The sequence below is a fragment of the Acanthochromis polyacanthus genome, chromosome 1 (assembly GCF_021347895.1).
Source record: "Acanthochromis polyacanthus isolate Apoly-LR-REF ecotype Palm Island chromosome 1, KAUST_Apoly_ChrSc, whole genome shotgun sequence".
Lineage (NCBI taxonomy): Eukaryota > Metazoa > Chordata > Actinopteri > Pomacentridae > Acanthochromis > Acanthochromis polyacanthus.
In genome coordinates, this window is record NC_067113.1 from 59,132,489 (window position 1) to 59,403,083 (window position 270,595).

At 39.0% G+C, this 270,595-nt stretch overlaps 8 protein-coding genes and 1 non-coding gene across 16 annotated transcripts; 3 read left to right on the forward strand and 6 right to left on the reverse strand.

Annotated features, from left to right (window-relative positions):
* Positions 1-2,759: 2,759 nt before the first annotated feature.
* On the forward strand, positions 2,760-19,377 carry cwf19l1 (CWF19 like cell cycle control factor 1). Its single transcript, XM_022210562.2, has 14 exons — positions 2,760-2,893; positions 4,107-4,191; positions 4,290-4,374; positions 4,703-4,804; positions 5,602-5,816; positions 5,956-6,071; positions 8,409-8,493; positions 9,611-9,763; positions 10,908-11,037; positions 11,890-11,969; positions 13,071-13,280; positions 14,899-15,018; positions 15,099-15,196; positions 18,371-19,377. The coding sequence occupies exons 1-14, from the start codon at positions 2,871-2,873 to the stop codon at positions 18,513-18,515; spliced, it is 1,647 nt and encodes a 548-aa protein (XP_022066254.1). The 5' UTR covers positions 2,760-2,870; the 3' UTR covers positions 18,516-19,377.
* Positions 19,378-22,030: 2,653 nt separating this feature from the next.
* On the reverse strand, positions 22,031-58,559 carry LOC110962562 (CD9 antigen-like). The gene is made up of 8 exons (XM_022210563.2): positions 58,313-58,559; positions 34,122-34,224; positions 27,870-27,967; positions 24,812-24,886; positions 24,633-24,734; positions 24,453-24,542; positions 23,598-23,681; positions 22,031-22,741 (listed from the first exon to the last, which is right to left on the reverse strand). The coding sequence occupies exons 1-8, from the start codon at positions 58,379-58,381 to the stop codon at positions 22,676-22,678; spliced, it is 687 nt and encodes a 228-aa protein (XP_022066255.1). The 5' UTR covers positions 58,382-58,559; the 3' UTR covers positions 22,031-22,675.
* Positions 52,319-52,400, reverse strand: trnas-uga (transfer RNA serine (anticodon UGA)). The gene has a single exon. It is a non-coding gene; the product is annotated as a tRNA-Ser (tRNA).
* Positions 58,560-63,445: 4,886 nt separating the features above from the next.
* Positions 63,446-100,125, forward strand: c1h12orf56 (chromosome 1 C12orf56 homolog). Its single transcript, XM_051949760.1, has 14 exons — positions 63,446-63,879; positions 69,126-69,318; positions 70,432-70,447; positions 91,475-91,661; positions 91,936-92,091; positions 92,720-92,796; positions 93,827-93,971; positions 94,138-94,232; positions 95,231-95,320; positions 96,432-96,519; positions 96,602-96,676; positions 98,793-98,870; positions 98,954-99,135; positions 99,650-100,125. Exons 1-14 carry the CDS (start codon positions 63,628-63,630, stop codon positions 99,759-99,761), a joined length of 1,746 nt encoding a protein of 581 aa, XP_051805720.1. The 5' UTR covers positions 63,446-63,627; the 3' UTR covers positions 99,762-100,125.
* Positions 100,126-103,342: 3,217 nt separating this feature from the next.
* On the reverse strand, positions 103,343-142,623 carry LOC110945274 (acyl-coenzyme A thioesterase 1-like). 2 transcript variants are annotated; one of them, XM_051949826.1, is made up of 11 exons: positions 142,493-142,623; positions 123,388-123,590; positions 119,005-119,104; positions 116,892-117,076; positions 114,858-115,006; positions 114,448-114,567; positions 114,206-114,288; positions 114,036-114,126; positions 113,789-113,869; positions 109,759-109,897; positions 103,343-108,443 (listed from the first exon to the last, which is right to left on the reverse strand). In XM_051949826.1, the coding sequence occupies exons 2-11, from the start codon at positions 123,575-123,577 to the stop codon at positions 108,325-108,327; spliced, it is 1,257 nt and encodes a 418-aa protein (XP_051805786.1). In that variant the 5' UTR covers positions 123,578-123,590; positions 142,493-142,623; the 3' UTR covers positions 103,343-108,324. The 2 variants fall into 2 exon arrangements, with proteins under 2 accessions (XP_051805786.1, XP_051805779.1); XM_051949819.1 differs by lacking the exon at positions 142,493-142,623 and adding an exon at positions 124,288-124,688.
* On the reverse strand, positions 125,151-142,677 carry LOC127534506 (peroxisomal succinyl-coenzyme A thioesterase-like). Of its 2 annotated transcripts, none has more exons than XM_051949810.1 (11): positions 142,574-142,677; positions 139,995-140,197; positions 137,657-137,756; positions 137,127-137,311; positions 135,641-135,789; positions 134,689-134,808; positions 134,099-134,181; positions 133,926-134,019; positions 133,687-133,767; positions 129,429-129,567; positions 125,151-126,886 (listed from the first exon to the last, which is right to left on the reverse strand). In XM_051949810.1, exons 2-11 carry the CDS (start codon positions 140,182-140,184, stop codon positions 126,768-126,770), a joined length of 1,260 nt encoding a protein of 419 aa, XP_051805770.1. In that variant the 5' UTR covers positions 140,185-140,197; positions 142,574-142,677; the 3' UTR covers positions 125,151-126,767. The 2 variants fall into 2 exon arrangements, with proteins under 2 accessions (XP_051805770.1, XP_051805769.1); XM_051949809.1 differs by having other exon boundaries at positions 142,496-142,642.
* LOC110971323 (bile acid-CoA:amino acid N-acyltransferase-like) lies at positions 125,151-172,396 on the reverse strand. Of its 6 annotated transcripts, none has more exons than XR_007942663.1 (13): positions 172,241-172,396; positions 165,416-165,510; positions 160,496-160,698; positions 159,463-159,562; positions 158,727-158,911; positions 157,228-157,376; positions 156,273-156,392; positions 155,691-155,773; positions 155,518-155,611; positions 155,265-155,345; positions 149,029-149,167; positions 146,046-146,758; positions 125,151-126,198 (listed from the first exon to the last, which is right to left on the reverse strand). XR_007942663.1 is itself a non-coding variant. In XM_051949791.1 (13 exons), exons 3-13 carry the CDS (start codon positions 165,508-165,510, stop codon positions 146,640-146,642), a joined length of 1,368 nt encoding a protein of 455 aa, XP_051805751.1. In that variant the 5' UTR covers positions 167,231-167,305; positions 172,241-172,396; the 3' UTR covers positions 144,802-146,639. The 6 variants fall into 6 exon arrangements, 5 of the variants coding, with proteins under 5 accessions (XP_051805751.1, XP_051805760.1, XP_051805745.1 ...); XM_051949791.1 differs by lacking the exon at positions 125,151-126,198 and adding an exon at positions 167,231-167,305 and having other exon boundaries at positions 144,802-146,758; XM_051949800.1 differs by lacking the exon at positions 125,151-126,198 and adding an exon at positions 167,231-167,305 and having other exon boundaries at positions 144,802-146,758; positions 172,245-172,389.
* Positions 172,397-178,868: 6,472 nt separating this feature from the next.
* Positions 178,869-181,761, forward strand: LOC127534512 (mucin-5AC-like). The gene is made up of 7 exons (XM_051949837.1): positions 178,869-179,015; positions 179,905-180,054; positions 180,184-180,249; positions 180,337-180,474; positions 180,570-180,650; positions 180,784-180,969; positions 181,084-181,761. Exons 1-7 carry the CDS (start codon positions 178,962-178,964, stop codon positions 181,630-181,632), a joined length of 1,224 nt encoding a protein of 407 aa, XP_051805797.1. The 5' UTR covers positions 178,869-178,961; the 3' UTR covers positions 181,633-181,761.
* Positions 181,762-194,140: 12,379 nt separating this feature from the next.
* LOC110959037 (arg8-vasotocin receptor-like) lies at positions 194,141-203,319 on the reverse strand. The gene is made up of 2 exons (XM_022205775.2): positions 202,150-203,319; positions 194,141-198,548 (listed from the first exon to the last, which is right to left on the reverse strand). Exons 1-2 carry the CDS (start codon positions 203,102-203,104, stop codon positions 198,265-198,267), a joined length of 1,239 nt encoding a protein of 412 aa, XP_022061467.1. The 5' UTR covers positions 203,105-203,319; the 3' UTR covers positions 194,141-198,264.
* Positions 203,320-270,595: the final 67,276 nt, after the last annotated feature.

Consider the following 270,595-nt stretch of genomic DNA (forward strand, 5'->3'; position numbering starts at 1 on the left):
CTTTCTGTCCCTTTCAGAGCTCCCTGCTCCCCAGCAGACCACTGCATAGAAAACAGCAGACGCTACCACAGAGTCATAGAATGTCCGGAGCAGAGTCCTGCACACTCCAAAGGACCTCAGTCTCCTCAGCAGTTGGAGACGACTTTGGCGCTTCTTGTACAGGACCTCTGTGTTGTGTGACCAGTCCAGTTTGTTGCTGAGGTGAACACCCAGGTATTTGTATATTTGTACAAAATACAATGATTTGCAAATCATGTTCAGCCTTTATTTAATTGAATACACTACAAAGACAAGATATTTAATGTTCAAACTGATAAACTTTATTGTTTTTAGCAAATAATCATTAACTTAGAATTTTACGGCTGGAACACGTTCCAAAAAAGCTGGGACAGGGTCATGTTTACCACTGTGTTTCATCATCTTTCCTTTTAACAACATTTTATAAACATTTGGAAAATGAGGACACTAATTGTTGAACCTTTGTAGATGGAATTCTTTCCCATTCTTGCTTGATGTGCAGCTTCAGCTGTTCAACAGTCCGGGGTCTCCGTTGTCGTATTTTACGCTTCATAATGCGCCACACATTTTAAATGGGAGACAGGTTTGGACTGCAGGCAGGCCAGTCTAGTACCCGCACTCTTTTACTACGAAGCCAAGCTGTTGGCAGAATGTGGTTTGGAATTGTCTTGCTGAAATAAGCAGGGGCGTCCTTGCAAAAGATGTTGCTTAGATGGCAGCATATGTTTCTCCAAAACCTGTATGTACCTTTCAGCATTAATGGTGCCTTCACAGATGTGTAAGTTACCCATGCCATTGGCACTAAGACAGCCCATACCATCACAGATGCTGGCTTTTGAACTTTGCGTCCATAACAGTCTGGATGGTTCTTTTCCTCTTTGGCCCGGAGGACACGACGTCCACAATTTCCAAAAACAATTTGAAACGTGGACTCTTCAGACCACAGAACACTTTTCCACTTTGCATCAGTCCATCTTAGATGAGCTCGGGCCCAGAGAAGCCGGCAGCGTTTCTGGGTGTTGTTGATAAATGGCTTTTGGTTTGCATAGTAGAGTTTTAAGTTGCACTTACTGATGTAGCACTGAACTGTATTTACTGACAGTGGTTTTCTGAAGTGTTCCTGAGCCCATGTGGTGATGTCCTACACATTGATGTTGGTTTTTGATGCAGTGCCGCCTGAGGGATCGAAGGTCACGGGCATTCGGTGTTGGTTTTCGGCCTTGCCGCTTACATGCAGTGATTTCTCCAGTTTCTCTGAACCTTTTGATAATATTATGGACCGCAGATGATGAAATCCCTAAATTCCTTGCGATTGTACATTGAGGAACATTGTCCTTAAACTGTTTAACTATTTTCTCACCACTTGTTTACAAAGAGGTGAACCTCGCCCCATCTTTGCTTGTGAATGACTGAGCAATTCAGGGAAGCTCCTTTTATACCCAATCATGGCACCCACCTTTTCCCAACTAGCCTGTTCACCTGTGGAATGTCCCAAACAGGTGTTTGATGAGCATTCTCCCACTTTCTCAGTCTTTTTTGCCACCTGTCCCAGCTTTTTTGGAACGTGTTCCAGCCGTAAAATTCTACATTAATGATTATTTGCAAAAAACAATAAAGTTCATCAGTTTGAACATTAAATATCTTGTCTTTGAAGTGTATTCAATTAAATATAGGTTGAACATGATTTGCAAATCATTGTATTCTGTTTTTAATTATGTTTAGCACAACGTTCCAACTTCATTGGAACTGGGTTTGTATTTTCACAAGTTATTCAAGTGCAACCTTGTTTTTGTTCTTTGTTTAGTCACGGGAATCTGTCTTTTATCTATAATATTAGATGATCTTTCGCTTCATCTTAATGAGTTGAGTAAGTTGGTTTTCCATATGTAATATAATTATATTTGAACTTAATTTGATTCAGGTAAATGTCGTATTAATTTGCACATATTATTGTTTGGTTGTGGTATTAATATTTAAATTGATCATGTAAATCTGTATTAAGGCCTTAACATTAACATTTAAATTAATCAGGTAAGTTTGTATCATACAGTGACTTGACTTTTTCATAGATAATTATCCAACTACCAATTATTTTATTGTCTATACTAATTGTTTTTTTAGAAAATGTAAAAAAAAAAAAAGTGAAAACATGCATTATTTTTTCTTACATGTTAAAGATATGTGTTCAGATTGATCATTTCATTTATTCATAGTTGAAAAAACGAAGAAATTATAAAAACCTGAGAAGATGAGATTAACACATATAGAATATATTGTATTTACACTTCATATTTCCACAGTTTTCATGCTTTTGTTTGGTTATAATAATTCAGATAATATTAACAGGGGGAAATGTCTGTTAATATAATATTTTAACAGCAAAAACAACATGGTCTAATGATTAAATCATACAGTTTAATAGAAATCAAACTGTGCTTTACTGATACTGGACTTCATTTTGACCACTGAGATGTGGTTGAAAGTTGTGTAAAAGGTAGGATAAAGTGTCAATTACATGTTTTGGCTCCAGTTCACAGGTAAGAATCAAATCTGGCAACCAGCCTGTCCGCTCTGAAAATGTCTCCGGGCAACGCCTTGACTTATTTATTATCTATTTGGTTGAAATAATTGTTTTTACATAATTAAATATACACAACTGTTAGAAAATTGTGCCTATTTATTAATGTTCATCGTGTCACTATGTTCTGTAGCTGAACTATGCGTCATTTGTTGATAGACAAAGGTTCCGCTGCTGTTTCGGCCGGACTGCTATTAGCGACGGACTGAACATTGAAGCTGCTAAAATCCAAAAAAATAATAATTTTCAGCTCATTAAAGAAAAAAACAGAGAGATGGGAGAACAGCCGCTCAGAGTGTGAGTTTATAATCAGAAATACTTAAATAACGTCTGACGTCGTTTGTTGTTGTTAAAACGTTTAATTTAGGTTTTTTTTATTTCGTGTGTTTTAATCTTGTTGTGACTGAAGGTCTGTTAGGATTCACTGTTTGGTTAGAAACGTCCATTAAAGGCTTTTTAAAACATCATTGATTAGAAATAAAACATTTAAAATCACGTTTAAATCTCTGTAGATTGAAGTTGTTCCGATTCCTCCACGTTTTCCCAATTAATTTCATGCAAAACGTCACGATTCTTCAAAATTTAGACAATTTAACGTTGCGTTAGTCAATAGACATTTATTTTCATTATAGATGTGTGAAATAGATAAATAATCGATATAAGTAAATGGGAATAAGAAAATCGGCAAGCATCTAGTCCACCTAAATACTTTTAATCCAAGCGAAACTTCGTTCAAATCCTGGCTCAAACCTCGTCCGCAATTTACGCAATTTAAGGTTTTATTACTCATTTACACCTTTACATACGTAATTAGAAGTCATTTGGATGAATAATCGATATCAGTAATTGGTAATGAAAAATTCGGCCTGCATAGACTTCACCAAAATATTTTATTTGTAAGAGAATTGCCTCACGTTTAACTTCATTTAGATGTGCAGGATTTCAGGTTTAGTTTGTATTATTCGTATTCATTAAAACCAGAAGAGGGGATTTAGAAGCATAATCAGTGATACTGATTAAAAATTAAAACATTGGCATACCTGATTCCTACTAAAATATGTTAATTTTAATCTTCAAGATGCTGAACCTCATTTAAAATGTAGATCATTTAAGTGAATTTCACTTTGCCACGTGTTGAACCTCATTTACAGTTTGTACCGTTTAAGGTTTTGTTGCTCATTTATAAAAATCTAAGGTGTGATAAAACTCTATAATCCATGTTAGTAATTAGGAATGGAAAGTTCATCATACATTCTTTAAATTTAAATACAGTAATTTTACTTTAATGAGATAAAGTATGAATTTGTTTATTATTTTTGTAGATTTTTTTCACATACTACTCATGTAAACACACTTGTTTGGCACTTTATCAAACTGAAACTATCCCAAAGTCATTTCAAAGTGCCTTAAAAGGAACATTATGTTAATTTATGAGGAGTAGAATGATTATATAGTTATTTAAAGGACCTATTTTAACTTATACACTGTTAAAATGTATGTCTGTTTGCAGGTTGGCGTGTGGGGATGTGGAAGGCCGACTCAACGCTCTGTTCAATCGAGTCCAGACCATCCAGAAGAAGACGGGACAATTTGATGTGAGACAGAAAACAACCCATGTATCATAATTAGGCTTTTGATACGTTCATTCCAATAGTTGTTGGTTATCGGTGCTTTGTTGTTTGTTGTCTTGCAGCTGCTGTTGTGTGTTGGAGAGTTTTTTGGAACGACGCCTGAGGCCGAAGCCGAGTGGCAGCAGTACAAAACTGGAGCCAAGAAAGGTGCAAGCGTCTGGAAAACTACCTGTTTCTACCACGATAACACTCCCAGGAACTGTTTTAGGACCTCGTAGTTACATGAGGGCAGATGTTGTGTATTTCTACTTATATTTAGTAACACATTTACTGGTATTACACAATATTCTGTGCCTGTTACAAAGTGTGACCACAGGGGGGCCCCGTTCCAACAATTTATGGTTTTAAAAATAGACAAAATAAGTTATTAATACAGCAGCAGCGCCCCCCTGTGGTGAAACATGGATGGCAGATGTAACACAAAATAAAAGTTTGTTCTTCTGTATAAAAAAAACTGTCTTTTGTCCCTCCTCAGCTCCCATCCACACTTACATCCTCGGAGCAGCGAGTCAGGAGACGGTGAAGAATTTTACCAACGCTGACGGCTGCGAACTGGCCGAAAACATCACGTATCTGGGTAAGAAGAGGTGTAGCAATGAGTATACGCAGGTACATTATTATGTGGAGGAAGTTACCATGTAATTACCTAAAAATAATCTCAGATATGTCTGTGACGTAGTATGTGCTGTTGGAGACTTCAAATTGGTTTATTTGTCCGTTTTTGTTCTACATTTTATCCTCCACAAACTTAAGCTGGATTTAGTGCATGACTGGCGCTCTGTGTGTTTTGTCTATGCTGCTATCTTGACCAGATCTCTTTCCAAAGGAGATTTTAGTCTTAGTGAGGCTCACCCTTTTAACTAAAGTCTGAATAAAATGAAATTAAATAAGACTGTGAGGAGAAGCACTGTCTCAAAGACATACTCTGGGAGACTATGTTGTTTCCCTGGTTGCTCCATAACCTGTGAGCTTTACACAATTACAAACATGAAGCCACAACACCACAAGAAAGAACGTGGTCATATCATGTCTCTGTAGCATAAAACGGTAATGTCCACACAGAACATATGTCCAAGGTGCCTTGTTCGTATATTAAATTAAGCACCTATTGATTGATAATGCTGAATTTATGAAGAAAATAACTCTGATTTAAGACAGCTGTGTTACAGAGGATGTAAACAAATGATCGGGCTTAGGTCCATATGATTGCCTGGATCGGCCCTGGCCTTGATCCTGGGGACATCCCGAGTCATAAAGGAAACAAGGAACCAAAGTTTTGGAACATCTTATGTGATGGTAGACTTAAAGGGAGGTGTACCCACAGCTTTGGTTTGTATGGTAGGGATGTGATGCACTCGTCCGTGTACTATCCAGGTCGTCGTGGTGTGTTTACTGGTGTGTCGGGGCTACAGATCGCCTACGTCAGCGGTCAGGAGGCTCTTCAGGAACCGGCTCCATCTCACTGCTTCACCTCTAAAGATCTGTCGGCGCTCGTAACTCCGCTGATCAACAACTCCAAGTTCAGAGGCGTCGACATCCTGCTGACATCACAGTGGCCCCGAGGAGTCTGGAACTACGGAAACAACCCGGTAACACAACGTTCACTACTCCTACCGATAAACTTAAAACTGCTGGATGGACAAAGATCTGAAAAGACTGAATCAGTTCCATTTAGTTTATACTGCATTGGCTAAAAAAGGAAACTGTTTCTTTGCGTCTCTGTTACAGGATGTGAACACAAAGTCATGTGGAAGCAGCTCCGTCGCCAGCCTCGCCGACAAACTGAAGCCACGATACCACTTCGCTGCACTAGAGGGCGCTCACTATGAAAGACTCCCATATAGGTGAGACGACAGAGGGATGCTGGTGAAGCAGGGGCGGATCTACTGGGGTGGCATAGGGTGGCAACTACCACCCCTAGAGAATGCCTTGCCACCCCAGTCCTGAACAGTCTAATTCAGAAATATGTATATGAAAGTTTGTGGCCGGCCGTAAAGAGCGAAAGTCCAGAAAAGACGAAGAACGAGTGAAACTCTGATGTCCGAGTGCTTTTGAATGCACCATGTAGACATAACATACCGTACAGTCTATGCTGCTACAGCTCTTAGTCCTCACTCATGTTGACCACAGTTGGACTTCGGCGTGGCCAGCAAAATGTTAAAGTTGGACACCAGTTAGAGTGGGTTAGACCACACGGTAATATAACTGTACACAATGTATTAAACACTGATACTGTCTAAGTTCACATAAAGTGTTTGCTTGCGAGACGAGCCACGGTTTCCAGTGAGCCTGGGCCTTGGTAATTTTCCCTTATGTAGCTAGCTAACGTTAGAGAACAGCCACAGGACGATGGTGGGGGGATCGTCTGTGGTAGGTTTTGTTTTTATTTTTGTTAATTACAACCTGTGGTTCTGACAACAGACTGTTAGTCAAAATAAATCACACATTCATGAAGACTTTAAAGTGTAACTAAAGCCCCAGTCACAGCAGGTTTCCATGCACTGTTTGAGAACTACCTCCTGCTTGTTTAGTGCTGGTTTTTATAAATTTGGTGTCAAAGTCATAATAACACCAACACTGTTGTGTTTCATCATAGTACAGTCATGTCATTTAGTTTGTAGTTCAGAAAACTTTACATGTTAGGAAACCGCCCTGTGACAGACTGGAGACCTGTCCAGGGTGTCCCCTGCCTTCACCCGAGTCAGCTGAGATAGGCTCCAGCACCCCCTGCGACCCTGGTGAGGATAAAGCGGTGTATAGAGAATGGATGGATGGATGTTAAGAACCTCTTTGAGCTTTAAATAGTGCACATCAGATTGTATCATAGTTTATAATGTAGATTATCAAAGGAAAAACAGAGTTCAGTCAGTGTGATTCTGGTAGGAGACATTAAAGAATGAAGAGAAAAGGAACCATCACCAGCTTTTCCCAGCCTAAAAGAAGAGAGGAGGAAGAACATCCCAGAGGGGAGATGGAGGAAGAGTTCAGAGAGAGAAATGAAGGTATGCAGAGCTCAGACAGAGAAACCAAGAACTCCAATAAGTTTCTGGGCATTTTTTGTTACATTTTTCTTCACTATAGACCCATTTTTCATTGCAGTATAAAGTCCTGCAGCTCTATGGAAACAGAACAACCATGACTAGAAGGAAAGAGAACTCAGAAATGTCTTCTGTGCAGTTTGACACAGTTAGAATGCCATAAAACAATATAAAAATAATGAAAGTTGAATTTCTCTGATTAATCACATTATAGAAATTGAAAACAAATCAGGAATCAGCATGTCCAGTAGTTTTCCAAGTGTCCACAGACTACCAACACTGGAACAATGGAAGTTCCACATACTACAGATAATTAACTATTTACATGTTTCCAGCCTCTGAAAACTTTTTCACACTACTTTCCACGTCAGCAGTAGAGAGATGTTTCACCATGCTGAATGTATCTTCTAACATCTTGCTGACTGAACTACCTGCAGTTCAACCCAGGAACTCAAAATTTTTGTCATCTTGCCACTGGTCACAGTTAAGTTATTAATAGCTTCTCGGTAGCTCTTTGGATTGCAGAATTTTTTGTTTCTTACAGAATTTTTTTTCATGCAAGCTGTTAGTTTTTTGATAATGTTTTGATCAAGCATGTAGAATCATTCTGAATGAATCAATTTTTATGAAATATCCCGATTTTATGCTTAGATTTGAGGCATTTTTCCAATGGAACTCCACGTTACACGATTAGTTCAGGGTCTAATGGTAGGAAAATTCAATGATTCTTCTGTTTTTTGGTGCCATTTGGTGTAATTTTGGTGTTTTGAAAGGATCTGAGGGATAACGTCTTGTTTACAGTGGTGTAAATGTGGCAAATATTTAAGCAGTTCGAGAATCTAGCTTACAGCGACCAAGTACACGAGAAATGGTAGTAGAACACAGACGTAGACCAAAAACTGAGCTGCATGTTGTTTTTAGCAGTTTAACTTTAAAAATTATAAATATATAAAGAATATGTCTGCCTTATTTTAACCTGCTTTATTTCCCATTAACTCTCTCCATAAATCAGGAAAACTTTGCTTTCTCCATGTCTGTTGTTAAGATTCCGGAAAAGTCGAACAAAACAGCGACTGGCCTTATAGAGGTCCTTCCGTATTGCATTGTGTGTTAACAGTACTGTACATGTGTTCCTGTCTTCAGAAATCACGTCGTTCTCCAGGAAAACGCTCAACACGTCAGCCGCTTCATCGCCCTGGCAACCGTCAACAACCCCACCAAGAAGAAGGTGAGTTTCTCCTGTGTGACAAAGAATTTTTGATTGAACATGAGTCAAAGCAGCTATTTGGCAAAAAAACAAAAAAATAAGAAGCCTAAATTTTAACCTGTGTGCAGCAATTTGTTCCCAAAAATGTCACTTTTCTTCAGTCAGGATTTAAAATCTCAACACACACCTGTGAAGTAAACTTCCTGAGGATTTCATAAACTCTAAAAACAAACAGCTCAGAAGTTGCATGAGAATCTTCACGTTTTTAAGTTTTATTCAGTTTCACAGTTGTCCAGTGATAATTATTAGTACATGCATGAATCCACTGCAAACAGGAGATGCTAACAGCTAATTCGGCTTCGTGATTTATCTGAATCTAAAGAAACAGGCTCTAAATGACAATAAACTAGAATACAAACAGCTGAATCCAAAGTATTGCACGGTGGTGTTCTATCAGTCTTAAGGATATTTTAAGGTGGACTTCATTGGCTGTGTTCCCATGATGTTCTTTTGTGACTGTTTTGAAGTAACACATTAGAAAACGTTAATAGAAACCGCGATATTCAAAGAAACGTCCCCAATTTTTGCTTAAAGTGGTTTTTGACCATTTGTGAAGACCTCTCTGCATTTTTATCTCATAGATGCCAAAGTTTTCTTTGTCTCCTCTTCTTCATCAAGGCGTTTTCAAGCTTCTTCCACTGTGTTTGTTATGGATATGTTGCCTATAGCGCCATCTTCTGACGACACTGCACAGCCTAGTTTATTTGCTGCACAGCAGTCAGTGGAAACAAACCAAATTTGTGTTCATTTTCAAAGATTTTTGCAAAAGTTTGCTACAGATTTGCTTGACAGTTGGATAAAATCATGACTAGAGGAAGCCACAGGAAGCACAACAAGCAAGAACTAAAAAACTTGTTTGCAGTTGCATATTTTTAAACTCTACAAGCCTCACCTTAATGGTTCCTTCACTTTCAAGAAGGTTTTAAGGGGGTAAAGTTCCTCAGAGGGCTTCTTCAATGGAAACTTGGTTCCTGGCAGCATTTAGCTCACTGTTTACATCCTCCTGTGCGTTAAGATAACTTGTCTTGACTACAAATTATCAGTAAGACAAAATAAAGGTAATACTTTGTGTCTGTAGTATCTGTACGCATTCAACATCGTCCCCATGAAGACCATGGATCCATCAGAGCTGGTGAAGCAGCCGCAGGACACGACTGAAAACCCCTACAGACGATCTACCAAAGACAAGACGGACAGACAGAAGCCAGCGTTTAGTACCACAGAGGAAGAGGTAAACTGAAGGAGTCTAAAACTTGGTCCTACAGCCTCTTTGTGGGGATTCACAACACTGAATGATTATACAGACAGATGTCATACTCAACCCTTTGAACCCCAAAGCCCACTGCTGGGTTTGAAAGACATCTTGTCTTTAATAAAAATGGTCAAAATTAAACCATTTATCAGACTGGAAACTGTAAGACCAGAGAAAAACATTGAGTTATCAGCTTTCCAATGATCTTTTGAACTTTTCTTGGGGAAAATTACCAAAATCTAAGCTTTAAAAATTGCCTAAAATAAACAGTTTGCACTAGATTCTGTACAAATCAAAAAATTCTGAGATCTTCTGTGCAGCTATGAAACCATGAGTGACTCACATGTGATCAACAGACATTGGACAAAAAATCAGATTTGCAGGATCAGTAAAATAAATGCAGCATGGATCAGAAACAGTGAACAGAGGAGCAAGTTGTTGGAGATACGTTCAACATGGTGAAACATCTTTCTACTGATGAACAGAATTTCAAAACTGGACAAAAAATTCTCCAAAATTACTCAAATTGTCCATACAGACTCACAAAAAGTCTCACATTGCACATACCTCGAGTCATTTTTAGCTAGTTTAAAGTAATTTGTGACTTTTTTGGTACGTTATAGAGATTTTCAGTCAATTCCAATTATTTTTTTATGACTTTGGAATAGTTTGAAGTTATTTTAGACAAGTTTTAAGTTGTTCTGAACAAGTTTCAAATAATTTTGAACAATTTTGGACTGAAATGAAGATAAAACATACTAGACCAAAAAAAAAAAAAATGCAGCATGGCTCAGAAATAGTGAACAGAGGAGCAAGTTGTTGGAGACACATTCAGCATGGTGAAACATCTTTCTACTGATGATGAACAGAGTAGAGAGAAAAAGTCTGGAGAGGCTGGAAACAGGGAAGTAGTTCAGTATCTATAGTGGGTGGAGTTAAAACTGCCAAAAGACACACAAAACAGCACAGAAAGCATCAAAGCAAAACAAAATGACACAAACCAGAGACGACGAGAGACTGAAAGGAAAATCAAAGCTACTGGATCAATAAGTTAACTAGTTAACTTGATTTTAGATGTACCTTTGAGGTTTTAAATGCGACAAATGTGCTGTCGTCTGTTCAGGAGCCGGCCCATCAGTTCTTCTTCGACCTCGGCAACAAGCAGGGCGGAGCTAATCGAGGTCGCGGCAGGAAGAGACCTTCAGATGGAGACAGACACCAACAGTGGCAACAAAAACAGCCACGAAAACACCGTGAGTCCAGCCAGTCTGCAAAACAACAGTTTCTATTTTATTGTGTTAATATCACAGGAATTTAACTGATTCACTGGGAAGAGAATGATCATTAATTAACTCAAAAAGGAAGCTAAAACCCTCCCCAGGGGGAGAGTTAAACTTCAACGTTACATGTACATCCCAAAGGAAATTTGACTTAAAGCAGGTCACAGGTACGGAACAAATTAAAAGTTGGGCTGCATCTAACCATTCTATTCATTTTCTGATATTTTCCTAAATAATCAATTAGTTGTTTGGTCTATGAAATGTCAGAAAAACAGTAAGATGATTAGCGCTTCATCACAACCCAAAGGTAGTTTACTGCCATAAACAACTAAAGAAACCAGAAACTTTTCACATTTAAGAAGCTGCTGTTCTTCACAAGAATGACTCAGTTATCAAAATAGTTGGTGATTAAATCTGTTTTTAGTATTTCATTGACTTTAGAAGTTTTTTTTTTTACCTCTGTCATAATTAGTTAATTACTGCTTCAGCATTTTAATCTAAAAAGTACAAGTTCTGACAGATTTTAGTCACTTAAAATGTTAAAAAAAGGACTTGGTGTCTTAAAATTTTCATTTGTTGAAACAGTATATAATTACCTGCATTATAGTAGCATATTTGATAAGTTTTTTAATGTTTTCTGTCACCATGTTGGTTCACATATAATTATACAACAAAACCAGCCAAATTAAAACAGATAATGTTGGTACAAAATGATTAAGTTTTTGAATCTATTTGTACAAAATCTTTACTGTATGTTTCAGTGATTAAAATGTAAACTAACAGTGTTGTGATTTAATAATTTTGTGTGTTTTTCTTGTGTTGCAGCTCAGCCCACTGGTCCCTGCTGGTTCTGTCTGGCCAGTCCTCAGGTGGAGAAACAGCTGGTCATCAGCATAGGAGATCATGTGAGTTTATACCAAGCAGATGAAATATACACGTCTGTAACTGAGTAATAAAGGTTCTGCTGTTTACTTTTTTATAACCTCTACTAATTTTTCACATTACCCTGGACATCATTTCTATAAAGATGTTTCACACGACTCTGTACATGGGGTCCTTGGTTTACGGCGTCCTCGACTTACGGCGTTTCGTTGTTACATTTGAACTGGTTATGTGGAACTAGTTGGCGAGCACATCGTTACGCAGCGCTATAAGACGGCTTTGTTTACATTCTCTGGTTGTACGCCACCTTGAATTGTGCAACATTCGCTACTTATTTGCCCTTCATTATGGCTCCCTAGTGTAAGTCAGACTCTTCTGATGGCAGCGCTTCAAAGAAAAGGAAAGCCATCTTCATCCAACTAGTTAAACTCGTGCTTGCAAAATGAATCATGAGTTGTAGCAAACTTGACTTGTTTACTGTGGCTCTTGATACACATTACAGAGTGAAAACTGCCACAAAAACAGAATAAAAGAACAGAAATACATGTAAATAAATCCTTTTAATTAAACCAGTAAGTCCTAAAATGAAGTTAATTACTTATGACATTGACTCTGTGGTGTTTAGAAAGTAGAGAGCCGTGCATCCAGAAAAGTACATATGTGTAGAAAAACTAAACATCAAAATAATGGACAGGAAATGACAACATTGTGTCTTTAGGGCAACACACCATGGAAGTGAAATTAGATTTAATAAAGCGCTCAGAACAGGGCTAAACACCAACGGACATCGGCATTTTTAGGTCAAGTTGTAAAAACAGTACAACATATTCTGTTATCTTCTTGTAAAATGACTTATACATGCATGAAAGTCGTTATTCGTGACTTTTATGAAGAACTGATCAATATTGTGATGCATGTAACGGCTTTGTTTGCATTTTCTCTGGAGTTCCGACTTACAGTGAAAATCGACTTACATCAGTCTGTAGGAACTGAACTCCAGCATAAGTCGAGGACCTCCTGTACATCATTTCTATAAGGATGTTTCACACGACTATAAAGATGTTTGCCACAACTCTGTTCATCATCTCTATAAGACTATTGACCGTGTTGTATGTGTCTTCCAGTGTTACCTGGCTCTGGCTAAAGGAGGTCTGACTCCCCTCCATGTCCTGATCCTCCCCATCGGTCACTACCAGTCGGTGGTGGATCTGGGCTCCGAGGTGGTCGAGGAGATGGAAAAGTACAAGTCAGCGATGAGGAGCTTCTACAAGAGCAAAGGCCAGCGATGTGTTCTGTTCGAGAGGAACTACAGGAGTCAACACCTGCAACTGCAGGTACAAAAGCAGGAAAACTTGATGGTTTTACTGCACAGTGTGGTGAATTATTAATATTCTGATGCAGCTTAATATAAATAAAACGCCAGTATTCACCAGAAAGCTGCTGAACATCACTTAAAGGAGTTTTTGAGACAACAGAAGCATGAAATTTCAACTTCTGGATGAAGACTATGCACACAGAAGGAATTTGACTTTATTAGTTACAGTTATCTCATAATTTTGTCTTAGTAAATATAAATCGTAATTTTTGACCCACAAAAACTATTTAATTGACTTATGTGATCATTTTTGACTCAGGATCGTTTCTGACCTCCTGTTGTTATTATTTTACTTAAATTGTAATATTTGTTTAACCCTTTAAGCTTCAGTCAATTCCAGCCGTTTTCAGTACAAAAAATCGCTAATATTCTATTTTTAAATAAAAAAATTACGAAAAATACGGGGAATATTGGACGGGCATCGCGAGGTGCATTTCCTTGAAAACGACCGATTCGAGGATTTTATACCGACTTCAGGACATGTTTTGGACAAAATAGTTTACTGGCTTGTGTCATCTGGATGTAAAAGGTTGGATTATGGCCGTTTTTTGTGGAATCTTTTTTTCTGTGTGTAATAATGAACCCGGAAATGTGAGTCGCGCTGTGTGCGTTGAAGCCGTGTATAGAGAACGGATGGATGAAAATTCGTTTTTGTCGGATAAATGTGTTTTTCTCACCCGCTGTGGTAATCGCATCTGAAAGTGGTTTATACCGGCAGATTCATGAGAATCTAAGCTTTCCATCGGCGTATAGTGTTTGTATAATCGTGTTTGCAGCCGTCGGACATTCTTGAAATTCCTATGCAAATTAGTAAGTGTACCGCCGGCGGTACACTGAAGCTTAACGGGTCAAGTTTCTTACAATCTACACTTTAAAAAGTAAAATTCTCATGTTTTTTTTTACAGTTTCATTATATTTATCTTTTGGACTTTAGGATTTTTTTTGGGTGTTGCAAACATTTAAATTACAATTAAAGTTAAATTTATTTGTTCATTTTAACCCATTAACAAATTGTGTTGTATGTTGTGTAATTATTTTAATTGCTTTATTGTAATTGACTTTAAAATGTGACATTAGTTATGGAATCTGATAATTGACAGTTTAAACGTAAAAATTTCGACTTTTATGTTTTTATGTTAAATGTTTCTTTCAAAGACTCCTAATTTTTACTTTGAAAGGTAGTGCTTTCACATATCTCATTATTTTGTCTCACTGCTTCATCATTGTGTCCACACAATACACAAAAATACATAACTTAACACTCATTCAGATACAGGAAAGTAAAATAAAGCCTAAAACCAAGTCTCATTCACAGTTTCCACAGCTTTCTCAGCTAAAAATTGTGTCTGGTCCATTCTGCTTTTTTTTTGTTTTGCTTTACGTACAAACCCAAACTTGCAAATTTATAAAATTAAACAAAATAAGTCATTAAATGATCAATAATACCCTTTATAATACACTGCCTGCAATTAAAACTATACCTGTGATTCAGTCACTCCAGATCTTAATTGTGATTTAAGATAGTTTCATTCTGATCACTCACTGGTGTGCTGAAGTTTTGTTTTCTTGTTTTTCAGGTCGTCCCGGTTCCGTTGGATCGCTGCACCACCGAGGACATCAAGGAGGCGTTTACTGTCCAGGCTCAGGAGCAGCAGATGGAGCTGATGGAGATTCCTGAACACACTGACCTCAAACAGGTAAAAGCATCAACTTCCTACAAAAACCTGTGTGATTTCTAACAGTGAGTATTAAAGCTGCGTTAAATGTTTGCTTCCAGATTGCCCCTCCAGGGACACCGTACTTCTACGTGGAGTTGGACTCGGGGGAGAAACTCTTCTACCGAATCAAGAAACATTTTCCTCTTCAGTTTGGAAGGTGCAATCTGAATATATAACTTCTTTAATCTGGGTGTAATTTATTTTATAAATGTGTAACTTTAGGTTCTTAGTTAAAACAAAACAGCAAAATGAAATAAACATACATGATTAGATTCAATAATTTTAGCCAAGAAAGCTGCAAAAACTGAGAGCATCTCTTTTTTTCACTGTCTATATTTATCTTTTCTGTATTTTGTGTATTACATTATTTATTATAAGCTTTATTTCTGTATAATGTAGTAACTATTAATTATGAACACAAAATCAAGACAGAAATTTACTTTAAGACAAAGAAAATGTTGAAATAGTAAATCAGTTAGAGTCTGAAGTTTAAAAACTCACATACCAAAGGGGGATGCTGATGTGTTTGTATAGCTGCGTTGTGGGGACCCACTGTTTTTCAGAGACACAAAGATCCCATAATTTACACACGTGGACAAAATTGTTGGTACCCCTCAGTTAAAGAAGGAAAAACCCACAATTCTCACTGAAATCACTTGAAACTCACAAAAGTAACAATAAATAAAAATGTATTGAAAATTAAATAATCAAAAACAGCCATTACTTTTGAATTGTTGATTAACATAATTATTTAAAAAAAACAAACTAATGAAACAGGCCTGGACAAAAATGATGGTACCTCTATAAAAGATTGAAAACTATTTGACCAGAGTGACATGATTAACTCAGGTGTGTCATTTAATTGACATCACAGGTGTTTCCAAACTCATAATCAGTCAGTCTGCCTATTTAAAGGGAGACAAGTAGTCACCCTGCTGTTTGGTGAAAAGGTGTGTACCACACTGAACATGGACAACAGAAAGAGAAGGAGAGAATTGTCCCAGGACATCCGAAAAAAATGATAGACAAACATCTTAAAGGTAAAGGCTATAAGACCATCTCTAAACAGCTTGAAGTTCCTGTGACAACAGTGGCTGATATTATTCAGAAGTTCAAGACCCACGGGACAGTAGCCAACCTCCCTGGACGTGGCCGCAAGAGGAAAATTGATGACAAATTGAAGAGACGGATCATTGGAATTGTATCCAAAGAGCCCAGAGCAACCTCTAAAGAAATTAAAGGTGAACTCCAAGGCCAAGGTACATCAGTGTCAGATCGCACCATTCGTCGTTGTTTGAGCCAAAGTGGACTTCATGGGAGACGACCAAGGAGGACACCACTGCTGAAAAAAACTCATAAAAAAGCCAGACTGGAATTTGCAAAAATGCATGTTGACAAGCCACAAAGCTTCTGGGAGAATGTCCTTTGGACAGATGAGACCAAACTGGAGCTTTTTGGTAAGGCACATCAACTCTATGTTCATAGACTCAAAAACCAAGCATACGAAGAAAAGAACACTGTCCCTACGGTGAAACATGGAGGAGGCTCAGTAATGTTTTGGGGCTGCTTTGCTGCATCTGGCACAGGGTGTCTTGAAAGTGTGCAAGGTACGATGAAATCTGAAGACTATCAAGGCATTCTGGAGAGAAATGTGCTGCCTAGTGTCAGAAAGCTTGGTCTCAGTCGCAGGTCATGGGTCTTCCAACAGGACAACGATCCAAAACACACAGCCAAAAACACCCAAGAATGGCTGAGAGAAAAGCGTTGGACTATTCTAAAGTGGCCTTCTATGAGCCCAGATCTGAATCCCATTGAACATATGTGGAAGGAGCTGAAACATGCCATTTGGAGAAGACACCCATCAAACCTGAGACAACTGGAGCTGTTTGCTCATGAGGAGTGGGCCAAAATACCTGTTGACAGCTGCAGAACGCTCATTGACAAATACAGAAATCGTTTAATTGCAGTGATTGCCTCAAAAGGTTGTGCAACAAAATATTAAGTTATGGGTACCATCATTTTTGTCCAGCCCTATTTCATTAGTTTGTTTTTTTAAATAATTATGTTAATCAACAATTCAAAAGTGATGGCTGATTTTGATTATTTAATTTTCAATCAATTTTTATTTATTGTTACTTTTGTGAGTTTCAAGTGATTTCAGTGAGAATTGTGGGTTTTTCCTTCTTTAACTGAGGGGTACCAACAATTTTGTCCACGTGTGTAGATCTATTAAAACATTAGAGTTAAAGACTTTTCTTTTTAAGAATTGCATGGTCTTCTTGTATTATTGACCCACAAAGTGAAATTTAACAATTTTTTTTTGTTCCATAATTGACTCATACATTTTGTTGAAGATGTGTTTGCATAGCTACATTGTGGGGACCCAGTGTTTACAGGGACACAAAGAGACATACTTTAGATTAATAAAATGTGAAAGATTTTTCTTTTTCATAATTATATTTTCTCCCGGTGTTATTGACCCACAAAAAGAATTTTAAGCAATTTACTTAAATAAAGGTTTTATATATATATATATATATATATATATATATATATATATATATATATATATAATTATCTCTTGAAGACAAATTTAGAGTTTTTGTTTAATAATTGACTCTTCCATTTTGTATTACTGTAGTTTTTACAAGTAAAATACTAGCTTGAATATAAAATTATCGCTTGCCTTAAAATTTTTATTACTGGTTCAACATTTTGACCTAAAAATTTTAACATTTGACAACATTTCTGACTTCCTGTTTAATCACTGTAAGTCCTTTAGTCCATTGTTTAATGCTTTTCATTTAACAATGATTAAATATAGTATTTAACCACCTCATAACCTTCCCTTGGGAAAATCAGACTTTTCCAATTTCATAACTATACTTATTTTCATTTACTTACTTAAATGTCAAATATTAGTTTCTAATGATTTTCAACAGGAAAGTAAATTTATCTTTACTGTTTTGTAACTGTGATTTGTAATGTAATGTTTTAGCTTTGGAATTTTCACTTTCCACTTCCCTCAAACTTGCTGCTTCAGCGTTTTGGTGAAGTACATTTTTCCACTTATTTACTAATTGGGACTTTGAATAAGATGTTTGTTTTAGTTTCTCACAATTTTCGTTTTCTAAAGTAAATATTTTGGCATAAAAAGTTTATTTAAAGTGTATAAATGCAATTTTCTGTCATAATTTTCACTTTTGTCTCAATAAGTGTATGTTTTTGTTTTTTTTTTAATTTGTTGAGTCAGCTATTGAACTACAATGACAATGAGAATGACTTTAAGTGACATCATCTGAAGTGATATAGACACGGCTTTGTTTTTCAGGGAGGTTCTGGCTAGCGAGGCGGTTCTGAATATCCCGACTCGAGCTGACTGGAAGGAGTGTAAACAGACCAGAGAGGAGGAAGAAGAAAGCTGCAAACAGCTGAGAGATGATTTCCAACCATTTGATTTCGCCTGGGAGGACTAACACACACGTTTGTGTAGCTGTCTATGTGGGGACCCTGGTGTCTGTGATCAGCATACGAGGACCTTCAACATAAAGTCCTCAGGAGGTCTAAAACACAACATGATCTCCATAAAAATAGACATTTACAGTTACAACCACAGCCTGGAGCATTGATTTTTTTGTTGGTGTTGTTGTTTCATTCCTTAAAGGAACAGTTTGACATTTTGGGTGGATCAATATCACCCTCTTACACACATCTCTGCAGCTATAGCCAAAAACAGGTTAGCTTAGCATGGCACAAAGACTAATCAATTAGGTATGAAGTTGGGATTTTGTTGCATTTGGTTGGAGCTGGGCTAGCAGTTACCATCAGTTTCCAGTCTTTATGCTAAGCTACCTAGCTGCTAACTCCAGCATGAAACTGGAATCCATCCTGTCATTTACCGTTCAGCAGGGAATGTTCAGAGTGAGTTTCCAAAAATGTCAAAGTATTCCTTTGAGTCAGGGTTTAGTGTTTTATAAACAGTTTTCTAATATTGACAGTTGTTGCTGGTGAAAACAGTGAGTTTTATAAGGTTGAAAGCCTCCCTTTAAAGTTTTTTTTTAACAATTCCTCTGCTTCTGCAGTTGATTTCAAAGTGACTTTTTGTGTCTATTAAAGTGAAGATAAAATTACCAAACCCTCACAGTCTGCTTTTGTTTTCAGATTAAATTGTTGGTTCTCAAAAGTCAAGGTTATCACAAATTCACAAACCAGCAGCTCAGATAATCTATTGTCATTTCTCTGGAGGCTCTTCTGTTGAACCACAACTCGGAGTGTAAAAGTTTTTAAATGTATTTCTTGTATTTTGTAAATGAGCAACAATTAAACTTTTATTTTTGATTTCTGGCATCATGTTTCATTATTAATAAGCAGTTCAATAACTGCTGTAAATAACAGTTTAGTTTATATTTATCATCTTAAGACATTTTATTGTTGTCAATAAAGAATTTGTTTTACTTGTATTAAAAAATAGAAATGATAATTTTCAGGTTCTGATCCAGAGGTGAGAAAAGTCTCATTTCAAAGCCCACTGACATTTTTACACTTATGCATTCTTAACTTACTCAACAGAGCAACATCTGGCCCATGTCTTATATTTCAGACTTTTGTTTGTCTTTTTGAAATACCATCCAATAAAACTGTTGGCTTAATGATTCTTGATTTACATCAAACACTTGAGATATAGTAATCCAAACTAAAGTAGCAGTGTGGATAAACCTAGCTAAAAAAAATAAACATTGAGTGTAAACTGCATGAACAATAATAAATTTAGTCTTCACAACAGAACATAAAGTGAATTTAGCCATAAAGTGTATGCTATAGAACCCCTTTGTGATTTTCGGCAATATAGTATTTCTTTTTCAAGACCACTTTAAAAGAGACATACAACTACTAAAACTTTTAGCTTTTGTTCTCCTTTGGAAAATTGGATTTGTAAAGTAAAAACATTCAAGAATCATATATCAACATGAAAACAAATGGCAGAAAAATATAGAACTAGTTAAGAATTTGATGTGAACTAGTAATTTTTGAAAATTGTGCCATTAACAGGTTAAAATAAGAATATTTCATATAATGTTAGATATTATGCGGGAAACGTCTGTGAAATCAGATGTCACAATATTATACATTGTATGCTTTTTAAATTTGTCCCATGAAACTCAAAACTACCACAGAAAGACTAAAGGGTAAGAAAGCAGATGAAATGTATGCAAAACATTTGTAAATCCAGGTTTAGGTTACAAAAACGACCATAAGAAATAAACTGACCATCTAATATGTTCACAAATCTACAAATGTTAAAATTTAAAATAAAAACAGTGCATAAAAAGTGGTTGACTTTACATGGTTGTGACAAGACATCAAATATAGATTTAAAGGAATATTAACGTTAGCGTTTTAGAAATGTCAATAAAAGGGGTTAACTTATGGAACAATATTTAGAATAAACTCCAATTTAGATAATAAAGTGAAGTTGTAAATCAGTCAACACTCCATAATAATCTGTATTCACAATAATTAAGAACCTATGCTATTATATTGTTGATATAAGTTCATGTATGCAATGTTTGTGAGTTTGTATTTTTGCCTGTAGCTGCACAAGTTGGGGAAAAAGGAAACATTTTAAATGTTACAAAGATGATAAGCATTTGTGTAAACCTTTAGGTGTATTTTATATCTTCAGTTTCACATGTGCATCTCAATAGGATGTACACTATATTGCCAAAAGTATTCACTCACCTGCCTTGACTCGCATATGAACGTAAGTGACATCCCATTCCTAATCCATAGGGTTCAATATGACGTCAGTCCACCCTTTGCAGCTATAACAGCTTCAGCTCTTCTGGGAAGGCTGTCCACAAGGTTTAAGAGTGTGTTTATGGGAATTTTTGACCGTTCTTCCAGAAGCGCATTTGTGAGGTCACACACTGATGTTGAACCAGAAGGCCTGGCTCTCAGTCTCCGCTCTAATTCATCTCAAAGGTGTTCTATCGGGTTGAGGTCAGAACTCTGTGCAGGCCAGTCAAGTTCATTCACACCAGACTGTCATCCATGTCTTCATGGACCTTGCTTTGTGCACTGTCATGTTGGAAGAGGAAGGGGCCAGCTCCAAACTGTTTCCACAAAGTTGGGAGCATGGAATTGTCCAAAATGTCTTGGTATGCTGAAGCATTCAGAGTTCCTTTCACTGGAACTAAGGGGCCAGGCCCAGCTCCTGAAAAACAAGCCCACACCATAATCCCACCTCCACCAAACTTTACACTTGGCACAATTCAGTCCAACAAGTATGGTTCTCCTGGCAACCGGCAAACCCAGACTGGTCCATCAGATTGCCAGATGGAGAAGTGATCGGTCACTCCAGAGAAGGTGTCTCCACTGCTCTAGAGTCCAGTGGCTCCGTGCTTTACACCACTGTATCCCACGCTTTCCATTGAACTTGGTGATGTATGGCTTGGATGCAGCTGCTCGGCCATGGAAACCTATTCCATGAAGCTCTCTGCTGAAGCACTGTTCTTGAGCTAATCTGAAGGCCACATGAAGTTTGAAGGTCTGTCGTGATTGACTCTGCAGAAAGTTGACCACCTCTTGGCACCATGCGCCTCAGCATCCGCTGACCCCGCTCCGTCAGTTTACGTGGCCTACCATTTCATGGCCGAGTTGCTGTCGTTCCCACACACTTCCACTTTCTTATAATACAGCTGACAGTTGACTGTGGAATATTTAGGAGCGAGGAAATGGCACGACTGGATTTGTTGCACAGGTGGCATCCCGTCACAGTTCCACACTGGAATTCACTGAGCTCCTGAGAGCGACCCATTCTTTCCCTGTTTGTAAAAGCAGTCTGCATGCCCAGGTGCTTGATTTTATACACCTGTGGCCATGGAGTGATTGGAACACCTGATTCTGATTATTTGGATGTGTGAGTGAATACTTTTGGCAATATAGTGTATGTGAACACAAAATGTGAATTAATTCACTTTTTGGACAAATGTTTCATTTAACACAAATCACTGTTTATTAATTCATTTATTTGGCATCTCAAAGACAAACCGGAACTGCATTCATCAAAATATTTGCATAAAACTCTACAGTTCTGCTTTTATATATATATTTATAAAAAAAAAAGTAAAGGAAAACAAAATGCATCCAAGCTTCTAACATGCAGCCTCAAAATAAAACAAGGAGTCACAGTAACATCCAGTTAGCTGCAAAAAGCCTGTTAGGCAACAAACTCTTAGCACAGTTTATATGAACAGAACTGAAGGGGATTTTATTATTTTCATCACTGGAAGGATAAAAACAGGAGCGTCCACCAGAGGGCAGCAGAGTCATTGAAGTCTCTTTTGTTCTGTGAATCATCAACCTGTTCTCTGATTTTAGTTTATGATAATGGACTATAAATGCCTTTTTGTTCAGTTTACTGTAGGTACAAATATAATTTCCCTGCAGACTTCAGAGTGGAAAAACTACCGCCCAGGTTTCCATACGCTCACAGGTCGATGAGGCCATCCTGCATGGATCCATGTGCTGAGGGGTTATTATTCTGATTAATCTGGTCTAAAGTCTAAAGCAGCTGGTTGTAAAACACGCGAGTTAAAGATGGAGGGCGTTTTTTATATTTTGTTTGTGTGTTGGTTTACACAAAGTCTCTGGACCTCTTGATGGCGCAGCAGAGCATCATGCTGAAGATCATCCCGAAGATCTGCAGAGATTGAAGAGATAAAAACGTGGACTCAAAAGAAGAAAATCAAAGCTACTGGATGAATAAAATAAATGCATCATGCATCAGAAACAGTGAACCGAGGAGGAAGTTGTTGGAGATACATTCAGCATGGAGAAACATCTTTCTACTGATCATGAGCAAAGTAGAGAGAAGAACAAAAACATTTACAAAATACAAAAAAAAAAAATTAGAAAGACAAAAAAATTAAATATCTATAATATGTAAAGTCACCATTTGTCAAGTATTAGTAAATTGATTCCCAATGTCTGTAGGAAAGCTAATCAGAGAAATTTTACTTTTGTTGTCTTTCCTTTTAATTTATAGTATTATAGCTGTTATACTGCACAAGAAAACATTCCAAGTTCTCTTTACTTCTATTCATGGTTATTCTGTTTCTATACAGGTGCAAGATTTTATTTTGCAGTTAAAAAAAAATAAAAAAAAATGTTTCAAACGTGAGTAAAAATTTGACAGGAATAAAAAATAAAAAAAAACACATCCAGAAACTGCTTGGCGTATACCAAATTTATGATATTTACCCAAAACTAGCCTGTGAAGAGTCTTATCAACAAGTTTAGGAAGCACTGGCAGATTCATTTCGTACTTTACACAGAGCCAGGCTAGCAGTTTCCATTCACTGTGCTAAGCTAAGCTAACTGGCTGTAGCTTCACATTTATGGCACAGACAACAACAGAGGGTATAAAATCAGCAAGGAAATAAAAACAGATGTGAAATTTTTCACATTTCTCAAAATGTTAAACTATTCCTTTTCAAACCTACAAGTGTGACTTTTTTTCAATTTTATTTTTCTTTTTTTTCTGGTTGCAGACTCACCATGATGACTCCGATGCCGATTCCGACTCCTCCGATGATGTGCAGCCGGTTGTTGAACATCTCATCAATGGCAGTCGGACAACTCTGACAGAACAAACATGAAATTTAATCAACACAAATAAAAGTATGTTAATATAATGAAATATTGCACTTGAAAGTTAAATATAATACAAACAGTAAAAAAAATATTTTTAAAATAAACTACAAACCTAAAAAAGACAGCAAATGTTCAAGCTGAGTAGTTATGAAAAAGCTGCAAAAAAATAAAAAATTCCAATCGGAGACATTTTCAGAGACCCAACAAACAAATAAAAACATTGGTTGTAGCACTTAGTAATTCTTACAGCTTAAAAATACAAAAATCATTGCAAAAATTATTCTGGCATAAGAAAAAAATTTTGCACAATTACTTGTTGAAAGAGAAAACTTGTTCAATATGGTCTGAAGGTTTGAAGAACTCTGGTAAATTTTTGGATAAAATACGGATAAATTAAGGAAAAACAGTCATACTGGAAAAATCTGAGGTGAAATTAAAGAGTTGAGAACAAGTTGTTTAAAAAAAAAAAAGGATGAGAATTATTCACATTTTGACATTTTTCAGACCCAAGAATTGATCAATATTGGTTTTAGCTCTTTTCAGGGATTCTCACAGCTCAGCAGTACAAATTTCTGGTTATTTGTATACTTTCTAAAAAAAAAAAAAAACCCAGATGATAAAAATCTACATTGTGTGACTGGAATTCATACTTTTTGAATTCAGCATTCAGTGGTGGGTTTCTGCTTTTGAAAACAACCAGAACTTGTGTTAAATTATGCTCATTAATTTAGTGTCATGGTGCTTTTAGATTGCGTTACCGTGGTGATGAGGACCTCCAGTCCCTCCTTCTTGGGGCAAACATCTTTGGCGGCATCGATCACGGTTCCTGTCGGACCGCAGCAGTTCAGCTGTGAAGAGAAAACAACAAAAAAAAGATCAGAACTGAGTTGATTTACGTGTAAATAAATCAGATTAATGTTTCAAACAGTCGTTCTTACTCCAAAGTGAATCAGGCGGAGCGTCTCCTTCAGCGCTTCCTGTCTGGTGTCCTTGTAGTTGGCGTAGGTTTGCTTGTAAAACTCGGTTACATCTTCAACCACCTGCAGATGGAAATAAAGTACTTAATGAACCAGTCCTGAGTGATTACACTGATAACCAATAGTGAAGTTTGTCATACCCGGTCCTTGTTGGAGAAACCCCAGATCCCAGCAGCCACTTCAACAGCGAAGATGAGGAGCAAGAAGATGAAGAACTAAAGCAAGAAAAAAAAAAAAAAAAACGTCAGTTTTTTCCTGCATGTTTTTGTAAATACAACTGAAGTACAGGAATAATCAGATTTATGATGCATAAATGCATATACTCTTACAAAACAAATAAAATAAATAAATAAATAAATAAAATCACCAAAAGTAGATTTTTACCTTCCCGTTTCACTTAGTAGTTTTATAAATGTAATAGAAATATGTGTGAACATAATCTAAACGGTCTGAGCATTTTATTTATACATAACTAGCATTTTGGCTAGTTAGCATAGCAACATTTTACAATATTTGAACCTAAAACAGCTCAATGGAAACATACTTAAACCAGATTTTTAGAAAATAAGTGGCTGAAATGTTGAATTTTAGCTCATAGCAGTTAATTCCCATTCATTAATTTAGATATTCGGTCGTATTTGTGTCGACATGAGAAAAAAAAATCCAACATTTACTCTATTTCAGCTCCATTTTTGGTCTTCACCACCTTTACAGAAGAAAACATGTCTTGTATAAAAATATGTTGTGGAAAAATGGTTAATAATACATCCAACGTATAACATTGACAGAAAGTATCAGGAAAAAAACTTTTTAAAAAAAGAAATCACAATTAAAAAAAAAAAAAAAATCACCTTTTAAGTATTTTAGCTCAAAGTAGTTCATTTCCATTCATTTAGATATTTCATTATGTTGTGTCCACCTGATGAGTAACCCAATATTTACTTGATTTTGGCTCCACTTTTGGTCTCCACCACCGCTTCAGAGGAAAACGTATTTTGTTGCATAAAAACACGTTACGGAAAAATGGCTAATACATTTTTTCAAGTATCTGATAATTAAACTTAATTGGTGGTGGCATTACAATTTGCCATAAATTGGATGAAAGAAGTGAAAACAAATAACTAGCAGCCACTAACTAGATCTGGACAGTCATGTCAGAAATATTTTCTTCAAGTTTTCTTAAATTAATCACAAAAATCTGCTTACTTGATCCAGCATTAATAAACCACAGATGTTGATAAATGCACTGTCAGAACTGAAACCCCAACTTTTCAATGGAATTTTGATATTTGCATATAACACGTGAACAGCAACACACTTAAATCTGATTTTGGGAAATAAATCATCACGACTGAAGCATCCTTTAAGCTGAAATGTTGATTTTTGGCCCGCAGTAATTAACTTCCATTCATTCATTTAGATATGTGTCCACTTGATGAGTAAAAACCCAATATTTATTCTCTTTTAGCTTCATTTTTGGTCTCCAACACCTTCTCAGACGAAAAGATGTCTTGTTACATAAAAAAAGGTAATGATAAAATGGCTAATAATACATGTATCGCATGATGTCGGCAGTAAGTATCTGAAAACCCCTTTATAATAGAAATTTCAATATTTGCTCATAACATGAATGGAAACGCACTTAACTGATTTAGGGGAACTAAATTATCATAAGCATTTTTTAAGCCGAGATGTTGAATTTCAGCTCATTTCTGTGTATTAATTTAGATACTTGGTCATGTTTGTGTCCACCTGATAAGTGAAGTTCAATATTCTTTTTTTTAAGCTCCATTTTTGGTCTCCACCACCTTCTGAGAAAATCTGTCCTCTCACACTCAAGAAATTACAGAATTTTCTTGGAAATTAAATGTAAAATAATTCAGTACCAGCAGCTATCTGGCTAAAACTCCAACATAGCAGGTGGCAGTGTTGCACCTTAATGCTTGTCGTTGCCATGTAACAGCCCGATCTCACGAGGATTCGTGAAACTGTCACGTAAATTTTTGTTTCGGCTTCGTGCGCACCAACACGATTTCGTCATGTTTTTCGTGCCGCTCACCACGAAATGCGCACCAATGTATTTTAAACGGCGGACTTTTCGTGCCACTCAGAACGTATTTCAAAAGAATGTGTATATTATATTTTTAATGTAAAACCGTGGCGAATCCAACGCTATATTTTGCATGACATCGTTCCTAAACATAACCCTAACCATAACCCTAACCATAAGCCGGTGGTACACTTACCAATTTGCATAGGAATTTCAAGAATGTCCGGCGGCCGCAAACGCGATCACACAAGCAGTACACGCCGATGGACAGCTTAGATCGTCATGAATCCGCCGGTATAAACCACTTTCAGATGTGATTACCACAGCGAAAAACATTTCGTGGTGAGCGGCACGAAAAACATGACGAAATCGTGTTGGTGCGCACGAAACCGAAACTAAAACTTACGTGACAGTTTCACGAATCCCCGTGAGACCGGGTTGCATTTAATGAGAGAATTTTCTACATTTAGTTCAATACTATTGTTATCAAGATTGTCTTTGTGATAATCTCATATTGCAACTTTCCAAGTGTCAAATGTCAGTTTGATCCATATTTTAAGAGTCCAGATCTCACTAAAACCAAGAATTTGTAGCTGAACTTGACACAAACGGATCATTCATGATTCATGTTCAATCCAACAGAAGTGAAGTTTTTTTTCTTTAATCGAAATTAAGAATCTTCTGTGTTCAAAATTGAATGTCTTTGCTAGATTTCACTTTGTAGTAAGCAAATTGTGATTCTGTGTAGTATCTAGTGTACAAAAATAATAAACTGGCGGCCGCTGATGTTAAGGTAGATTCAGAGCTAAAAACCCCATTTTTCAAGGTATTTTGAATATATTTTCCCCAAGAACAATCATTTTTAATTCCTTGAAATTTTAAAGCGTCATAACTAAAGATGGATTTGAAGTAGAGCTTTGGGATTGTCCAATGATCCACTAATTTAGTAGACATTTTCATATGATTTTTCTTCATAAAAATCAACGACATGAACGGGGAGGTTGTGAGAATTAGAATGGAAGGACTTCTTAACATGCTTTGGACAGTTTTAAAAATATGAACAATGTGGACAATTTTCTCAAGTACATCAACACAGGGAAACTTCTGTTGTTCTAAGTCTACTGGGAAAAACACCAAAAAGGACTCACCAATCCCAGCATGCACGGCGACTCTTTGATGGCACCACAGCATCCCAGGAAGCCGACAACCATCATCAGGGCACCGGCTGCGATCAGGATGTAGACACCTACAACACAAGCCTTAGTGAGTGGACCACGAGGATTTAAAAAAAAAAAAAAAAAAAAGTGAGGTAACAATGTCCAACTTTGTTTCATTTCTAGAAGACTCTTTGTAAAGGACTTAACAGCATATTTGCTATTTGAAAATTTGAAACCTATATGATATTAAACAGTATATTTTGGCAGTTTTGTACAATTGTTGACAACTTTGAGCTCCAGGATGCATTAGTCACAGTATTTGAGGTTTACAAATCAATGTATTAAACTGAAAAAGAAAGCAAATGAATAAAATCCACTCTAGCTGCAATCGTCAGCCATTTATGTATTAAAGTATTACACAACAAACACTTAATAGAACACCTGCTTTTTCATGCAATTATCCAACCAACCAATCAGCAGTGTCCCCCTGATGAATAAAAGTCCATATTTACATAGTTTTAGCTCCATTTTTGGTCTCCACCATCAATCTTTCTTTTTAGCTACGAGATGCTGTTTTATGTTCCCCGGCTGGATCTGAAATTTCCATTATTCTCATTTTGTCTTAAAGTAAGCAGCTGTGGAATGTACTCTTGTAGCACTTCATTGAGTTTAATTGTTACCTCCTATAAATAAAGTTGAGGTTTAGGCTACTTTATATAAATCAGGGTCATACAGTACAATTTCCTGCCCATCAAGTAACCACTGTCAATCCAAAATCAAGACAGATCCAGTAGCTTCAAGGTTTCTTTTCATGCATAAAATATTTTCAGAGACATATTACAGTTACCCCTTTCTGCAATAGAAGAAAGTTTCCAGACAGGCTACTAGGTTGTTAGCTACCAGAAAAATCTACCATTTCAGGAAGACCTGCAGGTATGCCATCAAGAAACACGTAATGTTCATTTAATGAATGAAAGTTCAATAATAAGTCTGTTTTAACTCCATTTTTGGTCTCCTCCACCAATTTCTGAAAGAAAAATCAGCTTCTTTAGCTGCCAAATGCTGCAGCTGGTCTCCAATGTTCACAGGTTCTGTCATTTCCATACCATTCATTTAGTATCCATCCAAGCAATGCAACAATTCTGATAGCACCGGTTGTGTTTTGAGACATGGAACACATTGAATTTGCATTAACTTGAGGTATAGACTTAATAATGCAAGTCTATGATATCAAACCACCACTCAACACCTCTGAAGACTCAATAAAATGGTTAAAAAAAAAAAAAAAAAAATCAGTATAAAGTTACTTTTCCTCTCTCATTCAAGTCAAATGTTTGAAGCCGTGTCAAATATGATTTGACTACATGTTTTTATGCGTTCACTAAATCTGTGCATTTTGTTTGAAACATGAACTCGTCCATGTTCAGGTGGCTGGAAACGCACTAAAACAACATTTTGGGGAAGAACATGGTCAACAACATGAGAATATCATCACTTTTTAATATGTTGAATTTGTTAGCAAATTGTAACCCTTTTTAAACTGTTCATTTGGAGTTCTGTTTGAAAGTCAAAACGCCAACGTTTGCTGTCTTTTGGCTCCATTTTTGGTCTCCTCCACCACCTCCTGAGAGGAAATTCAGTTTCTTTAGATTCTTCTTTATGGTCACCAGCTGGTCTCCAATTTCCACAGGATCTGTCATTTGCATGCTTTTTATGTAGTATCTATGTAAGTAGACGTTCAATGCAGCGTTTCTGGTGGCGCCAGTTGGGTTTCAACAGAGGAAGCACCACATTGTTTGCTTTGAATAAAGTGGAGGTACCGACTTTGTTATGCAAGTTTGGGGCTTTCACCTCAAAGCCACCTGAGGTGAAAGCCCCAAACTTGCATAACAAAGACTCTGAACTCCTCAAAGGATAAACTTTACATTCACTTTAGTCCAAAGTTTTAAATAGTTTAATTCAATGTAGTTACTATTCTAAGTAGAGTTCAGCACAAACCATCTGAAAGGGGCTCAGACTACATTTTCGGTAAATTAGTGGTCAACAACAAATAAAGGGCGTACTATCCTCTTTTAGGCCAATAAGTTCAACTTAGTTAGCAAACTGTAGCTCATTCATCTGTAGTCATGTTTGAGTCCAAACAATTAATCAAAGTCTAACATTTATTCTCTTTTGGCTCCATTTTTGGTCTCCACCACCTGAGAGGAAAAAAAAAGTTTAAGCTGCTGAGTTCTTATTTATGTTAACCAAATGGTCTCTAAAATCCTCAGGATCTGCATTTCCCACATATCTAGTCATTTTTATTGGGTTTCGACAGAAAAGGCATGTTCGCTGTTATACATTTGATTTTTAATTCATTTTCCTCGAAGTGGAACAATTATTTACGAAATGATCATGCTGTATTGAAGGAGACCTGAAAGTAGCAACTGAGACCATCAACTCATTTGGAAAATATTCACTGGGATAACAAAGGGAAAAATTGTCTCATTTCCTCATGGACTTCTGTACAAATCTTTTTGCAACCAGTTGCTCCCTGGTGGCTGTTAGAGAGAATGCTATTTTAATTAAATTCAATCTATAAAAACTGGATCACTGCTGAGAGGTTGGTTTTCTCAAGAACTGAGGCTGTCTGAAAGCAAAGGAAGATGCCACCCAGAATAAATGAGGATGAACAAGGAAAAATGACTCCTAATTTGCCTGTCGGGTGCCTCGTCTGCTTCTCACAATGGAAATTCACATCAGTTATTTGCATGTTGTCATAATTGATTTAACAGCAGCTCAGAGCAGCACAGCAAAGACTGAACTTATTCTGGTGACGAAGGTAAAATATAAAGCAGATGATGCACAAGAATCCAGCACATCTGGTTTTCAACAATCAGCAAAACATCTTAAATCATGTTGTGAAAAAGCTGCGATGCGAACTTCCAACCAAGAGAAGTGATGGAGAGCCGTCAGTGATCATTTGACAGCTGTATTGTCTCTTGATGTGGCTTTGATGAGGATCAATCATAATAAAGAACCACAGCAGCACTGGAGTCACGAGCACATCAACCACACACACAAATATTCCTCCTCCGACAGCCATTATTAACATGTTTGTCATTTCCAGCCTCGTCCCCGTCGCCCACTTTCAGTTTGTCGGAGGCGAAAACACAAAGACAGAAGGGAGGCGGCGACTGTCTTTCTGTGACAGTTCCTCCGAGAACAGAAAAGCCTGAGGACAAAGACGTGGCTGTCCGGCTGCGATGAATGAAAGCTGTGTTCAGAGGATCCGCCTCGCTGTGGACCGGTGGTGGCCTCGGCTGCCCTCCGGACGCCCGTCCATCCACCATCCATCAGGTCACCATTGGCGACATTCAACAAGTCCCAACAAATCACAACGACAAACCCACCCTCTGGTCAATAGGTTTGGTGCATCGCTTCTTAAACAACAAAACTGCCCATTTTCACCCAGTGAGGTTCATAAATTAGTCATGGTTTCTCAGCTGTGTTAAGTTTTTTTTTTTATATAAAATCCAGTGCAAACTGTTTTGTGGAAGTTTTAAAATGAGTCCTGCACCATGATGGAAACAACCATGACTACAACAGTTACGACACAAGCCCTAAAAAAAATAAATAAATACTTGAATAAAAAGTTGAACTTTTGATTATTATTTTACCAAAAGAATGAAACAGCTGGAAAAAAAAAACAAAAAAAAACAAAACACCTACAGCGTCAGTAAAATGTGACTCTACATTCCATCAACTGTTTACATTTTTAACTAGTTTACATAGTCATCCCTGTCTGCTCCAAACACTGCCTGCAGTTCAACCAACAAGTTTCAGAATTTGTGTTGCATGAGTTTTGTCAGTCACAGCTTCTCACCTGCATTTTTAGTTTTTTTTTTTTTTTTTTTAAGAATCTGGTGCAAACAGTTTGTTTTGGAGGAGTTTTTGAATGAGACAGTAAATTTACATAGAATAAATCGATATTGGTCAAATAAAAGTCCTGCACTTCTATGGAAACAGAAGAAATGTCATTTGTGCATTTTCTGTTATAATGCCATGAATCATTAAACAAAAATTGAATTTTAGAATATTTGTTTTATATTTAGAACATTTTCCAAGTTCTGATGTGTCATTTCCTGTCTAGGAGTCTCATAACTTGAATGGTACTCTATTCCCCAAGAAACGGAACTCTAGAGTTTTGACATTATTTACAAGAATGGAGAGTTTACTTCATCTTAGACCAAAAACAACAACCAAAAATATTTGAACTTAATCTAAAGTAACAAACCAAAGCAGAAAATTTTTAGTTTTTTTGCAGTATCTGGTTGCTGCAAATTACTTCACACATTTTTTAAATGAAATATCACAATTTTAGTTTCGGATAAATAGTTTTGCAAACTCAACTGCATGTCACAATTTGTCTAGGACCAGTCTGAAACTTGACAATCAAATCATGCTTTCCTTTTTTCTAGTTTCTAGCTGGTAAATGGTGTCATTTTGGGGATTTTTTCAAGACGCCTTAAACCTTTTGTTTTGGGGGTTTAAAAGATTTTGACTTACCCACAACTTCAACAACCTGTCAAAGCTTCTCTCACCGAAAACCAAACAGTTCGCTGTCAGTTAGCCTGTGTGCCCGCCAGCTAGCAGTGTTAATCAATATAATAGAGAACAGGACCAAGCTACATGCTAAATTAGCAAAAATAAAGAAAGCATGGCTGATTTCTTCCCACATCTCAAACATATTACAGAATCTGAAGATCCCACATCAAGTATAATACTAACCTGTCAATCAGAATGTATACTGACAGTCAATAGAAACTTTGAGGTAGAAATGTACGCAGAATTCTACTTGTAGGGGGGTTGTAATTATTCATTGTGGATTTACTGATGATCTAGTGCCCTGGTAGTTGAGATAATGATGAGTTGTCATTTTGTCATGATTCATTGCACATGGGTTGGTCACTTTGCAAAAGTGAACCAAATACACATCAAGCAATACTCAGTGAGTATCTGCACAATTTGAGAATGGGTTTTGAAGGCCTATATAAAGGCCCAAAAAAGGCCACCATTGTTAGTCCAGTGAACAGCATCATGCCGCGTCTATCACATGAACAACGTATCCGGGCACTGGGTATGGTGGAGGCCGGTTTGAGCTACAGTGATGTAGCCAGGCGTATGGGCTGTTCCCAACCCACAATCAGAAGCCTGGTCCAAAGCATGCGCCGACGGATTGCTGCCTGCATCGAAGCAAATGGAGGCCATACTCGGTATTGACTGTTGTGACTTTGTGTTTGGCAGGTGCCATTTTCTTTTGTGAAATTCTTTATTTAGAAATCATTCTTGAAACTTTAGATTTTTGTTTCTGTATGCCAATATGCTAAACAAATGATTCATATGAAGAAAATCCAGTTTCGGGCTTCAAAATAAAAATTATGTTGAAAAATATGGTCTCAAAGTTTTTAATGACTGTCAGTCTAGAAACGTCCTAAAATGAACATGCTTTATCAACCACTTTCCTCCAAATGGGACCAAAACTTTCCAAAAAGAACACTAATTTGTGTTGAAGGAGACTTAAAACATGATATTAAGACCATAAACCCACTAAGAAAGCATTTACTCAGGTAACAAATCCAGTGAGAAGAAGAAAAAGTGCCATTTTCTCCGAGACTTCCATTTTTGAAGCCAGAGGAGACGCCCCCTGCTGGCTGTTGGACAGAATGCAGGTTTAAGCGACTTCAGCAGCTATTAGGACTATTGAGTGGTGGATTAATCAAGATAAATGGCATTGCGTGTTCAGAATAAATAACTTTATACAACAATGCAGCTTATAGCAGAGAAAATAAGACGAACATACAATCAGCGTTAGTCGACTGTCCTCCTAATAAATCCACACAACCATCACTGTCACGAGCTCTTAGCACTAAACGTTGCTCAGAACCCTAAAAATACATGAAACTTTAATGATCCCAGAAGAGCAGATCCACTTCCGGACCATTATGTGACTTTTAAAACGTCCAGCTTCCCCTTTTTGTTTGGCTGAATTTCTCCCTCGACACCAAAGAGGAACCACCGTCTACAACTGGTTTTCTAAGGAAGCTTTTTGTTGTTGCTGTCACCGATATCCTCTAACATACAGTAATGTTGTGTTGCATTTACAGTTAATTGAATAAAACGCAAGAGCATCGTCAGCACTAAAGGCCCATTGGATTAGTTTGTGGTGCTTTTGTTTTCTGGGCGCGATGGTAAAATTCTCACCAGTGAAGAAGACTGAAGGCGAATCTTCTCCTTCAAACAGTCCTGCCGTCCTCGAGTCGAATCGCAGCCACAATCCGACAGCCAACACTCCGGTTCCTGCAAGCTACAAGAAGAAAAACATCTTTATTGTAACAGCAGGAAGTTCAGGTTAACACAGTGGCTCACTTTGACATTCCCAGTTTAAGCTGTTGACATATACTCGATATTCACTGTAGGGTTGTGGTTCCGTCATGGGCTCAGATGTGGTTTAAGACTGAGGACAGGTTTAAGTTTCATGTGGTTTTATTTTGACTAATCACACTTGAAGCACTTACTACAGGTTTTTCCTTATGTCTGAATTCTTGCTTGTGTTGTATGTCGCTTTGGACAAAAGCGTCTGCTAAATGAAATTGTAGAATTTTGAAACACAGAAATCCCCTAACGCCTACAAAGGCCTCGGTTTCTGAGGTTTAACTTCAACCAGTTTCAGTCCGACTCAATTTTTTTAAGACAAGTTTTTAAATTCCAAATGCGAAAGCCACAGAAACAACAAAAAAGTGTATACAGATTACAGACTCCTGTGCATTTATACATAAATGTCAAATGATTCAAAAGTACATGATTCTGAAGAGTATTTTCTCTTATTTACCATCAAAAATTAAAACTCTAGTAGGACTACATTGAAAATTCAATCCCCAGAGTACAACTTTAATACAGAAAAAGTAATTTCATAGTACCACTAATCATCCTCCTAAAACTACTACTACTTTCACAATCTAGCAGTGAAAAACAAACAGCTGCTTCAGACTTAGTTCCGGAGTTATCAATGGAAATGAGAGTTTTGATGAAGGTCAGACACTTTAGAACATCAACCTCTATGGAGGACAAGAACAAAAACATGGCTCCTTTTTAGGACAAAACTTCCAGATGAAACTTTGCTAAAAGAAGCCTGATGAATGTTGGAGAACATTCTTTGGTCAGATGAGACCAGAAATAAAGTTGTTCGACTGATCAGGTCAAGTCCAGCATGTTTGAACCTGAAGGACTACCACAGTGCATATATAGTCCTGACAGTGAACAGAGGTGGGAGTGTGATGATATGGAGGTAAATGAGTGCAAAAGGTGTTGGGGAGAGGATATTTATAGATCCACTGCAATTTTCTGAAGATCATCTAATCATTGTTAGACAGTATCAGCAGTAATCAGAAAAATCCATAATACCACTAATCATGGCTGCAGTGGTCATCCTCCTAAAATGACTCCACGGAAAGTGAACTATTTTCACAATCTAGCTGTGAAAAACAAAGTTATTATTAGTAGTTATCAATGGAAGTCAGAGTTGGTGTGAAGCTCAGACACTTCAGAACATCAACCTCTATGGATGGAGGACGACAAAAACAACAACCTTGCTAGCTGTCGGGTATAAAGCGGTGCTAAAGAACATGAAAAGAAGCCTGATGGATGTTGGAGAACATTCTCTGGTGAGATGAAGATAAATGAGTTGGCCTCAGATGGAGTCCAGCATGTTTGAACCTGAAGGACTACCACAGAGGATGTATAGTCCTGACAGTGAAGAACAGAGGTGGGAGTCTGGTGATATGGATGTAAATGAGTACAAAAGGTGTTGTGGAGATGATATTTATAGATGCAGCAATGCTGTGATGACTGGCTGATGAGATTATTACATACTGAGTAAAGTTTAATCCTGCAAATTTAGCCACAAACAGTTATTCTAAACGGTTCAATCAGCATTTAGAAAAACATCCACTGTATTTAATTCAACAACTGTTGATCTGTTAAGGAAATAACTAGTTTTTGAAAGGCAAGTTTTATGAATGTTAAGCTGCCTGTGTGGCTACAAACTGGAAAGAAAAACAAATGTTTGCAGTGAAGCTGAACAAAGAGTCGAGGAATGAAGCTGAACTTGCTGCATGACAAACATTCTCCTGAAAACCAAACGACCAGAAGAACCTGATCAACAAGCAGCTCAGCTAAAAGCGCTTCAATATTTCTGCAGGCTGCCGAGACATAAAAACTTCCCGTTGCATTTCTACAACTTTAGGTATCTTTCAGCAGGATGTAGAAGCTTCAACAGTGACGTTGTTTCTCCACAATAATAATAATTACTATGCAGTGACTCAGGATCTCCTCAGCAACCACAAAACACAGTTTACGTCAGTGCTTTGTTGCCACCATAACAGGATCCTGACGTCTGCTGTTGTGCAACAGAAAGTCTGAATGATTCACGTCAAACTAAACGACAGATTTGCCTCAACTAGTCCTCAGCGGCTTCAGTCTGCTGACAGTGAATCACAATGTGCTGGAAGTCAGGAGGTCAAGCGACAACTAGCAGCTTTGGTTTACTGCAGTGGAAAATAGACACTAAATCCTATCAGAAAGCTTGATTAAATAACACAGGAAATAAACATGATGCCGTAGAAAGAAAAAAAAAACCCAAAACATTTTAGATCCACAGAGAAGCTTTTAGAAAAAGTTTCTTCAGAAAGAAACCAGAAACTGCCTTGAAAATATGTTGGACATTTAAAAACAATTCAATAAAAAAAATAGTAAAATGTGCAAAAATTATATTAAAAAAATCCGACAAAAAAAGACAAGTTTTAATTAAAGACGAATAAAAAGATTTTTTTAAAACATCAGTATCTCTAAATTTTGAAAAAAATGTCCACAAAATATTAATAAAATGCTCCAAGAAATGTCAAACTGTCCCAGAAAAATTAAAATTTTCTAAATAGCAATACAATGTCAAACGAAATGAGAAAATAAATCTCAAGAAGTTTTTTTTATATAAACCGTAAGGGTGAAAAAATAAAAATCTCAAAAAAGGAGTGAAAAAAATGACAATGTTCCAAAATACTTACTAAAAAATATACATGTAAAAAAGTCCCAAAAGTTTTAAATAAAATCAATCAACACCTCTCCAACTTACTAAATCAACTGAAAAATACACATAAATATTCTCAAAATACTAAAATGCTCTAAAAATATTCACAAAACAGACAAAGTTTTTAAAAATCAAATAGAACGTAAAAATAATTAGAAACCTGAATCAAGAACCTTTGAAGTACATGAGGGAGTGTTCCCTAAATAAATAATATTACTCTGTGATTCCTGTTCAGACATTTAATGGAAACCTACTGATGTGAAAAGTTGTGATAAAAATCATTTCAAGTGTGGAGATTTAATGTTAAGCCACCGATTTCAGACGATTGCTCTCATAATCTTTGTTGTTTTTTTTTCCCTGCATAGAGGAGTTTGACACCACTGAAAAAGGTTTTAGACACCTAAAAATGAGAAGAACTGCTGCTGACTTTAGGTTTTTTCAAGACTTTTCCTCTGAACAAAAAAAGGGACCTTGAGCCCAGTGAAGAAAAGGAGGAAGAGAAAAAGGAGGAAGAGAAAAAGCAGAATATGAGTTTTTAAAACCGTTTCTGATCATTAACCAAAGGAAGCTCTAAAGCTGAAGATCCACCGGTGGGTTTAAAAGGTCGAATTTCTCAACAAAAATATAAAAATTCACCATTTATCAGTGACAGAATTTTCCTGCAGCACTTGAATGTGCCACATTCAGGTTTATTACGGCAAAATCATTTTATTCTATGCGTCTTGTTTAAGCGTTCACCTAAAATAAACTGCAAATTCTGTAAAACAAACAAAAAAACGGAATATTCCGCATTCCAAGCCACAGCCATGAAGCCACGACTGACTCAGTTAAGACGAATAGTCATCTCACAACAATTCAGAGAATTTTGGGGTTTAACTGCAGGAAGTGTTTCCACAGAGACGGAGGAAAATTAAAGCTACTGGAAGAACAAAACGAAGTCAGCATGGCTCTCAGAAACAGTGAACAGAGCAGCAGGTTGTTGATGATACATTCAGCATGGTGAAACATCTCTCAGAGTGACACTATCTTGTCCCAAATTACAGGGGAAAAAAAAAAAAAATCCAAAATGTCGTAAAATTTGTCCCAAAATGGTTGAAAAGACCATTAATTTAATTGGTCCAAAACGATAAAACTAATTCAAAGACACTTCAAAACCTGCTTACAATTACATAAACTCACAGGAAAATCCTGATTATTATTTATTTTAATGTAAAAAGACACATGACTAAAAGCATTTGAGCCACTAAGTGATTGTGTAGACAACCACTGAACTATTTATCATATTTAAATGTTTATTTACAGTTTGTAGTTGGATCTAATCAGCAGCAAATAACTGAAGACTTAAACCAATGGCTGAGTGAAGTTTGAGGTTTTAACTGATGAACTTTCCTCTGAGGGACTGTTGGATGTGAAGGAGGAGACAGACTTAATGGAAGATCTTAGCTAATCTACTTTCCCATGACTCACAGCGAGAGTACAGTCACGACTTCAACTCATTTTTCTTCGCAACATAGAATCCATAAAATGTCACCCGTTAGAAAAACAGTTAAAAATCACAATATATATATATATATATTAAAAAAAGGTCAAAATGAAAGTTTAATCTCTTTGATAATTCAAAGAATAAACATAATCTGGAATCAACAAGTCTAATGTTTCTCTCAGTGGTAGCAGCTGTTACCAACACTAGAATTAAATACATGGAGGCTCCACATGACGACTATATTTAACAAGTTACACGTTTAATTCTACAACACTGAAAACATGCCTGCAGTTCAGCTGAAAAAGTCCCTGAATATTAATCACAAGATCGTTGGTCGCAGATCAGTCAGTCATGGCTTCACAGTTGCACTCAAAAATGCAGAATGTTTAATTTTTTACAGAACTTAATGTAAACAATGATTTTTTTTGGCTGTTTAAATTAACCATACAAAACACATTTATAATTGTTAAAATTCAAGCAATTTTTCAGTTTTTACAGAATTTAAATATTGTAAACAATGCATTTTTTGGTATTTTTTAAATTTATTTACATGAGACATGCAAAATAAAATACATTTAATGAAATATGATGCATTTATTAGGGTTTTGGATTTGTTCCATTTTTCCATTTGCGCTGCAAATCACAGATGAATAGTGAAGAATTCAAGCTTTTTTTTCCCAGTTTCTTGCTGTGATAAAGTGTAATTTTGGTGATTTTTTATTAAAAGATAAAATGCAGTAAAAATCCGCTGGCAGGTTTTAGAACTTTAAACGGCACAAATTCTCATTCAGAAATGAATGCCACTTAAACCAACATTGATGTTCCTTTTCTCGGGAAGCAGCAGATCAGCAGGAAGCTAAGTTAATGTTCAGTAAAGAGACTCTGGAGATTAAAAGCATGAAGCGAAAAAGACAAACAGCAGCTTCCCAGGAGATCAGAAACAAACCTCAGAGCCTCAGCAGCTCAAAAACATGATGCTCGGTCGGTTTTTATGGGACAAACATTCTGCAGCTTTTCCAAAACAGCCAACCCACCTTAAAAATCCCATGGAAGATCATCAGAATCTAAATCAAGCTCCTAAAAATCACATTAAAAAGCGTGTGATCAGTTCTATTATTGAGTGAAAGAGAAAAGTCTAAATATTCTGTTAACGAGACCAAAAAAAAAAAAAAACACAAAAAACAACACAGTACTGTGATAAAAAAAAACAAAACTAAATACTGTCATTTGTCAGCACAAACAAACATTTAAACCTTAAAAGAAATGAAGAAAAAGCTGAAATTACAGCCTGTAAAGCTTCTTATGATCACTAAATTAAAGCTGCTAAAAACTATTTTGTCACCACAGTTCTATATTTGTCATTTATGCCTTAATTTGGGATTTCACCATTAAATAGAGTAAAAACTCTAATAAATTTCTCTTTTTCTGCTCATTTCAGGGATTAACATCTTCAAACAAAAACTGTTAAATCAGGCGTGAACTCTTAAAATGCTAGAAGAGACAAACTGCCATGTTAGCTAAAGAAATTTGTTCAGTTTTATATAAAATGCCAGCAAAAAGTTTTCCTCAACAAAAATGTAACAGAAGGACTAAAAATACATTTTAAAAAGCTCAGATTTCAGCCTGTGAGGCTTCTTGTAATCAATAAACCGTCAGAAATTCAAGTAAAATCTCTAAAAACTACTTTATCTAATGCTAGGCTATGCTAGGCTACGATGCTAATATCAAGTCAAGTCACAACCTTCAAATCACTTTAGATCCTTCTTGAGTAATTTCTAGGCAAAGAAATTATGTGTTGGACGGTTTAAAGTTAAATTTCTGAAATTTTGGAAAAAAAAAAAAAATCATAGTCTCCATAAAATTCAAGTTTTGAGTAATTTTAGACAAATTTTGAGTCATATTAGGAACGTTTTGGTCACTATTTTTCAAGTCATTCTGCAACACTAGGTTGTAAAAACATGTAGGTCCGGGCTTAGCTAGCTACCTGTGGCTAATGCTAAGCGGGGGTTTCAGATGCTAATATTAAGAAAAATCAGTCTTCAAAACATTTGGGATCATTCACACTAATTGGTGACAAATGTTGGCTCATTTTGGTTGGTTTGAAGTCAAACGTCTGAAATTTTGCACTAATATTTAATCTTTTTGCTCATTTGTGGAAACATCAAGTTTTTTGGGACAAATATTGAGTCACTTTAGACAATCTTTGAGACATTTTGGATGAATTTCAAGTTATTCTGCAACATTAAGTTGTGAAAATGCGTCCATCTGGTACAGCTAGCTACCTGGGGCTAATGCTAAGCTAGGTGTTTCAGATGCTAACAGAGCTGAATATCAGAGCAGGTCACTCCAAACTAGCAAAAAAAAAAAACCCAAAAAAAACAACTAAAAATATTCAATTATAGAAAAAAAACATTTAAAACATTGCTGACAAACTAATTAAGACATCTACAAAAAACAAGGCAAAACTACATTTACCAACAAATATAATACATTTTAGACAAGTTTTAATAAGATTTTTACCAACTACAATGTACATATTTTATGTACAAACCAACTAAAACGCCCTATATATCCAGATATAAAGAAGATAAATAGATATTCAACAAAAAGCAGCATTTAGCAACAACTATGAGGTTTTTCAGTTAGTTTTTGACGAGACTATAACTTTGCAAACTATAAAAAACACATTTTCCCCCATTTATAAAAAGGCTACACAGACTTTTTATCCACTTTATCAATAAATTTTTTGATTTTAACTGGCAACATACCAAAAATTCAGTCATTCGTTCTTAAACCAAACAAAAACTGAATAAAATGATGCGATTATACAAAGTAAGAACAGTTTTTGACCAACTGTTTGTGAAGAACATTACAAAAACAAGATAAAGCTACAGTTACCAACACATATGATGCTTCTTAGCTGATTTTCAACTGCATAAACGAACTGAAATACCAAATATATCCAGTTATAGAAAGGATAAGCAGACTTTTTATTCAAGTATCAATCACATTTTTGACTTCAACTGGCAACAAACCAAGAATTGAGTCATTAATCTTCAAAGAACAACCAAATAAAAAGTTAAAAAATCTCCAGTTCTATGAAATGAAAGCTCAGTGAAGGTGAGGCTGATTGAGTCCAGCAGGTTCACTTGACTGATTTTCTATTAAAAACACTGAAATTAAGCCGTTTTAGAGACATTTTACTGAAAGCAGCTTTGAGTTGTTGGATTTTCATTTGTATTGGTTGATTTTTTCCAACAGAAAACAACTAAAAACACCAACCTGAAGCTTGTTTTCAACTCAGAAAACAAACCAGAAAACAAATCAGAAAACAAACCAGAAAACAAACCGGAGAATAAACTAGGTCAAACCTCGACGCACCCAGAAGAGAAAGTTGAAGGCGAACATCAGGTATTTGATGCACTGGAGGCCTCCCATGATTGTGTTTCTTTAGAAAGCGTCCTGTGGAGCTGCAGCAGTAAAAGTGTGGAGGAAAACCAAAGCAGGATCTTTAAAAGCAACCACACCCAGCAGGGAATCACCTGGAGGGGAGGAGCTGCAGGAAGCTACGAGCAGCTGGACATCATTTACTGCTGCTGGCTCTTAATCACAGCAAAACGTGGGAATTATTGAGCTGCAGCCGTAAAAACGCAAATATTCTGATCAATAGTTCATCGGTGTGAGTGGTTTTGATATAAAAAAAAGTGCAAATTCTCTGATTTTAGCATCTTAACTGTGAATATTTTCTGGTTTCTTTCCATTTATTCATCATTTTTCTGACCAAATATCTCTTCAGTGAATCCATTTGAGTCATTTAATTGAAAAGAATGTAAATGGATATTTTCAGATTTTTGTCCTCCTCTATGACAGTAAACTGAATATCTCTGGACAAAACAAGACGTTTAAAGAAACACTGATCACCAATTTTCACCATTTTTTCACCATTTCCTGACATTTTCTTGATGCTGACCTATTTTCACTAAGTCATAAAGTGATAAACGGATGAATGGATTCATCGATTTGAGTATTGTTAATATAAAAGGTGTAATTTCTGTGATTGTGGTGATCTAAATGTGAATAATTTCTGGTTTCATTCTTCCTTTATGGCATAAAAACAGAAAATGTTTATGCTGTGGATGAAACAAGACATTCATGGAAACTGATCAACTTTTCCCCCATTTTTAAACTAATTTTCACCATTTTTCTGTCATTAAGTGATAAAGTGATTCATATTTGGTGATATTCTGATATCAGTTCATCATTTTGAGTATTTTTAGTTTAAAAAGTGCAAATTCTGTGATTTTAGTTTCTTAAATGTGAATATCTTCTGATTTCTTCCTGGTTTTTCATGATTTTCTGATAATCTCTTGAATTAATTCATTTGAGTCATTTAGAAGTGACTGTAAATTCTCTGATTTTAGCTTCTTAAATGTGACTATTTTCTAAATTTATTTCATCCTTTATGAAATAAAAACTGAATATATTTAGGTTGTGCACAAAACAAGACATTTTGAGGAAACTTTGATCAACATTTTTCATCATTTTTTCACCATTTCCTGACATTTTTTTTATGTTAAACTATTTTCCCTAAGTGATAAAAGTGATAAATAGATTAATAGATCAATCGGTTTGAGTATTTTTCATATAAAAGGTGCAATTTTTGTGATTTTGGCTTCTTAAATGTGAATAATGTCTGTTTTCTTTCTTGTTTTTCATTATTTTCTGACCCAATATCTCTTTGATTAATCCATTTGAGAAGAGGAAGGGAAATAAAAGGAAGAACAATGGAATAAGAAGGATAAATAAATGAAGCAAAACGACAGAATGAATGAAGCCTCTCAGGTGTTTCCGTCCACCTGGGAGCTGTTGTTTGCTGAAGCAACTGGAGCTGTTTGGGTTCCCAGAGGAACCACAGAAACCAACAACACCAGCTTAGTTTCAGGCCACTGAAGCCTCAACATGAAAGCCTCTGAATCTGACTCCCTTTTCTGTTTGTTTTGTCTTAAAAATAACCTGTTCTGACCCCTTAGTTAATCTATAATCAACAGATCTTCAACTCAATGTGGGGAAAAAACGATAAAAGGTTGAATTAATTTCATGCAATCCTGGAAACCCTTAAAACTGATGCTGCAAAAGTTCCACATTTTATAGATTTTCTCATTTTCAATGTGAAGTTTGTGGGTTTTCTACTCTGATGCAGGATTTTAACATGTAAATAAGTGTATTTGAATTGTCTTGCACTAATTATAGCCAGCTTTTTCTGCTTTTATCTAACAATTTCAACAGTTAGTCCACACTTTTAGTTAGCTATTGTACTTTTTGCTCACAATGTCAACTCTGTCTTCCTATTTCTGGGAAATTGTTTCAGTTTTTCTTCAATTATGTATAAGTAACAAACCGAACAAAATTTTATTTTCAGCTAACAATGAACCAATACTTTTAGTTAGCTATTGCACTTTTAGCTAACAATTTGAAGTCTATCTTCCTACTTTTGGCAAATTGTTTCAGTTTTTATAAAATTTTATTTTAAGCTAACAATTTCAACAGTTAATTCAAAATGCTAGCTAGCATTTTCAACTGCTGCTCTAAGACTAAGAATTTTCAAATGTTGATTCCAAACTTTAGCAGCCTATTTCAACTGTTTATTCATTATGTGTCGCTAAGCATTCTCTTTGTTTATTTACACTTGTAGCTAATAATTTCCAATTCTTTATCAATATTTTTAGAAAACTGATGGAAGTGTAAATCTACGCTAATAGCTAACAACTACATTCATGCCTTTATCAATAATATTCATTTATTCACCATTGTTGACATGATTTAATCACTTAGACTAGCCTCAACCCTGACTTTTAGTTAACTGTTAGCTTTTTCCTTGCCAGTTTTGTTTCCAAACACCTTTTGAACATTTAGCTTAGAACTAATTGTTTGAAATTTAAAGTGAACTCATGGGTGTGTAGGATCCACCACCCATTATCAACAGTGGAACAGGACAAGAACAGATTTAACACCTTCACAGCCACAGTGGAGACGAGGCTTGCTTTGATCAGTGGAGCTGAGACAACAGGACACTGCAATCAAAGACACTTTCCAGATCTGATACAAGGGTGCAAGGTATCAAATCAGCAGGAGAGCAGGAGAGCAGGCGTTACAGGACTTCTCCAAACAGACCTCCACTCCAGGATGAAAATAAAGCCGGTCTGAACCCCCACTCACTATCAGGACCAAATGGCCCCCAATATGCATTCTGATTGATTCCTGAGCCATTGAAGGGGGAGCTCAGAACCCACCTGACAACTTCAAAGACATTCCACTCACTGACAAGGAACTCTGAACTCCAATCAGAACCAACAAAGACAATCATCTCACAATTCTTAATTAAACTCATTCTAAATATACCCATTTCATAGAACAAATGAACTTTCCAATAACTTCATGGTCAATCTATATCTTGCCTTGTCTTTAATCCTGAGTTTTATTTGTATTAATATCAGTGCCATAATTTTAACATGTCTGTCGATCACATATGATCATGTTTGCAAATGAGTGCCAACATGTCATTACACTTTTTGAAGGTAGTCACCTTTAACAACTAACATTTTAAAAAGAACAAAACATACATAATACTACCATTGGAATGACTACTAATATACTTGTATCCCAATTTAAAGTACTGAAAAGCAAAAAACGATTTTGACATTATCCATGCCATTTTGAGTAAGAATATCTCAGTAACTACAAATATAACCCTGTTGCTTTTTTTGTACAGTGATAGAAGACAGATGGAACTGTCTTGTAGAAAAATTTGGGGTCTCTGGTACCTGTCCCACACTGAGATTTTTGCCACCAAAAATAGCCAATTAAAAATCTCGTCCAACTTTGGGAGTTCATATTTTCCAAACTGAAGTACCTAGAAAGCTCCAGTTTGCTAAGTTATCACACAAGTTTGTGTAGAATGGAACCCAGGGGTGTTAGAACACTTCTGTGCAGTAATTCTAGTACTTTTAAGGTCCCAAACCCCACTCATGAGTAGGTATCTCTTAACTTTTAGCATTTTTAGCAAGCCCCCATGGCCTGCAGAGTGTAGGGAAACACCTGGGGATGTTTGTAGGGCACTAGCTACATGCAGAGGCCTTGTTTACCAACTCACAGCTCTCTGGTATGTCTAGAGGCTGAGAAATAACCACTTAAAGATGCAAAAAACGCTGGCGAGGCTTTTCATAGCCCAAATTCTGAAAATTTCAGACCCCCACAACTCAGAAACTATTTGAGCTACAGGCCTACAATTTTGCGTAGAAAGTACTTTTGTGACTATCTAATGGCATACAAATTTAGGACTAATTTGAAAATGGTGCAGCAACACCCCCAAGGAATATCTGGTCATTTCCCCTGAAATGACCCAACTCTGTGAGGGAGATCTGGACATCAGCCCTCCCTGACGGAGGATGTACCAGACCCCTGCTGAGTTAATGATATGCAAAGGCCCACTTTAAAAGATCACATCTGAAAGCACCATTTTGAGTTCTCCTAAAATTTGAAGTCGACTTGCCATCCATCACTCTGAGGCTCCACTCTGTCCACCGTTGTTCCGACCCAAATCAACCAAGGCCGACCGGACCATCCACCGAGGCAGCATCATCATCATCATCACGGCACCCAAGTACCTTTCAGTCAGAAACTTGGTGCAACTTTCTCAAATTATCTTTTCAAAGATAATATTTCGTCTTAATGTGTGTTATTGTTGTTGTTATTGTTTAGCTTAGTTTAATAAATGTACATAAATATAAGTTCAGTGCCTCAATTGTCTTGTTGTTCACATTTTGGTCCCTAATTTGTATAGATTCCAGCTACCTCAGTTTTATACCTAACCTTTCAAGCTAAATAATTCCCCTTATGATTCCTGAAGCTCTTCTTGACAGTGCAACAGGAAGTGTTTCATAGGCTAATTATTATATTTGTCTAATCTAAATACTTCGTTGGTTGAATATTAGGTAGACTATATAATAATTCTGCATGAAACTCTTAACCCCATTTGAGCAAACATTATCCCTACATTAATATTGGTGGAGAAACATTATTATAATCTTACGGTTATAATTGGTGGAGAAAACATATATAAACATATATCAGAAATCCTACTGGTGCTTCTATATTTATGTATATTCACAACGTGGTGTATATTACTTACTTTACTTACTTCTGCCTATCAACCCCTTCCAGGGTATAGGCAGTCATGAAAGACCTCCAGTTTCTCCTATCTTGTGCCACTCTCTCAACTTAATTCCAGGTGGTGCCCATTCTTTTGATGTCTGCCTGGAGGTCTCGGCGCCAGCTGTTTCTTGGCCTGTCCCTCTTCCTGTGAAACCCTGTGGGTTCCACGTTAGTGCCTGTCTGGTGGTACTCGACAGTGGCTTCCTTAGAGTATGTCTTATCCATCCCCACTTTCTTCTACCCATTTCTGCTTCTATTGGAATTTGGGCAGTTCTTTCCCATAGATTGATATTACTTATCTTGTTTGGCCAAAATATTTTCAAAATTTTCCGTAAACAGTTGTTGATAAATGTCTGCAATTTCTGTATTGCAGCTTTGGTTGTTCTCCATGTCTCTGCTCCATATAACAAAATTGATTTTACATTGGAGTTGAATATCCTGATTTTAGTGTTTATAGATGTATCTCTCGCTTTCCAAATTGGTTTCAACTGTATGAAAGCTGCCCTTGCCTTTCCTATTCTAGCTTTGATGTCCTCATCCGTACCGCCCTGCAAGTTAATGATGCTGCCAAGGTAGGCGAAGGACTCCACCTCCTCTAGTGCAGTGTCATCTAGCAAGACAGGTTTGGTGCTAGATGCGTTCAACTTCATTACTTTGGTTTTTTGTTTGTGTATTTTTAATCCTACTTGGGCAGAAAAGTCTTTTAGCCTTGTTGTTTTATCTTGTATTTGGTGTTGGTTGTGGGAAAGCAGGGCTAGATCATCCGCAAAATCCAAGTCATCTAGTTGTGTCCAAGGTGTCCATTGTATATCATTCCTCTTTTGTTCTATTGTCATCTTCATCATCCAGTCAATAACTAGCAGAAAGAGGAATGGAGAGAGAAGACGGCCTTGCCTGACGCCAGTCTGTACCTGGAATTGCCTAGAAATCTGCCCCTCGTGAACTACTTTGCAGGACATACCCCTGTAGTTGTTCTTGATTAGGGAGACAATCTTAGTGGGTATTCCATAATGCCTTAGGAGTTTCTATAGTGTTGCCCTGTCCACACTGTCAAACGCTTTTTCATAGTCCACAAAATTGACGTATAGTGAGGAATTCCACTCTAGGGACTGTTCCACTATGATTCACAGAGTGGCTATTTGATCTGTACATGATCTATTTTTCCTGAAACCTGCTTGTTGGTCTCTGAGTTGCGTGTCGACAGTGTCCTTCACTCTTTCTAGAATCACCCTGTTCAAAACTTTTCCAGGAACAGACAGAAGAGTTATTCCTCTGTAATTGGAACATTTACTAAGACTATATATAAGGGAGATTAACAACAGCTTCACAAGTGCAACATCAGTGACAAGATATTTATGATTCAGTGTCAGGAAGCTTAACCACATAGAGTTTCACCAGAATTATCACACTTCAGTCACGTCTCAACTGACAGTTTCACAGCCTTTGGTGGGTGGAATGTGAAATCTTTACGATAAGAGGTGATAAGTTTTCAAGAACCAGAAAAAAAATTCTACTTGCCTCTTACTGAAGCACATTGAAGAAAACAAGTGTAGAGGTGTGAAATAAGCAAAACTACAATAAAAAACTGTCAGGTTTTAGTGTATACAGTCATTTGGAAAAAAAGATATTTATTGCTTTTTGAACAGTTTGTGTTACTTCCACTTCCACAAAATTAAAGTGACCTCAGACATGACATGGTCTGAAAATGTCATGTTAAATATCCTTGTAACGTTCTGAAAAGTTCACGAAAGCGAGTGCAGAAATGTGTTAAATTCTTTTATAACAAGGCAAAGTACATGAAACAAATATATTGTAGAAAAATACACAAAAAGCTCTTCAGTTTGGTCCACCTTAAATCATGATAGAGACAACTTTTCTTTAAAGTTCAAATCTGAAGATAATTGAAGGAAATACACTCTGAGTTTTGCTGTTAACAGATTAGTCAAGTTTATCTAGCAGTTATCTGAGAAGATAATATTCATAAATTGCCATGCTAATTTTAGTTTTCATTTAGCTTTATTTTAGCATGTTTTACATTTTGACACTTACCCAGAAGATGAAATTGAAGACGATGAAGAGATACTTGACACATAACTCTCCAGTTGTTAGAGCCGTCATCCTTGAAGCGTCTTTTATTGCTAGTATTAAACTGTAAAATATCGACCGTTTATTTGTCAGTTTCTTGGTGTTGTTTCAGCTTGGACCGTCGCTACAGTTTGATTGAGTATTGGCAGGAGAAACCACCTGATGCAGTTGCCGCTGGGAGGAAACAGAAGACCAACTGCTCAGCAGCCTCAGAGCAGAGAAATAGTCTTCCTTCCTCTTATTTTCCTTTTGCTTCATTGTCTTTTTTTTTTTTTTAAACTTTTCCTCTGTTTACAGTGAAACCCTTATAATCTGATGTCCAAATTATGGGCTATGAATATGAAAAAAGTACAAAACTGTTAACATCCTGGCATTTTAATTGATAAACAAAAAATGAATGTACAGTACTGACATTGATTATGGTGCTCTCAGTTATGCTGCTTTTCCAAATGTGAAGTGGAGTTTCTTACTTTTCTAATGAAATAAATTGTGCTCTTCATTTACTATTTAACATTTTATTTTATTTTTTAATCTCAAAGCAACAAACTGCACCTCACCTGCAAGTTGCAAATAGTCTATATTTAAATCTTCCTCTGTTTTCTTTATAAATACAAATGTCTAACCTTGAGAAACTACTGATTAGTCAATGAATGCTAGTCACTAGTCTGGAGATGCTAGTCGTTAGCAGTGTTGACAACTTAGCAACTTTCTCGCTAAATCTAACGACTTCCAAAGCGTCCTAGCGACTTTTTTTTGTCAAAAGCGGCTAGCCACAAATCTAGCGACTTTTTCTGCAGTTTTGGAGACTGACAGGAAAACTCGACTCATTCTGCAGTTACTGTCCTCAACAAGCAGCAGGTGCAGCTGTGAGCTTCTCCCCCTCCCAAAGTACAGGCTGTCAGTCCAGTAACCCTGCAGCAGTCCCAGTGTCTGATCACTCCGTGGCCAGACGGCAGATGAATTGCGGCTGCGCAAAGTCACTACAAATCCCATCCAGACTTTCTTCACTGTCATACTAAAATAAACCACAGCATTTAGCCTCTAGTTCAAAAACATATTTTGGGTGTTTTATACTCACTTTTTGGTCTCTTCCACAACGTTATTCCTCTCTCCTACAACATTGATTACAATTACATGCAAACTGGGAAATATGCTAATTAGGAGATGACATCATTTATCAACTTCTAGCGACTTTTAGGACAGCCAATAGCTACTTTCCTGACTGAGGAGTTGGCAACACTGATCGTTAGCCTACATTGAAAAGACTAGGGATGCTAGCAACTTACTTAGTAATTCCAGTTGCTGAAATAGTAATGATAGTGACTAGCCCAGACTGGCTAGTTGCTAAACAAGTGATACTAGTGACTTAGCCGGGCATGCTAGTAACCCTGCTGACCAATCTTGAAATTCAAGGAATGCTAGTTACTTGGTTAAGGATGCTATTTGCTTAGCTCTATCCCTAGGAATGCTAGAAACTAATCTACAAATGATATTTGCTAGCCTAATGTGTGTTACAAATCCCAATGGTTAGCCAAGGGATGATAATAGCTAGCTTATGGATGCTATGAAGTAACATAAGGATGCTAGTGACTAGAATAAAAATGCTAGTTGCTGGTAGGGTTGCCACCATTCAGAAATGAAAATAAAGGACACCCACCACAACCGCTCGGGGCCACAGTTCAGTAAAATTGAAAAGATATTCACAGAATTAGACTTCCGGCATCAATAGCTCATTAGATATAGGTTGTCAAAACATAAACTATACCTCTTTTCCATCATTGTAAGGCAGACAATGTGCAACAAGCCCAGTTTTATCAAAATTAGCTGTCTTTCAAGCTGCAGGAATAACATTGGTGTCAGCAGGAGCCAGTTGAAGGCTGCAGTGATTTTGGTGACACTACAGTGTATCAGAGTGAAGTTATTGAATATTTCTGTCTCTCTTCGCTGTTGCAGCGGTTTTGCAATTTGCAGACGGTCCCTGTTCACTCCAGAGACACCAATGTTATTTCTGCAGCTTGAAAGACAGTTACTTTAGATAAAACTGGGCTTCTAGCACATTGTCTGCCTTACAACGATGGAAAAGAGGCATCGTTTATGTTTTGAGAACCTGTATCTTATGAGTTATTGATACTGGAAGTCCGAATCTGTGAATATCTTTCCAACTTTACTGAAGTTTAGCCATACTTAAAGCCATACTTTAGCCATAATTAAAGCTTTAACTACTTTATTAACACAAAACTAAGAATTTTGTATTGTTTTATGATCCCAGGTTCTGTCTGAAAAGAAGTGGTATCATTTTAAACAATGAAACCAGACTAATAAAATGTAATGACCAACCAGTGTGCAATACTGTATTCTGCAAAAACATAAACAACTGAATGCAGAATACTGTTCAAAGAAATTCTCTACAGATATTTTTTTCATCTAAATCTTTTCTTAACAGAATGAATGTATTGACTTATTCATGTGTGTATGCATGTATTTACTGATTGATTTTTTTTTTTGTATTGTTAACATCAGAGTTATGAGTGAGTTTTTCTTTAGATAGGCAAAGGCCATTTATTGATTACATATAGGTTTTTGAATAAATGTTTATTGAAAACTGTAAAGCATTAAAAAATAATAAACAACTTCAGCATTTATTGAGTCATTCAAATACTGTAGAGTCTACGGCCACATCAGCCTGATGTAAATTCACAACCATGTACTAATGTTCCTTACCATATGGACTCCAGGAGATGATTAGATGATGATAAACTGTGACCTGCTGGTTGGGTCCTCTCTGTTCTCATGTTTCTTACATGTTGGTCTCCTGATGCTGCCTTACTTCAGACAGTCCATGAACAACAGAAAACACAGTTTTTCTTGTACCCATTGTCAGGGGTTCCAGTCTTCCCACTCACGTCTGTACATTTGCAAACGTTTTTGCTTCTTTGAACGTGGTGGAGTTTCGGGTGTAGACATTTTTAAACACGTGGGAGCAGCAGTGTCTGAAACCAGGCAACCCGCGACATGACTGGGCAGGACCGGGTACAGCAGTCTGAGGTCTATCCACTGTGCCTCGCATCGGGTCCTCACTATGGAGGTCCTACGAAGTTTAAATTTACTGCCCTTAATGTTTCCTGTGTTTTGTTTTGTTTACTATACAATTTTGATGAGTGTGTGACAGACTTGTACGGGACATTTATGAAAATACGGAACAATCTGCTTGTCACTTGTTAGAGAATGCTTGTAACTAGCTTTAGGTATACTAGGGACTAGACTGGGAATTCATCCATCCATTGTCTATACACCACTTTATCCTCACTAGGGTCGCGGTGGGTGCTGGAGCCTATGTCAGCTGACTCGGGCAAAGGCAGGGGACACCCTGGACAGGTCGCCAGTCTGTCTAGCCTGGTAATGCTAGCTGCTATCCCACTCATGGTGGTAACCATAAATGGTAATGACTAGCATAGACATGCTGGTCACTAGTGTAAAGATGCTAGCTTAGAAATGCTACACTGTTAACCCCAAGGGAAATCCTAAGGAAAGAAACTTCGTCACGAACAGGATTCGAACCTGTGCGGGGAAACCCCATTGGATTTCGAGTCCAACGCCTTAACCTCTCAGCCACCGTGACTACTGATGGTGACATTTTCAGAGATCAAGTCCCCAAATGTCATCTGAAAAATTGTAGGATTAACATAACTGATACATTTCATAGTCATTCAACATTTGAAGGATTTTAAAGAGACCAGAAAATGGCACACTGATTCTAGATTCAGGAAGCATCTGACTGTCTTTCAGCTTTCTGGTTTTGTTTGTTGTGTAGCCTCCAACAGCTTCAACCATGAGACTAACTCCAAGTGCACCACAACAATGACAAAAAAAGTTTGTTATGTTAGCCTGATAATGATGTGGGAGTAACTGCTATTAATAATAATGGATTAGATTTACATAGCACTTTTCTGGGCACTCAAAGCGCTTCACAATGGATCCATTATTCATTCACTCACACATTCTCACTCTGGTGGTGGTAAGCTACATTTGTAGCCACAGCTGCCCTGGGGCAGACTGACAGAAGTGTGGTTGCCAATCCGCACCTATGGCCCCACCAACATTCACACGCATTTGTTCACCAGTGTGAGAGCAGCACTGGAGGCAAGGCGGGTAAAGTGTCTTGCCCAAGGGCACAATAGCACATAACTCGGCGAGAATCGAACCACCCACCCTTCAGTCATTGGATGACTTGCGCTACCCCCTGAGCCGCAGCCACCCAATTGGATGAGGACATCAAGTTGGCAAAGCGATTTTTCAGGTTCACTCAGAACTACCAACCTGGTTTTATTCACCCCTGAAAGGTTCAACAGGGTTCATTTTTGTGGTCTGAACTCATTCAAAGTAATGATGTAATGATGTGATGGGAAACCTTGAGTCCACTTAGACTTGTGGATACCTAAACATCATAGCAGTGAGTGTCAACGATAGAAGGAGGAAGTGAAAGCAGCAGAAAAGCTGAGTGGGCACAGATGACTGGAAAAATGGGAAGTGTCACTATTAAAGTAAAATTTAGACTTGAACAAAACATCAAGTTTACAAGTTCATGGTAAGTTTGACACGAACACTGAATGAATGCCACACCAGAACTGGCGACACTGTGACGGTAACCAGTCATTGAACCTGATAGCAAGGTCACATTGACTGCATCTTGTTTAACTGGTAATATTTAATCTAGTTATTGGGATACAACTAACTAAGATGTGCTAACTGCTAAACATAAGGATGCTGGTGACCAGTCTAGAATGCCCGTCGCTGACATAGCGATACAAGTAACTAACCTCGGAAATTTAACGCCTAGCCTAGAAATAGTAGTTACAGAGCCAACGAATGATAATGACGAGCCTAAGAATGTTAGATGCTAGCCTTGGGATGCTTGTGGCTAACCTTGGAATGCTAACGACTAGCCTAGAAATATGAATAGGATAGCTAACCAAGAGAGGGTACAAACAAGCCCAAAAAGGTTACCTGCTGTCTGAGGGGTGCAAGTGACAAGATCAGTAATGCTATTTGCTAGCCTTGGGATTCTACACACTACTGTAGGGAAGCTAGTAGTTAGCCTAGCAGTGGTAGTAGTTGCTAACCATAGGAATATCTGTGTAGGTTCTCATTCATCCAGGTCATGGTTATCCAAAGTAGTTTAAATCAATCCACTGGACTTTAAGAAAGTTCCTTGAAGACGTTTCACCTCTCATCGAAGAGGCTTTTTCTGTTCTGGTGGTGGTTGGTGTTGCCTCAGCTTTTAAACCTCTGTGAGGTGTGGTCAGGGCTATTTTTATTCCAACAACCAAGACCAAGAAAAGATACCCTAGAAATGCTAATCATTAGCCAAGGAAGCTACATACTAGTCTAGGAATGCTAATAGCTAACCATAGCAACCAAATCATTGGTTTGGAACAAACCAAATTACAGGAATTTAATTACATGAAAAACAAAATTGATGAATTAATTTGGGCTGCACAGTGAATAGTGGTTAGCACTTTTGCCTTGCAACAAGAAGACCCCCTGTTCGAGTCCCAGCCTGAGCCTGGGATCTTTCTGCATGGAGTTTGCATGTTCTCCCTGTGCATGCATGGGTTTTCTCTGGGCACTCCAGCTTCCTCCCACTGTCCAAAAAATATGCTGAGGTTAATTGATTACTCTAAATTGTCCGTAGGTGTGATTGTTTGTCTGTATATGTAGCCCTGTGACAGACTGGCGACCTGTCCAGGGTGTCCCCTGCCTTCGCCCAAGTCAGCTGGGATAGGCTCCAGCACCCCCTGTGATCCTAGTGAGGATAAAGTGGTGTATAGAGAATGGATGGATGGATTAATTTAGTCAGAGTCAGTTTACATTTTTAGATGTTGAACTGTAATTATCAGCCTTCAAAATGCCACAAAGGTCATCACCATCTGAGGCCAGTTTGAGTGTCATGAGGCCATAATCTCTGTCTCTCTGCTGGAAATGTGACGGTTTTCTTCTTCTTCTGCAGAACAAAGACGGCAGTGTGAGCCGTCAGCCCACTGCTGATGTTTGCAGCTGCACACAAACACTGATGATGATGAGGATGATGAAGGAGTACAGTTGACCCAGCTGACTACAACCACAGAAATAAAACTCTAAAACATCTAAAAACATCAAATCAACGTTCAGCTGAACCACATTTAATGGGAATATTTTACGTTTTCCTTCCTTAACAGACTTAATTAGTTAGCAAATTGAAATTTTGCACTGAAAAACACATGAACATCTAATAAAACACAACATTTAGTTATATATCGGTTGATTAATCTATTAGTAAATTGATAGGAGGTAGTTTAGGTTCCAGCTTCTTAAATATGAGATTTTGCGGCTTTTTCTTTAAATTATTTGAATTTATTTGTCAAAATTTCAAGGTCGAGGTGGGTAATTTTGACAGCAAACCAAATAATCAATTAATTAAATGAGAATTGATTAAGTACATTAGTGAGTTTTGGTGCTTTGCTGAAATAATAATTTACACACATTATATTTGCTTTGTAAAATGTTTCTGTGCGTCTAAATGTTTAAAATAAACACAGAGCACTGCTTGTGTTGCATTTCTGTGCAGAAAAAGTTTGAATCTAATCTTTAATTGTTAGTAAGTTTTCCATTTCAAGAGTTCTAACATCATGACTGGTCTCTAATCTATAATTAACGGAGAAAAGATGATCAGTTTTTCAATTTAAACAGCAATATTTAATGTAATTCTTCAAATTTAAGGTGTAAAAGTGTTCATTAGTTCTAAATTTTGTATTTCGGTCTCAGTTTCAATCTAAAATTTGCTGGTTGTCGATAATAATGCATGAAATGAACATTTAAATGCAGGATTTTAACTGTAAAGTCCTAAAGTTCAGAAAAGCAGCAGAAGTTTACAGACGTGGGACGTAACTTCTGACCTTTCCTGTCTGTCAGACCTCTGAATTAATCATGCAGATGAGGAAACATCCTTCAGACTGATTCATTTATTTCGCAACATAAACTTTCCACCCATTTGTAATCAGTTGGGTTCAGTGCTGCTCCCTGTAGGAGGGTTTGTGAACTACTGCCAGACCAACAAACGCTCCATTATGAAGTCAATCTGGAAATAAACCCATAAAAAAGCTTTAATATAAGAAAAAAGGCCACTAACAACTTGTTTTCTATTGGTTTTTCTACTGCCTATTTTAATAATTAATTGATTATTCTAAATAACACAACTTTTGTCCCAAAAAAAGCTATTTCAAAAGTTGGTTTAATTTTGACAGACTGTATAATGCAGCACAGTACAACATGAAATCAAAAGCCTAAAATCAGTAAGTTTAACATGATTGTGTTTGTACTAAACTTCTGCTAACAATCAGATAAACTCCCAGCTTTACAAGAAAATAAGAATTCAACTAAAATGTTGGCTAAAACTGACAAACTAATAGTCGTCTAGCTCCGTATAGCCCCGCCCCCTCACTGCTTCCAGGTGAACCAATCAGAATGAGCAGCTGCTTCACCATCCACCATGTTTACATACTTTCTAGAGCTTAACTTTATATTGGCAAAGTGACCAGAGTGTGATGAAAACCACTCCCAGATTGACCACAAAGTGACATAAAACAACCACAAATGGAAGCAAAACCACAACAAAAACAATGCACATAAAATAATAAAGCAACCAGAGAATTACACAAGTTCACCAAAAAGTGATTAAAATGGCCATCAGTTAGCATGAAATAACTGACAAATGACACAAAATACTGGTTCTGTTAATGATAAAATGTCAAAATAACCAGAATGTGATGAAAAACCATCCAAATAGGAGCAAAATGATGACCACCAAAAAAGGTTAAATAACCAGATAATGATACAGATTAACCAAGAAGTGATTATAAATGACCATTAGCACAAAATAACCACAAAGTGACATAAAATCTTCTGTTGTCTGTAAGAGTGAACACAAGAGTCTTCATGCAAACCCAGCATCTTTTCTGTTAAAAATGAGCATTTACAACAATAAATTCTACAATTTTTTTTTTAAAAGACATGAAGCCAAATTAGCATTGGGTTGTATAAAATCAACAACATGACTAGAGTGCAATAAAAATTATGCTTGTGCAAACCCTAAAATGTCAAAAATAATCAGAATATGATGACAAACAGCCCAAGAATGACCACAAAGCGACAGAAAACAACCACTTATGGGAGCAAAATGACGACAAAATGACCACCAAAAAATGGTTAAATAACCAAATAAATCTGGAAATTAACCAAAAAATTATTATAAATTACCATCAATTAGCACAAAATAACTGCAATGTGATAGAAAATGCTACTTTTGCTAACTCTACGATGACCAGGAAGTGATGGGAAATGGGAGCAAAAATGACCACAACAACCAAAAAATTATTAAACAACCAGACATTTCTTTAAAATTTTTTTTTATTAAGCTAAGTGAACTCTCAGCAGAATGTCCTTTAAATTTTATTATGATCTGAAAGTAAAATCGACACATTTTAAGTGATTTAACTTTAACTTGAAACTTTCAAAATTATCAAAAATTCAACATATATCTTACGTTTTTTTACTCATGTACCTAGCCTGCTATTCTGCACAATCAATGTCACACAGATTATTTATATTCATATATATATATATATATATATATACATATATACGTATATATGTATATATATATATATATATATATATATATATATATATATATATACATATATATGTATATATATATATATATATATATATATATATATATATATATATATATATACATATATATGTATATATATATATATATATATATATATATATATATATATATATATGTATATGCCAAGTGTCTTATTTGTATATGAGGGATTTCCGTTTACATTGTCTAATGACAGTAAAACTGATTCTGAGAAAACGTGTTTTTTTTTTACAGTATATCAACAGAAAATCCACCCAACTACATAAAAACACCTCTTAGTTCATGAGGTATACAACAATTTTACTTAGAAATAAGTACCAAGAGTGAATTATTTTCACTTCTACTTTATATAAAGGCGCAAATATTGCACATGACAGCAAACTGCACATTATTTGATGAAACAAAGAGATTAAAACTTCTTTTAAAAACGTTCTGATAAAAATACTCAACATTTCCTTCAACTAAACCAGTTTTTACCACACTGGCAACCAATGAGGGGCTTGGTGCACCAAACTCCAGGCGAAAATCTTCCAATTTATCATTTCTTTCATTTGTAACCGCAGTATATTGAATTAAAAATACTATTTAAGCATATATTTAAATTAAAACATGTTTGCTCTTAAATTCGGCTCATATTGAAAGGGTTTTGTTCAATCTGAATAGAGACAACTATTGGTCTTAAAAGTTAAAATTGTAAGATATTGAAGGAAATAAATTATTTATATCTTACTTTTAATTGTATTGTTTAATATACAGATAATATATAAAAGACACAAACAGTAGCACATATTTATACATAAATATTAAATTCCAACACTCACCCAGAAGACGAAATTGAAGATGAACAGGGCGTATTTGACGCAGAGCTCCCAGCTGGTTAGAGCCGTCATCCCTGCCAAGTGTTTTCAGCCTGTTACCGGGAATAAAAGTGTGAAATTATTCCTTTTGTTTCAGCCTAAAGACGCTGCTTCGGCTCGGACCTGTCGCCACTGTTCGGCTCTGTTCGGTCGGTTCCGTCAGAGTTCGGAGGACGAGGAGCGTCAGTGAGCTGCTGCTGGGAGGAAACAGAGCAGCGACACCCACAGAAAGACACATTTATATCCTTCATCCACTCGTTTAGCTTTCTGTCCTGTTTCTTTGTCTTTTGTTTGGACTTTTGTTCTTTTTCTACAGTTAAACACGCAGCAATTGATTCAGATAAATGTGTGCAAAACTACAGAACCAAAAAAATCGAATTAGATAAAGTAATATATATACATGTGCACTTGCATTCTAAATTTTATATAAAATCACCAAACTATCTGTACTCATTATGCAGAAACACTTAATTACTACACCTTGATCACTTTAATGTTGCAGCTTGTAAATGTGCAACAAATTTAATTTACTTTATATGCTGTTGAATAGTTTGTGAGTTTTCCCCCAGGAATGTTATTTTATTCTACAATTAAAAATGTTAGAGTTAACACCATTTATTATAGCCACTCTTCTTAGAACCCTACTTGCCACAAAATGCTAGCTGCTAGTGTGGTTATGCTAGTAATTAACATACAAAGGTTAGCTGCTAGCCTAGGAAGGTTTTTTTGCTGGTCTGGAGATGCTTGTCCCTAACCTCGGGACACTACTAGAAAAGGGATACCAGTTGTTAGCCTTACAGTGCTAGTTAGTAGCATAGAGAGGCTGCTGGTGGTCCTAGTAAGCAGTGCAGAAATGCTAGTCACTCACCTAGGAATTCTAGTCACTGCTTTGGGGATGCTATTGAATAGTTTACAAACAGGACTAGCCTTTAGAGAGGCTATTATTCAGCCTAAGAATGCTTGTGACTTATGTGGGGAGGCTTTTTGCCAGCCTACTAACACTATTTGTCCAGAGGCAGTAGCTGCTAGCCCTTGAATGCGAGTCACTGGCTAATAAATCCTAGTCAGTAGTCAAACTAATGATTGGTCCAGGATGTCTGTAGATTTTATCTATGTAATATCAAAATTTCAATGCTATATTTGTTGATATTTGATAATCTGTAGTAAAAACAAACCAAACAGCAGAAGTGATAGCCTAGTTGTTAACCAAAGGGATGCTAATGACCAGTCTAGAAATGCTAGTCATTAGCCCAAAGACGATGTACACTAGTCTAAGGACGATAGTACCTGGTCTAAAAATGCCAGTTCCTAACCAATGGGATGCTAATGACCAGGTTAGAAAAGATACACTAGAAATGCTAATCAACAGCCTAGGGAAGCTATATACTAGTCTAGGGATGCTAATAGCTAACCATAGCAATGCTAATGACCAGGATAGAAAAGAAAGTTCAGGGATGCAAGTGACTTGGAATTCGAATGTTATATTTGTTGAAATTTAAGTGGAACAAAGTAGTAATTCAATGTTTTAAAAAAACACCACATTGATGACTTAGTTTAGTCAGAGTCTATATTTTTAAATGTTGAACTGTAATCATCAGCCTTCAAAATGCCACGAATGTCGCCACCAACTGAGTCCAGTTTGAGTGTCATGAGGCCATAATCTCCATCTCTCTGCTGGAAATGTGACTGTTTTCTTCTTCTTCTGCAGAACAAAGACGGCAGTGTGAGCCGTCAGCCCACTGCTGATGTTTGCAGCTGCACACAAACGCTGATGATGATGAGGATGATGAAGGAGTACAGTCGACCCAGCTGACCACAACCATAGAAATAAAACACCATTCATTTTTAACTCCATTAACAGCTTTAATTAGTTCACAAACTGACATTTTGTATTAAAAACACATAAAATGATTGAATAAACTATGATGTTTTGTAGTTGTCAGTCTACATAAATGTCAACTATTTTATGGTTCAAGCCTCCCAAATATAAAAATTAGCTGCTTTTCCTGTGAAATATTGCCATAAATGTAATTATTTTTCTTAATTTTAAGGTTTAAATATATATTTCTGATGATATTTGTCACAGTTTTCTTCCATAACAGCTTTAATTACTTCACAAATTGAGATTTTTCATTAAAACACACACAAACACAAATATAAAATTTGCTTTTTTGTTTAGTTAATTTTTTAAAAATTACCATAAAAACTGCGAAATATTTCATGGTTTCAGCTTCTTAAATGTAAGAATTTGCTGCTTTTCCTTTGAATTATTGAGAAAATTTTAATTATTTTTAATCATTTTGAGGTCGAGGTAGGTAAGTCTGACTGCATTTTTGACACTTTTGAGATTTTTAGGAATAATAAAAGCAATTAATCAAGGAACACTTCATAATAATATCAAAAATAATCATTAGTTTCAATCCAAAACAGCACTAATATGCTGTTTGCACATTATTGCATCAGTTAAGTGTATTTTTTCACAAAAAAGTAATTTTTTCCTGATTTTAATTACATTCTTTTAGTTAAATTACATTTATATTCATGTTATTAGTCACCAAAAAGTCCCTTTTTACCATTTCAGTTATTAGAAACCACTCGTGTTTAATGGTTTAAAAGCAAGTAAATAAATAAAACCATTATTAGAGGTTAAAAATATTAGGTGTGGAGGTGGACACAGCGTCATTAGACATGAAAGATGTCATTAAAGTTGAAAACACCACAGTTAGGGCTTAAAACACCATAGTTAGGCTTTAAGACACTGTTAATAGAGCTTAAAACACTGTTATTGGAGCTGAAAGCATCCTCAGTAGAGCTAAATACACCATTTTAGAGCCTACAACACCATTATGAGAGCTGAAAACAGCCCTAATAGGACTGGAAACAATATCATAAAAGCTGAAAGGACCAGTATTAGAGCTTTAAACACTATTATCAGAGCTTAAAGTGACTTTATTAGAGCTGGAAACATCATCATTAGACCTGTAAACTCCATCATTACAGCTGAAAACACCAATATTACAGCGTAAAACACCATAGAGCTAAAATCTCCAGTTAAATTACATCTATATTCATGTTATTTGCTCTTAAAAACACATCTACATTAATTGTAGCATGTAATTTCATCTGTGATCTCTAATTCTGTCATTTTTATTGTATTTTTTTTTCTTTAAAACAAGTCAAGAAATCCTTTTCAAACTCCAGTTTAAGGGACAGGTTGAAACATTTCACCTCAGATATGATGAATGTCGCCAGCTGCACTCAGATAAATGTTTATTTCTTGTTATTTCTAGTTTTTTTCAAACCTAAAATTAACAACCGGCAGCTTCAGATTCGTTGGCTCATCCTCAGAGTTCCTTCAGTGTCTCGGTTTTCTGCTAACCGCCGCATAAAAGACTGAGTTTACTCGTCTAAAAACCTCCAAAACAAAACTGCCTTCATGTCCGCCGTGGGCACAAAGATCCCGTTCAAAGCTGCAAATGCCTCGACTCCAGTTTCAGGAAGGTCAGAGAAGGATGGAGGAGGAATAACTGCATGTAAAATATATTTAGGCGATAAACAGAATTTATATTAAGATAGTCTGAAGTATACTGGCACCTAGTGGTCAGATTCATGAACTACAACAACACTAATAGAAATCTCAGTTAACCACAAAAACATTTAGTTATCTATTAAAACTGGACTCTCACACGTGTACTAATTTTAAAAATATATTTTTTAACAATTTTGCTATAACTATAATTATTATATACGTCAGTATAAAGGGACATCCACCACAGAAGGTCTGTAAAAGTGGATTAAGTGCATTAAATGTCAAAAAATGTGAAATATTTGCAGAATTATTTCAACACTGTCTCACAATTTCTTTGCATTTTTTTCCTTTAAAAGGTAAAGTCAAATGAATAAATAATTATCAGAATTGATATTTTTAAAAATCTAATCTTTAAACAACTTTAAAGTTTTTTTATCTACTGGAAACCATTTTTATTTCATGGTGTTGTTTTATATGTGTCAGATAGATGACAGGGACCTGACTTATTGTTTATATATTGATAATAATAACAGTTTTATCAGATTTATTGTTACTTTTTCAGCATTTTTATTTTTTGTGTGCAGTAATGTCAAATTATTTTACTGTTTACATATGAACTGTCTTGTTTTCAGCTTTGTTATTGAAGTTTACTCATTTATAGTAATTAATTATCATTATTATTAGAGCAAAAGTAAAGTAATTATTAGCAATTATTTGATCTTTGTTTCAGTTTTTATAGGGTATATTTTATTAGTTTTCCACAATGTATATTTTCTGGGTTAACAATTGAGGTCAAAGGTGAGGAAAACAAAATCAAAACAAAACAAAACAACAGCTAAATAATTAGTAGTAAATTGCACATTTTTATTATTGATGTTAACTTGTAACTGAGTTCAATAATTAGCAGGAATTATCTAATATTTTAGAGGGTTTATTATTAGTTTTCTGTGACGTTTATTTACTGTATTCAGTCGAGCCAAGTTGTTTTGTAAGTAAACCGCCTTATTTTAGATGGATTTACGTGTACATAACCTGCTGTACAAGCAAAGCTTGATTATGAGTAATATTAATAAAATGGAATAAAAAAAATAATTGAGGTTGAAAGTGAGGAAACCAACAATCAACTAATTAGCAGTAAAGAGCTAAATTCTATTAATAATATTAATTTCATAGGGTATATTATTGCTTCTTCTCTAATTATCAGCTTGTAAAGCATTTTTAACTGAGTCTACTAATTAGCAGTAAATATTTATTCATTATTTTAATTTTCATTGGGTTTATTATTCGTTTTTTAATTGCTTATTTACTGTTTAGTCGTGTCAAGTTGTTTATAATTAAACTGTCTTATTTTCGCTGTACTTACATGTACAAAATCTGCTGTAAAAATAAAGTTTAACAAACAAACTAAAATTAATTTCAGAAATGGACGTCAAAAAGGGCCAATAATAACTTTGAAGAAGTTAATCCGCCCATGCGCAGTAGGAATTAACTGTTTCTTAAATTATGAAATAGCTGTTTATCTTCCAGCCAATCACCTTCGTCCTGCTCCACTCCGCGGTCCAATCAGAGAGCAGTATTCGCTAACGGAGCCCGGCAGCGTTATTTCACCTGCTTCAGATCATACCGGAGCCCCTCACCTGTTCGCTACTTTCTCAGCGTCACCTGTAACGGATGGACACCGGCAGCGGATCGGCCGGTTCGGCTCAGACGGGAGGTTAACGGCCCCGGAGGTTCAGACCGGCTCTTCATCATGGCTCGGACCGGCGCCGGGACGCTTCTCTGCCGCCGGAACGTCCGGCTGGACTCGTTCCTGAAGCGGAACACGGAGCGGGCCGTGTACGAGCGGATCCGGGCCTACGAACCGTGCGTGGTTCGGTCCGACACCGTCAACAAGGTGTACATGCACGTGGTGCTGAGCGACGAACGCGTATACCTGACCGAGTACCCTCCTCGCGCGCTCACCGCCGCTGTGAGCTTCGGGCGCGTGCGCGACATCGATCTGGTGAGTTTAGTAATGACGTTTGCAGCTTCAGTAATGTTTTAACCTCTAATTACTAATTTAAAACATCATCTTCTGTGATAATGGTATTTTCACCCCTAATAATGATGCTTTAAACTCTAATATTGGTGTTTTCAGATCTATTAATGGTAGTTTCAGCTCAAATAATAGTTTTCAGCTCTAATGACGATGTTTTCAACGTTTGACAATGTTTTAACCTCTAAATATGCTGTTTTTGCTTCAAATTTAAAAAATACTCAGCTCTAATAGTGGTGTTTTCTCCTTTCATAATGGTGTCGGAAGCTCTAATAATGGTGTTTTCAGATCTATTAACGGTAGTTTCAGCTCAAATAAAACAGTTTTAAGCTCTAATAATAAGTGTTTTCAGATCGAGTAACGATGTTTTCACTGCTAACAAATGAAGAAAATTACTAAGAATATTCCTATATTCATGAGGTGCACACTGCTGTTAAATATCTAGCTTAATTTATACCTATTATTTTTAAATGTATACATATTGAGACACTTTTTGATTTCTTTTGAATTAAAGTTCAACAGTTTTTCACTCTACAGTTAATTTCCTTCTAGAGGACACTTTTTCTTGTTTCTTATACAATTAATTCTGTATTTGAGGAATAATGGCACAGCTTCAACAAGGTTCCATTTAAATGTGGCTCAAATTTTAACCTAATTTTTATTAAATCTACAAGCGCAAACTGAAATTTATGCACGTTTTGTGCTGCAATCATTATGTGACTATTAAGAGCACAAATTCTCTCCTTGAAACCAAAGGTTAACTGATGAACAACCAGGTGGAAATACAACATTTCTGTCTTTTTCCTGTGCCCCTGATGTTTCCATCCTGTCGTTATTTAATCGGTGAGTCGGTTTCTGTTTCATCGAGGGGGAATCCAGCAGAATTTACCTGCTGAGGAGGTCAGCAGTTTAGTGCAGGATTAGCGTTAAACCTGTGACATAACGAGATGTAACACCAGTTGGAGGCTCTTCTGTTTGGATTCTGCAGGTTATGTGGTGCTGAACTGTATTATTTAGCTCTGAGGCTTTTTTAAGCCTTCGCTGCACCAGACCGGGTCGTCCAGTTAAATATAATCTGAGGATAAGGGCTTACTAATCAGCTGACCAGCTTCTACTTTCTCTGCAGTGTTGATCTTCGACAGGTTGACTGTTAACATTAAGTAGATCAGTTAAGTAAACAGTAAGTACTCTGTGTGTGTGTGTTTAATTAAATAAAATAAAATGTATTTTGAAAAATCCCTAAAACAATAACTGATTATTAGTTATTATTCCTACATCTTATTAACAGCTTTGTCTTGTTTATTTACAGTCAGCATGTAGATTATAGTAATTAATTTACTAAAATATTCAAAAGTAAAAGTGTTTATAACTTGTTTCAGAACAAACTTTAACAGAGAATGCTCTAATAACAGTAATATCTCCTCTAATAACAGTGTTTTCAGATCTTATAATTCTGTTTTTAAATGTAATTCTAGTGTTTTCAGATCTAATAATGGTGTTTTCAGATCTATTAATTGCATTTTCGGCTCTATCAATACAGTTTTTATCTCTATTAGTGGTGTATTCAACTCTAATACCCGTGTTTTCAGCTCTAATAATGACGTTTTCTTGTCAAATAGCAATTCTTCAGGTCTACTAATGTTTCTTTTTCATCTCTAATATTGTTTTTCAGCTCTAATAATGCTGTTTTCACCTCTGTTAACGGTGTTTTCAGCTCTAATAATGATGTTTAAAGCTCTACTATTTGTGATTTCAGCTCTAGTAATGGTGTTCTTGGCCTAAACATTGCGTTTTTAGCTCTACTATTGATGTTTTCAGCTCCAAAAACAGTGTTTTAGGCTCTGTTAACATTGTCTTAGGCCCTAACTTTGGTGTTTTAAGCTCTTTATGGATGACCTGACAGTCACTACTGAGTCAGTGCCAGGATGCAGATGGATCCTCCAAGGCCTGGAAAAACTCATCCGGTGAGCCAGGATGGGATTCAAACCAGCCAAGTCCAGATCACTAGTGGTGAAGAGGGGCAAGGTCACAGACAGGTGAAAGACAGCTGTAAAGAGTGTGGGCAAAGCCTTTGACTGCAGCCTCAGAGACTTTGCATCTGTCCGGATGACCCGCCAGGAACTGGACAGTTGGCTGAGATCTGTGGATAGATCTGGCCTCCCAGGCAAGTTTAAAGCATGGATATACCAGCATGGTATATTGCCAAGGATACTCTGGCCACTACTGGTATATGAGGTCCCCATCTCTACTGTGGAGACCATGGAGAGGAAGGCTAGCTCCTTTCTTAGGAGATGGTTGGGGTTGCCCCAATGCTTAACATTGCACTCTATGGGAACACCACAAAGCTCCGATTGCCCCTAAAGTCTTTGGAAGAGGAGTTCAAGGTGACACGGGCACGAGAGGTGCTAATGTACAGAGACTCGAGGGACCCAAAGGTGGCCCAGGCAGGAGTAGTGGTGAAGACCGGAAGGAAGTGGAGTGCCCAGGCTGCAGTGGCGGATGCTGAGTCACGGCTGCACCACAGAGATCTGGTGGGTGTGGTGGCTCACGGCAGAGCAGGCCTGGAGATGTTCCAAACACCACCTCAGCACAAGGAGTGCAAGGGGAAGGAGAAGTGAAGGCAGATACAAGAGGAGGTCAGTGGAGGATGAAAGGATAAGCAGAGTGGCTGGTCTGAGGCAGCAGGGGGCCTGGACCAGATGGGAGTGTGCCATGGGCCGTAAAATCACCTGGACGGATCTTTGGCAGACTGAGCCACACCGCATCGGCTTCCTCATCCGGGCAGTCTATGACATCCTACCTAGCCCAGCAAACCTCTTCACCTGGGGGAAAGTGGAAACTCCAAACTGCCACTTGTGTTCAGGAAGAGGAACGTTGGAGCACATTCTGAGCTCCTGTCCAAAAGTGCTCGGCCAAGGCCGTTACACCTGGCACCACAACCAGGTGTTGAAACCTATTGCAGAAGCCATCAGCAAAGGTATCAGCAGCGGCAGCCGAGTGTGCAACACCACCAGCACAATCGCTTTTGTCAAAGCAGGAACCCAGCTAAGATCAGGTCACAAGAAGCCACGAGCAGGGATACTGGCAACTGCCAAGGGCTGGCAGCTGTCTGTAGACCTAGAGGGGCAGCTGAAGTTCCCCCAGCACATAGTCAGAACCACCCTGAGGCCAGACATCCTTCTGGTCTCAGCGAGCACAAGGAACATCATCATCATGGAGCTGGCGGTGCCATGGGAGGACCGTCTGGGGGAGGCCCATGAAAGGAAGAGGACCAAGTATGAAGATCTGGCCATCGACTGTCGTACACAGGGCTGGAAGGCAAGGTGCATGCCCATCGAAGTTGGCAGCGGAGGATTTGTGGGGCAATCTCTCCACAAAGCCCTGAGTGCCTTGGATATCACGGGAATGGCAAGGAGCAGAGCCATCAAGAACATCACCGAAGCAGCGGAGAAAGCTTTGAGATGGCTCTGGATCCGGAGAGGAGAACCATGGGGGGAAGCAAATGCTACCTGTACACAAGCTGCGGCTTGATCAACCGCAGCTGGGTCGCCTGGGCGAGGGTGTCTAATGTTGAAAGACCCGAAACACCCTATGACCCCAGGATACATTACTGATGATGTGTGCAGGTGCATCTGAATCATCTGGTGTTTTAAGAACTGACAACAGTGTTTTCGCTCTAAGAATGGTCTTTTTAGCTCTACTGTTGGTGTTTTCGACTGAGACTGTCCTCAAACAAAAAACGACCACATAGGTCATCTGTACACGCCCGTATTACGACCGAGTGTTACGTTTTGACGTTAAGCGACCTCTGGCGGTTGAGTAAATATCAACACTCCGGTGTCTCAGCTGAAACGTCACCATGAACAAACTTTTACCTAACACTGTTCCTAACCCTAATCATAACCCTAAACCCGTGTTGCGAAAGTGAGGAAAAAGCCATTTCGCGAGGGAAAAGCTGTTTCACGAATTAAATCCCGTAATGTGTTCCTGTCTCCTGTCTCCTGTCTCCTGTCTCCCGTAGGGGCGCTAACGTTAATGCGCTCTCATGGATCGTATTCCGGGGCACGTTACATACGACCTGTGTGGTCGTATGAGTTTGAGGACTTGTTGTTTCGGCTCTAATGATGTTGTTTTTAGCTCTAATATTGGTGTTTTAAGCTCTAATAATGGTACTCTAGGCTCAAAAATGATGTATTTGGCTCTACCGAGGATGTTTCCAGCTCCGATAATGTTTTTTCTTTCAACAGTTTCTTAAGCCCTAACTATGGTGTTTAAAGTTCTGCTATTGGTGTTTTCACCACTTACAATCGTGTTTCACTCCTATTAACACTGTTTTAAGCTCTAACAATGGTGTTCTTGTCTCTAAAATAGTATTTTTAGCTCTACTAATGATTTTTGCAGCTCCAATATACTATATCGGGAGCTGCAAAGTATACTGGACAATATACAGGCGGGCGATAGCTGTTCAGTGAGACTACGATGGTTTCTCCCACCAACGGAGATGGCCCCTGGCGCCCATTTCTTTCGCCAATCGGTTGGGCTTATAACCGGTGACTCCACAACTCCTGTGTTGTGTCGTCACATTTCAGTGATGCTGGAGTGTCCTCTCCAGTGGAGCTACATAGCCTGGGAAATGTATATGGGAGACAAGCTGTTGTCCAGGCAGCAAGCCCCCCTCTCCACGCTGCCGGCGGATCCAAGAGAACAACAGGTGTCGATACAGCTTGGACATCAACAGGAGTTGCCGGAGTGACACTGAATGTCAAATTGCCTTCGGGACCCCAGCTCCTGATTTTCTGTCGGGGTTTACTCCCCTAGCCTTTCCCTCGAGTGGGTAAACCGCAAGGCAGCGGTGGTTTGGATTCAGAGTTATACTTCTCCTAGATGAGCAGCCTTCCAAGGTTTACGAGCCCCATCTGCCCAAACTTTTCTGTTAATTGATTAATCATATTTTATAATGATAGTAAAAATATGTGTATAGTGCTTTTCAAAGTAGGCAAAAATGCAAGCTAGATAAAATGGGAAAAGGAGCACAGAGAAAAAGGTTTTATGTAGTGTTGTTCATTGATTTATTGAAAATGTAAAGAATTCTCTGATGCATTTATTTATTTTTAATATTTATTTTTGCGTTTTTAATGTACTTCTTGCTCTTGATGTCTTTAATTTTTTTTAACCAGAATCTGTTTCATCTCTTTTCTCTCTCTCTCTGAAAGGTAAACGACCTCCCAGATTTCCTCAGTGGTAAAGATCGTGAGCGCTGTCAACACATACGAATCGTCTACATCGCTGAAAAGCCGGCGGCAAAGAGACGTGATTGGCCAAGGAAAGACAAGAGGGAGGGGCTTCCTCCAGTGGCTCCACCCACTCGCAGAGCCAGTTACTGCCCGACAACACACACCTTAGAAGGTAAAATGTGTTTATGCATGGCTTTGACTTATTCAAAGCAGATACAATAGAAAAGTTAGCGGAAAAGTTAGCGCGAAACTTAGTGTAAAAGTTCACGCAGAAGTAAGTGCGAAAGTGAGCGTAAATGTTAGCTTATAAGTTAGCGTAAATGTTCCCACAAAAGTTAGTGCGAAAGTTAGTGTAAAAGTTTGTGTAAAAGTTAGCACAAAAGTTAGTGCGAAAGTTAGCATAAAGTGACCGCAAAAGTTAGCACAAAAGTTAGTGTAAAAGTTAGTGCAAATGTTAGTGTGAAAGTTAGCGTAAAAATTAGTTTAGAAGTTAGTGCAAAAGTTAGCATGAAAGTTAGCATAAAGTGAGAGCAAAAGTTAGTATAAAAGTTAGCGCAAAAGTTAGCATAAAATTAGCACGAAAGATTGCATAAAAGTTAGTGTAAAAGTTAGTGTTTGATATCAAGAAGATTCAGTTTTTCTTTCTACAATAATGAAAAAATTACAATGTGAAAAGGGAAATGGAGAAATATCATATAATATAGGATATTTTAGTGTAAAAGTTAGCAAGAAAGTTAGTGTAAAAGTTAGCGTTTGATGCCAATAAGATGTAGTTTTTCTTTCTATAGAAATGAAAAAAATGAAATTACTAAGTGAAAAGTGAAACAGAAATATCAGCTAAATATGCAGCTCATTTCAGTTAAACAAAACTGATAAGTTACAACTAATCTTTCAGTTGACCAGCAACATTTACAACTTTGTTTTGCTCTCGTAGTGTTGTTCAGCGCCTGTTTTTCGAATCAGTTTGTCAAAATCTAGAGGATTATAGGCTATTACTTTTGTAGTATTTGTGTTATCATGTGTTTTATCATGTGTTTTTTTAAATATAGAATCTGAATCTGAGAGGTTTGCTGTGATTCCATGAAAGAATACAACATTAAAAAGTAATCAACTAACTTATTTCACCTGCTGAGTTTAGTCAGAGACTCTATATAAATTATTTAGGGATATAAATCGGTGATCTGACCCTGGTTAAAACTAACATAGATCTCGTATTTCCTTAATTCTTTTTCCTGATATCTTTACCTGTAAATCTAACCGTCACGTGTTTCTGCTTCCCCCTCAGGAATTCCAGCAGAAAGGTAAGAACATGTAAACAAACACTTTTATCACTTACCTGAACCTAAACTTAATCTGAAGCTAAATCTGAACCAATCTCAACCTTAGGCTAACCTGAAACCAAGTCTTCACCCTAAACTTTAATAATTTACGTTGTGGAAACCTGATGTTTGAGTGTAAACAGCTTCACTCCTGTGTCTGTTAGATGATCTACCTGTGTAGAAGCTGAGACGAGCCGGGGCTGGTCTCACTTTAAAGGAATAAGCCACCAAAAATCTCAGCTTGTTCCTGCAGAAAACACAAAGAACAAAGACCTACATTTGTATTCCAAGAGACTAATTTCCCTGCCGATTAACATTTAAAATGTCAATTTAGACGAGTCGACTGGTCTAAAAGTAAGAAAGTGCTGGTTGTGCTTCTCCCATGTTGCACCTCAGTATGGTGTATTCAGACCGAGTGACGAATCGGACGAATTAGTGAGACGAATGCGGATCACGCAACATCGTCTGACGGGTGGGGGTGGGGGATCCAAATATTTGGATCTCAAAATAAACATTCAGATACCACCATCATGACCGAATATTCAGATATTCAGGTCCAGCCCTATCGTCAGCATGAACTGTAGTCTGAATGACGCCTCCTTTGGTCTCTACAGTATTAAACAGTAAGAGGCTCCACCTTGTGGAACAATCAAGTACTACAGGTAAACTCAAAAAAATGAAATGACCAAAAGGCCTCAAAACTTCTCCACAGCGACTTAAAATGTGTCTAAGATACTCGAAACCTGTCCAAGATCATTCAGAAGATTCACAAAATGAGAAAACAGTCAGTCCAAAACATCTTGAAAATTCTTCAAAATTGCTCAAAATTTGTCTTCAAGGACTTCAGATATGACAAAAAAAATATTCACAATAGTCCAAAATGACTTGGTACTTAGAAAATTAGATCTGGTATCTAAGTATCACAGAAGTCTTTGTCATGGTGCCCTTTTTCTGGCAAAAGGGCAGTTTGTCACGCTAAACTGGAAGGAGCTGAAAACTCCAAGGAGAAGCATTTATGCACAGGTGTTACACTCAGCTGGGGCGGAACCAATCTGCGGCTGCAGGTTTGCCACCGGCGGCATAAAAGTGGACACACGCAGCACTGAAGAGGAACTGAGACGAAGTGGCCGTGAGTTTCTGTTGGGGAAAAAGCATCAAGATCTGCGGGAAACTGTGCAGGATTGGTTTTAATCTACAAAATCCGGGTTGCAGCCGGTAAGAGCAGAATTATGGACTCTAAGAGACTGTTTAAGCTGCCGACGTGTGCCGCTGTAGTCTGTGTTAGCATTAGCATTAGCCACGGAGATCACCGTCAGCCGTGAGCGGCTTGCTGTCAGCTTTGTCTGTTTACCAATAATTGCCGTGTGTTTGTAATTGTTCAGTTGGGAATACGATTGCAGGCTAATTGGTGCAACTAGAGGGTTCCAGCTAAGACTAGTTCATTCATCCTGTTTGTAGTGGTGGGTTTTATGATGCACTTCATTGGTTTATTTATTTATTGAATCTAAAAAGGATTGCACTTTAAAAGCACTTTATGCACTTTAAATAATTTAAAAAAAACATTAAGTAAAAAGTATAAAATGGTTAGAAAATTTTGATAAAAATGCTAAGAGTAATTTGTTAAACTGTGATTTAAAAACAACTTTAAAAATGCAGATAAATTCATGTGTGGTATAGGATTGGGTGAATATTGCTCATGCCATGGTTTGTTGCTTCAGTTTATGTGGTGAAAATGTAAAAAGGAATGATTGTTACTGTTTGCTGAATGCAGTAATGCGAGCATTGTTGTTTGTGTTCTGTTTAAAGGTTTTTCACCTCAATCTAACAACTAAACGTATGGACTTATGGAAGTTGGAAGTCACCTCTGTATCTCATGAATTTGCGACCACTGCAAAATAAAAGAGGGAAAAGAACGAAAGCAACTGTCTGATTCATGAGTGGAGTCCTGCTCAAACCCTGGGTAGATGAACATCCTTTTTCAAGTGGGGAAACTGCACATAAACTCTCAGAAAATCATCAATGAGAATCACCTATCATTGAAAGTGGGAGAACACTTGACAATGCTCTCTGATTGACAACATGTAGTCTTAAAGCTGCTGTCCGGAGTTTCCGTTTGTTTTCAATTTATGTATCATTTTTTAACAAAGCTTAAATGTGTTAGTCTAGTTCGATACTATAATATAAAGTCAGTATAACGCGATATGAAAATTTATTCCTGAGCTCCACCTTCCTCTCATAGACCCCCATGTTATTCCAAAAAGCGCCGGTTGCTGCCGACCAATCAAGTTCGAGCTTCAGCTTTGTCATGCTGTCAATCAACGGTTACGCGCACAGCAAGCAAGCCCATGCAGAGGTGGGCGAGCTACGCACTACACAACCGCGCGCACATTTGTTTTGCTTGTGGAGGAGAGAGCATCAGGGATCAGCAACTTCCAGAAAAGTTACCAATCCCACGGCTTGTCAGGCCAAGAGACTGCAGGACGTTTTTTGGCTCGGGGTGCTCGCGTCGCTCCCCAACCACGGCCTCCATAGCCCGCCTGACGGCTTCATTTAGATGCCGTGGTCGGGGTGCTCCCGTCGCTCCTTGACCATGGCCTCCATAGCCCGCCTGACGGCTTCGTTTAGATGCCCGACCTCTGGAGGAAGATGTTGGGGCGTCTGACTCTTCGTCAGAGGAGTCATGCAATTCTGAACTCTAGATAGAAATAAATAAACAATCTAACACATATACACGCGTAAATGCACTAAGTTTGATAAACAACGTCATCGAGAGGGACACACGAGTGTAATCACATATTGAAACTTTACTCGTTTGTCCTAGCAGATTCATGTTATTTTGGTATTAGGACAAGTTAGACTCAATACAGAATTCTAACGTAATTCCTTTATTATTTACTAAATGTACTAAATGTAGAAGAGGGGAAAACAGCAAAACAGGCAAGATGCTGCAGCACTCCGGGCACTCCTCTCATGTACTCCGCGCATGCACAAATAAAGGGGCGAAATCAGAGGGAGGGAGGGAGGGAGGGAGGGTGGGACCACCAGTGTTTTGGGAGACGCTGCGATTCAAACTCCGGACAGCAGCTTTAAGGTACGTGGTCACTAGATGTATTTTTCCCACATGTAAACGCACCACATCTGAAAGTCGCTCACATGGTGGGCGGTCAATAGCGGGTCACAACAGCTTGACAGTCCAGTAGACATGCCGAACCAACAAAGGCGCTCGGCTGCAAACTTTCTCTTTTGTTTTGAAAACACTTCAGAGAAAAGTATTTCTGAAAGCATTTGAGACGAGAAATAAGCTGTGCAGTAGATGTCCTCCTTTTAGGTCACTGATGGCTAGTTCAGATGTTTGACGAAAGTATCGCAATGCGTCAGATCTCCGCATTCTGCATCAAATTTGCATAAAGTAGAGGTCAGGTCTACTTTATGTAAATGAGCTGCAGGTAAACACACCTGATCACAGCTCCAAACATACTACATGTTACGTGTTACTAGTTACAGTGCGTTTCGAGCTGTATTTAGTTGAGAATATAATGAGCTCCACTACTTCTGTGTCGATCTGCAGCCTTCTTATTGATACGTAGCTGCAGGTAGTAGTCGGTGCTCCGTCCTCCAGGTTTAAAAAGAGGTTTTCAGTCACCTTCAAAATTAAACTTAATGTGTCAGAGTTTGTTGGAGGGCGTCAAGGCGACAGACAAACTCTGAGCTGTAAAATCTTTACAAGCTACAGCAGAGTTAAAGTTCAGCGGCTGAGAGTTTCTGCGTGTGGCGATAATGAGGACTTTCAGTTGACTGACAGATTAATCTCACTGTCTGTTGCTGATACGTGTTAACAGAAAGTTGCTGCCTGAGTGTATAATGACCCTGATCAGTGTCTCAGGTAGCTAATTATTTATTTAGCTGCTGCTCTTTAACACTGAGTGGCTCCGATGTAGCTTTAAACTGATATCATCACTCCAGGAATTATCTGTCGGATTTATGCACAGAATACACTGAAAATACATTTAATTATGGTTTAATTTAATCTATCTGTTGTTTTGTCTGCAAAATGGTAGAAAATGTTGTCCAGAAACCACAGTTTTTACTTGTTTTGTCTAGAATTATTCAGTTTACAATCACAAATGGAAGAAAAACAGAACATTTTAACATTTACAAAACTGGAAACAAAACATTTCTGGTTGTTTTGTTCAATTAGCAAAATTGTTTATCCGTTAATGAGCAGCTAATCCACATTTTTACTAGCTCTACATGTAATCATGGTTTTATTTAATTTACACTGATGTGCAAAATGTTTACATCATTCTCTAAATTAGTTTAACAAAAGTAAATACATCTGCATGAACTATTTATTATAAACATTTTAATATCGATTTGCAACTTATTCTTCTGGAATTCAATTTCTATATAGATTTTATGTATTTTTTAATATATACTTTTGTATATACTCCCATAAAATTATATATTAATATTATTTTCCACTTTCGCAGAGTTGGATGTTTTGACCAACATCAGTCCTGATCATAATTACTACATATTCATTAATTTTCAGTATTTTAACTCTTTAAATTCCAGTTTGTTTACACCAGGGGTGTCAAACATGCGGCCCGCAGTCCAAAACTGGCCCTCCAAAGGGTCCAGGACAATGCTGTAAAGTGGAAAAATTACCGAGAAGACATTAACTGCAGGTTATAAATTTGTAAAACTATAAATATATAATAATTTGTAGACCATGACAAGTTGTTTTGATCATCAAGTAAAATACTAGATTGCTCATTGTTCTTTCATAGCTTGTCCGACTTTTGTTGTTTGTGTCATGTGTTTGCCATTTTGTTTCTTGTTTTTGTCATTTTGTGTTTCCTTTTTGTCTCTCCTGTTTTTTGTCTTTTGTCATTTTGTGTTTTGCTTTTGTCGTTTTGGTCTCGTTTTTGTCCATTTTTTCCACTTTGTAACATTTCTGGTCACTTTTTTTTCTCTTTTTGTTTTGTTTCGTGTCATTTGTCTCTTTTTTTTGTCATTTTGTGTCTCTGTTTTTGTAATATTTTGTCTCATTTTTGTTGTTTTTTTGGTCCGGCTTTTGTCGTTTTGATCATAAAGTAAAATACTATCTCATTCACTTACAGATACCTGTGACTTGTGACACTCTGATGTTTAAAGAAAAAGTTAGTGTTGTGGTTGTTTTTCGGTTATTATACTGTGATTTTACTGGTTCTGAATATATCGATGATTAGCAACAACACGGAGTCTGATGCGTTATTACTTTGTTGTGCATCGTCATATTTACAGAAAAACTAAAAACTCACACTTGAAGCATTGAAGGACAACATATTTAAGTAAATACTCTTTATTCATATTAAACCTCACGCTGCTGCTCACAGACGCCGGGTTCTTAACTCTTCCACTGCTGCTCGCTTCTCAGCCGCTTTCAGTCAGTACTGCGTTACTCCCAGTCCTGTGAGTGATGATACAGAGGCTCTGTGCTCTCAGTTTCTTGACACCTGTCAATCTGCTATTGATGCTGCGGCCCCGTTAAAGAGCAGGAAGCATAAACAGTGTTTCCCCTCCTATATAAACGACGAGGCGGCCCGCCTCGCTGGAATAGGCTATCGCCTCATTAAAATTTTGTCGACACTGCCGCCTCACTGGTCCGCACCAAAAAAAAAAAAAAAAAAAAAAGGTAATGCTAAATATTAGAAAGCATTGACACATAAGTCCGGTATATTCGCTGCTGAAATCAACAGAATGGCAGCCTTTTCTCGCCGTGGGTGAAGACAGCAGGCACATCCCTGTTGGTCGGTAACACTCAGTTGTCGTATGACATCCCGCGAGTTCGTGTGTTAATCGTCAGTCGTTCCGATTGGCATACAACGAGCATGGCGGACAAGAAGTGGCAGCGCTCCATGGTTTCGTTTTTCGGGGCTAAAAGCAGGTGTGTATCACAGACATATGTCAAATTAAGTATCAAAACTATCGCATGTCATCAAAATAAAGTGAGCAATGCAGTGTAGGCATCGATCTCGCTTCCTTTACTGAGTTTGCTTACTGTTTTGTTGTCCGCGGCGATACGAATTGACAGTGACTGCAAAAATGGCTCCAGTTAAAACATTTAGGCAAGACAAAACCCGTTCTCACGAACGAGACAAATGATTTCAACGGAATATAAAGTTCCTAGTTTCTTTTGATAAAATGATTTATAGAGTGCCCGAAATTATATCATTCAATGGCAAAACTAATTCTGTGTTCAAATTCTAGTTCTGTGTTCAAAAAGGTAACAGTTTTGAAAACAGAACCAACTCCTTCAGAAAACCAGTTGTTAACCCAGAGTTGAAGTTTTCTTTCACATTTTTAAGTAAAATGAAGGTCATGACGTAATCTTTTTATTATAAATAAAAATGAAGTGGGAATTTGGTAACTAACATGTAGTTGTTTTTAGAAAAAAAGCAAAAGTCACCACTTGATTCCAGATTCAAGTCCTTTGTCGTCTTTTTCAAATTTGTTATAAGAACTGATGTGGCATTTTGGAATGGCTTGTGGAAATCTGACCAGAATATAATACACTGGACTAGTTGACATGTTTTGATCGCAAGGACAAGTGGGTTTATATTTGTCATATTTTCTCCCTATCACTAATTTTTTAGAAAAGAAACATGAAAATTTTATTTAATTTAGTTTTTGGAAATGGCTACAAATACAACAAAATGTGCTCCAAATTGTGCCAGAATGCCCCATTTTGCAAGCCTAGCCATGCTACACCCATGTTTCTGACGGCACAAGGGTCGAGGGAAGCTCGACAGGGAGGGAGGCGGGCTAAAAGGTTGTCTATCAAATCCCTCTGCAGCAATTGGGTAGGTATACAACCAATCAACGCAACGAATAGGCTGACGTAGCTCCGAGAGCACCGGCGGATTGTTGCTAAGTCCCATTAGCTTCTCAACCAGCGGAGCCAACTGGTATATTAAGGATTTGCTATATCCTGTCGGCATAAGTCCAAATACGTCTTTCTTCTCAATGAAACACTTAAGTGCCGTCCTTTGTTTATCTTTCAAGTTGAATTTTAGCTTCAAATCTTTAAGGGCTGTGGCCAAAGCCGAGTCAAAAGATAACTGTTTATTGTGCGCTGGTTGTTTCTGTCAGAATCGTCACGCCTCTGTCGTCACTTCGTTACTTCTGACTCTACACTTCATGGTGATTGGTCCGGCCAGTTTTAGGAGAATCCAGCCTCGAGGCTTATGGAGGGTAACTAGACCCACCCTGGCAGAGAATTAAATTCGTTGCCGTGGGTTGTCTAGCGCGGCTAGGCTACCATTTTGCATCTTGATTTTCAAAATTTTGCCCCTGGACCCCCCTAGTTGCTTTGCGCCTCCGGTGCAACCCACCACCTCGCAGCCATTTCAACCCAGGGGAAACACTGCATAAAGTTTTACCAGAGCCTTGGTTGAATGAAACAACCCACACTGCCAGACGGGAGTGTCGCAGAGCTGAGCGCAAGTGGAAAAAAGATAAACTGGAAGTGTCCTTTCAAATGTTGAGGGATTGTTGGCATCGTTACCATTCCATTGTGAAAGAGGCTAAAAGAAAATATTTCTCTGATATTGTTGTCTCAAACTGTCACAAACCTCGTGTTATGTTTAAAGTGATTAACTCTGCTCTGAATCCACCGCAGACTGTGGGAATTGAGCCCTCCCCTAGTGTGTGTGAAAACTTTTTGCACTTCTTCGTTGCTAAAGTCTCCTCTACCAGAGCACTTATTTCACCTCCTACTTATGACCCCTCTGTGTTTGTTCCTTGTTCTGCTGTGTTTGACTCCTTTGAGCCTGTGACCCTGTCTTTTGTGCAAGAGATTATGGATCATTTAAAGCCATCAGGTTTACCCAATGATTCTGTTCCTCCTCGACTTTTTAAGGAGGCTTTTCCTACAGTTGGGCCACATCTGCACAGCATTATTAACAGCAGTCTGTCTTCTGGAGTGGTCCCTGAAAATTTTAAACATGCGGTTGTGCAACCCCTGATTAAAAAACCTGGACTGGATCCTGCTACTATTGCAAATTTTAGGCCCATTTCTAAAGTGTCTTTCCTCTCCAAAATCTTGGAGAAAATTGTGTACTCCCAGCTCACGGACTTTTTAAATGAACAAAATGTTCTGGAGATTTTTCAGTCTGGTTTTAAAAGACTGCATAGCACAGAATCGGCTCTTTTAAGAGTTTTTAACAACATCTTTTTAGCTACTGGCTCTGGTCACAGTGTGATCCTTGTGCTTTTAGATTTAACAGCAGCATTTGATACAGTGGACCATGACATCCTGGTTGCTCGTCTGGAGCAGTGGGTGGGCATCAGTGGCACGGCACTGAAATGGTTCAGGTCCGACCTCTCCCATCGGGCTTTCTGTGTCAGCCTTGGTGACTCTGTGTCCTCCACTGCTCCTCTCTCATGTGGGGTTTCTCAGGGTTCGGTGCTGGGCCCTCTTTTATTTTCTCTATACCTTCTCCCCCTTGGTTCAATTCTCCGGAAGCATGGCATTTCATTCCACTGTTAATGCTGATGACTGCCAGATTTATGTCCCTCTGAAAAAGGCCAAGTCACCTTCCCTCAAACCTTTGTTAAATTGCTTGGATGACCTCAAGGCCTAGATGTCCCTAAATTTTCTCAGTTTTAATGAGAAAAAAAAGACTGAAGTGATGGTCTTTGGTGGTACTTCTGTGACTCCTCCAATTAATCTGGGTTCCTTGGCACAGTACGCCAAACCTATTGTTAATAATTTAGGGGTAACAGTGGACACAGATTGGAAGTTCGACAACCAGATTAAAGCTGTGGTGAAAAGTAGCTTCTTCCAGTTAAGGCAGCTGGCAAAAATCAAACCTATTCTGCAGAGACAGCAATTTGAAACAGTAATCCACGCCTTTGTGACCACTCGGCTGGATTACTGCAATGCTTTTTATATGGGGGTTAGTGGGTCCTCCATTGCTCGTCTGCAGTTAGTTCAGAATGCCGCTGCACGTCTTTTAACTGGTACAAGACGGTTTGAGCACATTTCGCCGATTTCAGCTTCACTACACTGGCTGCCCGTCCTTTTTAGAATTCATTTTAAAATGCTTTTATTTGCTTTTAAATCATTACATGGTCTTGCCCCCCAATACCTGTCTGAGCTTCTTCATCCATATACTCCGAGCCAGTCCCTCAGGTCAGCTGACCAGCTGCTCCTGAGGATCCCCAAAACAAGGCTGAAGCTCAGGGGCCTATTTCACGAAGCAGGTTTTACAAACTCTGAGTTTAATCCTCAACTCTGAGTTGATCTACTCTGAGACAGGAAACTCTGAGTTTTCGGTTTCACAGCGGCTGATTTCAGTTGGTTTAATCAACTCGGAGTAGTTTCACTCGGAGTTAAGCGCGTGCACCGCAACTCTGAAAAGACAGCATCAATGGAGCCCCGATTCGACGAGTCACCATGGAAACGGGGAAGCGAAAGGCTGCGTTTTTGAACTGGAAGTTTTTAACGCGCTCATATGGTGAGTTTGAACACGTTTTTAGAAAGAAGTGCAACACCGCTGCAAAAGAGAGAGAGACGGCGTGGAGAACACTGCTGCCCGGGTCAGTACGTAAGTTTAAATGTAGTCCTTTGTAATCGTAATAATATTACAGGGAGTAACTGTCTGAATCGTAGAATATTGAGTTATTTAATTTAGGGGAAATCTCGCGGGGGAGAAGCGCTCGTGGCAGCAGCTTAAGATGAAATATAAAAACATTGTTCAAACAGGTCAGACCTCGGCATTATTTCATGGAGGTACTTCATGTTGATCATGTTTTACATTGTAAAGTAGCCTAAATATTAAGTGGCTGTTTGACTGTGCAGTTGTTTTATCCACACACTAAATGTCTGCATCCATATCATGTCCTGTTAAATAATTAAGCCTATTTAAACTAACACAGACTTCTGCTCAGCCAACAGAAAGAAAGCAGATGCCTGTAAATCAGGTGGTATAAAAGGTCATGCTATCTATCTATCTATCTATCTATCTATCTATCTATCTACTTTTGTCTTTTGGCCCCTTCACACCACAACAGACCTTGTAACTGTAAGTAGTCAACACTCCAAAGATTTATCCAAATGGTAGTTTAAGTGTACTGAAACATGTCACTGATCTAGGATGAAGAGGATGAAACTGTGTCTGCTGCCTTTACAGAGGGGGATCCAGAAAGACATACAGAGGTATGTTACTGATAGTTCTCTTCTCATTCAGATTTTGGGTGGAATATAGAGTGTGACATTTAGCCTACACTGAAGTATTGCACATTCTCATCTTTTTTAACAGAGCATGGCTGGACAGCAGCAGGATGGTCCCTCAACTTCCACTGCAGTGAGATGGATGTTCAGGAAACACCAGAGGTTCATTCTGTGGAATTCATGTGCAACTGTATAATTTAATGTCCTCTATGTATTCCCAGTTATCAGTAAAACAGATTTACAAACTGCATTTGCTGAGAAAAATTAAAAAAACCCAAAACAAAACAAACAGATTAGGAGGGCAGATCTGGAAATTGAAATACTGGAGCACAAGTTAGAGGTGGTGATGGTCACAGGTGAATTATGTTAACTACTGGAACATGAACTGAACTATCTGTTTTATTTGTAGGAAATAAAGAAGACCAAATTAAATGTGTGTCTTTATTTGCTGTGGTGGTGATGATGGTGACTTAAACTCTAAAGTGATTATTGCATACGGTGTCTCTGACTGCTCTGCTGTCCTGGATAGCTGCAGGTGGATGGGCTCATCATCTGGGTCTTCAGTTTGTAGGGCAGGGTGTTGCTCTCCTCTAATAGTGGTAACAACACATGCCACAGTAATATCACAGGCCCTCTCAGGGGTCACCCTGAGGAGATGTAGGCTCTGGAAACGGGCTTTCAGCAGGCCTATGGTCATCTCCACCCGGGCTCTGGTCCTGCAGTGAGCCCGGTTGAAGTTCTGTTGGGGGCCTGGTTCAGGGTCAGGGTATGAGGTCAACAGCCTGGGTTGGCATGGTAACCCCTGTCACCCAGCAGAAGGCCATCTAACTCTCCTGTAATGTATAGTGGATACATCAGAGCATATTAAATGAGAGAGACAAGAGAATTCTATTGTGAAAATCTTTAGGCTGCTGACCATGCTGCAGTCTGTTGCTCAGGTTAGACTCTCCATAAATCCTGGAGTCATGAACAGACCCAGACCACTTGGCCTCCACATTAGAAATGATGTATGCAGCATCACATATGATCTGGACAGAGCAGAGAATGACAGATGTTGAACTATGATGCAGTCTTTTATATTTACAAACAGTAGTCAGTCTACCTGTAGCCTACCTGCACATTTATGCTGTGAATGGACTTCCTATTCATGATGTGAGGGAGCTGTGATGGGGATGTGTGTGCATCTATGCAGCCAATCACACTGGGAAATCCTAAAAGAAATTAAAATGACTAATCCCAGTCTGAGGCTGCAGCACAATGTCATGAACAGAATATGATTTAAAATGAATTTAACAGATCTCTACATCATTCACCTGTAATCCTGTGGAACTCCTCTTGATGTTCTGACAGGTTTATGTCCACAATGATGAGTAAAAGTTGTTTCAGAGCCAGGAAAACTTTTCTGACTGTTCTCCATATAGTTGCCTTACTCTGCATCTCTGACATCATATAAAAACTTTCATTTGCAATATCTGCTGGATGTGAGAGCATGACTGCAGTTGGTAATGTAAATGTAAGGACGGATTAGATTGTTTATGTAGATTATGGACTTGAAATGATTACGAAACGGTACCGCTCAAACAGATAATTGTCCAGAAATGCGAGAACATTTATGCTCGGTCTGATAACAATGTGCCGACGAATATTTAACTATATGTGCAGTAATGCTGCTCCTTTATCCACTGGATCGTTACTAAAAGCTGTTCTACGCCAAAACTTGCTCGCTTACTGACTGAATGAATGGAAATGAAACAGCGTGTGTGGCTGAAAGAGGGCAGAGACGGAGAGAAACTCGAGGTTTTCTTAGATAAACCTGCTGGCGAGAAGGTTAGAGTCATAGAGTCTGTTACTGCAGTAACTGACCGAGAGTTGAAGTTACCCCTCTTTGTGAAACAGCCTAGAGTTACCCCTCTGTCTCAGGCTTAAGTTACCTCGCTTCGTGAAACAGAAAATTCTGAGTTTCCCCTCATTTCAGGGTTAAGAAACTCAGAGTTTTCACTAAACCTGCTTCGTGAAATAGGCCCCAGAGGGGATCGAGCGTTTTCCGTGGCAGCTCCAAAGCTTTGGAATGAGCTGCCACTGCACATTAGACAGGCCTCCTCGTTGCCTAATTTTAAAACCCTTCTTAAAACCCACCTTTTCTCATTGGCTTTTCACACCACGTAGGTTTGTTGTTTTTCATGTGCATGTGTATATATCTGGGAGGGGTAGTCCAGTTTGTTTAGTCTATTTATTGTTTTTGTTTTTATTGTGCAGTCTGTTTTTACTTCTTATTGTTTTTATCTGAGTTAATGTTTTTATTTTTATTTTGTTGTTTATGCTTATGTACAGCACCTTGGTCAACAGTGGTTGTTTTAAAGGTGCTTTATAAATAATTTGATTTGATTGATTTAATTTCCACTTTCACAGATTTAAAAAAATCAAAAACACTTAATTTATGTTCAAGATTTGAAGCCTTTAAATGCCAAGTTGTTTACATGATGCCAAAAACATTAAAATAAGAAATATTTTCCATATAGTAAGTGCCAGGAGAATTTTTTGGGGATTATTACAGTTGAATATTAGCCAGAGTACTGATTTGCAGAGTGAATGAAGGTGTTCTGATGTCAGAACTACCTGAAACCAGGTGATTTTATCAACCTGGAACCAGAGACACACTGACAAACATATCCTTACTTAAATTACAGAGAAGAACAGTGAATATTTCATGTATTCCTCCTCCTGTGGTGCTAGTCCAGGGGGGTATTCCACGAAGCTGGCTTAGGTCTAAGCCTGGCTTATTTCGGTCAGCTTCGCTAACTTTAGTGAGAGTTTAGTTCCACCAACAAGGCTTAGGGCTAGCCTGGCTTGGTAACCATGGTAACTCAGCCAGAGCAACAAGCCTGGTCCATGGCAGGCTCACAGTCAAGCTTACTTTAGCTCCATGTCAGAGAAGGTTCTGACGAGCTTCAGAAAGACGCCTGTGAACCGCATGTTACACATTAAATTCATCTTGATCTGTAATCAATGATGTTCTTGTTCGGTGACATACATTGAGACCTTTTTTAAATTTTCTTATTTAAATAACGCCGGAATAACCGTGAATCAAACTATATCATATTACACTACACATTTTGTCACAGTGCGCAACTGTGGCTCAGTGGTTAAAGCGTAGTTAAGTAGATTAAATGTGGTTTTACTTTTCATTGCGCCATGGGTTCAAATCCACCAGCAGTAAATACTTGGAAATATCTGATTTTCTTTCTTCTTTCACCCTCAAAGTGCAGTCAACACGTAACAGGAATAGGCACAGATTGTCTTAAAATAAGCAGGACACAACAGCCACAGTTTTCCATAAAGAATACCTTCCTTTTACCAGCGGTCCAATCTGATCATGATGATAATCCAAAGGTGATGCCAAATGATGAGATAATTATTTTGTGTACAAGCTCATTTGTGTCTTCTCCCTTATTTAAATGTAGGGCACAGTAGCACTATCATCTCTAATAAAAATGACATCTCTTCTATAGGCCTACATGTTTTTTTCTGCTTTTTCATTCAAAGTTTGAGTGTTTGATGAAACATCTCCACATGAAGTTGCCCCTTTTTTCCAAAGTATTCCTATTTTGGTTTTAGGTGTTACCTGCTGCTTTATTCATCTATGGTGGATATATATGTCAAATCAAGAACATGAATTAGGCCTACCAGAGTAAAAAGTGAAAACCACCATCACATTACACAAAAACAGGCTATGTTGTAGCCTCTTTCTCTCATATATGTATATGTATGTATATATATATATATATATATATATATATATATATGTGTGTGTGTGTATGCATATGTTTATACACACACAAAAAATGTCTTCAATGGGTTTTGAAACACTTTATTTCATCAAGATTGCTCTCCTCTGGGCCACAGTAGTGTGACAAACTTCAGGGTGAGGGAAAAAAAAGTCATCAACCACTGCAGTTGTGGGTTATCCCTAATCAGTGTCAAAAACTTGCCCTCTGAAAATTAAATTTTCAGACATGTGCGTGTGTACATTCAGACTAAGTGCTGCATTAAAAAGAAAATAAACACGCATTTAAACGGTCGGCAATGCTTTGCCAGGCAGCGTCTCGAGCTTTATTTATCGCAACCGTGTTGCCTTTTCTTGTGATAATCTCCCTGTAGTCCTCGTACAACTCCGTGAGAAGTTTCTGCTCCGCCGAAGAGAAATTCTCCGCTCTGTTTTTAGACATAATATCATCATTTCGACGATCGACACGTCGGGGCTTTTTATCTCCCCCGGACGCGCGCTCAGCCCGGCTTGGATCAGCCTGCCTTGAATAAGCGTCTCTGAAAAACAGCTGAGCCTCGTTTGTGGAACTACTTGCAGCCGAGATTGAAGTTGCCGCTTGTTCAAGCCACGCTTACCGGCGTAGGCCCAGCCTGTTTTAGCCAGCTTCGTGGAATACCTCCCAGGTCAGACGGGGCTTTTTATGTCACACAAACTTACATATAAATGGCATTTGCAGGTGAAACATTTAGATCGTCATGTTGTGGTTTGTTAACAGCATCTTTCATTCCTTTGTGCATCAGTCAGACAGTGTGTTGACTAAACAGATTTTTCCGTTGTCTGATTACGACAACGTGCCGTATAAAACGATGTGTGCAATGTAAACAGTGGAAACTGTAAACGTCGTCTCACGCTTATCAGCTTTCACCTCCGGGACGTCATTAAACACACATTTCTATACCTACAAAAAAATAATAATAAAAAAAAAAACGGCAACCACTGCATGTTGCTGTGCATAAACAAACATCAACCAGCCGCTGGTTCTATTTATAGGCGGCAACGTTTGTGATAAATGGAGCAAAAAGAAAGAGGAAAAGGCTCAGGGTTTGGTTGATGGTGCATGGAAAGGACAAAAAACTAAACCAACTTTCTACACCTGTGATGAGTATTTATCTGATTGCAGATTTGTTAGTTTTAATGTCCCAATAAAGTTTTTTAATCCCAAGTCATTTAATATTTAGTATCTGCTGATATTGTGCCCCTACTATTTTCCTCAATTACCACATTTAAAGTTATTCAATTCAATCCAAGTATATTCTTGACAACTGAACAGCTCTGCAATGCATCAAGGAAAAAAAACACTTGTCGGTATCCAAGTTGTTCCTTAATGTTCTATGGGTGGTCAGGAACCAGGTAGAACACTGTCTGAAATGTAGTATTAGCGGGTAAATGTAGTATTAAAGGGCAAATGTAGTATTAGAGGTTAAATGTAGTAGGGCTGCAACTAACGATTATTTTAATAATCGATTAATCGGCCGATTATTTTTTTCGATTAATCGATGAATCGGATAAAAAAACACATTTAATTTCCGCCTCTTTATTCAGAAATAGAAGATTTGGAATGACAGAACAAATAAGATCATTATAGGGAAGCCTTCATCTTCAACCATAGACAGAGGCCTTATGTCAGTGACGTTCATGTTGAGGATGCTCTCAGTCAGACAGCTGCTTGCTGTGGTGGACGTGATGTCTTTCTCATCGTGAAGTTTGTCAATGCAATTCATCCTGCCTCACTCCAACACAGACCAGTGTCTTCACTCAGATGTCAGAAAATTAAAACTTGAGGCTCAATCTTCAAATTATTACCACTATAGTGTGAAAGTTACGTTTATTTGTAATGCATATTCAAACCCTGCTTAAGCTGATGAAAGTGAAATAAATCTCTCACAGTCATACACGCCCCATCTCTGTCATTAATCAGTTAATAAGCTAACCCTAGCATCAGAAGAGCTACCAGAGAGACTGACATTACGCTTCCTCACTTTAAAACAGAACAAATGTAGGATAATGCAGTGACTTAAGGTGCGTGTCCACTCGATGCGACACATCACATGTGGCCGGCGTTTCCAGCTGCGATCCGGTGTGTTTACCTGCAGCTCATTTTTATACAGTAGACTCGACTTCTACTGTCCTTAAACATCTAAACTAGCCATCGGTGAACTAAAACCAGAACAGGTTCAGCTGCTACACAGATTATTTCTCGCCTCAAATGCTTTAGAAATACACTGCTAAAAAAAAAAAAAAGAATCCAGGACCACTGCACCAATGTAGGGTCTGACAGTGGGTCAGAGGATTTCATCCTGATACCTAAAGGCAGTCAGTAGCAGAAGGCCATTACTGGCATTCTGATGACAAGTGAAGTTGTGACTTGCGCGCGAGTTGGATTAAAGTGAGGGAGAGTTGCGCAGGGTCGTCAGCCTCACTCTCTCGTCCTGGCCCATCTATGTCCAGTGGCAAGACATGGTCAAGACGGCTGGAGATGGCAGTCAGAATGCCATTGTCCAGCCTGTAGAGGTCTGTGCGTCCCTCCATGGATATGCCTCCCCACACCATCACTGACCCATCACCAAACCAGTCATGCTGAACAATGTTACATGCAGCATAATGTTCTCCACGGCTTCTCCAGACCCTTTCATGCCTGTCACATGCGCTCAGGGTGAACCTGCTCTCATCTGTGAAAAGCACAGGGCACCAGTGGTGGACTTGCAAATTCTTGTGTTGCCAGCCGAGCTCCACGGTGCCAGTCAGCGAGCACAGCGGGCACTAGAGGACGCTGGGCCCTCAGACCACTGTCATTAAATCTCTTTCTGATTGTTTGGTCAGAGACATTCACACCAGTGGTCTGCTGGAGGTCATTTTGTAGAGCTATTGCAGTGCTCATCCTGTTCCTCTTTGCACAAAGGAGCAGATACCTGTCCTGCTGATCGGTTGAGGACCTTCTACAGCCCTGTCAAGCTCTCCCAGACTAACTGCCTGTCTCCTGGAATCTCCTCCATGCGCTTGAGAATGTGCTGGGAGACACAGCAAACCTTCTGGCAATGGCACGTATTGATGTTCCATCCTGGAGGAGTTGGACTGTCTGTGGAACCTCTGTAGAGTCCAGGTATCGCCTCATGCTACCAGAAGTGACACTTAGCCTAGCCAAATGCAAAACTAGTGAAAAACAGTCAGACAATATCAGGAAGGAAAAAAATGTCAGTGGCCTTCACCCGTAAACTCATTCTTGTTTTGGGGGTTGTCTCATTGTTACCCCTCTAGTGCATCTGTTGTTAATTTTATGAACACCAAAGCAGCTGAAACTGACTAAAAAGCCCCTCAGTTACTTACTTGATCAGATCAGTATCCCACGTTTCACTGATTCGATGCAATACTTAGATTAAAAAGTGTTCCATTAATTTTTTTGAGCAGTGTACTTTCCCTGAAGTGTTTTCGAAATAATAGAGAAAGTTTGCCGCCCAGCCGCTGTGTTTATCACTCATCTACCAGACTATCAAGCTGAAAGCATGGTCACATGACGTGGCCCGCTCGTAACTGTCCGGCATCTGTGCGATTTTCAGATGCGTGCATTCGCATGTAGTGAGCTGACACGCTTGCCTGGGGACCAGACAGCCTTTATATTGTGTATTACAAATACACATAAAGTCAGTCTGGAACTGCTCCATTGAACCAAATCTAGCCCAGAGGTGGGACTACCGATCACAGCTTGAATTGGAGAGAGCCAATCAGCGTAACACATGTGTGACGCAATCACTAAGCGACCTAACAATTGCCTTTCCGCCATGATGTTTTGTAGTTTTAACAGCTTCCTTCGCCGTACAGCGCACGAGAGAAACCTCGCTCTGTTGCGGTCGCCATTTTGTTTGTATGCGGGAGGTGCACAGGTGTTAGATGGGTAATCTCAGCCCTGAAGATGACGCATCGTTAACTCCCGCCTCTGGTGCTCTGATTGGTTCGGTCTGATCTGCTCGGAGCTTGAAAACCTGTCAAAATGTGTCAATGGAGGAGGGCTAGACCGTATTCCCGTATATCCCTTATAACGGGAACACAGTCTAGCTAAGCTAGGCTACTGACACACAGCATGTCTTTGTTTTGTGAAGCGTGAAATGCTCCCATACGTTTAAGGACTTCGGTAAAACTGTTTTCTCCGTGCTGGTCATGCTTCATTTGTTCAATTTACTTCCCTTTGAAAATACCTCCTCTCCTCTGCCGCTCTGTTCAACTCGCTCTGCAGGTGAAGTAGACAGCTCTGCCACATGACAAGTGACGCATGAATCGCGCGACACAACAAATCGATAATGCAATTCGTTGCCAACGCTTTTAATAATTGATTATTATCGATTTTATCGATTCGTTGTCGCAGCCCTACAATGTAGTATTAGATGGTAAATGTAGTGTTAGAGGTTAAATGTACACGGTGACCCAAATTTTGGAAACAAAGTTTAACTGCAGTGTCTATTTGAGTTGGGGGTGCATGAATTCACTCTTATTTTAACCATTTTTGTTATAGCATAATAAAATAACTTAAAAGCGTAGTATTTGCCGAGTGCAACAACTCGGAAGAAAATTAATAGAACCATAAGGTCCAGGTATGCTGGAGCATAACTTCAAAATGCAGGCCATCAGGGTCAGATTTCAAAACTCTTGATGGTAAAGTATCTGACAGTTTTAATTTCTTTAAACATCCAAAAGTACTATGAGGCAACATTTACTGGCCAGTTTGAGGAACCTTCATAAGCATGAATGAAGATACATTCCAGAAGATAGCAGTGTAACCAGTGTAACCAGGTGGTGGAAACACAACTTTGTATAAGAAACAAACATGAACATGTCGAAATATGCTTGTTTTACACTAATCTGTTAGTCTTCTGAATATATCTGTGGTACTGATTTATTGAAATATTATATTATTTGGATTATAGACTTTTCATTTGTTTCCAAACTTTTGGGTCACCCTGCAGCGTTAGAGATGTAAATGTAGTGTTAGAGGGTAAATGTATTCTCCTGTATTCTCTGCATGCATGTCAGTAAATGTAGATCATCGTATCATTTAGATATCGTAGATCATCTGTAGTACCTGGTTGTTGTATTGTTTAATACTGTAGAGACCAGAGGAGGCATCACTCAGACTGCAGTTCATGTTGGCAAGCAGAGAGCATTGTGGGGGATAGCGAATAACAGGCACCATGACAAAGACTTACGTAACACGTAATGACTTCAAATAGTTTGTCTTGCAGCCCAGCAGGTCAGTGTTCCTTCAATCCAGTTACCTATAGAACTGTAGACATCGCTCAGAGGTAATTTATGCTGGCTAGCAGAGAGCATTGTGGGAGTTTAACTGACAATGGGCACCATGACAAAGGCTGTGGCCGAAGTGGCATACTAATGTACTACTCATACTAAGTGTGATGTCAAAGTAAGTATGCAGTTAGATAGTATGAAAAGATTGAGTATGCAACAAATACCCGGATGTATACTATTTCCGGAAAATTTTTAAGTATGCACGGTGACCACACTAGTCATACTCAACCGCCCCATAATGCTTTGCGAGCTACCCATCAAAATGGAAGCCTCCGCGGGATCTGTGGCCGGACCGGGGCGATTTTTATTTTATTTTATGTGGTTAAGTAGTCATCCTAATCACCCCACAGATTTGAGAAATAGGTGTTCTCTGACCAATGTTTTAAATTTGTCAGATGCCTCACAATGTGCTACTGAATGCTAGCAGCTAGTTGCAGCAGCTTGCTTTGCATACAGAACAAGTAGCAGCTACCTCCAGTAGCCTGCAGCTACAATTGAAACGATTCGCATAATCTGGCTAATAACTGCATGAGGAGTGCCGGCTTGAAATTGCCACATTAATTATGCGACTGTTTGTTAGCGTAAAATCGACCTGAAGCCGGCATTCAGCCGAGATACTTTATAGCTGTACTTCCGGTTTTTGTCGTCGGAGGTTTGAAATGCATTATGGGAAACGTAGTAGTATTCTACAGTGTGAACGGTCGGCATTCTAATCATACTTATAGTACGTAGTATACAGTATATACTCATTGAGAATGTAGTACGTTAGTATGCCATTTCGGACACAGCCAAAGACTTCTGTAACACCTCATGACCTCCGACCAGAGCTGACGCATACGTGTGGTAATCTAACACATCCTGTGACATATTAAATGGGAGGAAGTCAGAGCATTGTGGGGCTTTAGCTAGCAATGGGCCCCATAACAAAGACTTCTGTGACGGTTAATGACGTCCAACCAGAGCTTATGAGTTTAACACAAACTAGGATCCACTGGTACAGCATTTCTATAGCCCTTATGGATAGTGTCCTGTCTGTCAACTAAAACAGTAAAATCAGCACCGTATAAATGTTCACTGTGCTCATTCTGTGTTACTGAATGCTCTATTATTATCCCCCGCCTCCACGAAGTGGAAAAGGGGGATATAGGTTTGGCCTCCGTCCGTGCGTCCGTGCATCCGTCCGACATAAAGGGGACAGCTTTTCTCAGAGACTATTACAGCTAGGATTACGAAATTTAGTGTGTAGCTTCACACCATGGACACCTTGATCAAGTTCGAAAATGAGACCTGTGCGATAATATTTAACAGAGTTATGGCCCTTGATCACTATTTTGGATATAGACTCAGACATCACATGTGGCGGGGGATATTGATGACCATGTCGTCTTGTTGATTCATAATGCTGTAAAATTTGCGTCCTTACCCTTGTGCTGCATACTCTTCCTTTATGATACTTGCGTTACAACAAACAAAGGACTGGGTTCAGGGTTGTGCCAATATCAAAATTTAAAAATGCCTTGATTTGGCCCGATCCTGACCTCAGAGTTCGGGTCAGGACTTCCCCAGTTGGTTTTTTTGTTCTCTTATTACTGACGGAAAGGAAACACAGCTGTTCCCTCCTCAAACAGTAGAACTTATTATCTCTGTCTCTTTTTCTTGTTTCCATCAGGACCAATAGTCAGTGGAGAGAAGATCTGTTCCCCCTAATAAAGCCGACCCGTTCTGCTTCCTGTCCGGACCCAGAGACTCTGGGCCTGGTGAGGCTTCCTCACCCTCCCAGCCTGCCTCCCCCCGGCTCATCCACATCATCTCTGTCACCCTCAGAGCAAAACCTGAAGACCGTCACCAATGGTCAGGTATGGACGGGTAGTAACAAGCGTGCTGTTTAACTACTCTGAGTAGCTGAAATGCCTCAAAAGTACCAACATCACAGTTTTTTATGAAATTTTCATGAAATTCTAGCCACGATTAATTGATCAATGGTTTTGCTGATTTAAAGCTCTGAAATGTGTGAATATTCTCTCCGTCGGCCATTTTCTTTGGATGTTTGGATCGAGTTGGATTTAGTAGCTACAGATGTTTAGATCCTAGCCGGTCCAGAGGATGCTGACCCATCCTGTGCTGCTCCAGGTGTCCAGGAGGTTCGGTTCTGTTCTGTCCAGACTTCTGAGGCGAGACTGTGCGAGCAGCGATGAGGAGAAGGAGGCGGAGCTTCACCTGTACGCCGTGTCGCAGACATCCAGACTTTACCTTCACCTGCAGAGCGCCTGGAACAGCTTCCTCATCGTGAGTCACGGTGGCAGTTTTCGACCTAAAACCGGTTCTGAGGTTCGGTTGGCTCAAGCAGCTGCAGCTTTGGTCAAAATAGACGTTAAAATGTTTCAGTAATTTAGATTGAAACTGTGTTTTATATACAAGCGATGCTAAATAAATACATAAACAAGTGAAAAAATCCTGATCAAAATATACAGAGACCGAAATGGAATAATTAATTAAATAGGTTTTTATTTTGAAAAGAAGATTTTACAAAGGACTTTTTCTATTTCAAGATAAAAGAATGTAGAAGTTTAAATATGCACATTAAGTATTACATTTCTGAAAAAAAAAAAATCTAGACTGATTTTGAAACAAATCTTATCAGTTGATAAAACCAGCTGCAAAATAAATTCTTGTTAAAATATGCTGACATTAGAGCAGAATTTTTATATAGAAGGGATTTTCTGTGTCACTCCATAAGGCAGGAAAAAAAATCCATTTTGTAATTTTTTTTGGCAACAGAGAATGAATAAGATCAAATATCAGGCTTTGGATACACAGAAAATATTTGTCTTTTTGAAGCGTACTGATCACATGTTCTTGGTGGTCGCTGGTTGGTTTCCATTGTTTTCTTACATGTGAATGTTTTTTGGTTCAGAGGTCAACTCTGCTGTTAGATCCGCTCTACAGAAGGAGGTGCAGCGCTTCATCTGACTCTGCTGCTCCAGCAATCAGGTAACAAACTATGCTGTTTGTCGGTATACACTCTTGTTGAATTTCATGACAAAACACTGGTGAAAATATGGAGCACTGGAAAGCAAAGAGCTCATTACATTTCAGTGCATATCCAGATCACTTCATGTAAAACTGTGAGATGACCTTGGGGTTTTTTCTTTTATGATCCAACAGACTTTGCTGTTAGTTTTCTGTCTATCCAGAGAAAATAAACATCACAGGATAAATATTCTGCAGGTTTTGTTTGGTAATTTTTAGAAGTCTGCATCTTTGTATTCGCCTCCAGGTGCAGAAACTTGAGAAACCTGGAGCGTTTTGGCAGTGCACCATATGCCATCTATTAGCTGTAGCATGCTAATGGAGTTAGTATTGAAAGCTAAAGATGCTGCAGGATTTTTATGAACATTGTACGATGCGCAAACCCAAACTAAACACTTGCAACAACCTTTTTGCATCTGCGATTTCTCACGCTGTACAGGCGAATCCCAACTTGTTAAGCGACAACTGCAATAAAGTTTATTCCATTAGGACAGCTGAACATTTTTATTGAATTAACTTTACATTTGAAGGGTTTGGAAGCAGAGTGGTCTGACCCACTTTCTGTAGTTTTTGAGAAAAATGGGCTCAAAGTTTTGTGTTTTCAAGAATAATCTAAAATGGGAAGCGACACCTAAGTGCTATATTTGGGTTGAGGGCTAGACCACTTTTCCACTGAAATGTAGACCATAAAATATTACAGAAATTACATAAAACTCAGTTTGGATTTCTTGTGGGTTAGACCACTAACACTTCTAACCCCCTCATTTATGCTTTATTATTGACAGCTACACTAAGAATTACGTCCAATGAGACACTTAAATTGCAAAAATATTCTACTGTTCTGAAAATCCTGAACACACTGTAAATGTCTGCATGGATTCCTCTAAAGGGGTCTACACTGTACTGAGTTGTATCACGACAGGTTCACCTTGAAGTCCATTGTATCTGAGCCCCATTGACGGTGTTTTAAATAAAGTTTGTGTTTGTGCAGCTGGGAGCTAACGGCTCACCTGTTTGGTCAGCTGAGCTCGGAGCTGCTGCAGGATGGCATCAGTGTGGAGAGTTTGTATCTGCTGCTGCAGGAGCTGAGAACCGCTGGCCACCGCAACATAACGCTGAGGAGACTCTTCTGGAAGGTGAGAAGATCACTGTTAGAACCACAACAGATCATTCAAAGATGTGCGGTAACTTATCCTAAGACGTGATTAACGTACAATAAAACAGAAGCACCTGAGTGGGTCTAAGGTGTTGTGGGTATGGATACTTCCTGTTGAGTGAAGATCTTCTGCTTGTGTGTTTCAGTCTGGAGAGGTTTGTGTTTTCCTGGTTCAGACTCTGGAGGATTGTCTTCACAGCTGTCAGAGTCTCAGTGGGTCTTATACAGCAGATCAGCTACTGTAAGCTTCACTGTGTGTTAAAGTTGTGTTCATGTTGTGTTAATGTTGTGGCTTCATATGATGAACCTGTTTGTTACATCGTAGCTTGACTTCCTTCTACAGATTAAAAGCCCTCAAAGTAAATTTTAGGGCGAAGACTTAAAGATTTTGGTTCCGGTGTGGTTAAAGTTAGTTTGAGATTCCTTTCAGGTTAGGTTAAGGTTAAGCTTTTTTGTAGGGATTCCTGTGATGGAGGGGGCGCCCCCCGGAAAAGGCAACACTCCAAACCCTTTTATTTTTCTTTTTTTCTCTTTTCCTATAGTTGGTGCCTCTGGCCCTTTCTTTTAATATGTTAATTTTAATTTTTTACAAAATACCCCCCCCCCCCCTCCTTTTTAATCTATAAGGAGCAACAAGAAAGCTAATTAGCCCCCTGTGCCAGGGGATATTTCGGCTCCCCCAAGTTTCGGATTAGGTTAAAGTTAGATTATGGTTAGGTTAAGGTTAGGTTAGAGTTATGTTAAGGTGAGGCTATGGTTAAGCTAAAGTTAGGTTAAGGTTAGGTTAAAGTTTGTTTAAAGTTATGTTAAGGTTAGGTTATACTTACATTAAGGTTAGGGTTAAATTATTGAGATTATTATTCAGTTGCTTTAACAAAAAAGAACTTACAAGTTTTTAAAAAGTCTTTACAAAAGTTATTTAGCTTAATTTTTCTTGCTTTGTATGTAGAAACATTATCATCTATTTTGGATCTAAAAATGTGCAAACCTCATTTTGTAGATTAAACCATCAGGTGCAACATTTTTGCTTGAAAAACCGCTTAAAAGCTTAGTCGGTAATCAGAAGTAATTCCTGATTTTCCCTGTTGCTGCTTAATGCTAGTCTGTTTTCTGCTGCATATCCAGGTCAGTCAGTAGTTTCTGCCATGAATGAGCAGCAGGTTCATGGTTTTCACCTGCAGTTTGGTTTGTTCAGCTGATGTGTTGACTGTACACCAACATCTGGGTATTTGTGTTCAGACTAAGCACTGTGATCGTCCAGACGCTCGCCGTCATGTTCAGAGAGACGGAGGTGGAAGCTGCCAGAATCAACCTGCTGTCTGCCAAAAAGTAAACTCCACACCTGTCTGCCTCTTTAAATGCAACATTATCTGTCTTTTCTGTCAAAGTAAAGCATGTTTTTTATTTTGCCTGCATTTGTATATTTTGGCAAAATTAGCTTCATTACCAGTAGACGAAGTACCCCCTCCTGTTTGTATTGTCTGTGGATGTAGAGAAAACCATCACTGGGTTAGTTTCATACTAAAGACAACTAAAAATATGAATATTCTCAGGCAACTTAAGTTTCTTTAAGATTTCTTAGCAGGTTATGGATGTTTATTTGCAATAGTGGTTAAAACTTCAAAACTGTAATTTTTTAGCATGTATTTGTTTGCATCATAAATAATTTGCTTCAACTTCATGAATCTGCTAGTTTATTTCTGTTTAATATGGTTAAAATGTACATCAAATCGATATTTGTTTAGGTGAGGTTTAGTCGAATGGAAAATGTGTCACTACGGAAATATATTAGCATTTTTGAATTTAGCTATTTTGAAATACATTTTCTAGGTATTTTATTTAGTTCGAATTCATTTCACAAGTTATTTCATTTTCGAGTTTGTTATATGTTTTAGCACATTTGTTGTTTGACAGCATGTGCAGTATTTGGTTCAAACTTAATTTGAAAATGTTCAGCAGATATGGTAGGATTAATGAAAATAACCATACGAGAAGAAAATGTGCTGTGCGTACTTTTACAGAGTGTCTTTATTTTTCTCTATTTTTGATGAAAAATTAAAACATGTTTAGGTAAATACTTGCTAGTAATAGTTAACCTCTTAAGACCTGCCATCCACATATGTGGACATGTTTTTGTTTTTTGATTTTTTTTTCCCCAAAAGGGCATTTTGTTAATACTAATAATAATATTACTACTTCTACCACTACTACTACTACAAATAATAATAATAATAGTAATATCAATGTAAATCTAGTAAAAATATATATAATGTCAATGTAATAAACAAAATAATCAGATATTAGATATTATCCAGTTATTATATTTATTGGTTACTGCTAATCCCAGGTAAGTCGAAAAAAACTAAAATGCAAACCAAACCAAAACTCGGGTCTTAGGAGGTTAATGTTCTCTGCTCTAACTTGGTTTTTCTTCCTGCAGAGGAGCTTTGGCCTCCCAAATGCTGCTCGCCTTGATTTGCGATCCAGAGCTACAAACACAAAGCCGAGAATCACCGACCGACTCTGAGGTAAGCTGTTCTCTGCGGACATCAACAGAACGTGATTAAAAAAATCTGTTTTTCATGTATTTTATTATCGTCTGTCTTTTAGCTTCAGACCTTACTTGCCGAGTATCTGGACGCATCCTGTTCTCTGCTGTTTGAGCTGCTGCTTTTAGGCCACGAGGTGAGTTCTTAGACAGAAGATACCGATATAGAGAAAGCAGCGTTTAAATGACGACTTCCTGGAACAGAATGTGTCCAAAGATAAAGTTTAAAGAAAGATGGTGGAATGTTTTGAGAGGAGTGACTTCAAAAAGAGCCAACAAACCATGAATCAAAGACCCAATATTCCTTCTGGGCACATCGGATCATCAACCATTCAATGATGTCTGAATGGAGAGCTGAGGCAAGGAGTGTGAATAATAATCTCCAAGTCACCAAATATACCATTGTTCCACAACTGACAGAAACAAGAATGAAGTAAACTGTATAGCCAACATTTTATGGCAATCATACAGTTGGTGCAGCCAAACCAAAGAAAAGCTTGATCAAATGAAATCCTACCTACATTCCAAACAATTAATTGGTCGCAGGAAACAAAAATGCATGTAATCTGTAGACAGACTCCACCTGCTAGCCTTATCAAGCATCGTAAATACGAAAAAATAAAGAATTTACTAGGGCTGGACCCGAATATCCGAATATTCGGTCGTTATGGTGGTATCCGAATATCAATTTTAAGATCTGAATATTTGGAGCCCAGACCTCCAGCCCACCCCCACACCCCCCCGGACGATTTGGATTATTCGACTCGTCCCTTCATCTCCGTCTTCCTACCCATTGGATGATGTCTCTGTCGTCTGCCCCAGCCTCCTCAACAACAACAGAGGACCCAGGACAAAACCCTGAAGAACGCCATGAAAACAAGCAGATGATGCCATAAAATTAGAGGCGGCACCAAAAACACTTTGCATGACTTTGCATCACAATGAGACTGAAATTTATCAAGGATGTTGTATTCATCCAGAGTAGTCTCCTTGAGTCCCTCATACATGTGTCACCGTAAATGTAATTCTTCTCAGGGTTCTCACCAGGATTTTTTTTTTCAGTGTAATGGCAGGTCCTCCTGCGTGCGCGCAACAGTCGGGAATGCACATGAGCGCGCGCATGCGCAATAGGCAGGAACGGGTCAATCGACAGGAAAGTACGGCTGAGGTGGGGAGACATAAATTAACCTAGATAGGCACCTAGTTGATAAAAACAAACGCACATGGCGTTTATCTGTCAAAATAACAGTGCAGCGGCCCTAATCACAGTGATAACCCTTCCTGTTCGGCCTCCGACCATGGTCAGGAAGCCCGGAGTTAACCCCCTTCACTTCCTCAGCAGCCGTAGAGGCAAAGACACAGGAGCCCAGCCGCATTGAAGAACACTGCAGCCTTTATTGTCTATCAACAGTGGCTGAACCGCACAGTACCACCAACCCAGCAACTACACACCTTCTCTTCTCCTCTACCGAACCGACTGAACGGACTGCCGGCTCTCTCACTCGCGCTGCATTCAAGGTCGCTTGGACATCTCGCTCTCCCCCTCTCTCCCACACACACGCTGCTCTCTCTCCCTCTCTTATGAAAGAGCCACACACACTCATAACAGCATAATCTTTGAAATGCGCTGGCGTAGCGGCCCTAATCACAGCATAATCTTTTAAACTGACAGCGTAACGGGCCGTTACAACTGCGTAACGGGCCGTTATGCTGAAATGCGCTGGCGAGAACCCTGCTTCCACTTCCAAGTTTACTTATGGAGTACCTCAAGGCTCTGTCCTTGGACCTTTACTGTTCTGTGTACTCCAGAAAAGCTCCACTTCCCATTTTTAATTGCAGATCTATTTCCTATTTGATAATAAAACCAATTGGACAGATTTTAAAAACTGGTTCCTTCAGGTCGCTCTGAAGTCAAACTCATCAGATGTCATTTATCAGTCTTACGTTTCTCTCTCTGACTACATTAGACTTACAGTAACTAGCTGTCGCAAAACTATTAACAGTCCTCATAACTCTAGTTTTAGCATCCCTACACTGCTTACCTGTATGTTTCAGAAATCACAGAGTTTGTTCTCTGGTAGTAACTCCTTGACTGAGGTGAAAATAAGAGTTTTGGGAAACTATGCTGGGCTTTTCCCACAACTTTCTGATGTTTTATATACAAAATAGAAGGTAATAATCAGTAGCAGCCTGTTGACTGTTTTTTATTTTTTGAAAACTAATTAGATGTACTTCTACTTGTTTATTTTTCAGACCAACAGGTGTTCTCCTGTTGACAACCACCTGTCAGTCGGCTGGATGCTCAGAGTCCTGCAGCCTCATCCTCACCTGGTAAACATCGCCTCACACGTTTGTCTTCAATCTGTTTTTCTACTATTATAATAAAGCACAGTGACCTTTATCTGCCCCTGCAGGTGTCCTTCATTGGTTACCAGGCTCAGCAAGTGCTGCTGGTTCTGTCCAACCTGCAGGAGTCGGTTCTGAGTCCCGTTCAATCCGTCCTGTTGTTCCAGCGCTGTCGCCTCCTGCTGGCTTGTCTGCAGTACAACAGCCAGCTGGCTCAGCACCTGCGCTCCAACTTCGGAGAAGAGTTCAGGTTTGTTGTGCTGATTCTCTGCTTTGCATTAAGATTCAGTCAGTAAATCTGACAGACTCATAAACCTCCCAGACAGTAAATCAGTCAGCTAAAGTTCAGACGGCACAGCCAAAGGCAGCTATTTTATGTGACTAAAGTCAGAGAAAGAACAGTTAACTGCACAGCTACAGAGGAAAACAGCTAACTACACAACAAAAGACAACTGACTAAACAACTAAAGTCAGCTGAAACCACAGAAAGTGTTTTTAAAACAAGTCTTAAGACCCACTAAAGTCAGCTAATAACACAGCAAAAAAGTCCGGGGTAAAATAATTATTCAGACATAAACAGCTAAAAATACAAGTAACAATGAAGCTAAAGTCACAGAGAGATGGCTAGCTACACAGCTGAAGTCATGGAAAGACGGTTACATTTTATATATACATCTAGTATAGCAGACCTCCACTATATGACAATGTTAACGTCTGAAAATAACAAGAGTTTCAGTTGGTATTTGACAGTTTCCTCTTTCCAGGTACTCTGTGAAGCCGTCATGTGTTGAGGAGAAGCTGCCGCCTCAATACCCGATCAGCCGACCAACTCTGCGACTGGTGGAAAGTATTCTAAATCGTATGCTGCTCAGATGATCGAAAACAAACGTGCTCTTATGACTTTATCCCATGCTGAAGGACAGAGGACTTGGACAGTGTGCCTTTACTAAAGTTTTGGAACTGTAAGGCCAAAGGATACTCTACTGAAAGTTCCTGTATTCTCATTTACTGACTCTCAGGACAGAAAATGTTCAAGCTATAAAGCTGTGCTCCAAGACTGTCACCCATTACAAACCAGCAGAACACCATACCACCAGTTCATGCTGACATCCAAGGTTCCAGACTACCGTACTGTAGATACTGCTGTAGATAGATGTTAAATATATTGTATGTCTGACATTTTAATCTGTAAAGTGTGCAAAGAGTGATGTGCACTCTAAATAAAGCAAAGTTGTATGAAGGACATTTGTTTTTCCTGAGACTGGAAATTAGCTAGCTCCATGGCTAATGTGGAAGCTGTCGTTTCAACACAAGTTTCTTTTTCACTTGAGTAAATTTTTACGTAATTGTGTGTTTTTGAGTGGAAAATAACTGCTTTAAGCTTTTTATTATGACAACTGCAGACACTATGGACATGTACTGTTCGCTGCAGCTTTAACAATATAGCTGTTTATCTAAGTCTTTAGCTGTGCAGTTAGCAGTTTTTTGTAACTTTAGCTGTCTTTAGCTGTGTAGTTAGCAGTTTTTCTCTGACTAAACTACATTTTTCTGTAACGATGTGATAGCGTCATTTACAAAATCAAAAAACGTTTCAACAGCTTAGCTGATCTTTTGGTGACGTAGCGCGGTAGCGAACGCAAAAAGCTACATTAAAAATGATTAATGTTGAACTGCTTGAAGCGGAGCTTTCTGCTCTGCTGCAGTCTCATCTCACACTTTTAAGGATCAGACAGTGACATCATCTTCAAACGCCGACATGTCTGTCTCGACCAATAGAAGCGGAGGAACTGTTGATGTCGTCATTCAACAATCCCTTCCTGCGACTTCACTGGATCCACACACACAGAGACGCTCGCTTCAGTTCACTGAGAGATGGCAGAGAAGGAGGGAGAAGACGAGGAGCAACCGAAGGAGTCAGAGTCACCGTGGCCCTATCTAAATAGTTATGAGTTTTTGTGAAAAAACGGAGAAAAGTTGTTTTCAGATGCCTACTGTGCCAGCCCAAGGCGAAGTTTCTGTCAACTTCAAAGACGTCAAATACAAATCTGAGAACCCATATACAGGTGACTACCGAATATGCACAACCAGCAGCAATTAGCTAACCACCACATGTCAACCGCAGTGTAAGATGCACACACAAACGAGCTACTTTTCAACATCTAAAATTCACGTGGCAGTAAATTAATTAAATTAAGCGTAAGGTTGTGGTGGCAGTGTGTGAATGTGTATAAATTGGGGGATTAAATAATTAAACTGATACATTTAGGAGGAAAGGAGGCAACAGTAAAACCAAAATCTGTCTTCTTCAGTATTACTGTTAACACTAATGAGCAAATGGCTGAAAAAAAATAACAGAAAGGGTAACAAAAGTGATGGCATAAATGATTAAATATCTTAATCTTACACTCAAGACCAAAATTGAGTTAAGTAGTAGTGGATACAGCACTTTGGGAAAGCATTGAATGATTTTACATAGATATTAGACTTAAGAAATAGATCTTGATTTAATACCCAACATGAATACCCAAATTATGTATATTGTCTTACTATAATATTGTAGCCTAGCCATGCTACACCCATGTTTCTGACGGCACAAGGGTCTAGGGAAGCTCGACAGGGAGGGAGGCGGGCTAAAAGGTTGTCTATCAAATCCCTCTGCAGCAATTGGGTAGGTATACAACCAATCAACGCAACGAATAGGCTGACGTAGTTCCGAGAGCACCGGCGGATTGTGGCTAGGCTAAGTCCCATTAGCTTCCCAACCAGCGGAGCCACGGATCCAACTGGTATATTAAGGATTTGCCATATCCCATTGGCATAAGTCCAAATACGTCTTTCTTCTCAATGAAACACTTCAGTGCCGTCCTTTGTTTATCTTTCAAGTTAAATTTTAGCTTCAAATCTTTAAGGGCTGTGGCCAAAGCCGAGTCGAAAGATAACTGTTTATTGTGCGCTGGTTGTTTCTGTCAGAATCGTCGCGCCTCTGTCGTCACTTCGTTACGCCCGCCTTCTGACTCTACACTTCATGGCGATTGGTCCGGCCAGTTTTAGGAGAATCCAGCCTGGAGCCTTATGGAGGGTAACTAGACCCTCCCTGGCAGAGAATTAAATTCGTTGCCGTGGGTTGTCTAGCGCGGCTAGGCTAATAATATTGCTTACTTTATATGGAAATTATACCAAATGTAACCTATTATACCCTCCAATGTAAGTGGTGTGTTAATATAAGCTACTGCAACTTAATTATCAGATACATTATGTCTGCAATACAAACTAAAAAGAAAATCAAAACAATAATTTCTAATGTAAAAAGGTTGATTCATTTTAAATATAGCTCCACATATTCCTCAGTGTATCAACTTACTAAGTTTGGAGCAGTGAACAAAAATGATGGTTTAATAATAAACAAGTCAGCATTTTCTTGTCTCCGTTTGACTGACTTCATTAGTCCCTGAAATTTTTTGGTAAGAAAAAAAAGTAACTTGAATGTATTAAGCTACTTTGGTCATATTGCTGTAGCTTAGCTTGCTACATTTCTGTGGGTCATAGCTTCAGTGTAGTAAAGCTTGATTTAACACAGAGTAGCTGGTAGCTTAGCTCATTATAGTTTCCAAGTAGCTTGCCCAACACTGGTTACAGAAAACCTCACTAAACCACATGGAGGGGCCTCAAGATAGTCGTCCAAATGAAACCGTACGCAAACCAAACTAGCACAGCCCAAATGTTAAGTCTCCTGCAGCCTACCAGAGAAGCTCTTTAAACAGAGAATCAGGACAGGAACTCTTACCTTCTGGACAACCAACGTTGGTTCACAAGCAAGAAAACAGAATGAGTCTGACCAAAAACCTCTAAAGACTCACTACAGCCAAGATAAAGACACAACTCAGCTGCACCAAATCCACTAATCACTGCATACATTAGCACCATGTGCTAACTGTGGCTAAAGAACCACATTTACCAAGACAACTGTCCAGTACAAAGCCCTAAAACACACCAAGAAACACATTAAAGATGATTTTACTGCTGGAAGCTGCAAGCCAACGCCTAAAAAACAAAATAAAGCAACGGAGCCAAACCTGGTTCAGTGAAGAGAAGAAGAGGAAATGTTTGACTGCAGACATAAAGCAGGAAGACACTGAGCTGCTCAGATGTTCCTGATCACACCAAGCAGCCACCTGGACAGCCAATAGGAACACAGCTTACTGGAAGTCCAGAGGGCCGGCTTAGTGAAGGAAATTTAGTTTAAAGTTGAAGCAGAAAGTTACCAAAGAAAGTTGAAAACCACCTTCTGATCCCTGAAATCTCTGAGTTTTCACACATAGAACACCTGAACATGTCAAACTGGTTCCATAGTAGAACCTTCACTGTAAAACCGTCATAGTATGGTGTGTTGCTCAAAAACATTACAACCGGTTGTCTGGGATCGCCGAATAGTGACACAAAAACAGGACAAACACTGGTTTCCAGGGGATTAGGAGGGTATTTATTTGAAAGAGTGAGTTTACAACAACACAACATGTGAGCAGAAAAATCACAAAGTCTGTCTTTAGTTCAGCTGAAAATATTAGTTTTTGTCTTTTTTATTGATCAAACTTTTCAGGAAGTAGATGAAGAATAATTAAAGCTCTCATGTAGAACTCCAACTTCTTTTGGATCCTTGAGGAGAGTTTAGTCTTAGAGTTTGTAAAGCTGTTGAGTTTTTACAGTCACATGGATTGTTTGACATTTAATAACCAAGTCCTGAAATAAAATTACAGTTGTGGATTTCTGTCATTTAGTCTGGACTAAACAAATAACAGCAGCAGAAATCTCAAACGTCATTATGAGGAGTCTGGATTGAAGTTTCTCACTTGATAATGATAAAAACATGAAATTTAGGTTGGTTTAAAGGAATATTCCACCTTAAATCTTTGAATGTTGACCTAAAAGGTTGGTTTCAGGAAGTATTCCACCTACAAGGCCCTCACACATCCACCTTAAAGGAACATTCCACCAAAAATCCCTGGACATGCACCTAAAATGTTGGTTTAACTGAGTATTCCATCCAAAATCCTCAAAGAGACCTGAGGGGCTGCTTAAAAGAAATATTCCACCTAAAACCTCAACATAGGGGAGTATGTGTAGCAGTGACAGCAGAAAGACGTCCTCTCTGGGTGGAAGAACAGCGTCTGAGTGGCAGCTCCCTTTCTGCTCTTTTTTACTCACTAAACTCAAGTGCCATGGAAGACTCAAGTAGTTGACGTTTCCTGCTGCAACCTTCTCTTTTTCAGCTTCCTTCCACGTCTGATTGCTGCCAACCTGGTTTATCTTGACATTTCTGACCCTTTTTCCGAGCTTTGACCAATCCAAGAACATGAAGTACATCATCGGCATCGGCAGCTTAACCAATGGAGGGAAAACCACCCTCACCAACCGCATGATCAAGAACCTGCCCAACTGCTGCGTGGTCCACCAGGATGACTTCGTCAAGTCCAAGATCAGACTTAAGTTGGTGAAGATGGCTTTAAGCAGTATGATATCATCACTGCTCTGGACATGGATGCCATGATGAGCAGGATCTACATGTGGCTGGAGAACCCAGTGAAGTTTAAGACGTCTCCTGGTATTAATAACACCCTGGGCACAGAAATTGTCCCGAAGTCCAACTACAAGGAGGAGGAGGAGACTCACATCCTCATTGTGGAGGGCTTCCTGCTTTTACACCTACAGACCTTTGACGGACGTGCTAAACCGTTACTTTATTTCCATCCCATATGAAGAATGCTAAAAGAGGAGGTCCTCTAGGAAGTCCACGGTGCCAAACCCCCCCGGCCTGTTCGATGGTCACGTCTGAACCATGGACCTGCAACACAAGAACATCTACTCACTGTGAAAGATTATTGAGAGCAGCTTTTTGTGATTTCTATGCAGAACACTATGATGTTTGCTGAGCTGTGCACTATTGAATTACTTAAGAATGTGGAATATTGTTACTGTTTAGTATTGTTATCATGTTTACTATTAAATGTATAGAGTGCTACTTACTGTATTTTAAAATTTACATTACTGCACAGAACGTTTCAGATTATTTTACCACAGATCAAGGGTACAGATTGTTGTTGTTCACTGTGTATTGGGTAGTACTCATTTTGATTGACTGATTAGCATACAGAACCCTATGATGTTTCTGGTTTACAGCTGAAAACTAGTTGCTAAAAGTACAGAATATTATTTCTTATTTTAGGTGTGATAATTGACAGTAAACATTCTAAGAAGTGGAAATTGAAAGGGTTGTATAAAGTGCTGTTCTTGCACAACATTTGCCACTTAATTGCCCTCAGGATACTGTCATTGAGCTTACCAGTTTTACATACAGGCAGAGGCTGCAGCTGATGATGCTGTAATTCACATAAACAAGGAAACCAGTCCATCATAATTTGAATGTTAACAGTCCAAAATGAAAAGGTCATATACAGCTTCCCTATTGGATTAAAGAGCCAAAACGAAAACAATGAAAAATATTTTGTAAAAGCGAGAGGTCAGTAGCAGCTTTCATTTTTTTCTTACAACTTTTCGGTGCCCCCAGTCATTGCCATTCAAGCAGCTGTGAAGTGCATTCTGGTAGTGATGTTTTGAATGGTGTTTTAAGAGATGGGGTGTTTTGGTCACTCCTTGTTTGCATAAAGTTGAGGTCCAGGCTACTTTGTGCAGATCAGGGGCCTCATTTATAAAACATTGCATAGGATCCATACTAAAAGTTTGCGTACGCCGAAAATCTGAAATGGGCTATGCCCTTCGCCCCCGATTTATAAAACTGTGCGTAAGCACAGCTGCACGCAATTTCCCTTTTATAAATCACACACCAGCTGGAAGATTGTGCAAGTAGATCCACCTCACATCCCGCCCACAACACACCCACATTTTACCATGAATGGGAAATGCAAAGTAACTCATGAATGTATCTGTATATAAATAAGCTGCTGATCCACGGCATTTTACGCAGCGCCGGCCTGCAGTCTTTTCACTGCTGTGTGTCAGGATGAATGAATCATGTGTTGACCCAGGCCACCCTGCCACTAAATTTGTTATGATCATGTCCGATGTACAAATAATTTGTACACTGATTGAATGTACATTTTTTTCAGTTCACATAGACAAATTCATCTTCACTCGGATCCCTTACAGCAGTCAGTTGCGCCGATTACATTTGGGAAACCGGACATCACTGCAAATTGCCGTTTAATGTTGGCCTGTTCACCCACAGTGTAAGGAAGCCTGATGTACTGGCTGGTCATGTTTATAATGTCATCCAAAACAGCTGGCATTATTGCGTTGTGGTGTGACGCATGTGGGCCTGCATGCCTGAGTGCCTGTACAGGGCTGATTAATGGTTGGACGCTCATCCCATTCTGCTGCATATGGATAAATAAACAAAATTATTTACTTTTTTTTTGCCTTTTTACTGTGATAGTTGCAGTGAAGAGTGACTGGAAATGGGGAGAAGACATGCATAAAAGGGCTGCAGGCAGGAATCGAACCCAGGCCACTGCATCAGAGACCAGCCTCTGCAAATGGATCACCTGCTTAACCCAATGAGTTATACAGGTACTGGGTGATCAGTAAACAAAATTATTTAATAAAGAGTAGCGCACCGGCCCAGATGTGGACCAGCCCTTGGGTCAAACGACCGAAGGAAATAACGTTCAATCCACCCCTGTTGATATATGAACATAGTTCTGCAAATACAGTCGTAGGCCGAATGGCGCACTATAAGAACATCTACAACAATGAGGGTTTATCCGGCTCTACAAGTCTAATATGTGATAACAATAAAGGTTTGAGATCAATCTGGTTTCAATTCACCACTTCACCCTCTGGCACTGCCGTTCCCTCTGTCTCCAAAATGTGCGTAAGCAAGCATCAAAGTTGGCGCACCGGTGCGCACATTCTCACGCCAAGTTTGTTTGTAGAAATCACAATGTACACAGCGTACAACACTTTCTACGCAAAGGTTGTGATTTACGCCACTTTCTAGCCCTGTTTTGTGCATACGCAAGCTTTATAAATGAGGCCCCAGGGCTGTCCAGCACCACTCACTGTCTCTTAAAACTTCCAAAACTAATCAAGTAGCTGTTGTTGACCTGAAATGAAGACAGATTCAGTCGCTGCAGAGACTCAGGAACACATTTTAGTTGACAACAAAGTTTCCAGCTAAGTCTGTCAGGTTTGAAATCCAGGAACATCGAATCAGGTGCAGTCAGTGTTTGTGGGGAGATACAGTATCTTGAATTTTGAGGGTAATTCAAACAGATTTGGCTCTATGTTGCTAATGGATGACGCTAACAAGTCGAATCACATTTTTAGAGCAAAAGTTTCTAATATAAAGTCATTACTAACATTTTAAGCTGCATGTTTGTGTGAATGCAAATTAATGATGTTCATGACCTCTTTCTGTTTTAAGAACCTTCTGAAGGCTCTGCTTTACTGTCAGGATAATGATCACTAGCTAGCTGAATACAGAAGCTAACACTGTGTGTATTGGGTGAATTTTAAAGAGTTTGAAAAAACATTATGGCGGCGTGATCGAAGTGTCAAATGAGAAAGCGTTTTTTGGCAGCCAAAAGGGAGGTAATATTGTGAGAAGAAACTCATGATTTTTACCATTAAAGACATAAATTCACCATTGAAAAAATGAATATTGCTTCAGGTTTGAGTAGTAATTTGATGAGAAAATTATATAAATCTATAAAGAAACAAAATTCAGTATTCATTGAGATTAAAATGAAAACTTCACAAGAAAGCCTCTAAAAGTCAGCACAGAAAAACATAAGTTGAATTAACGTCATAAAACCACAGATGCAGACAGTTGAGTTTTTAACTTATAAATTTGTGAATTTTCTTTGATTGAGGAACAGATTTACAACAGAATACCTCACAAATTCTCTCGAATATAGTGATATATTTACAAGAAAAAACACACTAGTTTGTGATGAACAAAAACTTGTGGTTAGCGTCATAACTGCTGAAAAAACATTTTAACGTGAATCTCAGCAAACTGCAAGAACAACGCTGTTTCCTTTTCAGGACTAGAATTAAAATTATGTTTTTTCTTGCAAATTTATGACTTTATAATCTCAGGGAATATTCACGTTTATGTAGTACATTAGGAAGTATTTGCTCATAAATTTATCACGTTAAGTTATCATGTGCTCAGTATTTTTTTATGACTTTGTACCTACATTGACCCATCCAGTGACTGAAACACTGGCAGCCTTCTGCGTTACTAACACTGTTTAAAAAGGAAAAGCTTCCTTAAGTTGATTTTTTAAAAAAGCCACATTTGTTGTAAAATGTCCTTCAAACAGAATCATGGCTGCAATTCTAAACATTTAAGGTCCAAGTTAACAGTTGGTAACATCACATTTTCCTTCGTGTGTCAGATTTGTGACGGTCATTTTATCGTTCACAGCTTGGCGTTGAGGCTGCTGCACAGATGCTGCTGCAGAAAACTCAAGATCTTCTTCCAGGAATCCTCCTGAGCGTCCGAGTGAGGTTTGGTTAGACCTCCCCACAGTATCATCACTGCAACACACATGGTGATATTTAACAGAGGATTATTCCTTCAGTCTGCATCGGAAACTACTAAACATCAACACAGTTAAAGAACTTCAGCAGTTACATCCATCGATCAGACAGAACCTTCTGACCACTGACAAGTGAAGAGAATAACACTGATCATCTCTCCATCATGGCACTTGTTAGTGGGTCTGTCCTCTCTGTCCAAAATGTGGACATTGCCGTTGTCAAAGGAACATCCTTTATCCTCCAGATGCAGGTGGACTGCTGAGGTATTCCCTGATGGCTGTGGCCTCTTACAGCAGGATGATGTGCCGTGCCACAAAGCAAAAATGGTTCAGAAATGGTTTGAGGAGCAAACAACCAGGTTGAGGTGTTGACTTGGCGTCCAAATCCCCGAGATCTTAATCCAGTCCAGCATCTGTAGGATGTGCTGGACAAACAAGTCCGATCCATGGAGGCCCCACCTCACAACTTCTAGGACTTAAAGGATCTGCTGCTAACATCTTGGTACCACAACACACCTTCAGGGGTCTACAGTAGTGGAGTCCAGGCCTCAACGTGTCAGGAACCAACACAATATCAGGCAGGTGGTCAGAATGTTATACCTGATCAGTGTAAGTGGCTCCTTACTGAAAAGTCCGTCAACTCTGGTTGGCATGTCACAGTTGAGAAGTTACTAATTAATAAAACACATGATGGTCTGTGGCTGGCCACACGGTGGAGTTGTTGGTACCAATTTTTCAATATGTAGAGGATATGATCGATTTCACTTTTTATATAGGTCGGACCAAAATCATTACTTGGAAGGCTCCAGTGTGAGATTTGCATGTGTAATTAATACGCCACTTTTACTACTTCTGCAAATTCTGGTTTAAACTTGGCTGTGTTTTTATTCATATGACTTACTTTGCATTATTGCACATAACGCATTACATCAAGCAGTTTCTGTATGAAATGTGCTCTACAAATAACCATTAGCGCCACCGGCAGGTGAACCTGAAGCACATTATACAGACTTACTTGGTGACCCAAATGAACGACACATTCAAACGTTATGGCAGTTTATGCATCTGAAGTCACAGCTACAGCAGTGTTTGTAATAAATTACAAAGGGATGAGGCCTTGCATGAAGACTGATTCGTGAATAGCAGGGTAAGCATCACGTCTGGTGAATATCGTACTAAGATGTGTCGAAGAGAGTATGAAACTTAACAGAAACATCAACGACCTTCATCAGTCTCTTCACAGGAAAACACCTAAATGTAAAAGTTTGTTGAATTAGTCTAATATTCCATAATCAACACTCATGTTCACTCACCTTTCCTTTTATCTATAGTCACAAATTTAGTCGACCTGAAATGAGGTGAGAAAGGCGGTTCGATCAGATGTCCGGTGTCAGAATAGTCCAGTCTGCTCAGCAGGTGGTCATTCCCGGCTGCACGCATCGTCTGAGTTATCTGAAAGTCAAATCAGAATAAAGCTCAGACTGAGTCTACATCTTTGGTGATACATGTGAATATAGAGGTGAAATTTTGACACTCAGCGGGTTTGCTATATGACAAAAATAGGCAACTAGCATGCTGTTTAGGCTAACATAGCGGCTAATGTTACCTTGCCACGAGTGGCTAACAGCTTGTTTTGTCACAGGCTTTGCTTAGCCCCGACCTCTTCCAACTAGCCGCTACTCTGCTGGTGTGTCTCCGGTCTGTGTGGCTCTCTGCAGCTGCTGATCAGAGGATTGAGTGCAGCTGCGGGAGCCGCACACTTGTAGCTCATTACATCATCTGCATCTGCTATTTAGACCGGCTTCACACCGTGTGACCCAGTGTCATCTCTGGCCGCCACAGCCGCGCTCCACTGGATGTCGTAAGCGCCGGCAATTTCCCCCTCGACTGCCGCCCCTCAGAATCCTGCCTTCCCTCTCCCTCACCCGTAGTGAGTTTCTGGCTTTAGTGGCCAGTTTAGTTGGCATTAGTAGTTAGTTTGGTGTTAGCATTGTGAATAAAGACCTGTTTAATTCCAGTCTGTCTACTGCCTGCTCTGTATGCTCTCACTTTGGGTTCGATTTTCCATCCATCCATCTATCCATCCATTTTCTTCTGCTCGTCTGGGGCCGGGTTGCGAAGGCAGCAGGCGAAGCAGGTCACTCTAGACATTCCTCCATCCAGTGACGCTTTCCAGCTCTTCCTGGGGATCCCAAGGCGTTCCCAGGCCAGACAAGATAAATAATCCCTCCAGCGAGTTCTGGGTCTGCCCCAGGGTCTCCTCCCAGACGGGCGTGTTCGGAAAACCTCCAAAGGAAGTCTCCCTGGAGGCATCCGAATCAGACGTCCAATCCACCTCGACTGGTTCATTTCGACGCGAAGGAGCAGCGGCTCTACTCCAAGCTCCCTCCAGATGTCTGAGCTCCTCAGCCTATCTCTAAGACCGAGCCCAGCCACCCTACGGAGGAAGGTCATTTCGGCCGCTTGTATCCACGATCTTGTTCTTTCGGTCACTACCCAGAGCTCGTGACTACAGGTGAGGGTTGGAGCACAGATGGGCAGGTAAATCGAAAGCTTCACCTTACAGCTCAGCTCCCTCTTCACCACGACAGTTCAATGCAACGCCTGCATTACTGCCGCCTGCCCATCTAGCACTCCATTTTCCCATCATTCCTAAACAAGATCCTGAGATGCTTGAACTATTTTGCTTGGGGAAGCAACTCGATCTGACTTGGTTCAATTTTCCTCCATACCTTAACATGCTTTGACTAATAATATGTTGCATAGGCTAAAAAACAGTAACATTATTTTGTTTTGGCTAAGGTAGCAGATGATGCTGTTTAGGCTAACAGTAACATTGTTTGGGTTACTGTAGTAGCTAATATGACCTTGTTTAGGTTAACACTGCAACTAATGTTAGATCATTTAGGCCAGTGGTTCCCAACCTATTTAGCTAGGAGCCCCCGTATCAGCTGCACCCCAGCCCCAGCAAAATAATACTGACTCATTACCCATTGCACTGGAAGATGTTTGATTCAAGCCCCTATATTTGCTTCTTTGTCTTGTTGTAGAGTATGAATGTGTCTGCTAGGTATGCCATATTCATCCAAAAAGCATCCGAGAGTTGTTAGTACAGTGTTCGATTGTGATCGTGCGAGAACTCCTTTATTTTTTCTTGCAGTTCCACGAAACGTAGAAGCACCTGTCCACATGACAAACCAGCACACCTCTGTATGTAACAGCAGCGTCTGGTGCACTTCATCCCCACACAGCTGGGCAAACAGTCTGTTGTTAGAGGGACGATCCTTAATAAAGTTTACAACTTTCTAGGCTTGCGCTGGCCGATCGCCACAGCGCCATTGGCGCATCGTTTTGCTGGATGGTGCAGTCATTCTGAACCGTGTGAGCCACAGCTGTGCTCTATTTTTCTTGTAAAAAGCAACAAAAAAGGATTCGACTTACTTTGTCTTCGAAACGCCCGAGCGATAATAGAAGAAAAACAAACTTTTTCTCTCAGCAGGCATCGGAAATGGTCGGAGCCGCCCAAATCTTGATCACCATCCAGCAAAACGATGGGCCAATGGCGCTGTGTTGATCGGCTAGCGCAAGCCTAGACTTTAATAACAGTCACCAAGGTCATATTGAGGTCTTCTGAAAGCTATTTGCTAGCCAGTGCTCGGTGATGTAGTATGCAGTGGAAAATTTGCACTCCGGTGCTTTTTCCCTAAATCATTTGTTTTTGCCCATCATTGCTGCAGCACCATCAGTGCAGCATGCCACAAGATTCTCGTAGGGCAAACTGTTTGACAACAAATACGAGTTTAGAGCTGCAAAAATGTCTTGGCCTGTTGTTGTTGTGACGAGATTGGTAGACATAAGAATGTCTTGTTTCAAATCATCACGTCAATATATTACACAAAAACTATGAGCACAGATTCCTCTGACACTGTTGTCGTTTCATCCAACTGAATGGCAAAGAGAATATTCTGAAGCTTTTTGTGCAGCTGATGTTGGCAATCTCCAGCCAGTTTATCTATTCTGTCCTCAACAGTGGTAGCAGATAGAGGGATGGGTTTCACTTTATCCGCAACCTGTGGGCCACACAGCCTCTCTACAATTTCTAGGCAGGTGGGTTTGATGAGCTGTTCTCTGATATTGTGCGGCTTTTTAGCCTTAGCAATCAAAAGCAAACATTCAAATGATGCCTCTGTGGCTCTGAGTAAATCGCTGCCTGCTTTTTCAAATGCTTTTCTAATGTCTCTGGACCCTTTTGACAGCACAAACTGCTTCTTCCTGAGAAAAAAGTCCTCACTTTCACCCGTAGCGTCTGAGTGTTTTGTTTCCTGATGTTGCGGCAATTTTCTTGGCCTCATGCAATCATTTGCTAGCATTTCACAAAGAATAACACATTTGGGTCTAATTTTGTCCTTCAATAAAAGGAAATTTAAGCTAACTCTCCAGGTATAGCCGGAGTTTGGTTTTAGATACTGATGAATCATCAGCAGTTTTGAGTTGTTTTTAGATTTTTGAGGAAAGACCAAATAAATGTTTTAAAAAATGTTTTATAGGTTGACTTGTGATGACATAGTAAGTCTGTTACTCTGACTTTATCCAGAATGTGAAAATCTAATTTTTATAACCTCACAGCCTCAGAGCAGACAAAGCTTTGTGCCTCCTTTGATCTCTGGCATGGGCCCCAGGTTGGAAAGCACTGGTTTAGGCTAAATCAGCAACTACTGTCATCTTATTTAGACTAACGTTATCTTGCTCAGGCTAACGTATGAGCTAAAATTATGTTTTAAGTTTAATATTGCAGGTAACGCTGTAGTTGTTGGCTAACATTATCTTGTTTAAGCTAAAACAGCAAGTAATGTTATCTTGTTTAGGTTTAAATGTAGGATAATGTCACCTTGTTTACGTTATAATTTGGCTAATATTATCTTATTTAGGGTAAGACAGGAGCTAACATTATCTTTTTAGGTTAACATTGCAAGTAATGTTGTAGCTGTTGGCTAACATTTTCTTGTTTAAGCTAAAACAGCAAGTAACATTCTCTTCTTTGTGTTAAAATTTAGGCTAATGTCATCTTGTTTCGCTTACAATCTTGGTTAATGTTATCTTGTTCAGGCTAACAAAGCTGTAAACATTATCTTGTGTAGGCTAACACTGTGGCTAACGTTGTCTTTTTCAGTCAAAATTGCAGCTAATGCTCTATCGTTTAAATCAACACTTCAACTATTGTAATCTTAGAAGAGTAAATTCAATATTCTATTGCCTTTGTGTTGCATACAGTGTTGAGAACTGTGCACTTTTGATAAAACTGACATCAAGACACAAGTGTCTGAGTGTGTGTAGTGAGCTCACATCTTCAGCCGTCTCAAATGAAGGCCAGTTCTGATCATCACAGCCGGAGACCAGCAACAGTGGAGTTGTTAATTTTCCCGTCTGCCACAAAGAAAAAGTGCTTTAAAACATGCCAATAATACAAATACCAAAATAAACTGAGGTTGATGAGAGTCACACTGGCTCTGCAGATATCTGATAGTAAATAAAAGTATTGGAAACACTGATACCAGGCTGTAATTGAATGCCAGTATAAAACTTTACTTACATTTACTTTCCTTGAGTCAGACATAATTTCCAGACCTACATCCCTCCACATCTCGTTGTTGTTCTTGTCCACAGATATCTTGTCAGAAAGTCTGCCATCACAAGTATTTGTTCATGTCACCAAGACTGTGAAACTCCATGTTGAATGTTCATGATACTGACAGTACCTACATGGTAAGTTCTTCAAAGGACCCTGAGAGAACCCTGTCGGTTGGATAAATGGTGTAGGTGCTGATGCAAACAGTACAACGAGGCTGAAACAAAAAAATGAATCAGGTATTTTGGTCATTTAATAGTACATATGTTGTCTTTAGGATAGGTTGCTTAGTTACACAGCAACTTTAAGCATTCAAAAGGCAGTTAACGTTTAAAGACTACAGGACGATCAAGATGAGGGTACTTTGCTTCACTACCTTGACAACAGTGCTGTCGGCTGCTAAGTAGAGTGCCAGAAGCGAGCCGATGCAAAGCCCAACAACTCCAATTCTGTCTGCAACCACTTGAGGATGGTCCTTGATGAAATTAAATGCAGTCTGTGCAGAGATAAATATCACAAAATTGAAAGTATTAACAGAAAAACAGGTCTTCTGCAAGTTCAAAAAGACATGATACATTTAATTTAGCTGGAAGCTTAGCATGGAAAACATAAAATTGTATGGGTGACCCTAAACCTTCGAATGGTAGTTTATATAAAAACATGATTCTGATTATTATGATTTTCTAACTGATTGATCTGGTCACAACGGCATATCGTACGAATAACAATGAAACGTGTCATACCTGAACATCTCTGTCCTCCACAGATAATAAAAGTCACACAAACCTCACCATAGGTGAATACCGATTGGCTGCAACTCAAATAGTCCAGCGACATTGTAGCGAAACCGTGAGACGCCAGCAAAGCAGAGCGATACTCCACCAGCCCTCCACCACCTCCCCAAAGGTCCAGAATCCCAGGGAAGGGTCCTGGACCTGACCAGAGGAGAAACAGTAAATCATTTTAATGATAACAAACATTGATCACAACAAAATTATTTCATTTATTAAACCAAAAAAGTAACACAACACCAAGCGATTGTTTACACAGAGAGACAGAGGGTGCATTTGCAGAAAGAAGCAGCTCCCATATATTAGCAGAGCTGTTTGTTTGGAAGGTGAGTTAGCAGATGCTGCTAAAGTTGTAATAAACACCGCAGTCTTCTACAAGCATGTCTAGTTTCTGTGTTACACAGAAGACACCCCAATAATTGTCTTGTTGGTGAACTTATTTTGCCGACAACGCTAGGCTACTTATTTTGACATGGCTAACGCTATCTGGAGCTCATTAACATTCCCACTCGGTTGTAAGTGACAGACGCATCTTTCTAGCAGAGAAACAACCTGAAAAAATTAAACAAGAAGCACACTAATCCACACAAATCAGGACATTAGCTGCTTTCTTTATTACCAGTAATTGATATTGACACCAGTCCTGAAAAACAGATCAGTCGATAACTAGTGCTGCACACAGTACAAGGAGGTTAACATTTCCTTGAATACCAATAATTTATAGACATCGGACCTGAAAAGAACATATTGGTCACTCCCTAAAGCTAAAATCAGTACCTGGAGGTCTAAACTATTTTGATTACCAATATCTGATCTAATATAACCTCTGAAAAACCATATAGGTCGATCCCTAGTGTGAAAGACGGTACCTGGACACATACACTCTTTCTAGTTCCCAATATTAGATGTAAACATCGACTCTGAAAAGAACATATAGGCCAATCACTAGTGGTAAAGATGGTACCTGGAGGTATAAACTTTCTTGATTGCCAATAATTGATATTGACATTGGCACGAAAAAAAACATATTGGTCAATTCTCATAGCTAAAAATTGTACCTGTAGATATAAACTTTCCTGAATATTTATTTATTTAAAGTTTATTTAACAGGGACAGAACAAGAAGCATTGCTATGATAACTGAATATGAATACCAATGATTGATATTGACACCAACTCTGAACAAACATATTGGTCAATACTTTGTGCTGAAAACAGTACCTGGAGGTATAAAATATATTGATTACCAATCATTTATAGACTTCAGTCCTGAAAAAAATATTGGTCGACCCCTAAAGCAAAAAACAGTACCTAGAGGTATAAACTTTATTGATCACAAATAATTAATCTAATATAGGTCTGAAAAAACATATAGCTCGATTCAAGATGGTACCTGGAGGTAAAAGCTCTTTAGTTTTCAATATTAGAAATCAAAATCGGCCCTGAAAAGAACATGTTAGCCAATCCTTAGTGCTGACGACAGTGTTTGGGTGTATAAACTTAATTGATTACTAATAATTGATCTAATATGGGTTCTAAAACAACATATAGGTTGATCTCTAGTGTCAAACACAGTTTGTGGAAGTACACTATCTTGATTACCCAAAATTGATATCGTCATCGGCTTTGAAAATAACTTATTGGTCGATCCTCACAGCTAAAAACAGTAGCTGGAAGTATAAACTTTCATGGTTACCAATGACTGACCTAATATAGGCTCTAAAAAAACGTATTGGTCAATCCCGAGAGCTGAAGACAGTACCTGGAGCTGTAAACTCTTTTTAATTTCCTATATTAGATATCGACATCGGCCCTAAAAGAATATATCGGTAGATCCCTAGTGCTGAAGACTGTACCTGGAGGTACAAACCTTCTTGAATACCAATGACTGATATCAACATTGGCCCTCAAAGAACATATCAGATGATCTCTGGTACTAAAGACGGTAGCTAGGGGTAAAAAACTTTCCTAATTACCAATAACTGATATCGACATCGGCTTGGTCAATGCCGAGAGTGAATAAACAGTACCTGGAGGTAAAAACAGAGTCCCTTTCAGTCCCCTCTCTCGGACATCAATCCTCTTGACACCTGGAGCCATGTACCATCTCTCTATCAGCACCGAGGCCAGAGGAGTTTGATCCCTGAAGCCTTCATGTCCACTGTGGACCGAGATGTTGACCAGCATGGGGCTGCACACGTTCAGCTTTCTTAACCTGACCAGTGAAATGAAGACCAAACCATCAACAGTAGCAATAATGTCAGAAAAACTTAGCTATTCTCAGCATGTATTTCTTTCCATTTTGTCAGACTTGTGCATCTTTGCCTCATGTCCAGCATTCTGGTGCCCCTAGTAGTGGCTTTTATCAATACCAGCTGCTGTTTTTTTTCATTGTTTTAAAATTATGGTTTCATTACATGTCAAAACAAATTCCCGTATGGACAAATCTTCACCTGGACTAGTTCCTATGGTCTGAAGACCATCTAAATAACATTTTATGGACTTTGACCTGCAATCCAGGTCAAAAGTTTACATACACTTGCAAAGAACATAATGTCATGGCTCTCTTGAGTTTCCAGTTATTTCTACAACTCTGATTTTTCTCTAATAGAGTGATTGGAACAGATACTTCTTTGTCACAAAAAACGTTCATGAAGTTTGGTTCTTTTATGACTTTATTATGGGTTAACAGAAAAAGTGACCAAATCTGCTGGGTCAAAAATATACATACAGCAACATGAATTAGCAATTTTGGTGACTTAGAAAGTTGTGTCAATGAAATGAGCTTCATAGCATTGCCTCTTAACTTCTTGTGAGTGATTATGAGTGACTACAGCTGGTTACTTCTCTGAGGCCATTTAAATAGGGCTCAGTGGATACAAATGCCCACAAACACTACAACGGGAAAGTCAAAGGAACTCAGCACGGATCTGAAAAAGCGAATCATTGACTTGAACAAGTCAGGAAAGTCACTTGGAGCCATTTCAAAGCAGCTGCAGGTCCCAAGAGCAACAGTGCAAACAACTGTAAGTATAAAGTGCATGGCACTGTTTCGTCACTGCCACGATCAGGAAGAAAATGCAAGCTATCACCTGCTGCTGAGAGAAAATTGGTCAAGAGGTTTAAGAGTCAACCGAGAATCACCAAAAAGCAGATCTGCCAAGAATTAGAAGCTGCTGGAACACAGGTGTCAGTGTCCATAGTGCATGCAAGAAGGAAGTCCTTGCTCCAAAAGCCACACCTTAAGGCTCAACTGAAGTTTTCTGCTGATCACATGGACAAAGATAAGACCTTCTGGAGGAAAGTTCTGTGGTCAGACAAAACAAAAACCAAGCTGTTTGGCCACAATGCCGAGCAATATTTTTGGAGGAGAAAAGGTGAGGCCTTTGACCCCAAGAACACCATGCCTACCGTTAAGCATGGTGGTGGTAGTATTATGCTGTGGAGTTGTTTTGCTGCTCATGGAACTGGTGCTTTACAGAGAGTAAATGGGATAATGAAGGAGGAGGATTACCTTCAAATTCTTCAAGATAACCTAAAATGATCAGCCCGAAGGTTGGGTCTTGGCCACAGTTGGGTGTTCCAACAGGACAATGACCCCAAACACACATCAAAAGTGGTAATGGAATGGCTAAATCAGGCTAGAGTTAAGGTTTTAGAATGGCCTTACCAAAGTCCTGACTTAAACCCCATTGAAAACATGTGGACAATGCTGAAGAAACAAGTCCATGTCAGAAAGCCAACAAATTTAACTGAACTGCACCGATTCTGTCAAGAGGAGCGGTCAAAGATTCAACCAGAAGCTTGCCAGAAGCTTGTGGATGGCTACCAAAAGCGACTAATTAAAGTGAAAATGGCCAAGGGACATGTAACCAAATATTAGCATTGCTGTATGTATATTTTTGACCCAGCAGATTTGGTCACTTTTTCTGTTAACCCATAATAAAGTCATAAAAGAACCAAACTTCATGAATGTTTTTTGTGACAAAGAAGTATCTGTTCCAATCACTCTATCAGAGAAAAATCAGAGTTGTAGAAATAACTGGAAATGACATTATGTTCTTTACAAGTGTATGTAAACTTTTGACCTGGACTGTAATTGTTGATGGATTTCAAGGTGGCCATGCCTCACAGTTGCATCACCTGAGGCCTTTGCGGCTGCCTGGGACGGGACACATGCTCCACAACAAACCCATTGGCTCTTTTCCAGTGTACGTGCCTCCAACACTCGGATCTTTTGATACTGCAAAGCAACAACAAACACAATATCCATCAGGCAAGTGAGCACGAACGTCAAAGGTAGACAGAAAACATCGGACTCCTCAATGCAGAGAGGAATCTATACCCAGTAAATCATAAAGACAGCATGAAAACATGCTTTTAGAAACTTTTGGTATTTATATAATCATAAGCAGAAATCTCTCCTTTACAAAAGTACAATAAACGTCTGGTTTCCAACATTTCTTAAGGGAATTGTCGGGCTTTTTATCTGCTGAAGACCAAAGACCTCACAAAGAACTGCTTATAAGCTTTCTTCATGTTACTAGGCTATAACTGTATTGTACGGTATGAGTAGTAGCCCAATATTTTGTCTCTTTTAGCTCCGTTGGTGGTCTCCACCATCTCCTGAAGGAGGGAAACATCAGGGTTTATATCTGCTAAATGTCAGAAGGTCAAAACAAAAACTCATTATGAGGTGAATCAGTGTTATTAGGCTGCAAGATAATTAGGAATTACGTAGCAGTCTATGAGTAGCATCCACTTTTTTCTCTTTTTAAGGCTTTTTAGCAGCTAAATATCAAAAGACTCCCAAAGAATTAAGTGTAAGCTTTACTAGTGTGATCGCTTGTTATGCAGCAGTCCAGGAGTTGTCAACATTTTTTCTCTTTTAGCTTTGTTTTTGGTCTCCACCACCTCTTAAAGGAAAATATCAGGCTATTTAGGTGATAAATATCAATAATATCTGAATATGGGCGCCATTATTGTTATTATAATGCAAAATGCTTGCTTGTTACGTAGCAGTCCAGGAGTAGGATCCAATGTATTCTCTCTTTTAGCTCCATTTTGGGTCTCCACCACCTTCTGAGGGAATTATTGAGCTTTTCATCTCCTAAATACTAAAAGGCCCACAAAAAATCATTATGAGCTTAATTGATATAATTAGGGTTGAAAATGATTACATATCACGTAGCAGTCGAGGAGTAGCATGTTTTCTCTTTTTTATCTTAGTTCTTGGATTTTTAGATGCTAAATATCAAAAGGCTCCCAAAGAACTGAGTGGAACCTTCATTAGTGTTATTATAATGCAAAATGATCGCATGATATGTAGCAGCCAAAGAGTAGCATTGAATATATTCTCTCTATTAGGCCCGTTTTTGGTCTCCACCAAGTCCTGGGGGGAGATATTGGACTTTTTCGTTGCTACATAACAAAATACCCAGAAAGAACTGATTTTAAGCTTAATTAGTTTTATGTTGATCGCTTGTTACAGAGTGTTCCAAGAGCGACCGCGGCCTGCGGGATCGCAGATTAGCGCTCATCTGTCCGCAGATTGCTCTCCCACAACCTATACGTGGATCCAAACTTTAAGCCGTATCACTGCCGAAGTCTAATCACTTCGTCCTTGTGTCATTTCTGACTGACCCTGAAAACTTCATTCAAATCCCTGAGTCCGTTTTGAGTGATGTGGGTAACAAGGAAATGATTCACACACGCTGATCGTCACATAACTCCGCCGTGGCTCTCAGCGGCGAGACCGAGACGCCCCGTCTGCCCCAGTTGTCCGACCATGGAGCGCGTTGCCCAGGGTCCCCCGTCCCGCTCAGGCGGTGGTCGACCCTCCGGACAACACGGACATTTCTCTCCACTCTTTGGTGGAATAATTAATCTAATTTACCTCATTCTTTCAGTGCTCAAATGGATCTGGAGGCAACAGTTTCCATCATGGTGATTTGTCTGGTCTGTTGTCCGCTCATTTCAGCCGTTCTAATATGTTTCGTGATTTTTTTTTTTAAAAAAGTGTGTATCAATTGATGATTTTTTTTTTCTTTTTTTTGTATTCCACCTAGAGATGTTATGCTCGAGCCAGTTTGCTCGACACAGTGCCGAGCTTTTGAAGCGGAAGTGTTCTGAGACGGTGTTTCGATCCCTGCTTCAGCACACCCACAATCACGTGACTATCGAGAACGAGGCCTCGTTACGTCACATCGCGTGTCGCGGTGCTTCGCGCGAACTTTGAAGGGGTTGGACATTTCAAACTGTACAGGTCTTACAAGGCATAGGGGTCTGATGAACTCCTCACATTGTGGGTTTTTGAGAGGAGCAGATTATGCTAGTGCATTTGCCATTTGTCATTTTAAGAGAAGTTAGGGAGAGTATACATTTAGTTAGAATTTAGTTTAGATATATCTAGTTGCATTAAATACATTAAACACACAGATACATACGCATAGATTCACACATACACAATACACATGCATTCATAGAAACAAACTACACATATATGCACACAAACATACATATATAACGTTTAAAACATTTATTGCAAGTACAAAGCAGTGTGAGACAAGCAGTCCTGAGGCTTTTTCAGTTTTTTCACTTAGATGCAGTTCTGACACAGGACCAGTAGATGTCACTCTTCTGGTTGTGTCAAATGCTTCGAAGCAATGTGTCATTCTTGAAGCAGATGTGTCAAAGTGGTTCATTGCTTCATGAAGCTTCGATTTCACCATCACTAATTCCACCACAATATTGCACGGTTGTAAAACAGTTTAGCTCCGCTTTGGTGAAGAACATCAGTGAATTAATTGTTTATCATGGTCTTCAGCAGTAATTTTTATTGGTAAATGAGAGACATTAGTATCGCACATGTCTGCATCTTCAAACCATAAACAGGAAGTGAATTCGGTGACGTACATGCATTACGTTTGCGCTGGGAGCTGCTATGATTGGTGAAACTCACGGGAGGCGGGCCAAAATTGCGGGAAAGTTTGGGTGATTGGACAAAATTGCAAGGCCGCGCAAAATTCGCAGAGATTGGTTGATTTCGCGCGATCGCAACATCGCAAATTCCTGGAGGGACTGATTGTTTGATTTATGAATGAGAATGTCCTCAAAGAGGAAGCAGGAGTTTGGCAAGGGCCAGCAGACCATGTTGGGCTTCCTAAAAAAAAACAGAGAACAGGTATTTCCCACTTTTTTTTTGCTTGCAAACTATGATTTGACATTACTAACATTTACTGAAACAAATCCCATGAATGTAAACATTTTATAGGTTTCATAGATTTGTTCAATTACCTTTTATGAATGAATGAAATGACAGAATACAGGAGAAATGCTGCCCAATTTTTTCATGTCTGGACTTAGAAAATATTCTGGGTGCTACCCATATAGATCTAATTTAGCCTTTTTCATTAATGCTCTAAATGACTGTAAATATTTTGTAAGATGAGTGAAATGATAAAATACAGGGGAAGTCCTGGCCAATTTTTTTCACATCTGGACTTAGAAAAATATTCTGGGCATTTTGACTTTTTAATTTTTGTTCTGATCTGCTGTATAATAATCAATGACTTGTTGTTTTCAGAGCTAGCAGTCACTCAGCCAGTCTATGATCCCGTAGTTAAGGTCTCACACATAGTCATTAAATTAGGTTAATTAATATTTTCCCAAAACCAAACATACAGAAAGATGCACATCTATGCTAAACATGCAGTTATGTTACAAGCCAGACAGCATACTACAGAGGTTTACTAAGAGACCAGACACACATACTACTGGTGAAAGTGCAGTTTGCATGAAAATTGTGTACTTAGAACTCACATTTTGATGAAATGTACTTAAATACACAAATCACATGACAAAACCAAGTGCTAGAAAAATTTTAAATTACACAAATAAAATGCACCAGAAGCCACCAAATAGCACTAAGAAATCAAAATTTTCTTGGGGGGGCATGTCTCCAAACCCCCCTAGATTGTACGCGCCTTTGGTGCGCTTCGTCACGCTGCGCGCACCGCCATTGCACAACGGTGGTGCAGGCTACTTTATTTCTAGTGCAGGCTACTAATACTTCTTGGGAACACTCTGTTGTTATGTAGCAGTACAAGAGTGGCATCAAAATATTTTCTCTCCTTTAGCTCAGTTTTTGGTCTCCACCACCTCCTAAAGGAAAAATCTGGCTTTTTAGCTGCTACACATCAAAAAATATCTGGGTATGAGCTTTATTAGTGTTACTATAATGGAAAATGATCACTTACAACTGCAACATGACTTATGTTATGTAGCAGTCCAGAAGTAGCATCCACTACTTTCTCTCTTTTAGCTCCTTTGTGGGTCTCCACCACCTTCTGGGAGAATTACTGGTCTGCTGCACTGTTAGCATGTTATAAATAGCACAGGCACCTGAGCCATATATTAGATCTTTGAACTGATCAAAAACCAAAATGTTAAAACACTCAAACAAGAAAAAAATGTGCATTTGGTTCTCTGTTTCAAAAGGATCAGTAAAAAAAGGACCAAACCCACCGTTGACGGTTCCTCTATGGTCACTCGTGTAGAACCCGAAAGCCTCCCAGTAGTGATCATCCTCAGAGCGGTGGAGGGAGCGAACGGTCACCGGACGTCCTGGAGGCAGATTCTCCACAAGGACCTTGAACTTCTCGTCCACCAGACCTCGAGTGGGGAGGACGGAGACAATCGGAGGAGTCCGAGACATGACCAGTGAACGTCTGTGGAGAAACGAAAACATGACGGGCTGCATCGGGATGGATTCTAAAAGCCGTTCTGTCCATGATCTACAGACAGACCAGTAAATTACTGATGTTCTGTCAGTGATTTAGTGACAAGAACAACCATGAAACATTCACAAATGGTTTCACATTTTTGCCAAAGAATGCAGTTTTTTTATATGCAAGTACAGAATAAAAATGTGTGATTTATTATTTTTTTTGCAACTGGACCACATTCTACTCAATCTAGATCAAAACCCATCAAACTCAGACCAGTTCAATCTGGATCAAGTTAACATGTGAACTCCAGAAACAGTTTAAAACCAACTTTCAGATTAATAAAAACCCTAAAATGTCGTATTTCACTGCTTCATCTGACTTTAGACCACATTAGACCATGTCTAGATTTAAAACCACCAAACTTAGACCTGTTCAATATGGACTAAACTAAGGAGTGTGATCCAGACACTTTATCAGTCAGTTTCAGATCTGGAAAAGCTTTAATTTTGGTATTTAAAAAAGTGGAGTTTCCACAATTTTATCTGCATTTAGCCCACATTAGACCAGATCTTGATCTAAAACCACCAAACTTAGACCTGATAAACCTGGACTAGGACAACAGGTCGACTCCAGAAACTTTAGAACCCACTAAACCTTTACTTCACTCATACAAACAGTAAACAGGTCAGTTTACCACCTTCTTGTATCTTCTAATGACGTGCAGCTGATCCCAGAACAGATGAAAACTCAACACAACTTTTCTGAGCTCCGGTACCGTCTCTACGTCGACTGTCGGTCAGTCTCCGGTGTTGTTTCCGTTCGAGTCTCCGCCTCCTCCTGACATGCGCGCTACTCAGTGAACCGGGGGCGCGCTTCTCGGAGGCTGTGTGCGCGCGCGACGGCTCGCAGGTGAAGAAGAAGAAGCGACAGCAACAGGTGAGACGAGTGACGTAGATCAGGTGACGTCAAACCCTCGGAACAGCTGAAAACAAATGGTTACATTTTGCTGATGTTTGTCGACTTTAATGTGGTGATAAACAAATGAAACAACTCGTTTTAGATGAATTAAAGCTTCTGCTGTGTAGAAAAACAGAGAAAACAACATGAAGTCACCACATTTTCTATTTTTTTTCCCACACAGTAGAAGGTTTTATTGATCTGAAACTTACTTTGAAACTGTCTTCTAGTTCACTTGTTAACTAGATGAGATTTAAGACGTCTAGGTTCTACAGTTTTTTATTTAGATTGGGTTTAATGTGGCCCAAATGCAAGAAAAAATATGAATTAAACTTTATGCTATGTGCAAAAACAGAACCGTGTTTCTTCTGCATTTAGATCACATTAAACCAGGTGAAAACTAAAAAAAACCCTCTCTTAGACATCTTAGATCTCATCTAGTTAACAAGTACAATTCAGAGTTTAAAATTACGTTTCAGAGTAATTAAACCTTCTACTACATGCATAAACGGGACAAAAGTGGAGATTTCATGTTTTCCCCCTCCATTTAGACCACATGCATTTAGACCAGATGTAAATAAAACATGACTGAACTTAAACATGTTAAATCTGAACATAGTTTATTTTAACAGTCAAACTGAAGTTGTGGTCTTTTATATGTTGTAAAGCAACTTGGAGTTGAAAAACGTGAATGAGCTGGAAAGTGAACCAAAGCTGGAAAGACAACTTAAGCCAAACCTTTCTGTGTTGAAAAATATATTTATTATGTTTTTATTTATCACAGATTTGTACCATAATCTCTGATATGATTTTGTATTTATTAAAATGAATTTTATTAAAATGCCTTCAAAAAATATTCAGGAACTTGTATCAAAATATTGGCAGCAACATCAAAACACCTTGAAGGATACCTAGCCTAGTTATTTTCATACTGATTTCCTAACTTTGTTTTATTCTGGAAATAGTATTGAAGATATTGTTTTGGCTAAATATGTATGCTATTTTTTTTTTTTTATCCTGGAGCTAATGTCAGAATTATGTCACAATATGCAAGCCTCTATACATGAGGAGTTTATTTGCAAAAACAGACAACTCCATTTTAGAAATTCTCAGAAAACTATTTTTTTATTGTTTTCTTGAGATAATAATAATAATAATAACAATAATAATTTCATTTTTCTCTGTGTTGTCATATATTTTTCTAATGGGTCAAACCCACTCAACTTCAGTTTGATTGATATTATCTGAAGTAAACAATAAAGAAAAAGTTTTCTGAAAATTCATCAAAACAGAGTTATCTGTTTTTACAAATAAACTCTTTACGTGTATCCCTCCAAGAGTCAGTGTGGAGGACTGAAATGTTAAGGGCAAATTTTACATCTGGTTTATCTGCGTCACCTTCATTTTCCCAACAAGTAGAGATATTGGGGGGAAAAGTGTTTTTTTTTTCAAGCTTTTTTGTCAAACTTTTTGAAATCTGTAATGTAGTCTACATGTACATCTTCACTTGTCTGAATATGTAAAGAATTGTGGACCTTTATGGGCACATTAAAGAATATGTTTCATATATGAATGAAATCTGTTTCATTTTTGATACAGTGGTGAAATGAAAATGTCACTTTTTCAACCATTTTACCAAAATTTAGTTTACCTACACCATCACACAGTTTTTTTTAATCAAAACAATCAGCTTTATGTAAACTGTCAATAAAATTACATGTAAAAATACATGGATTTTTTTTTGTCTTTATTGCATTATGTGTTATATATATCAATATACAGCCATATATGGTCCAGACATATTGCAGTAAACTGAAAAATCAAAGCTGTAATTGACCATTTATGGAAATATATGATTTAATATAATGCAATATATTTTCCTATATATTACTATATATTATTCTTCTATAAGGGTATGTAGCACATTAAGGGATATTTGTTCATAAATTTATCACGTTATCTTGTGCTCAGTATTTGTTTAGGACTTTGTACCTACATTGACCCATCCAGTGACTGAAACACTGGCAGCCTTCTGCGTTACTAACACTGTTTAAAACGGAAAAGCTTCCTTAAGTTGATTTTTTAAAAAAGCCACATTTGTTGTAAAATGTCCTTCAAACAGAATCATGGCTGCAATTCTAAACATTTAAGGTCCAAGTTAACAGTTGGTAACATCACATTTTCCTTCGTATGTCAGATTTGTGGCGGTCATTTTATCGTTCACAGCTTGGCGTTGAGGCTGCTGCACAGATGCTGCTGCAGAAAACTCAAGATCTTCTTCCAGGAATCCTCCTGAGCGTCCGAGTGAGGTTTGGTTTGACCTCCCCACAGTATCATCACTGCAACACACATGGTGATATTTAACAGAGGATTATTCCTTCAGTCTGCATCGGAAACTACTAAACATCAACACAGTTAAAGGACTTCAGCAGTTACAGTGCCTTGTGAAAGTATTCGGCCCCCTTGAACTTTTCAACCTTTCGCCACATTTCAGGCTTCAAACATAAAGATATAAAATTTTAATTTTTTGTCAAGAATCAACAACAAGTGGGACACAATCGTGAAGTGGAATGAAATTTATTGGATATTTTAAACTTTTTTAACAAATAAAAACCTGAAAAGTGGGGCGTGCAATATTATTCGGCCCCCTTGCATTAATACTTTGTAGCGCCACCTTTTGCTGCAATTACAGCTGCAAGTCGCTTGGGGTATGTCTCTATCAGTTTTGCACATCCAGAGACTGAAATTCTTGCCCATTCTTCCTTGCAAAACAGCTCGAGCTCAGTGATGTTGAATGGAGAGCGTTTGTGAACAGCAGTATTCAGCTCTGCCCACAGATTCTCAATTGGATTCAGGTCTGGACTTTGACTTGGCCATTCTAACACCTGGATACGTTTATTTGTGAACCATTCCATTGTAGATTTGGCTTTATGTTTTGGCCGGGTCTTGGTAGATTTGCAGTGGTCTGATACTCCTTCCATTTCAATATGATTGCTTGCACAGTGCTCCTTGAGATGTTTAAAGCTTGGGAAATCTTTTTGTATCCAAATCCGGCTTTAAACTTCTCCACAACAGTATCTCAGACCTGCCTGGTGTGTTCCTTGGTCTTCATGATGCTCTCTGCACTTTAAACAGAACCCTGAGACTATCACAGACCAGATGCATTTATACAGAGACTTGATTACACACAGGTGGATTCTGTTTATCATCATCAGTCATTTACGACAACATTGGATCATTCAGAGATCCTCACTGAACTTCTGGAGTGAGTTTGCTGCACTGAAAGTAAAGGGGCCGAATAATATTGCACGCCCCACTTTTCAGTTTTTATTTGTTAAAAAAGTATAAAATATCCAATAAATTTCATTCCACTTCACGATTGTGTCCCAATTGTTGTTGATTCTTGACAAAAATTAAAATTTTCTATCTTTATGTTTGAAGCCTGAAATGTGGAGAAAGGTTGAAAAGTTCAAGGGGGCCGAATACTTTCACAAGGCACTGTATATGAGAACCTGACCTGGCTTTGGTGTATGAGGCCGGAGTATACCCACTAAAAAAAACTAGACTACACCACTGGATCAGACAGAACCTTCTGACCACTGACAGGTGAAGAGAATAACACTGATCATCTCTCCATCATGGCACTTGTTAGTGGGTTGGATATATTAGACAGTGAACATTTTGTCCTCAAAGTTGATGTCAGAAGCAGGAAGAATGGGCAAAAGTAAGGATTTAAGCAAGTTTGACAAGATGACTGGAACAGAGCATCTCCAGAACTGCAGCTCTTGTGGGGTGTTCCTGGTCTGCAGTGGTCAGGATCTATCAAAAGAGGTCCAAGGAAAGAACAGTGGTGAACTGGTGACAGGATCATGGGCATCCAATGCTCATTGATGCACATGGGAGGAAGGCTGGCCAATGAGATACGATCCAACAGACCAGCTACCGTTGCTCAAACTGCTGAAGAAGTTCATGCTGGCTCTGATAGAAAAGTGTCAGCTATCTCTTGGCCATGAAAAACTTCCAGAGGAGTTTGTTATTGTTCCAGGGGTGCCAGAATGTTATCAGTATCTTTCTTGTTTTGGCGGGGGAGAGGAGCAATTTCACCTTCCCCCTGGCTGCTTTCAACTTTTTTAGACCTCAGCTGTGGCGATCCTCACCTTAATGGCATCCACTTTGCGACTCAAATCAACAGTCACACTAAGCAAATTGTCCATCTTACGTTTGAGTTCGTCATTCCAGTCCCCAGCAGCTTTGATCCGATCGTTTGCAAAGACCAGCAGAGTTTGGATGTCGTTTCTATCTGCGGTCAACCTAATTTTCCAGAAGTTCAGGCCCACAATCAAGCCAATTATCAGCAGACCTGTCATCACAAATCCAAATATATAAACATCTTCCACATCCTCTGCGGATAGGGGTGCCAGGCACATGATCCCCCTCCACTTCTCTCAGGCGTTGATCACGTAACCAGAGGCAAAACTCCCATCTGGGCAGGTAGGCTCTCCTAGGCCTGTGCTCTTTGTGGCGACAATCTTGTCAATCGCATTGAGAGATCAGCTAATCAATCCCATGATCGGTGTTTCGAAAGTCCAGTGCCAAGCAATCGCTCCAAGTCAGACGAGACGAGACAAAAACTGCAGCAAGCAGAAAAACATGAGGGTGTGGGAAGAACAGAGATAGAGACGGAGAGAGGAAAAATGCACCCGCCTCCTACGAGAGCTCAGGGCAGACAACAACAGCACACCTTCAGGGATCTAGTGGAGTATAGTATGAAACTAACGGAAACATCAACGACCTTCATCAGTCTCTTCACAGGAAACACCTAAATGTACAAGTTTGTTGAATTAGTCTAATATTCCATAATCAACACTCATGTTCACTCACTTTTCCTTTTATCAGCAGTCACAAATTTAGTCGACCTGAAATGAGGTGAAAAAGGCGGTTCGATCAGATGTCCGGTGTCAGGATAGTCCAGTCTGCTCAGCAGGTGGTCATTCCCGGCTGCACGCATTGTCTGAGTTATCTGAAAGTCAAATCAGAATAAAGCACAAACTGAATCTACGTCTTTGGTGCTACATGTGAACATAGAGGTGAAATTGTGACACTCAGCAGGTTTGCTATATGACAAAAATAGGCAACTAGCATGCTGTTTAGGCTAATGTAGCGGCTAATGTTATCTTGTTATTAATGGCTAACAGCTTGTTTTTTTTTAGCTTAAAACATTATATTTTACAGGCAAAAAAACAGTGAGTAACATCATTTTGTTTTGGCAAAGGTAGCAGATGACGTTGTTTACGCTAACAGCAATGTTGTTTGGGTAGTAGCTAATATGATCTTGTTTAGGTTAACATTGCAGCTAATGTCAGATTGTTCAGGCCAGTGGTTCCCAACCTATTTGGCTTGGAGACCCTCTATCAGCTGCACCCCAGCCCCAGGAGTTTTGCATATTTTGAAAACAACAGTCTTCAACAAGGTAAACATCTTCTTCCTTCTTAAAAAAAAACAAAACTAATGTCCACCTTGGGCTTGCATGCCTCTGGTCAGGTGTGGGATGTCAGGTGTGATGCTCGTGATGGCCAGCCAAATGTCCTGGTGGACAGTGAGGCTGTTTCAGGCTTTTGTTTTTAATTGTTGCAAGGGCACTGAGGGCAGTCTCAGACAGATAAGTGGTGCTGAATGGGAGAATAACCTTTGTAACTGCATGTTTTGCCAGTCTGAGTGCAACAATCTGTCCTCTGACAATACAAAACTTTTTGTATCCATTCTCTTAGAAGTATTTCTTTAACACTTGATCAGCTTGAAGGTCAGCAAGCTCATCTTCACAGTCGAGGTATTCCGATTCTTCGAGACTGGAAATTTAGGGATCCCTCACCCATGATTCCTGGAATAAGCATTCCTCAACAAAGGCAGAACAGGACTTCATTCCCTTCCGAAGCATGTGCATGTGCCGGATAAACTCCGTGCATAAAGATGCACTCACCCTGCCACCAGAGTGTTTCATGAGCAGTGGGAATTGTAGCTCCCCAACTGACATTTTTTCAACTCTGTACTCCAGTTTGTGCTTAAAAGCATCAAGAGCATTAGAGTATGAATGTGTCTCCTAGATACGCCATTTTCATCAAAAAAGCATCCGACAGCTGTTCATACAGTCTTCGATTGTGATTTTGCAAGAACTCCAGCTCATCTGAGGAGTACAAGTGCGCCAAAGTAAGAATGGAGGTGATGCTACAGGATTCAAGCGATCCAATCATAGCTCAAGTTGCTCCAAAGTTGGCAACTAGGGGGAGGTGGATCCCATCACTGGAAATAAAGCAGGCAAAGGCAGCACTCAGACAGAGGGGCATTGTGGGCCAAGTGCAGCAGGGAAGAGGTGATCTTGACCTTGGGGCCAGCAACCCAGCCTAGAACAAGGCCACTCCGTCCCACAGATACAAGCTTGTGATGCAGGAAGTATGACGGCAAGAGGAAGCAGGCAGGTGTGCAAAAGCCATCGCGCAGGCGAAGCAAGGGCAGTGGATGACATGGGAAGGAATGGAAAAATGGAAGATCTCTTGGCAAGAGCTGTGGGACACAGAGACGTTTACAGCAAGCTTCACCATCAAGGCGGCCTATGATGTCCTACCATCACCCAAGAACTTCAACCAATGATATGGTGAAGACCCTACATGCTCACTCTGCCCGACTCCAGCTACACTCAAACACATCTTAGTGGGCTGTAAGACCAGCCACACTCAAGGCCAGATCCTGGGCAGTTGAGAGGGTCTTGCAATTGAAAGATTCTTGTAGACCTGAAACAAAATCTCTTCTTCCCACCTGAAATCGCATCTACCAACCTGTGACCAGACCTGGTGCTGTGGTCAGCTTCACTTAGGCATGTCTACATCATTGAGCTAACAGTGCCCTGGGAGAGCTCAATAGAGAAGACCTATGAGTGCAAGAAGCTGAGGTACATGGAGCTTGCCGGCAATGCAAAACAGCGAGGCTGGAAGGTGAGGGTCCGACCAATAGATGTAGGCTGCAGAGGATTCAGAGCCACCTCAACATCCAGGCTTCTCCAGGAGATAGCAGTATACAGGACGGCCCACCGACAGGCGATCAAGGACCTCTCCAGAGCCTTTGAAAAGGGAAGTCAGTGGCTGTGGATGAAGAACAAGGACTCCACCTGGGAGTTCAGGTGAGTAGATGGCATCGAGGGAGTGAACCTGTCAATTTTGTATGGACCTTGAGTTTGTTAAATAAATAAATATGGGATTCAGTGCTGAAGCCTCTGGAGGTGTCGTGGGCCTACAAGTGAAACACCAATGGAGGGCACACACTTGATAACCTAGAGCAGGGGTCGGCAACCTTTAACACTCAAAGAGCTATTTCGACCCGTTTCCCACAGAAAACACCGGGAGCCGCAAAATTCTTTTGGCATTTAAAATGAAGACAACACTGGATATATCGCTTTTTAACTCTATGCCCTTGTTAATCAGTCGTGATTAATTAATCACAAAGCCTCTAATTAGATAGACTCATTTTTTTAATTGTGTCCTACCACTAATATTTATCTTACTTGGTTAATGTCATTTTTGCTCCTGGACCTCATATGGTACGTAATGTTAGCTGGAAACCAATATTTTGCAAATGTCTATTTAACTTGTAAAATCTATTTATCTTAACCCTTTGCGCTTCAGTGCGTAGTAGGTGTACCGCCGGCAGTACACTTACTAATTTGCATAGGAATTTCAAGAATGTCCGACGGCTGCAAACGCGATTATACAAACACTATACGCCGATGGAAAGCTTAGATTCTCATGAATCCGCCGGTATAAACCACTTTCAGATGCGATTACCAGAGCGGGTGAGAAAAACACATTTGTCCGACAAAAACGAATATTCATCCACCCGTTCTCTATACACGGCTTCAACGCACACAGCACGACTCACATTTCCGGGTTCATTATTACACACAGAAAAAAAGATTCCACAAAAAACGGCCATAATCCAACCTTTTACATCCAGACAACACAAGCCAGTAAACTATTTTGTCCAAAACATGTCCTGAAGTCAGTATAAAATCCACGAATCGGTCGTTTTCAAGGAAATGCATCTCGCGATGCGCGTCCAATATTCCCCGTATTTTTCGTAATTTTTTAAATTAAAAAATAGAATATTAGCGATTTTTTGTACTGAAAATGGCTGGAATTGACTGCAGCTTAAAGGGTTAAGCTAATAACTTTTCTCCAGTAAGTTGCTGCCCTATTTTCCAAGACGACACTCCTCTGACTCTCTGACCTGCTGCCGTGTTCTTGCGAGTAACGTGTATTACCCTATCATGAGTACTTTTGACTCAAAGACAAGACGTGTCTTTCTTGGAGTGGAGCTTTAATATACAGGCTTGCCATTCTTGAGTACAAAATGATGTGAAACAACAGGCGTTGCTTCTCCAGGAGTAAAACAAAAAAAGGCATGAAACGTGTGGGAATCGGAAGCTCCGTGTTGTCTCTCTGCGTCAACCTTGCGCTCTCATGTCACAGGGGAAAACCCCTGCAGCACATCGGTGGAGTGACACGTCAAAATAAGAGCGGTAATTTCACAATAAAATTTTCTCTATTAAAATGCATTGAAATGCGCCTGAAAGGCAGAACAATTTATTTTCCAAAGTTACAGGAAGCCACAACAGAGGGCTGAAAGAGCCGCATGCGACTCCGGAGCCGCGGGTTGCCGACCCCTGACCTAGAGGATGCCCTCACTCACTTGAAAATCCCACAGAGTCTTAGGTGTCTCATGTACGCAAGAAGGGATATCAACATCTAGTCCTTCACAACAGATCTTGCAACAACTCCTTCATTTGTAATTGCAGTTCCATAAAACATCTAACATATGAATTAACATTATGTTTGTAGGTTAACATTGCAAGTAACGTTGTAATTGTTAGTTAACATTATCTTGTGTAGGCTAACACTGTGGCTAACATTGTCTTTTTCAGTCAAAATTGTAGCTAACGTTATATCATTTAAACCAACACAGCAACTAACGTCATCTTGTGAGCATAAATTCAATATTCTGTGACCTTTGTGTTCAATACAGTGTTGAGAACTGTGCACTTTTGATAACTGAAATCAAGGCACAAGTGTCTGAGTGTGTTTCGTGAGCTCACATCTTCAGCCGTCTCAATTGAAGGCCAATTCTGATCATCACAGCCGGAGACCAGCAACAGTGGAGACGTTAATTTTCCTGTCTGCCACAGAGAAAAAGTGCCTTAAAACATGCCAAAAATAAACTGAGGTTGATGAGAGTCAGACTGGCTCTGCAGGTATCTGATAATAAATGAGAGCATTAGAAACATTAATGCTGATAAAAGATTCTAATTGAAGGTCAATATAAAACTCTACTTACATTTACTTTCTTTGGACAGCCAGACATCATTTCCAGACCTACATCCCTCCACATCTCATGGTTGTTCTCATCCACAGGTACGTTGCCAGAAATTCTGCCATCACAAGTATTTGTTCATATCACCAAGACTGTGAAACTCCATGTTGAATGTTCATGATACTGACAGTACCTACGAGGTAAGTTCTTCAAAGGACCCCGCGACAACCCTGTCGTTTGGAAAAGTGGCGAAGCAGCTGATGCAAACAGTACAACGAGGCTGAAACACAAAAATGATTCAGGTATTTTGGTCATTTAATGGTACATATGTTGTCTTAAGGGTAGGGCGCTAACAGTTGGAGTTATTTAACCCCTTGACGCCTATTGTCGCAAACTTGCATAATACCACTTTCATTTAGACTGCAGCTGAGATAGCGCATCCATTCCCCCAATGCCGGCTTGAGCATATTCAATACGTACATTGGAACTTTTTGCAAGCACTCGTTTCTCGTAGGACCAGTCGGAGTGAGACCTAATTATTACCGGTATATATCTGTAATTATTATCATTTATCTGTTCGATGTGTAATAGACAAATTAACAATCTCCACTTATTTTAGCATCAGCTGCAAGGCAAAAATATGCAAAAGTTTTTTTTAAATTTAAAGGTAAATAAATTCAGGCGTCAAGGGGTTAAAGTTACACAGCAACTGTAGATAAGCATTCAAATGGCAGTAAGTGTTTAAAGACTACAGGAAGATCAAGATGAAGGTACTTTGCTTCACTACCTTGACAACAGTGCTGTCAGTTGCTAAGTAGAGCGCTGGAAGCGAGCCGATGCAAAGCGCAACAATTCCAACTCTGTCTGCAACCACTTGAGGATGGTCCTTGATGAAATTAAATGCAGTCTGTGCAGAGATAAATATCACAAAATTAATAGTATTAACAGGTCTTCTGCAAGTTCTAAAAGACGCAATACATCTTATTTAGCTTTATTAATATAGACTAAAAACTAATGATATTTATTTGTGGTTAATCAAAGTTAATTCACAGCAACCCTGTGACTAATCTGATTAAAATTGGTCATCGTTTGACAGCGCTACGATTAACTAATTTTTAATACTCAATTTGGGTATATTTTAAGAATTACATAATAGTAAAATGAAGATCTTTGGGGTTGTGGACAAAACAAGACATTTGTCATTTTGGACTTCAGGAAACACTGATCAACATTTACCACGTTTCTTTAGCTTTATTTTTAGACGAATAATTTATTAATCGAGAAAACCATGGAAAGTTTTTTCAATGAAGATAACATTAAATGAATCAGGAATACAGTCTAGACATTGATAATGTGGTAAATGACTATTCTAGCTGGAAACACCTGATTTTTAATGGATTTTAATATCTCCATAGGGGTACAGAGGAACATTTCCAGCAACCATCACTCCTGTGTTCTAATGCTACATTGTGTTAGCTAATGGTATCAAAAGGCTAATTGATGATTAGAAAACCCTTGGGCAATTATCTTAGCACATAAAAGTGTAAGTTTTCATCTAAAACATGAAATAGCCTGCATGACCCCAAACCTTTGAACAGTAGTTTACATTAAATCATGATTCTGATTATTCTGATTTTCTAACTGATTGATCTGGTAACAGCTGCATATCGTACCAATAACAATGTAACGCCTCATACCTGAACATGTCTGACCTCCACAGATAACAAAATCACACAAACCTCAGCATAAGTGAATACCGGCTGGCCGCAACTCAAATAGTCCAGCGACATTGTAGCGAAACCGTGAGATGCCAACAAAGCAGAGCGATACTCCACCAGCCCTCCACCACCTCCCCAAAGGTCCAGAATCCCAGGGAAGGGTCCTGGACCTGATCAGAGGAGAAACAGTAAATCAATAATTTAGTTTATTGAAGTGACACAACACCAAGCGATTGTTTACACAGAGAAACAGAGGGTGCATTTGCAGAGTGAAGCAGCTCCCATATATTAGCAGAGCTGTTTGGAAGGTGAGTTAGCAGATGCTGCTAAAGTTTTAATAAACACCACAGTCTTCTACAAGCATGTCTAGTTTCCGTCTAACACAGGAGAAACCCCAATAATCTTCTTGTTGGTGAACTTATTTTGACGACAATGCTCGGCTAAGGCTATCGCTAAAAGGCTGGCTGTGCCACTTAACCCGTGGTTAGTGCTATCTGGAGCTCTGGAGAGGGTACCTGGAGGGATAAACTCCTTATAGTTCCCAATATTAGATGTAAACATTGGGCCTGAAAGAATATATTGTTCGATCACTAGTGCTAAAAAGGTACAAACTTTCTTGATTGCCAAAAACTGATATTGACATTGCCTCAAATAAAATACATATTGGTTGATTCCCCACTGCTAAAAATTGTACCTGTAGGTATAAACTTTCCTGAATACCTGTGACTGATATTGATACCAGCCCTGAAAAATCACAGTGATCGATCTGTAGTGTTCAAGACAGTACCTGGAGGTATAAATTATATCATTCACAGATTTCAGTCCTGAAAAAATATCGGTCGACCCTTAAAGCAAAAAAAAGTACCTGGAGGTATAAACTTTATTGATCACAAATAATTAATCTAATATAGGTCTGAAAAAACATATAGCTCGATTCAAGATGGTACCTGGGGGTAAAAGCTCTTCAGTTTCCAATATAAGAAATCAAAATCAGCCCTGATAAGAACGTGTTGGTCAATCCTTACTGCTGAAGACAGTGTTTGGGGGTATAAACTTACTTGATTACTAATAATTGATCTGATATGGGCTCTAAAACAACATATAGGTTGATCTCTGGTGTCAAACACAGTTTGTGGAAGTATAAACTATCTTGATAAGCAAAAATTGATATCGTCATCGGCTTTAAAAAAAAATACTTACTGGTCGATCCCAAAAGCGAAAAACAGCACCTGGAAGTATAAACTTTCATGGTTACCAATAACTGACCTAATATAGGCTCTAAAAAAAACATATGTCAATCCCTAGAGCTGAAGACAGTACCTGCAGGTATAAACTTAACTGATTACCAATAACTGTTCTAATACGGGCTCTGAAAAAACATATAGGTTGATTCCTAGTGCAAAAGACAGTACCTGGAGGTATAAACTGTTAATAGTACCCAATATTAAATATCGACATCAGCCCTGGGAAAAATATATCGGTCGATCCCCAGTACTAAAGACAGTACCTGGAGGTAAAAACAGAGTCCCTTGCAGTCCCCTCTCTCGGACATCAATCCTCTTGACACCTGGAGCCATGTACCATCTCTCTATCAGCACCGAGGCCAGAGGAGCTTGATCCCTGAAGCCTTCATGTCCACTGTGGACCGAGATGTTGACCAGCATGGGGCTGCACACGTTCAGCTTTCTTAACCTGACCAGTGAAACGAAGACCAAATTATCAACGTTAGCAATAATGTCAGAAAAACTTAGCTATTCTCAGCATGTATTTGTTTCCATTTTGTAAGACTTGTGTATCTTTGTCTCATGCCCAACATTTTGGTGCCCCTAGTGGTGGCTTTTATCAATACGAGCTGCTGTTTTTTTATTGTTGTTTTCAAATGGTGGTTTTATTACATGTCAAAACAAATTTCCTTGCGTGGACAAATCTTCACCTGGACTTGTTCCTACGGTCCAAAGACCATCTACATAACATTTAATGGACTTTGACCTAATTGTTGATGGATTTCAAGGTGGCCATGCCTCGAAGTTGCGTCACCTGAGGCCTTTGCGGCTGCCTGGGACAGGACACATGCTCCACAACAAACCCATTGGCTCTTTTCCAGTGTACGTGCCTCCAACACTCTGATCTTTTGATACTGCAAAGCAACAACAAATACAATACCCATCAGGCAAGTGAACAGTAAAGTCAAAGGTAGACGGAAAGCATCGGACTCCTCAATGCACAGTAGAATCTATACCCAGTAAATCATTTTGACAAAATAAAAACATGCTTTTAGAAACTGTTGGTATTTGTATGATCATAAGCAGAAATCTCTCCTTTACAAAAGTACAATAAACATCTGGTTTCCAACATCTCTTAAGGGAAGTGTCGGGCTTTTTATCTGCTGAAGACCAAAGACTTCACAAAGAACTACTTATAAGCTTCCTTCGTGTTACTAGGCTGCAACTTTATTGTACGGTATGAGTAGTAGTCCAATATTTTCTATCTTTTAGCTCCTTTTTTGGTCTCCACCATCTCCTGAAGGAGGGAAACATCAGGTTGTCTTCATGCTAAATGCCAGAAGGTCAAAACAAAAACTCAATACGAGGTGATTTACTCTTATTAGGCTACAAGACAATTAGGAACTACATAGCATCCACTTCTCTTTTTAAAGCTTTTTAGCAGCTAAATATCAACAGGCTCCCAAAGAACTAAGTGTAAGTGTTATTAGTGTGATCGCTTGTTATGTGGCAGTCAAGGAGTTGTAGTAGGGCTGGGTGATATGGCCAAAAAATAAAATCTCGATTTTTTTAGTTATCTTGGACGATTACAATTTTAATTGATTTTTGTTGTTTCTTTGCGGTCTGTTTGCTATGGCTAGTGCTAGCCATGCCACACTCCCGTAGCTGCGAGCACTCTTCCCATTCTTTAGGATGCCTCTGCCAGAGGTGCTGAAAGAGATTAGTTGCACTGCTACTCTTCGTTTTCACAGTACTTTTGCAAACCTTGCACGACTGTAGTTTGCTCTGTGTCAGTCTTGTCAAAGCCGAACCACTTCCATATAATCTACGTAACATGAGGCCCTTATCTCGCGACCAACTTTTCGTCTGCTGTTCTGTCCACCTTGACGGGGAAGTGAGTGTTTTGGCGGAAAGAGATGAGAGGCGGAAGCAAACGCCAGTGCATAAGTCAGGAAAGGCAGAAGAAGAATCTGTATTGTTATATATTTAAGCTCGCCTCAATTTTACGATTTGGCAAATTTTCAAATCGTCAGGTTTTAAAAATGCAAATTAATCGAATTAATTCGATTTATCGCCCAGCCCTAAGTTGTAGTCAATATTTTTTCTCTTTTAGGAGAAAAAACCATCTCCACCATCTCCTAAAAGAAATTATCAGGCTATTTAGCTGTTAAATATCAATAATATCTGAATATGGGCTTCATTAGTGTTATTATAATGCAAAATGATTGCTTGTTACGTAGCGGTCCATGAGTGGGATCCAATGTATTCTCTCTTTTAGCTCCATTTTGGGTCTCCACCACCTTCTGAGGGAATTATTGAGCTTTACATCTGCTAAATATCAAAAGTCCCACAAAAAAATCATTATGAGCTTAATTAATGTTATTAGGGTTCTAAATAATTACATATCATGTAGCAGTCCATGAGTAGCATCCACTGTTTTCTCTTTTTTATCTTAGTTCTTGGATTTTTAGATGCTGAATATCAAAGGGCTCCAAAAGAACTGAGTGGTACTTTCATTAGTGTTATTATAATGCAAAATGACCGCATGATATGTAACAGTCCAAGAGTAGCATTGAATATATTCTCTCTTTTAGGTCCGTTTTTGGTCTCCACCAAGTCCTGGGGGGAGATATTGGACTTCTGAGTCGCTACACAGCAAAACACCCTGAAAGAACATAATTAGTTTCATGTTGCTGCAAAATATTTGCTTTTATGTAGCAGTCTAGGAGTAGCATCAAATACTTTCTCTCTTTTAGCTCAGTTATTGTTCTCCACCACCTCCTCAAGGAAAAATCTGGCCTTTTAGCTGCTACATATAAAAAATGTCTGAGTAGGGGCTTCATTAGTGTTATTATATTGTAAAATGATCACTTGTTATGTCACAGTCCAGAAGTAGCATCCACTGTTTTCTCTCTTTTAGCTCCTTTGTGGGTCTCCACCACCTTCTGAGCGAATTATTGGGCTTTTAGTTGCTAAATACCAAACAGCCTGCTGCACTGCTAGCATGTTATAATTAGCACAGACACCTGAGCCATATATTAGATCTTTGAACTGATCAAAAAAGCAAAATGTTAAAACACCCAAAGAAGAAAAAAAAACATGCATTTGGTTCTCTGTTTCAAAAGGATCCGTAAAGAGAGGACCAAACCCACCGTTGACAGTTCCTCTGTGGTCGCTCGTGTAGAACCCGAAGGCCTCCCAGTAGTGATCATCCTCAGAGCGGTGGAGGGAGCGAACGGTCACTGGGCGTCCTGGAGGCAGATTCTCCACAAGGACCTTGAACTTCTCGTCCACCAGACCTCGAGTCGGGAGGACGGAGACAGTCGGAGGAGTCCGAGACATGACCAGTGAACGTCTGTGGAGAAACGAAAACATGACGGGCTGCATCGGGATTAACTAACGACGCGTCGACGAATCGTCTGAGCACGATACGTCATCAAAAATGGAAGTGAACGCGCAATGCAACAGAAATCTCTGTCCGACCGGAGCGCGGAACACAGACGGACATCGGCACTGCATCGTGCATATATTATGTATGCACGATGCAGCGCCGATGTCCACGTTTAGATACAGCTGTATAGTAAACGCTGACATCGGTGCTTATGAGAGATCGCTGATGTCCGCGCTGCATCATGCGTACATAATATATGCACGATGCAGTGCCGATGTCCATCCGTGTTCCGCGCTCCGGTCGGACGCTGATTTCTGTTGCATTGCGCGTTCACTTCCGCTTTTGATGATGTATCGTGCTCAGACGATTCGTCGACGCGTCGTCAGTTGCAGCCCTAATCGGGATGGATTCTAAAAGCTGTTCTGTCCATGATCTACAGACAGACCAGTAAATTTCTGATGTTCTGTCAGTGATTTAGTGACAAGAATAACCATGAAACATTCACAAATGGTTTCACAGTTGTGCCAAAGTATGCAGTTTTTTTTTATGTGCAAGAACAAAATGAAAATGTGTGATTTATTTTTTGTATTTTTTTGCAACTGGACCACGTTGGTCCGTGTACTTTACGGCCATCCGTTTTCCGGATTGATATTGGTAAACGAAAAACGGGAAACCATCCGATTTTCGATTTCCGTTTGGATGAAGGTAAATGAAAAACGGGAAACGAGCCATGTCCCGTTTTTCGTTTGGAAATCTAAAATCAAAAAACGGAAAACGAGCCTATATCTGATTTTCTACTGTGGGTTTATTTCACACAAGTCGGGAAATAAAATACAAATGTTGTTCCCTTTCCTGTGTCTCGCTTTGCCTTGGACAGGTGTCGTGCCAAAGTAGTTACCCCGATAGAAATTGTATCCCCTGCTGCGGGAGCACGCATGCATTCGGAAGGGTGGAGTTATAATCCTGTGTTTAGATATCAGCGTAGTTTATTAATAAAACAAAACATGGATTGTTAAGATCATGCTTTGATTGTCAAACATGTTTGGTAATGCAGCACGTGACATTTCTGTCTGAATAAATGCTTTTGCTATACATGGCGTGTTGCTCAGTTAATAGTATTCATCGCGCTGCCTACCTATGTCTTTTCCTTCTCCTTTTTGTAATAAAGTGTGATGTTGCTACTCGATCACCCTGCTAACTAAACGTAGGCTCAGTACCCTCTGGGTGGGAACTATATTCAAACGTGCTGCAATTCAATCTTTAGAGCAATCTGTCCAACTTCTGATACAGTAAAATCAACACCACTGTGAGCATTTTATCGCACTGCCAGACTCAATTCCACCAGGGTATCTTATCTTCAAATATTGGCGTTTTTGTTTTGTTTGTTTTTGGTTAAATCCCCCCTCTGTTCATCATCAGAACTACATAGCATTTATTCAGAAATTCTCAACACAGACAAATGACGAAACAGGAGGCTCTACTAGAACATGTTATGAGGGGAATACACATTATTTCAGCCTCATTGTCTGCACTGTCCAAGGCAAAGCGAGACACAGGAAAGGGAATGACGTTTGTATTTTATCTCCCGACCTGTGTGAAATAAACCCACAGTAGAAAATCAGATATAAGCTTGTTTTCCGTTTTTTGATTTTTGATTTCCAAACGAAAAACGGGACACGGCTCGTTTCCCGTTTTTCGTTTACCTTCATCCAAACGGACATCGAAAATCGGATGGTTTCCCGTTTTTCATTTACCCATATCAATCCGGAAAACGGATGGCCGTAAAGTACACGGACCCATGTTCACTCAATCTAGATCAAAACGCACCAAACTCAGACCAGTTCAATCTGGATCAAGTTAACATGTGAACTCCAGAGACAGTTTAAAACCAACTTTCAGATTAATAAAAGCCTTAACATGTCGGATTTCACTGCTTCATCTGGCTTTAGACCACATTAGACCATGTCTAGATCTAAAACCACCAAACTTAGACCTGTTCAATATGGACTAAACTAAGGAGTGTGATCCAGACACTTTATCAGTCAGTTTCAGATCTGGAAAAGCTTTAATTTTGGTATTTAAAAAAGTGGAGTTTCCACAGTTTCTTCTGCATTTAGCCCACATTAGACCAGATCTAGATGTAAAACCACCAAACTTAGACCTGATAAACCTGGACTAGGACAACAGGTCGACTCCAGAAACTTTAGCACCCACTAAACCTTTACTTCACTCATACAAACAGTAAACAGGTCAGTTTACCACCTTCTTGTATCTTCTAATGACGTGCAACTGATCCCAGAACAGATGAAAACTCAACACAACTCTTCTGAGCTCCGGTACCGTCTCTACGGGGACTGTCGGTCGGTCACTGCGGTCAAGCCAGCCGCCTCTCGTTTCTCCGTAGTCAAGCCAGCCGCTCCTACATTTTCAGTGCGCTCTTACCGTCAGCTTACGGTAAATGCACGACCGCGCAGCAACTATTTCCGGTTTAAAAAATAAAGCGCTGCATTCGCAGATGTATTATACAGGGATGTTTTAAGTAACTGACTCAGCTTAACTGTTAACTATCGAATTGTACGGCTAATATTTACACTAAATAAATAGCTTGAAGTATAAGAAGCTGAAAACTTGTTTATCTATCTGTCTGTCTGTCCGTCTTAAAAATTGTAAATTCAAATAAAAAGTGATGTGTGTCATCCCGGTGATCTATTAGTGTGATAATAAAATAAACCTGAGTCGAAAAGTCAAATGATCTGGACCGTAATGAGAAGACATGCTGATATTTACATTACAAAATGTTTAATTTTTTTGCTTTAAAATCTTTCAAGCCAAACTATTTATTCTTCTTTGGCGTATGCTGACCAGGTAAGGTAGGATTGTGATTCTGCATTAGTTTGGGGTCAATACGTCACATGACCTGTGAGCTATTGAGCTAAAATGCTAATATTTACTGTAAAAAACTGTTAAAAATCAATAATGTCCTGAAATCAAATATGAATTGGCGTATGTTGACCATCCTTAGTAGCACTATCATTCTACACTAGTTTGGGGTCAATACGTCACATGACCTGCGAGCTATTGAGCTGAAATGCTAATACTTACTGTAAAAAATTAATAATAAATTCATTAAGTATCCAAATGGAATAAAAAGTGGTGTGTCTTGATCAGTCTGTTTCATACTATAATCCCAAATAGGTTTGGAGTCTCTGGGTCACATGACCTGGTAGCTATTGAGCTAAAATGCTAATACTTACTGTAAAAAATTAATAATAAATTCATAAAGCATTCAAATGTAATAAAACCTGGTGTGTCTTGATTACCTTTTACAGTCCTGTCAATCCTTATTGATTTGGAGTCTCTAGGTCACATGACCTGGGAGCTATTGAGCCAAAATGCTAATATTTACAGTTAAATATCAATATAAAATATGCAAAGTATCCAGATGGAATTAAAAGTGCTGTGTCTTGATCACTCTATGAGATGCTCTAATCCTGCAGAGATTAGGTGTCTGTAGGTCACATGACTTGGGAGCTATTGAGCTAAAATACTAATATTTACATTTTGAAATGAATTAAAAACTCACTAAAAATATATTAATAGTCTCCAAAAGCAATAATAAAGTCTGTGTAATAAACCAGGTCTAAATCTATTTAGCCAAAAGATCACATGACCTGGGAGTTATAGAGCTGTAATGCTCATAATTACGGTATAAAATACATGAAAAATTCACAAAACATATTAATTGTGTCCAAATGTTCATTCAATGTTTCTAAGTGTGACAAAGAATCTATGAACTACAAATCCCTATATTTCAGTGCCGTAATGGATCATAACATAATGTAACATAACGTCACGTCAGGTCTTTGCTCTTCCTTTTTTAGCCTCATGTAAGTTAACCTTTAATTATCAATGAAATAAGTATCCAATCGACTGAGCCCGTAACACACGTGCTGCTCAATATCCAGAACACCATTTGGAGTCAGAGTTGTGCGATGGGTCGTTTGAATAAAGGCAGAAAAAGGAATTAGCATTTTAGCTCAATAGCTACCAGGTCATGTGACCCAGAGACTCCAAACCTATTTGGGATTATAGTATGAAACAGACTGATCAAGACACACCACTTTATATTCCATTTGGATACTTAATGAATTTATTATTAATTTTTTACAGTAAGTATTAGCATTTCAGCTCAATAGCTCGCAGGTCATGTGACATATTGACCCCAAACTAGTGTAGAATGATAGTGCTACTAAGGATGGTCAACATACGCCAATTTATATTTGATTTCAGGACATTATTGATTTTTAACAGTTTTTTACAGTAAATATTAGCATTTTAGCTCAATAGCTCACAGGTCATGTGACGTATTGACCCCAAACTAATGCAGAATCACAATCCTACCTTACCTGGTCAGCATACGCCAAAGAAGAAGAAATAGTTTGGCTTAAAAGATTTTAAAGCAAAAAAATTTTTTTATGTAAATATCAGCATGTCTTCTCATTACGGTCCAGATCATTTGACTTTTCGACTCAGGTTTATTTTATTATCACACTAATAGATCACCGGGATGACACACATCACTTTTTATTTGAATTCACAATTTTTAAGACAGACAGACAGATAGATAAACAAGTTTTTAGCTTCTTATACTTCAAGCTATTTATAAACGGGACAAAAGCGGAGATTTCATGTTTTTCCCCTCCATTTAGACCACATGCATTTAGACCAGATGTAAATAAAACATGACTGAACTTAAACATGTTAAATCTGAACATAGTTTATTTTAACAGTCAAACTGAAGTTGTGGTCTTTTATATGTTGTAAAGCAACTTGGAGTTGAAAAACGTGAATGAGCTGGAAAGTGAACCAAAGCTGGAAAGACAACTTAAGCCAAACCTTTCTGTGTTGAAAAATATATTTATTATGTTTTTATTTATCACAGATTTGTACCATAATCTCTGATATGATTTTGTATTTATTAAAATGAATTTTATTAAAATGCCTTCAAAAAATATTCAGGAACTTGTATCAAAATATTGGCAGCAACATCAAAACACCTTGAAGGATACCTAGCCTAGTTATTTTCATACTGATTTCCTAACTTTGTTTTATTCTGGAAATAGTATTGAAGATATTGTTTTGGCTAAATATGTATGCTATTTTTTTTTTTTTTATCCAGGAGCTAATGTCAGAATTATGTCACAATATGCAAGCCTCTATACATGAGGAGTTTATTTGCAAAAACAGACAACTCCATTTTAGAAATTTTCAGAAAACTAATTTTTTATTGTTTTCTTGAGATAATAATAATAATAATAACAATAATAATTTCATTTTTCTCTGTGTTGTCATATATTTTTCTAATGGGTCAAACCCACTCAACTTCAGTTTGATTGATATTATCTGAAGTAAACAATAAAAGAAAAAGTTTTCTGAAAATTCATCAAAACAGAGTTATCTGTTTTTACAAATAAACTCTTTACGTGTATCCCTCCAAGAGTCAGTGTGGAGGACTGAAATGTTAAGGGCAAATTTTACATCTGGTTTATCTGCGTCACCTTCATTTTCCCAACAAGTAGAGATATTGGGGGGAAAAGTGTTTTTTTTTCAAGCTTTTTTGTCAAACTTTTTGAAATCTGTAATGTAGTCTACATGTACATCTTCACTTGTCTGAATATGTAAAGAATTGTGGACCTTTATGGGCACATTAAAGAATATGTTTCATATATGAATGAAATCTGTTTCATTTTTGATGCAGTGGTTAAACGAAAATATCACTCTTTTTCAACCATTTTACCAAAATTTAGTTTACCTACACCATCACACAGTTTTTTTTTAATCAAAACTATGCAAAGAGAAATGAATATCAGTTTAGCTTCATGTAAACTGTCAATAAAATTACATGTAAAAATAGATGGATTTTTTTTGTCTTTACTGCATTATGTGTTATATATATCAATATACAGCCATATATGGTCCAGACATATATTGCAATAAACTAAAAAATCAAAGCTGCAATTGACTATATATGGAAATATATGATTTAATATAATGCAATATATCTTCCTATATATTACAATATATTATTGTTCTATAAGGGTATGTAGCACATTAAGGGGTATTTGTTCATAAATTTATCACGTTATCTTGTGCTCAGTATTTGTTTAGGACTTTGTACCTACATTGACCCATCCAGTGACTGAAACACTGGCAGCCTTCTGCGTTACTAACACTGTTTAAAACGGAAAAGCTTCCTTAAGTTGATTTTTTTAAAAAGCCACATTTGTTGTAAAATGTCCTTCAAACAGAATAATGGCTGCAATTCTAAACATTTAAGGTCCAAGTTAACAGTTGGTAACATCACATTTTCCTTCGTATGTCAGATTTGTGGCGGTCATTTTATCGTTCACAGCTTGGCGTTGAGGCTGCTGCACAGATGCTGCTGCAGAAAACTCAAGATCTTCTTCCAGGAATCCTCCTGAGCGTCCGAGTGAGGTTTGGTTTGACCTCCCCACAGTATCATCACTGCAACACACATGGTGATATTTAACAGAGGATTATTCCTTCAGTCTGCATCGGAAACTACTAAACATCAACACAGTTAAAGGACTTCAGCAGTTACATTCATCGATCAGACAGAACCTTCTGACCACTGACAGGTGTGGGGAACAACACTGATCATCTCTCCATCATGGCACTTGTTAGTGGGTTGGATATATTAGACAGCAAGTGAACATTTTGTCCTCAAAGTTGATGTCAGAAGCAGGAAGAATGGGCAAAAGTAAGGATTTAAGCAAGTTTGACAAGATGATTGGAACAGAGCATCTCCAGAACTGCAGCCCTTGTGGGGTGTTCCTGGTCTGCAGTGGTCAGGATCTATCAAAAGAGGTCCAAGGAAAGAACAGTGGTGAACAGGTGACAGGGTCATGGGCATCCAATGCTCATTGATGCACATGGGAGGAAGGCTGGCCAATGAGATACGATCCAACAGATGAGCTACTGTTGCTCAAACTGCTGAAGAAGTTCATGCTGGCTCTGATAGAAAGGTGTCAGAACACACAGGTTATCAGTTTGCAGACCTGCCAACCTTGGCGAAATATTTTGCGTACCATTTAATCTCACACACGCATGCGCAAACACGCACACACATGTTTGTATTTCTATCTTAGTGAGGACATTCATAGGCGTAATGCATTTCCTAGAGCCTTATCCTAACCGTAACCATCACAACTGATTGCCTAAACTTAATCCTTACCCTAACCAAACCTCAATTCATACCTGTTCTCTAAAAACAAATCTTCACCCTCAAACATGGCTGTTTCAAAGTGAGGACTTGCCAAAATGTCCTCACTTTGTAAAAATGTCCTCACTCTGATAGTTAAATGCAGAAAATGGTACTCACCATGTAGCAAGTACAAGAACACACACACACACACACACACACACACACACACACACACAGCTCGCGCTCATGTCGATAGGAAAAAAAACTCTCGGTGCTTATTTCCCCGATATGACATCGTATTTTCAACATGAAAGTAACGTTATTAACAGTACATATTTGCCAAAAGACACACACGTACACTCACGCGTGCGCACACACACACACACACACACACACACACACACACACACACGCGCGCACACACGCGCACACAAACATGTTTGTACTTCTATCTTAGTGAGGACATCCATAGGCGTAATGCATTTCCTAGAGCCTTACCCTAACCTTAACCATCACAACTGATTGCCTAAACTTAATCCTTACCCTAACCTTAACCAAACCTCAATTCATACCTGTTCTCTAAAAACAAGTCTTCACCCTCAAACATGGCTGTTTCAAAGTGAGGACCGGCCAAATGTCCTCACTTTGTAAAAATGTCCTCACTTTGATAGTTAAATGTAGAAAATGGTACTCACCATGTAGCAAGTACAAGAACACACGCGCACACACACACACACACAGAGACACACACACCATTTTACCATTTTAACTGCCAGCTGCTGCAGGTGGGGGCACAGGGAACGGGAAGAGAGGCGGAGGGAGGCAGAGGACAGGAGAGAGCGGGCCAACAAGGATTCGGCAGACTCGTTATTCTCCGCTACTCTATGATGATTGGTTGAAATTGCACCACTACACTGCTGCATCATGTTGTCAGTTGTCACGTCCACATTTCGAACAGCACTCACAGATGTCTGCAGCTTTTTGAGTAGTTTAATGAGGCGGAGCGTACCAGCGTATTTTGATGTCAAATTGCGTACCTGCTACGCAAAATGCGTACAGGTTGGCAGGTCTGAGTTTGTTGCGTATGGAGCTGCATAGACAGACCAGTCAGGGTCTTCATGCTGACCCTCTGCAATGCCGAGAGACCAACAATGAGCATCAGAACTGGACCACAGAGCAATGGAAGAAGGTGATCCAGTCTGATGAATCAGGTTTTCTTTTACAAAAAGGAAAAACTTCCTCAAAAATGAATCTGTACTCATCCAAAATGATTTCAAAAATCACTACAGACTTGTCCAAAATGACTAGAAAACTGTCTAAAATGGTACGGATTGTCCAAAATGACTAAATTTTTTCTGAATGACTCAAAAATGGTCCTCAATGACAAACAAGGTTCCATGGTAACAAGGTTCCATGAAACTCTACTTGTTTTGTGTCAAATTTTAGTGGTAAGAATCCTCTAAAAAAGACTCAACACATGTCTAAAATAGTTCAACACGTTTAAAATGGCAAAAATGCTCTACATTGACTGGATATGTGTCCAAAACGACTAGAAATCATCCATGCTCACCTTTCCTTTTATCGGCAGTCACAAATTTAGTCGACCTGAAATGAGGTGAAAAAGGCGGTTCGATCAGATGTCCGGTGTCAGGATAGTCCAGTCTGCTCAGCAGGTGGTCGTTCCCGGCTGCACGCATCGTCTGAGTTATCTGAAAGTCAAATCAGAATAAAGCACAAACTGAATCTACGTCTTTGGTGCTACATGAGAACATAGAGGTGAAATTTTGACAGCCAGCGGGTTTGCTATATGACAAAAATAGGCAACTAGCATGCTCTTTAGGCTAATGTAGCGGCTAATGTTATCTTGTTATTAATGGCTAACAGCTTGGGTTTTTTTTAGCTTAAAACATTATATTGTACAGGCTAAAAACAGTGAGTAATATTATTTTGTTTTAGCAAAGGTAGCAGATGACGTTGTTTATGCTAACAGCAATGTTGTTTGGGTTATCGTAGTAGCTAATATGATCTTGTTTAGGTTAACATTGCAGCTAATTAGATTGTTCAGGCCAGTGGTTCCCAACCTATTTGGCTTGGAGACCCTCTATCAGCTGCACCCCAGCCCCAGGAGTTTTGCATATTTTGAAACAGTCTTCAACAAGGTAAACATCTTCTTCCTTCTTAAAAACAAAAACAAAACTAACGTCCACCTTGGGCTTGCATGCCTCTGGTCAGGTGTGGGATGTCAGGTGTGATGCTCGTGATGGCCAGCCAAATGTCCTGGTAAACAGTGAGGCTGTTTCAGGCTTTTGTTTTTAATTGTTGCAAGGGCACTGAGGGCAGTCTCAGACAGATAAGTGGTGCTGAATGGGAGAATAGCCTTTGTAACTGCATGTTTTGCCAGTCTGAGTGCAACAATCTGTCCTCTGACAATACAAAACTTTTGTATCCGTTCTCTTAGAAGTATTTCTTTAACACTTGATCAGCTTGAAGGTCAGCAAGCTCATCTTCACAGTCGAGGTATTCCCCTTCTTCGAGACTGGAAATTTAGGGATCCCTCACCCATGATTCCTGGAATAAGCACTCCTCAACAAAGGCAGAACAGGAATTCATTCCCTTCCGAAGCATGTGCATGTGCCGGATAAACTCCGTGCATAAAGATGCACTCACCCTGCCACCGGAGTGTTTCATGAGCAGTGTGAATTGTAGCTCCCCAACTGACATTTTTTTCAACTCTGTTCTCCAGTTTGTGTTTAAAAGCATCAAGAGCATTAGAGTATGAATGTGTCTCCTAGATATGCCATTTTCATCAAAAAAGCATCCGACAGCTGTTCATATAGTGTTCGATTGTGATTTTGCAAGAACTCCAGCTTATCTGAGGAGTACAAGTGCGCCAAAGTAAGAATTCAGATGATGCTACAGGATTCAAGCGATCCAATCATAGCTCAAGCTGCCCCAAAGTTGGCAACTGGGGGGAGGTGATTCCCATCACTGGAAACAAAGCACGCAAAGGCAGCACTCAGACAGAGGGGCATTGTGGGCCAAGTGCAGCAGGGAAGAGGTGGTCTTGACCTTGGGGCCAGCAACCCAGCCTAGAACAAGGCCACTCCGTCCCAAAGATACAAGCTTGTGGTGCAGGAAGTATGACGGCAAGAGGAAGCAGGCAGGTGTGCAAAAGCCATCGCGCAGGAGAAGCAAGGGCAGTGGATGACATGGGAAGGAATGGAAAAATGGAAGATCTCTTGGCAAGAGCTGTGGGACACAGAGACGTTTACACCGAGCTTCACCATCAAGGCGGCCTATGATGTTCTACCATCACCCAAAACTTCAACCAATGATATGGTGAAGACCCTACATGCTCACTCTGCCGGACTCCAGCTACACTCAAACACATCTTAGTGAGCTGTAAGACCAGCCACACTCAAGGCCATTACACCTGGAGGCACAACCAGGTGCTGAAGTGTCTCGCACTAGTGCTGGAGATGCAGCGTGTGAGTGATAATGCCCTTCTACCCACGTCGACCCAAAAGGCAAGAAACAACATTTGCGTGGGAGAGTGTGGGTCCTCTTGGGCAGGCCCCTCTCGGCTGTCCAGATCCTGGGCAGTTGAGAGGGTCTTGCAATTGAAAGATTCTTATAGACCTGAACATTTCTTCTTCCCACCTAAAATTGCATCTACCAACCTGTGACCAGACCTGGTGCTGTGGTCAGCTTCACTTAGGCATGTCTACATCATTGAGGTAACAGTGCCCTGGGAGAGCTCAATAGAGAAGACCTATGTGCGCAAGAAGCTGAGATACATGGAGCTTGCCGCCAATGCAAAACAGCGAGGCTGGAAGGTGAGGGTCTGACCAATAGAAGTAGGCTGCAGAGGATTCAGAGCCACCTCAACATCCAGGCTTCTCCGGGAGATGGGAGTACACAGGACGGCCCACCGACAGGCGATCAAGGCTTGAAAAGGAAAGTCAGTGGCTGTGGATGAAGAGCAAGGACTTCCCCCGGGGCCTTCAGGTAAGTAGACGGCATCTAGGGATGTGAACCTGGGAATCTGGGATTCATTGCTGAAGCCTCTGGAGGTGTTGGGTTCCTATAAGTGAAGCACCGATGGAGGGCGCCCACTTGATAACCAAGAGGATGCCCTCACTCACTTGATCATCCCACAGAGTCTTAGGTGTCTCGTGTATGCAAGAAGGGATATCAACATCTAGTCCTTCACAACAGATCTTGCAAGAATTCCTTTATTTTTTCTTGCAGTTCCATAAGATGTAATTGTAACCTCTACAAATATAGAATAGTCTTACTTTATCTGTGGACATAAACAAGAGCAATAGGATGTGACTTTTTCTACCTTAGCCAAAAGTTGTTATTAATTCATTGAACCATTCATCTGTATTCAGTCCAAAAGTATCCTTCTTGCAGTTCCATGAAATGTACAAGCACCTGTCCACATGACAAACCAGCACACCTCTGTACGTAACAGCAGCATCTGGTGCACTTCATCCCCACACAGCTGGGCAAACAGTTTACAACTTTAATAACAGTCACCAGGGTCATATTAAGGTCTTCTGAAAGCTATTTGCTAGCCAGTGCTCAGTGATGTACGTAGTATGCAGTGGAAAATTTGCACTCCGGTGCTTTCTCCTTCAGCCAACTGTTAAATCATGTGCTTTTGGCCGTCATTGCTTCAGCACCATCAGTGCAGCATGCCACAAGTTTCTCGTAGGGCAAACTGTTTGACAACAAATATGAGTTTAGAGCTGCAAAAATATCTTGGCCTGTTGTTGTTGTGACGAGATTGGTAGACAAAAGAATGTCTTGTTTCAAATCATCGCCATCATATTACACAAAAACTATGAGCACAGATTCCTCTGACACTGTTGTCGTTTCTTCCAACTGAATGGCAAAGAGAATATTCTGAAGCTTTTTGTGCAGCTGATGTTGACAATCTCCAGCTATTTTATCTATTCTGTCCTTAACAGTGGTAGCAGATAGAGGGATGGGTTTCACTTTGTCCGCAACCTGCGGGCCACACAGCCTCTCTACAATTTCTAGGCAGGTGGGTTTGATGAGCTGTTCTCCGATATTGTGGGGCTTTTTAGCCTCAGCATTCTAAAGCAAACATTAAAAAGATGCCTCTGTGGCTCTAAGTAAATCACTGTCTGCTTTTTCAAATGCTTTTCTAATGTCTCTGAACCTTTTTGACAGCACAAACTGCGTCTTCCTCAGAAAAAAGTCCTCACTTTCATCCGTAGCATCCGAGTGTTTTGTTTCCTGATGTTGCTGCAATTTGCTTGGCTTCATGCTGTCATTTGTTAGCATTTCATCACAAATAACACATTCGGGTTGAAGCCCGTCTTGTCCTTGAATAAAACCAAATTCAAGGTAACTCTCGAGTTATAGCCGGAGTTTTTTTGCGTTGTTTTAGTACTGATGAATCTTCAGCAGTTCTGCAATTTTCAGACATCGCTTCCATCAGTAATTTTCTAACTGCACACAAAAATACTGAATCAGGATGAGCTAGTGAGCCAACCTGAAGAAAGTGTGGACAGTAGTTGAGAGGTCACGGAGGTGAGGCCATCGAAATAGCACAGGATTTTTCAGGAAAGACCAAGCCAATGTGTTTTTAAAATGGTTTATAGGTAGGCTTGTGATGGGTCCGTGTATGTCGCCATCATTCTATTTTCGATTTGGGGTCAAAACACCAAAAACGGATAACGGCCGTTTCCCGTTTTTCGTTTTCAAAACAAAAATCGGAAAACGGAAAAGCAGTCAGTTTTCCGATTTTCTTTTTTCAATAAAAACGGATATCAAAAAACAAATTAGAAGTTAAATTTCATTTTTTGATATCCGTTTTCTAACTACACTTTTGCAAGACAAACATCAGAAATGACGACGTACACGGACCCACTCTCCTAGAACCAAATCAAAACATAAATGTTGTTAACCCTTTAAGCTGCAGTCAATTCCAGCCATTTTCAGTACAAAAAATCGCTAATATTCTATTTTTAAATAAAAAATATGACGAGACATACAGGGAATATTGGACGGGCATCGCCAGGTGCATTTCCTTGAAAACGACCTATTCTTGGTGAATATACCGACTTCAAGACATGTTTTGGACGAAATATTTTACTGACTTGTTTTGTCTGGATGTCCAAGGTTGGATTATGGCCGTTTTTTTGTGGAATATTTTCATCTGTGTGTAATAATGAACCCGCAAATGTGAGTCGCGCTGTGTACGTTGAAGCCATGTATAGAGAACGGATGGATGGATATTCGTTGTTTGTCGGACAAATGTGTTTATATTACCTGCTGTGGTAATCACATCTGAAAGTGGTTTATACCGGCGGATTCATGAGAATCTAAGCTTTCCATCGGCGTATAGTGTTTGTATAATCGCGTTTGCAGCCGTCGGACATTCTTGAAATTCCTATGCAAATTAGTGAGTGAACCGCCGGCGGTACACTGAAGTTTTGAAACTGCACAAACACATGAGTGCAAATAGTGCTTCTCTTACATGTTAACGTGCTTGCTGGTAGGGTCCATGCAGGGATCTTACCCTTAACCCTGCCCTCACAAGCCTTGACATTTCTTGATGACAGGTAGCCGGTCATCATTTTGCGGCCAAATGATGATCCAGTTTGGAAGAACATTTAATGTTGAAAATTGTGTATTCTGAGCTAGAGCACCCAGAAGGTGGCGATGTTCACATTATTACTATGACATTCAGATATAGTGGATGAGATTGTTCACAAAGTATATAAAAACTAGGCATGCAATTATGATAGACCGCTTCGGCAGTGCTGTTCTGACTGTTACATTTATTTCTTAAGTCACCCTGCTAGTCCTGTGAATAAATAAGACAGCAGTGAAATCCATTGTACCCGATTTGCTTGCCCTTTGGGGTAACTCTTGTAATATTGGGCTATAAAAAATAATAAATAAATAAAAAACGGATATCAAAAAATGAAATTTAACTTCTAATTTGTTTTTTGATATCCGTTTTTATTGAAAAAAGAAATTCGGAAAACGGATTGGTTTTCCGTTTTCTGATTTTTATTTTGAAAACGAAAAACGGGAAACGGCCGTTATCCGTTTTTGGTGTTTTGACCCCAAATCGAAAATAGAATGACGGCGACGTACATGGACCGTGATGACACAGTAAGTGAAAATCTAGTTTTTATAACCTCACAACGCCACAGCAGACAAAGATTTGCGCCTCTTCTGATCTCTGGCATAGACCCCAGGTTGGAAATCACTAGTTTAGGCTAACACAGCAACTACTGTCATCTTATTTTGGCTAACATTATCTTGCTCAGGCTAACATATGAGCTAACATTATGTTTTAAGTTTAATATTGCAGGTAACGTTGAAGTTGTTGGCTAACATTATCTTGTTTGAGCTAAAACAGCGAGTAACATTATCTTGTTTAGGTTTAAATGTAGGCTAATGTCATGTTTAGGTTATAATTTGGCAAACGCTATCTTGTTTAGGCTAGCACAGGAGCTAACATTATGTTTTTAGGATAACATTGCAAGTAATGTTGTAATTGTTGGGTAAAATTATCTTGTTTAAGCTGAAACGGCAAGTAACATTATCTTGTTTAGGCTAACACTGTGGCTAACGTCTTTTTCAGTCAAAATTGTAGCTAACGTTATATGATTTAAGTCAACACAGCAACTATTGTCATCTTTAAAACATAAATTCAATATTCTATGACCTTTGTGTTGAATACATTGTTGAAAATTGTGCACTTTTGATAAAACTGACATCAAGGCACAAGTGTCTGAGTGTGTGTAGTGAGCTCACATCTTCAGCCATCTCGACTGAAGGCGCATTCTGATCATCACAGCCGGTGACCAGCAACAGCGGAGTTGTTAATTTTCCTGTCTGCCACAAAGAAAAAGTGCTTTAAAACAAGCCAAAAATACAAGTACCAAAATAAACTGAGGTTGATGAGAGTCAGACTGGCTCTGCACTTATCTGATAATAAATGAGAGCATTAGAAACATTAATGCTGATAATAGATTCTAATTGAAGGCCAATATAAAACTCCACTTACATTTGCTTTCTTTGGAGAGCCAGACATAATTTCCAGACCGACATACTTCCACATCTCATGGTTGTTCTCATCCACAGGTACGTTGCCAGAAATTCTGCCATCACAGGTATTTGTTCATATCACCAAGACTGTGAAACTCCATGTTGAGTGTTCATGATACTGACAGTACCTACGAGGTAAGTTCTTCAAACGACCCCGCGACAACCCTGTCGCTTGGATAAATGGCGAAACAGCTGATGCAAACAGTACAACAAGGCTGAAACACAAAAATGATTCAGGTATTTTGGTCATTTAATGGCACATATTAAGGGTAGGTCGCTAACAGTTGGAGTTATTCAACCCCTCGACACATATTGTCGCAAATTTGGATCATACCACTTTCATTTAGACTGCAGCTGAGATAGTGTATCCATTCCCCCAATGCCAGCTTGAGCATATTCAATACGTACATTGGAACTTTTTGCAAGCACTCGTTTATTGTAGGACCAGTCGGAGTGAGACCTAATTATTACCGGTATATATCTGCAATTATTATCCTTTATCTGTTCGATGTGTAATAGACAAATTAACAATCTCCACTTATTTTAGCATCAGCTGTAAGGCAAAACTTTGCAGAAGTTCTTTTAAATTTAAAGGTAAATAAATTCAGGTGTCAAGGGATTAAAGTTACACAGCAACTTTAAATAAGCATTCAAATGGCAGTAAGCGTTTAAAGACTACAGGAAGATCAAGATGAAGGTACTTTGCTTCACTACCTTGACAACAGTGCTGTCAGTTGCTAAGTAGAGCGCTGGAAGCGAGCCGATGCAAAGCGCAACAATTCCAACTCTGTCTGCAACCACTTGAGGATGGTCCTTGATGAAATTAAATGCAGTCTGTGCAGAGATAAATATCACAAAATTAAAAGTATTAACAGAAAAACAGGTCTTCTGCAAGTTCTAAAAGAAACGATACATCAAATTCATCTTTATTAATATAGACTAAAAGCTAATGATATTTAATTGTGATTGATCAAAGTTAATTCACATCAACCCTGTGACTAATCCAATTAAAATTGGTAATCGTTAGACAGCGCTATGATTAACTAATTTTTAATACTCAATTTGGGTATATTTTAAGAATTAAATAACAGTAAAAAGAAGATCTTTGGGGTTGTGGACAAAACAAGACATTTGTCATCTTGGACTTCAGGAAACACTGATCAACATTTACCACGTTTCTTTAGCTTTATTTTTAGACAAATAATTAATCAAGAAAACAATGGAAAGTTTTTTCAATGACGACAACATTATATGAATCATAAATCCAGTCTCGACATCGATAATGTCATAAATGACTATTCTAGCTGGAAACACCCAATTTTTAATGGAATATCTCCATAGGGGTACAGAGGAACATTTCCAGCAACCATCACTCCTGTGTTCTAATGCTACATTGTGTTAGCTAATGGTGCTGAAAGGCTCATTGATGATTAGAAAACCCTTGTGCAGTTATGTTAGCACTTGAATAAAAATGCAAGTTTTCATGGAAAACATGAAATAGCTTGCATGATATCAATCTTTTGAATTGTAGTGTACATTAAATCATGATTCTGATTATTATGATTTTCTAAGTGATTGATCTGGTAACAGCTGCATATCGTACTAATAACAATGAAACGCCTCATACCTGAACATGTCTGACCTCCACAGATAACAAAATCACACAAACCTCAGCATAAGTGAATACCGGCTGGCCGCAACTCAAATAGTCCAGCGACATTGTAGCGAAACCGTGAGATGCCAACAAAGCAGAGCGATACTCCACCAGCCCTCCACCACCTCCCCAAAGGTCCAGAATCCCAGGGAAGGGTCCTGGACCTGACCAGAGGAGAAACAGAGGGTGCATTTGCAGAGTGAAGCAGCTCCCATATATTAGCAGAGTTGTTTGTTTGGAAGGTGAGTTAGCAGATGCTGCTAAAGTTGTAATAAACACCACAGTCTTCTACAAGTATGTCTAGTTTCTGTCTAACACAGGAGAAACCCCAATAATCTTCTTGTTGGTGAACATATTTTTCCGACAGGCTAAGGCTGTTGCTAAGTGGTTGGCTGTGCTTCTTAGCCCATGGCTAACACTATCTGGAGCTCTGGAGAGGGTACCTGGAGGGATAAACTCCTTATAGTTCCCAATATTAGATGTAAACATCGACCCTGAAAGAATATATTGTTCGATCACTAGTGCTAAAAAGGTACAAACTTTCTTGATAGCCAATAACTGATTGACATTGCCTCAATTAAAATACATATTGGTTGATCCCCACTGCTAAAAATTGTACCTGTAGGTATAAACTTTCCTGAACACCAATCACTAATACTGACACCATCCCTGAACAAACGCAGTGATCGATCTCTAGTGCTCAAGACAGTACCTGGAGGTATACACTATATCATTCACAGACTTCAGTCCTGAAAAAAATATTGACTCACCCCTAAAGCAAAAAACAGCATCTGGAGGTATAAACTTTATTGATCACAAATAATTAATCTAATATAGGCTCTGAAAAAACATACAGGTCAATTGAAGATGATACCTGAAGGTATAAACTCTGTAGTTTCCAATATTAGATATCAAAATCGGCCCTGATAAGAATATGTTGGTTAATCCTTACTGCTGAAGACAGTGCTTGGGGGTATAAACTTAACTGATTACTAATAATTGATGTAATATGGGCTCTAAAAAAACATATAGGTTGATCTCTAGTGCCCATGACAGTATGTGGAAGTATAAACTGTCTTGATTCCCAAAAATCAATATCAACATCAGCTTTGAAAATAACTTGTTGCTCGACCCCCACAGCTAAAACCAGTAGCTGGAAGTATAAACTTTCCAGGTAACCAATAATTATTTTATATAGGCTGTAAATATATGTATATATATATATATATATATATATATATATATATATATACACATTGGTCAATCCCTAGAGCTTAAGACAGTACCTGCAGATATAAACTTAATTGATTACCAATAACTGATCTAATATGTAGGTCGATCCCTAGTGCTGAAGACTGTACCTATACCAATGACTGATATCAACATTGGCCCTCAAAGAAAATCTCAGACGATCACTGGTACTGAAGACAGTAACTGGGGGTAAAAACTTTCCTAATTACCAATAACTGAGATCGACATCGGCTTGGTCAATGCCTAGAGTGAATAAACAGTACCTGGAGGTAAAAACAGAGTCCCTTTCAGTCCCCTCTCTCGGACATCAATCCTCTTGACACCTGGAGCCATGTACCATCTCTCTATCAGCACCGAGGCCAGAGGAGCTTGATCCCTGAAGCCTTCATGTCCACTGTGGACCGAGATGTTGACCAGCATGGGACTGCACACATCTGACTTTCTTAACCTGACCAGTGAAACGAAGACCAAATTATCAACGTTAGCAATAATGTCAGAAAAACTTAGCTATTCTCAGCATGTATTTGTTTCCATTTTGTCAGACTTGTGTATCTTTGTCTCATGTCCAACATTCTGGTGCCCCTAGTGGTGGCTTTTATGATTACAAGCAGCTGTTTTTCCATTGTTGTTTTCAAATGGTGGTTTTATTACATGTCAAAACAAATTCCCTCATGTGGACAACTTAAGTCAATCTTGATTTGGACTTGTTTCTAGGGTGCAAAGACCATCTCTACAAAATTTTCAATCAATCAATCAGTCAATCAAAGTGTATTTCTATAGTCCCTTACAACAGCCCAAAGGGTGACCCAAGTGCTTCACAGTGAAAAACAAGAGAATAACTTAAAAACAACACAGTAACTTAAAACAGAACAAACAATCACACTCACCCTCACACCTACAGGCAAATTTAGAATAATCAATTAACCTCAGCACATTTAATGGACTTTGACCTAATTGTTTTTGGATTTCAAGGCAGGCCATGCCTCACAGTTGCATCACCTGAAGCCTTTGCGGCTGCCTGGGACGGGACACATGCTCCACAACAAACCCATTGGCTCTTTTCCAGTGTACGTGCCTCCAACACTCTGATCTTTTGATACTGCAAAGCAACAACAAACACAATATCCATCAGGCAAGTGAACAGTAAAGTCAAAGGTAGACAGAAAACAACTGACTCCTCAATGCAGAGTGGAATCTATACCCAGTAAATCATAAAGACAGCATGAAAACAAGCTTTTAGAAACTTTTGGTATTTACAGTGCCTTGTGAAAGTATTCGTCCCCCTTGAACTTTTCAACCTTTTGCCACATTTCAGGCTTCAAACATAAAGATATAAAATTTTAATTTTTGTCAAGAATCAACAACAAATGGGACACAATTGTGAAGTGGAACGAAATTTATTGGATATTTTAAACTTTTTTAACAAATAAATCGTGTTAGGATCCAATGTATTCTCTCTTTTAGCTCCATTTTGGGTCTCCACCAGGTCCCAGGGGGAAATATTAGACTTTTGATTTGCTACACAACAAAATACCAGAAAGAATTGATTATAATTTTAATTATTTTTATGTTGCTGCACAATGATTACTTGTTATGTAGCCGTCCAGGAGTAGCATTAAATACTTTCTCTCTTTTAGCTCAGTTATTGTTCTCCACCACCTCCTAAAGGAAAAATCTGGCTTTTTAGCTGCTACATATTAAAAATGTCTGAGTAGGGGCTTCATTAGTGTTATTATATTGTAAAATGATCACTTGTTATGTCGCAGTCCAGAAGTAGCATCCACTGTTTTCTCTCTTTTAGCTCCTTTGTGGGTCTCCACCACCTTCTGAGGGAATTATTGGGCTTTTAGTTGCTAAATACTAAACCACCTGTTGCACTGTTAGCATGCTATAAATAGCACAGGCATCTGAGCCATATATTAGATCTTTGAACTGATCAAAAACCAAAATTTTAAAACACCCAAACAAACCAATGAAAGGTGCATTTGCATCTCGGTTTCATAAGGATCCACAAAAAAAGGACCAAACCCACCGTTGACGGTTCCTCTGTGGTCACTCGTGTAGAACCCGAAAGCCTCCCAGTAGTGATCATCCTCAGAGCGGTGGAGGGAGCGAACGGTCACCGGACGTCCTGGAGGCAGATTCTCCACAAGGACCTTGAACTTCTCGTCCACCAGACCTCGAGTCGGGAGGACGGAGACAATCGGAGGAGTCCGAGACATGACCAGTGAACGTCTGTGGAGAAACGAAAACATGACGGGCTGCATCGGGATGGATTCTAAAAGCCTTTCTGTCCATGATCTACAGACAGACCAGTAAATTACTGATGTTCTGTCAGTGATTTAGTGACAAGAACAACCATGAAACATTCACAAATGGTTTCACAGTTGTGTCAAAGAATGCAGAATTTTTTATGGTCAACTGAACAGCATCACAGGTGAGTCGTTCAAGAGCCACTGGGAAGTTGAAAAAAATCACACGCTTCTTCAGTTTTTACAGTTCGAAGACAAAGTTCTTGTTAAACCGGTTGAGTGTTAACAAATAAGACTAAGGGGTTAATTTAAAAAGTCAGTTTCACATCCATCAAACCTTTGGCTGTAAACAAGGAAAAATGACAAGTTGGTCTCAAAAACCATCAATTAGTTCTTAATGCAAATAAATCTAAGCTCTGAAGAGACACTAAAAACCAACTTTCATTTGACGAAAAGCTTCTACTGTGTGCAAAAACTGTATGAGAGGGTGATTCCACAGTTTGTTTCTGTATCTAGGAAGAATCACAACAGAACATCAGAGTAGATTTAAATCAAAAATCACCATGATTAGACTGGTCAAATCTAGAGTAGAATAACAAAAAATTCACAAAACAGTTTAAAATTCTGCTTTAGACACGTTAAACATTTATTCTATGCTGAAAGACAGGAGGAAAAAAATGATAATTCCACATTTTTCTGCATTTAGACCGCATTAGTCCAGGTCTAGATCTAAAACCACCAAACTTACACCTGCTCAGTATGGACTAAGCAAAGGAGTGCAATCCAGAAACATTTTAAAAGTCAGTTTCAAATCTGAAAAACCTTTCATTGTAGTAAAAAGAAAAAAGGTGAGTGGGGGTGTGGAGGGGTGCCCACTACTTTTTCTGCATTTCGACGACATTAGTCCAGATCTAGATCTAAAACCACCAAACTTAGACCTGATAAATCTGAACTAGGACAACAAGTCGACTCCAGACAGTTTATAACCCACCATCAGATGCATTAAACCAGGGATGTCAAATTCATTCCACAAAGGGCCGGTGTGGCTGCAGGTTTTTGTTCCAACTAAGCAGCATCACACCAGACCTGACTCATTTAATCAATAGATCTCAGTCTCCAGACAGGTGATTGGTCAGACTGTGTGCTCTAGGCTACAGCATTTAGTTCCAACATATCTACAGCACACAGTCTGACCAATCACCTGTCTGGAGACTGAGATCTGTTGATTAAATGAGTCACGTCTGGTGTGATGCTGCTTAGTTGGAACAAAAACCTGCAGCCACACCGGCCCTTTGTGGAATGAGTTTGACATCCCTGCATTAAACCTTTACTTCATTCATAAAAACAGGAAAATGGGCCAATTTGCCACTTTTGTTTTGCATCCAGATCTCATTACGCAAAACCACTGGACTCAAATGAATCTAGTACAATCCAGAGACACTTTAAAGTCAGTTTCAGATCCGGAAAAAAATATTATTCTTGTAAGAAAGCGAAGTTTCCGCAGTTTTTTTCTGCATTTAGCCCACATTAGACCAGATCTAGATCTAAACCCACCAAACTCAGACCTGATAAACCTGGACTAGATTAACAAACAGACAAGAAATAGTTAAAAACTATGTTGAATATGCATAAGAAACTTTATTCTATGTGCAAAAACAGGATGAAAAGGTGATTTTTGTGGCATTTTTCTGCAACTGGACCACATTTTACTCAGTCTAGATCAAAACCCACCAAACTTAGACCAGTTCAATCTGGATGAAGTTAACGTGAACTCCAGAGACAGTTTAAAACCAACTTTTAGATTAATAAAAAACCTTAATATGTCAGATTTAGTACTTCATCTGCATTTACACCACATTAGATCTAGATCTAAAACCACCAAACTTAAGCCCCTTTTTGGTAGACCTGGTTCCAGTTCTAGTTTGGAGGCAGTGCCTGACTTAGCACCAGTTCTTTGTGTTCCACCAGCTGAGCACCAGCTCAAGGCTCCAAAAACCAGTGCTTTTCAGGCACCAAGTATTTGCTGGGCCAGAGTTGAGATCCGACTACGTCACGGGCTGGGGGAGGGTTTACGGCGACCGATGATCAATGGTGAAAACACAGAACCGCCATTTTTAAACAGCCGAACAAGTGTTCGTAGTAGTGTTTAGTGTTTCTGTTTCGAAAACTAGTAAATATGGACACTAAATCCAAGCAGCAGTGGTCTGAGGAGGACCACCTTGAACTGTGGTCTTCATATGAAATTCAATCAAAGTTAGAGGGAGGCTCTCGGACAATGCTGGTGTTCAAAATGATCCAGAGGGAGATGGCTGTAGACGGTACAAATGGAGCCTCGACTAACTCCTCAACAATCATTAAAAAGCTCAAAAATGACTACACGGACGAGAAAAGGGAGCTGGGACAGCAGTTGTCGGCCAAAAAGAGCCCCCATTTTGACTGGCTGCAATCCGTGATTTCCAACCTGAACACCCCAGCAGAGCTGGAGTTGATGCAGGCCGCCGTACGGACCACCGAACCTGATCCTGGTAAGTTTTATTTCTCAAACATCTTGCTGTTAGCCTGCTATGAATACGTCAGCTACAACAGTTCCGCATCAGTATTATGAATGTTCCGCCAGCTAATGTGGTCCGGACACAGGATCAGTGATCAGAGGTTGACTATTGTTTGCTAACCAGTTAGCCGCTGCTAACCAAACAAGCTATGAAACAACATCTTATAAAACCTGAGAAAAGCAGCAGCAATATTTCATTACAAGACCTGTATTCAAAACCTCCCACATTGTTACACAATGGCCCATTAATCATATTACTGAACTATATGGTTATCACTGAAATTTCCCTTGAAGAACCAATAAACTGTTTGCTAACATTATCACTAATACGAGTCTGAAACTGATTCAAATGATCAAATTAACACAATGAAGTAAAGGGTACTGGTAGTGTGCAGCTATTTTTATAATTTCAAGGTAAAATGCTGATTTGTAGCCTAAGCATGAAGTGTAGAGTCAGAAGGTGGGCGTAACTAAGTGACGACAGAGGCGCGACGATTCTGACAGAAACAACCGGAAACAACTAGCCTAGCCGCGCTAGACAACCCACGGCAACGAATTTAATTCTCTGCCAGGGTTGACAACAAAACGACAACAGTCGTGGAGCTCCATTAGCACCGACTCTGAATAATCTTTCTCTTAACATGTCTGTAATATACTTGAGCTTCACCCATTGACTGTATAAATAAGGTTTCAGCGAACTACCGCATCCTCCGATTTCCGGCGCTCTAGGAACTATGTCAGCCTATTCGTTGCGCTGATTGGTTGTATACCTACCCAACTGCTGCAGAGTGATTTGAAAGACAACCTTTTAGCCCGCCTCCCTCCCTGTCGAGAGTTCCTAGACCCTTGTGTCTTCAGAGCTGGGTCTAGCGCAGCTAGGCTAGCTGATTTGTGATTTTCCAGTTTTTCAGATGTGGAAATTCAATGCACTGATTTCTTACACACAGATACTTTTGGTGGTTTTCAGTTATGCCTCAAACAAAATAAGGCGTTTAGCACTGCTGGAAATGATTACAGGTATTTTTGCAACATTTTATAACGTTGTATGGACAAATTAATAATTAATCAATAAATGGAGAAAATGGTTTTAAATTACAGATGCTATCAACAACATTTCTTGTTCATTTTATTTAGTTGTCAGTCTTGGATGATGAGGTCCATTTACCGGGAGCACTACTCTGCAGCTCATCCTCTACAGACTAAATCAGATAGATCTGTTTAGACTATGCAGACATCAACATGATCAGTATGTTATCTTTTGGCCCATCCTAAAATCACAAAATAGAACATTTACTTTAAGTTAACTGTGTTCATGAATATAGAAAACAATTACTAACAACTAGTACGTTTTTGGGTGCTTTTATGCAGTATCTGGAGAGGTCAGAGGAACGGTTCTTGGAACAGATCAGAACACACCAAGACCTGACCTCTGCCATGCTCCAGAATATCCAGAGACCAAGACCTGACCTCTGCTATGCTCCAGAACATCCAGAGGATGGATGGAAATTCAAACACCTTGGTTGGACTGATGGGACGCATGGTGTTGGTGCTGGACCGACTGTCTCAGAAATAAACTGCATTGTCCACTATTTTTGATCTTTAGTAGAAAAAAAATCTTTTTTTGTAAAATCTTTTCCTTTTTGGCCATTTAAGTTCACTTGTATTTTTACTCTTGCACTTTGGGTGACTAAAAATATATTTTTGATGAAAGATGCGTGTTTTGTCTATAATTTACAGAGACTTTATTCAGTCTTCAGTGCACACTTCTGTTACACACATTTTGACAGATAATCGGTTGTGATTTTCAAGCAGATTTTAGTCTGAAACATAGCAGCAACATATGCTGTTTTTTTAATTGTCACACCAAGCTAGATAGATAAACTGCACTACTGCTGCAGATATATTATTGAAGTGTGCTTACATTACATGTAACCATACACTACTCACAGTTATTCAACTTTCAGGTGAAATTTATGGAAAATGTCAAAAGTTTATGATATTATACCATGAAAGTAGTGCATTTAAGTAAAAGCAAGCAATAGTGATTTCCTCATCTCAAACTATTTATTGAAATAAAAGCTAACAGTAGTAGTGGGTATATCACAATACAAATGTCTCGTGACAGTTTGGACAGAACAGCAGCCTTTACCTGAAATCCGGTACAATTGTGTCCCACCAGTGGCGTGATCGCAGATGTGCCCAGACAACAGCTGACCTCTGCCTCGCAATTAGCCTTAGAACCATCTATAAAGACAAACAGATATTATCATTATCATCCAACCCGGTCTCACGGGGATTCGTGAAACTGTGACGTAAGTTTTTGTTTCGGTTTCGTGCGCACCAACACGATGTCGTCATGTTTTTCGTGCAGCTCCCCACGAACGAAACCCGCTGTGGTAATCACATCTGAAAGTGGTTTATACCGGCGGATTCATGACGATCTAAGCTGTCCATCGGCGTTTGCAGCCGCCGCCACGGCCACAGGACATTCTTTAAATTCCTATGCGAATTTGTCGGATTCATGACGATCTAAGCTGTCCATCGGCATTTGCGGCCGCCGCCGCGGCCGCCAGACATCCAGCCGCAGCGGCAGCCGCAAACGCCGATGGACAGCTTAGATTCGGCGGATTCATGACGATCTAAGCTGTCCATCGGCGTTTGCGGCCGCCACCGCGGCTGCCACCGCAGCCGCCACTGCGGCCGGATGTCCGGCGGCCGCCACGGCGGCCGCAAACGCCAATGGTCAGCTTAGATCGTCATGAATCCGCCGGTATAAACCACTTTCAGATGTGATTACCACAGCGGGTTTCGTTCGTGGTGAGCTGCACGAAAAACATGACGACATCGAGTTGGTGCGCACGAAACCGAAACAAAAACTTACGTCACAGTTTCAGGATACCCCGTGATGTATCATCAACGTATTGCGTTTGTTTAACCGCTACGTAGTGGATGCAAATGTAGTCGAAGCTAAGAGGCTAAGCTAACGCTAACACACCACCGTTAAGAATCAAAACATCTCTGATGATTACCAGTCTTCTCAAACGTAGTCGCCGTTGCTTGTGACTACACTGTAATATGTAATTTTGCCTGTTTGTTATCTTAGCATATTATTCTATGTCAGTTTGACAAAACTTTACTGAATTCTTCATTATAACATAAATGTACAAGTTGACAGTGTCTCAACTACAAAAAAAAACGGTAAATTGAAACCTTAAGTCCACCTTCATTGGTAATCTATGTCAACGTGACTGTTGATGTGGCGCCTGCGTCATCACGTATTTGCAACCCTTGTCCAAGTGCATTATGGGAAACCGGCTGGTGACTTCACGCTCTTTTCTTTGGAAGCAGACTGCTCTGGGCGTTATCAGTCCCTCAAACGCTTTTTAAGGTGAGTTAAACTGGTTGTAACTTCTAATTTACTGGAGCTACGAAAGTTATTGGAAGTTTTACTGATATATATGTAATCACGTTGGATATTTTTAGGATTTTTTGGGAAGATTTTTACTCATTTTTTGAAAATATTTACAATAATTTTCTTGCCAGATTAGTTTTTTTTTTTAAATAAAACTTTTAAGGAATTATTGGAATTTTCTTCCTGAAGGTTTTGCACATTTTCAGAAATTTGGGGATTTTTTTTGCTGAATTTTTGGATTTTTTCAGACAAGAAAACAATGTTTTTTGGTGTCCGTAAATGAAGACAGCAAAAAACAGCAGCTCTCAATATGGTATCTTCGTGAATACATTTATATGTAAGTCTTAAATTTTGTAATCGCTCTTTGCATTTGCGGGTTTTAGAAATTACGGTGGTAGTCAATTATTTGTACCCTTGTTTTGAGCATGCAAGATTCCCGCCCCACAGTGATGATATGTGATATACAAGCTTTTGTGCCATCTTAAATGGATAGTTCAGATTTTTCATTTTTTTGGTTAAACAGTATGAGATACTTGACAATGTATTGCTTACAGTAGATGGTGATTGGCAAACTCCCAGTTTGGAAAAGCAGAGGGCTCCTGGTGTATGAAGTTAAGCTATGTGTTCCTGTGGACAAGGTCAGATGCAGAATGTATTTTAGCCACATAAAAAAAACCTCCCCTAAACTCTATTTCAACTTAATTGTACACTGTATATATAGTTTCCCCCATTTTGCCATGTCAGCACACAGCCTGGCTTAGGAGAAAGTGACATTTGGCCTAAATAATGTCACTTTCCCATTAAAACATGCTGTCTGGTGGCAAGTCAAAGCTGTGAAAATATTCTTTTTTTTTTTTTTTTTTTTGTCCTGTCCGGCAACAGAGCAGGCAGAATGAGGATCTGGCTGCTGCATTGTGCCATACAAGTTTGCTTTTCCAAGGGGAGTTCGTAAGTATAAGACTCCCCTTGATACTGTACAGTAATTTATTTAGATTGAATACTTGTTGATTAGTTAAATATACATAAATTTGCCGGACCTGAAAGGGGAAAGGCAGGAAGAGAGAAACGAGAAAAGGAGAAAAAAAACAACAACAAGAGGGGATAGTGAAGAGAAAAGGAAAAGTGCAAGAATACAATTATCTTTCAATTGAAACCGACACAACAGATAACAAGCTAGTACACCTTAACAAAGACACACCGGAACGCATCCTACGGGTTTTGTTAGGAAACACAGCTAGTAATTATTCAGATCGTCTATGTGAAACACACAAACTGAGGAAACATGTCTTTTGATATTTTGGCACCAGGACCAACTTAACACCCCCCAAGACAACATGGTTGCTATGTTCACATGCAGAGTACGGTGCAATTGTGACTGTGATCATGCAACTATGACCTCTGACCTCCTTGAAGGCCAGAAGCGGGCCTGAGAGCCCACAAGACCCAAGCGAGCCGGCAGCAATCCCAGAGTAGAGATCTGAGCCACCAAACCACGAGGACGACCACGGACCGGCCTGGAAGGGGGCAGAGGGAGAACCCGGCCAGGACCTCCAGCGTCCAGCAGGGCCGGGCCCCAGGCGACCAAGATCGGGTGTGAGATGTGAAAATATTCTAAATATATAGAAGCACCCTTTTCAGCTAGTACAGCCATGAGTCTTCTTGGGAATGACGCAACAAGTTTTTCACACCTGGATTTGGGGATCCTCTGCCATTCTTCCTTTCAGATCCTCTCTAGTTCTGTCAGGTTGGATGGTGAACATTGGTGGACAGCCATTTTGAGGTCTGTCCAGAGATGCTCAATTGGGTTTAGGTCAGGTCTCTGGCTGGGCCAGTCAAGAACGCTCACAGAGTTGTTCTGAAGCCACTCCTTTGTTATTTTAGCTGTGTGCTTAGAGTCATTGTCCTGTTGAAAGGTAAACCTTCGGCCCAGTCTGAGGTCCTGAGCACTCTGGAAGAGGTTTTCCTCCAGGATATCTCTGTACTTGGCCGCATTCATCCTTCCTTCAATTGCAACCAGTCGTCCTGTCCCTGCAGCTGAAAAACACCCCCACAACATGATGCTCCCACCACCATGTTTCACTGTAGGGATTGTATTGGGTAGGTGATGAGCAGTGCCTGCTTTTCTCCACACATACCGCTTAGAATTAACACCAAAAAGTTCAATCTTGGTCTCATCAGACCAGAGAATCTTATTTCTCATAGTCTGGGAGTCCCTCATGTGTTTTTTGGCAAACTCTATGCGGGCTTTCATGTGTCTTGCACTGAGGAGAGGCTTCCATCGGGCCACTCTGCCATAAAGCCCCGACTGGTGGAGGGCTGCAGTGATAGTTGACTTTGTGGAACTTTCTCCTATCTCCCGACTGCATCTCTGGAGCTCAGCCACAGTGATCTTTGGGTTCTTCTTTACCTCTCTCACCAAGGCTCTTCTCCCACCATTGCTCAGTTTGGCTGGACGGCCAGGTTTAGGAAGAGTTGTGGTCGTCCCAAACTTCTTCCATTTGAGGATTATGGAGGCCACTGTGCTCTTAGGAACCTTGAGTGCTGCAGAAATTCTTTTGTAACCTTGCCCAGATCTGTGCCTTGCCACAATTCTGTCTCTGAGCTCCTTGGGCAGTTCCTTCCACCTCATGATTCTCATTTGCTCTGACATGCACTGTGAGCTGTAAGGTCTTGTATAGACAGGTGTGTGCCTTTCCTAATCAAGTCCAATCAGTTTAATTAAACACAGCTGGACTCCAATAAAGAAGTAGAACCATCTCGAGGAGGATCAGAAGAAATGGACAGCATGTGAGTTAAATATGAATGTGGCTGCAAACCCAGATAGCAAACTATGGGTGAATCAATGTTGAATCTATGTTGAGACCTAACGTCGAAATTATACAGAAAGTGCAAGGTTGATAAAATGTTGAGTCAACGTTTGCTTTTCAACCATAAATCACACTTTACCCAGATGGCAAAAGATGTTAAATCAATGTTGAATTAGGGTTAAGAAGGTTGAATTGTGGTTACGGTTGAAGATTGATGGTTGGATCAACGTTGATTCAACAACATTTTGTCAACATTGAAGTTTGTGTTTAAAAGATACCATTGAATCTACATTGTATTTTGGTTTAATTAAAATGTTTGACAGGTCAATGTTTAATTAATGTTGAATCTATGTTTGCAAACATGTAATCTATGTAAGCAAACATTGACTCAACATTTTATCAACCTTGCGCTTTCTGTATAATTTCGACGTTAAGTCTCAACATAGATTCAACATTGATTCACCCATAGTTTGCTATCTGGGAAGGGTCTGAATACTTCTGACCATGTGATATTTCAGTTTTTCTTTTTTAATAAATTTGCAAAAAATTTCTACATTTCTGTTTTTTTCTGTCAAGATGGGGTGCTGAGTGTACATTAATGAGAAATAAAATGAACTTTTTTGATTTTGGCAAATGGCTGCAATGACACAGAGAGTGAAAAATTTCAAGGGGTCTGAATACTTTCCATACCCACTGTACGTCAACCAACATCAGTTAAACTCCACGGAAAAAAATCTGAACTATCCCTCTAAATTCTGGCTGTTGTATTTAATTATTTTTCGTAAAAATAAAGACTTGTTCAGTGTTTAAGCATAGATTAAAGCATACTTTTTGACCTTATTATTTTTTGCCTTCATTCAACAGATTGAAGCAGAGGTGTACTCTTTCCATCTGTTGATCTGAAGCTCCCTCTTTGCTGGTATCTGATGAGGTTCTTTGAGCTGTACAAAGCAAAGAGTGATGGAAGTGTTCACGTTGTTCTTTTGTGCCTCACTCATTCCCCACAAACATGAGACTTGCATGGGTCACTGAGTTGATCCAAAGAACTGTTCAGATATGCCACAAACAAGTTATTAATTAGAAATGTGTTCGTCAGGGTGTTTTAAGAGTGATTCCTAACTTTGGGATTGGGATTCTTTTGTGCCTCACAGTTTAAGTTTTTTGAATCCATGAAGTTAAAATGGAAGTAAGAACATTTGTGAGATGGATGCACTGATTGTGATTAAGTATTTTTGTATTTTTCTTGTTTTTGAGACAGTTTCATCATGCTGCTGCGCATCATCCTGACTGAAGATGACATTAGAAGGGTTGCCACTGATAACTTCTACTCACTCAAAGACCCAACTTGGATTGGAAGGAGACCTCGTTGTTCAATTTCAAGACCCTGGCTTTGATAAAAACTTTGCAATTTAAGTAGCATTTCAGAGCATCCTGAAGATAAAAGTTAAAGTGTTGTTGATTTGTCTGCACCTGACAGCATTTTCAGTTTTATGGTGAATACCAGGTGAGCGCATGTGAAGCCACTTGTTTTCTCAAGGGCAGTATTGATCATATTGATACTTTTTTATCTTTCCATTGTATGCAGGATATTAAGTCACCAATAAATGTGACATTGATTAGATGTTAGTTGGAGGTTGTCATGTGTCTCTTACAAACTAATTTGCCCTAGTTATCTAGAGGTTACTGGAATATTTATTTTGTTAAATCAGTTTTAGGTTTTGCTAAACACAGTTTGGAATGGTTAGGTTATTTTTTGGACATTTTGACAAAGATTTTGTAGTTTAAAGAATTTGAAATGGAGTTGACAAAATGCACAAATTTAAATTGAATGTACTAAGACAAACTTAACACAACATACCACTTCAGTTATGTTGAAATGGGTTTTTAAGTTCAGTAAATGTATTAACTTAATTCAAATGAGCAGACATGTTTCATGAACCTGAATTACATATAAAAGTCCAAATAACTACCCTGAACAGTGAATTAATAAACAAATATTAATCAAAAGAAACTGAAAACAAAAGCTCACACAATTACCTATTTTAATTGACCTAGTTCAAACAACTACCCCAAAGAGTTCAATAAATTACCAAATCCAAATTAGCTAAACTCATAAAGGGGGGGACACAACAACAGATATTTATTCAAGATAACAAAATAAGTTTGTTGACTTAACTCAAAATTTTAAGGCAGCCCTTTCACTCATAATTTTAAGATGAAACAACGTGTTACATTTTACAGTGCAGGCTGAAGACAGGTAGTTACTAACAGTTTGATTATTTGTTGTTGGATCACAGTGTAGGATTGCAAAGTCAGGAAGGGCACTTTCATGTTTACGGTGGAATGACTCTACTCCAACTTCGCTCCTTGTCAATGGAAAAGCAAACTGGTTCTGAGGAGGCACAAGATTTGAACCAAAAAAGTGCCGGCACTGAACCAGAACCGAACTAGCACCAGGTTCTTTTTGGTCAAAATGGAGTATTAGACCTGTTCAATATGGACTAAACTAAAGAGTGTGATCCAGACACTTTATCAGTCAGTTTCAGATCTGGAAGACCTTTAATTCAAGTTTTAAAAAAAGTAGAGTTTCCACAATTTCTTCTGTATTTAGCCCACGTTAGACCAGATCTAGATGTAAAACCACCAAACTTAGACCTGATAAACCTGGACTAGGACAACAGGTCGACTCCAGAGACAGTTTACAATCCGCCAAGCCTCAACTTCACTAAAATAAACAGGAAACAGGTCAGTTTACCAACTTCTTGTATCTTCAGCAGCTTCTAATGACGTTCAGCTGATCCCAGAACAGATGAAAACTCAACACAACTCTTCAGGGATCCGGTACCGTCTCTACGGGGACTGTCGGTCGGTCTTCAGTGTTGTTTCCGTTCGAGTCTCCGCCTCCTCCTGACATGCGCGCTCCTCAGTGAACCGGGGGCGCGCTTCCTGGAGGCTGTGTGTGCGCGCGAGGAGAAGTTGACCTCCTACCCATTTAAAAAAAAACAAGCAAACAAGCTGAGTGGTTAGTGCTTCGTTTGTGCTGCTTTGTGGCTTTAAAATGTTTGTTTTTGCTGCTGGAGTTTTTGAGATATTAAAGATTATATTTTAGGTCATCCAGAGGTCATCACCCCCCCTCCAAAATGAACCAGACTGGTCTACTTTTATAGTGCTTCATTTGTGCTGATTTGTGCTGTTAATATTTTCGTTTGTGCTGCTCTACTTTCTGAGACATTACAAAGTTTTGATTAAAGGCCATTGATTTTTTTTAAGATGCTTGTTGATTCGCTGTGACAGACTGCTATTTGTGTAGTTTTTAATGGGGAGTATGGAATGTTCTTAATGCTGTTTATTTTTCAATACATTTTTTTTTAAATTCACACGCTCCTAAATAAACCTTGAAGCAATTGCATTTATTGTCTTATGGCAGAAATGTGATTGCTGAAGTAAAGATGAAGCACACTTCATTAAAAATGTAAATCATTTATTAACATAAAAATGCATTTTACGCTTTTTAACTGAACGTTATTGAACAAATTTATACACAAAGGCACAAAGTCATTTAAAGAATGACATTTTCTAGCAACAGCACAGATTGGACATCCGCAGATGTTATTACGTTAGGTATTATACACGTTATATACATTAACACACTATACACGTTGCAGACCACAGACATCAGTTCGGGTCAAGCTATGTGATCATCTGTCAATAAAACTTGTAATATCTCTGAAAGTATAGCAGCACAAACGAAAATATTAATGGCACAAATCAGCACAAACGAAGCACTTTAAAAGTAGACCAGTCTGGTTCATTTTGGAGCAAGTTGGGGGGATGATGACCTGTGAATGACCTAAAAAATAATCTTTAATATCTGAAAAACTATAGCAGCACAAACAAAAATTGTAAGGGCACAAATCAGCACAAACGAAGCACTAACCACTCAGCCTGTTTGCTTGGATTTTTTAAATGGGTGGGGGGTCAGCTTCATTGAGCTAAGAAGAAGCAACGCAACAGGTGATGTAGATCGGGTGACATCAAATCTGCAGAACAAAATCAGCTCTCTGGACTTTAAATCCATTCTGCGTACGGTCTTTGTGTTTCCTGAGGGATTTATTTCTTCAAATGCCCCAGCAGCATGTTGACCCCAGGATGTTTTTAGATTCTAGTCCAGGATGCTCGACATAAGAGGACACAGAATATTTACAATGAGATGCAAAGCGACAAAAAATTGACACAAAATTAATTCAAATAGCCGCGAAAAGGCTAGAAAAAAAGACTAACAGCGATTACAAAGACACACAAAATGACGACAAATCAACAAAAAATGACCACAAATAGAGACAGAATGACTACAGAGACACAAAAACAGCATAAAGAGACATAAAATAAACACAAAATGACACAAAGCAACTACAAACAGGACAGAATTATTCAGGAAACACAAAACAGAGACATAAAATGACTACAAAAAACACTAAACCAAACCAGAAACCAACTACAGACAGGATGAGTCTTATTTATTATTTCTATTTATTATCAGTTTATTTAAAAAGGGACCATGTACAATATTAAACATAAATGTTTCCATTTGATGCATTGTACCAGAGACAGCTTTAAGCTCATTTTCATCTGCAGTCCCTTAGGTCTTTGCTGCAGTTGCACAGTTTGACCACTCGAGATCGCTGCTCTCCACATAATTATTCACATTATGTTGTTCTGTGTTGTTCCTCTGAGTTTTAATAATAAAACATGATTTATTACGTTGACTCTTGATCACATCATGTCTGGTTTCCTTTAGCCTTCTAGTTTTGTACATTCCTACTCTTACTGTGTTTTTATCGTGTCTATGTGAACTTATTTGCTTCCTATCCACTCGTTATCCATCATTTTATGTTTTATTCATCGCTGCCACATCTTTCATTCACAGAACATTAGTCAGTGGATTTTATTCAGACGGTTGAAGCCTCGATGTCTTTCTGTTACATTAGCAGCACTGATGGTATCTGAAATGGAAAACCATTAAAATGATTAAGATCCATCAGCTCAACACACCTGCACATTTTTCTGGAGTTCCTCCTGTTTAGTCTGAAAAATTTTATAGCTTCCATCTCACATTACACAATCCAGCTTTTAAAGAAGTATCTGTGATTAAATAGAGAATGAAAAGACAACACTTAAATACTTACGTTAAACTATTATTTTTGCCAGTCCATTATTTTAGTTAAATATTTTGTGAGCCTTTACTTAGATCCTTTTAAATTATTCATCTGTTCAGGACCATTAGCTTGATAATTTCCATACTTTTAACTTTTATTTCAATTGCTTATGTAACTGTGGTTTGAAAGCTGTCTGGTAACTAGTTCCACCATTTCATTGTTATTTGTAACTCATTTTCCTTCATTTTTGGCGACCTTTTCAAACACTTAGCCACCACTTGTAGCTAACTGTTTAGTTTATAGATTAGTTTTAGTTTATTGTTTAAAGTTTATCAGTTATTTTAGTCAACTATTTCACCAGTTACCCATTAGCATAAAGATTTTTTTCTGTTTCACTGTGTTATGTTACTGGCATTTATGCATTGGTTATATTTGGTTATTCCACTACTTATCCAACTATTTATTTTATCAATCAATTTTGGCTGTTTAAAGTCACATTTAGCTTTTAGTGCTAGCATAAAAATTTAAGCTTTCTCATCATTTACCCATTTTCTAGCAACATGCTTGATCTTAGTTCTGGCTGAATGTTTTATCGGTTACCCATGCTAGCATAAAGTTTAACTATTTTACGATTTAACTACTTATCTTCAGTATGTTGCTTGTAGCTAACTATTTGTTTTATTGATTAGTTTTGGGCCCTGACAGACTGGCGACCTGTCCAGGGTGTCCCCTGCCTTCGCCCGAGTCAGCTGGGATAGGCTCCAGCACCCCCCGTGACCCTAGTGAGGATAAAGCGGTGTATAGAGAATGGATGGATTAGTTTTGGTTAACTGTTTAAAGTTTATCAGCTATTTTAAACTAACTAATTCATCAGTTACCCATTAGCATGAAGATTTTTATCAACCATTTTAACTGTTACCCATGCTAGTACAAAACGCTAGCTCACTTAGCATATATACTTAATTTAGCATACTGCTTTGGGCTATTTTAACAAAATATTTCAACAGTACTAATATTTCAACTATTTAACAACATTTCATTTGGTTACTAAAGCTAACAATTTCAACCATTGATGCACTGGTTTTATTTAGTTTATCCCTTATTTTTAATGATTTGGTATGTAGATTAGTTTCTGGATAACGGTTTAAAGTTACTTTTACACAACCATTTCGAGGGTTACTCATGTTAACATATTAATTTTGTTGTTTACCATTTGGAAATGTACTTTTTATTAGGTTACTTCTAGGTAACCACTTACACATTAAATGTTTTTAGTTAATCCATTACTTTTAGCTAGCTATTAGATTTATCAATTAGTTTCTGATTTTTGCTAATTTAGGTTTAACAACAGATTAATTTTATTAGGTTACTGTTAGGTAACCATTTACACAGCGAATTGCATTAAATTGATCCCTTAAACTGAAGTTTAAATTGATTTAACCTATTTAACAATCTAAATAGTTTATGTATGTAATGTTTATCTTATCCCTAAGGTTACCCAGGCTAGCACATTGAGCTATTTTACTATTTATCCATTAATTGACTTTTCATTAGTTTACAGAGTAGATTCAGCATTTAAGCTATTTATTTATGTTACTTGCTGCTTTAATTATCAATTTTTAACAACGTCCATTTATGAGTTACTTCACCTATGCAGCTACTTCAGTATCTGTTTTGTTATTTAGTTTTTTCCCCCAATATTCCTGCAAATTTCAGATGTGTTTCCTGAACACCACGTTGGAATAACTCCTCTGCACCTTTAACTTTAAACCCTGACTGAAATGATGATGGAGATTCTAAATAAAGTGGCAGAACAGACCTTTAAGCGCCCACACAGGATGCAGACGACCCCAAACATTTGGTTTAATCTCATCATGTGGGATCCTTACACTTCTCTTTGTAGTTACTTTCAGATAAGCTTCAAATCGCAGGTCGTACTGAATGACAATCTGATGATGGAGCTGGATTTTCATCTGGTTGATCAGTAATGTGGTTAACATTAAATGGTGCTGCTGCTGCTGGTGTTTCCCCTTCGGTGATGTTTGTACTTTTATTTTTTTTTACAGCCAACTTTATCATGTTATAGCAGGAAAATATAGATATCACAAATATCTAAATGCAATCTTATTTTATTAGATGTGTTGCATCCTGCTACATCAGTCTGAGATGGAAAAAGACAACATTTGATGTAACAAAAACAATGATTTTAGTCGGATATTGGTCAGATTAAAAATTGCTAACTGTACAAAACACAAACAAGTGATCATGCTAACATACTCACAACGCTATCATGTTGTTTTCTGGCAGATGTACGGTTAACTTGTTTGCTTTGTGAGCATGTGAAAATAAGTAGAATAACATTAAACACAAGTGTATTGCTGTGTATTGCTAACTACGTTTCCTGTAATTGAAGAAACACGCTTCTCGATGTCAGACAGATGTTTTAATGACAACGATGAAGAAACCCTAAAACGATACAGAGGCAGAAACGTAAGCTAAAGCCTTCACTTTCCTCATAACAGGGATAATAGAGAGTCACTTACATGTAACGGGCAGAACAGCTCAGTACATCCACTCCAGCATGAACAACAATGAATGAGCGATAATCCCGCCAACAGCGGGTTCTTATTCTCTCAATACCACCTGACCTGGCATAACCAGAGGCCCCTAACGGCCGGTGGTGATCTCTGCAGTAATGGTGTAGCATATTAGCATAAACAGACTAGCTAACATGCCAGCAATGAACATGTGTTGCTATTTAGCAGATGTAACACTAGCATGCTAAAATTGCTAATTAGTACAAAACACATACAGGTTATCATGTCAGCACGCCCACAGTGACAATGCTAACATTTTGCTACTTAGCAGGTTCAGTATTTACTATTGTTGGTATTTTTGTTCAGCATATTACTATGCTAACATTTGCTAATTAACACAAAAAAGAAAAACTAAACATAATGCTAATAATGAGCATGTTTTGCTGTTTAGCAGGTCTAGTATTAACTGTGTTTACCATTTCAGGAGCACATTGGTATGCTAATATTTGCTAAATAGCAACAAACATAAACAAGTGTCAGTGCCAACATGCTCATGCTGACAATGCTAATGGTTTCCCTTTTTTTATTTAGCATACAAACATGCTAAAATTGGTAATTAGTGCATACCACTAACACATTACCGTCTTGTAATGATTATGCTAACACATGGCTGTTAACAGGTATTGTGGTTGCTACATCATTTTAAGTTGGTATGTTAGCATGCTCAAATTGCTTATTAGCACAAAACTCACAGATTATCATGCTGACATGCTCATGTTAACAATGCTAGCATGCTGGCACTCAGCAGGTGAAATCTTTGTTATATTTGTCATTTTTGGTTAGCATGGTAAGATCTGCAAATTGACAAATTAGCTTATTTTTTTAAATCAATGGATTAAACTGTTTTTTTTAAAAAAAAGTTTTTGAATAGGCCCTATGACAGACTGAAGACCTGTCCAGGGTGTCCCCTGCCTTCGCCCGAGTCAGCTGAGATAGGCTCCAGCACCCCCGCGACCAGTGTTGCCAACTTAGCGACTTTCTCACTAAATCTAACAACTTTTTTTGTCAAAAGCGACTAGCAACAAATCTAGCGATTTTTTTGTGCCGTTTTGGAGACTCTGACAGGAAAACTCGGATCATTCTGCAGTTAGTTTTCAATGAGCAGCAGGTGCTGCTGTGAGCTCCTCCCCGTCCCTACCTCGGGGCCGTCCGGCTGCTTTACGTTCGTCAAATCAAAGCACTGCCTCTCCAGATTTCTCCAGAATTCACCGCCAACCGCATCGTCCCCTGCCCAGAATTCCCCAGAATCACCCGACCAATCGGTGTCTGATGTGTCCAGAATTCGCCCGCCGACAAATTAACGTCCAGCGTGTCCAGAATAACCCCCCGACCAATCGATGTCCAGCATGTCCAGAATTCACCCGACGACCAATGAGAGGGCCAGTCAGAGGTCAACCTCGGTGACCAGTGACAGCTCGAGCCGACCAACCCTTGACCCCGGTCAACGCCTGTCCCACCCCCCTCCCCTCCGATCCCCTCATTCAGACTTGTTTGTGGAAAAATACAGACACCTGCTCGGAAACTTTTGCATTTCAAGGTAAGACGACATTATATTTATTTAGTTTTTATTATCCTACGCAAATGACAGTGTAACAATTACAAGAAAGAAACTGCAGAGATCACCACCGGCCGTTAGGGGCCTCTGGTTATGCCAGGTCAGGTGGTATTGAGAGAATAAGAACCCGCTGTTGGCGGGATTATCGCTCATTCATTGTTGTTCTGGATGTTACCCATGTTATGCTGGAGTGGATGTACTGAGCTGTTCTGCCCGTTACATGTAAGTGACTCTCTATTATCCCTGTTATGAGGAAAGTGAAGGCTTTAGCTTACGTTTCTGCCTCTGTATCGTTTTAGGGTTTCTTCATCGTTGTCTTTAAAACATCTGTCTGACATCAAGAAGCGTGTTTCTTCAGAAACGATCGTAGCATCCTTTGGTTATTACACCGGCTGGCTACCCGTTTTTCACTCTCGTTTTACCGTTGAGGTGGTGAATATCTTCAGGGTCGCACTGAAGCTGCGCTTCGGTTTATGTCGTTTGCGTCGTCAGAAAAGTACACCCGCTTTTTTACGACATTATTACAAATTGTTGACAGTTATGCCTTTCCATTCATTCGCTGTTTAGTCATTCATCACCTCTTTTTGAGTGAGCCTTCATGAAAGCATCCCTATAGCAGTTAATATTTTTCATTACTATCGTTTTCTAGCAGCATACTGCTGTATTCCCAGACACATTAGTCAGTACGTGTTTTATAAACTGTGACCGCCATTATAAGTAATGTTATTTGTGAATATTGTCGTTACTGTTGTCAGTCATTCATCTTTCCTTGCATTACTGAACCATTCAGTGAGTAACTGCGGTAGTGACATGATTCTAACAATACAATTAAGCTTTCAGCTGCATATGTACGTACATTTTCTTAGCCCAATAGCACTACTTCTCATGAGCTAACCGTAACTGTGATTACTTATAACGGCCCTTTTCTACTATAATGTTATGTTGTCCCATTAGCTTAGAATATGAATCACATTTTCTCTTTTTCAGCTCATGCACCTATGAATAATAATGAAAGTACAATAATACATATTAATGCTGGTGACTATCCTACTTCTAAACTCTGGCTGCTACATTTGGTGTAACTTGTACATTTCTTCTCTGTTAATGGTAGATGGATTTCAAACAAAAGAAGCACAGAGCTATGTCAGATAAGGAGTGGATGTCCCGTCTGAGAAGGTTTGCTGCCTCAGGGGTTTGGCCTTCTGAGGCAGGAAACAGACCAGCACCACGCCAGAAAAAGTGGCATGAACTCTACCTGAAGGTAAAGTTGGACAGAGTAATGAACAATAATTGTGCAGTTATCGGGGGAAAAAACTAATTAAACTAAAAGTGGAATACATTCCTATGATGTACTCAGATTTGATTATAGATTGAGAAATGTCCGATGCAGGTGAGGGGACAGGCATCTCTGTTTGGAGGGACACAGACATGCAGCTGTGGTTTCCATACAAAGAAGGTATCAGTGATTTTTCATGACATTAATAGCTACAGGTGTTGTATTCTTTATGAATAAATTCTCTCTTTCTTCTCTGTGCACTTGTAGCCTTCCAGCTCTGTCCCTGAGCCTCCACAACCAGGTCCCTCAGCAGCGTCGTCTACAGAGACAGAGCAACCACAAACATCTGGACGAGCAGCAACATCTGGGCAGACACCTCGGAAGCCTTCTTTGACTTTGGCATCGGTAGGTATTCATGATGTTATAAGAGTTTATAATAGGAAAAATACTTAGAGAACATTTTTAATAAAATATTTCACGTTATTGTTTTTTTTTTTCAGTTTACGAAGCCAAGGTTTGGAAGGTCTCGTGGTGCTGCCTTAATGCCCAACTTAAGTTTGGCTGAGAAGCATGTTAGCAAGGTAATGTCTGTGCAGTGCTGCAGCTGTATAGTTTTGCTTGGGTAATTACAGTGGGGATGTTGAAATTTGTACTTCTCAGTGACTGTAATGTCTAATAATGATGTTGTGAACTGTTCTCCTCTCTCCTCATTAGGTCTCCAGCTCTTCTCCCTCTTTGACTATGCCTAGCGCTGTTACGAGCGCCATGGCAAGCCGACCACAGTCGCCTGCCCGCAGTCCAAGGACGTTCACCCAGGCCGTCTCTCCTCTCTCTCTTCCTCCCCCACCTGTGGCCACAAGCACCTCCGCTGCCTCTGTTCCACCAGCTACTGCTAGAGCTGTGAGTAACTTAAAGTGGAGTTATTTTCTTTGCATTGATGTTTTACTAAGCTTAAAATAAGAATTTCATCTTTATAATTATGTGTCTATATGGTGTTTTTTTTTTAAATATCAGGAAACATCAGCATCCTCCTTAGCACCTCTCATCCCTCTGTCCTCTGCGCCGACCTCTGTGACCTCCGTTGGTGTCCCCTCCACTGCTCCATCTCAGACTGGTCCGTCTGAGCTCGCCACACCTCACCCTCTGCACACTCAAACTGCAGGAGATGTGGAGACTCCTACAGGTTCTGAGCAGTGCTGGCTCCCAGCAGAGATGAAGAAGAACATACCTGTTCAGGACCAGAAATGGATTTCTGCAGCCATCTGGAAAAACCAGCGACTGCGCACAGACCTGAAACTATGGTATGCGCCACCAGAGCCAGCGCTTATTTATCATCAGGCCCCCACTCCAGAGCGTTTCTTCACACACAGACTTCTCTTATGGATGCCATATCACCTGTGGAAGGTGAAGCTGTATTGCCCTGCATGTGGGAAACAGCTCACAGGTGCTGGAGTACACAAGAGGACTCGCAATTTTTGGTACAATTTTCAGTGTGAGTGTATGCTCGTGCAAAAAAAATTTATTTTAAGGCTTTCAACACATCTTAACCAGGGGTGCCAATAATTATGGAGGGCGCTGTACGTAGTTGTGTTAAAACTGTTTCAGTATTGTTACTGTTTATTGTATATACGTAAGTTTTGTATTTCTTTGTGTGTTTGTGTGATAACCAATTAATCTGTAAATTTTGTAATAAATCTGGCCTTTATTTCTGCAGCAGTGCTTTGGTGTTTTTTTTTACATACATATCTGTATAATAAGGATCAAACGGACAAAGACCTTATTGCATAATCAGACTAAAATAACTTGCTATGATCAACAATTATTCAAAACCATTTCATAATTGATCAAATGGAGCTTGTTATTTGTAAGAGTATCAATATAAACAGATACACACTAAAAACAATAACTATTTATACAGCTTTGTCAATAGCACATAAGAAAAAGCTGTTTTTCTGAAGGGCTGACCAGTTAATGTTACATTTACACAATAGGCCACTCATAATTTTGTATCAAAGTTAATTATATCTCAAAGATTAACAACAATTGATTACAGTTTGTGTGAGAATATATATGTTACGAGCTGGGATCGAACCGACGACCTTCGGATCCACAGCTTCCCCGGCCATCATCCTGTAAAATGACGTATTTTGTCTAATTTAGTAAAATTTAAGTCAGAAATTGCATTCAAGTCAATCAGAAAGGCAGCAAGGCCGGGAAAACGTCTCAATTCATCTCTTTTTTTCTAATTTTTCTCAATTTTTCTCCTCCTTTCTCCTTCCCCCTCTTCTTCCCCTTCTTCCCCTTCTTTTCACCCTCTTCCCCCCCCTTAACAGACTATTGTTCCCCAGCTTTGGCGCACAGCACAGGCTGTCAGTCCAGTAACCCCGCAGTAGTCCCAGTGTCTGATTAGAGGACACATCACTCCTCGGCTAGACAGCAGATGACTCGCCCATGCGCAAAGTCACTACAGATCCCATCCAGACTTATGGAGCGGGATATAAATGAAAATTTTTCTTTACTGTCATACTAAAATAAACCACAGCATTTAGCCTCTAGTAAAAAAACATATTTTGGGTGTTTTATACTCACTTTTGGTCTCTTCCACAACGCTATTCCTCTCTCCTACAACATTGATTACAATTACATGCAAACTGGGAAATATGCAAATTAGGCGATGACATCAATTAGCGACTTCTAGCGACTTTTAGGACAGCCAACAGTGACTGTCCTTACTGAGGAGTTGGCAACACTGCCCGCGACCCTAGTGACGATAAAGCGGTGTATAGAGAATGGATGGATGGATATTTTTGGATTGTGGGAGGAAGCCGGAGTGCCCGGAGAGCTCTGATTGTGTCAAACAAAAAACAATCCCCTTGTTATCTGATATTAATTTCCTTAATATTTCACTGTTAGTGCGGTTTCTGTCCAGGTTATCGGAGGTGCTGGTTTGATACTTGGGTCGGATTGCTGAGGGTGGATTAGATTAGAGAAGGCCAGTAAAGAGACCGTTTTATGGACTAAATACAACCCTGAGGCAAATTTTACATGAAGATTTACATCACGCAGACTTCTAATTATGTGCAAAAATAAAAAGGGTGCAGGCAGAGGTCATGGTTCAGAGCTGGTTTATACAAAATGTACGTGGAGTTACTTTATATATTAGCATATTAACATTTACTTTTTTGCTTGTTTCCTTTTTTAGCCTAGCATATTCCCATTTTGTATAAAACACACAGTCAGACCATATCTCACAATGACTATGCTAACATGTAGCTGTTTAGCAGATGTGCTGTTTCAGTTTAGAAAATTAGCATGCTAGTATTGCTAATAATTATGCTAGCATGCTAACAATGCCAACATTAAGCTGTTTTATATAACTATTTAGCAGATGTATGGTTGTAATTTAGCAAGTGTAATGATGCAAATTTAATGCTTGCTGTTTTTGTTTCACGTTGCAATATTGATAGTAAACACAAAACTGAAAAAAGTTACAACGCTAATAATAAAAATGCTAACATGCTACTGTTCAGCAGGTGCAGTGTTTCAATTTGCCATATTAGCATGCTAGCATTGTAAATGGCACAAAACAAACACGTGTGAAGGCTTACATTAATAATGCTGGTAAATAAAGAGTAAAAAAACACAATGTGGTAAACCAGGTTTTCTATTTTAGTGTAACATGTTAGCATGCTAACTTTAATATTAAAAACTAAACAAAAGAAAGTTAGCATACCAACAATTTGTATGGCCTTTTAGTTTAACATATTAGCATTTATACATTTGGTAAGTAGCACAAAACACATTTTAAACTTAAAATGGCCTTTTCTACCACTCAATACAAGATTGTGTTGGTTTTTCCTGAAGAAAACCTCCTCAGAAACTGTCAGGAAATTAAAACTCAGAAGGTCAAATTTATTAAGTTACATGTGGATACGAATTTGTGACATAAATCACTCCTTTTTTTTTTTAAGGAAATACTACGATCATGTGTTGTGAAATGTTCAAATTCTCTGCAAACCAGAAGAAAATCACTTGTTGTTTGGGTCGTCACCTTCATCTTCCTCCTGCTTTCTGACAAAACAAACAACAACAAACACATTTTATTTTGAAGCCAGAAGCTCTCCAAATGTCACATTTGTTCAGATGAATCATCTCCACTGCTAATGATCCATGTGTTCAGGGAGGAGTTTTCCTTTAACGGAGATCCACTGGGACAAACAGCATTTATGTAATTCAGTGGAATGTGAGAGTCTGCTGTCAGACAAATCTACCAATGACAGAGTATTCATATTTCATACTGCTTTCTTTTGAGCTTCAGGGAATCAGGAATTTATTCTGCAGATAGAATCGTGACTAACAAATCTTTTTACAGTTTAAAGAACATCCCCAGTTGTGGTCAGAACAGAAACATTGAAGCAAGCAGATTATTACAACTAAGGACGGACGACTGGAACAGCCTGGAACCTGACAGATGCAAAACAAACACAAAGAAATGTTTAATGACAAAAAGTGAACAAATCACAGAGACACAAAGCAGATGTGAAGAGATTTAAGTGAACCTCAAACAAAACAAATAACTACAAAAAGTCAAAAATGACACTAAGGAAGTAAAAAACATACAGAAGAGCAGGGACGGCTGGTATAAATGGGCTAACAGGGCTAAGCCCTTCCAGACCAACACAAAAAAGATGAGAAATTTATTTTTCAAATACCTTACAACAGATTGTTTTAAGTTTAGGTGAAAACAAAGGTAGCAACAGCACCAATCAGTCGAAAGAAAAACATAGAATATCTCTAAATGGGCTTATTTTTTACAGCCCCAGCAGATACAGTCCGCTTGTAAGTGATTGACAGGTGTCATGTCCCGCCCCCGTGATTTACTGATCATTTGGGCTAACTTCAGTCAGCCCACAGGCCTTTGACGCAGCGAGAAAAGGTTAAGCGTTAGCATGAACGAGGTGGATTATTTGCTTTCATGTCCATTTTCCTCAATGTCTTTGGAGGTAAAGCTGGAAGTTAAGAGACTGCGATCACATCGGCCATCAATGTGAGCTTCTTTTCAAATAAGGTAGGCCCATGTTGACCTGTTAAAGGACTGTGACACCTTGGTTTTGCTGAGGTCATCTGTTGTACTGAAGGCGTGTTTTGCACTACATGTCGCCAAAGAGTTGTAATAAGACAGTTGCAGCAGGCTATCTGTGGGCAGTCGTTGCAGTTGGAACACGTTTTGTAGTGGTGTGTGTGTGTGTGTGTGTGCCCATGTTTTTGCTATATTGTGGGGACCAAATGTCCCCACAACTGTAGGAAAACTGAAAACTATGTCACTTGTGGGGACCTCATTTGGGTCCCCACAAGTTTAAACAGTGTTTTCTTGGCCATGTTGTTGTTACTGAAAAAAGTAAAAGTGCAAAAACGTTTCTTTAGGGTTAGCCATTGTTTTAGTTAGGGTTAGGGTTTGGTTAAGGTTAGGGTTAGGGTAAGGGTTAGGTGTTAGATATGAATGGGAGTCAATGGTATGTCCCCACAATGATAGCAAGACACACACACGTGTGTGTGTGTGTGTGTGTGTGTGTGTGTGTGTGTGTGTGTGTGTGTGTGTGTGTGTGTGTGTGTGTGTGTGTGAGTGAGTGAGTGAGAGAGAGAGAGAGAGAGTGAGTGTTGATGTAGAGCACTAAAAAAGTATAGTGTACCTGTAATTGATGTAACTGTGTGTATCATAGGTGATGTTGCTTTTGCAGCTGTGTTAACTGTTTAATCGGTATTATGCATTTGTTAGCCCACCCAACAAATTTCACCACCAGCTGCCACTACAGAAGAGGGAACAAAATGAGCACAAAGACTTACAATTTAGTATAAACAAACACAAAGCGATTACAAGGAGACACAAAAAAAACACCAAGATACACAAAACTACAGGAGACAAAAAAGACAGCCAGAAAGAGACACAAAAGAACTACAAGAGACACAAAATGATTACAATGAGGCACAAAAGAACTACAAGAGACACAAAATGATTATAATGAGGCACAAAAGAACTACAAGAGACACAAAATGATTATAATGAGGCACAAAAGAACTGAAAACGAGATGGAAAAGAGATGGAAAATGATGACAAAGACAGAAAATTATTACAAAGGGACACAAAACAGCTACAAAGAGACACAAAATTGCTTCAAAGCCACACAAAGGCCTACATATATAAAATGACTACAAAGAGACACAAAACAATTACTAGGAGACACAAAATGACTACAGAGACACAAAATGACTCCAACGAGACACAAAATGACTACAAAGAGACACAAAACAACTACAAAGACATATGAAATGACTACAAAGAGACACAAAATGATTACAAGGAGAGACAAAATGACTACAGAGACATTAAACAACTACAAACAGATGCAAAATGACTACAGAGACACAAAATGACTACAAAGAGATACAAAACAACTACAAAGACACACAAAACAACTACAAAGAGATATAAAATGACTACAAAGAGAAAACGATTACAAAGAGACACAAAATTACTACAAAGAGACACAAAACAACTACAGGAGACACAAAATAACTAGAGACACAAAACAACTACAAACAGATGCAAAATGACTACAAAGAGACACAAAATGTCTATAAAGAGACACAAAATGAATTCAAAGTCACACAAAGTGACTGCTCCTGCTTTTATTTGTTTATCGCTCAAACTCCACATTACCTTTAAAGCCCACTTAAACATAAATTCTAGATTGTATGTCAGAAATCCAGCATCCTGTAAACATACAGCTCAGAAAGACTTCCAGCCTTGGTTGGAAACCTTAATGTCGTTTTGACGAGGACTTCCTCTGGAGCTGAGTCTTCCGCTCTAACAGCCAGAAGAAGAATGTGAAGGTTAAAAGAAAAGAGGCAGAACGAGGAAGTGATTTGGGGTTTTCAGAGACAGACTGAATGTAAATGAAGGAAAAGGAGGTCGGTGTGATATATGGTGAGATAGAGGCCTTTTAAATCCTGAACACAGGACGAGACTCCACCCAACTCTTTAATAATGATCCTTTTAAAGACGCCGACCTCAACAGTAAACTTCCCTCCAGACGTCCTGCAATCGCTCTTTGATAAATGACTGGTACTGGTTCTGAATTCCAATTCCTTCAGAGCAGACAAAAAGTTCTGGAAGATAAAGTCCTAGCCCTGCGACAGACTGGCGACCTGTCCAGGGTGTCCCCTGCCTTCGCCCGAGTCAGCTGAGATAGGCTCCAGCACCCCCCGCCACCCTAGTGAGAATAAAGCGGTGTATAGAGAATGGATGGATGGATAAAGTCCTTCTTACTGTTGTAGCTGCAGTATTACATCACAATTATTTCGTATTAGCATAAAACACAAGCTAGTTAGCATGCTGGCAGTGATAGTGCTAACAGGGGAAATTTTTACGATGATTGCCATTTTAGAATATGAACATATTAACATGCTAGCATTACTAATTAGCACAAGACCCAAACTTGGCATCATATTTTCAGTATTTGGCTTCTTAGTAACAGATTACCATGCTATGTTTGCTAATTAGCACGAACCAGAAACAATTAGCAAGGCAAATCATAGGCTGTGTCTGAAATGGCATACTAACGTACTACTTATACTCAGTGTGACGTCAAAATAAGTATGTAGTGCGTTCACATTAGATTGTATGAAAAGATTGAGTACGCGAGAAATACGCGGATGTACACTATTTCCGGAAAATATTTAAGTATGCGCGGTGACCACACTAGTCATACTCAACCGCTCCATAATGCTTTGCGAGCTACTCACCGCAATGGAAGTCTCCGCGGGATCTGTGGTTGGACTGGGGCGATATAAATGTAAGTACCCAGTGTTTTTATTTTATTTTATGTGGTTAAGTAGTCATCCTAATCACCCCACAGATTTGAGAAATAGGCGTTTTCTAACCAACGTTTTAAATTTGTCAGACGCCTCACAATGTGCTACTGAATGCTAGCAGCTAGTTGCAAGCAGCTTGCTTTGCATACAGAACAAGTAGCAGCTACCTCCAGTAGCCTTTAGCTACAATTGAAACGATTCGCATAATCTGGCTAATAACTGCATGAGGAGTGCCGGCTTGAAATTGCCACATTAAGTATGCAATTTCTTATACCACCTAACAATGCAACTAATGCTTATAATGTTGGACACGACTGTTATTTTTCTCAGGGACAGATGAGGACACACATCGCCTCATTAGGTGGCGCGCTGAAAACGAGGAAATGTTTACAGGGCGTCATAATGCAGCCCAAAAAGGTTTTGAGTAAGTACTAAACTCGTGTCATACATTGTGTGCATATGTTTTTTTCCCCACTCTGTTGTAGAATAATTCACAGATCATTGAGATAAGGCTTTTGGACAGTGTAAGGTCACGATCTTCTCTTCAGAGATAATTGACTTTACTCATTAATAAATGCAAAGAATTTATTGTAACAAAGTCTGTTTTCCTATTTCAATCCTGTCATGTGTACAATGTTCATCAAGGACCACAACCTTGAGGGAAAGGTGGAGGCAGGGTGGGTAAAAAAAAAGGGAAAACTTAAAACAAAAATACAAGGTTAGTTAAAAACACTTGGCCATAGTCATTCAGTTATCCACAGTATATCCTCTATGATCATTAACAAATAACCTCTGTGCTGTGTGGTAGGAACTGAAGGCACCGAGGACAGGGGTCAGCACAGAAGGAGGAGAGACAACTGCTGCCTCGTGGAAATGGTGTCAGGCCATGGATGAGGTGATGGGGCAAAGGCCCAGTATAGCCCCACCAGTCCTCATCACCTCAGCCATGGCAGAACCTGTGGCAGCAGCTGTCTCTCCTCTGGAAGGCGACAGAAGGAAGAGACGGAGAGAGGCTGACATGCGGGAGTTTTTGAGGGACATGGAGGAGCAAGAGGAGGAAAGAGAAAGGAGAGCAGAGGAGAGAGAGAACAGAAGACGAGCAGAAGAGAGAGAAAAGAAAGAGAGAGAGAGTGGAGAGAATGGATGGAGAGTCGGGCCAGGGAGGAGAGGAGAGAGAGAGAGGCGAGAGAGACGGAAAGCAGAGCAAGGGAGGAACGTTTGTTGGGGATTTTAGAATCGTTTTTAAAGACAGAATGTGTTGTTCATTTATAGTTCATTTTTATAGTTCATGTTCTTTTGGTTCTGTTTATTAAAAAATGTTTATCAAATCTTCTGTTTTGTTCATTTTTAAAAAAATATTATATACAGCATCTCAATGTAGGTAGAGCTTCCAATTATGAGTTTACAGTTACGATTACACATGAGCAAAAAAAAAAGAAAAAATGTGGAAATAAGCAAACTATTTACAAAGAATGTGAGAAATTTACAATGTGAGAAAACTATTTACATGTGTTGAACAGAGTTGCGTTAACCATATTAACAATACCCAGATAGCAAACTATGGGTGAATCAATGTTGAATCTATATTGAGACCTAATGTCGAAATTATACAGAAAGCGCAAGGTTGATAAAATGTTGAGTCAACGTTTGCTTTTCAACCATAAATCACACTTAACCCAGATAGCAAAAGATGTTAAATCAATGTTGAATTAGGGTTAAGAAGGTTGAATTGTGGTTACAGTTGAAGATTGATGGTTGGATCAACGTTGATTCAACAACATTTTGTCAACATTGAAGTTTGTGTTTAAAAGATACCATTGAATCTACATTGTATTTTGGTTTAATTAAAATGTTTGACAGGTCAATGTTTAATTAATGTTGAATCTATGTTTGCAAACATGTAATCTATGTAAGCAAATGTTGACTCAACATTTTATCAACCTTGCGCTTTCTGTATAATTTCGACGTTAGGTCTCAACATAGATTCAACATTGATTCACCCATAGTTTGCTATCTGGGTAAACATGTTCTTGCAGTTCATAGGCGGGGTGTTGTGGGGCAGACACTGCAGCGGCAAGACGGTTTCTGAGACCATCACCAGATTGCTGGACTGGCACAGGAACCTCAAAGTCCACTCCATCATCATTATCTTCCTCCACAACCTCTGGCTCTAAAATGTCTCCATTTCTGATGCAGAGGTTGTGGAGGAAAAGGCAGGCAACGATGGCCTCTGGCATGAAGTCCACCTTCACCTCCAGGGCCTTCAGAAAAATGGATCGTCACCTGGTCTTCAGGACACCAAAAGCCCTCTCCACCACACACCTGTAATCTAGAAAACATGCCATCAAAAATGAGTTGTTTTTAATTATTTATTGAACTATTTATTGGTATTTGTGTATTTTAAAAACTATTTATTGGTATTTGTGTGTTTTTAAAATCTATTTATTGGTATTTGTGTATGTTTTTAACTACTTGTTTTGAATGATAATATTTAAAGTATTTATTACATCTATATGAAATTATTCTTAAATTATTAATTATTATTATTTGTTTTGCCTTTTATCTAGAATTATTAGAATGTATGCATTTGCTATTTAGCACAAAACATGACTTATCATGCTAAAAGTCACAATGGTAACATGATACTGGACCGTGATATTGAATAACCAGCAGGACTGCCTGACTGCACGATCAAAATCCTGAACAAAACCTGAAATTTTCAGTGTGGTAATTAGCTGCTTCTTGTTGTTTCCTTTTGTGAAGAAAATGGGAATGCAGAGATAACACAAGAAAGGACTACGCTAAAATTTGCAGTGACTTATACCGACCTCCCACATCAGGTAAATAAAACTTCTCTCAAAACATGAGACTTGCTTTTGCTTTGTTTACAGTTTTATTTACCACATAAATCCGTGTGTTGCTTTGTGTTGACACCAAAGAAAAACCCTTGAAGTAGCATGAAAAAAAGTTAAGTGATAAAACTAAAGATGTTCCTATCAGGTTTTCTGCTCCTGAATCGAGTCATTTAATATTCAAAATAAGCCAATAGCAAGATCCAATCCAATACCATTTTCATAGATAACACACACCAAAAGTAGACTACTGTAGATGAGCTGTAGTACCTGGTTGTTCCACCAAGTGGAGCCTCCTACTGTTTAATACCATACCGACTCAGAGTACAGTAACTTCCATGGTGGCAAGCAGAGGGCATTGTAGGGATATAGTTAGTAAAGGGGCACCATGACAAAGACTTCTATGACACCTAATGACCTCCGATCATACCTTATGTATATTTGTTGCGATCAAACAGGTCAGCGCTTCTATAATCCAATCATATTTTTCTAATTGGAGGCAGTCAATCAGACTACAGTAGGTTCTTGTTACCAAGCAGAGAGCATTGTGGGAGTTTAGCGAGTAAAAGGGCACCATGACAAAGACATCTGTAATGGTGAATGACCTCCGACCAGGGGTAATGTGTTTGAAGCGAACAGGAATCAACTAGATTGGTAACAGAGTGGCTTTTATGGCTCATTTTGCCTTTTTCTTAACTAAACTTATTAACTGTGTTACAGTAGATGTAAACAAATGTCTTGATTGGCTTTGATTCTGATCTTTGAGATCGGATCAGGACATCTTTTCTTGAAACTGTTTAAGTACAGAACTCGTGTAAATGTTCTGAAGATATTAGACGAATACTAAAACTTGGCAGGACTGTGTCGGAGGTTTCACCGAGTATCAGCACCACACAGTGAAGACAAATAAACGACTGCTGAGACGTACGACGATCTGCCTGTTCTGGCTGTTTTCAATGAGAACCTAAACATTTGCTTTCACTGACTTAATTCCTATAACAACCTCAGAAAGCCTCCAGACTCGGAACTGGTTCGGGTTTTGGGGGGGCCGAGACCGACGGGGGTCTCTGGAGTCAAATTACTTCAGCGTTTCTGGCATTTCTGCCTCCGTTCTGCTGTTTCACGTCAAATCTTAGTTATGCAAGTCGCCCTGTGGTTTCCTTCTGCTGTGTTTCTTTCCTGTTCACATTCACACCAAAGAAACGACATAGAAAATCAGGAGGGTTGACGTGAAGGTCAAACCACGGAAAGCCCTTCAGGCTCTCAGTTTTCCTGTAAAGAATTAATCATAATTCACATAACTGTGATTCTTACACGTGTTTTTATATTCGACATAATGCTGCTTCTGTTTAAAGTGGAGGATACTTATGCCGAGTATCCCCCAGCTAAAAGCTCCTCAGGTTAATAAATCCATTTATTTCCAAACATATTCAAGTATAAACTCATTTAGATTTCATGCACCTGCAGCATCACCATCCTCATGCAACATTCACAACATTTATCTCTTGTTAAACCCAATTATGCATGAATTTCTCACAGTATTCCATTTAGTTTTTTAATTTTATTAGTAGAAAAATACCCATTTTGTTTAGAAACCTCAGCTCTCAGAAAACCTCTTTAATGCAGATTTAATTGACAATGTTAAGGTGTCTCTGTTGGTGATTATTTTTAATACAGAATGTTAATAAGATACAATTAGCAAACAGAGGCAGAAACAAAAACAGATATTGATGTGTACTTTTACCTGTAAACTGCTTTTTAGTTCCATTGTTTTAATACTAAATAATGATTAAAAAAAAAAAAAGCAGAACGAACAAGAAGTGCTTCTAAATTTGACCTGATTTGTGATCCTTAAAGTGATTGTAATGTACTTCATGGTTTTTTATAGTGAATTTCAGCTCATTCTTCAGCATCTTGACTGCAATTTAACCGTTTTTCTTCGCTATTACTGCTCAAATGGTGTCGTTTTCAGATGAAAAGCATAAAATCGTTTAGCACTGAGCAACTACAGAACTAAATGTTTCCTGTAAGAGGCGGTGAACACCAAAAACAGCGCTAAAGAAAGTGAATATTGGTGTTAAATACGTCAGATGGACAAAAACACGGTTTTAAATGAACAATTATTGACTTTATGAAAACTGAAGGATGCTAATAACCCAATGCTAATAGGTCAACACTGGCAATGATAACATGCTAATGCTAAGAAGGTATAAAATGTATTATGTACACCATTTTTTGTTACCCCTAGATTGTATATAAAGACAGACGAACCCTCTACGGTGGGTTCAGAAATCCTTATCAGCTTTTTTTAAAATTTCAGCGAGGCAGCTCCGGCTGTCACTATCTTGGCGACACCTGACTTCTATGCCAAAACCATCCATCCATCCATTCATTCACTACACACCGCTTTATCCTCACTAGGGTCGCAGGGGGTGCTGGAGCCTATCTCAGCTGACTCGGGCGAAGGCAGCCCTGGACAGGTCGCCAGTCTGTCGCAGGGCTACATATACAGACAAACAATCACACTCACATTCAAACCTACGGACAATTTAGAGTAACCAATTAACCACAGCATATTTTTGGACTGTGGGAGGAAGCCGGAGTGCCCGGAGAGAACCGACGCATGCACAGAGAGAACATGCAAACACCATGCAGAAAGATCCCAGGCCGGGATTTGAACCAGGGATTTTCTTGCTGCAAGGCGAAAGTGCCAACCACTACGCCACTGTGCAGCACTTATGCCACAACCAGTTCTAACATTTGCTAATTCAAAGCAGCAGGTAGATCCATGTTGCAGAGAGCATCGTCTTTAGATAGTAAAGGGGCACCATGACAGACTTCTGTGATAATTAATGACCTCCAACCAGAGCCCATGTTTATCTAAGTACAGAACTTGCTTTAAATGTTCTGTAGATATTAATACTAAAACATTGCAGGAATAAAGAGGATTGTGTCAACAAGCAGAGAACATTGTACATTGTTTAGTTAGTGAACGGGCACCATGACAAAGACTTATGTGATGATTAATGATCTCCAACCAGAGCCCATGTGTTTAAAACAAGCCGGAACAGACTAGATCAGTAACAGAGTGCCTTTTATGGCCTATTTTTACATTTTTATGAACTAAACTTATGAAGTAACTTTGTTACAGCAGGATGTAAACAAATATCTTGACCTCGATGCTCATCTCTAAGATCAGATCAGGGCGTCTGTTCTAAAAACTGTACTTTAGTTCATGTAAACATTCTGGAGATATTACTTTGATGAATACTCAAACTTGGCAGGAATAAAAATGTTATTGTGTCAGCAAGCAGTTATTAGCAACCATAAAACAGTCAGACATCCCATAAGGACACAAGAAACATCTTTTATCTTCCTTTACAACATGTGCAATATATATTAGAACACTATATAGAAGACATAACACATTACATTGGTAAAACATCTTTACAGACACCAGTACAGACTCCAATTTAAAAAAAAAAACAATATTTGAGAACATCTATATTTACAAGGTTGAAGTCATTTATACTGAACAAAGTGCACCTTTAATTACCATTAACGTACATTGAATATAGTATTTTTAAAATCACATTAATATAACTATTATGTCTGAAAATATTTACAGCTTTAAACATTATAAACAAAAACAACAACACTGTGCTGTGGATAGAGGGGAGACACTGATGAGTTAATTTTTAGGGTTTGAGCTCCGCAGATGTAAATGTTTGTCGGTTTTCTTCATCGTCTACACCAGTAAACTGAAGATTCTTTGAATGTGTAAACTTTTTTGCTTTTTTTTTTTTACATTTATGGACTAAAAAAATAATACTATACAAGTACCTTTCAAAAGTGTAATGACAGAGCTGCAATGCACCTTTAGCTGGTCTTTGCAGCGCCCCCTGCTGAGTGGATGCCGGCGTCGACAGTTTGTTTACATGCGAAACAAGTTGCTTATTAACCAAAATTATTATATGAAGTCAACTCTCAATTTTTTTTAACAGATTACAAGCTACAAATACGTGAAATCAGTGTTTTAAGCGCTGCTGTAGTTTTGTAATTGTTTTTTTCTTTACTTATAATTAAGTGCACAAAAACATTTACTATCACAGAAACAAGAAAACAAATCACCTGAAAATATGCCAATAAAATATTTGATTTAATGCACTATATGTTCATGCAGCTAAATTGATTCATTTATGCACCTACATTTAACGGTACAAGCATTTTCTTTAGCTTAACCGTGTAGCTGTGGTTGTGTGATGTGCAGAGGTTAATTAAGTTTTAAATAAATTAAAAATTTAAATAAATACAGTCGTGAACAAAGCTGCTGACACTGAGGAGCCACCAGCTGTAATCAATCATGATCTTTCACGACATGTTAAGAGGCCAAGAAGGTAAGAAAATTTGACTAATGCAACTTTTTATATCACCAAAACTGAAAATTTAAGTTGCTGTATGTATATTTTTGACCCATCGGGTTTTGTCATATTTTCAGATGACCTTTAATATACCTACGAAAGAAGCAAAATACATGACAAAGAATAAAAACCTGGAGTTGTAAGAGTCACTCTTTACATGTGCATGTAAACTTTAGTTCACGACTGTATATACCGTATTTAGATAGTTTGACGTGTGATGAGCACAAAAAGAAACATCAAACCCTGTAAACCAGATTTCTGTTTGCTGGTCGAGCTAAATAAAAAACAAATTTCATTGCAGTTACTGTTTTTGGCCATTGGGGGAGCAACAAACTACTGCAATAACCACATAGATTAAAAATGCAGACATATTATCACCTTATTATGTTAAACAGGATCACTGGCTGTTTTTTTTTTTTTTTTAAGAAATGATTAAAGCACCGCATTTAGCGTGAGGAGCTTGGGGTGGATGGTGGGCGTACGGAATAATGGAAAGAAATTAGATTTTTATATTGATCTTTAAGCCAGAAAAGACCATGTGCAAGCTTCTTTTATATTTTTGTTCAGTGTACAATAAAAATACGAAGCACCAATGATTGTTTTCTCCATTTGGTCATTTGCTCCAAGTTGCTTTCGAACACTGACAATTTAGCCAATCAGATGAAAGTGGGCTTCTTGGAAGGGGGGCTTTAAAGACACAGGAGCGAAAACTGCTCAGAAACTGCATGAAGGGCCGGTTTAAGATAAATCATGATATTTTTTTCAATTGTAAATCATGCAATGCTCCTCTAGTGGCATCTCAGAATAAAAATACAGATGTGGAAATATACTTAACAGGCGACCGTCCAAATCTGTGGTCGCCAGGTCGCCATTTGCGACGTTTTTAGTCGCAAATGGCGACCCGGCGACCGTCCAAATCCGCGCGATCGAGCTGAACCGCATATCATATCATATTCTTCATGGAGGCAGCCACTTTGTATGATGTCATCAACCTATCATTCCAGGCGCTCGCGGCGATCTGGCGACCATCTAAATCGAGCGCTGGTTGTCCCTACTTTGTTTTTCAGGTTGTCACTACTAACACAAGCACAGTCCCACAACAAAACGTAGCATAAGCACATAAAAATTTATTTATCAAGCCCGTTTTATAATTAAAAAATATCGAAGCACTTTACAGAAAACCAGAACCTTACCCCAATCAAACAGTCAAGCTACATATCTCAAATCTCTCCCCAATTTGTTTCCACTTCCCCCTCTGTCCCTGCTATGAGGAAAAAGACACACTATATTAAGTATATTAGTTGTTTATTGGCATTATCATTTAAACACAATTCAAAGCTTCACATAGCAAAGCCAGTGGGCCATTATAGGCACTCTGCCTGTTTTACTTTTATTTGTCCACTTGTGGGGGCAGTAGAGCAAATGAAGCACCATGAAGCTTCAACCCATGAGTGAACCAATTGGATGGAAAGCCTCAATTTTTCATGAAGTTTCATCTCGCCATCACTAGCTATAAGTACTGGCTTTGTTTTGACGCCGTCTGACCCTCAAAGTTTCCACCGTGTCGGCCTCAGGAGCTAATAAATCTTATTTTTCCTGTGAGTCCAACAATAAACACTGCCATGAAGGAAACCTTTCCACTCTGGATCAGACCAAAGAAAACAAAGTGTGGGTGTGGCCCTCAAGTGAGATCATACCTTCCTTCAACCTGTTTTCAAATGTTGGCTCCAATGACCAGAAATGGTGAAGGTGAGAAGGAGACCGTTACCCTCAAATAACCAAAGCTACGGTCAAGCACGGTGGTGGCAGTATCATGTCTCAGATGCAGTTCAGTGTTCTAACAAGGCTAGGATCCCAGACACACATCAAAAATGGCAAAGGCATGGTTAAATGAGGCTAGAATGAAGGTTCCAGAGTGGTCCCCCCAAAGTCCTGAACTAAACCCCATCAAGAGCCTGTGGACTGATGAAGGAACAAGACATTTTTCTTAATATTTTCTTGACAGTTGTTGTTTTGACACTGAGTCCAAACCGTTCACTTTGTCAGTCTGAAAAGATAATGAATCCACTGTTTTGTATGAAACTGACACCAAAGCTTGCCATGGAGTAAATGTTTCCGCCTGTGGTGTAGATGTGTGACCCTCAGAGGAGATCATATCTTCCTTCAACTAGTTTTCAGATGTCAGGATGCAGATGTATTCAGCTATTTGGCTAATAAATTTGGAGGTAAGAAAGAGACCTTTACCCCCAAATAAACAAATCTACCATCAAGTATGGTGGTGGCAGTATCACATCTTGGATGCAGTTGGATGTTCCAACAAGGTGATGATCCCAAAGACAAAGAAATGGTTAAACCAGGCTAAAATTTAGGTTTAGGACTGGTTGCCTCAATGTCCTGACTAAACCCCATCAATAATCTGTGGACTGTAATAAAGGAACAATTTTTTTTTTCTGAATATCTAAAAGTTACAGGAAGTTACCTCCACTCTACTCTTGATTAAACCAAATAAAACACATGTGGGTGCGACCATGCCTTCAGATGAGATCATACCTTCCTTCAACCAGTTTTAAGATGTTGTCAGGATGAAGATGCATTTAGCCATTTGTCCATATTGACCAGAGATGTGTTTGGAGATGAGAAGGTGAGGACTTTAACCCCAAGAACAACCAAGTCTACCATCAAGCATGGTGGTGACAGTATCATGTCTCGGGCACAGCTAGGTATTCCAACAAGGAGATGATCCCAAAGACAAAGAAATGGTTGAATGAGGCCAGAACTAAGGTTTCAGAATGGTTTCCCCAACATCCTGACTTAAACCAGAGCTAGAAAATGTGGACTGATGAAAGAACAAGATATTTTTCTTAATATCTAAAGGTACTGGATTTGTTTTGACACCGTCTGACCACAAACTCTTCATCTTGTCAGTTAATACATCAATTTTTTCATATGCAACCGACACCAAAGCTTGCCACGGAGTAAATCTTTCCACTTAATGTAGGTGTGACCCTCAGATGAGATCATACCTTCCTTGGACCAGTCTTCAGATGTTTTCAGGATGCAGGTGTTGCCTGCAGGCAGTTTTTGGGGTTTGGGTTTTGGTCTCTGAAGGGTTCTGAAAGCCTCGGACCCTGAAGGCGAGACAGCATCGTCGTCCGTCGGATGCTGCTGTCCGAGTCCTGGTAGTGGAACTTGCTTTGGTGCCTTCGGCAGCAGGGCAGGCTGCCGGCGAAGTCCGACAGCAGGTGGCCGCTGAAGATCATGTATATCCAGGGATTGCAGCAGCTGTTGAGGCTGGCCAGCAGGGCAGTCAGCGTCACCGTCGTGTTCTCAGAGTCTGCAGGCAAACAGAGAGGAAGATTTATGAAATTCGAGATGTCAACAACTAATCCGAGATGTTTGAGTCAAACAATTCTTTCCAGCAGCCCCAGTCTGAGGAATCGGTGGCTTAATGTACATTCTGCACGTCAATCAATCAATCAAACCTTTATTGCACACTTTCATATACAATGAAATTTCATTTGAGCTGCCTTACCAATGACAGCTCGGGCTGCTGCACCTTTAAGAGCGCGCCAAGTTTATTTCAGAAATAAGCTGCTGACAGATAATCCTTCAAGCTGCAGGTAGAAAAATAAATATTGTTCTTTATGAATTTGTTGCCTCAAAGTCTGAACAAACCTGCCTGAGTCAGTCTGAATAACAACGTTACATCCATGTTAGTCAGATTTATTGACTGCTGTCATTATTTACAGCAAACTATCAACATCTTTGAGGGCATTTCATCATAATTTACTAGATTTTATTGGAAGGTAGCTTCATTTAACTGTTGTACATTATTATGTTATTGCTACTAATTGTGGACGGCAACCTTTTCAAAGTGACTACAAATGAAAATCCACCATTTTGGCTGAAATACTTATTTAATTGTTTACTAACCCTCTGAACTCCATCCATTTCTGGACTTTTTGTTGATTTTTTGTATTTGCTCCTGTCAGATTTTATTTCCTTTAAAAGGGTTCGATGAACTTGTTGTTGGACTCTCAAAACCCCCAAACCAGCCGATGGGTTTAAAAACGCATCTTGTCGTTTTTAAAAAAAAACGAAACAAAAAAACCCACCAAATTTAACATTTAATACAGCAAGAAACTCTAAAACAGAACCAATGAGTGGATTTTCAACTATCTAACTGCTCTGTTGGGAAAATGATCCAAATCTAAGCATGTAAATTGGGATATTTCAATCATTTTACTCTACATGTCAGATTTTCAAAATTAGCAAAAAATATATATTTTTTTGCTTTAATTACATTCTGTAAAAAAAAAAAAAATCTGCATCTTTCTGCACAACTGAGAAGCTATGAGCGAATCATCTACGACTACAAGTCAGATTAGAAAAATTAACGGTTTCAGTTGAACTGCAGGCAGCGTATCCACCGAGTAGAGAGGAACCAAACATAAAATGTGAATAGCAAACTACCTACAGCAAGCAGAGCCACTGTCTTCTTTTTCAGTTTTAGTAACACCTCTGGACACTTTGTTAAATGTGTTGATTTCAGTTTGTTTTCAGTTGTTGTGAGGTAAATAATTGAAGCTGGGCTAAAACTCAACAATTCCAAAAAAGACTGAAAAACTGACAGAAATACTGAAAGATTCAAAACAGACCGAAAAAAATTTGAGATGAATGACTCAAAAACCAGATACATTTATATAAAAAAGCTTAAAAGTCCAGAGAAATATCAAACTAACACTCCCAAAAAAACTTGAAATAAAGACACTTATCAAACTAAGACTCTTAGAAACCCCAGAAGGATTAAAAATTGCAAAAATAGTTAAAAAACGATTTTTAAAAAAAAAAGAACAAAAACATCAGAAAACAAAACCAGACGAATATCAAACTAAACACCTGAAAACCAGCAGAAACATTAAACGGAAGACAAATGTCGAACAAAAACCTCAAAAAACAAACAGAAATGTCAAATTCAAGGCTAAAAACTGACAGAAAACATCACTGAGCTTGTCTCTGTTTTATTTTTTTAACGTTTCTAGTTGCTGCACAGCAGACATTTCTGAGTTCTTTTTGCTTCTTCATGGTTTTTCTGTTTTTTAGAGGTGCAGGACTTCATACTGCAGAGGAAAATGAGCAAACAGTGATGAAAAATGAGACAAAAAACACCCAGAAACTGCTGCTGGGAGTTCATCCTTGATTGAAGGGAAAAAAAGTGGATGTTTCAGTGTGAAAGCTTTTCCTTAAAGAATGACACGATTAAAGTAAATGTAAAACATCACGAATGCACCATATTTGCATTTTTTATTCATCCTTGGAACCATTTGTTCAGGTTCTTCAGTTAAAACTTCTAGAACCGCAGTGGAAGAAATGGAAATAACTGTGGAGGAGCTGCTCTACGTAATTAATTATACCCGTTTTTTTTATGTTTTTACTAAAGCTCAGATGTGTGCCGTCCAGTTGGGTGATTTTCTGTGATGCAGGTGAGGATATGAATTTTATTTCACAGCTTCAAAGTCTGTAAAAACCTCCCAGCTGTTCATCCACCTGAAGAATTTCATTACAGCTTTTAACTCCGACTTTCACCGACTCGGGAGGCTTTCAAGCAGCAGCTGGGAATGAATTCACAGACTGACATGGAAGGATTCGGCCTTTTTATGATCTAAAAACCTGCCAGAAAACGACCAGCAGCAGCTTAAATCCTTAAAATGGGAAAGAACAGCTCAGCTTCTTTGTGTGGTGAGAAAAGAATCTGCAGCGTTTCCTCAGGAAGAATCTCTGAAACTAAACAGAAATGAACCAAGATTACAGAAAAAAATACAAAAAAGGGAAATATTTAAATTGCAAATTGCCGTTGTGGCATTTTAAATCCTTAAATCAAAAAATATTAAAGCTTAAAAGTGGAAACATAACTAATATTTTTATTGTGCTTTTTATATTTCTCTCTTTTTTGGGAAAGCATTTTTTATTTATATATAATTTACATTTTATTCAGGGCTAAATATATTTTAAAAATTGTGTAATTGTTCAATATTACTTATATATTTTTCCACTTTTTCATTTTTGTGTTTAAACTTCATTTAAACTTTATGGAAGTTGATTTTGTTTATTTCAAGTTTAAAATGTCAACTTCAATATTGTCTTTTTCCATATCTCTCTATTTATTTATTCATTCATTCCCTTATTTAGCATTTCTCCTTTTTCTTGAGGCAAAGCTTTTTTTCAATATATATTTTTTAATTCTGGCTAAAATTATAATCCATAATCTTTGCAGCCAAAAAAGTAATTAAAAATGTGTCAAATTAAAATAAAAAATTGTCATAATTCATGTATTTGTTAGATTTTTCTTAATTTCTCCAAGTGTCCACAGGTAGCTACAGATAATAGATGACTATATTTCTAATCTGTTTTCATTCCTCTCTACTCTGCATGAACACAGCAGCCCAGAAATATCCAATTTTTTAAAATAAGAAGCAGAAATGTTTTTTTTCCTTTTCTTTTTTAAACCAAAACTGGTGTAAAAAGTTCAAACATACATCAAGAAGTTAAATCAAGAAGTTCCAAAGGATCCAAAAAACGTAAAACAGCAATAAACGTGACTATTTTACTATTTTGATTATTTTCAAGTAATAATGTTGATGTTAACTTTTAGAAACAGGCCAAAGCGGTACAATAATGTCCACATCAAAAATAGCTATTTTTTACAAATAGTTATATATTCATACACAACATGTGATCTCAAAGTTACACGTTTTTTTCCATTTAGTGTACTCCAGTTTTCATGTTTTCCACTTCTTTCTGGCACACCTGATTTTCGCCGTTTTTTGTTTATTTATTTCAGTCAAACTAAGACCAACAGAGACTCTGGAGAGGTTTTACGCACAAGAAGCTGCGCTTTAGGAGCCATAAGTCAGAAACAACAGCGTGAGCCTCACCGTGCCAGGAGAACGTCTCGTCCCACACCGACCACATCTGCACAGTGAAGAACGGCGCCCAGCAGACCACGTAGGCCACCACGATCACGAAGGTCATCTTGACGGTGCGCAGCTTGGCTCTGGAGATGGTGCCCACGCTGCTCACCGAGTTACTGCCCAGGATTCCCGCCTTGCTGCTCTCCGCCGCCGCGCTCTTCCTCCGGGTTTTGTACTTGAGGTTCCTCCAGATCGTCCTGCAGATCAACCCGTAGCAGAACACGAGCACGACCACGGGCACGAGGAAGATGCCGGCCGTGATCCAGGTGATGTACGCGCGCACCCCCCACGGCTCCAGGAAGTGGCCCCAGCAGTCGTAGACGGCGGAGCCCGGCTGAACCTCGCTGAGGGAGAAGATGAAGTACTGCGGGCAGCTGAGCACCAGGCTGACCGCCCACGTGGAGCCGATCATCAGGTAGGCGCGCTGCGTGGGCTGCTGGAGGGTCTGCAGAGGGTGGCAGATGGCGATGTAGCGGTCCACGGTCATCATCACCATCATGTAGGTGGAGGCGAACATCCCCAGGACCTGCAGGTGCTTCACGATGCGGCACAGGAAGTCCGGGCCGTAGAAGCGGAAGGTGATCTCCCAGCAGAGCTGCGGCAGCACCTGGAAGAAGGCCACCACCAGGTCGGCCAGGCTCAGGTGCTTCATGAACAGGTGCATCCTGGACGGCTTCCGGCGGGTCCGGTACATGGCCAGCAGCACGCTCACGTTCCCCACCACCGCCGCCAGGAACGCCACGCTCAGCACCGTGATCTCCAGCTTCGCCACCTCCTCGTTGCGCCCGAACGGGTCGCTGTCGTTGCTGCTGCCGGTGAGGTTCCCGGTGGAAGCTCCGGTCTCCAGCTGAGTGAAGTTGAGCCTCTCGGTGCAGTTGTGGCTGGTGATGTTGCAGAAACTATCCGAGGAGGAGCACATGGTAGCGGGTTTTACACACCGTGGCGCCTCCCGGTCTGTGCGCAAAACCAGCGGAGACAGTTTTCGTCCAACTGGCCAGATGTTCCCACATGAACGAGACGAGCTCAGTGAGAAACGGGTCAAAAATCGCAAACAACAAAATAAAGTCTCGTCGTTTGTCCCTCCATGGTGCTCAGTGACTCCGATCTGCTCTGCAGCAGCTTCAGCCGCATTTAAAGTCCAGACACACGAACACCAACCAGCGCACACTCAGTCCAGCCTCCCAGCCAATAAACACTGCACATGAAGAACAGCCTGCAGGAGGAATCTGTCCTGAGTGTGTGGTCATATCATCATCTACAGAAAGCAAAATATATCCCTGATTTTGATTTAGAAAAAGAAAAGGTTTATGAAGGATAATTTTGAACGGAATAAAAGTTTTTACTCATAAAGGAAAAACGTCAAATTTAAAACAATAAATGAAAAAACTACAAGACATTAAGACTGAAAAATCTCCACAAACGGATAAAACACCAAAACAAGGACTCAGACCAGGGACCCAAAATGTCCACAAAAAGATCTAGAACATTCAGAAAGTCTCCAACAACTATTACAGACAGAAGTCCTAAAGAGTCCAATCTTCCACAAAGACTAAAAACAACAAAAAGACACCACAGGCAAACACAAAAAACTCAAAATGTCTACAAAAGACTGAAAATTACCTCAGAAAGATTTCAAACATCCATAAATACACTACAATTGACTGCGAGGACAGACGCCACCTCCAATAAACACTCAAAATGTCCACAAAGTCACCAGAAGTTATTGTAAACAGACACAACATGTCCACAAAGTTTTAAAGCAGACAAAGAAACTACAACTGATCAAACATAGCTCAAAAATACCTCAGAAACACTTCAAATATCCATAAAGACACACGTCTGCAAAAAGACTCAAAATTTCAACAAAGACACTGAAGAGGAATCCATAGACTCACACTGTCCATGAAACACTCAAAATGTTCACAAAGATCCTAAAAACAGTAAAAAGACACTACAGGTGGAAACTTAAAAAACTCAAAATATCTACAATGACTAAAAATTTTCTCAGAAAACTTCAGACATCCATAAATACACTGAAACTGACCACAAGGACACACCAAACCTCCACAAAAACACTCAAAATGTCCATAAAGTCACCAAACATCATTACAAATAGACACAACACACGTTTCAATGCAGAAAACGACATAAAAATGACTACAAAAGACTCAAATCTACCAAAAAAACTTTAAACATCTATAAAGACACACAAGTCCACAAAAAGACTCAAAACCTCCACAAAGACACTACAGACGAATCTGTAGACTCAAACTGTCAACAAAGACACGAAAAACGACCATGAGAAGAGTCAAAGAGAGTCCAGAAAGACTCGAGATGTGATCATAACACGAGAATTTATTCAACATTAAACATATAAATAGACTTGAACCCTTAGGAATGTTAAGTTTCATTGTTTTACAGCTGTTAACTTGCTGGTTCTTTCTTCATGACATTATCTTTACTTTAAAAGTCAGAAAACCTCGAGGTGACATCTTTAAATGTCCTAATTTATCAGAAAAATGGCAGTGAAGCTTCACATCTGAACTCTTTGTGTATTTCTGGGTTTGATTCTCTGAGTAATTAACTAATAATTTCTGCTCTAACTGGAACCACAACTGTAATTCCTGCTGTTTTTTCCCTGACTTTGATTCGACGGCGACACGCAGCGTTTGTTAATGTGTTTATGTCCAGATGACTTGATAACCTCAGAGTTTGTTCAACACTGAGCGACAAAACAAACGGGAAAGTTCTGCAGACACAAACATGAACTTAAAGCTCCACTCAAACCTCCAACGAGTCAATAAATGATTGAACTCTGTCTGAAAAACAAGTTGAACTGAATTTAATAAACCAACTCGTGTTTCAGAGACATTTTCACAAATCTCTTCGGTAAGCTTTTCTTTCACTTATCATATCGGGTTACTGTTGTAAACGTAGCTACGGAAGCTCCCGTAGACCAAAAAGTCTGCTGCACCATCAAGACGGTCCGAATGGAGACAGGTTTGTGTTCTCACCAGGAGCGAACCGAACTGGAGTTCACATAGAAGCGGACCGAGACCACTTCTTGAAGGTGGTCTCGGTCCAGTTCTTTAGTCCGCACCAAAAACATCTGGTCTGCTTTCACACCAGCCCAAACGAACCGTACTTGCTGGTGTTGCGGACTCCAGTCCGCTTTAAGCGGACCAAAAGGCGTATGTGTGAAAGCACCCTTAGAGTCAGTACCATCTTTTTGTTGGTATTTTGTGGCTCTTTGTAGTCCTCTTGAGTAATTACATGTCCTTTGTTATGTCCATGAGTTGTGTGTTTTTTTTTTTACAGCTCTTCGTCTCTTTGGAGTCTCTTTTTAGTCTTTTTGTTTCTATTCATGTTCATTTTGTGTCTGTTTTTTTGTCAATTCCATCTTTTTTGTCGGTATTTTGTTGCTCTTCATAGTCCTTTAGAGTCATAATGTGTTGTTTTTTTGTTGTGTTTCTTTAGTTTATGTCTTGTTCTGGTTGCTCTGAGTGTCTGGAGCTGTTTTGCATCTGCACATCAGTAGTTTGTGTCTCTTTTCTTGTTTGCTTGCGGTGGTTGTACGTCCGTCTTCATTTTGTCTCTTTCTAGTCAGTTTGATGTTTTTGTGGTCAGCTTGCATGTTTGTTGTTGTTGTTTTGTTACGCTTTGTCATTGTTTTAGTTCTTCAGCTCTTTGTGTTGTTTTAACGTTTGTGTTGTCATTTTGCATCTCTTTTTAGTCAGTCCAAAACTTTTATTGTTGATATGAATCTCCACTTTAAAAAAATTTGTGTCTTCTTCAGTTATTTGGTGTCTTTGTTGTCATTTTGTGTGTCTGTTTGCAGTCATTTTGAAGCTATTACAGTTTTCTTATATATGTTTCTAGTTAGTTCTGGTCATCTATTGTGTTTTTTTGCAGGTGTTTTTGGTCTTTTTAGAGTAATTTAATGTCTCTTAAGTCTTTTTGTTTTTTGGTGTTCATATTTTAGTCGGTTCCACCCAACACGTTCTACCTCTGTCACAGTTCCACTCCTCTGTCCTGTCTGTCTGGTTGTCTCCCATCCTCTCCTCTGTCCTCTCTGTCTGGTTGTCTCCCATCCGCTCCTCTGCCCTGTCTCTCCTCCCACAGCTCGGTGCCTGAGTGGAGTCTAGCTTCTCAGCTGACTCCACTCAGGCAATCAACTACCTCCACGGCTCCCGGACAGCTGACAATCATTCACTAACGACTCACCTCTGCAATAAAGACCGGCTCAGCCTTCCACTCCCTGCCAGAGTATTGAACCAGAAACCATGCACCAGCTGTCCGGGAACCCTCACTCCTGCCTGGAACCCCCACCCCTGCCTGGAACCCCTACTCCTGCCTGGATTCTCCACTCCTGCCTGGATTCCCCACTCCTGCCTGGATTCCCCACTCCTGCCTGGACCCCCACTCCTGCCTGGATTCCCCCACTCCTGCCTGGATTCCCCCACTCCTGCCTGGATTCCCCCACTCCTGCCTGGATTCCCCCACTCCTGCCTGGACCCCCCACTCCTGCCTGGACCCCCCACTCCTGCCTGGACCCCCCACTCCTGCCTGGACCCCCCGCTCCTACACCCTGGCCTTCTCCGTCCGCCATTATCACTCCCTCCAATAAACCATTTACATCTCCTCAGGTCTTGGATGTGTGGCTCTCTGCTCGGGTCCACCAACTCTGATTCGTGACAGAATACTCTGGCCAAAACATGGACCCGGAGAACTCACCGCCAAGACCGCACCCGCCCACGCCATTCGACATCAGGCAACTTCACCAAACCTTCCGTCTGCTCTCAATCAATTACCAGAAGCTGTGCTCCCAACTCGCCGTCTTAGCTAGCCAAATCTCTCAGGAAGCCCCCGACCCGACCCGGATTCTTCAATACAGCCAAGCCCTACAGGATGTTGCCGCCGCAAAAGCACAATTAAATCACTTCGTCACCCTGCTCAACCAAGTTTCCTCGTCCCCAGCCCAGCCCGAGCCATTTTCCCTTCCACCTGTGCCACTAGCCCCGGACCCTGCCGACACCCAGTCCCTAACCCAAGACACGCCCATAGACTTCTTCTCCTCCTGCGAGGAGCACAGCGTTTTTTTTAACGTGCTATACGGGTTGTGGGAGAAGTGGAGGGACGACCCCCAAGACTCTAGCATAATCCTGGGCCGGAAACTAGCAGGCCAGCGACCCGGATTAGCCGACCACTTACCTGCTTTCATGCAAGCATTCTTGAGTACTCCTCTGAGTTACCCGCCGGCTGACTCTCCTAGCAGCCAACTGGGCCCTGGCTCTCTGCCGCCCATGGAACCACCAGTTAAGCGGCCTGGTCGTCGAAGACACAAAGCCAGGAAGCACCACGACCCCCCGGCTCCCGCTCCGGTCCCGGAGGAGTTCCCGGCTCCGCCTCCAGTCCCCGCGGAGGTCGACGACGCTCCGCCTCCAGTCCCCGCGGAGGTCGACGACGCTCCGCCTCCAGTCCCCGCGGAGGTCGACGACGCTCCGCCTCCAGTCCCCGCGGAGGTCGACGACGCTCCGCCTCCAGTCCCCGCGACCTCAGCGGCCTTAGAAGGGCACAAGGCCTTCCCTGAGCCCCTTAGGAGGCTCTGCGCCTTCCCTTCTGCGCCGCCCCCGGAGGGGCCCCTGGATCCTGCGCCGCCTCCGCTCCCAGAGGAGGCCGTCGACGCCCCGCCTCCGCTCCCAGAGGAGGCCGTCGACGCCCCGCCTCCGCTCCCAGAGGAGGCCGTCGACGCCCCGCCTCCGCTCCCAGGAGCCCTCCCCAAGTCCATGAAGAGGCCTTGCGCTTCCCATCCGGCTCCGCCCCCGGAGGACCCACCGGACCCGGCTCCGCCCCCGGAGGACCCACCTCCAACCCAGTGGTTTGTCCGGCCCCCGGGCCGCCCGCCGGAGCGGCCCCGCCTGTCTGTCCGGTCCCCGCCTGCCCGGCCTCGGAGGAGGACCCTCCGGCGAGTCCAGCTTCGGCCGGCCCCGCCTCCAGGCCTCCCTCTGAAGCGTGCCCTCCGCCCTGTCCTATCTCGACCCGTCCCGCCTTCGGGCCGTCCCCCGAAACAGACCCTCCGACTTGCCCAGCCTCGACCGGGCCACCCACCGGAACGGACTCTCTGTCCTGCTCATCCACGTCCAGTCCGACCCCCAGGCCGTCCACCGGAACGGACTCTCTGCCCTGTTCATCCACGTCCAGTCCGACCCCCAGGCCGCCCACCGGAACGGACTCTCTGCCCTGTTCATCCACGTCCAGTCCGACCCCCAGGCCGCCCACCGGAACGGACTCTCTGCCCTGCTCATCCACGTCCAGTCCGACCCCCGGTCCGTCCTCCGGAACGGACCCTCAGGCCCACTCATCCCCAGCCAGTCCGACCTACGGTCCGCCCGCCGGAACGGAACCTCCGCCTACCGGAACGGACCCTCCGGCCCACTCATCCCCGACCAGTTCTGCCTTCGGGCCGACCCCCAGAGCTGCTGCCTGGCCACTCCAGTCCAGCTCTCAGTTCAGTTCAGTCCTGTCCAGTCCCGTCCAGTCCTGCTCTCAGTCCAGTCCAGTCCTGTCCAGTCCCGTCCAGTCCTGCTCTCAGTCCCGTCCAGTCCTGCTCTCAGTCCAGTCCAGTCCTGCTCTCAGTCCCGTCCAGTCCTGCTCTCAGTCCAGTCCAGTCCTGCTCTCAGTCCAGTCCAGTCCTGCTCTCAGTCCAGTCCAGTCCTGCTCTCAGTCCAGTCCAGTCCTGCTCTCAGTCCAGTCCAGTCCTGCTCTCAGTCCCGTCCAGTCCTGCTCTCAGTCCCGTCCAGTCCTGCTCTCAGTCCCGTCCAGTCCTGCTCTCAGTCCCGTCCAGTCCTGCTCTCAGTCCCGTCCAGTCCTGCTCTCAGTCCAGTCCAGTCCTGCTCTCAGTCCAGTCCAGTCCTGCTCTCAGTCCAGTCCAGTCCTGCTCTCAGTCCAGTCCAGTCCTGCTCTCAGTCCTGTCCAGTCCTGCTCTCAGTCCTGTCCAGTCCTGCTCTCAGTCCTGTCCAGTCCAGTCCAGTCCAGTCCAGTCCTGCTCTCAGTTCAGTTCAGTCCAGTCCAGTCCTGCTCTCAGTCCAGTCCTGTCCTTCCCTTCACTCCAGTCCAGTCCAGTCCAGTCCTGTCCTTCACTCCAGTCCAGTCCTGTCCTTCACTCCAGTCCAGTCCTGTCCTTCACTCCAGTCCAGTCCTGTCCTTCACTCCAGTCCAGTCCTGTCCTTCACTCCAGTCCAGTCCTGTCCTTCACTCCAGTCCAGTCCTGTCCTTCACTCCAGTCCAGTCCTGTCCTTCACTCCAGTCCAGTCCAGTCCTGTCCTTCAGTCCAGTCCAGTCCAGTCCTGTCCTTCAGTCCAGTCCAGTCCAGTCCTGTCCTTCAGTCCAGTCCAGTCCAGTCCTGTCCTTCAGTCCAGTCCAGTCCAGTCCTGTCCTTCAGTCCAGTCCAGTCCAGTCCTGTCCTTCAGTCCTGTCCTTCAGTCCAGTCCAGTCCTGTCCTTCAGTCCAGTCCTGTCCTCCAGTCCAGTCCAGTCCAGTCCTGTCCTTCAGTCCAGTCCTGTCCTTCTCTCCCGTCCTGCCCTGTCCTCAGTTCCGTTCAGTTCAGCCCAGTCTTAGTTCATTCCCTCTCCCGTTCTGCCCTGTCCTCAGTTCCGTTCAGTTCAGCCCAGTCTTAGTTCATTCCCTCTCCCGTTCTGCCCTTCCTGTCCTTTTGGTTCCTTCCGCTCTGTCTGGTCCCTGTGTTTGTCTGTGTGTCTGTCTGCTCCCTGGTTGCCCCAGTGGGCCCCTCGTTGGTTCGGTCCATGGGGCGCCGGGAGGCGCCCGTTGAGGGGGGGTACTGTCACAGTTCCACTCCTCTGTCCTGTCTGTCTGGTTGTCTCCCATCCTCTCCTCTGTCCTCTCTGTCTGGTTGTCTCCCATCCGCTCCTCTGCCCTGTCTCTCCTCCCACAGCTCGGTGCCTGAGTGGAGTCTAGCTTCTCAGCTGACTCCACTCAGGCAATCAACTACCTCCACGGCTCCCGGACAGCTGACAATCATTCACTAACGACTCACCTCTGCAATAAAGACCGGCTCAGCCTTCCACTCCCTGCCAGAGTATTGAACCAGAAACCATGCACCAGCTGTCCGGGAACTCTCACTCCTGCCTGGAACCCCCACCCCTGCCTGGAACCCCTACTCCTGCCTGGAACCCCTACTCCTGCCTGGAACCCCTACTCCTGCCTGGACCCCCCCACTCCTGCCTGGACCCCCCCACTCCTGCCTGGACCCCCCACTCCTGCCTGGACCCCCCGCTCCTACACCCTGGCCTTCTCCGTCCGCCATTATCACTCCCTCCAATAAACCATTTACATCTCCTCAGGTCTTGGATGTGTGGCTCTCTGCTCGGGTCCACCAACTCTGATTCGTGACAACCTCGGTTACTTAATCTGCTTTAAATGTATAAACTCAACAATTTCTTTGGTTTTATGGGAAACATTTTTGGAATTTAAGCCAAGAAACTGTCCAGCACAGTACTTCTCATAAGACAAGATGTTTTTACATTTAATTTTCTATCTTTCAACATAAATCTGCCGAATTTGCTGATTAACTGAACAAACAAACCACAGGAAGGGTCTAAAAATGTGGTTTCCTGCACGTTTCGTTTTTTCTGAGAATAAGTGGGACAGATAAAATTTGCCTCACGAGACTTTGCATCCTCCTCCGACTTCCCACTGTCCTCCGACTCTGAAGTGGAGGAGCCGTAACTTCGGCCGCTCGCTGCCTTACAAGGCCAGGACTCCGTATCTTAATGTTCAATCTATATGCAAAGATCGTGAGTGGAAAGCAGGACGTGGAAGTGTTTCATGACACAGCGGAGACGCTTACATAACGTGTTGTGCTTAAACAATGGTGGCTAATGCTGCTGCTGTCAGGGCTTACAGATTTATTACGCTGCGATTATGAGAGCTGTCAGACTTGCATAAAAATGAAACACAACCCAAGCTGGTGTGCAAACTGATAACATCTCAGATATTTGTGGGGAAAAGCACATGCTGGATGTGTTAGTTACACACAAGCCCACTTATTATTATTTTTTTTAAATGTCACAGTTGCAAAAATGCAGCTTTTTCTACTTGTTTTAGGTCAGTTCTGTTCAATAAACACTACATTTTGCATTTCCAGCAAAAATATACAGAACACACAAAACATATAAAGGATCTACAACATTTAAAACAGTTTCTTGGTGTTTAGTCTTTGTGGACATTTTGATGTTTTGCACCTGCTTGATTCATTTTTTTGTCTCTTTTTCGTTGGTTCCATCCAACCTTATTGACCTTTTTGAGTTAAATTTTCCTTTTATTTGTTGGTTTATGCCTCATTTCAGTTGGTTTAATGCTTTTGTAATCGGTTTGCACCTAAGTGTTGTCATTTTGTAGTCGTATTGTTGTCGTTTACCTAATTTACAAGCTTTTGTTGTGGTTGTTTTTGGGTCAGAGTGGTTTTGCAGTTAATTTTTTTTCATTTTTATTGGTATTTCCCACTCTGTTTGCGATGATTTTACATCCGTTTGTCTTCATTCTGTGTCTTTTTTTTAGTTGGTTTGGTGTTTTTGTGATTAGTTTGCATCTGTGTTGTCCTTTTGTGATTCTTTTGTGCCCATTTTTAGTTGGTTCAGTCCATCTATTGTGGTCTTTTCACATGTCTTATGGTCCTTTTTGTGAAATTTTGTATGTCAGAGTGATAATTTTTAGTTTTTGTGTCAGTTTGCATGTCTTTGTGGTAATTTTTGGACTCTTCGTAGTCCTCATCACATCTTTTGTGTCATTTTGTGGCCCTTTAATCTTTATTTCAAGTCATTTTGTGTCTCTTTATAGTTGGTTCAGTCCATCCATTGTGGCCAGTTTGCATATATTTGTGACATTTCTTAGTTTTTGTTGGTTTGCATCATTTTCAGTGTTGTACTTTGCTGTTTTACGTCTCTTTTCAGTTGGTTCTGTACTTTTGCAGTCAGTATTCACATCCTGTCATTTTTTGTCTCGTTGTTGTCATTCCATCTTTGTTTGTAGTGGTTTTGCACCTGTTTTTCTTTAATTTTTGATATTTTGCTGTCTATTTTTTACACCTATTTTTCTTCATTTTGTGTCTTCTTTTAATTGGTTTGGTGTTTTTATGCATCTTTGTTGTTATTTTGTATCTCATTGTTGTTTTTAGTTGTTTTTTTGTGTTTGTCCATCTATTGCATCTGTTTCAGGTGGTAATTGTCGTTTTTTTGGTGCTTTGCATCTCTTTGTATCTCTTTTCACTGCCTGTAGGGCTTTTGCAGCTATTTGTGTGAATATTTTAGCATTTTGCAGTCTGTTTGAACTGGTTTTTATAAGTTTTTGTCTTTATTTTGTGTCTCATTTTCACTGATTCTGTCTTTTAATGGCATTTTTCAGTTTCGTTTTGTCTGTTTGCAGTGGTTTTAAATGTATTTGTCTTTATTTTGAGTGTTTTATTTAATGAGTTTGGTCTTTTGTGGTCATTTATGCTCTTTGTGGTTATTTATCTGACCTACTAAACTGTAAATATTCCTGACAGGCCTCAGACCAGGTGACCTCTGACCCTGCGGGCATCGACTCAGTAATGAGGCCACTTAACAAAAACGGTAAAAGCTAAATGTTTTCCATCTATAGTGGTTGTGAGCCGCCTGATAACAGCAGGAACTGTCGTAACTGCTTTTGTTTCTTTCCATGAAACATTTTTACCCCTGTTGCATAAACAGATTTCATAGCATGTGGAATGCTGTTTCATATTTTAGCCTCCACATAACGACAGGATTCAGATGTTAAAGAGCATTTTATATGTTGCATTATAGCTGTGGCTGCGATCAGACCAGCTGGTCTCTATTACCTGCAAATACTGTATGTGTTTGTAAGTCGTTTACGTAACTTTATATATTATCTGTAAATCTGCGATAATGGAAATTATTTCCATATATCAGTTCTTCATTTCAATCAATTATATATATACATAATACTTTTATGCAGGGCCGGCTCTCCCTATACGCGAATTAAGCGGCTGCTTAGGGCCCCGCCACCACTAGGGGGCCCCCGAATTGACTGTGTCTGATGGTCTGACCCACAGACTGCCATCTAACATTACTTGCTTCGGACTAACCTGGCAACCACCTAACACGCGTTGTAAGTTCAGTGTCGCTGATTGGGCGGCAGCCGCAGCCCCAGACATGTCAAGGCACTTTTTTCAGCCGTTACAACAGCTAAACCCGTTATTAGCATCCAGTAACGTGTTTTCCCGAGCCGTCTTTGAATGCACCATGAGCGCATGCTAACGCAGGTGTTCCACAGGAGACGTGCTGCTGTGCTGAGCAGTGCTGAACGTGTGTCTGGAGTAATGTTTAGCAAACCAGCCAGAGCCAGCAAGAAGCAAAAAACTTTACACAGTTCTTTCCAAACAAACCGTGTAAGTTGTGTGACCTTGTTGGATGCAAACAATGTTAGACTTTTTAGCTAAATGATGACAAGGTAAAACGTGGCAATATATCAATATGTTAAGCTAGTTAACAATAATTCAAATGTGGTTGCCTCTGTTACATTACTGCTAATTAGTTTATTCTTGGAATAAACCCAGTCCTCTTTCATTTCTGGGCAGAAGATGTGCTCACAATTGCTCTCCGTGTATTTGAGTCTTTTGGTCCCAAAAGAGGAGAGTCAGGGAGGAGAAAAAAGAATAGGCTATCTATGGTATAAATTTACAACTATTTTTACTGCTTCTCTTTCTAATTCTATCTCAGAATTTTGATTTTCAGATTTTTTAATGATTATTTCCATAACAAAGAGCAGAGTCAGGCAGGAGATGGACCAGAGGCTGCGGCCAGCAGTAATGTTGACCATGCAGGGTCTGCAGAGGTGAAAAAAATATATAAGTGGCTGAGAAAAAAATATGCATCTATGGGTTAAAGTCATTTTAAGGTTAAATTCTACTGCAATTTTTACTCTTCCTAATGCTATTTCAGAATTTTTCTTACCACATTTTTTATGTTTATTGCCATAACAGAAAGAGCAGAGTCAGGGAGGAGATGGATCAGAGGCCAGCAGCAGGGACAAGGATGTAGGGTCTTTACAGGTAAGGAGAGATTATAACTTCCTGAAAATAAGATATCTATTGCAGGGAGAAACCAGGCAGTACTGATCATTTCATGTTCAGTGTTTGGCACCTTTGGCTACTCGTCCAGTAGATGTTCAAGGGACATTGTTGTCAACTCAACTAGAGTTTGGCCACTAAAACTTTAGATTTTATAGTTTAAAGTTTTATACTTTATAGTTTAAAGAACTAGCCTAGTTGGTCCCCTGGTATTGTACTGTGGCTGTTAGGGATTATGTGGTTCTTTAGCCACTAAGGACGGTGCAATTAAATGTAAGAGAATGATAAATCGCTCTGAAAAATTTGTCCCCCTCACTTCTGAGATGGTGGTTACGCCCATGCCTGTCTTTATTCCAATAAAACATAAATCATCGTGGTAACATATAAATTTAAACTGGCTTATTAGAAAACTATACGGGAAAAATACAGGAAAGAAAAAATAAACCAGCAGTCAGTTGGTGACTCCATGCTTCGTGCGTAAGTTAGGCTACTGTGACACCACGGCACCGTTTCAAACTTGATCGATTACACTGGTCTGGAGAAGCCACAGATGGAAAAGCAGTAGCACTAGAGATGGCATCATGGCTCCAAAAAGGAAGTTCAGGAGTGGGCTGAATATTTGCTGTTAATCATGTGCATGTGTAGCCTAGCTATGCTACACCCATGTTTCTGACGGCACAAGGGTCTAGGGAAGCTCGACAGGGAGGGAGGCGGGCTAAAAGGTTGTCTATCAAATCCCTCTGCAGCAATTGGGAAGGTATACAACCAATCAACGCAACGAATAGGCTGACGTAGTTCCGAGAGCACCGGCGGATTGTGGCTAAGTCCCATTAGCTTCCCAACCAGCGGAGCCGCGGAGCCAACTGGTATATTAAGGATTTGCCATATCCCGTTGGCATAAGTCCAAATACGTCTTTCTTCTCAATGAAACACTTCAGTGCCGTCCTTTGTTTATCTTTCAAGTTGAATTTTAGCTTCAAATCTTTAAGGGCTGTGGCCAAAGCCGAGTCGAAAGATAACTGTTTATTGTGCACCGGTTGTTTCTGTCAGAATCATCACGCCTCTGTCATCACTTCGTTACGCCCGCCTTCTGACTCTACACTTCATGGTGATTGGTCCGGCCAGTTTTAGGAGAATCCAGCCTCGAGCCTTATGGAGGGTAACTAGACCCTCCCTGGCAGAGAATTAAATTCGTTGCCGTGGGTTGTCTAGCGCGGCTAGGCTAGTGCATGTGTGTTTTAACCCAATTACAAGCTGTGCACGTGATTTGGTAGTTGCCCTGTGCATGTTTTGGGGCCACACAAAAAATCTTGCTTAGGGCCACCAAAGTCTTAGGGCCGGCCCTGCTTTTATGAAACCAGAATTAAAGAATTAAGAAACTTTAATTTTATTTATTTATTTTTTTTTACAGGCACTAGACTTCACATCTCTAAATGTATAAAACTGTGCAGATAGTTTGGTTTTATATTGACACTAATATTGAGAAACTTCTGTCTTCAACCCATTATAATGGAGGCAAATGAGATTTTGTTTGTGCTGCTCAAAATACTGAAATATACTGACACAGAAATTTATGTTTTCACAAGCAGGGTCCTTATAAATCCTGTATATAAGCTTAATCTCTACAGGTGATGACAGAGCACAAAAACACTTAAACTGTCAACAAAAAACACCCAAAACATCCACAGACTTAATATAGAGACTCAGGGTCCGTTTACACGAGGACGCTTGCAGGTGAAAACGGCAAAATATTTCAACAAAACACCCTACCGTTTATACGAGGACGGCGTTTTGGGGGCTTGAAAACGCAAAAATTTGAAACCGGCCTCCAGAGTGGAAAAGTAGAAAACGCTCCGCCGTTACGTTTCCGTCTAAACAGCAAAACGCAAAACTTTGCCGAGATCTGACCACGTCGCGCACGCGATTACGTCACATACGTGCTTTTGTTTGCCGGCCGGTACAAGGACGTAAACAAAGATGTGTGATTATTTCCATCCTTCCTACCTTCAAGCAACTCTGGCAGCTCTATGTACACTACAGGAGTCGTACCTTTCCATAAACAGATGCTTCTTTCATGGTCCCTAATATATAAACACAACTTCTCTCCACATAGATATCACATATGGAATAACAAAGACATAACATATAGAAACAAATCTTTATTTTACCCTGCCTGGTTTTCTCATAATATACTACTGGTTCACCAGCTGTTTGACTCCAACGGTTTATTACTCACATATGAAGATTTTATTTCAAAACACACCATTTCAATCTCTGCTGAGGAATTTAACATAATTATTAATGCAATTCCTGCTGGTGTTTCTTTATTATTTAGAGGCTCAGTGAACCAGATACCAGCTCCCTTGCCTCTGGATCCATCTAAGAGCGAAGTAGGCAGGATTTGTTTCTCAACAACACGTAACAGCAATAGTTTCATACGCACTTTGTTTCAAAGGGACATAGTGTCTCTTCCTTATGTAATGTTTTATTGGAATAAGCTATTACCTAATCTTGATTGGAAAAAATTTGGATCTTACCAACTAAATATTTGATTAACAACAAAATAAAAGAAGTGTCTTTTAAATTAATTCATAAAATTTATCCTTCTAAAATATTTCTTTTACAGCGTTTTGGAAAACATATTGATACTAACTGCTCTTTCTGTTGAAAATGCTCTGAAGATAATTTTCATTTATTTTGGTCTTGCCCTGTTTCAAATGATTTCTGGAAAGATGTTTGTCATTTTATTTCTACGTCTATTGACAACAGTTTTACTCTTTGTTTTGAAAATATACTGTTTGGTTACACTTCTTTTACTCCTTCCAAAAGCAGACAGTATTATATAATTAACCTCATCATTTTACTAGCTAAATTTCATATTCATAAATGCAGATATATAAATAAAAACCCTTGTTTTTTTTTCTGTTCCAAAACGAAACCAAACAGTATATCTACACTATTAAGAACTCCACTAACACTAAAGCCATTAAAACTGTACATTTGTGTAATGTATTTAATGTTTTTCTGTAATCTGTTTCTTATTTGTGACCCCCTGGCAATACTTTTCTTTATTTGTTTTTTTGTCTCTGTGTTGAACTGCTTTGTTCTATTCACTGTTCAATAAAAAAAAAAAAAAGAGTCGTACCAGCAAACGTACAGAATCTGTACAGAGTCCATTCATGAACATTTACCGCGGCGGAGATCCGAAAAGGGAGATAGTAAGCATGCGCGTAGACATGGCAGAGTTTTATCACAGCGCCACCCAGCTGCCTGGCATGCATATCCAAACGAATTCCACACATGAACAATCAGCACAGTATAAAGCCCAGCTCACTCCACTCCTCAGTGCTGGATTATTGCAACTACACTCCGCACTCTACATGCCGCACACCACCTCGCGCATAGCATTCTGGACTCTGCTCCGCTGTTGGATTACCGTGCCGGTTCTGTCCCCCACCTCCGTCTGCTCCCGGACCATCTGCATCACAACACCCCCACCTCCGGCTCCCTCTGCTCAGTTCCCCACCTCGTCTCCCGATTCCCTGGACACAGAGTGAGTCACCTCTTCCCTGTTAGATTAGCCTGTGTTTTAGTTTAGCTCCCATCACGCCCTCGTTGGAATGAAAAATAATGCAATATTTATTATAAGTACAAATGAATAATAAAATAAGGTACATATTTTCTAAAGCCTATATTCTTACAGTTTTTTGTTTGCTTTTCACAGGTGTGAAATGATAAAATTTTGGGATATTTTGCTTCCACAGCTTGTATTTTTTCAGACTAATGTAAAGTAAACATCCAAAATACACATTCAGGTGTTTTACTGCCATTGTCGCCCTCTGTTTAGTTTAGTTTGGTTTTGCCCAGTCCTGTTTATTTTTCCTATGCCTCCCGTGTGGAGTGATTTTGTGTTTCTTTATTAAACTCTTTACTAATTCACTTGCCATCCTGTTTTTGCCTGCCGCTTGGGTTCGAACCAACCATTTCGTCACACTAAATGACTCAAAATCACCAGACAAAAGGCAAAGAAAAAGATTTCACAAGTTCTATAAAGACAGATGGCCAAAATGACAAAAACAGATTAATAGACAGTACTAGACAATAAACATCCACAAAGACACTAATTTGACCACAAAGAGACACACATATCCACAAAAAAAAACAAAATCTCTACAAACACTCACAAATATCCACAGACTTGAAACATGTACAAAAAGACTCAAAAAATGGCCAAAAAACCCAAAACATTCTCAAAAACATTCATAAGTACCATAAAAAGATCTTAAATGTCAGTAACAAGACCTAAAATGTCCATGGACATTTTAGGTTTTATTAAGACATTTTACTCTTTATGGATAAAGAGTCATAAAACATCAAAAAGAGGCTCACATCTACAGATTCACAAAGCATTGAAAAGACTCAAAAGGTTCATAAGAACACCCAAAACAGAGACTTGAAATATTTAGAGTAAGAGTGACACCCATTTCTCATGTCTACAAAGATGCACAAAAAAACAACAAAAGACTTGAAAGAACCACAAAGGTACACACAAAAAAACTCAAAATCTCAACAAAGAGGCTTGAAATGTCCACAAAAACACTAAAAACAAAGGCCAAAAGACCTAAAATGAACACAAATAGGTTTGCAATTCCCACAAAAAGACTTGAAATATCAACAAAAACACCACAAAGAGGTACATATCGACCAAAAAAAAAGGCGCAAACTGTCTACAAAGAGACTCAACAGCAGCCAAAAGACCTAAACAAACACAAAGCAATTCCAATTTACCACAAAGACTTAAAATATCCACAGACACTTAAAATGTGATAAAACGACTCAAACAGACCCAAAACGACCACAAAGACATTTGTAATTATTACAAAAAGACTCCAAACATCCATGAAGAGCCTTAAAACATCAAAAAGATATGTCTACAAAGAGACTCACAAAACATTGAAACATCAAAAAGACTCAAAAGGACCATAAAACACCCAAAACATCCACAAAGAGGCTTGAAATATATTTGTTTTTACAAAAAGAGAGATTCGCAATGCCTACAAAGATGCTCAAAAATCATAAAGACTTGAAACCACCACAAAGACACTCCAATATCCACAAGGAAAACTCAAAATCTCTACAAAGACTTGAAATGTCTATGAAACGACTGAAACAACGGCCACAACAACAAACAAAAAGAGGTTCATCATTTTCGCAAAAAGACTTTAAATGTCAACAAAAAGACCCAAAATCCATAAAAAGACTTAAAACATCAAAAAGAGACTCACAATGGAAAGGATTACAAAATACTGAAAGCATCCACAAAGAGCCTTAAAATATAAAAATATCTCAGAGACTCACAATGTCTAAAAAAATGCACAAAAACACCACCTAAAAGACTCTAAGGTGACCACAAAGAGACATATACATTCATAAAAACTAAAAGAATATCTACAAAAACAGTCAAAATATCTATAGAGAGACTCAGAAATGGCCACAAGACATGGACAAACACAAAGAAATTCCAAATTGCCACAAAAAGACTTAAAATGTCAACAAAGACACTTAAAACACGACAAAAAGGTGACAAAAGCTGTACAAAGGCAACCATAAAGTTAAAATTAAATAAACTTTTACTGACAAATCTGAGAGACTAACCGCAACAAACTGCAATATCTCCAACTTTTCAGGGCTACTCTGCTGTCTTCAGCTCTTTTCTATCAAAAGCATATGAACAAACGTGATATCTATGGGAAGCTTTATGAATCATATCTGTCCTACACTTTATCTCCTCCACCATCCTCCTGCAGCTAAAACCTGTACATTCACTCACTGATCGCTACAGGTGGTGAGTCTTTAAACATCATTAGTTGGGGAGTTTTTTTTTTAATCCCAAACACATCTTGTGGGTTTTTCTGAGCCAGAAGCATCAGAATCTGTTCCAGGTGGATCACTGATGTTGATCTACAGCCCTGTTAAGACTCATAGATGTGGATTTCCTTCACTGAGCCTCGAAATAAATCCCACTTATTGCCCCTTTGGGTTCAGTTCTTACTGTACTTTAATTAACTATACATTATCCCGGTCAGTCTCCTGGGTGATTATCTCCGCAGGCTTCCCAGTTCAATACACTGTGATTCAATACTAAATCAACAGCAGAGCTTTGGGGGGAAATGTGAGGGGATGGCGAGGAAACACAGCAGAGAGAGTGATGATATGAAGGGAGCAGGCAGAGGTGGACTTCTTCCAACACTGGAAGACTTCACTGAAGTTAAAGTCGTGAAGAAAGCTTCTTTATTGCTTCTGAGTTCAATATAAAGCAAATAACTGGAATAGTTGCTTTGTTTGTTACCAGACTCAGTCATATCAAAGAAAGACAGAAAACAAACAGCAAAGTCCGCATTTATTTATATTTTTCAAATGAAAGTTTATTGACATTTGTGTATTGATAAATAAATGTGATCTAATGTCACCTGGACACATGCATGCATTACAAAAGCATATGATCAGGTGACTACAAGTACATGCAAAGTGAAAGAATACCACAAAAAGACTCCACAAGAAAAAATAAAAATGTCAAAAAGACTCAAAACATCCCATAAAAACATTCAAAATTACTACAAAATGACCAAAAATGACCTTAAAGTGACTAAAAATGACCCCAAATAGATTCAAAAACAACAAAATAAGTCAATACAGTGTTTCCCCTCCTATATGACCGACGAGGCGGGCCGCCTCGCTAGTATAGGCCACCGTCTCATTACAATTTTGCCGACATTGCTGCCTCACTGGTCTGCACCAAAAAAAAGTAATGCTAAATATTAGAAAGCATTGACACATAAGTCCGGTATATTCACCGCTGAAATCAACAAGTCAGAATGGCAGCCTTTTCTCGCCGTGGATGAAGACAGCAGGCACATCCCCGTTGGTCGGTAACACTCAGTTCTCGTATGACATCCCGCGAGTTCGTGTTTCTAATGTCAGTCGTTCCGATTGGTGAACAACGAGCATGGCGGACAAGAAGCGGCAGCGCTCCATCGTTTCGTTTTTCGGGGCTAAAAGCAGGTGTGTATCACAGACATATGTCAAATTAAGTATCAAAACTATCGCATGTCATCAAAATAAAGTGAGCAACGCAGTGTAGGCATCGATCTCGCTTCCTTTACTGAGTTTGGTTACCGTTTTGTTGTCCGCAGCGATACGAATTGACAGTGACTGCAAAAATGGCTCCCGTTAAAACATTTAGGCAAGACAAAACCCGTTCTCACGAACGAGACAAATGATTTCAACGGAATATAAAGTTCCTAGTTTCTTTTGATAAAATGATTTATAGAGTGCCCAAAATTATATCATTCAATGGCAAAACAAATTCTGTGTTCAAATTCTACTTCTGTGTTCAAAAAGGTAACAGTTTTGAAAAAAGAACCAACTCCTTCAGAAAACCAGTTGTTAACCCAGAGTTGAAGTTTTCTTTCACATTTTTAAGTAAAATGAAGGTCATGATGTAACCTTTTTATTATAAATAAAAATGAAGTGGGAATTTGGTACCTAACATGTAGTTGTTTTTAGAAAAAAAGTAAAAGTCACCACTTGATTCCAGATTCAAGTCCTTTGTCATCTTTTTCAAATTTGTAATAAGATCTGATGTGGCATTTAGGAATGGCTTGTGGAAATCTGACCAGAATATAATACACTGGACTAGTTGACATGTTTTGATCGCAAGGACAAGTGGGTTTATATTTGTCATATTTTCTCCCTATCACTAATTTTTAGAATAGAAACATGAAAATTTTATTTAATTTAGTTTTTGGAAATGGCTACAAATACAACAAAATGTGCTCCAAATTGTGCCAGAATGTCCCATTTTGCATCTTGATTTTCAAAATTTTTCCGGGGGGGCATGTCCCTGGACCCCCCTAGTTGCTTCATGCCTCCAGCGCAACCCACCACCTCACAGCCATTTCAACCCAGGGGAAACACTGCAATACAATCACAGAGTGACTCATAACAAACCCAGATTCAAAAACACACAAAAAAACTTGAAAGAAACTCATAATCATCACAGAGATTCAAAATTACCTCTAAAAGACACTTAAGACGACCACAACATGGTTCATTTTGCTCAAAAAGACTAAAAGTGATTATAAAATGACTCAGAACCAATAAAAACTCATAAAAACCTGAAATAGATTCCAAACAAACATGATTTGACTCAGAATTACCACAAAGACACTAAGAAGGACCACATAATCACAAATATCCACAATAGGACTGAAAACATCAGAACGTCTACAAAGACATCATCCCGAACACACAACAAAGACTTGAAACAATCACAAAGCGACTTCAAACATTTAAAAAAGTGCATCTAGCAAAGACAACAAGCATACAACACATACAGTGCCTATCAATAGTATTCACCCCCTTTGATTTTTTACCCTTTTATTGCTTTCATAAATCAATCATGGTCAATAAAATTTAGCTTTTTTAACAAAAAAAATATTGGAAAAAAACTCTTTAATGTCAAAGTGAAAACAGATTTCTATAAAGTAATGTTAATGAAAGAGAATTATATAAATGAAAATAATTGTTTGCATATTTATTCACCCCCTTCAAGTCAGTACTTAGTAGATGCACCTTTGGCTGCAATCACAGCAGTGAGTCTGTGTGGATAAGTCTCAGTCAGTCTTGCACATCTGCCCACTGCAATTTTGCTCCACTCTTCTTTGCAAAACCGCTCAAGCTCTGTCAGGTTGCGCGGGTATCGTACATGAACAGCCCTTTTCAAGTCCAGCCACAAATTCTCTATATTGAGGTCTGGGCTTTGACTCGGCCACTCCAGAACATTTACCTGGTTCTTTTTTAACCATTCCTGTGTAGCCTTTGCAGTATGTTTTGGATCATTGTCTTGCTGGAAAATAAATCTTCTCCCAAGACGTAGTTCTCTTGCAGACTGAAAAAGATTGTCCCCCAGGATTTCAGTGTATTTTGCAGCATTAATTCTGCCCTCTATCTTTACAAGCCTTCCAGGTCCAGTTGCTGAGAAACATCCCCACAGCATGATGCTGCCACCACCATACTTCACAGTGGGGATGGTGTGTTTTTGGTGATGTGCAGTGTTTGGTTTCCGCCAAACATGACGTCTTGTCTGATGGCCAAAAAGCTCAATTTTGGTCTCATCAGACCAAAGAATCTTCTTCCACTTGACCATGGAGTCTTCCACGTGCTTTTTGGCAAACTCTAGTCGAGATCTAATGACTTTTCTTCAACAGTGGCTTTTTCATTGCCACTCTCCCATAAAGCTTTGACCAGTGAAGAACCCGGGCAGCAGTTGCTACATGCACAGTCTCTCCCATCTCAGCAGCTGAAGCTTGTAACTCCTTCAGAGTAGTTGTAGGGGTCTTGGTGGCTTCTCTCACTAGTCTCCTACTTGCACGGTCACTCAGTTTACGAGGGTGGCCTGATCTAGGCAGATTCACACAAGTGCCATATTCCTTCCATTTCTTGATAAGTGATTTCACTGAACTCCGGGGGATGTTCAGTGCCTTGGAATTTTTTTGTAACCAGCCCCTGAATTGTATTTCTCAATAACCCTTTCCCTGAGTTGCTTAGAGTGTTCTTCTGTCTTCATGGTGTAATGGTAGCCAGGAATACTGATCAACCACTCTCTGGACCCTTCAGACACAGGTGTTTTACAACTCAATCACTTGAAACACACCCACACCACTCAGGTGATCTTCATTTCACTAATTGTGAGACTATTGGCAACAATTTGATGGACCTTTATTGAATTAGACCATTAAATTAAAAAGGGGGTGAATAATTATGCAAACAATTATTTTCATTTATATAATTTTCTTTCATTAACATTACTTTATAGAAATCTGTTTTCACTTTGACATTAAAGAGTTTTTTTCCAATAATTCTTTTTGTTAAAAAAGCTAAATTTTATTGACCATGATTGATTTATGAAAGCAATAAAAGGGTAAGACATCAAAGGGGGTGAATACTATTGATAGGCACTGTAAGTCCTTAATGGATCCTCAAAGTGAAATAAACATTAACTGTTGTTGTTCTCATATTTAATGGAGCTCCATCAGTCAGATAAATGAAGTGTAAAACTAAACCTCGAGCTGAAATGAATAAAAAGCAGGTATCATCTGTAAACTCCAAAGACATTAAAGTATCTGAGCGTCGCCTGATGCTGCGTCTAAACTCTTTTTAATGTGTTTTTGCTGGAGGATTTGTCACCACAGCTGATCAATGAAAGACTTAGTGAGAAAAGTCATCAGAAACAATTAACGTCTGAGTTTGAGTGATTTCAGCCACAGAGATCTTCCCAGTGGAGAGCAGAGAGTTATTAATGTGCACTGATGGCAGCTGAAACTAGACGAGCCCTCAGTAGAGGGCAGAACCACGCCCATGCATGATACTCTGTATCAATTTTGATCATCCTACGTATATCCCTTCCTACTTGATCTGCTTACCTGTAACTCCACAAGTGAGCAGGGGACCTTAAACTGATCTTCAGTGCCAAGTTTGATTATCCTGACTTCAGCACTTGCACAGATATCTGACCGGACATACCCACTGACATACATACATACTTACCCAGCCAGCCACATACCGAAGCGAATGCAGTAACCCCGCTGACGTACACGTCAGGCGTGGTTAACTATAAGGAGCTATTTAGAAAAGTGAGTTCACGCCATTATTCTCCTCTCAATCCTCCAGATTAAAACCTGTATTTAAAGCCGCCTCTTAAAGCCGCTTTAAACTGAAAGAACGTTTCACACCGTGGATGGAGGATTCTTCACATTGCTCTTCAGTTTAGCACAATTTGTGAGATTTAATTTGAGCTTTTATATATCACTAACCTCAGTAAATGATACTCATCAATTATGAGAATGTTCTGATGAGGTTAAAATTCAGCTGAAACATTCACAGAATGTTTGTAAGATATTGTTTGGGCCACAGATTGACAGATCATATAGAAATGGCTACAAATAGTCACAAATATCCACAAAAAAAACTTCAAAAGGACTACAAAGAGACTCATAAATGGTCAAAAGATATTCATAACTGCAGCAAAAATAACTTATAATGTAAAAAGAAAGACTCATAGCATCTACAAAGAGACTTAAAACATCAAAAGAAGACTCACGATGCCTGTGAACAGACTTAAAGTTTCAACTAGAAGACCAACAATGTCTATAAAGAGACTCCAAATGACATAAAGACAGACACTCCAAATGTCTAATGTCTACAAAGAGATTCAAAAAACAGCCAAAAGAGCCTAAATGTCCACAAAGAGACTCAGAAACCAAAGGAACAGCCACAAATTGATTCAGAACATCCACCAAGGGTCTCAAAAACTGCCAAAAAGACTTGAAATGTCAAAAAAGATGAACAAGGTCTACAGAGACTCACAAACGACAAAAAGATCCAAAACATCCATAAAGACACTTCTAACAGACACAACATCTTCAAACAAACTTAAAATACAACAAAAAGACCCGAAACAGCCACAAGGAGACATAAAACATCCACAAAGAAACTTAAAATAATAAAAAATAGATTAACAGTGTCCACAAGGGGATTCAAAACATCTACAAAGAGACTCAAAACACATCAACAAGGATGTGAAACATCCACAGAGAGATTCAAAACATTCGCAGAGACTTTAAACATCCACGAAGAGACATGAAGAATTGACAAAAAGATGCAAAACATCCACAAAGAAACCTAAAACATCCCCAAAGAGACTAGAAACATCTGCAAAGAAAATTAAAACATCAAAAAGAGACTCATTGTCTACAAAAACACAAAAGACTCAAAACCCCAGTACAGACTCAAAACACTGAGAAAGTGGCTTAAAAAAGATCCAAAACAACCACAAAGCGATTCAAAATGACTACAAAAGACTAAAAATGTCAACAAAAATGCTAATAATGTCTACAAAGACACTCAAAACCTCCACAAATAGACTCAAACTTCCACAAAGTGACTCAAAACATCCACAAAGAAACATAAAACATTCACAAAGAGACGTAAAACACATCAACAAGGGTGTAAAACATCCACAAAATCACTCAAAACATCCACAAAGAAACTTAAAACATTCACAAAGAGATTCAAAACACCCACAAAGACTTAAAACATATCAACAAAGACACACAACATCCACAAAGAGAAAAAAAGACTACATTACTGGCACACTGAGATTGTTTGAGTCATATTTTTCTTTGCGTTCAGTAAAAAAACTTGTTTTCGTAGCCTCCGCCTCATGTTGTTTCTGTTTGTTGCAGTCTTGTTAACGCAACAGAATCTAACTTAATTCTCTCATCTTCTCACATTCTTACCAGGGTTCTCACCAGGATTTTTTTACAGCGTAACGGCAGGTCCTCCCACACGCACGCGCATGCGCAATAGCCTTCATTAAATCTCGCGAGCGGCCGGCCCAGATGTCAGCCAATGAGCGTCACGCAGATGCTCCAAATGATCGTGATTTAGGTCACTATTCACCATACATGGCATCACGGAAACAACCGAGTCATGCTAATTGTAACCCCGAGATTGGAAACGACTCTTAATTTTAGACGGGAACGGGTCAATCGACAGGAAAGTACGGCTGAGATGGGGAGACATAAATTAACTTAGATAGACACCCAGTCGATAAAAACAAACGCACATGGCGTTATCTGTCAAAATAACAGCGTAGCGGCCCTAATCACAGTGTTAACCCTTCCTGTTCGGCCCCCGACCGTGGTCAGGAAGCCCGGGGTTAACCCCCTTCACTTCCTCAGCAGCCGTAGAGGCAAAGACACAGGAGCCCAGCCGTATTGAAAAAAACGGCAGCCTTTATTGTCTATCAACAGTGGCTGAACCGCACAGTGCCGCCAACCCAGCAACTACACACCTTCTCTCCTCCTCTACCAAACCGTCTCTCTCGCTCGCGCTGCATTCAGGGTCACTCGGACATCTCGCTCTCCCACTCTCTCACACACACACACGCTGCTCTCTCTCCCTCTCTCATGACGGAGCCACACACTCTCATAACAACAGCGTAATCTTTGAAATGCTCTGGCGAGAACCCTGATCTGTCAAAATAACAGCGTAGCGGCCCTAATCACAGCGTAATCTTTTAAACTGACAGTGTAACGGGCTGTTACGACAGCGTAACGGCCACTGAGGAACAGCGTAACAATGGCGGGAGAAGAGGTGATGGGGGATGTTGACACTGTTGGTATAGTGCATTATAATGCCCAGCAGGATATGTGGAATGACAAGGGAGAGTTGCAATAACACATACCGTTAATTTTTAATTTGTACTTTTCAATTTTGTTTTTTCTATTTATATACTGGCTTCTGATTGTACTTATCTTTGCACTAAATTTTAATCTATTTCGGGTGTTCCTTTCTTTTCTGTATTTTATCTTGTACTGTTTTGTGCTATGCTGTTACTGGAACCACAATTTCCCTGAGGAACTTTCCAAAGGGATTAATAAAGTTATATCTATCTATCTATCTATCTATTGAGCTACTGACCCTGAATTACGTGGATTTTTAAAATTACTGATCAAAATGTTTCTCCTTGAGATAGGAGATTGTTAATTTTTCTAATTTTCATGTGTTTTCAGTATTTTTATCATAAAATGTGACTATTTTCAGTTCCTTTGAAACAAAAACACATCTTTGATTGCTTGTTTTGAATCAATCTGTTTTTACTGACAGTCTAAATTTTTGTATTTTGATGCCACATTTTACATCTACTAACCCAAATTTCACTCTACATGTAACACAAAGATTCACAAAAGCACCTTTATTAGCACCTATGAAAAGCTGTAATTTTATTTTCCAAATACATTTTATCATTCTTTTATTTTGTGCAAAAAACGACAACACCTATTTAATGAACAAAATAAGAATATTAACATGCTAAAGGACACTCTTAAGCATACTCACTACATAAGTTGGATTGTTTTAAATTACTGACCATTTTCTGAATCAGTAAATGTATAAAATGTTTCTGTTTGGCATAGAAGATTCTTAATTTATCCCATTTTAAATGGTAAATATAATTTTAAAGCTGGTTTTGAGGATATTTATATTAAAACTGGTCTATTTTCTGGTCTTTTAAAAGATAAAAACACCTTTTATTAATTATTTTGAACTTGAATAAACCTACTTTTATTGACATTCTCAATTTTTGTCATTTGATGCTACATTTTACTCCTAAAAATGAAAATTTTACTCTATATGCAACACAAAGCTCCACAAAAGTGCCTTTTTTTTTACCATCTATTAAAACCTGTAATTTTCCTTTCCAATTAAGTCTGTTGATTTTGTTCAGCTGGCATGTATTTATAGAGTTAATTGTTTGGTTATCGTTGTGACACACTGTGTCTTTTCTGCTATTTTTGCCTCTATGTTCTTTTCTGATGATGCTGGACTAGATAAAGATGCACAGCACATCACCGTTTTACCATTTTTAATTAAAATGATGAATATGCTGAAGGACACTCTCAAGCATACTGACCCTGAATAAGTCTCCTGGTCCAAACATGAAAACATCTTAATGTGCTGAATAAACACTTCCATGTTCAGGGAATAAAACAGATATGAGTTTTTAGTATTGATATTAATGTTAAATGTGCCGATACAAGGACATGTTTAAACATTTTAAATCTGTTTCTGCCCCCAGATGCACAATAATAATATGACAGCAATGCAATACATTCTCTTTTTTTTTTCTTTTTTTTTTTGGTTAAGTTAGTTTAGGGAATATGAAAAAAAACACATTCTGAATTCTTTATAAAACACAAATATTGAAGAACATATGGGACTTCTGCATTACTGAATTATACTGCAGCTGGAATTGAGTAAATTTGGCGCATGCATGGCAGCATCATGACATGAAGCATGGTGGTGGCAGAATTATAATGTGAAGCATGGTGGTGGCAGCATCATAACATGAAGCATGATGGTGGCAGCATCATAATGTGAAGCATGGTGGTGGCAGCATCATAACATGAAGCATGATGGTGGCAGCATCATAATGTGAAGCATGGTGGTGGCAGCATCATAATGTGAAGCATGGTGGTGGCAGCATCATAATGTGAAGCATGGTGGTGGCAGCATTATAATGTGAAGCATGGTGGTGGCAGCATCATAACATGAAGCATGATGGTGGCAGCATCATAATGTGAAGCATGGTGGAGGCAGCATCATAATGTGAAGCACGGTGGTGGCAGCATTATAATGTGAAGCATTCTATTCTTTTTGGCTTTATATTGAAGAAGTAATATATTTTGTATTAAAACAATTGTTATACTTCACATGTATCTCACCATAAAATACAGGCAGCATGCATACATGATCATAATTATGTAGGGGAGATTGTGTGGAATCTGGAAGTATCAGAACCATGGTGGCAGGAAACTGCATGACTTAGAAACTAATTAAGAAAAGAAAGAAAAAGTGCTTTGTGCCCAAACAAGGGGCCCTTCTTGTATACAGGCATTCAGTCATTGTGATGAAAAATAAACCCATAATTTCATGTTTGTTTTTCCATACAAAGTGGGATGTAATGTCAGAACTGTGCTGGAGACGATGTTTTGATACGCAGCAGGCCGATGCCATGAAAACGTTGCTGTAAGTACACTTTGAAAGCAATTTAACTGTAAAGGATTGATGTAAATTTAGGTGCAGCTGGACTCTAAGTGTCACTGAAGTTGCAGAAGCTAAAGTTAGAGTAGTTTAAAGGCCAGACTGAGCTCAGTGTCAGTTTAGAGAAAACAAAAATTGGGCTAATCTGCCTGTTTTATGACCCAGTTAGAATAAATACAAAAATAAACAGCCAGTTGTTTCAGGCCAAAAGGCTCATCAGCCCACCCAATCTGCCAGATGACCAGTCCAGCTCTGATTTTAGCTGTTTTATTCGTGCATCTCTCTTATAATACTGGGGGTAGCAAAAAAATATATGTGTTGGAGTACAATAACGGCCAAAAACAGTAAAAATTGTGAAAACAAAAGCAAATATCTGTAAAATAATTATCTTTTTTATCATAGTTAATTACAGTAAAACTGTATGTTTGTTTGTAAAAGTCTAAATTGTTGTTTGTAAAATATTCAGATTTTAGTATCATGATATGAAGCATGGTGGTGGAATCATGATATGAAGCATGGTGGTGGCATCAAAACGTGAGGCATGGTGGTGGCAGCATCATTTAATAGTCAAAAATGTGAAAATAATTATAACTGTTTTTTTGTTAAACTTTACAAAAGATCGACAGTCTGTTCATAAAAAATTTGTTATTTCTAATGTGGAAACTATTTACAGTTTTAGGCTATTTTTTTTTAAATAGCTAACATTAATTAGCATTTTATTTTACATGGTTTTACAAACAATTGTCTGTGATGTAACAAAACTGGGAAAATCTATAAAACAGTAAATTGTCCAAAAGCTTACATTAGTTTTTTCAAGTGTAGCTGACTGTTTATACTCTTCTACTTGTCTTCTATATTTTATCTACCATTGGAGCTGCTGTATAGGCTTTCTCTACTCTATATTCTAGTTTATGTTCCATATTAGCTAAGTTACTCCTCATCTCCTCCCCTGCAGTACAATTAGTTGGTTGTTAATCGCCTGAACGTTGGCATGTGGATGTTGTGTTTGTGTTTTCCACATTAGATGGGCCTCATTAGGTTTCCATAATTAAACCCGGAGGTGAACGAGTCAGTCGCTGCTATGCGTGTCATTAACTTAACCCACTATCTTTGGGAGTAACGTGAATGTCAGAGGGAACAGAGAGTCCTGAAGGCATGAAAGGACGTTAGACGTGTGCAGTTGTCCGTGTTGAAAAGTCCGATAAGAGGTTCGTCTGATCAGCTGTTCCACGGTGGAACTGTCCAAACTGATCTGATCCCGACTCTAATCCACCGTCCAGGTCGACTGAATGATTTAACCGATTAAGAGCAGCTGGCTGACGGGCCAGAAACATGTTCTGAGGTGTCATCTGGGTCGAGTTGGGGTCAGTAAATGCTGATTTTAGATGTTCTGTGGGAAGAGTAGCACAAAAAGACTGGAGGAAACACAAAGCCAACACAAACAAACACTTCAGACATCTGTCACTGTTCAGTTCAGTCTGGTTCTCTTTGTTTTTACGACCTTATGTTTTATTGTGCCCTTTATTGGTAGTTTTATTTGGCACTTCTATTTGTAGTTTTATTGGTAGTGTTATTTGGTAGTTTTCTTGGTAATTTTACTGGTAGTTTAATTAGGTAGTTCTATTGGTCATCTTGCTCCTCATTTTGGTTGCTAAGTGTCTATAGTTATTTTGTACATTATTGACTATCTCATTCTAATAGTTTTGTGTCTCTTTTAGCTTCAGATTTTGTTGTTTTACATCTTTATATGCGTTTAATATTTTTGCATCATTTGTTGGATCATTTACATTTTATGTGTCATTTGGACAACTTCTACTGTCTTTTTGTAGTTTTTGTGTGTCATTTTGTTTCATTTTTGGAACGTTTATGGGTTGTTTTATGTCTTTCTGGTCAGTTTTGCACCTTATTTTGATTGTTTTGTATCTTTTTATTGTCAGTCTTTGCAGTATTTTATGTCTCTGGTACTTTGTTGCTGTCTTTTTGCACCTGTATGTGTGGTTTTGTGTTTGTTTTCTTAATTTATTTGTCTTTTTTGAAAATGCCAAAAACATGACGTTCTTGTTTCCGACCAACTTTATTCCACTGCCATGTTCCACACCGGTAACACATTACCTTGCACAGGAAATTAACATTTTTAAAGTCATTTTGCATCTTCTTATGATAATTTTGTGTCTCATTTGGGTGATTTTGTACCTTTAGTTGCATTTTGCAGTTGATTGTTTTGAGTCTCATTTTTGTCACCGTTTCATTGTGAGACACTCTTGTCTGGTTTTAGTTGCCATTTTCCTCATTTTGTCTTTTGTTGTGATTCTGCATCTTTTAGTGATGATTTTGTGACTCTTTGTAGCTATTCTGTATCTTTGTTACCATTTTGCATCTTGTTTTCTTTTTGTCTGTCTTGCTTTTATCAATTTGTGTCTATGCTGTCATTTTGTTGTGTTATATTGTGGGTCTGTTTCTTTTTCTCTCTCATTTTGTATCTAATTTTGCAGTTGATTTGTGTCAGTTTATTGTTTCTCTATATACTTTCGTGTAGTTTTAAATCTCACTAGTATTATTTTGGGACTCATTTTCATGTCTTTGTGAGATAATTTGCAGTCTCTTTTTGGTTTTTCTATGACTTTGCAGTTTTTTCTGTCTCCTGATGACAATTTTGCATCTCATTTTGCCCGTTTCGTCTGTTTGTGTTACGTCTCTGGTTTGGTTGTTTTGTCGTCATTTTGTGTGTGTCTTTATGTGTTTCACTTTAGTATTCTGGGTGTCTCCTTGGGGTATTTTCCAGAGGAAGACCAGGACCTTCGTGACTTTCTGGGCCTCTTGACATTTGCCCGTCCAGTAATCCATCAGTCTTTATGTCTATACTGGTTTGTCCACCTGTCGGTTCCTTTCTATTCCAGCTTCATTTATTTAGTCCATGAAAACGAAATTAAAGCCAAATGAATGGCCGTGTGGAGGCTGATAATGAGCCAAGGTTAGTTAACACACTGATATTAGATTCAGAGAATCTTGACTGAGGGGAAACTCTGGACCACTAAAATGCAATTGAGTGAGTTTGTCTGAAACTCTACTGATCCGGTGCATCAAGAATCAAGCAGACGATGGTTGTTTTGTGTCTAACTTTGGTTTTTTGCAATATTTCTGGTCATTGACATCCATTATGTGTCCTTTTTTGGTCATTTTGTGTTTTATTTTGGATTTATCTGTCTTTTATAGTCGTTCTACATCTTTTCATTTCTCACTTAGATTGTTTTTAATCTGTTTGTTTTGCACTTTGTTTAAGTTCTTTTGGGTCTTTTTGTGGTTGTTTTATGTCTCTATGGTCTTTCTCTTTCCTTATATGGTCATTTTCCATCTAGTGTTTGGTGGTTTTGTGCAACTATGTTGTCATTTCATGCATTCTTGCAATTTTTTTGCATCTTCTTTTGGTTATTTTGTGTGTTTTTGTGGTTGTTTTGTGTCTCTATGGTCTGTTTGTTTCCCTATGTAGTCGCTTTCCATCTGGTGTTTGGTGATTGTGTGTCTCTTGTCATTTTACACATTCTTGGAATTGTTTTGCATCTTATTTTGTTTTTTTTAGGCTCCTTTTGTGGTGGTTTTGTGTCTCTTTGCACATTCTTGTAATTTTTTGTGTCTTCTTGTGGCTGTTTTGTGTCTCTGTGGTCTTTGTTTCCTTTTGTGGTCATTTTCCATCTAGTCTTTGGTGGTTTTGTGCATCTTCATTGGCTACGTTTATATGGAGTCAAAAACCCTTTCTTAACCGGAATATTAGCAATAACCCGGTTGCGTACGGCCATGTAAACACCTGCAAAAACCCGAATATGCTCATATTCGGGTTTTTAAAAACCTGAAAAAGACCCCTGGGTTACTCCTTTTCTAACCCGAATATATCGTCATATAAACGCGCATCGGAATATCCCCATACAAAGAAACATTAATTTGCGTTCTGCACATGTTTCATCCGAAAGGAATCTTGGTCTTTTGAGTACGGCAACTACTTGTATGCCGCATCTGGCGCGCGACCCACCAGAAATACACAAGGAGAGGTAAACGGACATGGCAAAACCCACACGCGGCACCACAGCGCCACACAGCGTCAGCACAGCGTCACACAACAGGAGTCACTGTCTGTTTAGGCATGTAAACGGGTTATTCCAAATGTTTCAGAAACCAGAATATTGACCTTAACCCGAATATTGATGGTATGTAAACGTAGTCATTGTCATTTTGCAGTTTTGCACTTATTTAATAATTTTTTGGTCTTCACATTGTTGAAATTTTGTGTCTCAATTGTCAACAAGACAACAGAGTGTTGACAGTATGACAAAATGTAATGTATGACTGAAGTCAAACTCTTCCAAAGTCATGAGTTGATGTTGAATTTTTAAGAAAACTGAAGAGCTGCAGGTTTTATCACTGAGTTTATTGGTTGTCACAGTGAATTCTGCCTGTTGCACATAAATAAAATGATGTAAGTCGTGCCAGTACTAATATATTATTCAGTTTTTAGCACAAACTATGACCTTGGTTTAATAGAGCTCCGTTTGTAGTATGTGTATAATGAAGCGTTTAATATTCTGCAGCGAACTTGATTACTGTTTATACATGGCTAATACACTGCTAACTACACAGCTCACACTTTATTCAGCATTGCTTCTCTCTTGAGAAACAACAAGAATCTCCCAGCGAACCCAGACTGATGTGGATTACGGACAGAAGTTGAGGTTTGTGAGCGCTTTTCTGCGGGAGGACAAAGCGGTCTCCGATCACTTGTGTCTGGGCAGCCGGCCTGTCATTCTGAGATACTAGCAAGTGCTAACTAGCAGCAAGATGCCTCCCGTTTCCATGAATGATTATCACAAACTCCTCCAGAAGATAACAGTTCTGGAAATGAAAATGCACCGATTGGAAGTGAATATGGAGGTAAATGGACATTATGGAAACGAGACCACTCTACCGGTGATTCAAAGCAGTGGACAAGAGAAGGCTAACAGACAGCTAATTAGCACCACTGCCAAGGATGAGGAGGCCTGTCGAAACAGCCGCAAATCAACCAGCAGTACTCCCTGGAACTTGCTTGGAGCAAAGCCAAAGCATACCTCAGGTATGAATACAGATGATATGGATAGACAGGCTACAGGCAAAATCCAACACAGAGATTAGTGATGAAACTGGTTGGCCTGCTCTGCCATCCCACAGCAATATCTCCTCCACACCAATACAGAGAAGTAAAGAGCCCTGGACAGTGGCTACAACCAGGAATACGAGTAAACAAAACCAAGAAACAGAGGTTCAATTGGAGAACAGGTTTGCTGTACTGCAACAAGATTCTGACACCCCCCAAAAGAGTTCATCTCCTGAAAGAAGACTAAGGTATGAAAGGTACTAAAAGGCTGCAGAATGAACTAACTGCTGAGCCAAAAAGGTTGAGGAAAGAGCTTACTACTGGGCGTCAAACTCTGATAGTGGGTGACAGAGCTATGAATGATTAAAGCACTTTTGTAGCAAAAAAAGCACCAAAGTGTTGTGCTTTAACAATGATACGGTGTCTGACATTTCTAAGAAAATTATGAGAATCACTGCTGAGCATCCCACAGCTAAATCCCTTGTCATACATACGGGAGCCCTCGACGTAGAGAAGCAGCAGTCAGAAGTGCTGAAACAGGACTTCATGGATCTGCTGAACAGAGTCAGAGGTCTGAAACTTGTTGTTTATGTGAGCGGTCCACTACCTACAGTCCGGAGAGGAGATGAGAAATTTAGCAGGCTGATACTGCTAAACAGATGGCTCAAAGCTACATGTGCTGCTTAATCAATAAACTTTATTGACAATTTCAACATCTTTTGGGAACGCAGGCACCTCTTTAAGGCAAATGGAATCTTCCTTAACAGATCAGGACTGCTGCTACTGTGCTCAAACATTTTCTACTCCGTGCGTCTGACACCAGCCACAGTCAGAGATAAAAGCCAAGTACATTCAAAACAACAACAGATTGCACAGCACGCTGGAGAAGAACTGTTACTGCTGGAGATAAGGACTGACCAAGGACAACAAGGAACCCAGGAAGAGGCCCCAACTACGTCACCATCTCCTGCCTCTAATCCAACAAATCAAGGACAACAAGGGACCCAGAGAGAGGCCTCAACTCCATCATCGACTCCTGCCCCTCATCCAACAGATCAAGGACAACAAGGGACCCAGAGAGAGGCCTCAACTACATCACCATCTCCTGCCCCTCATCCAACAGATCAAGGACAACAAGGGACCCAGAGAGAGGCCTCAACTACATCACCACCTCCTGCCACTCATCCAACAGACCACTATCCATCTTTACCCCCACAGCAAGAGGAGTGGCTCCCACTCCCAACAGGAGGTTCTTTTCAACCTCAACCTGTAGAAACCTCCCCTAAATCCTTGCCCTCCCCAGCCAGTCTCTCTCCTTCCCCTACTCATCTGGGGTAATTAATGACATCCGCTTAAATACAGACAGCCTCAGGATGTCGGTCCTAGTCCTGCTGGATCTGAGTGCTGCGTTTGATACAGTCGACCACAATATACTACTTAACTGACTGGAGAACTGGGTGGGACTATCCAGCACAGTACTCAACTGGTTCAAATCTTACCTAAAGAATAGGAATTACTTTGTGTCTATAGGTAACTTCACATCTGAGCAGACAGTGATTACATGTGGAGTTCCCCAAGGTTCCATTCTGGGGCCTCTTCTGTTTAACATCTATATGCTCCCACTGGCTCAGATTATTGAAAATAATGTAAGTTACCATAGCTATGCAGATGACACGCAGATCTACATTACAATGTCCCCAGGATGGCCCTATACAGGTGCTGGGAAAGTGTATTGAACAGATATATGAGTGGCTGTGTCAGAACTTTCTTCAGTTAAATAAAAACAAACCTGAGGTAATGGTTTTTGGAGCCAAGGAAGGGCGATTAAAGGTGAGCCTAGAGCTTCAGTCTCTACACTTAAAAACTGCAGACCAGGCCAGAAATCTGGGTGTGGTGATGGACACAGAACTCAGTTTTGGAAAACACATTAAAGCAGTTACAAAGTCGGCTTACTATCACTTAAAAAATATCTCAAGAATTAAAGGGCTGATGTCTCAGCAGGACCTGGAAAAGCTAGTCCATGCATTTATTTTCAGTCAGCTTGATTACTGTAACAGTATATTTACAGGTCTACCTGAAAAAAAAAACACTCAACTGCAGCAGATTCAAAACTCTGCTGCTCGAGTCCTCACTAAAACCAAGAAAAGAGATCATATCACTCTAATCTTTACACTGGCTTCCTGTCACTCAGAGGGTAGATTTTAAAGTCCTGCTGCTGGTCTACAAAGCTTTAAATGGTCTAGGACCAAAATACATCAGAGACCTCCTGACTCAGTATGAACCACCCAGACCACTCAGGTCATCTGGATCAGGTCTATTAGTTCCGAGAGTAAAAACCAAACACAGAAGCTGCATTCAGCTTCTATGCCCCATATATATGGAACAAACTCCCAGAAAACTGTAGATCAGCTGAAACTCTCAGCACATTTAAATCCATTCTGAAGACATACCTGTTCGCAGCTGCTTTTGATTAAAGTATTTTAGGCTATTTTAAATCTTATTTTATGACAGTTACTTTTAGCAGTTATTTTAACTCTTATTTTAGGACATTTATTTTAAACAGCCCTTGTTTTCTGACTTCTGTTTTTGATCTTTTTACTGTTCTGACCTTTTTTTTTAATGATTACATAAATGTTTTCTTTTGTTTTTCTTTTAATAATTGTCTTAATGTCTTTGTAAAGCACTTTGAATCGCCTCGTTGTTAAAATGTGCTATATAAATAAATTTGACTTGCCTTGCCTAGTGCTGAAGGAAATCTGGCAGCAGAAGTTGAACTGCAGCTCCATTTGAACAGCCTTCATGTCAATTTGGAGCTCCGATTGATGATTTTATCCCCAGATGGAGTCCATGCGTGGATGATTTCTCACCTCAACTCCAGCCATAATTACAGCCACAATAACCTGCTGTGTTTCTGTGAATTCGCCGGTTGTTCTTCGACTTTAAAGTGGATCCGTGACGTTCGTTTAGCTCGTCGAGAGGCGCTTGTCCTTCAACATTTTGTATGATTGTAGTGAATATAAATGCTCTGATAGATATAAACATGCGACATTTTATTAGCGAACCACCAAGAACAACTAGTAGACCCATTAAATACTTGAATACATGCACAGTATTCCTCTTTTAAGCATGTTTTCAACCATTTTTTTGTAAATGTTGGTAAAAGATGCCAGAATATCTATTAGCAGCTTCTGTGCTACTGATGGAAACTTAAAAAAAATGTTTCTCAAGGATATTCGGGACTGTCTTTTTTCTCTAAATCTTTCTTCATTACAGATTAAACCCTGTAAACCCCAAAAAGTGTTGGCATGTTTTCTCTTAAAGCATGTTATCTTTAAAATTCACAAAATGGACGCCATTTCTCAAACCCAGAATTTGTAAAACCAAAACTAATCGTCCAATTTTCTACTTTCTAACTCATCTGTGACTCTTGTTTATGCCTCATACGAATATTTGCCAAAAAGAGATACTTTGCACTATCCAGATTCTGTAAAAAACAAAAAATTCTGGACTTCACAGCACAACTGAAGCTATAAGGGACTCATCTGGGACCAACAATATCATGATAAAAATTCTGAGACTTTTAAACAGAGTTTGATAAAACAGAGGAGACAAATACGAAAACTAATTAAATATTAAGTAGTGAAATATGTATATTATTAAGAGCCACTACTTGTTTTTCTGTGTTTCTAACATCTGTGGACACTTGTTATTCATGTTGATTCAAAGTTTTTCATCAAAAAAAGCAAAGAAATTCAGTTTAATTTGTTCAAAGTCATCTCGTTAGCTGTGAAAATCTAAAAACGATGAAAGTTAATTGAATTAAACAAGACAAAACTAGTTCAATAAATCAGTCTTTAACATTTTCTAAGTTTAATCTAAGTTTCTTCTTTATTTCACTTTGAGAATATATAGCTTTAAAGTTGTATTATCTACCAAATTATAGATTTGTTTCTTATAAACTTAATTTAAGTCAATTCTTTTTTTCCCAAAATTTTTTTATTTCATTTTAAATTAAAAAAAAACAAATATAACAATGAACAGGTTCGTAAACACAACAACATGCCCTTTTACAGAAACAAGTCCAAAGCAACCTACTACGTCATCTCTCACACTTCAATATCCTTAACATAAAACATAAAAGGTCCCCAGACACTCTCAAAAAATTGTTGTCTGCCCTTCAGCACATAAGTAATCCTTTCTAGTGGGAGGGTAGACATCTGTTGTCTCCACTGACGCAACGTAGGCCCATGGATCATCTTCCAACATAACGAAATGCATCTCTTTGCGTTTAACAGGCTTATATCTATAAATACTCGTTCACCTTTTGTATATATATGTTTTTCTGGGTATAAACCAAATAGGAACAGTCTAGGGTCCAACACAATGTTTTTAGCAATTACTTTCTCAATTTCACTTCTTATTCCTTCCCAGAACTGCACCGTTTTTTACAATACCACATACAATAAACCAGTGTTCCTCTGGATTCATTACATTTTGGACACAAATCAGGACAATTCCGATCATACCTATTAAGATCTACTGGTGTTACATAAATTCTCATTAACCATTTGTACTGTATTAGTCTGAGACGTATATTAATAGATGTGGAATGTGTCAAGTTGCATGCATCTCTCCAATCTTCCTCTGACAACACCAATGACAAATCTTCTTTCCAAGCTTTAAGTCTGCTGTATGAATCTTCTGACATTTTAGACATCATGACATTATAAATCTGTGATATTATGCCTTTTTTCCGACTATCTTTTGTCATCATCTCTTCTAAAGTCGATTGAGTAGGTTTTGTTAGAACATTATTCTGATTTTTCTGTATGAAGCTTCTGAGTTGAAGATATTTAAAGAAATATTTTTTCTCTATATGGAATCTATCTTGCAACTCCTGAAAACCCATTAGTGTGTCAGATTCAGATAGGTAAAGATCTTGAATCATTTTTAATCCTTTGGTTCTCCATTGATGAAATACTGTATCATCTCTCCCAGGTACAAATAACTGATTGCCCCATAAGGGACTGAACTGAGACAAACTGTTTGGTTCTTTTAAATATTTTTTGACATCCCTCCAGACTCTAATCATATTTTTAAGTATTGGGTTTTTTGCCTGTTTCAATAGTTTTGTAATTGTATTTGAGTACAAGTATAGAGGGAGTTCTAAATGCAACCCTTGGCTTTCCATTTCTACCCAGTGAGATAAATGATCTGTGTAATAAAACATCATAGATCTTAACTGTGCAGCCCAATAATATAATTGAAAGTTTGGGCATTTCAGGCCTCCACGATCGTATGGAAGATGTAACAGAGACAGACGTCGTCTTAGCCTTCTATTATTCCATATAAATCATAAAAGCATCTTTTTTATTTGAGAAAAGAAGCCAGGAGGAGGTGGTAGGGGAATATTTTGAAACATATAGAGTATCTTTGGTAACGTGTTCATTTTTAATATATTAATTCTCCCAATCATAGTTATTGGTAACGACATCCATCTTTCAACTGAATTATTTAGGTCTGTGTTTATGAGACTATAGTTTGTTTCTACTATCTGTTTTAGATCTGGTAAAATTTGGATTCCCAAATACTCAAACTGTGAGACAACATTAAATTTAAGTCAATTCTGCTTAAAAAACGAAGTTCCTCTTTAAAAAAATTGTTAATTATTCTTAAATTGATTAATTAGTTCAAAGTCAGGAATTAAATTGATTCAACTTGAGAAAACAAGTTCAATAAACTCAAAATATGAAGTTGAATCAACTAAACAGTGGTTACAGACACACTTACTCTCCTATTGCATTTTCTAAGTTTCTTTTTTATTTAACTTTGAAAGCTTACAGTCTCTAAGTTAGTTTATATTACGTGTTTTGTTTCTTAATTGAATTTAATGAGTTGAGTGAACTCTTTACCATTTGTTCATTCAACTCAGTGTTTTAAGTCAAGTTCAGTTAAGAAGAAATTGTCAAAATGTATATATGAACATCAATTAAACTAGAAAAAAAAGCCTATTGGTTTGATTAAATTCCTTTGTTTTCCATTATACACTGAAAAAAAATAGACTATGTGCACTACTTCTGCCTTACCTGTACTCAACATTGTAAAACTAGTAGAAATAATTAAACTTAATAAAACAACTTTAGTGAACTCACGATATTAAGTTGAATCATTTAAAGTCAAAATATCTGAAGTTATAAGAACTCTAAAGCAGTTTCAAAAAGGGACATTTTTAACTCAAATATTTGCAGCAGTAAACTAGAAAAGATGAGTTGATTTGACTACGGTAATTTTTTTAATGTTTTACATTATGCACTGTCAATCGGTTTAAATTTATTCAACATAAGTTCCTCTGTTCCCTTTAAAATGTGCATTCATAGCATTTTGGTATATAAATTTAGTTACAAGGAATGAATTAAACTAACTCAACTTGTTCAGTTAACTCAAAATATTAAGTTGAATCAGCTAGACAGTGAAAACAGAAAGACTTACTTCATTTTTGCATTTTTAAAACTGTAAGTTTGTTCTTCTTGATTTAACTTCGAGAACGTAAGTGTCGGGGTAATAGTAAAATATTATATTTTGTTTTGTATAAACTTAATTTAATGAGTTGAGTGAACTCTTAACTGTTCATTCATTCAACTCGTCCTTTTAAGTCAAAATATCTCCAGTTAGGAGCACTCTAAAGCGTCTTAAAAAGACAGATTTTTTTTAATCGTTGAATTCACCATTTACTTTCACCCACATTCCTCCTGCTTCTTTTAGCTAAACTCATACTTACATTCAGTAAACTAGAAAAGATGAGTTGATTTGACTAAAGATATTTTACAGTGAGGGTAAATTTCACACTAATCAGTTTCATGAGATCATATTTTTTCATGTGAAGCTTAAATGTTCTTCACGAGGACGATTTTCCACTTCCTGTTTTCTTTTTCATATACACATACTTTAAGACTAACAATAATTGGATAAATGAAATTATGATGCCATAGTTGCACCAAAGGAGAAGTCTGATAATTCATCCTGCAGAGATCATGGATGTCTGGAAACACTCGGAGCAGGAATTTTAATCCTTCTGTCAGATGTATATTATGGCAGCTCTGACAGAAAAACTGGTTTATTTTGTTGACCTGATTTTAGAGGAAACCTTTGAGATTCTTTCACCCCAACATGCTCCAGCTAACACAGTTTAATTCTCGCTGTGGGAATAACAGGAATGTGGGAGAATCGCTTTGTTTTCCAGAAGTGTGGCAGCGACAGAGGAGGAGTCATTTATCCTGAAGTAATTCCACTTCAACACAGTGAAGAAAAGCAGAATTTCACAGTAAATACCAGCAGCAGACGTCCAACAAGACCTTAAGATAGAACAAGCTGCTTGTTCACCATTCAGGGAATCAAATACAACTTTAATGGAGGTTTTATCTGAGATATCCCAGTGACAAATTAAAGATATATTTACATATTAACATAGAATGGTGTGCTGTTATGTTCTTCTGCATGTAAATAGTCTTCATTACACATTTAAAAGCCAAAACAACGCACAATGCATTGTAAAATTAAAAATAAAAGCCATATATTAATGGAAAAAATTACAAGATTTTTATGAGATGCTTGTTTTTCATTGCATTTTTTTGGCAAAGCATCTGCTGGATTTAAAAAAAAAAAATATCTTAAATTAACTATTTTGTGGTGCACCAGCTGCTGAAATATTTTTTTGGCTCACTAGCTGCCCGAATTTCTCATTTTTTGCTGTACCAGCTACTGATTATTTTTTTATTTTATTTTAATGCTTTGCGTACATCAGCAACAAAAGTTTTTTTTTGGTACATCACTTGTTGGAATACTGCAGTTTAAGTTTCTTTTTTTAATTTTACAGTGCACTTTATGACGTAACGGTTAATCATGATGCAGAACGACTCAGTGTCTCAAACCTCAGTTTACTCATTACATTGGGAGTACTTTATTAATTTTTTGTCATTTTGTACAACCTTTAAAGATGTTTTTCGTGTAATGAGCCTCTTGGCTGAAGTATTTCACAGAATTTTTCCTGTACAACTTGAATGACAATAAATATCTTAATACTGGTGAATATAAGGTCATTTGGAGCTCGATTTTAAGATCAAACTTAGTAAACTTTTCCAATAGAACAACATGTCTCAGATAAATATCTCAAAGCCCGTCAGAAAGTTGCAAATCTGTAGATTTTTCCTGTTTTTATAATTTCTTTCTATGACAAATAATGTAAATTTGATGATTTTTTTAAACAAAGAAAACATGTCTTTCTAATTATTTTCTGGTGACATGAATGAATATTTGTTTTAACATGCAAAACATCATTTTAAATCTAGTTTTGCAAAACTCTGACTCAAAGTGATAGGATGTAAAGTGTTGTTGGTTCAACCCAATGTTGCCGCAGCTGGATGTCTAAATAACCAGCGGCTCTCGTAAAGGTGATGACGTGCCAAAGTTTCCCAGAAATCTGTAAAGTTTCACCGTGTAATGAGCGCATCAAGCAGTAATTTGAATGCTTTTCAACAGATATGAAAGTTTCTTCTGTTCTGATGTTTTTCCTGCATGAGGTTCACTGCTGAACCTTTTTACACCTCTGGTTTAAAGGTCTTTGAAGTTTGTAGAAACTTGATCATTATGACTGATCGCTCAGCTCTTCTCCTTAAAGAGCCGCTCAGCTGCTTCACCGAAAATCTTTCATTTTCACTGACATTCCTCAAAATGTCCAAAAAGACACTAAACACCTAGAAAGAAATGTAAAGTGTCCAAAAAGAGACACTAAACATCTACAAAGAGATTCAAAATGATGACAAAGAGGCACAAAATGTCCAAAAAGAGACACTAAACACATACATAGATGCACAAAATGTTCAGAAAGACACTAAATATCTACCAAAGAGACGCAAAATATCCAAAAAGAGACATTAGACGACATTATACACCTACAAAGATGCACAAAATGTCCAATAAGAGACACTAAAGACCTACAAAGAGATACGAAATGATGACAAAGAATGACAAAATGTTCAAGAATAGCTGCTAAACACCTACAAAGAGATGCAAAATGTCCCAAAAGAGATACTAAACAGCTACAATAGTACACAAAATGTCCAATAAGAGACCCAAAACACCTATAAAGAGACATTAAACACCTACAGAGACTCAAAATGACAACAAAGAGGCACTAAAAATCTACAAGGAGGCACCGAATGTCCAAAAAGTCACACAAAATGTCCTAAAAGAGACAATAAACACCTGCAAAGAGACTGTTGTGAAGCATGGAGATATGAGATCCCAGAATCAGCCACAAAGGGGAGACTCTGACAGAACAACAGCTAAATAAGGGAACATTGTGATGTTCTAACCTGTGATTTAGGATCAGATTATGCCATAACCTAATGAATGAGTGTGAACTAACCAAGTGTCTATTCTTACATTCTTTAATGTTGAAACAGTGTAGAGGTCAGAAGCGTGACTCACTGTGAAAACTGATGTTTTTGATAGATTTGACTAAAAAGAGGAACTTATGCGTTATGAAATGGGAATGCTTTTAAGAGTTTTGATTTGACTACTGTTAAGATAAGAGGGTTTTAACTTTGTATTGAGGTGAGAAGTCACGAGTTAAGTGAACTAGGGTCAAGTGTTCACAGTAAAGGTCTCTAGACTCAAAATAGATTGGGTTTTTTTAATAAGTCTGTACACATTGTCCAAAAGATTGCACAATGGGATGCCAGCGACAGTTAGAGGCTGACATCCGCTTTTCCATTTCCTGATCAGGAGCCTGTGCTGAGTTGTAGACAGGAGAGATCAGGGGGGACAAGATGGGCTGTCTGGACAGTCCAAAACAGACAGTTTCAGTTCCTTAAAAGTGGAGGTGATCATGCGGTCAGTGTATGGGGCAAGTGTGCGAGTTGGGAGGGGGTAAAGATACAGTAAACTATAAATTACATCTGATGGAGATGCAAGTTGGGAGATCGTTGCGGGTATCTGCCTGGGTGCAATCCAGACATCAGTCTGAGCACAGGGGATGATTACCACGTAACTCGGACAGGGAATTCAACATGATCTGCAAAGGAATAACTGTTCTTATGGAATTATGGACCAAAGTACTGCGTTTCCTGCAGTGTTGGAGGATTACTGAACTGTGATCTGGAAATAATGCTGTCTGAAGGAACATTACTGAACTCTATTTTCCATGTGAGGAATACTGGACCAAACAACAAAAATGGATATATGCAGATCTAAATCTGGTCGGACCCCCGTCCACTTCCCCCTGGGCCCCGGCGGGTCTCAGGTGAGCAGCCGGGTGTGGCCACACCGTGACTGCTCTCCCTCCAAATTATGTAATCTGGGTGAATATTACTTCTCTTTTATGAAAGCATAGTTCCACTAATGAGTCGTGTTAAACAATTGAAAGAATAGTGATGTTTGATTAACTGTCTGATGATTTATTGGCTATGCTTTTGCCCTGCTAAAATATATTAATAAAGCATTATTCTGCAATTAAAGACAACAAATTGCAAGTGCTATTTTTATCCCTGAACAAATACTTATACATCTAGCTCTTGATGTAATAAGTTAACTTACAGCGTGCATGATAGTAGCAAGGTTCTGAAAGGTTACCTAGTCATAGGGGTCAGGTTGGCCCTGTATAAACATATCCTAGAGGTTGTCTATATGTCCATAATCTCTGAATTGAACCTAGCAACTTAACAAGTGCCAGATCTATGAGAGGAAAAGCTGCCGTTAACAGGTGTATCTGGTGGTTAAATTTAACTATACCGAAGTGGCTACTCGGTTAAATTAATTATCAGAGGAAGTAGGGATAGGCATCTGGATGAAGGCAGTGAGACAGCTAGGCGAATTTTCCTCGTCAACCAGCTTAACAGTTCTGCAGCATCCCTCTGAGTAAGATCTCAGGGGGCAGTAGGACCGGACCCGAAGGATGGAGAGCTGGTCCGGTGATTCCCTGACAGCTGAGTAAGTTAATCAGGGGGTCACTGGCCCTGAGGATCGACAAGACTCATTGTCTAGATTTCAAGATATTTGTGTTTGATTTCGCAAACCTCCGAATGTGTGTGCTCAGTTATATCTCTGACAATCAATGTGGTTTTCTTTCCTTTTTTTTAATTATGACATTTTTATTAACATATTTAATTCATCAGTCTAATCCATCAGACGCCGTTTCCACAAATACGTCCAAAAACAATTTTGCCCCTCTTATGAAAACAGGAAACGACTTCCAGTAAGTCAAAAAAAATGATTCAATAAGTCACTGCTGGCTCCATCACAAGAGTCAGGATCTGTGTCCGTTCCCAGCTTCTCATGTAGAGAAAAACTCTCTTGTGGCCTCTTGGATCAGCGAACATTAATAAATCTGAGCGTGCTCCATGACAGGGAGGCGAATCAACTGAGAGGTTCGGTATCTTTAGACCACATTTGTTTCATGTGTTTCACTAACATGAGAACAAACATGAAGGTGGAAGCGCTGCTAAACATCTGGTTCAGTTTAATTTGAGCGTGAAGACGTTAAACTGAGAGACTGGGACATCCAATGAACAGGATGTGACCACGTGAGCTCCGACCCCTGCAGTCCCCTGATGGTCCAGATGTAAACATTCCACACCATGGTCCTGGTTTTCATACCATGGACACAACATAAACACAGCGCCAGCAAAAACATGAAAAGAAGCCGGCCATGGCGCCGAGACACGATGAGAAAATGTCTCGTGGAAGTGGACTACAGATTTATAAAAAGACAAAAAATGTCAATGAATAGACACTAAATGTCTAGAGAGAAATATAAAGTGTCTAAAAAGATGTAAATTTGCAAATAGAGGCAAATTATCTATGAATAGACATAAAATCTCTACAAAGTGACACAAAATGCTTGAAAATAGGCAGAAAAGTCCGAAAAGAGACAAAAGGTCATAAAAGATCTGCAAAATGGGAACAAAGAGACACAAAATGACCACAAAGAGACGTAATGTAACTACAAAGAGACACAAAATGACCACAAAGAGACGCAATGTAACTACAAAGAGACACAAAATGACCACAAAGAGACAGCTACAAAGACACAACGTGACCACAAAGAGACAAAAATGACCGCAAAGAGACACAACGTGACCATAAAGAGACACAACGTGACCACAAAGAGACACAACATGACCACAAAGAGACAGCTACAAAGACACAACGTGATCACAAAGAGACAAAAATGACCGCAAAGAGACACAACATGACCACAAAGAGACAGCTACAAAGACACAACGTGACCACAAAGAGACAAAAATGACCGCAAAGAGACACAACGTGACCACAAAGAGACAAAAATGACCGCAAAGACACACAACGTGACCACAAAGAGACACAACGTGACCACAAAGAGACACAACGTGACCACAAAGAGACACAACATGACCACAAAGAGAGAGCTACAAAGACACAAAATGACCAGAGAGACAAAAATGACTGCAGAGACACAACGTGACCAGAGACACAATGTGACCACAAAGAGACACGTGACCACAAAGAGACACAACGTGACCACAAAGAGACACAACGTGACCACAGAGACACAACGTAGCCACAAAGAGACACAACGTGACCACAGAGACACAACGTGACCACAGAGACACAACGTGACCACAGAGACACAACGTGGCCACAGAGACACAACGTGGCCACAGAGACACAACGTAGCCACAGAGACACAACGTGACCACAGAGACACAACGTGACCACAGAGACACAACGTGACCACAGAGACACAACGTGACCACAGAGACACAACGTAGCCACAGAGACACAACGTGACCACAGAGACACAACGTAACCACAAAGACACAACGTGACCACAGAGACACAACGTGAATACAGAGACACAACGTGACCACAAAGAGACACGTGACCACAAAGAGACACAACGTGACCACAAAGACACAACGTAGCCACAGAGACACAACGTGACCACAAAGACACAACGTGACCACAGAGACACAACGTGACCACAAAGACACAACGTGACCACAGAGACACAACGTGACCACAGAGACACAACGTGACCACAGAGACACAACGTGACCACAAAGACACAACGTGACCACAGAGACACAACGTGACCACAGAGACACAACGTGACCACAAAGACACAACGTGACTACAGAGACACAACGTGACCACAGAGACACAACGTGACCACAAAGAGACACGTGACCACAAAGACACAACGTGACCACAGAGACACAACGTGACCACAAAGAGACACAACGTGACCACAAAGAGACACAACGTGACCACAGAGACACAACGTAGCCACAAAGAGACACAACGTGACCACAGAGACACAACGTGACCACAGAGACACAATGTGACCACAGAGACACAACGTGACCACAGAGACACAACGTGACCACAGAGACACAACGTGACCACAAAGACACAACGTGACCACAGAGACACAACGTAGCCACAGAGACACAACGTGACCACAGAGACACAACGTGACCACAAAGACACAACGTGACCACAGAGACACAACGTGACCACAGAGACACAATGTGACCACAGAGACACAACGTGACCACAAAGAGACACGTGACCACAAAGAGACACAACGTGACCACAAAGACACAACGTAGCCACAGAGACACAACGTGACCACAGAGACACAACGTGACCACAGAGACACAACGTGACCACAAAGACACAACGTGACCACAGAGACACAACGTGACCACAGAGACACAACGTGACCACAAAGACACAACGTAGCCACAGAGACACAACGTGACCACAGAGACACAACGTGACCACAGAGACACAACGTGACCACAGAGACACAACGTGACCACAAAGAGACACGTGACCACAAAGACACAACGTGACCACAAAGACACAACGTGACCACAGAGACACAACGTGACCACAAAGAGACACGTGACCACAAAGAGACACAACGTGACCACAAAGAGACACAACGTGACCACAGAGACACAACGTAGCCACAAAGAGACACAACGTGACCACAGAGACACAACGTGACCACAGAGACACAACGTGACCACAAAGACACAACGTGACCACAGAGACACAACGTGACCACAGAGACACAACGTGACCACAAAGACACAACGTGACCACAGAGACACAACGTAGCCACAGAGACACAACGTGACCACAGAGACACAACGTGACCACAAAGACACAACGTGACCACAGAGACACAACGTGACCACAGAGACACAACGTGACCACAGAGACACAACGTGACCACAGAGACACAACGTAGCCACAGAGACACAACGTGACCACAGAGACACAACGTGACCACAGAGACACAACGTGACCACAGAGACACAACGTGACCACAGAGACACAACGTGACCACAAAGAGACACGTGACCACAAAGACACAACGTGACCACAGAGACACAATGTGACCACAAAGAGACACGTGACCACAAAGAGACACAACGTGACCACAAAGAGACACAACGTGACCACAGAGACACAACGTAGCCACAAAGAGACACAACGTGACCACAGAGACACAACGTGACCACAGAGACACAACGTGACCACAGAGACACAACGTGACCACAGAGACACAACGTGACCACAGAGACACAACGTGACCACAGAGACACAACGTGACCACAGAGACACAACGTGACCACAAAGACACAACGTAGCCACAGAGACACAACGTGACCACAGAGACACAACGTGACCACAAAGACACAACGTAGCCACAGAGACACAACGTGAATACAGAGACACGTGACCACAGAGACACAACGTGACCACAGAGACGCAACGTGACCACAGAGAGACACAACGTGACCACAGAGACACAACGTAGCCAAAGAGACACAACGTGAATACAGAGACACGTGACCACAGAGACACAACGTGACCACAGAGACGCAACGTGACCACAGAGAGACACAACGTGACCACAGAGACACAACGTGACCACAGAGAGACACAACGTGACCACAGAGACACAACGTGACCACAGAGACACAACGTGACCACAGAGACGCAACGTGACCACAGAGAGACACAACATGACCACAAAGAGACACAACATGACCACAAAGAGACAGCTGCAAAGACACAAACATGACCAGAGAGACAAAAATGACTGCAGAGACACAACATTACCAGAGACACAATGTGACCACAAAGAGACACAATGTGACCACAAAGAGACAAAACGTGACCACAAAGAGACACAACGTGACCACAGAGACACAACGTAGCCACAAAGAGACACAACATGACCACAGAGACACAATGTGACCACAAAGACACAACGTAGTCACAGAGACACGTGACCACAGAGACACAACGTAGCCAAAGAGACACAACGTGACCACAGAGACACGTGACCACAGAGACACAACGTGACCACAGAGACACAACGTAGCCACAAAGAGACACAACGTGACCACAGAGACACAATGTGACCACAAAGACACAACGTAGTCACAGAGACACGTGACCACAGAGACACAACGTAGCCAAAGAGACACAACGTGACCACAGAGACACGTGACCACAGAGACGCAACGTGACCACAGAGAGACACAACGTGACCACAGAGACACAACGTGACCACAAAGAGACACAACGTGACCACAAAGACACAACGTAACCACAGAGACACAACGTAACCACCAAGAGTCACAATGTGACCACAAAGAGATACAACGTGACCACAAAGAGACACAACGTGACCACAAAGAGACACAACGTGACCACAAAGACACAACGTAGCCACAGAGACACGTGACCACAGAGACGCAACGTGACTACAGACACAAATTGTCTACCGAGCAACAAATTACTACAGAGAAACACAAAATGTCTAAAAACAACACAAAATTAACTACAAAGTAACAAATTGTCTAAAAAGAGATACAGAGAAAGACTACAAAGAGACAAAACGACTGCTAAACATTTTGTGTCTTTTAATAGGAATTTTGTGATTCTTTGTGATGCTTTTTTAGACAACTTGTGCCTCTTTGTAGTCATGTTGTGCCCCTTTGTAGACATTTTGTGTCTCTTGTTGGGCAGTTTGTGTTTATTTAGTGTTGTTTGGGGACTCTTTCACATTTTGCTTCTTTCAGTGGTTGTTTGGAAACATTTTGTCATCATTTTAGCTTTTTGCTCTTATTTGTGGTCTTTTCTCTATTTGTAGTCTCACTGTAATCATTTTGCTTCTCATTCTCCATCTTATCGCTGTAATATTTGTATTTTTGTCATCATTTAATGTGTCTACTGTTGCTTTGTATCCCTCTGTAGTTCTGTGAGTTGTCTGTGTCTCCTTGCTGTTGTTTTCTGTCTGATTATAATCATTTCACGTCACTTTCTCTTTAACATTCTGCAGGTGAGCTCTCAGGTGCTGCTTCAGCTGAATCTCAGAGTTTATTTCCTGAAGTCTGCCTCCAGTTTGAAGCCTTCTGACTCTCAGCACTATGTGAAACATTATTCCTGTCATGTCTTCTTGAAGCAGAATGGTCCCGCTGCTCTCATTTAAATAGCTTCCAAAAAAAAAACCAAACACTGATTTGGTTCGCAGAAACTGAAAGACGCTGACTGTAATAGGCAGTAAATATGTGATCAGGACGTCCGAACGTCTGGCTGAGCGCTGTCATAGTAATTTATTCCCATAAATTCTGTCCTGACAGGATGAAATAATGGGTTTAAACTGCATCCAGCTGGAGGACAATGAACTGACAGATTAAAGTTGTGTTTTGGTTGTTTGTGTCGACAGTGTGATCGATCTTCTCGGCTCCCGACTCAACAAAACTCACAACATGAGAGGATTCTACACACAAATTATCAGAAACACCCAGACAGACTCCTCTCTGTTGTTGTTTTTTCTCATTTTGTTCATTATTTTACATGATATTATATACATAATTTAACAAAACAGGGAGCATTTGGAAAAGAAAAGCAGTTTTAAATTGTTCACCATTTTAAAATCACTAATATGTTTAGGTTTTCTTTCAAATAATACCAAATATCTGTAGAACTGTATTTTTTACTGAATTAACTACAGTTAAACCAGCATTATATATATATATATATATATATATGTATGTATGTATATACACCAGCATATATATTAGACATAATTTCTTTTAAATACCAAAAATCTTTTTTTAAATAAATGAAAAATAAATACAGAAGTAAATGTATGTAATATGTTATTTGCAGTTTGTCTTTTTTTTAATTTAATAATTTTTTTCTGTGATTTTCACACAATATTATCTGTAATTTAACAAAACAGGAAATATCTATTAGAAATGTCAAAGTCTGAAAATAACAGCATTTTTCAATATACATAATTTTACTTTCAAATATCTCTCAAATAATATTTGGCTTGTTTTGTTTTAAATACTGTAAAAATGTATATTTAAAATATTTATATTAAAGTTTTTCCTCATTTCAATACAGCAAAAAAGTGTTATTTTCAAGACAAATATTTTTTAAATATTTTGCTGTTAAAGATTTTTGTTTTATTACTAGTAAAGTCACAGAAAAAAGCATTACTTTCTACATTAATCATATAAACAACAGATTAAAACTGTAAATAACATCCAATGTTTTTCTATAAATGATAAACTGCTGTTTTAAAACATTTGACTGTGAAATTACACTATTTTTTACTATATTTAAACCTGAAAAAAAATATTATTCACAGACATTTGTCATTATTTGAAAGAAAGTCGTGTATATTAAGGAATAAAAAATGGTAAATAATTTTTAAAGTATTGACAAATATATGGATATTTTGATATAGATCTGTAAATTAATTATATTTTTGCTGATTTAAATAAAGCAAAAATAAAGTAAATTTGCAATCACATCTATCCATCCATCCATCCATTCTCTATACACTGCTTTATCCTCACTAGGGTCGCGGGGGGTGCTGGAGTCTATCCCAGCTGACTTGGACGAAAGCAGGGGACACCCTGGACAGGTCACCAGTCTGTCTCAGGGCTACATATACAGACAAACAATCACACTCACATTCACACCTACGGACAATTTAGAGTGATCAATTAACCTCAGCATGTTTTTGGACTGTGGGAGGAAGCCGGAGTACCCGGAGGAAACACACGCATGCACAGGGAGAACATGTAAACTCCATGCAGAAAGATCCCAGGTCCAGACCGGGATTTGAACCGGAGATCTTCTTGCTGCAAGGTGAAAGTACTAACCACTACGCCACTGTACGGCCCAATCACATTTAGTAAAAGAATAATTTATTGTTTATAAAATTACAGATTTAATTCTTTAAAGTTAAAACAACAGATTAAAACCGTTTTTCTGTGACTTTATGAGTTATAAAACATGGATAATCTGTAAATTAAATTGATGCAAATTGTTCATAAAAGGTTTATAAAATCTTTAAATATTTATCAATTGTTTTTGCAGAATTACATACAGTAGAATAATGTCACTTGAAAGCCAAATCTTGCAAAAAAAATAAAATAAAATGTTTATAAAAAAAACACTCATTTTTGATGAGGATGTTATTTACAATATTTCCTGATTTTTTTGTACAATTAACACAACAATTAACACCTTTTTTTTCTGGGAATTTGTTAGTTTTAAATGTGTAAGATTACAGTAATTGGATCAGAAAATTACAATGAAAAATGATAAATTATTCTTTTGCAACATGTGGCTTTAAAATTGGACTATTACATATTTAAATCAGGGAAAACTACATTATAGAATCCTAAAATACTTTTACATCTTAATCTTTAAAAAAAACATTTTCAACTAATTTTTTTGAACAATTTGCTGAATTTATACATTTTCCCTGTTTTGATTCCACTAGTTTTTATACAATAGGAAAATCTGTAAAATAACTGCTTAAAAAAAATTTAAATGATTTGAAAATATCAGTGGAACAGAAAAAAAAAATCTGCAAGAATAATTTTGGACAGGGCTTTTTGGTGACAATAACACAAACAGCTGAACTTTTACTATCAGTTATTAACTAGCTGATCGTCGTGGTGAAAAATGGCTCTAATTGAGCGTCAGGATGAAAACCTGCAGTGACTGATAAGACACTAAACCTCCACCGGCTGCCGGCCTTCAACCCATCAGCTGCTGTTTATGTTCTGATCTGATGTTTGCTGGAGCTGCAATAATCTCCCAGGACTGTTTATGCAGCGAAACACCATGAATTATAAACAAACACCAGACACACACAGAAGAAATGTAGAAAATATGAGCAGAGAAACAGATGAAGATGATCTGAGCCATTGATTCAAGTTCAACCTAAAAGAAGCACTTTGAATTAAATACACATATTTGATTTGTTGCAAAGAGAAGGTTAGCTTAGCACAAAGAAAACCTTCAATCCTCTGAAGCCTAACATTTAACAGGCATGTTATTAAAAAACTATCACAAGAATGATCTATCGGAGCCAGAAACTGCGAGAACCAGTAGATATTGAACTTTCAGATGGTCCCTGAACTACTCATCCGTTACCTGCTTTTCAGTTTTGAAAAAGAACCAAATCCAAGCTTAATTTTGGTTAATTTTGGTAACCAAAATACCAGCATGTGTCATAGAAAGACAGAAAAAAATGGATTTGTGACACTGAAGTATGATTTTTGTTTTGTGTGGTCTTTTGGGAAAATTAAATCTGAGCTTAAAATTGTGATTTTTTTTTGTTCAAATTCTGCATTTTATTCTACGTCTCATCTAAAAAAGCATTGTACAAGAATCAGTAAACCAATAAAAAGAATAAATAAAAAAAATCTGCATCCTTTAACACAACGGTGTCGTCATGATTGAACAGTCAGAGTTTTCAGGTTGAACTGCAGGCAGTGTTTCCACAGAGAGACAGAGAAAATCAAAACTACTGGATGAAGAAAATAAATGCAGCATGGCTCAGAAACAGTGTCGACAAAACAACCACGTAGAAACACAAAACTACACAAAAAGGAAAACACTAAAAACAGGTGAGCAGAATAGAGAGAAAAAGTCTATAAATAGTTAAATATCTGTGGTATGTTGAGACAAAACCACCACAAAGAGACATAAAAATGACAGAAAATTAGGCCAAAAAACAACACAAAACGGAACACACCTGATGAAGTGACAAGACACAAAACAACAAAAATTGGACACAAAAATGAAGTAAAGACAAAAAAACAGGATAAAGTGACAAAAGCAAGACACAAAATGAAATAAACAAGACACAAAACAAAATGAAACAACACAAATGTGACATTAAACAAGAGGAGATGCCAATAACAGACTTGAGAGGAAAATAAAAGCTACTGGATGAATAGAATAAATGCAGCATGGCTCAGAAACAGAACAGAGGAGGAAGTAGTTGGAGACACATTCAGCATGGAGAAACATCCTTCTACTGATGAGCAGAGTAGAGAGAAAAAGTCTGGAAACATGGAAATAGTTCAATAAATACAGTACATATCGACTAGAAAAGGGGTCGGCAACCTTTAACACTCAAAGAGCCATTTCGACCCGTTTCCCACAGAAAAGAAAACACCGGGAGCCGCAAAATCCTTTTGGCATTTAAAATGAAGACAACACTGCATATATCACTTTTTTACCTCTATGCCCTTGTTAATCAGTCGTGATTAATTAATTACAAAGTCTCTAATTAGATAGATTCATTTTTTAATTGTGTCCTTCCACTAATATTTATCTTACTTGGTTAATGTCATTTTTACTCCTGGACCTCATATGTTATGTAATGTTAGCTGGAAATCGATATTTTGCGAATGTCTATTTAACTTGTAAAATCTATTTATCTTAAGCTAATAACTTTTCTCCGGTAAGTTGCTGCCCTATTTTCCAAGACGACACTCCTCTGACTCTCTGACCTGCTGCCTGGATGCTGGACGTGTTCTTGCGAGTAACGTGTATTACCCTATCAAAGAGTCGATACTGAGCAAGACAATTATCCATAGTTTACCTTAGTACTCATGAGTACTTTTGACTCAAAGACAAGACGTGTCTTTCTTGGAGTGGAGCTTTAATATACAGGCTTGCCATTCTTGAGTACAAAACGATGTGAAACTACAGGCGTTGCTTCTCCATCTTCTCTGCATCAAGTTTGTGCTCTGTCCCAGGGGAAAACCGCAGCACATCCGGTAGAGTGACACGTCAAAATAAGAGCGGTAATTTCACAATAAAACTCTATTAAAATGCATTGAAAGGCGCCTGAAAAGCAGAACAATTTATTTTCCAAAGTTACAGGGAGCCACAACAGAGGGCTGAAAGAGCCGCATGCGGCTCCGGAGCCGCGGGTTGCCGATCCCTGGACTAGAATATATAGAGAGATGTATTTTATCCAGTATTGAGTTATTTTGTACAATTTTATGCATTTGGGAAAATTCTGAGTAATGTTTGAGTCACTTTGGGCAGTTTTGGTGTTTGTTTTGGATGATTTCTGAAATATTATGGCCAAATTTCTCCTTATTTTGGACATTTTTAGTGATATTGGACAAGTTTGAAGTTATTTGGAAGGAAAATCAAAGCTGATAACTTTTGTTTTTCCTTTTTTTATATAATTTCTGTCATTCTGCACACAAGACTTTTTTAAATTATCTTTTTCTACTTCCACTCATGGTGATTGTTTTCCATAGAGGTTAGAAGTGAACATTTGGCAGCATAAGTGACTTAAATTTGGTGGTGGAAACCAAAAATAGAGCTAAAAAGAGGGAAAATACTGGACTCTGGTTAATCAGGAAGTGCCAAACAGGACTTTAAATGAGTGATAATATTTCTGTGTAGCAGCTGGATGTAAAAGATCCAACAAGTTCACTCTATGTGTGATATTCTGATAAACACAGACAAAGCTATAAAACAAGGTTGATGCTACAGGTACTGACCCATACCCGTAGCATCTGTACTAGAGGTACGGACCCGTTAAGGTCACTGAAGAGCTGGCGCCGGTTAACTACTATTTGCTGCACATTACAGGCAGTTTATATGAATGACTTTGACGGCGAACATTGTATAATTTAACCAAAAATACACCGTCTCCTCTCACACTTTAGACATTGCAGTTTTTACGCTTTTAGACGCCGTGTCTAAATTGTTTGAAGTCCAGTTCCTATTAATTAGTTTACCACGGTCAGTGGTGGAAGCGGCTGACGAACTCCATTGCAAATGTTCCCATTTAATTTCGGACGCTAATTTACAAGATAAAGTTAAGGATGTCGAATATGAAACAAACACTCGTGAATGGTGAGGAGCAGCTCTTTAATTCGGCATGAATTTAAAAAACCCACAAACTCGATTTACTGTGATATTGTGAGATTTGTTTGTGGTTATGTAACTTAGCCATTCAACAGAGTCCGCTAACATTAAAGTGACTGACGTAGAAAATACATCAGGGTTTTGTTTAGGTTGTTAATATGTAATAGTCTGTCGCTACTTTTGAAGGTAAAAAAATACTTGTAGTTTGCTGGCTGTTAGTTCTGCCATTTGTTTTGTTTGCCGTTTGTGCTTTATTAGAACAGGGTCACGTGAATAAAAAGTTTTGCTATTTTTAATAGTAGTGCTGATTTCAACCCCCAAATCGCTGTCCGTGAAAAAGTCAGATAATGATATTTATAAGACATTATGCATGATAGAAAAGAGAACAGCAGATGACTGACATGACAGGCTCGGCACGCAGATTCACCTCGAATCACGGAAGCGCCTTCATCACTCGGATTACCAAACCAGCTCATTAATATTTATGTACGTTGGATTACCAGCCAATCACAAAGCGCGTTCATCAGCCGGCTCATTAATATTCATGTACGTCTCATTAATATTTATGATAAGGGAAAGTGCCGTATCCGTAGGCCACAGGCTACGGGTACGGATCCGTATCTGTAGACACTACCATAAAACAATAGTTCACATTGCCTCATTCTTCTTTCCTCCTTGTTCTTTGATCTCAGTGTGGGTTCTGTGCAGCTACTATCAGATGTAATTTAAGTGTTGAACGTCTGAGCTGCAGGATTCCTGTGACGGATCAGCATGAATTCCTCCACGTTCGTCACAGATTAGTGGATCAGACGTGATCCGGTTTGATCCCTGTTTTATTACAGCAGCTTCACCAACCTGCAGATCAGCCCAGGACTCACCACGTTTAGACGTAGAGTGGATTTTAATTTGACCAACAGGTATCTCCTGGCTAATGTTCAAAATGTGAATTTATACTCACTGGCCACTTTATTGGGAGCACCGAGCTAGTAAAAGATTGGTCCCCTTTTACCTTCACAACTGCCTTAATTCTTGGTGGCAACTTTCAACCAGGTGTTGGAAACATTCCACAGATTTTTTTCCCAGTTTCTTTTTGTTGTGTCTAATTTTTTTGTCATTTTCAATCTGTTGTTGGTTTGCGTCTTTTTTGTTGTTGCAATTTTCAACTTGTATTTATTGTTTATGTCTCCATTTTAGTCATTGTCAATCTTTTTTAAAAATAATTTTCAACTTTTTTTTTCATTTTTCCTAAAAATGCAACAGCCAAAATTGTCGCAGATTTCTCGTCTTTCGTTTTTGGTGTGTATAGACAATGACAAAGATATATTATAATAAACCATTACAAATTATCTTGGTAAACTGTAAAGATCATATTTTTTAAAACCATTTTTAACTGATTTTTTTTTGGCACAGATTTTCCTCGTTTTATTTTTATTTTTTTTAAATAAAAGCATCCTTTTGAACTCACTGTAAAAAGAAAACTGGTCAAAACTGTAAAAACTGAGCAGAAACAGAAAATTATTATAAATAGTATTTTGTTCTTTTACAGCATTTCACAACTTTTTTTCCCAGTGTACTGAACCTTGTTTTGTAGAATTAAAAACAATATCTTGTAAAAATCACAGAAAATCGGTATAAATTCACATGTTAACTGTTTAAAAAAAAAAAAAGGCCAAAACTATAATTAATGACAAAATGAAAAACCTGTATTTTCATGAAGATAAATCATTCTTTTTCCACATTTGGACATAAAATTACACTTTTTTCCCCCCTCAAGTAACAAAATAAAATGTTCATAGTCCAGTTTCAATTCATAAACATGTTTTTAAAAGCTTTAACATCCAATCCTCACTAAAGTAAAATAAAAACGAGAGGCAAGAGAATGCAAGAAAACATTCCACCTTAAAAGCTGTCGAAAGTTTCAGCATCACAGTGAATCAAAGTGTTGTTCTTTCATTTGTACGTTAAACTAGTAAAGACGAAACAGCAGCAGCATATCTCTTCATTGTTTAGGACAGCTTGAAGGTTAATAATAATGATTTTTAGGACTTCATTTCACCATTCATCACTTTAAAGGCTTCAGTCCGTGAGAGTTTGGCTCTAAAGTCGAGTTGCAACACATTTATTAACAAAAACATCTTTATTAGTCTGTTGCAAAACAACACACTGGAACCATACAGACAGAGCATCTCAGATGGAAGCTTTAAACTTGTTTTTGTCTAATAAAGTGATTTGCAACATGCAGAAATTATTCATGAAGTCAGTGTTGTCAGTTAAAATATGAAAACCTGCCAGTGAGATTCACTTTATTGACTGCATGTGTCTCTGCTTCAGATAGGAGACTCAATAACAGCACACAAACAAAAATCTTTCTAAATAAGACAGAAAACAGGCGTCTGCAGCTTTAGGCCTTGAAACTAGATAAAGATCTGAACCAGAAGGTGAAGAAATAGTTAAAAAGGACAACATTTATATGAGAAACTGTAAAAATAGAAAGGAAAAAAAAATCTGAATATTTTCTAGTTTTCAAAAGTCCTTGACCTCACTGTGAGGTTTTCTCTGGGATAATAAATAATTTAGGGATATTTTATCAAAAATAACTTTATTCTACATGACAAATTTAAAAAATTCAATAAAAAATATTAAGAACAGTTCAGCAAAATGAATTATCTGTGTACAGTTCATCCACGGATTAGAGTGAAAAACAGAGTTTGTAGAAACTGCAAAAATGTAAATCATAAATTATATATAATGTTGGGAGTCATATTTTTTTTTCAGTGTTAATCTGTGGACACGTGGAAAATGTTGAGCAGGTTGACTTTTTCAATATTTATACAAGGAGTTAGTTCTTCTGTTTCCACAGAGGTGCAGGACTTTATATTAAATAATATGAATAAAAACATAAAAATGAGCCCAGTGAGGAAAAATGAGATAGAAGCGAACAATATCTAAACTGTTAGGGGTTCAGAAGGTTAAAGATCTCAGTTTCCACTATTTGGTAGCAATATTAGTAATTAAAAGTCTATTTTTAAACCATTAGTCTCTTTTTTGTGTAGGAATTTCACCACAGTTCTTAACTCTGCAAATACAAAAACTTTAATTCCATCACTGGATTATTGACTCAATCACCATTGTGCTGCTCTAATCTGGCGATAGACAGCAACCAAATGGGCGTTCATTTAAATGAAAATCCTTGAAGTTTCTACAGTAAAGCAGATTTTCTCCATTAATGTGTCTCTAAGGCCAACTTTAAACCATCTCTCTGCCTCAGTTATCCTCCTAAAACTGGATTAATTTCCCCCCAGCACTTGTTTTACTTCTTTTAACCCTCAAAAAAGGATACTGGACAATGAAAATTACCAGACAGCTTTGATTTACACTCATAATTATGGTGGTTTCATATGAATCCATTAATAACAAACATTTCATGCTAACTTACTGGTTTAAAAGGCAAAATATCGATTTAACATCCACTTTTTGAGCTCACCTGGTCTCAGGTGTTTGGTTCCAGGTGAATGTCCTGCTGCTGCTCAGGTCTCTGCACGTAAAGGAACACGTGTTAGTGATGTTAACACCTAAAAAAAACTTAAAGTTGAAGAATAAAATGTAATCTGATGCTAATTAACTGATGCTAACATGATCGAGGTTACATTCCAAGCTAATCACCTGCTGTTTAAACATCTAAAACCCTTCGCTGAGCTCACCTTTCTGTGGAAATAAGTTGGGAATCGTTTCCTCTTTACATTTTGTGTGTGTTTGGGCCATTTTAAGTGAAATAAATGAATAAATCTGAGCATATTAGCTTCGTTAGCTTCTGATAATCTAGCGTTGAGGCGGACTGAACCATTTTGGGCCCTTTGAGAGGGGTGGAAGGGTCCTCAGAGCTCCACCATTATTCTTTCTGGACACAGCGTTAAGTTTGTTAGCTGGTTTATTCAGTCAGTGTCATTGAGCTTTGACATTAATTAAAAAAAAAAATTAAATAGGCAAATACAAACAAACTTTTCATTACCGGCTTTTTAATGGCCCTCCTCCCATTTTGGGCACTGGATAGTTCCATTTTTATTCCAATCTACTATAAACTAATTTCTGGGCCACATTTCTCAGTTTAAAGTAAATAACTGCTCATATAAACCTCATAGAAACATGATTGGTGGCCTAAACTGAAGAAAATAAGGGCACCTTTAGATTTATATGCATAAATTGCATTATTTATCAGTTTGAAAAGGCAAGGCGTTAAATACACCATTTTATGTAAGAATTGAAAAAGACATGCCGTTTTGGTTGTTTTAAAGTGATTTCTCTAAAGTAGTGATTTAAATTTTGCATTGCCTGGTAACCACACTTCAGCAAATGTGCTACTTAAAAGTGACAAGACAGCTACAGAAACAAGCAAGTTGACATTTTGCCTTTATGGTTTGTTCTAAAATGTTTATAATTCAACACAAAACTGCCAAAACAACAGCGGCAGCAGCAGTGAAGGCATACTTCTGTTCCAGAAGGTTAATGTCTGTGCTTACCAAACAGACTGAAAAGTAAACAAGAAGTTTTACCAAACTTGGACCGCCCGGCGACAAAGATGACCCCTGTGACCTTGAAAATGAGGTCAAGGTCACCAAATGCGAACTTGACCTGTGTCTTATTATGGTACACCTGTGTACCAAATATGGTGAGGCTACATCAATATTTTATCGAGTTATCGTGCGGAAACCAAAGTGTTACAGACAAACAAGCAAGCAAGACCATGCAGCTGAAAACAATACCTTCCGGAAAACGCTGTTTTGCCCGGCGATAAAAATGACTCATGCAAAGATCAGTTTTCTCTGGAAAGCTGCAGGGAGTTGATGCTAATTTCCGCCTACTGAACTCAGTTTCCCCGAGTTTGTACAACAAAAGGCAAAGCTGGCAAAATTAGCATAACATCTAGAGCCACAAGAGACGCATTAATGGAAATTAATAAACATGTCTGAAATAACAGAATTCTCCTTTCCAGTGAAGAATGAGAAAAATAGGAGCCAAACACAAAGAGCAGGATGTGGCAAAAAGAAATTTTAGCCAAACTAATCCGGTAAAAAACAAGAATCCGACAAAGAAGAAACACTCAAGCCAGGCAAAGGTGAGTAAAATAAATAATACAAACCAGAAGCAGACTAGGGGAATCAGGTGAACAGGAAGAACTGACAAAGAACTATTTATACAGCAATGAGGACACAAGAAACAGGTGAAAGTAATCTGTGATCAACAAAGGAGAGAAAACAGACAAAAGGAGGAAGTAACAAGGACAGAGATCTTTTCAAAAATAAAACAGAAAGTAACATGAACAAAGCCCAAGACCGTGACACTCTTTTAAATTTAAATAAATGTTTATTCAGTTGAGATAATAATGAATACTTAATGAGCCATTAACCCACTGAAGAAATTATATTTTGCAGTGATATTTCTACAAACACTGTCATTGTTGCCACAAAAGAAAATGAAAACCAAGATCTTCCAGATTAATCCTCCAAAGTCCAGTTTCTGGATGTTTTGTTTTTAGCTCCTGTAACATTTTTCACTGTAAGCTCATTTTTCACTACAATATAAAATCCTGCATGAAGACGAAGAGAGAATTTAAACATGTTTTCTGTGCAGCACAACAGTTAAAATGTCAGAAATTGTATACATCAAAAACAAAAAATGAAAGTTGGAAAACTGACACCAGCTCAGACCAACATTTACTACATTTTTCCAGACAGCTGTTACTAAGAGTTTAATTTAACAGTGATTTAACTATCTCCATGTTTCCAGGTTTTGTCTCCCTACTCTCTGTTCATCATCAGTAGAAAGATGTTTCACCATGCTGAATGTATCTTTAACAACCTGCTCCTCTGTTCACTGTTTCTGAGCCATGCTGCATTTATTTTACTGATCACTTCCTGCATTTCAGCCAAACAGTCAGTCTTTGTTATGTTATTCCTGATATCAGTAGAATAACTAACAGTTTCATGTTTGCCTTGTGAAGTGCCGATGGTTTTTTAATTTTTTTTTTTTTTTTTTTTTACAGAATTTAGTTATGGAAAACATTTTAGTTTTTGAAAATATCTTAAATGAGACATGTAGAAAACAGCGCTTTGGATGAAAAATGACAATTTAAAGCTTTGATTTTGGTAAAATTTTCAAATGGAATTGCATAATACAAATGAGAAAGCTGCAAATCCTCTGTTTCTTCATGTTTTTATAGTTTATTTCTACTACAAATGGCGTCATGTTGGCAATATTTTAAAAACATATTAGACTTTTTACATTTTTAAAGCTCAATTTGCTTCAATAAACTTAGATCCAGTGAATTAAAATTAGTTTTTAAACCTGTTACTCAGCTGAAAACTCTGAATTTTTGTCACTTGACTGTTGATCATAAATGAATCAGTCACAGTTTCTCAGTTGCAATAAGAAATTCAGAACTTTTAGTTTTTACAGAATCTGTTTATCGCAAATAGTGCATTTTTGGATAATTTTTAAAAAAAAATTTAAGACCACATTTAGCCTCTAATGCTACATTTATCCTCACTTTAATAACTTTAATGGACTTAAATCGTGTATCATCCAGGGAAATGTCATCAGATTGGGAATGATGTTGGCAGATACTAATAAATAAATGACTCATTGCTGCTTGACTTTCACATTTCTTTCATTAAAGCATCAAAAATGTGCTTAAAAAATCTGACATTTTCCCCATTTTCTTGCTGTACAAACTGGATGATGCATTCGCAGCACACAGGTGATGTTTCTAAGAAGTCTTTTCAGGATTTCTAATATTGCTGTTTGGTTACTTTGCAGGAATGAGGTCAAACCTCTGACACATTCTGTACGTCTCGCTTCCACCTGCCTATCAGATTCCCATACATTCCTGCATCAGACTCCTCCATAAATGGGAAAAGGACAACCGGAGGAAAGAGACACGATTCTGACTGATAGTCAGAAAAATAAAACAGCTGTGATTCATTTCTGCTCTTCTAAATACAGCTGAAGTCAAACGGAGATACCCCAGCCTCTCTGTAAACACATTCCACTCACATTAGGAGTAAACTCTGCTTCCAATTAGACGAATAAAACAACGGCAGGATTTAAAGGAGCTTCGGCTGACAAAGGAAAACACAACGAGATTCTCTGAAAATACCCACTTTGAAGTAATTCACAGTCATCAGATGTGAGGGTCCAGCAGCTGTTTTCTTTATCAGGAGGTGTTTTATGGTAAAAAACCTGCAGGAACTGGCTTCTTAAAGGCAACCGAACCCCAAAACGGCCAATTGTCTTCAAATAAAATCACTCAGAAGCTGTAAAAACAGAAGAAAAAGTCTGATCTTCCTGATGGTCATTGAACTAATCGTGATTGATGTTAATGATGTTAGTTTTTTTAATTTTTTTAATTCTACGTCTCATTTTAAAAATATTGAAAAATTATATTAGTGCTACACAGATTCTGTAAAAAAAAAAACAACTAAAAATTCTGCATTTCTTATTGCAACTGACAAACTATGACTGATTCATTTATGATCAACAGTGAAATAACAAAAATTCAGAGTTTTCAGCTGAGTAACAGGTTTAAAAACGAATTTTAATTCACTAAATCTAAGTTTAATGAAGCAAACTGAGCTTTAAAAAAGTGAAAAGTGCAATAAGTTTTTTTAAAAAAAATACCAACATGACACCATTTGTAGTGGAAATTAAAAAAAATCAATGGTTTTGCAACTTTCTGACAGACCTTGAACTACTAAAAAATTTTTTTCCAAAATATATTTATTCATTTTTCATTTTGTAACAAGAAACAAAACAAAAAACAAAAAAAACAAAGCAAAAAACCCCCCCAAAAAAACAAAAACAAAAACAAAAAACACCTGGTTATATTCAAATAAATCAGAGGTTCTAAACAAAAAATGAAATTCACAACAATAAATATAATCGAAACAATTATTCATTCACACATGCATTCAAACACACCCCTTTGTTGTTTACTACTTCAAGAAAGCAAAACGTAATGTCAAAGAAGAAATTCCTCCAACTGCCCCCAATGGAGGATGATCACTAACTACCTTGCTATTATATTTAAATACGGATCCCACAATTTGTTGAAATCTTTTAGTTTCCCCTTTGTAATACACACGTGGACAAAATTGTTGGTACCCCTCAGTTAAAGAAGGAAAAACCCACAATTCTCACTGAAATCACTTGAAACTCACAAAAGTAACAATAAATAAAAATTTATTGAAAATTAAATAATCAAAATCAGCCATCACTTTTGAATTGTTGATTAACATAATTATTTAAAAAAACAAACTAATGAAATAGGGCTGGACAAAAATGATGGTACCCATAACTTAATATTTTGTTGCACAACCTTTTGAGGCAATCACTGCAATTAAACGATTTCTGTATTTGTCAATGAGCGTTCTGCAGCTGTCAACAGGTATTTTGGCCCACTCCTCATGAGCAAACAGCTCCAGTTGTCTCAGGTTTGATGGATGTCTTCTCCAAATGGCATGTTTCAGCTCCTTCCACATATGTTCAATGGGATTCAGATCTGGGCTCATAGAAGGCCACTTTAGAATAGTCCAACGCTTTTCTCTCAGCCATTCTTGGGTGTTTTTGGCTGTGTGTTTTGGATCGTTGTCCTGTTGGAAGACCCATGACCTGCGACTGAGACCAAGCTTTCTGACACTAGGCAGCACATTTCTCTCCAGAATGCCTTGATAGTCTTCAGATTTCATTGTACCTTGCACACTTTCAAGACACCCTGTGCCAGATGCAGCAAAGCAGCCCCAAAACATTACTGAGCCTCCTCCATGTTTCACCGTAGGGACAGTGTTCTTTTCTTCGTATGCTTGGTTTTTGAGTCTATGAACATAGAGTTGATGTGCCTTACCAAAAAGCTCCAGTTTGGTCTCATCTGTCCAAAGGACATTCTCCCAGAAGCTTTGTGGCTTGTCAACATGCATTTTTGCAAATTCCAGTCTGGCTTTTTTATGAGTTTTTTTCAGCAGTGGTGTCCTCCTTGGTCGTCTCCCATGAAGTCCACTTTGGCTCAAACAACGACGAATGGTGCGATCTGACACTGATGTACCTTGGCCTTGGAGTTCACCTTTAATTTCTTTGGAGGTTGCTCTGGGCTCTTTGGATACAATTCCAACGATCCGTCTCTTCGATTTGTCATCAATTTTCCTCTTGCGGCCACGTCCAGGGAGGTTGGCTACTGTCCCGTGGGTCTTGAACTTCTGAATAATATGAGCCACTATTGTCACAGGAACTTCAAACTGTTTAGAGATGGTCTTATAGCCTTTACCTTTAAGATGTTTGTCTATAATTTTTTTTCGGATGTCCTGGGACAATTCTCTCCTTCGCTTTCTGTTGTCCATGTTCAGTGTGGTACACACCTTTTCACCAAACAGCAGGGTGACTACTTGTCTCCCTTTAAATAGGCAGACTGACTGATTATGAGTTTGGAAACACCTGTGATGTCAATTAAATGACACACCTGAGTTAATCATGTCACTCTGGTCAAATAGTTTTCAATCTTTTATAGAGGTACCATCATTTTTGTCCAGGCCTGTTTCATTAGTTTGTTTTTTTAAATAATTATGTTAATCAACAATTCAAAAGTAATGGCTGTTTTTGATTATTTAATTTTCAATAAATTTTTATTTATTGTTACTTTTGTGAGTTTCAAGTGATTTCAGTGAGAATTGTGGGTTTTTCCTTCTTTAACTGAGGGGTACCAACAATTTTGTCCACGTGTGTATATGTTAATCTTTCAAGTCCAATGCATTCTGAAAGTTCTTGGATCCATTGGTGTAGCGAAGGGGCTTCCATTTTCTTCCAGTTTATGGCAATAGCTCTTCTGGCATGTAACAGTCCAAAGTCCAACAGTTTCTTTTGACTTTTTGTCCTTAAAAAATTGTCAGGATATATACCCAATATACAAAGTTTAGCAGAGAGAGGAATATTTACATGGAAGACTTCTGAAAGACAATTGATAACATCATTCCAAAATTGTTTTATTCCAGTGCATTCCCATACACAGTGTATAAGTGTACCTTTGTGATCTTGACATTTAGAGCATGTGTCTGGAATGTTAGCAGACATGCGATGGAGTATTTCAGGTGTAATATATACCCTTGTCAGCCATTTGTACTGAAGTAATTTAAGTCGTGTATTAATGGTATCCTTTTGGGCTCTCAAGCAAGCTTCACTCCAATCATTTTCATCTATATATTCACCTATATCATTTCTCCAAGCATTTAATTTGTTAATTATAAAATTTTGTGAGTTACACATGAGTAAATTATACAATTTCGACCTTTCTTTTCTTGAAGTTGAGAGATTTCCTCTATTAAGGATAAGTTTGGAATTTGTAAAATATTTATAGATTTTGATGCGAGGAAACTTTTTAACTGTAAACTCTTGAAGAAATGCTTAGTAGGTATTTGATATTTATGGCACAATTCGCTGAATGTAAGCAATACTCCATCGACATATAGGTCTTTGATCGTATGGATACCATTCACCTTCCACAATTCGAATCCCTTATCCAGTTTTCCAGGTTTAAAATCTTCATTACCATACAGTGGAGTAAATCGGGATAAAGATGAATGGTGTTCAATATGTTTATGTGCATTATGCCATATGTTGATAGTATTTTTTAAGAAAGGATTTTTGGTTTGTTTTCTCTGGGTTTTTAAGTTTGCTGAATAAAGATAACTGCTAAGGGGTAGGTTTGGAATAGATTGTTGTTCAATCATTACCCAAATCGGTAGTACGTCTGTATGAAAATAGTATGAAGCAGATGTTAATTGAGCTGCTATGTAGTACCATCTAAGATTTGAAAGTTGGAGCCCTCCTCTTTCATAGGGTAAATATAATAGTTTAAACCGGAGTCTTGCTTTCTTATTATTCCAGACAAATCTACTAAGTACTTTATTTAGGTTATCAAAAAAGGATTGTGGCAATGGCAGGGGAATTGCTTGAAAATAATACAAAAATTTGGGTAGAATTGACATCTTCAAAAGATTTATTCGTCCTATCATAGAGATGGGCAAATTTGACCAGCGCTCTAAGGTTCTGTAACTTTATCTACCAGGGGATTGTAATTAGTTGAAACTATTTTTTTAAAATCTGGAGTGATTTGAATGCCTAAGTACTTAAATCCATCTGTAGCAATTGAAAAATCCGTTTTCACAGTAGGGTTTTTCCTATCCTCTTCACTAAGAAACATAAGCATTGATTTACTATTATTGATTTTGTAACCCGAAAATTTTCCAAATTCCTCAATCATATTCACCAAGTTGGGGATGATGTTTTTTAGGTCTGTCAGAAAAAATATGATGTCATCAGCAAATAGAGATATTAAATGGTTTCTCCCCCCAATACGGATCCCTGACAGTCCTGGATGAGTTCTAACTGCTATGGCTAGGGGTTCTAAAGCGAGAACAAATAGGATTGGCGATAAAGGGCGCCCTTGCCGTGTAGAGCATTGTAGATTAAAGGGTTTTGAGACATTGTTGTTCGTCAAAATTTCAGCGGTGGGTTTTGTATATAATAATTCAACCCATTTAATGAATTTTTCCCCAAGCCCATATCTCGGGAGTAATTTCAGGAGGTACGTCCATTCTATCCTATCGAAAGCTTGGCAAGCATCGACAGCCAGCAATGCAGTGTCCTTATCATTTTGTTTTTCGTACAGTATATTTAAAACGCGCCTAATGTTATGGTAACCTTGCCTCTTTTGAATAAAGCCTTGTTGATCATCTGCTATTATTTTGGGCATACATTTTTCTAATCTTTTTGCAAGAACTTTGCATAATATTTTCGTGTCGCATCCCATAAGACTTATCCCTCTGTATGATGAGCATTCCGTTTCTGATTTATTGGGTTTTAATATTAAAGTCATTGTAGCTAATCTTAGAGAATCTGGAAGAATTCCAGATTTGTAAGTGGTTGAATAAGTTTATTTTTAAATACTTTATAAAACTGCGCCGGTAGCCCATCTGGCCCTGGAGTGCGGCCACTATTCATGTCTCCTATGGCTTCTAATATTTCTTCTGTTGTGATTGGGTTATCAAGAGATACTTTCTCTTCTTCTGATAGTACATTAAATGGTAATTGATCAAGAAAGGCATTTTGAACCTCTTCATTTACACTTCATTCTGATTCACAGAGTTTTTCATAGAATTTTTTAAAACTTTTATTAATCTCGATTGGATCAGTTGACAGTTCACCAACATCAGTTTTTATACTAGATATAGATCTATCTGCTTGCATCTTTTTAATTCTCCAAGCTAGCAATTTGCCTGCCTTCTCTCCTTGGTCGTAGTATGTTTGCTTTGTCCACAGTAAAGTTTTTGCCACCTTATCGGTCATGAGTTTATCATATTTCGCTCTCAGAATAGTTAGGTTTTGCATTTTCCCAGAATTGTTGTTGCTATAAATTTCGTTTTCCAGTGTCTTTATTTCTTTCTCCATGGATAAAATTTCCCGATTGTGTGTTTTATTCTGGGTACTCGTATAGCTAATAATTTCACCTCTTATATAAGCTTTGAATGCCTCCCATCTAATACTAGCAGAAGTTTCATTTTTATTCAGATCAAAATAGTTATCTATACATTTTCCTATAAATTGAATACATTTTTTGTCTTTTAAGATATAAGTTTGCAATCGCCACCTTTTTGGACCATCATCTATTTTCCCCAATTGAATCTTTATGGATACAGGTGCATGGTCGCTCATTACGATACCACTATACCAACAATCCTTCACATTTTGCAATTCTATGGATGTTAAAAAATAATCAATTCGTGAATGGGTTTTATAACTACTTGAGAAATATGAGAATTGTTTGTTAGTTGGATTTTTTATTCTCCATACATCTTGCAATCTAAGGTCTGTTATATAGTTATGCAATAGTTTCCTAGTTTTGACATGTGACTTATCAATCTGAGAGGACCTGTCAAGGGTCGGATCAAGGGTGCAATTAAAGTCGCCTCCTATAATATATATTCCATCTAGGGCTGATAGAGTCAAAAAAAGATTTTCAAAGAAAGAGGGGGAATCTTCGTTAGGGCCATAGACATTAATCAGATTGATTTTTTGTGACAGGATAATACCTTGTGCAATAATGTACCTCCCACCTGGGTCTAGGATCAATTTGGTCTTATGGAATGGTACAGATTTGTGAATTAAAATTGCCACTCCCC

What these genes read in the sequence shown, in the direction of transcription:
- LOC110959037 (XM_022205775.2), bottom strand. Translation starts at nt 203,104, where the DNA reads ATGTGCTCCTCCTCGGATAGTTTCTGCAACATCACCAGCCACAACTGC. An exon ending in CGAGACGTTCTCCTGGCACG is followed by an intron (nt 198,549 to 202,149) that starts GTGAGGCTCACG and finishes GTTTGCCTGCAG; the next exon opens with ACTCTGAGAACACGACGGTG.
- LOC110945274 (XM_051949826.1), bottom strand. Translation starts at nt 123,577, where the DNA reads ATGTCTCGGACTCCTCCGATTGTCTCCGTCCTCCCCACTCGAGGTCTG. An exon ending in CCATAGAGGAACCGTCAACG is followed by an intron (nt 119,105 to 123,387) that starts GTGGGTTTGGTC and finishes GTTGCTTTGCAG; the next exon opens with TATCAAAAGATCCGAGTGTT. An exon ending in GACTATAGATAAAAGGAAAG is followed by an intron (nt 108,444 to 109,758) that starts GTGAGTGAACAT and finishes TGTGTGTTGCAG; the next exon opens with TGATGATACTGTGGGGAGGT.
- cwf19l1 (XM_022210562.2), top strand. Translation starts at nt 2,871, where the DNA reads ATGGGAGAACAGCCGCTCAGAGT. An exon ending in CGAAAACATCACGTATCTGG is followed by an intron (nt 4,805 to 5,601) that starts GTAAGAAGAGGT and finishes TGTACTATCCAG; the next exon opens with GTCGTCGTGGTGTGTTTACT. An exon ending in TTAGTACCACAGAGGAAGAG is followed by an intron (nt 9,764 to 10,907) that starts GTAAACTGAAGG and finishes TCGTCTGTTCAG; the next exon opens with GAGCCGGCCCATCAGTTCTT.
- c1h12orf56 (XM_051949760.1), top strand. Translation starts at nt 63,628, where the DNA reads ATGGCTCGGACCGGCGCCGGGACGCTTCTCTGCCGCCGGAACGTCCGG. An exon ending in TCTGCTGCTCCAGCAATCAG is followed by an intron (nt 92,797 to 93,826) that starts GTAACAAACTAT and finishes GTGTTTGTGCAG; the next exon opens with CTGGGAGCTAACGGCTCACC. An exon ending in AACTTCGGAGAAGAGTTCAG is followed by an intron (nt 99,136 to 99,649) that starts GTTTGTTGTGCT and finishes TCCTCTTTCCAG; the next exon opens with GTACTCTGTGAAGCCGTCAT.
- LOC110962562 (XM_022210563.2), bottom strand. Translation starts at nt 58,381, where the DNA reads ATGACGGCTCTAACCAGCTGGGAGCTCTGCGTCAAATACGCCCTGTTC. An exon ending in CGCCGTGCATGCTGGGATTG is followed by an intron (nt 24,887 to 27,869) that starts GTGAGTCCTTTT and finishes TTCTTGCTTTAG; the next exon opens with TTCTTCATCTTCTTGCTCCT. An exon ending in TCCGCCTGATTCACTTTGGA is followed by an intron (nt 24,543 to 24,632) that starts GTAAGAACGACT and finishes TTCTCTTCACAG; the next exon opens with CTGAACTGCTGCGGTCCGAC.
- LOC127534506 (XM_051949810.1), bottom strand. Translation starts at nt 140,184, where the DNA reads ATGTCTCGGACTCCTCCGACTGTCTCCGTCCTCCCGACTCGAGGTCTG. An exon ending in CGGTATTCACTTATGCTGAG is followed by an intron (nt 134,809 to 135,640) that starts GTTTGTGTGATT and finishes ATCTCTGCACAG; the next exon opens with ACTGCATTTAATTTCATCAA. An exon ending in GCTGTCCAAAGAAAGTAAAT is followed by an intron (nt 133,768 to 133,925) that starts GTAAGTAGAGTT and finishes TCTCTGTGGCAG; the next exon opens with ACAGGAAAATTAACGTCTCC.
- LOC110971323 (XM_051949785.1), bottom strand. Translation starts at nt 165,510, where the DNA reads ATGGTTCTAAGGCTAATTGCGAGGCAGAGGTCAGCTGTTGTCTGGGCA. An exon ending in CCACAGAGGAACCGTCAACG is followed by an intron (nt 159,563 to 160,495) that starts GTGGGTTTGGTC and finishes GTTGCTTTGCAG; the next exon opens with TATCAAAAGATCAGAGTGTT. An exon ending in GACTGCCGATAAAAGGAAAG is followed by an intron (nt 146,759 to 149,028) that starts GTGAGCATGGAT and finishes TGTGTGTTGCAG; the next exon opens with TGATGATACTGTGGGGAGGT.
- LOC127534512 (XM_051949837.1), top strand. Translation starts at nt 178,962, where the DNA reads ATGTTACCCATGTTATGCTGGAGTGGATGTACTGAGCTGTTCTGCCCG. An exon ending in AGCTGTTCTGCCCGTTACAT is followed by an intron (nt 179,016 to 179,904) that starts GTAAGTGACTCT and finishes TGTTAATGGTAG; the next exon opens with ATGGATTTCAAACAAAAGAA. An exon ending in GGCATGAACTCTACCTGAAG is followed by an intron (nt 180,055 to 180,183) that starts GTAAAGTTGGAC and finishes TGTCCGATGCAG; the next exon opens with GTGAGGGGACAGGCATCTCT.